The sequence below is a fragment of the Penicillium daleae genome (assembly GCF_028827525.1).
Source record: "Penicillium daleae strain IBT 16125 chromosome Unknown utg000007l_segment0_segment0, whole genome shotgun sequence".
In the NCBI taxonomy this organism is placed as follows: domain Eukaryota; kingdom Fungi; phylum Ascomycota; class Eurotiomycetes; order Eurotiales; family Aspergillaceae; genus Penicillium; species Penicillium daleae.
The window spans coordinates 1,527,034-1,730,762 of record NW_026623155.1 but is presented as its reverse complement, the minus strand read 5'-3'; the positions used below and the strand labels follow the sequence as shown (position 1 = coordinate 1,730,762).

Sequence of the window (203,729 nt, the reverse complement as noted above, 5' to 3'; positions counted from 1 at the left end):
GCAATATCTGCCAGATCCCTGTCTAGAAACATCAGCCCACCCATTCATTCTAGCAAGCTACAAGCGAAACGACAACCCACGCCCGCCAACGGGGATCATTATCCTAAACTGTACCTTCTCCCCCCTGGAAACTGGCCTTGGAAGTTCGAACTCCCCATACTGAAACACCCTTGTAAATACCCGATCGATTCAAATACCCGAGAGCTACCTACGCATCTCCAAATACGAAGCCTATCCCGCAGCCCAAAGCCAATGGCAAACGCCACTTCTTAGCCTGAATATACTCCAACCCCCCCCCCAAAGTGCCCACTCACATCCCGTGTCTGCACCCCCGCACCACTTACGCACCTGGCCTAAAGAAAAAAAGAGTTACGTCCAGCCTCGGCGCACCTCCGTTGTTGCCTTTACTACTGGTGGGCTTCCCCATTTAGCGGAGACTAGGCTTGGTTAGTGTATCTGTTTGTGGCGCTGGGGAAACGATCGACGGGGTCGACCACCCTCCGGATTTGGGCTGTGGAGTTGTCGAGTGGAGATGCGGGGAGGAGAGCGACTTGAGGGTCCTGGTCCTCTCCTGGAGGTGCGACATTCTGGTGTGACCCTGCACCTGGCCTGGTTTAACCTTGTTGTCTGACTCGTGGAAAAGTGCGTTGTCTTTGTTTGATCAGTACAAGCCCCAAGTGCCGAGGGGGCAGGTACCTGTGCGGGTGAATTCAGGGCAATCCCTTGCTGGGGGTGTAGCGGGTATTAGGATTCTTGGTATTTTGGGATTTGGAGCTTTTTAAGTATCACTGGAACTGCTCTGCTCGAACATAACTCTCTAGTCGGGTCTTTTTGTTGGTTCTCTTGTTCTCTCTGATTTTGTTCTGATCACTGGGTTGCGTGCTCGTCTTTATAAACCCTACCTACCGTAACGAGAACTACACCAGCTGCTACTATAACTGCTATCGGTACAATATAGTATCCCAACAGCATTTCCGTTCTAGGACGGGACCCCCCACGCCATGGGCTTCAAAAACATCCTCAAGAACCGCTCCGGTCTGCGCGTCGATAATCGCAAGACTACTTCCGCTGCGACTCTAACTTTGCGCCAGAGTCTGTGGCCACTCAGCCTGGTCACCATTCTATTCTTCTTATGGGTAGGCATTTACCAATTTTTAAACAGGTTGAATATTATTAAAAAGCATTTATACTCATTTGCTTGGTAGGGCTTTGCATACGGTCTCCTGGATACTCTCAACAAGCACTTCCAAAATACATTGCACATTGACCGCACCCGCTCAGCGGGTCTCCAAGCTGCATACTTTGGGTACGAAATTCCCTACTATCTCATCCACAATTCGTTATTGCATTTTCAGACTGCAAGGAGGAGCAATGATCGCAATATAGACGCGATACTAACTCTCGCAGCGCATACCCACTTGCCTCGCTCGGCTACGCGAATTGGATCCTCCGTCACTATGGATACAAAACAGTCTTCATCTTCGGTCTAACTCTGTACGGCATCGGTGCCCTGTGCATGTGGCCAGCAGGTCTGCACCAATCCTTCGGTGGTTTCTGCGGCGCAACTTTCGTCATTGGCTCGGGGCTGGGTTCGCTCGAGACAGCTGCGAATCCATACTTGACTGGTACGTGTTCCCTGTTCCCGTTCTTCTCCCGCATGCTGCAGGCTATTTCCTATCACGGTATACCACAACGGGAAGTATTATGCTAACCTATCCCCTCAATCAATCCAGTCTGCGGTCCACCCCGCTACGCCGAAATCCGAATCAACTTCGCTCAATCCTTCAACGCCATCGGCACCGTCGTCGGACCGGTGCTAGGCTCCTACGTATTCTTCACCACGACAAACGACGACGTCGCAGCCCTGCAGCGCGTGCAATGGGTCTACCTAGCCATCGGCATTTTCGTCTTCTGTCTCGCGGGCGTATTCTTCGTCTCGAATATCCCCGAGGTCACGGATGAGGATATGGCATTCCAAGTCGCGGCGACTCATGTTGATGAGCAGGAGAAGCCGTTTTGGAAGCAGTGGAAGTTGTTTCATGCTACGTTGGCGCAGTTTACGTACACGGGTGCTCAGGGTATGTCCATCTACCACCGTTGTATTTGCCTTGGGATATGTGTTGGACATATCTCGGGTATGAAGTTAAGGTGCTAATCAGCCCGGTTAGTTGCTATCGCGGGTTACTTCATCAACTACGCGGTTGATACCTGGCCCGGCACTGATAGTGCCAAGGAGCGAAACTTCTTGCTGGTGCACAGGGTGCGTTCGCGGTGGGTCGATTCCTCGGTTCGGGAATTATGAAGTATACCAAGGCCCGATATGTCTTCGGTATCTATCTGTCTTGCTGTGTGGCATTCCTGGCTGCATCAGTGACGCAGAGGAATCAGACTGGTATTGGTACGTACCTCTTAATGACTAACTAACTATACCGTGGCACGGCTGACTAACTTTGACAGCAATGCTTTACCTGGTCCTGTTCTTCGAGTCAGTCTGCTTCCCGACCATCGTGGCACTGGGAATCCGCGGCCTCGGCCGTCATTATAAGCGTGGTTCCGGGTTTATTGTTGGAGGTGTATGCGGTGGAGCAATTGTCCCACCTATCCTGGGCCATGTTGCCGATATGAGGAATGATACAGGCTTTGCATATATCGTTCCTACTATGGTAAGCTGAGATTTGAAATCATGGCCAAATTTTCGCTAGCTGATACAAGTCACTTTGTAGTTCATGGTTGTTGCGTGGACATATGCCGTTGCGGTGAACTTTGTTCCCGCGTACAAGCTCACGGTGGACAAGGTCGGCGAGAGTACGCTTGGGCTGCAGAACCAGAATCTCAAGGATGAAGAGGCTGCTGCGGGGACGACTCGTGAGGTTGGGGAGGGCCATTTTGGGCCGGGTGATGAGGCCGTGGACAAGGAGGGTGGGCTGGTTCATATTGAACGGTAATGGCTTGGGAATATCGACGTTTATCAGGGGAATTTGCTTGCCTGCGTCAACTTAGCTACTAGTTAATGTGCCTATCCTTGTTGTGGTAGAAAGAATGATAGTTACGATTTTATGCGATAGTCAGGGTATGACTGCTGCTAGGGTATGATAGATTGTGGTACGACTCATATCTAGAAAATCCTAGAGTCCTGTGTTCTCGGTTTATTGCTGATCACATTAGAGGAGAAGTTATGTCATTATGCACGCAATGACGCGAATTGAAGGAACAAAGGTAGTCTATAATGGGGGTTGCAACGTAGGCAATGCAAGCCTGGCAGAAAAAGGAAACAGGTATCTGGGATTCAGAACACGGCGAGGAGTGAGGTCATAGGAAATCTCGACAGAGGAATAAGGCGCTTCACGAAGCACCCGTCAGTAACAAAACAAGATGAGTCAAGGGGAGCGAGAGCGAAGGTACTGGCTGGAATCAATCACAACCACAAACAATGGGTTAGGACTGTTGATACAATGCCATGGGAAGTCAACAGATATCAGTATCAAGCATGCAGGCAATGAGAAACACGTACACAGGCTGTGTATGGAATCGCAAAAAAACATGGGGGTATATGAAGAATCACAAGCGAGAACAGAAGGGGAATAGGAACAGTAACAGAAGAAGCTCTATCATCTAACAAATCACACAATGAAAATGAGAATCGTGGGAGAGGTGGAAATGGGCAAAATCGCATCAAAAGGAAGAAAAAAGCGTCAGCAATATTACTCAATAGCAACTGGCTTCGTAGTCACCTCGCTAGTGGCCTCGGTGGGAAGATCAGCATTGAGATCGCCATCTTGAGTAATTGACTCCGAGACGACATCTGCAAGCGCCACTCCAGTCTCAGACTGTGGAGAACGCAGCGAGGATGACCGCGGAGGCCTGGCTGGACTGGACTCTAGCTCCGGAGCGGGCTCAAGTTCTGGCTTGCGGCCCGATATAGGAGATCCAGCCTCAAGAACCTGTACAGTAGTAGACACTCGAGGTGTAACTTCGCCTTCCGTGGCAACCGTGTCGAGGTCTTCCCCCGGGCCGTCGAATTCGTCGACTTCCTCAATCTCGTCTTCAAAGCCTTCATCGTCTTCTTCCTCTTCGATAATCTGGCTCTTGCGGGCAGCAGGGCGTGCAGCAGCGGGAATTGCATCGTCGTTATCCGCAGCCTGACCAGGGAGAGGCGAATGGATCATGCTGCCCGACACCATCAGATTCGACGTGTGAATCATGGGTCCCTTGAAGGCAGATCGCTTTCGGCGGGCAAAGACTAGACTTGAAGACGGCGAGTAGAGAATCGGACCAGGAGCGGCTTCATTAAAGGCTGATGGCATCTGACCGACGTGTTCACCCAGCTCCCTATGAGGTCCACTGGGACCACGCACCAACCGAATGTTGCTTGGAAAGCGGGCAGATGAGCCAGGCGTTGTAGGCAGAACCTTGATAGACGAATGGGGAGACCTAGAAATTCGCGCTGTCGGTGTTGCCACAGTGTCGATGCTATTGGACGATATCGATGACGCTTTTGAGTGCGCACGGGTATGGTGAATGCTGCGGATAGATGAGACGGAGGACGATGTTGATTTGCGGCCGCGCAGTCCAGCTGACGACCGTCGATATGAGCCACGGGGCGTGATAGGAGATGGCGAGAGAGAATTGCGATTGCTGGAATGGCTAGTGTTCAATGGCCGAGGCTGGCGTGGGTAGGAGTGCCTGTTCTGACGATAAGAGGCACTGCTCGGAGCCAGGCTGCTGGCATTGGAGATGCGCTTCATTTGGGTGGGAGTTACGACCTCCGCTGGAGCCTCGCCCGCAGGAGATGGCGACGCGGTCTTCTTCCCGGAATCCTGACTTTTCGCAGGGCTGAACTTTTCCGAAAGGAATTTTCGCGAACCACTTGATTTGACACTTGGAGACTTGGCCCGCTTGGCAGACTCCACAAACCAGTGCTTGAGTGATGCGAGCTGGCTGAGGATAGGATGATGGCGTCGAGAAGTGCGCCGGCGGAAGATCCCATGGTGCTGGGTCAGCTCTGGTTGTGATGCACTGACATGCAGCATACTTGGGCGTGATCTTCTTTTGTCCTTTGGAGGAGGCACCGGGCGGCGACGGACTGAAGTCGACGCCGACGTGATTGAGCGCCTGTCAGCTGCAGAGTCTTTATCGATGGGCGCTGGTGGGTTGCTCGTGCCAGGCGAATGGACGGGCAATGGCTCGGGGAGAGCAGGCAGCTCTGGCACCGCTAACTGAGAGGGTAGACTTCGCCTATCACGCCGCCCACGATCCTGTAATGAGCCCGAAGTTACCTGGCCTTCTTCGTCGACTTCAACCAATGCCGAAGAGAGCTTTTCTAACCGGCTGCTGGCGGCGCTCAGTCGGCGGAGATTCTTTGCTTCGACTTCTCGCTCTCGGCGCTTGCGCTCTCGTTTCTGTTCTTTACGTTGCTCCTTTTCAATCAACAGGGCCCACCATCCAGCCAAGGGGTCACATCTTTGCGCAAGAACATTCTCGATAACCTCGTCGATATTGACACCGGCACTCTTCATTCGTTGCAAAGTCGTCTTCTCCAGCGGTGTCGTGAATGGCGAGGGTCGGGGAATCTTGAGGATAGCAAGTTGTTCGGGGGCATGCTCAGCGAGGAATGGATGAGCCAGTATGTCGTCGAGACTCGGTCGAATCAACGGCCGTTTGGAGAGAAGCAAATTGATCAATGCCTTGGCGTCGTCTGGGAACTTGTCGTTGTATTTTGGCTCCTCTGTGAGAATTCGGCTCTTGGTGACTTGGTCGTCATCGTCATCGTAAGGTAGCTCGCCGGCCAGAAGCGCATAGAGAATGATACCCAAGCTCCATACGTCGACTTTTTCGCCCGCATATTTCTCCCCCTTCAACATCTCCGGTGCACTGTAGCAAATTGTACCGCAGAAAGTTTGCAGATAGCTCGCCTTGCCTTCATATTCGCGAGTGAAGCCAAAATCGCAAAGCTTGACATTCTCATGCTTGTCGAGTAGAATGTTTTCCAATTTGAGATCCCGATGCACGCATGACTTGCTATGAACATACGCCACCGCGCCCGCCAGCTGGGTGAATATCCGTTTCACTTTTTCGACAGGAAGGGGACCATGGCGCAGGAGGTAGTTGTAAAGTTCGTCGCCTTAGGACAGTTCACCATTAGTCTATCATTGTCTCCTCTTTCGCCTCGAATCACGCCTTTCGATTGACATACCGGGACAGTATTCCAGCACCAGCCACACCAGGCTCTCCGTGACGACGACTTCGTAGAGGCGCGCGATATGAGGATGGAGGAATTGACGATGATGATGGATCTCGCGGGCCAGATTGGTGTCCTCCTTGCTGGAGGATTTCAGCACTACCTGTGCCAGCCGTCAGCACAATCAACATAATCCGTATGAGCCATCCTCCGTATGGCGCAATCCGTACCTTGGAGCCATTGGTGAGTTTATGCGATGCAAGATAGACTTTTCCAAAGGACCCTTTCCCAATCAATCGTCCTAGAGTGTAATTTCCCACGCTCCGCAGATCCTTGGACGAGAACTCTCTGCAGAAAGGCGCGGGTCAGCACAGTGTCGGGCGGGCAGAAGGACCGAACGAAGCTTACTCGAGTAGTTCATTGTAGGAGTTGGCAAGCTATACACACGCGCGACCAGAATGGCCGGACTCTTCGTTAGCCACATGTTCGCTCAAGACCGCTGGGCCTTCCTTCAGGAGGTCATGTCATGGGCCGCCACCAAATGGCGGGCCGCGATCTCCTTTCGACGCACCTTTTCCTTTTGTTTCTGGCTTTGCACCCCCGCTCTCGTCCTGGGCGGCATGTGTTATGATCGATCTCCAGGACTGCCGTCGGTCACGGAGATCTCTGCGCGTGTCGGGTTGGAAGACGTGGAGAAGTGGGCTGCTCGGACTTGGTGTTGCCATTCAAACAGACACGGAGAGGGCGTCGGGGAACAGGTTCCGGGCGGGAATGTCGGGAGGGCGCAGGGTAGGGATACCGTCGGGAGGAAGGGAAGGGGAGAGGTGTTCAAGGTGTCGAGGTGTAGATATGTTGACGGTGGGTTTTCGAAGGGAGGATTCTGGAATGTGGATGGAGGAGGAGGTGGTGGTGGTGGTGCATACAAAGTTTCGAGTGTCGCAAGACGTCAACGGGAACGTGGACCGTGTGGAGTTCGGCTGCGGACTCGAACGGCTTTTTCTGTCATCAACATTCCTTAACTACAGCAATTACGGAGTAGTTATGTACACTTGTTACCGAGTTTATTCTTAGGGATTGGATCATACACGGGACGAGCCCCTGAATACAAATTGACCCCCGTTTCATGTCATCAATTCAAGTTCCCTCCTGTCGCGTGGTGGACCTTGGTAAAATTTACATCCACCCCAAAGACTGTAAGCAGTAGTATTTTTTATTTAGCATCGGTTGACCAGGGGTGAAAAAAAAAAATCACGTAAGTATACAACTATAGACGAGTGACTAAAACCGGTATCCATAACTACAAGGAGAATGCATAGACACCAGGCAGAACAATCTATTCCTTCTACTGTACGCCACCACGCCATGTCCCCGAATCCCACGTATCACACACAACACCACCCTCCTTGTTTCCTTGTTTGGCCGCGACTTCAGCATCCTCAGTCATTGCGCCCAATTTATAGACGCGCGCTCATTGGTCACTCGCGCGTTGATGACCTGGTCCAATCACATCCGCGCGGCCGAAGCGAGATCCCGCGATCATCATCATCATCATCATCATCATCATACGGTGTACCCAGTAGCTACTACACCTAACCTAGTGGTACCTCGAGTATCTTGGCTAGACACATATGGAAAAGACCACCAACATACTGTATAATCCAGTTAAACCATCCTCAATGACTACGCTCTCGTGCTCTACTAACTATCCAGGGAACGAGACTCCTTCGATCTACAGAGTGGACACTTTAGGAGGCCTCGAATATAGACCTTTCTGGTCTTGGCTATTGAAGTTCCTCTGTTTGTTCTTCAGTATGGCTCCACTTCCAATGTAGTGCTTGGTTGTGACAGCTTAGATCTGGACAGTACTTGAGATCGATTTGTACTACATTGCAGCTCTTAGAAGCATCAACTTCTCACTCGAGGCTACTTGAATGACAAAGCCTATACAAAGCTATTTGATTGTTGCATATGTTCACCTTGGCAGTATCGTGATACTTAAATTGGTCGGGTATTTGAATACGTCTCCTCGCCAGGCCAATATATATTCTTTATGCCCCGTTAAATCCGTTCTAAGCCAAGCTAGTCTCGGCAGAGGGGCTACTTGTTTCTTCCTCTAATGGAGGTTCCCGAGGTCGGCTTTTACCAATTTCTCAGCTATCATTTTTCTCGAAAAGCGACCTTGGTGCTCACTGGTACATTTTCTATTCTATATGATTCTCTCTCCTCATAAGCTTAGTGCTCGACACTGGATAACATTCATACCTGATAGAATTAGAAATTCTTATTTGTGTTGTATGGAAAACGCCTTCCAATGTGACAGACCTTACAAGATGGCATGGTATATTCGTGGTAAAAGAATGTTCGTAAGGTATAATTAATTCATCTATCTTGAATTGGGGGATAGAGGCACTCACCACCTTATCCAATGATTTGAAAGTATCAGGACTGAAAAAAAGACTGTAGCTAGGACGGACTTCCTAAATATAGACGCTCCTTCTTCACGAGCAAAGGAAATTGACCCCAAAGCTATTCACACATGTCCATTGCTAATTACGATCTAAACGTGCTTTTTGTCATAAGTCTAATGTAATGCTGTTATCATAATTGCACCAGTCCTATGATCTGTGAGCAAGTAACATTAAGTGCACGAGACGGATTTTTGGCTATATGGCAAATCCTGTTGGATTTGCGGTCGCGCTTTTCCTGCGCACATTGGCGACGCGGTCACTTTGTCGATGACTGAATGGGGTAGCCTTCCAGGTCATCATTTCTTATTGCTCATCGTTGGCCTACAATGCGAGAGGCAGGATTTGGATAATACCTTTGCCGAAGTACTACCGAGATAGACAATTTAAGAAACGCAACCGAGCTCAGATGTTATGAGATTGGGGTTTACTCTAGCAGATCTGTCGAGCGCAAGGCAAACTCATATTTTGCTGTTAGCACGTTGGGCATCGGCTCTGATCTTCTCGATAGCAAAGCCGACCTTGGGCGCGAACTTCCCGACTGCCCTTCTCTGTTCTAGACAAGATAAATGGCCAGCTTTGACGTCCAAGTTCTATTTCGAGGACTAGAATGAGATATTGTGTCTCTAGCGGGCTGTGTAGCCACCGTCCACGGGCAAGCAGACACCAGTAACCCAGCTTGCATCTTCGCTTGCCAAAACAACAGCCATTTTGGCAATATCATCAGGGAAGCCTGGACCTTTCAACGGGTGTCGGCGGTTGAGATCGTCCCAAGGAGTGAGATTAGTGGTCGTTTCCTTGAAGATAGCGGTTTGGGTATCTGCGAAAACCGTCAGTCTCGATCGTCGTAAAAAAGGATTCCGTAACTGACATCCAGGGCAAAGCGCATTGGAGTGGATTTTATGAGGGGCATAATCCAAGGCGATTTGCCTTGTGAGCTGGCTGACAGCACCCTTAGATGCACAGTAGGATGCTTGAAGCCTTGAGGTTAGATCTGTTTGAAGATTCGCATGAACTGAAAGTCTTACGGTTCTCCGGTCCCGCAATCATGCTCATGATTGATGATATATTAATGATCCATCCTCGATCCCCTGAAGGATGAGGCTCCTGTGCTAACATCTGTGCGAGGGCATACTTGCAGCCAAGGAAGACCGACTTGACGTTCACTCGCATCGTCGTGTCCCACGTTGCTTCATCAGTCAAATGAAGCACAGCTGGAAACCGTGCCTCGATGCTTATTCCAGCATTATTGACCAGGCTAAGAGCACAGTTAGAGAAAGCCGATTAATTGGCAGCGGAGTGAAGGTGTATACATATCAAGTCTTCCATAGACCTTGACGGCTTCCTTGACCAAGTTTTCCATTTGTGTGGCATCGCCAACGTCAGTTTGTACAAAGAAGGCTTGCCCAATCTCTTGGACAATGAAGTCATGCGTTGTGATTCCAGCTTCCTCTTGGGAGCGTGCTGTTGGTGTCAAATCGGCACACACTACCTTGGCGCCCTCTTGGGCGTAACGAATAGAGATAGCTCGACCTAGACCGGAAGAAGCACCGGTCACAATGGCGACTTTATCCTGCAAACGAAATGATCTCGCCATGTTGCTTGTAGGAGTTGTTCACGATCAGAATGAACGTGTTTGGAAATCCGACTGGGGAAGAGAGGGGGATGGGATTGTTTCTCTTTAGTTTTGAATAGTATTTCATACTGTCCACGTTGCTTACCTTAAATAGAAATTGTAGACCAACGCTAAATATGCTTTAGTGGTAGAGAAAACTGTTACTAATTTGGTAAACATCCGTAGAGAAGCCACTCCGCTTGCCTTCACTGCTCGTAAATATGTTATCGATTTGGGTGAAGGTAATGAGATTGAGGGGCAAAAGGTGGAGACATATGGGGACCGACAAAGCTGGAAGTTGAGCCGAGCTGCAAAAATCGGAAATATCCTCTTCAGGAACTAGGCTAAGATCGCAAAGAGAAGCCGAGCCGAGATTGGTCTCGCACCCGACAAGCTCGCCGCTTGCACCAACATCCACCGGCCTCAGTCCCAAGATAGATTCATTAAGGATTTCAACCGAAAGCCACGTTTCTACAGCAGCATCTTACAGACTTTTCCAACTCCACAGGTCAGGTGAAAGTCGAAATCACAAATATCCTGATTTATTAATCAATCTCTGGCGCAACCGCTGCAATCATCAAACCGAACTATATCTTTTCTTCCTTCCAAAATGCCTCCGATCCTCTATGTCATTCGCCATGCACAGGGCGAACACAATGTCAATGTACAATTACCCCACCATTCATCCCACCCAGTCAATGCCCACGCTGTTAACACATCTCACAGGACTCTCACCATCTGCGGGACGCATTGCTAACGGAGATTGGAAAAGCTCAGTGTAGAGAACTCCAGGAGAAATTTTCGTTTCTACAAGACATTGAAGTTATCCTTTCGTCTCCTCTCCGACGTACTATCCAGACTGCGGCCTATACATTCGCACCTGAATTGGAAAAACGACAAATACCCATTGTTTTGGTTCCCAAAGCACAGGAGATCAGCAGTTTGGCGTGTGACATTGGCCATGACGCCGAGGTCACTATTTCAGAGGCCCCGAAGCTAATTGCCAACGCTGCCCCTCTATGGGATGCTTCCAATTTGGATACGACGTTGGTTGATGAATCGTAGAACTCGAAGGTAAGTTTTATGGGCTCTGTAGTTCAAATATGTAGGTGCTAACTGACTCTCATAGAAAGGAATTTATGCGTCAACCTTGCCGGCCGTTCATCAACGGGCTGCTGAGATGCGTAACTGGATTTACAACCGCCCGGAGAAGCATATCGCGCTCGTGACTCACGGAGGTTTCTTGCATTACTTCACTGAGGATTGGACGGGCTACGTAAAAGGCAAAGGTACTTTCCTCCTCGATTGATTGATTCGCATTTGAATTCGGCTGACTCTGATCCTTCCATAGGCACTGGCTATTTGAATTGCGAGTACCGGAAATTGGAGTTTACGGACGACTCTAACGAAAAGGAGTCGCATCTTAGGGAATGTGGTAGCACGTTGGAAAAACAAGCCAGACCAGCTGGCCTTGATGCTCACTTGATCCATGAGATCGAAGAAGTGGAAAAAGCGTTATGATGTGAAGAACAGATGTAGAACACCAAACATAGAAAGAAAGACGTAGTTATATGATAGATGCTGACTATAGAGAAATGGGAATATGTCGAGCAACATGGAGGCCCTGTAGTTTTCTACCTATGACATTATCCGTTGTAATCAAGGATGGCAAGACCAAGCGAATGAGTGAGGTTTAGTGAAGAATCCTGTAACTTCAGGGAATCTTATACCTATCAAAATTCTCGTGGCCATTGTAGCCAGTTTCCAGTAATTGGTTTGGCTACGCAACAGTTTTTTCGGCACAACTTCCTAATTAATGCGATTTTCATTACCTTCCGAACAGCAATTGTTGATCTGGCATGCTTTGCCTATAATGGATGATAGAAGCGGGAGGAAGTTGGGATCTCAAGATGAAGATTTCTATTCAACAAAGTGACATCACAAATCAGGTTCGCCTCGGGATAGTCGGGTTCGATACCAGATCGAGGAATCCTAAGCATGGACGTTGTGGCTACAGTGACGAGATGTTGTACATACTCCAGAAATTTGATCTGGAAATGTGTCCAGGGACCCCGCGTATTCATACCTACTCATAACATTTCTCGGCTTATTTTCCATATAGGGGGAAACACATAGATCGACAACGGCATAGCGCCGACTCAAGTCTTGGTAAAAGTCGCACTCTGTATCTTCAAGATTGAGCTCAATTAAAGCCGTGTTTATAAATTTGGCTTGCTCCTACCCTTATATTCTCTCATCATTTCAAACATCCGCATTTTCAAGACTCGCCTCCACACAATGTCTATCGATACCGATGTTCTGATTATTGGAGCAGGCCCATCTGGCCTAGGCATGGCCGTTCAGCTTGTACGCAACTTTGGGACAAGGAACTTTGAAATCATTGAGAAGACATCCGACGTTGGTGGAACATGGTTCGCGAACTCGTATCCAGGTTGCGGGTGTGATGTTAGTATCCTCTATCAAATGACCATCCGAGGACGGCATTGTTTTCTGACGTGCTAAACGCACACTCAGGTCCCATCGCACTTTTATTCTTACTCTTTTGCGCCAAATCCTTACTGGTCACGCAAATTCGCGTTGCAGCCTGAGATTCATCGGTATTTTGAATCTGTTGTCAGCCAGTATGATATTCGTCCTCATGTGAGATTTCACTCCGCTGTTGTCTTGGCTGAGTACGACCCCGAGACGGCGAGCTGGAAAGTGGTCATTGAAGACCAGAGAACAAAACACCAAATACATAAGCGCTGCAGGATTCTCGTCTCCGCCATTGGCGTCCTTTCGACTCCAAAGAGGTGTGATATCCCAGGGGCAGAGAACTTTAAGGGTCGTCTATTCCACTCAGCACAGTGGGACCACGGCTTCGACTATAAAGACAAAGAAGTCATCTGTGTTGGTGAGGGATCCCCTCAGACCCAATTATTCAAATGGGCAATTGACGCTTACTTATTGTTATTAGGCAATGGCTGTAGTGCCACGCAATTCGTGCCAGTTATGAGCGCTGGTGAAAACCAAGTCAAGAAAATCACGCAATTTTCCCGCCAGGCTCACTGGTTATCCTACCGACCCAACCCTGAATACTCCGGAGCCTTTCAGTTCCTGATGTGCTGGGTGCCCGGCGCTCAACGCCTCTACAGAACATATCTCTTTCTCACGCAAGAGAAAGACTTTGCTGGCTTTCACATGAAAAATGGCCAGAATATGCGGAATGACTGGACAGCTACTACAACTGAGTACATTCAGAAGAATTCTCCCACCAAGTATCGCGACTTCTTAGTACCAAACACCATCATTGGCTGTAAGCGCAGAGTGATGGACACGGACTATCTTGCCTGCTTACATCGTAAAAACGTTGAACTCATCTACGATGATCCGATCGATCATATTACCGAGAGTGGAATCATGACAAAGTCTGGTCGAAAAATCGATGCCGACGCAATAGTCCTCGCTAATGGATTTGAGACCCAGAAGCCTTTTTCCCCAATTGAGATCCGAGGGCAAAATGGACAAAACATCGCTGATCACGTAAGTCAGTATCAACAAGTAGAAGGAAAGTTCAGGCTAATTAGTTTTCAGTGGCTTGAATTTGCGGGTGGCTCCCCAGAAGCTTACTTCGGCACTTGTCTGTCGGGTTTCCCGAACTTCTTCATTTTGATGGGACCAAATACACTTTCCGGACATCTCTCTGTGCTCTATACCACAGAATGCCAGGTAAATTTCATCATCCGAGTTATTCGACCGATATTGGATGGGCTCAATCGCTCAATGCTGCCTTCGCTATTCGTCACCGAATACCCTGAATCTGTTGTTGTTACTCCCGTGGCAGAGCGGAAAGACGTCGCTGTGACCGACCACAAAGCAAAGCAGTTGGTATGGGCCACTGGCTGTACTTCATGGTTTATTGACCCTAGCACCGGACGAAACACCATCATGTTTCCCGATTGGCAATTCAAATTTCACCTTCGCAGTATCTTCATTCCATGGACGGATTTTCTGTACAAGAAGTCTCCCAAGGGATCTCTTCGGGAGGTTACAGTTGTTCCTCGATACCCACTTGGGGTTGCCACCGCGAGCATCATGCTCTTGGGAGCATTACTCAGGCTATCCTCTGCGGAGAGCTTTAAACTGTCATCGACACTTACTATCTTGCAACAACAAGTTTCGGGATTCCTTCCGTGGACTAGATGAACTTTAGACTTCAATGCTCTTTTTCATACGGTGCGAATGAAGATCGCCTTAGATTCTCATCTGTGGCATTGGGTTTTGAACGAGGGTTTTTTTGTACCGATGACTAGGTCATGTAGCTGGAAGCAGTACTAGGAAATGAACCAGTTGGAGTCATGACCCTGCTCCTCACGGTCAACGTGGTTGCCTTCTCTTCCTCTTGCCCATTCATCCTTCAACTTGGCCACATGATATCGAGTAGTCCATCCAAGATCCCTTTCAATTCCAGAAAGTAATTCCAGAACCGCTTCCTGCTCGCAACGCTCCTGGAAAACCTGCCCAGCGACAAACAAGGCTTGTACAGAATGGACCCTCAATGAATCGGTCGAGTTGGCAAGACTGATACCACATACTTCCCGGGCATGATGAACGACTTCCCGGAGGGCATGCCGGTAGGATCTCAAGCGCGCTGATACAGTTGAACGAATAGCTGTTGATTCCTGTGGCTCGTTTGCTAATAACAATATTTTCGCTTGATGATAGCTTTGCATTGTTGCTGCACAAAGTGGCAAGTCGAACCAGATTTGTTCGAAGGCATCAAAACTCAGCTCAAAACCAGAAGCTGCGCTACCTATTCTTCGCGTCCGAGCAGTCGGAGTGAAGCATGCGGGAAGAGAGTCATGCCATCTCTCAAGATCAGTCATCAACATATTCCATCTTTCCAGGAGATGCTCTTGACTCAACCCGATAAGAGACCGCTGATGGCGTGGTAACGCGTTATTACCCGGAACCAAAGCGTCCCCTGCAGTTAGGTGGTTTGCAATTTTACCGAGAATCCATGCGAGTTCATTGCTTCTCATGTCCTCTTCAAGTCCAGAAGAATTTTGGCTTTGCATGACATCTGATGGGCTGTAGGGTAACAGCTCTCCATTTTCGTCAGTGGCCAAGCCTGCGTTTTGCCAGAGACGCATGTCTTTCAAGTCTAATCGAGTTGGAGTTTCGCTTATGACTGGGTCTTCGGGTCAGGAGATCTATCCTGCTGAGAAAATCACTTTGAAACTCACAGGCACATAACAAGTCTTGCCTCGCCAGGCTCCAGAATATTGGACCTTTTACGGCTGTCTGAGGAATGATGATTGAAGAATGACCAGGTGCAGAATTAGCTCTATCATTGAAGAGTGGTAAAGCGCTGAGATGAGCTCTCCATGCACTTCCAGGAGCGTCCATCAACTCAAATGCGCAGAGAATAGCGACTGCAGCGAGCATTTCTTCTTTTCCCGGTAGATTATGCGAATATGACTCTGAGCTGACAGCAATTTTGAGATGGCCAAGAGCTTGGTCGTAATATCTTGCAGAGTGATATCGCCACAATTCTTCGGTTGAGAAAGGGAGGCCAATAAATCTGGGAACAGACCCGGGGTCCGCACCGGCCAGGCTCATAACTCGACAGACATGTCGCAGATGCTTTGCAGAGAGAGCACATACGGCCGATTTCAATAAATCCTTTGATGTCGCGATGACAGGGATTTTGGAAGAAAAGTAAGACGTCGTATCGAAAAGATCCATCCTTGGGCATCGTTAGCACCAATTCAATTTCTAGAATGCCATTGATACACACCACTGGCCTGGGCCTTGCTTGAAATGTCGCAAAAGGTATGAGGCGAGAACTTTTTCTAATGGATCGGACTCCGATTGATTGGTGCGATAAATTTGGGAATCGAGTGCTCGCGGTGTGCGATGGTCGGTAGTCGGTGTATGGTGAAAGGAAGGGGTTGCAACAGGAACATCGTGTGGTACTGATTGAGATTCATGAATCTCATTTTCTTCGCTGGCCTCTATCGTCCCGTCTGTGACATTTTCTTCATCCACAGTTGCACCCGCTGCCTCAATGACGCTTGAGCTTTCATTGTCCCAGGGATCTCCCACCTGAACAAACGTGACTATTTGATATAAGTATGTAAAATTGGATTCGAAGTTAAAACGTACGTTCAGCTGGAAGTTCTACCCAGGTAGCGTCCTCTCTAGACCTATTGGCCTGCTGTCTTCCCTGATCGGTAGTACCTTTCCGTATGCGATTGGGCGTCGAGGTAATCTCCTGGCTACGGAAAATAGACTGTTCTCCATAAGAACAGTCTCGGGATGCTTTGATACATTTGCGGCATGCTGGTTTAGACTCGTCACATTTCAACTTCCTCCGTTTGCACGTCAAGCTATAAGAAGTCGTGAGTCATGAGTCATGCTGTTTATATTGAACGCAGATATTGGCAGAACAAGGGCGGGATACAGTGAGGAGAACCGTGCACATACCAGCCGGAGTAAGAGCGCATGCCTCCCAGCGGGGATTCTCGAAGTTGAGAGCTCTACTAGAGAAAACTTGGTATTTCAAAGGCCGCCGAGAGACGTCTGGAGGTGATAGTTTGTGACAAAAGTGGAAGAGTTACCGAGAATCACGTGATAATTGACTCGGTTCGATTACGATTTTGGTAGTCCTTGGGTAGTACCCGCGGCTTGAGGTTTAAAGAAGATATTCCAGATTTGGTTCAAGTACTACAAAACAATTCATATTCGTTGGCATTTCTATAGTAAAAACGGATAAAATATGTCGACCCAATGATCTAGTTTCACGGGGTTTCTGCTCTTGCATCAACTGAAGACCCCTTTCAACGCCTTCCACGGCCTGCTACGGAAAGTTGCCAATGCAGAAACTCTACCATCCAGCACCAACAGGCCCATAATGATTGCCGCAGTTGATACAGTAGCGGCCCGGTAAACCCAAAAATATTGGCGACCAGGGCCATATGGCTCACCCATACTAAATATCCCCGTGAGATAAGTCAGAGGGATAAAGGCCATTGCAATGTAATTCATTAACTAACTAGTGTTTCGCGTTTTACATCACTAAGAGCTAAGAGTGGATGAAATCAGGGTTAAATCTCAATCGAATCACACTCCTCCTGTCCAAGGGAGAACTGAGTGCCAGATAGCTCGTCTCAACCGCGTTAGCCGAGCTAGGCAACCCTTGGCACGGGACCTGGCTTTATCTTCATGAAATCAGACAACATTCAAAGTCAATTTCAAGCCAAAACTCATTCAATCACCATGAGTGGCCGAGGAAGACCAATAGTCCGGCGACCAGTCACTCCTCTGGATCCAACTCTTACCACTCGTCCAGTACCGCACGAACGGGCTTTCACTGGGCGATCTTTTTGGACCCGGAGCCGCAGCAGATATCCAGAAGTCTGCACGACCACTCAAAGAAATCGATACCGAGGTTACTATGGAAACATTATATCCCCAACAGAGCCCCAATTCCAAGGATCTAACGAGGGACAACCCGACTCGCGACCTCCTCAAAGTGGTAGAGAGCAAGGAGAATATACTCTCATATGACGGGAAGGTGTTTCTGGAGCGAGATCCGACTTGGGGATTTTACGTTTTCCTCACGAGCTACTCGGAAGAAGTCTCTGCGAATATACCCCAAGCAATGGAGACGTTGATCGGTGTCCTGCAGCGCAAGCTACCATATTGGACGTGTCCCCCCTACGCCGAGGAGGCTTTTCGTCGATTTAAGCTTGATCTGGTCGAGGACCAGGCTGCTCTCGAGGGAGCAACGCATGATCGAATCCGTGCGGAGTTCCAGGCGCTCTGTCGTGCCAAAATTCGAGATGTCACGTCCTCTAAGGAATTTGAGGGTAAGGAGACGTTTGATTTGTGGTCTCGCGCACGGTATATGGCCTGTTTAGTTCTCGACGAAGCTGCAGTATCGACGCTGGCAAATGTTCCGCATTTTGAGGACCAGAAAGACCATGATCGCTTCTTGATAAACATGGTGATTTTGAAAGTTGTTGATAGGTTTTGGCAGCGCCCACCTCCGGTTGTTCTTTCGACTGAAGACTATCGGGGAGTAGCGGATTGCTCCATTGGGCGGCTCCCGTTGCTCTATCATGAGATCACATCATACTCAGGCTGGCATGCCGTAGAGCAGTTTTGGGACTATCAACGTCTAGGACTATGGGATTGAAGAGAATCGCCTCGATTAGTGGTCAAAGTCTTTGTATTTAGATATGTACCAGCTCCATATACAATTAAGGTTCGTTCATGCCAGGAAGATCTTATGACGTAATTCCATGTCACTGCTTCCATGAGTGAACAGCTCCGGGAATGATCCGAGTTATGACCACCACGACAGCGATTTCAAGTGCTCAACAGTCCGCTCGGTCGCAACCAAAGCAGGATCAACCCGAGCAAGTCCGGCCTCGCCTTGGAACGCAAGTGAGACCATGCCGAAATAAGAATGAAGAAGATCTGGACAATTTGATCAGTATTGAATTGCCGCTCTAGGAAGCATTTCACCTTACCGGGAGGATCTCCAACGCCCTTTCCGAAGCCACCGACCAGGTGCTGTGTCTTTTCTAAAAGATATTGCCGATTTCGTGCGTCATCAATCACACAATATCGATTCAGCATCTATGCACTTCATGAGCAAGGTGTTAGTCAATGGTGATCGGAAGACATACCATGAGTGCCGCGCCATTCCAGAAGGAGTAGCAGGTATCTGCCAGTTTGTTGCATCGCCCATTGAACCCAGCGCACGATATCGTCTCGCCTGACAACGGCGTCATATTCGACAGTCCACGAACCAAGTCGTCTACCGACGCGGTCCCTGTTCCTACCTCTACCTCAGCGGCCGTGGGCTCCTCTTCATCACCATTATCCGACTCGCCCTTCTCTTCCTCCCCATCTTCCTCGCCGAGTAATTTGTCCGTCTGCCGCGATGCCAGCCAGCCCACCAGGGCCTCAAACCCCCTTCGACCCCGGAGACAGCAGCTGGTCAGACGGGGTTCTATCTGTTCCCTGACGCAGAAAGTGCAGAGATCCAACTGCACAATATGTATGACCACCTAGCTCGCTGGGTCAGGAAAGTGGCGCGCAAAGGGGAAGGGTGGTACACGAACTGTGCGATTCGCGAAAAGGCGACTCGCCCATTCCGCCGTCGTAGCTCTGCTCGAAGGAAAAGCGATCAGTCGGGCTCAGAAGGTCAGAAGGATAGAACAATTCACGGAGAATTTGTACCTGACAAGCCTCGATGAATGAGGTTAATTTAGACACGTTGATATCCGGTATATCTTCAACGCCCTTTCCAGATTGGCCTCGTAGGATGTAGCGTATCCCGGAAGCGCAGCAGCAGTATCGTAGATCTTGATCCCCTTCAACAGTCCCATTGGGACCCAAGACTTCTCCAAAACTCCCGTCTTCTCGCTGTAGCTTCGGAAGCCACTCCAAGCATTCTCTCCGCTTCACCCTTGTCAAGTCATCTCCCAGAATGAGCAAGTTCACCAGCGCAAAGAATGTCGCCGGGACATTTGCCGGGTCCCAAGCCTCGTTATGTGGTGTCCGCCGTGCATCGCCAAAGTCTGTGCCTGAAAACCCGCGGAAGCCTCCCGACGGCACTTGGCAATGGTATAGCCAGTCGATATACCCTTGTCTCTCCTCCGGGGTGGTTTTGCTTTGTAGAACACCGAGAACGTCGAGACCGCCGAGTGTCAGGTAGGCGAGAAGCATGCGATTGGAGTCATTGGAGATATAGGCCGAGGGGAGGAAGGTCTTGAGACAGCGGAGATAATATTTGACATGGCGCTCGGTGTTGAAGATGGGCGCCGCCATGGCGACCGGGTTTTGACAGTTGAATCTGCAGTATTAACTGACAATAAGGGCGAGGCTAGCGATTAGTCCATGCGATTTATTCGCGACTGGGCGTGATTCGTCGCGGCGACACCTGCGACTTGTCGTGGTGGGGTTTCTTGATCGGAGCAACAAGCAACAGCTTGCGTTTCCCCACATGCTTTTTGGGCTCGCGGGACACTCGGACCAGCGCCATCTTCCAAGGCCAGTTTTTCCCCATCACCAACCTTCCCACAGCACTCTCAACCGCGAAGATGGCTCTCGTTTCGTCCAAAACACTCATTCAGGCACATGCCGTACTCCTGATTATCATTGCCGGGTATCTAGTCAAGAACCCCAACTATATCACCGACTCCGACCTGGTGTTTATGATGGGCGAGGCCTTGAAGATTGTACGCGCATGGCCCAACAGCTGTACCACTGCTCTCCCCAATCAATCCCAAAACTAACGTTTTTGCAGGACTTCCCCGTCGCTACGAGTCCCGCACAATCAGCTTTCGTCTTCTGTTCTGTCCTGCTCTTTGCCGCTGCCTTAGTCGACATGATCCTCCTCTCCAGCCTCCCCTTCCACGAAGCCCTCGACGAGGCCCTGCCGTATATTCGACCCCTGCGAAACTCAAACCTGCCGGCCGAGGACCTCCAGGCGCTAGCCAAGCTCCCCGAGTATATCACACGGTCTCTGACAATGTACTGGAACGTGTGGGTCAGCATTTCCGCCCTGCGGTTCGCCCTGTACGGCGGTATTTCTTTCTTCATCTACCAGGCCCGCGGGAGCTACCTGTTGTCGTCGTATACCTCCAAGATGGCTCCTTCGGGATTGGAGCAGTTGAAGAGCCGTGTAGTCTTCACGTATGCGTTTATGGAAATGATGGTCTGGTTCTGGGTACGTTGATTCCCTCTTCAAGCGAATGATCGCTCGCTCTTGTCTTGTGGAGGGAGACCTTGGTTGGCTAATTTATGATTTACAGGTGTTTGTGACATGCCGTGAGGAACGCCAGCAACGATTGTCCAAGCTCCTGGAGGATGCTCGCGAGGAGTCCAAATAGACCCGAAGCCCGCGCCCATCGAAAAGTGTACCATTAGAGAAATTGTGTTCATTCCATGTACTAAGTATGTCAATATTATTACATATAGACTAGCCTATCAAGGCATAACGATCGCGAAAGCATTGACAAATCATTCCATCTCATTCCCTCACCCGTCAGTTCATACTAGGCCATTGCACGCCTAGACGAGGATGGCAAAGGCGGCGGCAGCACCAGCGGCAGCCATCAGGGAGGAGTCCATGTGCTGGCCGAGAACAGCGGCGCCGGTGGTCGCAGCCGGAGAGGCAGCCGATGAGGAAGCGGCTGAGGAGGCCGAGCCAGAAGAGGAAGCCGAGCCAGAAGAGGACGCCGAGCCAGAAGAGGAAGCACTGGTCGTGGTGGCAGTGGCAGAGCCAGACAGAGTGGTCTCGGAGGCAGTGTTAGTCCCGTTGGTGCTACTGGTCGTAGTGCCAGAAGCGGTGCTGGTTCCAGTTGAAGACCCCGAGGTGGAGGAGCAAGATATAGTGCTAGGCAGATCGGTCACGCCGCCGCGAGAGCAGATGCCCTTGGCGACCTGGAGAGTAGCTGCAAAAAAGAAAGCATTGGTCAGTGAATACTCAGGCCATTCATGATTAGAGGATCACATACTCTCCTGGTCGGCCTGGGAGCACTTGCCAGCCACACAGCAGGCAATGTTGCTCAGGAACGACTTGTCTGCGCAAATGCACTCGACATTGAGACCGCAGCTGGCGGGGATCGAGCTAGTAGCGCAAGTTTTCTATGTCATCATTGAATTGTCAGTCCTTGACCTATTTCTGAGGTGGCGATTGGCCACGAAACGTAGACAATGGGAGAAAGAAACATACCGAGCAGTCGGGCAGAGCGTCCAGACCCTGGGCAGAGACGGTAGCCAGCAGGGCGGCAGCCAGAGTGAACTGAGTGAACTTCATGCTGACTGTGTTTATTTATGGTCGGGGGGTTTGAAGGAATTGGGGGGAATACAAGACTTTTTTGAATTGACGAAGCTGACAGGGGATGGTTGAGAAGAGAAGGAGCGACTTGCTCTCCCCGCCTTTTTAAGTAACTCTGTAGGCTCCAGCTGGTCGAATTTGGGGTTTGGTCTCGTCCAGGGGGCTTGCAGATCCAATCGACGCCTTCTCTGGATATACCGCGTCGTTGCCGCTCTTGCAACTACAATACATTGACTGTATTGGGCGCTGTGAACCAGTGGCTTGGGCCCTTGTAATAGTGTTTGTGCCCCCGCTGGATGTACGGTAATCCGGTATTACATCTGCGGGCGTGGCTGCGGGATTGAAATTGCCGTGGCTTTAACACACGTTCTCCAACTTATCGACACAGCCAGATGGACCTTACCTCCATTCGCACTGGCCATGGCGAAAGAACATGTTCGAACCTGATGCTTCTACGCCCTGATATTCTCAACAACTACAGTGCTGTCTCTACATCGAAACCATAACAAAACCCAAGAGATGAAGCCCGGCCAACCGCGCAACGCGATGTAAGAACATTTTAGAAACATCTTAACGGAAAGCAGGTTGATCAAATCAGGCTGGACAGTCCCTCGAGATGTAGGCCTTTTGAACTGCCCCTATATCAGACGATAAGCACAGGCCATAGCATCCAACGTAAGGATAACGTCACTGTTAATAAGATATTCGTCGGTGAGATACATGATCATCTCGCCGTTCCTTTATTCCCCCAGGCTGATTCCCAATACAATATCGATGAGCTGCGTGGATTGATGCGGTTGGGCCATACGTAGATTCTTATCGTCGCAAGAAATCCCATCAAAGGAAACTGCTCCCGGGACATATTGTACTTGGGTGCAAAGTCTCACTACGTTGTATTACCTCAGACTCGGAATTCAGGGGCTAGCGTTTTATACATCTATCCGGCGTAAACCGGACTATCTAGGTCGATCCGGAACCCTCCACGAGTTTACAAGAAGATTGCAAAAGACTCAGTGATGAAAACGCATCTACGTGCATGTTATACGAGAGGCTATTCCTGGAAATCAACCTCTAAGAAGATACCGGGATGAAGAATTACCCTTTTAGACAAGCTTAGTTCCGAAATAAAACGCACACCGTAGTGTGAGCGAACGGCGTCATGACAGGTGACGTAAAGCTAGTATTGGCCAGAAAGCCCCGAGAAAAACAAAAAGCAGCAATTCTACTGGAATTTCCAATTCAAAGCATCATTGTTCAATCTCGCTTCTGCTCTCTATCGGGGACTCTGACGAGATCGAGTCACTCCAATCATAGACCCCTCTAGGTTTTGATTTTGGTGTTCTTGGTCTTACTACATCCTCAGTATCTAGATTCCGTGTTTGGTATTTGTAGATAAACACACAAGCATTAGTGCCTGAACGCTCGGATCTCTCGTATCCTGGCATCATAGTTTTAGGGCTGCTCGTGAAGGAATCCTTTTCCTCGCTTGATCTTTCCCACGTCGGTGTTGGATTTTCGACAGGGCTTTGAAAACTCCTCCCTACTCGGCTCGTCTAGGCTTATGAGTGGTAACAGTATCGCCGGCCTTGACTAGTTCGTGTATTGGCTTGGTGACGCCGGGTGGGGCTCTATGCCAGAACCAGCTTCTTGAAAGCGATATCTCGAAACTAGATTGATAAGGGTGTGATTGAGCTTGGGTGTCCTGGGGCTTCTTGGCGTGATGCTAGTTCTAGGGGAGGGCAGTCAAGAGTAGTCAGGAAGATATCTCTATGTAGTCGTGATACGATGGCAGATCATATGTTGATTTCGAGATCAGAGCAAGGGCCCATCCGGGTATGCATCAAGCTCTGAATATGTCATCGTCTTTCTTGAGGGGCTCGATAAAATCTCCTGGTCTATCGTAGGCTCAACTTGGAGTGGAAAAGCAATGAAAGAATTTATCGGCTTTTCAAACCTATGGAACCACGTTGCAGGACAACTCGATGAGGTCTGCTTCTTATACTTTCTGGTACAGTAGTGTCTGTGAATTAAGGTTCGGATGATTTACCGGCTTATGTTTTTAAAACAACATATAGAAGTAGATACACTTTGTTCTTCGTTATAAGTGAACAACAGACATAGTTGGCTGTTCTTCCTCCTCGGATGCGTCCCATCCTTGGTTCGGGCCATCCCGAGAACACTTTTGAAACCCGCACTTGCGTCGGAGTTCCTCGTGGTTACTTTTCTTTGAGACACCGTCAACTCTCCCTGGACTGTTCCTTCCGACAGATTACCCGGGCGAGCCACCGTAAGGCATGTTGATTTTTGCTCTCATGGTTCCCATTTGCTAGATCCTGCTATGCTGCCCGAGCATAGGACTAGCCAGACATTCGAGGTCGACGGCCATCTAGTAGCGACCAGTAGCTGGGATTCTGGTGCAGCATGAGAGTCTCATCCAATGAATGCTGGAGACAAGTACTGTAGGAATAAATAACCCGTGTAATACAGAGAGGCAGATTCTGTAACTTGTGGCAATGAATCAACACATTGTTCTGACTGTCACTGACAATAAGAGGATAGTTATAGCTTTGGCATATTAGAGCACAATCCACAACCAAAGACTTCGTGGACTCAAGTACCTCGAAAAGAGTGTTTAATATTAGTTACTCAATGTGAAGACTTGCTCCTTCTTTTGTTTAGGAAAGAGGACCGGCACTATTATCACCCTCGTTTCGCCTTTGTCAGTGCTAATTTACAGTTGAGTTAGTCGATCAGGATTGTCCTTAAACAAGTCTATGGCCTTCAATGTCCCTACTCCAGACCCAACCTTTCTGCAAGACTTGCCATCGGGATTCTCCTACATATCATAGATATTCCCTCACCTGGTATATCCAGGACCTCCTTCGAAAGACATAAGAAGTTATCACTTGTTTGTCGCCGATTTTGGCGTCTCATCGTTGATTTCCAGTTTGAAGAGATCGAAGTTTCCATGGGTCAGCAAGAGAACAGGAGGTCTCTATTGCGGCTATACCAAACCCCCTTCAGGTCAGTCTAAAGAACATCCCTTTGAGATGCCAAAAACAACCGAGAACTGTACAAAATGCTGACTTTTAGCATAATTACCAACACCGGCAGCATACAACCAAATGAAAGCTCCATGATTGGCGAGATGATGGATTGGATGCCAAAATTGCGCAGGCTGGTTATAAAAGTTGAATCAATTTCAGGGCCTGTCATGAGACTCCCCCTCCTGGCCCTGATTCAGAAGGCCTGTGAAAAAAACTCCACACATCGAGAATTTTGTTCTCTACTTCGGGATACCCGGCTTTCCGATCATTTCTCTGTGTGATGTGGTTAATCATGTGCGGTTCCCAGCCTTGAAGAATCTAGAGATATGGCGCGTCCAGCTAGAGGGTCTATATTGGTTGGCACCACGTCTTCAAGAGATTCGTGAGGCTGTCGCAAAACAAAGCGAGCAAGCTTCGTTTACTCGTCTCTAGCTAATAGCTTCTAGTGAAGAGGAGGCGATCATACGTGAATTTCGCAAATGGCGGAAGGAGCTTACCCACTTTTTCTGCAAGGAATTGCCTTGGTGAGTCCCACAATCTACACCAAGGGTTGGGCCGTATAATGGTAGCAGAGAAATTGCACCGCTGGACTGCTTGGGGCCCCATCGTGTTAGCATCAACATAGCACTCTTGCCACGTTGGGGCCGAAAGCATTTTCGAGGAATTGAGAATATAGAGTAGAGACGAGAACGCGCGTTTTGAGTCGGAACTAAAATTTGGTCATTGAATTATATCACACTGTTCCTGTATATTGTCTCCTTACTTAGGGTATGTCATTGTCATAGAATCTGTAGACTGTGTTGATGTAGTTACGATTCCTTGAAGAGTTGTGGCATTTGCATCTCTCCGTATGAACACAGCGGATTAGCAGCATCAATACACGAACGAGCTCCATACAGCCGCTTCTCCACCAATGAACGGGGCTGGGAAGCCCCCAAGACATCCACAGTGGAGCCTTTCTTCCCCAGCTCCTGCTTTGGGGTTTCAAGGGTTCAAGGGTTCTCCCGTCAAACGTCGTTCAGGGTTCACGGTGGTTGGCTTTCTCTCCTTATGCAAGGCATCACCGAAAATAAACCTGGCCACGGCAAGAGCCATGGGCCGCGCGGCATTCGCAAACTATCCAGCAAGTATCTTCTTATAAGGTTTGTTACGGAAGCCAAAGAGAGAACCTCAACCAGCCTGCAACGAATGTGATGCCTCGGCCAAAATTTCCAGTTGTCGCCGATCCACGCCAATAGCCTTTTACCCCCGGGTTCTGGATTTGGGGGAGAGTGGTAAATCTTAACAAGATTATTGAAGTTTGTTTGGCCCCATAGTCATAGGTGATCTCCTATGTTTTGGCGCGGTTACCCGTAAGATTATGATCGGAGGACGGAGTTGGGAGCATGTTAGCCGTGTACTGTACGGAGTAGTTCTAAGGGCCATGTTGGACTGGATATGAAACCCCCTTTGGGTGCGTTTCTGGGCAAGAAGTACTCCGTACGTGGTACGCTGCAGCACGCAGATCTGGCGCTGTTCCACGAATCCTGCCGTTGCACTCGAAATCTTCGTCCCCAAGGCCAATCACGCCGAGGCCCTTCACGGCTTGGAAGAGGGGTGGGCACCAGCCCCAACTGTAAGCTCGCACTGCAGCCAGCCCCGTTCCCTCGGATTTGGTCCTGGTCTGGTCTTGTCAACGATGATAATCTTCCTGACACTCCCTCGATCTTTACCACTGTATGCAAAAGAACCTCCTTATCTGTCGGTCGCGATCGCATTTAAAGGACGTGGTGTAATGGGTGCTCCAGCGACGCGTTGAGTTAGTCCTTCTTGCTGTGTTGATCACCCTGAGTCGAGCGATGTCCGTCGAGGTTTAACTCCTGAGCTCCGCCCGTTCGTTCCGTTTTATTTTTGTCTCATCTTAGCTGCTGCCAACTGCCTCGCATCGAACTTGCGACACCATTAGGCGTGTCGCCTAGCTGTCGCAATCATGGGTCTAGGAGTACTGGACGTCAAGAACGAGCACGTTCCTGGTAAGCTTGGATATCGGCAGTGTAGCATGAACCTCCGAGGCTAATACCTGTGCGACACCACCAGGGACCTCCAATATCTACGAACAGGACGATGACCGGAGCGATCATGCCGATACTACAGGGCTGAAACATGACTGGACGACCAAGGAACCTACGATTCTCGTTCCACAGCCGAGTGACGACCCCAACGACCCGTTGGTATGCGCGATCACAAAACCTGCTGCAATATATACTCAGATGCTGATGAAGTTCGGTTCTAGAATTGGCCACTATGGAGGCGCGACTTGATTCTCGCGATCCTATCCTTCGTAACGGTCCTCTGCACCACGCTTAGCTCCATTCTAGCTGCAAACACGGTCAAAATCGCAGACGTCCAGCAGATTACCTATGTCGATGCGGCCCTGCTCACCGGATACCACCTGTGTGGTGTAGGCGCGGCCGGAATCCTCATTGTGCCCACGGCTCGAGTCTGGGGTAAACGCCATCTGTTCTTGCTTGGCCATGTTTTGATGATTGCCAGCTGTATTTGGGCTGGCGCCAGCGGCACAAATCACAAGAGCCTTTTGTGGGCCCGAGTCTTTCAGGGAGTAGCTTTAGCTCCGTTCGAGGGATTGGTGAACGCCTGTGTCGGCGATCTTTATTTTGTCCATGTGAGATGTCCCCAGCTACCATCTGAATGCTTCGAAACTGACCTGTCTAAATTCAGGAACGAGGCAAGCGCATGGCAGTGTCTAATGTAGCTCTCTTCGGTGCCGCATTCTTGACCCCCGTCATTGTCGGAAAGATGACAGTGACTATCGGCTGGCAGTGGTCCTTCTACTTTGTGGCCATCTTTTTAGCCGCTTCATTGCCTCTGATGATATTCTTTGTGCCCGAAACGGCATACCGGCGATCGGACGATCTGAATACTGATTTCAAGCACAAATCTGGACACAGCAAGTCCACTGACTCCAATTTGGCCCTCCGTGACTCTGTCAACGAGGAATCCAAGGCCTTCGTTCCAGAGACTGGAGCTGTCCGTGGTGCATCTCGAGCGGAGGTGACCGCAACTCCGGTTCCGCAGAAGGATTCATTTCTTAGGTCACTACGACTGTTCACCGGACGCAAAACAGATGAAAAGTTCTGGAAGTTGCTGCTTCGTCCTTTCCCTCTGTTCCTTCACCCAGGTATTCTCTGGGTATGTACTCCAATCCTTTTATCAAAAATTATCTCAACGCTAACCAGTAATTACAGGCTTGCTTGATTCAAGGTGTAGTCATTGGATGGGCTGTCTTCATCGGCGTCATCCTCGCCCTTGTTTTTGAAGGACCACCACTCTGGTTCCACGAGGACCAAACAGGTTACCTGTACAGCGGGGCCTTCATAGGGTCCATGATCGGTCTGATCCTTGCAGCTGTCCTGACCGATTCCATGACCAAGTTCATGGTGAAAATGAATCACGGCAAATACGAGCCAGAGTTTCGCATTCTGCTGGTTGTCTTCCAGTTGATCTTCGCATGCATGGGCCTGTATGGATTTGGATGGACGGCTAGTGATACTATGAAGTACCACTGGGTACTTCCAGATGTTTTCTTTGCGTTCCTTATTATTGGGATGGTGATGGGTGCAGTTGCTGCGTCGCTTTATATTGTTGATGCCCATCGTACGTGGACCCATCGGCTCTTCAATTTCACGTCACGTCGCTAATAGTTACAGGTCAAATCGCGATTGAGGCATTCACTTGCCTGCTTATTTTCAAGAACATGTTCAGTTTCGTCCTGACGTTCTTTGCCTATGACTGGATGGCCTTCGGGGGCGTGAAGCACACCCTGATTATTCTTGGTAGCATTCAAGTTGGTATTTGCTGCTTGAGTATTCCCATGTGTGAGTTTTGAGTTGTTAACAAGAAATTACTATTTCACTTGGCTAATCTCTCTCTTGTCAGACGTTTTCGGCAAGTGGAATCGGTCATTCTTTGCGCGCCATGATATCCTCGAAATGCTTCACCTCTGGTAAAGGGGGAATCAGAGAGCTTTCGCACGATTACGATCAATATTTGTCTTATAACCACATAATACCTGAGCGGTGGTTCTGTGTTATAGAATATTTCCGGTTTCATTCCAAATGTACAACGTATCCCATAGCCAGCCATCAATACAATGATTTCCTAAGACTAAGCACACGTATCTACTCCCCGCTCTGTACCGAGGCATCATCACTGTTCTTCCTCTCAACTGGATACTTCTCCAGGCTCTCATACCACTGGATTGTCGATCCAATCATGAATGCCCAAGATCCCCAGAAAGTCGCAAGAGTAGCTTGATACTCCACACCCGACGCATTACTTGCCGGCCCCAAGGCACCGCAGAGAGTGAAGCCAATACCACCGATAAAGTTCCAGGTGCCAATGTGCCAACCGAGAACGTGAAAAGCCGGCTTATACCACTTTTCCTGAGTCTCGAGGGTAAACAGCAATCCGCTGATAATGAAGCCGGTTCCGCCGACTATTTGAGGAACCCAGTAGACACCGTTGGTCACCCGTTGACTCAAGTGGTCAAGAATGCCGGGGAGACCAGTGAAACCAGCGATCCAGAAAACCGTAGCGGCGAAGAATTGAACCAGTGAAGCCAGAAACCCCAGTTCGTGGAGGTAATGCGTCCGCAATTCAGTCCAAGACGGAAGCCAACGAAATGACCTCCCATCTGGCGAAGACGTCGTATACCCATCCGAAAGATCACGAGAAATCTGATGAGTCAGATGTCTGCCAAGACCAACAAGATTCCTCCGATTCACATGGTGATGCCGACACTCGTCCTTGCTAGGCTTCACCTTGGTAACACCCTGGCCCGCATGATTCTCCGTCTTCCTCAACTCCGTCTCCAAAGCCCACCCAAAACACCCAGTCTGATTAGCATTAACAGCCTCAAGCAACAAAAGCACACTCCCAACCTCAAACACCGTCGCACCAATAAACGCACTAATCCCTCCACCTAGGGAAACCTCGCCCGAAAACTCCGTCCCCGGATCCACGAGTGGCAACCACACGAAAAAAGCATTGATGATCCAAACCACCGATCCAAGCGTAAACGTCACAGCCACAAGCCATGAAACGTCCCAAACAGGCGCACTTGTCGCCATTCGCAGAATTCCCCGGGCAACAGCGCTAAACGTCGCCGTCGGCGGTGGAGCAAGGTACCCCGTCTCGGACGTCGGAGCGCGATAATCAACCTTCAACGGATGTCTCCCTTTGCGATTATCGCGCGAGCGCCAGAGATGCTCGATAGACCGTGCTTTCACCGAGGACGAGGGCGGTGTCGCGTCTGGCGTCAATTCGTGTTCGTGCTCCTCTTCCTGTTGTTGTGCCAGGGATACGGGTTTGGTCTGTCCACGGATGGTGGTGGTGGGCGCGTACCGCGCCCAGGTGGGATTGAGGAACGAGAATGGGCCTGAGACATGGCTGCGGCGGAGGGTGAGACTGGGATGGTCAGATAGGGGCTCCCGTCCCGGTCGGAATTGTTCGTTGCGGCGCATGAATGACTGCTCGTGGTGAGGATTTGGATGGGGAAGTTGTGTTGGACAGGCCTGAGCCTTGGAGCTCTTGTGGTTGGGCTGGGGCTAAGCTTCGTGGGTGTTTCCACTGTGGACGTCATGCCATGCACGGACTTCCTTGAGTGGAGACGGGAATTCCATATTTGATCTGGGCATCCATGGCAGGTTGGGAATATTCTCAGTAGAGATGTCTCGATGTGTTTTAAATTATTGATAGTTTAATATTGTCTGTACAAGATAAGCGTCAATGGGAAATGTCCACAGTATGTTCAGTGTTGTGATGGTATAGTGGTGTTTCATAAGTCTTCGACCACCTCCGCTCTACCACCCAGTCTTCCGCCCTCAGTGAGAACTTTGCCTGTATGTAAAGCGCCAAGAAAATGATATGAGATCTTGTCCTACTGTTCTTTCATTTGAAGTTGTGATCAAAGTCCATCTACCAACTCAAAAATATGAAATATTACCTTGTAATTGAAGCAACAGACAAATATTTTGGACTGGCAGAATATTATGTCATCAACTGCGTGGTCGGAGGCTTATGAAACAGCACTGTCGGTTGTAGGTCAGCTCCCAGTCCTGTACTTGAGTGAACTTCACATCCACTCTCGGTCTTGGACACTCGATATGCAGATAGACATTGAGCATTGCTTCGACAAGACTGTTGACAATCAAATAGTTATTTCCTTAATCCAGCACTCGTTCTAGGTTGGATGCGAAACTTGGTGATAGTATTGCTACACATCTGTGGGGAAGCGAAAGAAATCGAAATAGGTGTGAATGGTCTTTCCTCGAAACAGAACTCCGTCTATGTACACTCTACAGTTCAGTACTATGTCCGAGTGTCGAGTCAAAGTTGGGGTAGCCAGGAAAGCTTTCCAATTCTCCTGTACAACGCTGTCAAGCCATGACTAGGGGATCCATGAGGCCCTAATTACCTGGTCTGGTGTTATTTCATGTCCACGATCTTTGATTGGGTACTACCAAAACGAATCTTTCCAGCAATTGTAGCAAGGGAAAGCTGAAGAGAATTGCCCGCATGTATCTCGCGTGAGTACGAACGCAGTACTGTAGCAGTCTTGTCAGGGGTGCGGAGTGCAATGTATATTTGGCCATGCAAGGCCGAGGCAATGATGTCGATCAAGCCATCCACGCCGATCATGAACGAGGAGTGCAAAAATGTGATAACATGGACGAACTACTGGGCGATCCTGATCGCTTTTGATCTAGCCGAGTGCGAAGAAAAAAAAGAGTTCCAAGCCCTCCCAAGCCTTCCAAAGCTCTCAGCCCCCGTAAAAGTCCCCACGTCACCACCAGCCGAATCGAAAACGGAAGTTGAGCTTCTCCCAGTCCCACTGCGAGTCTCCACTTATTCCCACAATTTTTGGACTGTTGGGCTGTTAGCCTCTCTTAGACTCTGTTAGTGCGCCCTCCCCGCGTAAGGGCAGCGCCTCTCATTGATTCATCGATCGATTGACTCGGATGCGATGATGCAATGGGCTCTGCATTTTGCTTTTCCTCGAGGATCCCCCGTTGCAGACAACGACGTCACGGGGTGGAAAGAAGCTTCCGGCCTTCCATCCCATCCCCATCACTTCCCCATCATATCTCCCTCGGAACTTGATCATTATTCTGCTCTCGTCCTCGCGAGGAATGTAGATCGGATTTTTTTTTCGCATTCATCCTCGGCAGCTCTTCCATCATGGCAACTGCACAGCAAATGCCCGCGGGGCCCCGGTCCGCCCGGCTAGCTGACGACGGTAAGCTCCTCACGGATCGTCATGCGCAATCCACTCCCTCGGTGCTCTGATCGCTAACTTCTGATGCGTCCTTGAAACAGCCGCGACCGCAGCACTATATGCGACGCAGCCTCGACGCAAGGCGTCGGTTCCCGATTCTCAATACTCGAGTGAGTGATAACCCTTCCTCCCTCACGCGATCATAGATTGCGATGTGAACGACGCCCCCGCCATACTGATAAGCTATGCTCGTCACAATAGATACACGAGCAACACGCGCCTCGACCGACCTCAGCCATGCCTCCGCCGCTTCTGCCCTGGCGCATGCCAACCGAAAACCGATCGAAGTATGGCGTCCGGGCCGCTTGCCCGACGCCGAGAAAGCCGCGTTCCACGTGAAGGATTTCACGCTGCCCGAGGTTCCTCTACCAAGTACGCAATATAGCGCAGAGGGACTGGGGGCTGCCATTCTTGCCGTACGGGAGCAGAGAGCCATGACAGACCAGTTACAGAACCAACAGATCAGCGCTCAGCACGATGCCTCCCGATCGGGCGACATCCAGGATAAGGATAAGGCGCGCCGTGCAGCGACCGGTGCATATGCGGCTCGCCAGAGGGCTGACTCCGCACCCAGTGAACCAGTCAATATAACCGACTCGAAGTGGGCGCTCTCTGCCGCTGGTTTATCGCATCGTGCTCAAATGGAACACGAAGACCCTTTGGCTCACGTAGATAACGCGATGGAACTGAGCCGAATCACTCATGCGGCCACGGCCAATGCTCGCCTTTACACCTCTTCCCCGCCCGTTGCGAGTGAAGTGCAAGAGCGCAATCGCAGGAACTCGCTTCATGCTGCCGCTCTCGTAATGGCGAAGGATATGTATGATATCACTGGTCCAACCGGCGAGGCCATCAACATGGACCCGGCCATCTCTGCAGCTCAAAAGGGTCAGAGCCGACTACAAAAGCGGCAGACCGTCAGCGGAGCGACAGGGTCCGCAGTCCAGCAAGCCTTGACTCTTCAAGAAGCGGCGCAAAGGCGGGCGGCAGAGAAGCTCGCGCGCATGCGTGATGAGCACGCGGAGATGCAGCAGTATTATGGCACCGCTCCTCAGCCTCAACGGTCGCTTTTGTCCGCTCGGCGAAAGAGGACGTCGAGTGACGCGGATTCAACCCAAGGTGACGCAGAGCAGTCGAGGCAAATTCGCAATCAGATGTTCAGCTTGCGGAAAAAATTGAACAAGGTTGATGAACAGCGACAAAAGGATCGTGATTTGCTGATGGAAGCAGCCCGTCGTAACGTCGATGCTCAAATTCATGACATGGAAATGAAGGTTTACGCCGACACTGGCCGAGCACCGCCTTCCATTCAAAAACAGTGGGACGAGGCATCCCGAGAGCGGGTTCGTCAGGAAGCCGAGGCTGTGGAAGCGAAGAGCGTCCCTACCAATCGGGTCAATATTGGCGCATCGAGATATGTGGATATGGCTGATGTTGAAGCCGTTGCACGATCTCGTGTTCAACCAGCACTGGATGAGATCACGGACCAAGCCGAGCGTCAGAGAGCCGAGGAGCTCGAGGCCCGTCTCGATGCAGAGGAGGAACAGAGACGTGCTGAAATTGAGAGAGAGCGTGAAGCCAGTCTAGATCGAGCCGAGAAGCGCGAAGGTGGTAAGTCCTGAATTCTGTTGCCTTGTCTTAGATTTTATTGAGCTAATCAATTATACAGTATCAGAGAAGCGTGGGAGCAAGGGACTAAAGTTCTTCATGTGGAGGCGAAAGAGCAAGCAACAGCAGGCGGAGAAGGAAGAGGCCAAAGAAGAAGCAGCAGCTCAGGAGGCGGCCGCTGAAAAGCCCACCGAAGAAGCTCCTGTAGCCCAGGGGGCGGTGGTTGCGCCTGAAGCTGAAAAGCCCACCGAGGAAGCTCCTGTAGCCCAGGCGGCGGTGGTTGCGCCTGAAGCTGAAGAAGTTCCTGCTGCTGCGCTTGAAGTTCAACAGCCTACTGATACTGTCGCTGCTGCTCCAGAGCCGAAGGCTGAAGCCAATGCTGAGAAAGAAGGGGAGCCTGCTCCAAGAGAAGCTGCTCGACAGACTGATAGCGTGCCAGATACAGCTGGTACGACACGCATCGAGTCCGCTGCTCCCATTTCTTCCCCCGTCAGTCTCACATATGAGCCCACTCAGGATGACGGCCGTCCAGGTATGCTGGGATCACAGACCGGACCTCGGGATGCTGCTGCCACTGGTGGAGTGTCTGCAATGCACAGCATTCAACCCATTACCAGCCCCCGCGCAGATTCGAAGTTGAAGACCTGGTTCCGAGACAGGCTTGTTCGTCGCACAAGCGAACCCCAACCCGTCTACCCCCACCAGCCCGGTCCGGAGTACAACACTGACAGCGAGACCGCATTCACCGGCGGGGCTGCACTCACTGGAAGAACCGAGCCTCGTGGGGCGGCGCTAAGCTCGCATCCAGTTAGTACGGAAGACCTCGAGTCCGAGCACGGTGAAGACGTCCCCAAGTCATCTACCGAGGAGGCTGCGACTACGCACAATGGCAATTCCAGTGCAAATGGCAAGAGACATCGTCTTCGCAGAAGTTTTATGAAATCAGTCTCACGAAACTCTCAAGATATCAAAACCAACGGCACTGAACACAAGCGTCAAAGCTCAGAAGCTGTTGAACCCACTTCTGATTTGCAGGGCCTGCGGGACAGCGCTGCTGAACAGGGTCTACCCGCGCCACCTGTTCTCGGCGATTCTCTTAGTATACACCGGGAATCGAGATTCTCTGAGGATCTGTGATGGCAATATCCTTGTGAATTATTCTTTTGATCTAATGACTTTGCAAAGTTCCGTCTGTTTTTTTATGGATTATATGGGCTGGTTTTTGACTTGGCGCTCCGGGATCGGATATTACCCAAGGGGGCTTCTGGCGTTGTTTGTTCAGTACATACACGAATGTCTAACGTGATTCTATTTGCCTATGTTCTCATAATAAATTGATATGCTCTAAAGATCTAAACCATATACGGCTAGTAGAAATTGCTTGAGCAAGTGAGTACTGTAGTCGGGCTTGACAATACCGAGGGGCCTCCTGGCTTTCCACCGGGATCATGAGGTGTACACTAGCTTTCTACCAAAAGCACACCGTTCCGTTGCAATATACCCTTTCAACCGGGCGAATACTCGTTTACATCCAGCGATAGCAACCCCAGACCCGCCCCGCTATGAGCCCCTCTCCCCTGCATTGAAATTGCACCCCCGCATTTTCCAGGAGAATTGCCCAAAGCGTCAATAATCGTCACCAAAACATCCACCAATCCCAATGCTCCACCGGTATATCGCTACCGCGAGCACCGAGGGCAGAATAGATTTATACCGATGACAGATAGCTAGCCCTGACGAGAGAAACCAGTGATGCTTGCTGGGAAATCATAGAACAATGCGGTTTCTCGCACTTCTCCCGTTACTCCTAGGAGCGCTGTCGAGCCTTGTCTCTGCGACGGACAATGGCAAGACTACCGATGTTACGTGGGATAAATATAGTCTCTCCGTGAAGGGGGAGAGAGTTTTTGTCTTCGCTGGTGAATTCCACTATATGCGTCTTCCAGTTCCGGAGCTATGGCTCGATGTGTTCCAAAAGCTGCGTGCGAATGGCTTCAATGCGGTCTCTCGTGAGTAACTCGATACACTTCATACTTTCCCTGAACCCCCACTAACCACAATCAAGTCTACTTCTTCTGGAGCTTCCACTCCGCCTCGGAAAATACATTTGACTTTGAAAACGGCGCGCACGATGTCCAACGCGTCTTCGACTACGCCAAACAAGCCGGCCTGTATGTGATTACCCGCGCAGGTCCCTACGACAACGGCGAGACTTCTGCAGGTGGCTACGCCCTGTGGGCTGCGAATGGACAAATGGGCAGTGAACGCACCAGTGCCTCATCCTACTACGACAAATGGCTTCCCTGGATTCTGAAGATCGGCAAGATCATTGCAGACAACCAGATCACCAACGGCGGACCGGTCATCCTGAACCAGCACGAGAATGAGCTCCAGGAGACTTCGCACGTCGCTACCAACACTCTGGTCGAGTATATGGAGCAGATTGCGGCGGCATTCGATGAAGCAGGTGTCATCGTGCCCAGCACGCATAATGAAAAGGGCATGCGCTCGGAAAGCTGGTCGACAGACTACGAAGACGTCGGCGGTGCAGTGAACGTGTACGGTCTTGATTCCTATCCTGGCGGTCTATCATGCACGAACCCGGACTCGGGCTTCAACCTCGTTCGCACATATTACCAATGGTTCCAGAACTATTCCTACACGCAACCCGAATTCCTGCCCGAGTTCGAGGGCGGCTGGTTCCAGCCGTGGGGAGGGTATTTCTACGACGTCTGCGCCGCAGAGCATTCGCCTGAATTCGCCGATGTCTATTACAAGAACAACATCGGGTCGCGAGTCACGCTGCAGAGTCTGTATATGGTCTTTGGCGGGACGAATTGGGGACATATCGCGGCGCCAGTCGTTTATACTTCGTATGACTACGCGGCACCGTTGCGGGAGACGAGAGAGATTCAGGATAAGCTTAAGCAGACTAAGTTGATTGGTTTGTTTACTAGGGTTTCGTCGGGTCTGTTGCAGACTGTTATGGAAGGGAATGGTACGGGGTATACTAGTGATGCTAGTATTTATACGTGGGCTTTGAGGAATCCGGAGACACAGGCTGGATTCTATGTGCTTGCGCATAGTACGAGTTCGTCTCGTGCGGTGACGACTTTCTCGTTGAATGTCAATACTTCGGCTGGTATGTATCCCACCTTGAAGGGCTGTTGGAGGTTGCTTGACTAACCCACTTGCTGTTCAGGTGCTCTGACCATTCCGAATATCCAGCTAGATGGTCGCCAGAGTAAGATCATCGTTACGGATTACGAAGTCGGCAAAGCCTCCAGCCTGCTCTATTCATCCGCCGAGGTTCTGACATACGCCACGCTTGACGTGGATGTGCTGGTGTTCTACCTGAACATCGGACAACAGGGCGTCTTCGCGTTTAAGAATGCTCCGTCCCACTTGACGTACAAGACATACGGTAACTCCAACCTGGCCTCGACCACATCGAGCAACGGAACGCAGTACTCGTACACTCAAGGACAAGGCTCGACTGTGGTCAAGTTCTCCAACGGCGTTCTGCTCTACCTGCTGGACAAGGAGACGGCATGGAACTTCTTTGCTGTGCCCACGACATCCAACCCGAACGTGTCTCCTAGCGAGCAGATTCTTGCGCTGGGCCCATATCTGGTTCGCTCAGCAAGTATCGACCATGATACCGTGAGCTTGATTGGTGATAATGCGAATACCACCTCGCTGGAGTAAGTTCTTTTAAACAGAAACATTGTACCGTAATGACCTTTGCTGACTTTCGCACAAAGAGTATACCCCGGCAACTCCAAAGTCACCAAGATCAAGTGGAACGGCAATGCCATTGCGACCAAGAAGACCGCCTATGGCAGTCTTATCGGCTCAGCCGTCGGCGCAGAAAAGTCCAAGATCTCTCTGCCCTCTCTGACTTCCTGGAAGTCCCAAGACACACTTCCGGAAATCAAACAAGGCTACGATGACTCCCGCTGGACAGTCTGCAACAAGAGCACGACGGTCAACTCCGTCGCACCACTCTCCCTGCCCGTTCTGTACTCGGGCGACTACGGCTACCATGCAGGCACAAAGGTCTACCGCGGCCGCTTTGACGGACGCAATGCCACCGGTGCCAATGTGACGGTGCAAAACGGCGTCGCCGCTGGCTGGGCAGCCTGGCTGAACGGCGCATATGTCGGTGGCGCTGTGGGCTCTCCCAATCTCGCGTCAACATCTGCCGAATTGATCTTCAACAGCTCGTCCCTCCGGGATACCGACAACGTCCTCACAGTCGTGATGGACTACACCGGCCACGATGAGGACAATGTCAAGCCGGCCGGCACCCAGAACCCACGCGGCATCCTCGGCGCCACACTCCTTGGTGGAGGAAACTTCACCTCCTGGCGCATCCAAGGTAATGCCGGCGGCGAAGCGAACATCGATCCCGTCCGCGGCCCTATGAACGAGGGCGGCCTCTACGGCGAACGACTCGGCTGGCATCTACCCGGATACACCGCGCCCAAGAGTGCCAGCTCGTCATCACCCCTGGAAGGCGTATCCAACGCTGCCGGACGCTTCTACACGACGACCTTCAAGCTCAATCTCGACGCGGACCTGGACGTGCCGATCGGGCTGCAACTCGGCGCAGCGGCTAACACCAGCGCGGTGGTGCAGGTGTTTATGAATGGGTACCAGTTTGGTCACTACTTGCCGCATATTGGTCCGCAGACGCTGTTCCCGTTCCCGCCCGGGATTATCAATAATCGGGGGGAGAACACGCTGGCGATTAGTCTGTGGGCGTTGACGGAGGAGGGGGCGGCGTTGAGTCAGGTGGAGCTGGTCGCGTATGGGGCGTATCGGACTGGATTTGATTTCAATCAGGATTGGGCGTACCTGCAGCCGCGGTGGAAGAATAATCGTGGGTCGTATGTTTAGGTGGATGCTCTGGGGAGTTGTGTGTTAGGGCTGGAAGGGAGTGGAAGGGCGGTGGAAGGACATGACTGTACTGTACAATCCTGGTATAACTAACTAGTGAGTTCTATAGTGTAGAAGTGAAGTACAGTGTACAGAGTTTTTGTCTATGGCCAGTCCTCCGTACTGACTCAACGGTCACCAAGACACCAAGCAGGACCAAAATGGCCTAAGCTCTTCCAGTGGAGCCCCGGGGAAGTCCAGAATCAGGGCCGGAGACAAGTCTCCAGGTACCTTTCCATACGTTAGTCCTAGGAGATGCGGTAGTGTGTGTGGTACCAAGTCTAGTGCAGTTCCTAGTTCTTGGCCTGGCCTTTTCCTAGCTTCCTCGTTTCTGGGTTGACTGCCTACTTTTCTAGTTTTCCTGCCCAACGTCCACCGCTACTTGTACCCTGACGTCCAGGACACTAACAAAACCAGTTCTAGTTAGCTTCTAGCTCGATCTCTATTAGTTTAAGTGATCATTGCTTCCTGCACCTCCACCCGATGGGTCTTCTCACGATAGTTCCCCCGTTAACCCGTTTGACTTGCTCTATCCCGCTACTCCAGTTACTGTACTCCGTACCTTGCTATCATTCTTACCCACTTTCGTCCATTTACCCACTTTCTGTTTAACGAAGAGGCCCGTCTCCACTTCTTCCGCGGCTTTGATTACTTTGACGGGCACCGACTTTATTGCTTTCTGGACCCTTTGGCTCTTGCTTTTTGCTTTTTGCTTTTTGCTCCATTCAAACACTCCATCGTCAACGTCAACGTCAACGTCAACAACCGTTCCAACTACAACTCCAGCTCCAACCTCAATCTCTATGGTCTCTCCCACTCTACCCGTCGCCCATCCTAGTCTCTAAATTGTATTTTCCCCCACGCTAGCCATGGCTCGCCAGTCCAGTATCGATCTAGACTCGCCCGATCGGCCGTTCGATAACATCATCAACTTCCGCGATGTTGGCCGCACAATTAACCATTTCTGCGGCACAGAGTGCGTGCTTCTATTCCCAGAATCCTCCCCGAGTCCGCTGAGATCGCAATATGCTGACTGTGGCACCAGGGTTCTGAAAGAGGGCATTCTCTACCGCAGTGCGAGGGTAATTGCTCCCCATTATTTCCATGGACCCCCGCGAAGCTTCCATAAAGCTCCTACAGCGCACAATTAGATCTTGTCGCGGTTGAAAAAGAGAACTACCTGCTGACACGCAGTACAACCAGCCCGACGATGCCTCCGAGCGCGACAAGCGGCGTCTAGCCGAGGAACTGCACATTGCTACGGTAATCGATCTACGATCACAGTATGTTGGATATCCGCCCTTTCTGTCTTGTCTCAGACATTACAAATCGCAAAAGGAAACAATTAGCTAATATTCCCACCCAGAACAGAGCACCAAATGGCGACGCGCAAACGGCGCGCAGAGATCGCCAGTGCAGGCTCACCCCCCGGCGAGATTGACTTGACATCTGCCCCCGTGCCTGCCGACCCAGACGAGCACATCTGCAAGATCCCCGACTCCCAGCGCCGGCTCATCAGCCTAACAGGCAAATCCTTCGAACGGGCACTCCTCAGTAAACTCGATTGGTTCAGTTATCTGTAAGTCCCAAAAGACCAGACCCTTGCATACAGATGGATGCACATTGCACAGCACACATCACACACAATCACCCTCCCCATTGGCCGCATCCCCTCAATCCTCCTCCCAAATCCCCTACCATTGGACTCTTATTCTCAATAATCAATAATCCCCACCTCCTAACTAAACCCATACAGCCGCGTCATCACCCTCGCCTTAACAGGCTACCGCCCAGACGCAATCCGCATAATCGGTGAAACAGTTATGCAACCCCGCGGCCTCACCGGCCTCGCCCAAGATACTCTCGAATCAAGCATCCCCGAATTCCGCTCCATCTTCACAACACTAGCCACCGCCACCTCCTACCCAATTCTCATCCACTGCACGCAGGGCAAAGACCGCACGGGGATAATCATCCTTATGGCGCTGTTACTGGCCGGTGTGCGGATGGACGCGGTCGCGGATGACTATGGCCGGTCGGAACTTGAGCTGGTGCCAGAGTTTGAGGAGCGCATGCGTGAGATTAGAGTGCTAGGGCTGGGCGAGGAGTACACGAGGTGTCCGCCGGATTATGTACCGGAGATGATTGGGTTTTTGGAGAGGAGGTATGGTGGGGTTCGAGGGTATTTGGAGATGATTGGGATTGATGCTGGGATGCAGGAATTGATACGACAGAAACTTTTGGTTCAGGTTTGATGTTTGATGTTTGAATTGGTTCTTTTTTTTTTTCTTGTTTTGGGGGGTTCAGGGGTTTTCTTGTTAGGTTTGGGATTGTTGTTTTTCTTGGATCTTGTTTGATGGCATTCGGGCATACATCTGCTTTGGACGTATCGGGCATTTGCTGGGACTGGATCCTGTTTACTTTTCGTTTGTTTCTTTTTTTTCGTGTCGGTCGAGCTAGGATTGTCTTTATTTCTGCTTTATTTTCATCGTTATGGACGAGTCTGTACGGTCGTCATGGGCATGGCATGGCATGATCTGTTCTTGTTTTGTACATGATATAGCATACGTGGATACGATAGTTATGGCAGCATGGGAACACACCCATACATGCGTTGACTACATCACATAGAAAGACGAACTTTATTCAGGCATCTATAAGAAGGATCAAGTTATACATGTCAGTAAAACTCATCTCTATTTCAAGATAGGCATCCGAAAAGGAACCTATGTATACATAAACAGAATAAATCCCCACGCCGACGACACAACTAGATCATGTCAAAATGATAGGATCAAAATGGTATTAAATCCATCAAAAGTAAACAAACTTCCAAACAAATGCATCAATGTGGCAGCATAATCATGACGTGTCATGGCAACGCCAAAAGCAAAAACAAAAGAATAAAAAACTCCCCCAACCCTTTATATCGTTATAACTTTACACCCACTTCGCAGTAGCTTTTGTTCAAACGCACTGAGTGCGGCGAGAGCCCGGCCCCATCGAATCCGTCGTCAATGGCTGCTCAAGCGAGGCATGTGGTAGCGACTCCCCGCTACCATGCGGGATGGTCATCATACTAGCATACTTCTCACCCTGGGGTACACGTTTGCGCGTACGAACGGACGGCAACAAGTCCACGACGAACGAGAGGATGTACCCGGTGAAAACTAAGGCAACGATCCACTCGAGGATAGCACCAAGGTTCTTTTTCGATGAATCGCTGCTAATCATGCAGATGCCGAGGCCGATGGTTAGTCCGACTTCGATGATTACGAAAGTCGCCTTGATCATGAAGCTGGCTAGAAGTACGCGGTGTTGGCGGCGGTAGGACAGGCCGAGACGGAGGTATTCGGCGCAGATTAGAATTGCGCTGATGATGTATCCGCCACTGGGAAAGTGATGAGTAATTAGCATTTGCTCTGTTTCGCGACTAGAGCGGAGTTCTCGCAGCTCGTCACTTACAGGAACATGATCAGGAACCCGTGGTGCAAATGTTGGTGGCGGAACGTATCAAAGATAGACAACAGGATCAGGCCCGCGCCACCAGCAATTGCGAAGAGGATCGAGGCAATGGCACATAGTTTGTCCCACAGGCCTTTATTCGGAACTAATTGACCGGCATGGCGCAACCAGCGCTCCGACAGGAGCGCCAGAACCAGAAACACGATGGTAACGACACTGCCCGTGATGAAGAACGGTTTTATCCCGAACGCGCCCACGTCAGAAATAAACCTATCCAAGACGGATGTTAGCGGAAGCACCCAAAGAGCATTTTTAGTGTCGTTTATGAAACTTACGCGATAGTCTGGCCGTCATCCATGCTGGGGTAAACTGGTTTTCCGTCTCTAAGCCAGACAGCGAGCAAAGTGATGAGCATGGCTAATGCATCTGATTAGATTCTGGTCGCAGCGCGTAAGTAATTGGCAGAGAGTCACTTACCAAGCCACATGCAGGCCGATATGATGGGGAAGACCCAGAACGAGATAATCCACATATTGGCGATATCTTTGTTTGAGTCAAGTTAATAAGTAGCAGTTGAGATCCTCGCTGCGCCGAATGAAACCCCGAGAGAACCGAGAAGTCGACAATTGACCACAAGTCGCAAGGGAAATCCCGCGCGTTTATAAAAATAAACAATGAATAGTTATCTGCGCGAAACAAAAACGCCTCATTAGTCAAAGCGCATTCTTCAAGTCAACCTTAAAAGAAGCAGTCCATCCACCAACGCCTAACACTAAATCCCCCAACTCAAGCAGAACACTCGCAAATAAACTCACCAGATCAATATAGTATGTACTCGCACCAGCAAATGGAATAGCAACCAGTCCTCCTCAATACGGTCCTTTCCTTCCCTCACACCAAGAGTCCAATCCAAGAATGCTTTGATCGACGAGACCCCTCGCAGAAAATAAAATTAAGGTACCGGGCGGATTATGTTGTTGTGGCGCACGGATAGGCACGGGAATGTGGAGGATTCAAACCCGGATATACGGAATTCGGGAAGCCGACTGGTTCGAGTAGTCTCGAAGGCTCGTGGACAACTGAAGAGCAGATGGAGAGGACAAGGAGAAGAAATATACAGGCTGAGAAGTGAATAGCGATTGGCAGTTTGGACGCAGAGAGAAGCAACGGAATTTCGGTTGGTTATAAGGCCGAACGGGCAGAGGCAGAGATCTTCGGGCGACGTCATCCGGGCTTTGACTAGGAATCGGCCAAGAAATCGTGCCAAAGTCCGACGTTGCGGCTCCACCTGTACTGGCAGCCTGGCACAATCAGGAAGTTCATATTCGGAAATCTACGGGGCTGAGTTGGGCTTTGGCAGGCTAAGAATAACTAGGTTCTTACATGTTCGTTATAAGTCCTGGTCCTGTCCGACGGAGTTAGACGGAGGATAGAACTCGGCCGTAGTAAAATTTCTATATAGAATATCTAACTATTGAAGTATTTATTTATTTTATAAGATTATTACTTTTTTATAGAGAACATAGTATTATCTACTGGTATATTAGATTTTAAAGTATAAAAAGAAAGATTCGCGAAGAAATCTATAGAACTAGATTTTTCTGTATATGAAAGAATATTTTTACCAGTCCGGCTAAACTCCGTCGGCGGTCAAAAGTATTTGCAACACGCTACACGCCCCGCTTATTTTTCTGCTGGTTAAACCACCTCAAGTCATTCAATATTTCAATAACTAGTGTACTATCTGTTGTATCTAATAACTTCCTCTACACGATGAGGTATTGCTCTAGCTCGATTAACAAAATAGCTAATAATTTAAACGAATTTACTAGATTCGACCGCTTGTGCGAGGAAACGTGTGGCTAATGTAAGTAGGCGGTGTAGAAAAACGGTAGGGGCGGGAAGTTCTGCGATTCAAATACTTTTAAACAGCCACTGTATAGTTAGTTAGCTATAGAAAATAGTAGTTATTAAGCTAAATAACGAATTTTTATTAACTTTTTCTAGTTAGAACAATATCTGAAACGTTTTATATAGATAGAATAGTAGTTTCTTAATAGATTTATAAGAGTGGTATGTATAAATAGTGAGTACTGCTCTGTTATTCCGAATAATACCATACTTAATTACTACATTTTCTTACGCACTAAGCTTAGTTTAAGTGTTTGAATTACTAGGATCTAATATCTAGATACTAAGTATCCTAAATATAACCGTATATTAATAATATATAATCGTGATAGAGTGTAGTAGGGTTAAATAGTTGAAAATGGAGGGGAAAAGTGCGTTTGGGAAGAAAGTTCGTTTGGACTAGGGATGACTGTCTCCCCGAATAGAGGGGACAGTAAGCTACCTCTTACGGATAGTTTAGTAGTTAGCTTAGTTAGTGGAGCGTGCTTACTGTTCGTGTCAAATGCTGCTGACTGATGCCCTGCCACACTAATCTACATTTAACATGTGGCTGAGGGTAGAAGCCTCGTCAGATTGATGACGATGGGTATCAAAATAGATAGTGGAAAATGTGGGAAATGTGGATGCATGGTATTGTATGCACTGGGGATCTATTCACGAAGGGGGGACCCCGATCTACCAAACGCCATTGCAAAGCATCACATATGCTGCTGGAACCCAGAATAAACGAAAGAAACGCAGAGAGAAATACCCGAAGGTCGGGAATCACACAACTAATGAATGCCCATGTAAACCGAAACACATTAAGGAGGGCTTTTTCTTGGGAATTGAGACACGGGCCCATCATCATCACCATCCTCCTCCTCCTCATCGACTTTTTCGCGCGCGACCACTTCGACTGCCTCGACTACCTCCGGAGACAGTGCGCCTCTGTACTCCCGATGGAGCCGCACGTTGCACCACCTTCACGATCTGCACCTCCTCATTATTATCTTCCTCCTCACTGCTTTCGGTTTCCTCTTCCTCCTCGCTGGACATCTCCGAATCAGACTCAGAAGGTCCAGGACGCCCATTTCGAGGCTGCGCACCCATCGAATGGCGACCATCCAGAGACTGTCGGTGTTGGGCTTGAATCGGCGACATTCCCGCAGGATAGGTCATCCGACTTTGAGGTCCAACTCGAAGATCAGTCGGTAGCGGCGGCGGGTAAGGGGGTGGCTCGGGCCCGTAAGGGCTCATCGGCATCGCGGTGTAATATGGTGGTGCCCATTGAGGATCATCGGGCAAAGGCCGGGAATATATTGGCTGCTGCATCGATTGTGGACGACCACCGGCGGGGGAATTAGGATACGGTGCGTAGGTTGGTCGCAGAGGAGAATTGGATTGCTGAGGGCGTAACGATTGCATTGTCGGGGTACGTGGACGTGCAGATGACGAGCTCGAAGGTCGGCCGTGCGCGCCTGTGCCCCAGCTAGGATCCGGTACAAAATGTGGGTAAGGGCCCGATTGTTGCTCAGGTGCTAGGGGAGCATTTCGTCGAGACACTGGCCGAGAGTTGGTCGCATTGCCAGTTTGCTTGTTGTTGCGACGCGAGCCGCTCGAGTTCTCGTTGTCCGTCTTTTGACGTTTGCGCTCCAAGGCATCAAGCTCCCGTTGTGACAGTCGCACATTTTTCTTCCCTAACATCTGGGCGCGACGAATGCGCTCCAAAGCCTTCTCCACCAGTTGATCCTCCTTGTCCCGCATGGCCAATTGCACCGCATAGGCCACCGTGCTATCTTCATGATCGTACAGGTCGAATTCCCCTCCCTCGACCGATTCCGTCTCGTCGGTCATCTCATCATAGTCGGACCGCCTGCGCGGGCCCCGACTGCCGTACTCCAGCTGCCGCATGTACCCTGCGCGAGCCTTCCGCACCAGCTCGCGCCCATATGCATCAACCTCATCTTCCTCACTCTCAACCTCCTCCACTCGTCTCGACTCCTCCCACTGCGCACGTCCTCCCCGGTTGTGTCTCCCCATTCGTGCCCCCGGTGGTCTTCCCCATCGGGGCATATCGTAAGGAGCTCGCGGCCGACCACCTAGACCGCCTCCTCGGAAAAAGCATTCTCGATCGGTTTGTCCATCATCGCGGCATGGCCAAAGACGGTCACACCGGTGGCGCCAATCAGCCACAGGATGGTCGTGAAAGGAGACGCCAAGAAGCCCATGGGCAGAGCGACGCAGAGCAGGGCCGTGTACAGCTGCGAGGTGTTGAAGCGGCGGAAGCCCAGGTCTAGGTCACGGCCGTTGAGCTTGCCAATTCCATAGAGACTAGCGCTGACAAAGATAATCAGGAACATGAGGGTCCAGTTGGTCAGCAGGCTGTAGATGCTGAGCATGACAAAGACGACGGCATAGTTGCTGGAGAAGTAGCCGAGGTTGTAGTTGACGCGGCTTTGGACTTCACCAAAGTTGGCGGGTTTGGACAGGCGCTTGAGGTCGAGGAATTCGGAGACCGGGCGCAGGTTGGCGAAGCGGCTGCTCACGGACTGGCTGCGGATGCTGTTGAAGCGGTCGCCGAAACGCGAGGTAATCGCGTCGATGGGAATTTGGATGGCCATTGTGAAAGGGGTGTGGAGGTGGAGGGGGATAGAAATAGAGAGAGAAAGAGAGAATTCCCAAAGGGATCGTAAAGCAGCGGTGGTAACTGGTATGTGGATAGTGGTGAAGGTGAGGAAAGGAAGATCCGACACGAGACCGTGACCGTAGGACTTTAGGGGGAAGGCGGCACCAAGTGTCCAAACCAAACTCCAAAGGAGGCAGTCACTTTTTTTTTGGCCGGACTTTGCCCCTTTCGCCGTTAGTCAAACTCGTCAGCCTAAGATTTCGGGGTTGCTCACACAGCCACGCAAAGTACGAAGAACTCGAGTGCCTGAAGAGAGACGGTTCCCAACTTTTCCCGTGTGGCCCTGCAAACGGCTAAGAATACCAGGGTCCCATTATTCGTGTTTGGTTGTTTGTGGTGGGCGCGCTTTCTGGCTGGGTGCGGAAAGAACAGCCCTCACCGAGTCCGAGTCATCCTCCGGCAAAAAGAGAGAGAGCGGACTCGAGGGGGAGGGGGAGGATTGATAGTGTTATATATACGGCCTACAGATGTTGAACAATTCAAATCTTTGTCACATACATGAGAGTCATCACTTTCCCCTCATTCTCTTCTTCTTAGTAAAGTAGTCCAGACTGGGAAAAGAGGGGGGCTTCCATTGGGCCACGTTGGAGGCTGCCTGGGTGGAGCGTCCAAGCCGACCGCTTTTTCGACTGGACTGTACTTTCGGACTGGACACGATAGGGCTTCTTCTCCACGATCCACCCATCTTGCCAAGTTCGACTGAGCAACAGACAACTAGCTGGATCCTCAATCCCCCGATGGGCCACTGCAAAGCATAAACCTGCTTGTTCTTTTCCCCCGTTCTGCTCCGCACCTCCTCTCGGCCCTGGGGTGTTGACCGCTCCTGCAATTATGAAGACCGCCGCTCTCTCGCTGCTCCTGTTGGCGCTGGTTGGTCTGGTCGCCGCCTGGTCCAAAGAAGGTAAGTGTACACAATGATCTCCCCATTGTATACGTATCGCGGCTCTTCCAATCGCCTCATCATGTCCAATTGATACTGACTGCAAGGTCTAGACTACGAGATCTTCCGCCTCCGTGATGAGCTCGCGACAGCTGAAGGTGCCAATGTGACCTTTTACGGTACGTGGCCCCCCTACTGGAATTGCAATCGCACGCGTTGCATACACCCAACCCAAGCAAACAAACTAACGAATGACCCTCTCCTGCATCATAGATTTCCTCGAGGTCCGCCCCAATGCCAACCAAGAACAAATCGTCAAGGCCCACCGCAAAAAGTCCAAGAACCTGCATCCAGACAAGGTCCGCCGCTCCTTCATCGCCAATTACTCCAAGGACAAGTCCAAGGCCAAGTCCTCCAAGGGCGTGAACGTGAACAAGGGGCCCTCCAAGCGCGAAGTTGACGCCGCCATCAAGGACGCCAATGCCCGCTCTGCACGTCTCAATCTCGTCGCCAATGTGCTCAAGGGTCCCGGCCGCGAGCGCTACGATCACTTCTTGAAGAATGGCTTCCCGCTCTGGAAGGGAACAGGTTACTACTATGATCGGTTCCGCCCGGGTCTGGGCTCTGTGCTGCTGGGCTTGTTCTTGGTCTTTGGCGGCGCGGGGCACTATGGTGCCTTGTACCTGGGCTGGAAGCGTCAGCGCGAGTTTGTCGATCGGTATGTTCGTCAGGCTCGCCGTGCTGCCTGGGGTGATGAGCTGGGTGTGCGTGGTATTCCCGGCTTGGACTCGGCTAGTGCCACTGCCCCGGCTCCTGCTCCCGAGGCCCCTGAGGCTGGCGCGGTGGCTATGAACCGTCGCCAGAAGCGCATGATGGACAAGGAGAACCGCAAGGAAAAGAAGAGTGGTCGGGCGAATGGGCGTGGTGTGGGCTCAGCTTCGGCCTCGGGTACCTCGACTCCTACTGAGCAGCCTGTGTCTACCGGGGAGCGTAAGCGTGTCGTGGCCGAGAATGGCAAGGTGCTGATCGTTGACTCGATTGGCAATGTCTTCCTTGAGGAGGAGTCTGAGGATGGCGAGAAGCAAGAGTTCTTGCTGGATGTCAATGAGATTCAGCGTCCGTCGATGCGGGACACTGTGATTTTCAAGCTGCCCTTGTGGGCGTACCGCAAGACCGTGGGTCGCGTGCTCGGCTCGTCTCAGCCTGTTGAGGAGGAAGAGGAAGTTCAAGCTACGGAGCTCGTTGACGCAGTCACCGAGGCCACTGCTACTACCAAGGCGTCTGCCCGTCGTCGGGGAAAGCGTAACCAACGGTAGATCGAGCTCTGGGGGTTAAGAGTTGTACACACGCTTTACTTTCGGCCGTGGTGATTATCGGTATAACTTGACTTTGAAGTAACAAAACAAAAGCGAAGCAGTGTAATAGAATAGATCGAATCTCACAGGATACCCACAACTCCTACGTGTTTGTCTTTTGCTCAGGTCCTCTTTTTAACACCCATATCCTACCACGTACCGCTATCAGATACCAGCTCCGTACTCTACAACGCAACGACACAGCAAACGTCCACTCCCAATTCTTCCAGCCACGTCTACAATCTTGCAAAATAAGGGTCCTACCAGTGATAATCGACCACATACCCCGCCTAGACCAATGTAGGGAAGTCCAATGGGGCCATACCCACTGTTGGGTACCGACCACTTCACAGACATATGGGGCAGAGTAGTACTTAACGGGGCCTCGGACAAGCCCCCTCGCGTTCCTTCTCAACTCTCTACGTCCTTCTGTTCAGGGTCAGCTATTTCATCGTTCCATTGGAATGTCTCTTCATTTCCAAGGCTGCAGAAAAGTCCAAAAATGTATGCTGTTTAACAGTCGCTTTTCCGGAAAGAGGATTGCAAAGGCTATGACGGTGGTTCAATTCAGTAAGCCTCCCAAGACAGAACTATAGAACGACAGCGGGAATTGGGAGGGGCAACAGGAAAGGACATGGATAAGCATAAGACAGGAAAAAAGCACCAAGGAAAAACACGCGTGCAATCGAGGATTGTAGGTATTCATGACAATCGTTACGGGTCATGGATGCATTGGCCCTTGCGAGGAGAGGTGAGTTCGACTTCGAACTCGACCGCAGGTCCAAAGCCAAGCACCATCCCAACCACAACAACCCCAAGCTCAGGCAAACATCTTCGCCAAACTCATCAACCCATTCACACTCTCCGACAACCCCTTCCCAGCACCACCCTCTAACCCACCAAACCCACGCGCCGCACCAGCCCCCGAACTCCCCAGCGCACTCGCCACTCCATGCGGCAGCCTCAACCCCACCATCGCCAACAACTTGGGCAACACGCCACTCGTCAACAGCGGCAGAATAACCAGCATGAACACCTTAACAGGGTGGTGGCGCGCGTAGCGGTAGATATCCCGGATGAGCTTCTTGATAGAGCGAATCATGCGCTGGACGAAGCCCTCGCGCGGGCGGGCGCGGCGTGACGACGAGGAAAATACCGAGAAGACGGATGGGCTGGAGGAGCGGGCGCTTGGGGCTCGGCCGAGACTGAAGATTGAGGATGTGGAGTGTCGGGCATTGGGGTTTGAGTAGCCCTTTGAGCTGGAGGAGGAGTGCCCTTTGTGGCTGCGGGTTGGGGAGCCGCGGCGGCGGACGTAGTAGCCTCCTGAGGAGGACTTGGAGGAGGAGGAGGGTCCATCGAACCAGCCCATGATTGGAGTTGATTTGGGATGGGAGGGTTTGAATTGGGGGATTGGGAAGGTGAGCGTGTGCTGGTGAGTCTAGCCTTATCGTTTAGATGGCGGGGATTAGGGGATTGGTGCTGGTCTTTGTTTATCTCCTCGTTTGGTCTTGCAGTGGTCTTTGCGAGTGGAGATTTATGACTGGGGCTGTTTGTTCCACGGTGATTTCGATGGTAATCAGAGTGGAAAGAGTCGCTTTCAAATGCTGGTGATGCAATGAGGCTGTCTAGAGAAAAAGATGATGCTGAAGATACGTAGATGTAGATGTCGATGCCAATGTCAATGTTGGCACAGATGCAGGATATGCGGGCACTGAAGATTTGCGTTCGCTCTAATCGGTCAGAGAAATTCTGGCCTCTGTGTGGCAAGGGCTGAAGTGGATGAAAAGAGACAGATGCAGGCCAGGCCGCTAGTAGCTGAAATGATGCACACGTCGTTTGGTCTAGGCCGCGGTGTAGTGTACCTGTACATCTATGACCCCACCAGACAGTTTACTGTGTGTACAGTACTGTAGTGGCAAGCGATAGGAACAAGAATGTATAAAGGGAGTGGTATGGAGACGAGGGAGATCCAGACTTACAGGAATCAAACTCATCGATCCTACGAGAGGGGGCTAGTTTTGGAAAAGTGCCCCTAGAAAGTACAATAAATGCGGTGGCTGGGGAGCGAATCGCACGTCAGCTTCTCCTCAATTCTGAGTGGACTCAAACTAAGACCGCTAATGTTGTTAGCCTGTTACCCTCTGGTTGGGTTTCGGGTGCCTGGGTGCCTGGACACCTTGACGCCTGAGACTTGGAATCACATGTGTGGGCCTGCTCCAGACACCCTAAGGCCCTCAGGCTGCAACGACGTCACTGGCGTCGACCGTGGTTCTTATACTCGTGGCCGTTCTTCTTGGCTTTCTAGAATTCACTTTCATTTCCTGTTTCGTATCTCGTACACCTCACTTCATAATGCCGAGTATGTCCCTTGACCTGAGATACTGGGTAGCACAGTGAACTAACGTCTACCCCACACAGCAACCCCAGATTACTGTATGTCTATGCTCAGTTTCCGACTCCTGTACCCAAAAATCGAGCCTAACGATCTCTACAGACAAGATCCTCGGCGTGCCCAGTGATGCGACACAGCCACAAATTCGCAGCGCATACAAAAGGCGAGTAGACTAGATGATCCCAGACATCAAGGACCATCAGACCACCTCGACATCCTCGAGAAGCACCATTCGGACTAACAACCTCTCCGCAGAGAATCCCTAAAATCCCACCCCGATCGAGTCCCCGCCGACTCCCCAGAAAGACCAGCTCGAACGCAAAAGTTCCAAGAAATCAACGATGCCTACTACACCCTCTCAGACCCCACCCGCCGCCGCGAATACGACCAAACCCGCGCCTTCGAACAAGCCGAGGAAGAAGTCGACGAAGAAATCCCCCAAGGCGGCCGCAGTTTCCCATGGTCCGCCTTTGGCTTTGGCTCTCGCGATGAGCGCGACGCCGATCAGTTCGGATCCGTGTTCGAGGAGATGCTGCGCGAAGAAGGGCTGGCCGAGGAAGCTGGCGATGACGGGAACCGGCGCACCCGGCCCACGGGTCGATTTTGGGCAATCGTTGGTGGAGTTAGTGGTGGTGCGCTGGGTTTCATTGTGGGCAATGTTCCTGGGGCGTTGGCGGGTGCTGTTGCTGGGAATCGGTTGGGTGCTGTTCGTGATGCGAAGGGGAAAAGTGTCTATGAGGTTTTCTTGGACCTTCCACAGCCGGATCGGGCGCGGCTCTTGAGTGAGTTGGCGGCCAAGGTGTTTCAAACTACGATGGGTCGGTAGGCTCTTGCTTTGCGATTGGATGGGAAGGGATATCGGTTGGATCTCGGCGTTGGTCTGGTAGTTTTGTGTCTGTTTCCTTCATGGCAGATGTGGATTGGATGGAGTGGGGGTCGTACATGTAAGGTTTGTGTGGGTCAAGATATCGATATATCCTTAGCCAGATTATTTAGATATACGAATACATTCAGGAAATATTTGGTGTCCGTCTGTAGAGCCTAGGATGTATGCAATCAGGGGACCATGCCAAGACCAAGTACAGTATGACTCTTATCGATAACAGACGCTTATTTACAGTAAAGCTTTCTGACTACCTTGATCCCCACTCGGTCATCGTAGCTGTAGAACAGACTGACTACCTTTCCAGTAACTCCCTCTATACAAGCCCCAATAGATCCTGCCATTGAGGCTTTGTCTCTACTTTAAAATGGTCTGGTGGTATTCCGCCACTTCCAATAGTTCTGGACCACCACCCACGCTAGCCAGCACCCCACCCTCGCTCACCGCTTGCGGTCAAAAAAGGCACCCCCTCAGTCCAAGGTCTATATTTATTCCTGGCCAGGCCTCGCTGGTTTTCCCTCCTGTTCTTTAACCTAACATTCTTAATTCTTCCCCAAGATGACTACCGCCACGGCCGTCTACCCCACCCTGGAGAACCGTCCCCTCAAGGACACCATTGTCCTCTTCGATGTCGACGAGACCCTAAGCAAGGCGCGGCGGGTATTTTGCGACAGCACCTTTTTCCACAGAGCAAGTGCTAATTCATTGTCTTCTTTTTTAGTCCGCAACCCCTGAGATGCACGAGTTGCTCTCTCGGTTGCGACACAAGTGCGCCATCGGATATGTTCGTGCTTCCTCCCACACCCTTCCTATACCCCGACGAATCTAACACGAAAGTACCATTCAGGTTGGCGGCTCCAACTACGTTAAGCAGCAGGAGCAGCTTGGCAATGCTGCCACCGAAGTGACCACCCTGTTCGATTTCTGCTTCTCCGAGAACGGCCTCGTGGCCTGGCGCCTGGGCAAGCCCCTCGACAGCAACAGCTTCATCCAGTGGCTCGGCGAGGAGAAGTACCAGGAGCTCGCCGATTTCTGCCTTCGATATATTTCCAACATCAAGCTGCCCAAGAAGCGTGGTACCTTTATTGAGTTCCGCAATGGCATGATCAATGTCAGCCCCATTGGACGTAATGCCAGTGTGGAGGAGCGGGATGAGTTCGAGGCGTATGTTTGCGCCTTCCCGAAGAACCAGCTATGCGAAATAATATCATGTGCCAGGGCTTTGGACTGACAATGGAATTAGCTATGACAAGATCCACAACATCCGTCGTGATATGGTCGAGGCCCTGAAGAAGGAGTTCCCCGACTATGGTCTCACGTAAGTTTGCGCCGATTGATCGATGTCTGCCATTGATGTATATACCTAACCACTCTTCTGCAAATCACAGCTTCTCCATCGGTGGCCAGATCTCCTTCGATGTCTTCCCCACGGGCTGGGACAAGACCTACTGCCTGCAGCACGTCGAGGCCGAGAAGAACATCTCCGGTGTCGAGTACAAGACCATTCACTTCTTCGGCGACAAGTGCTTCCCTGGTGGCAACGATTATGAGATCTACTCCGATCCCCGCACGATCGGTCACTCAGTTGAGGGCCCCGAGGATACTATGAAGCAGCTGAAGGAGATCTTTGATCTTTAAATCGTGAGACGAGTTGCGCCATGAGTTCCCCGCGGAAGTGGCATGATATTGCGAACTAGCGTATGCATATTGAAGACTTGGAAAGGGCTTGTTAGAATGCCCCTGTTTGCTCTGAAAAAATATTTCTCGAAAAATATTCGATAGAAATCGATCCTAATCTCATGAATTGTTACGATGAATGCCTGTCTCTTGGTAAAAATGGTGTCGTACTGTTCCGGAAATTTGCGGGGCGCATCGGGAAAGTGTCGATCTTCCAAGGTTTCCCGATCCGCATTTAGTCATCTCTCCAAATCTTTCCACCTGCCTCACAAATCGCATCCAACCCTGAAGCTCCTCAGAAGTGTCTATCTCTGCCCATCGTGCATGGAATAAACCACATACCCGAGCAATGGCGTCCCAAAAACATGTCGCAGAGGTGCCGCGCAGCCTCCTCCCTCGCTTGACCTGGAACAGCGCCTCCTCTCGCCCAACCGTCACTCCCTCACATTGTCCCGCACTCACAAAAAGGCCGACAAACTACTCCCAGGGCTGGAGTCCTCTCAACCGCCAAATTCACTCCCTCAACGCTCGTCACCAGTCCTCCCGAGCCTTTTCCACCGCCCTTCATGACTCCCACTTCGCCTCTCCTGTTTCCCGCCGACCCTCCGCTTCAACGACGAGACGCCCAGCTGGGGAACAAACCCTCGCCGGTCCGGTTCGACACAATGGCATTTACGTCGCGGCGTTCAAGCCTGCGCAGCGCGCATTCCATGCGACGCCCTCTCGACCCCGTGATCACCATTTCGATACCCTGCGCTTCGTGAAGAGGCTCCAGGCTGAAGGGTTCAGTGAGGAACAGGCCGTGGCTATGATGCGGGTATTGAACGATATCATCCAAGAGTCTATTCAAAACTTGACGCGGACGATGGTCCTCCGCGAAGGTAAGCGCCTCACCAACTGCGCCAGCCCTTCGCGTACACCTCATCGCCTTCTGTATCTAACAACCACATCTCGTTATAGATTCGGAGAGATCAACATACACTCAAAAAGTCGACTTTGCCAAGCTACGCTCTGAACTCCTGAATGCGGACTCCACCGAGGCACAGCTGACCCACTCATCTCACGAGAAGATCGCAGCGGATCTCGCAAAACTTAACTCCCGTCTCCGCGATGAGATTGGTCGCACACAGGCATCTGTTCGATTGGATTTGAACCTCGAGAAGGGCCGGATCCGCGAGGAAGCTAATGGCCAGGAGATGCGAATCAAGGAAACCGAGACGCGGATTGAACAGGAAGTGGCCGGTCTGCGCGAGCGTGTTGAAGCTGTCAAGTTCTCGACATTGCAGTGGCTGATGTATGTTTCCCGCCGGTTATTCCTGTGTAGATTGATACTGACTTTTTTAGGGGTGTTTGCACCGGTACTGCTGCTCTGATTCTTGGTGCTTGGCGCCTGTTTATGTGATTTGCTGGTGTGTTTGGATTTATCGAGTGTGCATGGCTACGGAGCGTCTTTCTTTTTGGTTGTACTTTATACATGAGACTTGGTGTCTCCTCGACTGGTCTTTTCTTTTGTATCAATAATTTTGCTCCCACTCTCTGCTCTGGTTTGTAGCCGAGATGGTTTAGACGGCGATAAAAATCAGTTGTTTTTTCATTTGATGTTGTCCTACGATAGCCTTATCGTTCGCTTAGATATGGGCCCCTTTGCCGCATGAGGCAATTCAACAACAGACCAGTAGTCTCCAATATAAGTGAGCATTTTCAACGAGGACCGAGATATTTGCCATAGTTACGTTCAACGTTTTAGAATACCGTCTGGCAAGCGCCTTAGGATATATGATTTGCGGCCTTGAAAAGAACAGGAGATGTCCAAAACTCGACCCGGGACTTTCAATCCAGCAATAAAACTGCAAGTCACGGAAGAGTTTTTAAGAGACTTTGGCACATCCTAAAGTACCTCATTTTAGCAGACAATTTACAATCTACAGGGCAAATTAGACTATACCCGGACACCGTCGGCCACAACTAAACGCTAGTCCGTCGAGGTTATAGTAGGAGCCGATGCTCGGCAAACGCTATCTAAACAACCCACTCAACAGCAATACTTTCCAAGAACAGGCCTCAGCATTACGAATCTCCATTCCAATGAGAAACAGTCTTCCTCAGGGCTGCCGAAATTCCGGTTGGTATGCCTGGCACCTTCCCCCCTGAAGCTTATCTTGCGGGGGGTCAACGCGGCCTGGCCTGCATGATCGGCCGTGAATGTTGCATCCTCGTGCGGAGCACACGATTTAGTCTCCACTAGCCTGTCGCTATTCTGCACGATAATAATGGCGTTGTTCAAGACTTTGCTAGCGTCGTAGTCCCTCCGGCTCAATGATCTGGGCTGTATAAAGAATCCCCCTCCCATCGCCGGAGAGCTGGATATCTTTCTCCTCTTTCTTAGCGCTCTCTGGGAACGGGCTATTGTACTGTCACAGTTGTGGTCAACACTTGAGACCACTCGCAAACATCGGCCCTTCTCGAGCAGTTCCAAATACTGTTGCAAAGGACGGTTCGAAGCACATTGAGTGCGGCGATTTCAAAAAGACCTGTCCGACTTGTCCGAGAAGTTTCTGGGCGTCGAGGGTTTCTTGCGCTATTGCCATCGTCACGATGATCCCAACTTTATTGCTCGCTCTTGGGCAAGTAGGACTTAGTTACGCCACATCCTCGTCGACAGGAGTCCTCGATGTTTTTCAAGTCTATCAGCCCGTCACCTTTGCTCCCAAAAGTGACAATGGCTGCAACCTGGAGATGTTATTGATGGATCATGTCTTTGGCGAGAGCTATGGCGAGCCGTTTGTAGGTAAGAAGTACCTGAATTAGCTTGCCTCTGATGCAAATGACTCTAACCTTGGTGCCGCCTAGGAAGCTATGAGCCCCCAAGTTGCAAATTCGATACCGTCAGAATCAACATGACAGTCACTTCGAGTGGCCACCAGTACGATCGACTGGCGCTGATGTACCTGGGCGATGCAGAGGTGTTCCGAACGTCAACTGCTGAGCCGACGTCCACGGGTATTGTGTGGACGTACATCAAGGAAATGTCGCAGTACAATGCTTTGTGGAAAAAGCCGCAGAAGCTGATCTTTGATCTGGGAAATATCATCACGGATGTATATACGGGACCATTCAATGTCACGCTAACCGCACACTTCTCCTACGCGGGGAATGCGAGAAGCGCAGATCTAATCCTTCCCATTTCGGCCATGAAGTCTGCTTACAACTCCTCAAGCGCGTTCACGGTTCCGAGTGACAATACGACCGTGTCTTATACGATTCCCGATACGGTCTCTCGGGCTGTGGTGGCTATTTCTGCGTGCGGTCAGTCCGAAGAGGAGTTCTGGTGGTCCAATGTTTTCTCTCAAGATTCAGAGGACTTTACTGGCACCGTTGGTGAGCTATACGGTTACTCTCCCTTCCGAGAGATTCAGCTCTACATTGACGGTATTCTTGCCGGTGTCATGTGGCCATTCCCCATCATCTTCACCGGAGGTGTGGCGCCCGGCTTTTGGCGTCCAATTGTCGGCATTGACGCTTTTGATCTTCGTCAGCCAGAGATTGACATCTCGCCTTTCCTTCCGCTGGTACAAGCTGGTCAGCAACATTCGTTTGAAATCAGGGTCACGGGTCTTAATGTCACTGATGGCACTGCCACTTTTGCTGATACAGTGGGCTCCTATTGGGTTGTCACTGGCAACATCTTTCTGTACACTGGCGAGAAAACGAATTCTAAGAAAAGAGTCCTTCCGCAGGTGGAGGCTCCTGCGCCCAAATTCACAGTCACTCGACACCTGACGCAGAATAGTACCGGCGGAAATGATACACTATCCTATGCCGTAACAGCAGAGAGGACTTTCACAGCATCTTCCTCCGAATACTCGTGGTCACAAAAGCTATCCTTCTCCAACTACGGCTACCTGAACCAAGAAGGATACAGCCAAGTCAACAAGCAACTGACTTCGGGAAAGAACACCATCTCAAAGCTCGGAAGCAAGTCAAGTTCCAACGAGACCACTTTCAGCTACCCCCTGCTAGTCAACGCAACCTACGGTATCACAGCAAATTCGTTGACAATCAATGCATGGATGGAGCGAGGCCTTGAAATTGAGTCCACTGGTGGCCCAGGACTATCGACTTACACTTTTGTTTCTGGCCCATACCAGCTCCATACAACCCAATCCGGCAATGCGACATACAATTCAGTCACAGGCTCAAGCTCGGTTTCTTCGGGTAGCACGACTGATGAGTTTCATAGCGTTGGCAATGGGGTGCCATATTCTAGATCTGTCAGTGCTGTTAATGGAAGTGTGGTTTCTGATACTCAGGCTGGTGCGGACACGGTCTCTGTCTCTAATGATATGACGGCACTGGGTCGTAGTAGCGTGCGGAGTATGCTGGGGAGAGGACCAGGTAGTCCGCCAAGTTAGAAGATCATGGACGATATGCTTGTGTCTGCTGTGAATGAGATCATGCAGGGGATCGCTCATGGAGAAGATCCATCGTGTCGCCTGTTATAGGGATTGTAATGATCAAGCATACAGGAAAAATTCAAAGCGGAAGCCTCCATTGTCTTACGTGTGTGCACGATTTTTTGTATGCTTAGACTTTTTCTGTTGACGAACGTGAAGCGTAATCATGGCGGCATTGAATAGAGAGAGAGCCTACGCTCACTTTATATTGCTGTCTATAATCTAGTCCCTCTACACTATACTCAGTCGGATTCAAGAGAGGGATCATAATAGATTCTGTTCCCAGGTATCAGTACTGGCAATGTCTTACGTGTTCTATCTTGCTACCGGTACTTTCCCTCCGCCAACACTATTAGTGCCACTCACACGTACGAAACCGTTCGTCATTTTGTTCAGTTTCCCGACGTTATGAAGAGGCGCAAGTACTCAAATTCTTCACTCGCCAGGGAATGTAATAGCAGCTTCACGTGAAGATAAAGATCGGAGTGGAAAATCCTACATCCAGGTGCAGTTGGATGTCCACTTCTCGGGCTGGACTTGCCCGAGGGGACGTTGCCTTCCACCACCTGTTAAGCTTAGATTGTCTTAGTAATTACAGTTTTCACTCTCGGTCTGAATTGTACCGATTCTTGAACTCCACAATGCGGATGGCTTCCGGCTAAATGCGTCTGAAAGCATCCGATAGAATGGACAAAGGTTTATCGTTGAAGCAATACATGTTACCGTGAGCCATACACAACTCCGCTCGCCCTACATATGCCATCTCCAAACTTAGTCTTGTAATCAGGCTTTGAATGGAAAAAAGACATGTGCTCATATCAAAATTTTGAAATCTGTGCCGCCCGGTGTGGTCTGATCAAATTTGGCGCAAGTATTGGATGGGGCTTCAGAAGCCATTACTTCAGCCTTCTATTTATCCGGCCATCGCACATGGCAGGCCGATAATCCCCACATCGTTCCTATAGAGGTGGCTGCTCGGCTGGTTTTCAGCTCCACAGTAAACCAACCTAATCAAATACAACACAAACCATGCCGCCAGGGTATCTATTTATCATTACTGCCTTGATCCCACTATCCTTGACCCCAGGATAATTGCAAAATCGCGGATCTGCCTGTGCCGACCAGGCTGGCTTGATCTTTCCCACTTTACTTGTCTAAATATATCTTTCTCTTCTTAACATTCAACCTGATCTTCAATATTGATTAGTTCGTTGCAGCAGTCTGCAAGTTCTCATTTAGAGATATCACTTCTAGTAGGGAATTGCCCGTGAGTTTATACTTACCAACACTTTTGCTATGATATGCGCAGCAGCGTAGGCCTTTTTGCTACCAAATAAACTAATGGAAGCTCAGTAATTTTAGATAGTACTGCCAGGAAAAGCCGAGATAGTCGAACTTCGGATACCCTTAAGGGAGAAATTTATAGTGATTGAACGAATGGTGCTGAATTTACAATGTGAATTGATTGAAGAGCATAAAAGAGTGGAGGTTAGGATGGATGTTAAAGATCTCCCAAGGCCGATGACCAGTCGATAAATCGACGAGATCCACGGAGATAACTTGATAATCGCGAGAGAACAGAACGGTTTGTTGCAGCCTCCTCTGGTTGCATGAAAAAAAAACGTACAAGAAGACAGGAGGCCGGAGTAACCAGAAAGAGTTAACCGTAAGTAACTGTTCGACTTTCAGGGACAAATACATTGTCGATAATGGCGGTTCAGCTCCAGATTATTGAAGACTGTATAGCATTCATCGATCACTCACTTTCTACACCGTGACTAGATCCTGCGCATTCGGAGGAAACGAAATCGTCAAGTCTGTTTTATAGGTTAAATGCCACACAATGTATCAGGCTACACTTCATAGAGAACTGACCAATAGTGTTCCCCTTTCTGTTCTCCCATAGGTAAGTCGAGTTGGTGACTCCGTTCGCAACTCTCTGGACTTGGAGCTCATATTTATCGGTTTCTTCCCACGGGAGTCCAGTGATGTGGAGACGATATGCATTACTGGTGTTGTTGCGCACTGTAGCCTGGTGGAATGTCAAGCATGCTGTAAAAGAGCAGTTAGAGGGCCGCGGGCCAACATATGTTTGGAAAAAGTTTACCTCCAGTAATAAAGCAGGTGGATTCTCCATTCAAAACTGAAGAAGAGAATTTGAATCAGCTTTCGTAAACCAAATAGATATCCAATCACTTACGCGCCCATTATCCTGAAGGAGTGGATAGGCTGAAGCCGACGTGTTCAAGATAGGAACCTGTAATCTACAGCATGATTTAGCGAAGGCGAAAAACAATTCACACAGGCCTCTGTTGATAAACTCACTATCTGTGCCGTAATCTCAGTCGCAATGTCAAAATCAAACTGATAATTATTCAACAGGGTCTGCCCTTTGGTGCGATCCGTTGAAATTCCCGCAAGGGCCGCAAATCCATCTGCGGAGCTTCCGATAACTTTCACGCGATTTTGAGTCAGAGTATGGTGGCTTGGGTTGATAAAGGCATTCCTCGGGGCCTAGATGAACTCTGGGATATCGAGTATTGGCAGTTAGGTGACTGGCTTGATCCTACAGCACCACCGGACCAGCCTGGCGACTCACGGACCAATGCTACCCTGGTAGCTGATGCATACCTCGTAAGAGTCACACGGGTCATTGCGCAAGTTTCTGAACTGCTTCGTGAATCATCTAATGCCGCCCGCTATCACGCTGACTACCTACGCTTGAAATCGGTATTCTAAGAGACATATGTAGCTCCCTCTGGTCTGATAGTTGGTGACACCCAGACGGCCCTCAGTCTCGCTCTAATGTTCTCTCTTCTTGGCTCGGAAAAGCAAAATACCGAGGCAGGCAGACGTCTGGCATACCTGGTCCGACTTGCGAACTTCCGTGTATCAACCGGTTTCGTCGGCACTCCAATTATCACACATGCTCTCACGCGTGCAGGGTATGCACAGCTCGCGTATCGTATGCTCCTTGAGAAAGGTTGCCCATCTTGGATGTACCCAATTACGATGGGTGCCACTACTATCTGGGAACGCTGGGACAGCATGAAAGCAGATGGTTCCGTCAACGGTGGGGAAATGACCAGTTTCAACCATTACGCCCTCGGATTAATCATCAACTGGCTCCATACTACCGTGGCTGGAATGACTGAGATTGAGCCTGGTTGGAGAAAGATCAAGGTTCAGCCGATTCCGGGTGGTACCATCACATCTGCGAAAGCGACTTACGAGAGTCCCTACGGCAGAGTGGAGTGTGCCTGGGAGGTACACAATAACGAGGAATTTGTTGTGGACCTTGTTGTGCCCCCAAATAGCAGAGCGCTTGTCGTTCTTCCTAATGACAACGAGGGACTGTGGGCTGGATCAGGTCGTCACTCGTTTACTAGGGCCTACTCCCCGGCAACATGGCCACCTGCGCCGATTCGTGATTTCTTCAGGCAGCCAAACAATAAACTTATTGCTTTGAATGGGAAGTTTGCCAATGGATATAAGCTTGTTTCAGAATAGCATAGTATTAAACCGCCTTCATCCTCCTCTCTCGTTGCATACTCAGAGCTCATTGAAAGATTCTTATGATCTTCTGGTCTATGATGCAGAATGTGTTGTCAGAGCTTCACCGGTGTACTCATGTCGAGACAACTATGTTTTCGATTCCACTTTGAAGGCTAAGATTCGATTTCCGGAGTGACTCAGTATGTCACATACTCAGAGTGCTGTCAGAGAGGCCTCAGAAGTGGAGACAGCAAAAGATGAGGCCAATACTGTACGGGAAATATCTGGCAGGGAGGTTTCAAAGAGAAGATAATCATTTCGTCAACCGAAAATGAACAGACATCCATTGATTGGTTCAGTCCCACAACGCTTCGATCGCTGTATCTGATTTACTATCAAAGTCAGCATCAAATCCTAGAACTCACTGAGCGCTCATTGGACGTCACTGATTTATCACGTGATAGCACTGACCAGCTTCGGTTGATGGTAACGGCCTGTTTTTAAAAACGCAAAGAAGATTCATTTTCTGTATTCAAGGTTCCATTCAAGGTTGTGATAGGCTTTCATTCATAGTTTGAAGGCGACGTATTCTGCATAAACGACCAGAAATTATGTCTGTTGCTCTGCGGATATATCACTGGTAGGTCAACCATTACCAACTGAACTTGAACAACGCCGGAGGCCAAGAACCTTTGATGGTCTATGTTTTAGGGGTTTCAGCAAATTACGCAACATTAAGTCCGTATTTGCACATCTGATACTTCGCTAATCATCAGTGTCTAATGTTCCCAAAAGTATTTGTATCGGGAGTAGATCCTCTATCGTGGACTGGGGCGGTGTCCAGGGCGGTGAACATCCAAACCTTGGTTCTATTGCTAGTATCACCACGTGATCGCATCGATAAGGTGCTCCCCAGCTTTCGCGATTGCGAATCTTCCTTTGACATTCTCCGTGGCGAGGCATCAAACGGCCTGGATCAGGCTTGTCCGTAGAATGAGCGTGGTCGCAGAATCTACAAATATCCCAGGTATGTACATCTAGCCACCGAATCATGTTGATTGGAATGGAAACTCATTGTATCAGGCGCGGTCCCTGAGACCCTAATCTCCGTGCTTGCGCAATTCGATAATCTTGATGTCGATGGCCGCCCCAGCAAGCGGCGCAAGGTTATCAAGTCTGGTCCATATAATTTGAGTGATGAACTGGGCGTTTCGTCAAATAGAATCCCGTTGGGTTATATTCCTCTTACTCGACTGTCTTTGCGACTAGTAAGTAATCAATCGGTTTTGCTTTTGTATCACACGGCTGACAGTTTGCCACCATCTTCATCAGGACTACACGAAAGCATTTGGATCCGACGAGAAATCCCAGAATGACCATTCTGATCACCCACATCGATTGCCTGTCCTTGTAGAGGTTCAAAATACTGGATCACGCTCAGATGCACCCGTTATTCTCGATTCTCCCGACGATTATGCCGCTTACACCCTGACCGTGACCACGACCGATGCAGATAAGAGGGAATTATTTTCTATTAGATTGCACGATTTGCGACTCGCCGGGTTTTTCGAACAGTTCAGACAGGTCACTCGGTTAATTCCCGCTGACCGATACTACAACCGTCTCCCAACGGCGTGCTATCAAGCTACAATACAGCTCTCGGCCAACCAAAACTCCGTTCTATTGGAAGTAGTGGGCCTCTGGAAGGACTCACTTATAATTCCGGACCTGAATCATCTGCCGGATCCTGCTTTGGAGCTTTTTGCGAAGTATGCTTTGGAGGAGGATTATGTGTCCGCCCTCGAATATACTGAGCGTGGACGCCGGGAGAAGCTACTCGGAGATCATCGGCAGTGGTTGCCTCGTGAATTCTACGAGAGCGTTCACGTCCCACCGGATACTGAAAGCACATCCGCAGATATCAAATGTCCCGATCTGGAATGTGAGCTTTTTCCTTTCCAGAGACGAGCTGTCAGGTGGCTTTTGTGGAGGGAAGGAACCCACATTCAAGGAGATGGGAAAGTTTCCACCATTGACAGGCCTTTACCAAATGGCCTTCCAGCTTCATTCCAGAAAATGCACGATGCCGATGGTAATGTCTGCTACTTCAGTCATCTATTTATGACAATTACCACCCAGATATCCCAATGGGGCGATGCGGCAAATCTATTGCGAGGAGGGATTCTAGCGGAGGAGATGGGACTTGGCAAGACAGTCGAGATGATTGCTTTGATGAACCTGAATCGACGACCCCCACATGAGTCGCTGAAACCTGACCCCGATGGATTGCGTGTGTCCGGTGCCACTCTGATCATCACGCCACCGGCAATCCTGGAACAGTGGAAGCAAGAACTCGAGCAACATGCCCCAAAACTGCGGGTGCATCACTATACAGGCATCAAGCGTGGACAAGAACAATCGGATGAATTTATGATCGAAGAGATAGCAGATTTTGACGTTGTCTTGACTACATACAACGTTATCTCTCGGGAGATACACTATGCTGGTGCCACCCCACAGCGTAGCCTCCGCCATGAGAAGCGGTTCGAGCCTCGAAAGACACCGCTAGTCCGGATATCATGGTGGCGTGTTTGCCTTGACGAAGCTCAGATGATTGAGAGTGGCGTCAGCAATGCAGCAAAAGTGGCTCGATTAATTCCTAGGCAAAACGCCTGGGCTGTGACTGGTACACCATTGCGAAAGAATATCGATGACCTGTTCGGGTTGTTACTATTTCTTCAGTACAGGCCGTTCTGTGACTCGAGCTCCTTGTGGAAACGGCTCTATTCAAGATTCGGCCCGGTTTTGGTCGGCATCATTAATTCGATCGCTCTCCGGCACAGCAAAGATAGAGTACGCGACGAACTGCGCTTACCACCGCAGAAACGTATTGTCATCACCACTCCTTTTACTCCGATTGAGGAGCAGCACTACGGACAACTGTTCGAGGAGATGTGCGAACAATGTGGCCTGGATGCATTTGGCGCACCTCTTTCAGGCGACTGGAACCCCGAAGACCCCGCCATCATTGAGAGAATGCGCACCTGGTTGACCCGTCTTCGCCAGACCTGTCTTCATCCTGAAGTCAGCGGTAGCAATCGTCGGGCATTGGGCGCCGGAAATGGCCCGCTGCGCACAGTCGATGAGGTTCTTGAAGTCATGATCGAGACCACTGACACGTCGATCCGCACGGAAGAGCGAACTTTACTTCTCTCTCAGCTCCGGCGGGGCCAGCTTCTGGAGAATGCGAAGCGTAGGAAGGAGTCACTGGCTATTTGGCAGATCGCTCTAGATCATGCTACCGAGCTGGTCAATGACAGCAGAAAGCAGCTTCGACTTCAGCGCCTCAAAAATAAAGGCGTGGCTGTGGATGGCGCAATGGCCGTTCCCGAAACTCCTGATTATACGACCGATGACGAAAACGAAGATGAAACGGACAAGAACAGCCGTATAGGCCAGTGTCGTCTGAAGCTCCGTGCTGCCCTGGAAGTGCAACATATTGCTGTATTCTTCACTGCGAATGCGTACTACCAGATCAAAAGTGACTCCAATCTGACCCAGCCTGACTCTGAGGAATTCAAAGCCCTTGAGAAGAAGGAAGAAGAAGGTTACGAGGCAGCGAAGTTGATCCGCAAGGAGATGTTGACCGACATTTCACGCAAAGTTGAGCGGTACATGAGAAATATCAAGGAAAGGACTCGGAAGAAGGAGTTTGTGCACATCCCCACAATGAAGCCATATTTGTACAGCAGAGGGCTGGAATCTTACAGGTTACTCAACAAGTTTGAGGATCTATGCACTGCTCTTAACAAGCATGCAGAGCAATACAACCGGTGGCGAGATATTATGATCGACCTGGTCTCCCAGTCACTCATTGACCAAGAAGAGGATGCGGAATTGGAAGGAAATGAGTACGAGCGATCCACCAAGCATCAAGACGAAATGTATGTTTACATGGAGGCCCTTCGCGCTATGTACGCAGATCGTCATGATGCCCTTACAGGCCAAAAGAACATCCTCATTTCCCACGAGGCCAAGGCAGGTATTGCGCAGGCAAAGAAAGGGGAAGGGCCTTCCCCGGAGCTGTTCCTTTCGATCATGAATACTCGCAGCGAACTCATGCCAGATCCAAACCTGGGATCACTTCGTGGGATTGTGAGTGAACTGCGCAGCTTGGTTGGCTCGCTCGAGTGGCAAGCTTCTGGAGGAAGCTCGCGTGCTAGCGCCGAGCTTGAGATGGTCACCTTGGTCTTGAAGAATGCCGGCCAAATGATTGCTGAACAGCTCAAAATCTCTTCAAGCCTAGAGAGAGAAGTGGAAATGTTTCGAGACACGATGAATAATCGACTGGAATACTATCGCCATCTACAGCAGATCTCAGACACGGTTGCTCCCTATGACGAAGAGAATGCTGGCAAGCCAATGGATGAAAATTTATTTGGTTCCAAATTAAAGCAGGAAGAAAAGATCCAGGCTAAAATCTCCTCCCTCAAGTCCAAGCGACGATATCTTATCCATCTTCGAGATGAATCAGGCGAGGAAGATCACTCCCGTATATGTATTATCTGCCAGTCCAGCTTTGAAACCGGTGAGTACTCCATTCGCATGACGAGAGGCACAGCGAACGGTGGCTGACCCTTCTAATCAGGTGTTTTGACTGTTTGTGGTCACAAATATTGCTCGGAGTGTCTGCGATTATGGTGGCGCCAACATCGAACCTGTCCTATGTGCAAGAAACCTCTGAAACTCAACGACTTCCATCAAATCACATACAAGCCACAGGAACTGGTTGCTCAGGAAGAAGAGACGCCTTTCAAATTCGATCACGAAAAACATCCGAAGAATGCCATCTATAGCGATATTAGCTCGGGTGTGCTGAAGCAGATTGAAAACGTTGAACTCGACGGTTCATTTGGTACAAAGGTCGATACTCTCGCACGTCATATCATCTGGCTTCGGGAGCATGACCCAGGATCCAAGGCAATTGTCTTTTCGCAGTACAGGAACTTTCTGGTCGTTCTGAAGCGAGCATTCAACAGATTCGGTATTGTCAATAGCAGTGTCGATGCCCCGGACGGGATTGAGAAATTCAAAAAAGACCCAGCGGTAGGTTGCCCACATTCCTCCGATAGCAGGGCTCTGTCAGACTAATCATTTTCGTAGATTGAATGCTTTCTGATGCATGGCAAGGCACAGTCATCAGGACTAACGTTGATCAATGCGACCCATGTCTTCCTGTGTGAGCCACTCATAAATACTGCAATTGAACTCCAGGCCATTGCTCGAGTTCACCGAATCGGCCAACACCGTCCAACTACTGTGTGGATGTACCTCGTGTCTGGAACCGTTGAAGAGTCCATTTACGAACTATCAGTGACTCGCCGGCTCGCCCACATTTTGGAAAAGGAGAAGCAAGAGAAGAATGCCCACTCAACGAATCCAAGTGATGGAGACGAGTCATTGATCAATGACATAACCGAAACAGCGATTGACTCTGCTAATTCTATGGAAATGGAGGATGCAACCCTTAACAATCTCATGACAAGCGGCGCAGCAGGTGGAGAGATGGTCAAAAAAGATGATCTATGGCAATGTTTGTTTGGAACCACTGCTGGAAAGAATGACCGTGGTCTTTCAACCGATGCAGAGAGGGAAGTTGGCCGCTTCTTACGCGGTGAAGCTGCAGAGCAAAGAAGAGACGAAGCTACGACTTAGCGATTTTCATGAACAGTGAACGGAGAAGTCATTACGGCATACACACACTAAGTTTGTTCTGGCAGAAAAAGACTTGTCTTTACGCACTGTGTGGTGAAAGCAAAGCATAGATAAAGGGTGTTTCTATGGAGTTCCCTGCTTGCATTAGCCTTTGAGGCAAGGTCCTCAAGCCACACATGTCAGATCACAAAGTCTCGTGACCATCACAGCTTCATACCCCAGATGGAGGCATTCCGATGTGAAAAATGGCATTGAGGCGCTCTTGCTCCCAACGTGCCCGTCTGCGGATCTGTCCCAGGGTATGGTAAGCCTGCATGGCAGCGGCTGCATCTTCTGGCCAGTATGGCTCTAGCATAGACCCGAAATGCTGAGGATTCCACCCGGGGCCGCCATCCCCCGTACGTGGCCATGGAAAATCTAAGTAGTATTGGGCCAACGGGTCTTGGGTGACTGTCGAGCCACTACTCTGGCCAATCGCATCCTCATCATTCATATCCTCGTCCTCGTCCTCGTCCTCATTCTCATTCTAATTATGATCAGCAAATGAACGAATGTGACATGAGAAAGCACTCACCTGTTCGTCAGCCGTCGCATTGTTGGCGGGGGCCTTGCTCGCAACATATGCCGTGACCCAGTCCTCCGTGAACTTCCCGGTGAACTTTCGGTTTGAACTGCGCTCGCCTATTAAAGCGTCAGTAAATTGCTAAAAGAGCTCACTGTCTTGTCTAGACACTTACGGAGCGAACAACGATGTGCTCTGTCGTTGAACACACAGTTCATGCAAGCACCCCCGGACTGGACCTTGTTACCTGCAAAATTGACGACACAGGTGCTGAAAACCCCCTTTCCCTGTTTGCAGTTTCTGCACTCCTTTCCTGGAGGAGCAACAACACCGCAACGCTGGCCATGTGCAGCCATGCGATTGTTGTAGGACACCATCTCCTGGGCCTCTCCCTGCCAGTCGACATTACGGAGAGGTTCGCAGGCTCTGATGTCCTTCTCATCCGGGCGGGGTTCAAGCCGGCCATCGTCCTCCAGGATTGGGTTCAAGTCTTGATCAAGGCCATTCGCTACATCTCTATATGTCAGTGTCCGAGGGTTGAAAATGCTTGCGATGAACTCACGGATCTCCTGGTTGGACTGAGACATCTGGATTCAAGCCCTTGTCAGCCACCTATTTCATGAGCCTTATGAGAAGACTCCATCACGTACCTTGACGGTGGGTGAACTTCGTGAGTTGAGCCGAGGGGTCTGCTTGGGATGATGGGAATCAAGAGATCAAGGAGAAGAGCAGGATGAGGCAATCGCTGCAGATGAACTCTTGCCGAAGGGCTGTCGATCGGGAAATCCGGAGGCAAGTTAACGAGGAGAGAGGAAGTGGTTGGTGTCACCGTGGTGATGAACGTTGACGAGAAGAAGGGAGGACCAAACGGGAGTGAAATGCGTAAGATCAAGCAGAAGATCAGGAGGATACAGTCACCGCAGATCTGTTCTTACAGAGGATCAGTCGATTGCGAAGTACAGAGAGAAGTTCATGAGGAGAGAGGAAGTGGTTCGTGTCAACGTGGTGATGGACGTGGAAGAGGAGAAGGGTGGACCAAACGCGAGTGAAGTGCGCATCAGAAAAGGAGGAAGCCTCGCACTAAGCTCATTCCTCGACAATGTCAGCTTTTTTGCAATGGCCGGATTTCAAAATGATGCATTACTACTCAAATATCAGCCCAAAAGCCCTTTGAAGAAGCGCCTTTCACAGGACATCTAAATCCACCGCATTCACTGTGCAGAGGCAAAACAATGGTATATCCATCTGAGAATCCTAACACAGGATAATAAGAGCACTGGAAGCAATATATTCTCTGTCTGAATCCATGATTAACGATTTGATCCCCCTTCTATTCGTTATATCGTCTGATCAATGTTCTTGACTCGGGAAGTTGTACCGGCAGACTTCTATACTTCGGGCGGTGTGAACGGGCAGATTAGCCGCGTGTACTTAAGCGCCGGGCGGGTAACGTCCCAATAGTCGGATATGGGGCCAAAGCATTGACACCACAAAATTTAGGCTTTATAACTGATGCCTGGCGTAGAGGGCAGAGACGCCTGACAATTACTAAGCAATCCCCACCACCTAGGCCCAGAGTCATCCCCGATTTGGGGCTCTACCACTGCCGATGGTGACGGTGACGTGTGTTTTGTTGCCTGTGAAACTCCTCAAGAGCCGCATATAATATTCTTCTGATTATTCGTTGCAGTCAATGGTTCTTTTGTGCTCTACTCTCCCAATTCGATTCTCTCATCATGGCATCAGACTTGCCGAGCCCCGAGGCTCGCGAGTTGAGTCTGATAGGCAAGGTCGAGTTTAGGATCGCGATGGCCGACTCTGATGAGAAGCTTCAGTCCTTACTTATGACATATCTGGCTCCACTTTTGCTCAAACTAGGATCAGACAGTGTTGCAGTGCGCAATAAGGTCATCTCCGTCTGTCAGCATGTCAACACCCGGGTCAAGGCCCCCTCCATCCAACTTCCAGTTGCCGCGCTATTGAAGCAATTCAAGGAACAAAAGTCTCACCTCGTTCGTCATTTTGACTTGATATATGCGCAGCAAGGTATAGATCGCTTGGGCTCGGAGGCCAGGGTCGAGATCCTGCTGCCCTTGCTCCAGGGAATTGCAGAGATCGGGACTTCGGCTACTCAGGGTGCCATCGTCTTCAACCTTGTGCTACGACTGTTACCCCTTTTCAAAATCCCGCCAAAGGGCAGCGACGAGGATCAAAAATTGAAAGAACGCCTAAGATTGTCTGACGAAGACACTCGCTTCTTGTCCTTCTGGCTGACAAAGCTACTTCTTCTTTCTCCTGCAGCCGCCGAGGCTCCAACATGCCCTGGTTTGTCTCCCGAAGAATACAAATTTCTCAACAAAGATGCGCCTGCGACCGAAACGTGGAATCCTGCGGTCTCGGGTGGCTTGAATTTGACAGAAACCAAAGTCATCGCTCTTCGCTTCCTCGGGAGTGGCGCATTTGCCGACTCCCAACGATTTTTACCTTCATTAATTGCCACTGCAGACGCTAACTCACGGCTTGCTGATTTGGGTGACGAAACTCTCAAAAGATTTGCTGTTGATCTTGAAGACTCGACTGTTGTGGAGCAGCTATATGATTTATATTTTGGCTCCGGAGAAGCAGATGGGGCTCCTCCAGTGCGACCGCTTCTGCAAGTGCGAATCTTGGTCTTCTTAGGCAAATCCATAAAAGCTACTGAGAACACACAAAGAATCTACAAGCTCATCGAGGATGGGCTATTATCGGATGCCGCGAGATCTGCCCAAGGTCTGCAAGCATCCAAGCTTAGAACGCAAATATTCACTTTCACCACGTGGGTCGTTCGTATGGGCTCGCCATCTGACCTCAAGCAAATCGCTCCCAAGTTGATTGCAGGTTTGAGAGATTTCATTCAGTCTCAAGGATGGCCAAGTCCTGCTGCTAGTGGGCAAAAGCTCCCCGCAACCGATCTGAGCTTGCGCGGGCTGGCCTATGAAAGTATTGGTATCATGGTGCCCAAGGTCGACTTTCAACTGCGCGATGAAACCGGCGAGAATTTCGAATTCGATCTCGTCCGATGGTTGTTTACATCTCTTAGCTCCGATGACTCCAGCCCGCAGATCTTCGTCAGCATTGACCAAGCCTTGGGAAGCATATTGAATTCCTCCTTGGACAGCCATGCCAAAGAGTTTCAGGACCAGCTGCGCCCGTTCCTGGTTAATCAGATGGGCTTGCAGCAGGGAGATACCGACCCAGATACTGGCTTTGATTGTGTTCGAGGCGTGCAGTACGCTGCAGTACGGTTCGCCAACCGGTTCCTTCCATACAACGACGTGGTTGCTCGCTGGGTCGACCTTATGGCCATAGCCAGAGGCCCAGAAAGGCAACAGGAAATTGTAGAGGAGGGCAAGAAAGGTCTTCACCCTTACTGGTTCCGACTCCTCAACCCGACCAAGGACAAGAAATGGGAAGCTAGTCGAGCAGTCGGTGAGCGCGACGAGTCGTGGTTTGACTTTCCCAAGTTTACCGAGGCCACTCAATTCCTTTTCGGCTCGGGCGCACAAGACGGAACTTCCGCTGTCCAGGGTATATCGACACCCCAACTTCTATCTGGTCCTTATAAGAATGCCTTCGTTCCTGCAGTTGCGTTCCTGCGAAATGCCCTTCTCTCAGAGGCATTCTCATTGGCTGGTATTACCACTGAGCTTGAGCAGGACTGGGATTACAAACTCGAGATTGAGCTTTCTAGCAGCGTGGAAGCGCGATCTGCCGTACGACAGTATATCCGCAACTCCGCCAAGGAGCCCGTGTTCATTTTCTTGTCCGGGATTCTCCACGGAATCGTCAAAGAGGGACTTCCTGGCCTGCGTCAATGCGGACTCAACTTCGTGGAGATTTGCTCCTTGGCTCCGAATGATGTAGTTGAGAAGCTTTTCCCGCTTGCTCAATCATTGACTAAGCCCATCTTCAGCAACAACCAAGATATGCAGGGCTACGCTGCCAGGGCATTTGGCATCCTCGTCTCCCACCCTGCTTTTGATGATAGCTCATTGAAGAACTTTGTGACCGAGCTGGCGAGTACCATCGAGTCATGGAACACCGCTATTGGTGAAGCTGCGCTTCGTGTCCGCGGTGCGGTTCTATCATTATCATACCTGTTGAGCAGACTTGCTTATCGGAAACTCCTTGACAAGGTTCCTGAAACACAAGTCAAACATTTCATCGATGCAGTGTTGGATATCATTGATGTTTCTCGGGATACTCTTCTTCAGCGAACAGCAGAGCTAGCCTTGGGCCAACTCAGTTTATCTGGGGTTATATCGCTCCAAACTCTGCCAGAGGATGGCTGGAAGAAGTTACAGAAGAAGCTGGCGACCGATGCAAAGACCGAAAATAACACCCCCATCTCCGCTCTGGGTCTTCTAACGTTGACCTTCTCCCGGGCTCAGCCGGATACATCCTTGTTCAACGACTTCTTGGGCTCTCTTTATAGTCTTCACGAAATCAAGAGCCCCGAGGTCCAGTTCACTATCGGCGAAGCACTCAGCAATGTTGCGGTCGGTTGGGATTCACGGGCATTAATCCAAGAGTTTGATGTCGATGCAGACTTCCCCCAATCAGATGTGCCACGGACAGTATTTGCCGAGGTATGCGACAAGCTCATCACGGATTGTGGCGCTTCCAAGCCATCTCTTCGGAAAGCGTCGGCTATATGGCTCTTGTCACTCGTGAAGAACTGTGGACACCTCCAAGAGATGCAGGAACGCCTCCGTAGGTGTCAAGCCACATTTACCAGTCTGCTGGGAAGTCGGGAGGAAGTGGTACAAGAGACTGGTGCCCACGGACTCAGCCTTGTCTACGAGATTGGCGACCAGTCCCTCAAGGATGACTTGGTCCGTGACCTGGTGGATTCATTTACCGCGACAGGGTCTAATCTTGGAGGTGGCAAAGTTACTGGGGATACCCAGTTGTTCGAGCCCGGGGCTCTGCCGACTGGCGAAGGGTCCTCGATCAATACCTACAAGGATATTATGAATTTGGCTGCCGAGGCAGGAGACCCAACTCTTGTCTACCGGTTCATGTCTATGGCATCCAACAATGCTCTCTGGACGAATCGAGCTGCATTCGGTCGATTTGGCATCAGCAATATCTTCTCCGATTCCAGCGTCGACGGATATCTTGCCAAGAATCCCAAGATCTATCCCAAGCTCTTCCGCTACCGATTTGACCCTAACCCGAATGTGCAGCGATCTATGAATACCATCTGGCAGGCACTCGTCAAAGACCCGACCGTGGTGGTAGACACGCACTTTGACCAGATTATGGAAGATCTACTCAAGAGCATGCTTTCAGGGCGCGAGTGGCGTGCTCGCCAGGCAAGTTGTGCCGCCGTGGCGGATCTTGTCTCGGGACGCCGCCCAGAGAAATACGCCCAGTATCTCGATGAGATCTACAGCAAGGCATTTAAGCTTTTGGATGATATTAAAGAGTCCGTGCGGGTGGCCGCCCTCAAGCTCTGTCAGACCATTACCAACTCGGTGATTCGTACGCTCGAAACCAATGGCTCTGAGAAACGTGCCGGCGTTCTGCTCAGCAGTGCCGTTCCTTTCCTTCTCAGCGATAAAGGACTTGACTCTAGTGTGGAGGAGGTACGGGGGTACGCCATCGGTGCGCTCGTGCAGATTATCAAGAAAAGCCCCGGCACGCTGCTACATCCCTTCGTGCCTAGCATCCTTGAGAAGTTCCTGAGCTCGCTGAGCGCACTAGAACCCCAAGCTGTCAATTATGTTCATCTCAACGCTGACAAGTATGGTCTGACTGGCCAGGAGATTGACAAGATGCGTCTATCCAGCATTCGCACGTCTCCCATGATGGAGGTCATTGAGCGATACTTGATCGACCACCTGGATGAGAACAACGTGAAGGAGCTCGCCCCCAAGCTGGAAAATACCCTCCGCTCGGCCGTCGGCCTCCCTTCAAAGGTCGGGTGCAGTCGAGTCCTAGTCCTCTTGAGTATGAAGACCCTCCTCTTCCGCCCCTACGCCGACAAGTTCATCCAGCTCCTCAGCAAGTACGTGGTCGACCGAAACGAGACAGTTAGCGCATCCTACTGCACGTCACTGGGGTACCTCCTGCGACTCGCATCCGACGATCAAGTCCTCAAGACCATCAACCATGCCAAGACACTCTATCTCAACGCAGAAGACGCAACGACGCGGACGATTGCGGCCGAAATTCTCTACTCAGCCTCGAAGCTGTCCAACGATCGATTCATGGCCTTTGCTACGGCGGCGCTCCCCTTCGTCTTTGTCTGCAAGCATGATGCAGATGAGCATGTGAAGGAGGAGTTTGACAAGACGTGGCAGGACAACGTGGGTGGCAACCGAGCCGTGTCTCTGTATCTCCGCGAGATCGTGGGTCTGGTGGCGGAGAACCTGGATTCGGCACGGTGGGCTATCAAACACACGGCTGCGCGGGCGATTGCCCAGGCAGTGGTTTCGCTAGAGGGGGAGATTGATCTTCCGACGGCGCAATTGGTGTGGCCGGTGCTGGAGAAGGCCTTGTCCGGCAAGACGTGGGAGGGGAAAGAAGTAGTGCTGACGGCGCTGGTGAAGTTCGCGCGCTCCGGTCGGGTGCTCTGGACGGCATCAACAGATCTAGCAGAGTTGCTCAAGGTGCGTTGTTTGGATTTGAATTTTGTTGTCTGTGTGAATTTTTGGGTTTTATTTTTCTTATTTTTTATTTCTTTTTTTTGTTTGTCTCGTTCATCCTTTTTTTGCTCTCTTTTTTTATTCCGGCGCTCACGAGACTCCGGACCGACTTGCCCAACGAGACCAAGACTAACCCCGCATTGATCCCAGACCATCGCCGTGCGCGAAGCGAAGCGAACTAACGCAGCCTACCGGCCGCATGCACTGCGGGCATTGGGGCAAATTTCACAGGCCCGCGAAGTCAACTTGATGCCTCATGCCCTTGCAATCATTGGCCCCGTGATCGACGAGGTTTTGGAGGACCAAGAAAAGGATGGTGACAAGATGGATGTTGATGGCAAGGCGCCCGACTCGACCGAGACGCTAGCCGCATGTGTCGAGTGTCTACTAGAGTGTCTCAACCCGGCCACAGCCGAACCTAAAGGTACGTTCTTAATAGTGGCCCTCGACGATGGATTTTGGGTTATTAACTCAAATGGCATTGTTCCCTCATCTATCTCGCTTGGGAATTCCTTGGAAATTCCTTGGGAGAACGGATGATGGGAATGGGGCCTTTGCTCCTGCGGGAACCCCCTAGCGTCCGTTCATCTGCTAAGTCTAACCACAGTGCTGGGAGAATACGTGCGACAAGTGATCGGTCCGTTGGACCAGGCCCTGACCCACGGGGCCCGACAGGTCGTCAGCACGGTCTACCAAGAGCTCCAAGCGTTTTTCACCCGAGTGGATCAGTGGCCGGGCTTTACGGAGGCTGCGCCGGAGTCAGCATCCGAGAATGGCGAGTGTGTTTTGGCTGGGCCTATGCGATCGCTCGCTTCATTGCTCGTGCGCGATGCGGACGCCATCGAGGTGGTGCGCAAGGGTCGCGCGGAGGCGGTCTTGTCGTACCTGAAGCTTCGGCCGGGAGTTCGGGGGGTGCCTGAGGCGCGGTTGGGCGAGTGTTTACGTGTGTGGAGAGCTAGTGAGCGATCGAGCACCGTACAGCGCCTGTTGGACGAGGCGTTGGCGGTGGAGAGCTGAGGCTTGGGATGAGACGGGGATGAGACGGGGTGGGGTCTGGTCTGGCATAGATACGATGAAATCGAGGGAATCGATGGGGAATACGATAGAAATTAGAGGATGGAACAAAGATCCGGAGGTGGACAGTGTGTATAGATCTCCTGGTTGACTATTGAGTCATTGACTCCATCACTAAGTTATCGTGTCAACCCCGTTCCACCAGACGGTCGGAAATCGATCGGGCTTTGCATTTTGTATGTCGAGTGGAGCCAGGAGGCAAGAGTTGTCCAGTGAAGTGGCTAGTGAGTGTACTGTATCAACCTAGTGTCCACCGTCCGGACCAGATACTGTGACTAGAAGCCTCGCAACTGCTGTAGTTCAAGAGGTACGGACTGGAGAACTGCGATTGGATTGGACTGATGGAAAACGAAAACGAGAGTCATGGGTTGACACCCCACTGGCTTCAGCTGAATATGACTTGGACCCTGCTCGTTCCTCCGCTTCCAAAGGGATGGTCAACCTACTGGGTCACCTACTTAGCTGGTACTAGTGTCCCGGGGACTGGGAGGATTATTATTATTGTGGTTACCAAGCATCCCGACAGTACGGAGTCCCTACTCCCTCCTGATCAGTCGCATCCAGCCAAGCACGAGAGACGAAAGAGGCGGGCCACGTGGTAGATCGACATGGGTCTGCTTGATTTGCACTTCGTCCTCCTTTTCTTGTCTTAGCTAGATTGGTTAAATTAGTCTATTTCGCTAATCTCTTACCTCTCCGGTGCTAGTGGGAGTGGCAAAGTAGGGGCTATGAACGGGTGCTTGTCTCGGATCGCGGCGCGGTCGGAGTGATCTACGAGGATAGAAGTAGCCTCCGTACGAGCTATACAGAGGTACGGTCTATGAAGGGCGATACCTTTTTCCTCTGTACGGAGGATAGAGTCATCATTTGATTGAGTTTGTAGCAAATCCCGTTTTCACTATGCGTGGCTACTAGCTACGCTATTACCTTGCCGCCCGTGGCTAGGACTTGGAACTAGACATATTCTTTCCCCGAGAAAATCGAGAAAGCAAAAAAAGATAAAAATAAATAAAAAGAAAAACAATGACCCAAAAAATGCACCCAGGACAAAGAAGCAATGCAGCAAAAGGGCTTATTGTCTTAGATCTAAGCCCAAAACAGGGCACACCCGTCACCGAGTCATCGAGTTCACACCCCCCCAACGCGCCGAAGCAGTAAAGAAATGCGAAATGGGGGCGAGTCAGTAACAGAGCCAGACCACAGGAGAAAATTGGGAATGCGGTTCTGCAAACACACACTAGTGAAACGCCACTCGCTTAATTCTCGGCCATGTCCGTCCGTATGGGTGCACCAGCCCATCACTAGCGATGCGGGAGGTGCCAAATGGGCGGGGCTAGTCTGAGTTGGGCCTTAGTACGAAGGATACGAACTGTAGACCATGCGGTTACCGCAGTCTGGTGGTCAACCGTTTTTTGCTGGACGGATAACGGGAGGTTGAGGACCGGTAGTTTTCGGAGAGGACAAGATGCAGAAAATGTATATTGTAGCCAGTATTTACGGGATGGGGGTCTAGACCGATCTCGATCTAGGGGCTCCATGACACGAATACCCCGGGTGCAGGGGGAGGGGGAGGGCGGATACGTATAGTATGTACGGAAAAGCAGGAAACCCTAAATCTGCAAGACCCGACGGGTGGGTAGTGGGGGGGAGTCAAGTATGAAGAGATGAAGAGAGAGAGAGAGAGAAAGCATAGCATCACCACGGAAGACAGGGTCGAAACCTCGAAAGGGAGGAGGACGCAGCAAAAAAAGGTTGTCTAGACACCCGCAGGGCGATCGAAAGCCCCCGATCCAGACGGGCCTAGACCGGGCCGATCGAGGGCCTGGCGGAGGAACAGCCACAGCAACTCTTTGCTTCCCCAGATGCGCATTCTTCGGCTCCGACTGTGGCGGTTTCCGGGAATGAGGACAGTCACGACAGTGGAAAAATTCAATTATTCCCACGGCCTGGCAAGAAACTCGTGTCTGGATGCATACTGGAAGTTTTGATTTGCTTTTTGCCCTACCTCAGCCCTGTCTGCCTGCTTACCACCACCATCAATTCCGAAGGCTAAGGTTTGAGGGGGCTGTACTTTCCATATCGCCGGTTCCCTCCCCGTCCTTGGAAACTTAGTTCTATAGTCGTACTATAGTACTGTATGTCCTGGATTTGGCTGCTCCCCGGGGTTCGACGTGTCCCTCAGCCAGCCCCCAGCCCCAACCCTTTGACTCTATCGTCGAGTTTCCTAGCCACGGAGGTAATCTTCAAAATTTAGTCTCTATTTGACGAATATTGATTTTGCTTTACCGAGTAGATGTACTTCCTCGCAGATACATTTCCCCGGATTGACTGTCATTCCAACTACTGTATCTCCATATCTCTCTGTCTACGGAGTACTCTCTCCGGAGATATATACTTCGTCCTGGTCCCTCCTCAACCATGGTTTTGTCTACTGACAGCCGCTTCCTTGTTACCGAGTTCCCGGCCCCCGGGCAGTTTCGGCCAATCAGTCTCGTCGATCGGTCGCTATGGTTTAATAGCCTACCAGTCGATCCGTTTCTTTTTTCTCTCCTCTAGTATTATTTCTGGGAGACGTGGAGATGGAATCATCCAGATATTACAAGTATTATAAAAGTATAGTTAATACATTAGCTCCTGTTCTTTCTTTTTTTTTGATCTATACCGTACTGGTGGCAGACATATGACTTGTATAGGGAGGGTACTTGGATACCTACAGGATCAGAGTACGGAGGAGTCAATAGTAAACCCAAAGAACCCTGTCCTGATTAGGCAAGAGGGTAAGAATAGCAACACGTCGACCGACCACATGGTTGGCACCTGCATGCCATCCGGTTTTTTTAGTGTTTTTTAGTCTTTTAGCGTTGGGGGATGGTTTGGATTTTTTGGGTCTTTTTTGGGTTTTATTATTTTCTTTTTCTTTTGCTCTCTCCCTCTTTCTGCAAGTTCGTCCATCAATTCCAGGTTCTTCGTCCCATCCTGTCGACTCGCCCGATGGTCAGTTCTCTGTTCAAGCTAACCCAATTCCATCCCCGGACGAACCGGGCGTTCTGCGTCCCTTTTTTTTTTTCCCCCTCTACTCTGCTCAACCCATCATCATCATCATCATTCTACCTTGTTCCATTCTACACCCACCAGTCAGCATCGTCCGATCTGACCTGTTCGTCTTCCCCCCTCTCCCTCCCTCTCTTCTCACCCCATCACACACACACAGCTTCCCTCTATTACTCGTCTCTCTGACACTCTCCCTCTCCTATCTCCACATCCCCCCCCGGTACTTGCGTCTTCGCATCCGAGATTCTTCCCTTCAGATTCCCGCCACCCGTCAAGCCAGAAAGGAACAAGGCTGCGCCCGCTCGAACCATGCGGTGCTCTCGCCAGTCTACCGGTTCTTTTTCCTGCAGCTTGATTTGCATTTTCCTGCTCGTGATGTGAACCTACATAACTTCCCTTTTTTCCCACTCTGGCCCCCCCCAAGTCCAGACCACGACAACCCTCCTCCTCCTCCTTTACTCCCTCCCTCTCGTCCCATAACTTCCCATTCTCTTCTCTTCCTTCATTCCCTGAATTCCCGCAATCCTTAATTCCTCTCCTCCCTTTCTTCCTCCCCTTCCCAACGAGACTCTCTCTCTCTCCCTCTCGCTCTCCCACCTTAACCTTAGCCTTTCCCCCTCTCTCTCCACCCCCACACCCCCCAGTCGCTGATCATTAGATCGCTACCCGTGATCGTCGCTCTTCCTTTCACACTCTATACTCTATACTTCCTAGTGGCTCTTGGATACGACATCTGCCCCATTTATCCATCGATTGTCTACAATCCCACCATCTACCGTTGGTGGTCGACCAATCTTACCCCCGCGAAAGTATGAATTGTGATCTCACCTGCCTCTTCCCCCTATTCAAAAACTAACAACCAGTCTCCCCTGCCAGCCTTCTTCACAGGCACCCAGTCAGCCTTATGACGGCCACCAGCTTGGTGATGCAAAACCGCCGGGGCCATGCCTCCGCCAAGCGCACGCTCCGCCTCCCGATCATCGCCCCGAAAGAAGAAGTTCTTGAGGGTAAACTAGACAAGAGTATGATCGCGCCGCCGCGCATCCGTCTCCCGCCGCGATCTCGGACCGGCTGCTGGTACGTGTTTTCTCTCTCCCTCTCTCTCTTCCCCGTCCTACTACTCCCGGGACTTCGGTTTCTACAGAGTTCCCTGACGCTAACTTTTTCTCTGCCGTTGAATAGGACATGTCGGGTGAGTTCCTTCATTCTTCTTCCCATCGTTTAGCAAGAATCATTTTCAATTGACCCAATTCTTTGATTGGCGGATTGCAGAGCCGAAAAGGTAAGAGTTTGATAAAATTCCGGTCCTCTCCGTGACTGAAATTCCCCTGGCTAATCGAACATTCCTTACACCTTACAGTTAAATGCGATGAGGGACACCCGCAATGTAATGTAGGGCACATTCTTCGGCTCCGGCACTTCTTGCTCGCTCTCGGGTTTCTCAGGCTCACCGTTTACTTCCTCGTTTTAGCAATGTACGCGACTCGGCCATATTTGCGATTACCGGCCGCGCCTGGCTTTTCGTGATGACACCCCACGCATTATGGGCCGGATGGCCGATGTGAAGACGGAGGGCAATGTGGTTTGGGATCGTAAGCTTTGCTTTTTCCCGTCTCTCGTAAAGTACTGTTTTGGTCTAACAGGCTTCGTAGTTTCGTCACCGGGATCGAGCGAGGACCGATCTGGAAATGACTACTTCTCTCTTGGGGATGCTCTTCCGGCCTTTTCGCTATTGACCTCGGATGAGGAGCGCGAGAGAAAGGCCGAGACTACAACACCGGGCACCTACCACGTTATTATGGTCCCGGACAGCTTCAGCTCGCTTCCCGAATACGTCGACGATGCGGATAAGTCCAAGTCCACTGTCACCGAGTCCGTATACTCGGTAACGAGTAGCCCCGTGAGCGTCATTAAACCCGAAACCGACGCCACCGACGATCCCAATGTAGTCATCTTGAAGACCTTTGAGGATGTTACTCGACGCTCGTCCTCGACGGGCAGAACCTCCCGGGTGTCGCCCACATCCGAGATTTCAGATCCCTTCTGCTCCCTCTCTCTATCTCCCATTATGGATTCTTTCCCATCACCCGTTCTCGACGAAGAGCATGGCTCATCGTCCTTCCTGCTTGATTCGTGCATGGATCACCAAGCTCGGCAGAGGCAACAGGATTCGACGCTTTTTGCCCATTTCCGACATGTTGTCTGGAAGCAACTGTTCCCTCATGACCGTGAGTTGGATGATACGTACGGATTTGACCGCAATGGCATGACACTGAGTGTCGACTTTCTCGAGCGGGAAGCGGCTCATTTCCCTCCAGTATGTTCCCGTGTCCACATTGGCGGAAGATTGGGTGGGCCGTTTACTGATTATATGTAGCTCTCCCATGCCATTATGACCGTCTCGGCTCTCAGTCTGTCTCATAGCGGGACTGGACAAAATGTCGATGCGCTGCAATATTACCAGCAGGCTTTCCCTTCTCTTCAGATCAGCCTCCGCAACAACGATGATCTTGTCTCGGATGGCCTTTTCCTAACCCACTTCCTCCTACTGATCTACGAGGTATTACTTTATCCCCGTGATTCTCACAAAGGCTAGGGTTGTCTCATGCTAATACTCTTTTGTCTCTCCAGGTCGCAGCAGCTGAACCCCACGGCTCCAATCTCTGGTCTCACCACATCTCTCGCCTCCTTCACATCGCCCTGCTCCGCCGATCCAAATTCGGCCGCGAACCACACCCCTTCATCCTCTGGTGGATCTGCCACATCGACCTATACGCTTTGCTCAGCGGCGCGGGTAACGGCGAGTTCGTGCGCACTATCATGGACCACCAGCTGCTCCCAGGATCGGATAGCCTCCTGTATCCATCTGCCACCGATGGATACAGCGTGATCTATCCCGATGAGCATGATAGCTTGCCTACCCTGATGCGCCTCTATGCCGACACCTTTTCACTGGCGACCCGGATTGGATTCCTGGGCTCGCAACTTCGTCGGGAAAAGCTGACTGTTCCCTTCTCGGACTTTAACCAGCGATCCAAAGAGATCAGTGATCTGCGGCAGGCTCTGAGTCGGCTGTGGGAGGCCTCTGATGTGGCCTTTTGGTATCAGCGACAGGAGAGCCTGCCCCGGCGATCGCAGGAGATGTTACAGCAGTCGGCCACTTTGTTCCACGTTAGCCAACTGTTCACGTACAGCAGCATGTGGCCTCGGCAACGGCTGGAGTCGGAGTTCACCCCCGACGGTGAGATTGACCACCACGCCGCCGAGATCCTGCGTATCGCCGAGCAGACGACACACACGCGGCGTGCCGATCGGCACTTTTTGGTTTTCCCGCTCTTCCTCGCTGGTGCGACGGCATCGGCTAGTGGTCTGAAGATGATGGCTATGGAGTTGATGACCAGCATGGAAGATGAGGAAGACGGGATGGGTCGCAATGCGGCGACGACCCGGGCTATTTTGCAGACTGTCTATGAGCGACAGATGGATTGTCTGATGCGGGTGGGCCACACGCTTGATGTGGACTGGGCTGACTTGATGGCTCAAGAGGGTCTGCAGATGGTTAATTTCGGGTTTTAGTGGAATGAGTTGTATGGATGGATGGAGGATGGATGGATGAATTGGGGGGTGGGCATTGCCTCTACAGTACTAGGGCGTTGGGTTGGTAATTGGCGTTATTTTGATCTTTGCGGGCATATGATTGGATTCTCGTGAGCATCTGTGTGACATCGGGCCTTTTTTTTATTGTGCGTTTCGAGCTTGTCTGGTTTTATGGAGCTTGTATTCTTCGCATGAGTGATGACGGATGGGATATATGTATAGAAACGAACACGACTTGTTACTAATGTGCCTATGGGACTATGACTTTGGTTGCTGGTGGGGCTAGACTATGGAATGGCTACTGTAGTAGATACAGCTAGCATAGCTACTGCTATGACTATGAGTAACTATAGCTAAGTATCGCTAGGCTTGGATGGTAGAGTCTGGCACCAACCTACCACTCGATCCTGAGTCACGTGAAGCCAAGTTAAAATCGAACCAAGGTAAAGGGTAAGGGAGACTGTAAACACAAAGTATATCTGAGTATCTCAGCTTCGACTCTCATTAGTGTCTCTCACACCTGGCTGGGTACATAAATCCACGATCCTTTCAGCTGCAACCAATCAGCCTCAGAAGCTGGTCTGTCATCGGTTGCATGCCCCAGTCCACGCCGTGATGGGCTCTCGTCACCTGCGGGGTCGGCGTCTCGCCCAACTTGGCGCTTAGGGACAGCGCGAAACTGGGAATCCTTTCCAGGTTGTCATATTCTAGTTTCTCATCTTCTCTTCGTGTCTCGTTCTTTTTCTCTTCTTCCTCTCTGCTTTCCTCTCGGGTACATTATCACCGATATACTCCCCCCGACTCTTCCCCCTGTCAATTTTATTTTTATCATCAACTTGTTACTCCTTTTTCCCTTCCCCCACCGCCACGGAGCCTCTAGTGCCCGCTCTGCCCCTCACTGACCAAACCACAATACTGATCACTCCGATCGGCGCATCTAGCTCCGCGATTGGTACTGTGCATCGTTCTTCAGGTGGCTGCGGTGCACTCTGCAACCTGCAACTCATCCTCTCGCTCTCGACCGCATTCGGCTCGCCTGCATCATGAATCCAGGCGAGAGCCGTGCTATCCACCCGGAAGGCGAGCTGTTCTTGGACAACTTCACCGTCAACAACTCTACCACGACTTCCTCCGGCAGGCCGGAAGGAAACACCGTTCAGCCTCTACGCATCAACAAACGGGACTCAGCCAGTCCACAATCTGCCTCAACTCCACCCAACATCACACTCCCATACCCCGATGACCGGCCACGCCCGCAACTGCGCTCCTCAAGCTCAAACGATGCCCGTCCCGGAGATACTCTGCGATACAACTCGCCGCCGCCAGCCAGCGCAGGCCCAGTCAGCCCCGCAGATTACCCGTCAGCCCTGCGTCCCCGCGACGGCCGCGAACCCCGAGTCGCAACTCTAGCAGAGCGTCGCGGCACAGCGCCCAAACCGCTCCCCGAATCGCCAGGTCCCGACGCACCCGATGCCGCTGCCCTCGCAGCACGGCCATACCCCCGGCCTCCTGCGGTCTCCGCGCCCGTCGACACCAACGAGCCGCAGTATGACTATCGTCAACAGTACTACCCGCCACCAGTAAGCTCGTCATCCCGACCAGCACCAGGCTCGAATCTGGCCCCGCCCTCCTCATCAGGCATCAATCGTATTAGCTCGACAGCATCGACGTCAACGACCCGCGCAGAGCGCGGATCGCCCCCGCCGCCGGAGACCCCTGTCGTAGGTCCCGGCCAGCAACCGGGCTCTGATATCGAGGCCCGGTATGCGGCGGCCGGGATTGCGGGGACGGGCACCCTGGCGGGGTTGCAGTCCCACAGCTCGGCGGCCCAGAGACGCGCGGAGCAGTATGTGGGACAGCAGCCGAACTTTGGCCCGCAGGAGTCGCAGAGGCCATGGACGCCGACTGAGTTGCCTGGGTCGCAGCCTCATGGCCCGCCGACGGTGTACCAGGGCGCTGAGGTGCTAAGTGCGGGCCAGATGCAGCATCCGGGGCAGTATAACAGTCCGCCGCCGCAGCATCACGCTCAGTATGGCAGTCCGGCACCCCAGGCTCAGCAGGCGCAGATCCCTGCGAATGCGCTGGAGCATGATATGGATCGTATGCGGATCAGTGATGAGCCTCCTCCTGCTTATTCGACTGTTCATGGTGCTGGTGCTGCTAATGGGTATCCGAATGATAAGCCTGGTGCTGTGGTGGCGGGTGTCGCTGCCGGCGTGGCAGCTGGAGTAGCTGCTGGTGCAGTCGCTGGACATCCTGCTGTTGCTAGCCAAGGTCATCCCGCGATAACGTCTGCGCCGTCTCCTGCCCCTACGGCTGCAACGGAGGGTCATCCTGCTTTTGCAAATGATCCACGGCAACAGTCTAATGCGGGACAGTCACCCCAGAACGCTGTCGCTAATGGCCAGCCTCAATATTCGCAGCAGCAAGCACAGCAACATGTCCAGCAGCAGCCACAACAGTTCCCGGCACAGGTTGCTTCCCCAGGACCCTCGGGGCCTCCTCCAGCATCTCCTCCACCGTTGCCAGAGGGCTGGATTGCGCATTTAGATCCTAATTCCGGCCAGTACTATTATATCCATCTGCCCACGCAGTCAACACAGTGGGAGTTCCCGAAGGGTCCTACGCCGTTGAACCTGAATGAGACACCCCTCTCTCCCGTCGCAAGTGTATACAGTAGCCACCCTCTAACATCCCCGGGATTATCGGCCTTTGGCAAACCCCTGGCCTCCCCGGGTGTTCCTCTGACACCAGGCTTTGAGAGCCTGCAATCACCGATTGCGGGATTCACGGGCCCTCCACCGAGCAGTGGAGTGGATATCTACAAAACCGCCCCAACCAATGGTGTCTATTTCGGCCCGTATCTGCGATACACGAATATGGACCTCGAGCGCGGTCTCTGGCTAGGGTCTATTCTGCTTGTCACCGACGCCGCCCAACCCCCTACAATCCACCTCCATCAAAGCGTGGATCTATCCCCGAACCCGCGACAGCTCCAGCCCATCAACATCGCCGCACACCAACGCTGGACCTTCTACAAGTACGAAATAGACCTGCAGATGGACGACGCCGGCCCGGCAAAATGGACCTACGCCATCACCTCGCATCTCGGCTGCACAAGGTACGAGTTCCTCGTCGCTGGCCGACACGAGACGAACTGGCGATTCATCGCAACATCCGGCAACGATTTCTCGCTGAATGTTAACGCGAACGAGCGCGCACGCCTCGGCGGCGTGGGCTTCATGTGGAAGGATATCATGCAGAAACACAACGAGATTGGCGGGTTCCATGCGCAGCTCTGTCTGGGCGGCCAGATCTATGCTGATCGGATGTGGAAGGAAATTCCGTGTTTGAAGCAGTGGCTTGCGATTAGTGGCAAGGAGGCGAGGAAGAATGCGCCGTGGACGGCGGCGAATCAGCAGGATGTCTCGCATGCATATTTCCACTACTACACGAGTCATTTTGATCAGCCGTATTTGAGAGAGAGTTTTGCGCAGATTCCGTATATCTGCCAGATTGATGATCATGATATGTGAGTACTCTGAAGGCGTGGAGCGCTCGTGAATTGAACTGATCTGATATTCAATTCTAGCTTTGATGGCTTTGGCTCGTATCCAGAGCATATGCAGTTCTCCAACATGTTCAAGAATATCGGACGCATCGGTATTGAGATGTACCTCCTTTTCCAGCACCATACGACCCTCGATATTCTCCGAAATGTCCACAACGACACTGACCTCTTCACCATTACCGGTACTGGTTGGCACTTTGTCAAGTACCTCGGCCCCGGCGTGGTCGTCGTCGGACCCGATTCCCGCTCAGAACGTAACCCGCATCAAGTCATGGCCGGTCCTACGTACCAGGGTCTCTTCCCCAAGGTTGCCTTGCTACCACCGAGCGTGCAGCATTGTCTGTGGATGATCCCTATGCCTTTGATCTACCCCCGTCTCGAGACGGCCGAGCATATTGCGCAGACTGTTGCCACAGGAAAGAGAGCCGTTACTGGTGCGTATAACGTGTTGGGCAAGGTGACCAGCTCGGTTGCCGGCGTGGTGGGTGCAAAGGAGTTTGTCGGTTCGGGCTTTGACTCTGTCAAGCGGGCTGTTGGCAAATCAGGACTTATGGGAGGTATCTTGAGTCCATTTGGCGAATTCGATCTCATGGATGAATTGCGCGATCAATGGACGCATGAGTCCAAGGTACGTCCAACGTCTCTAAAGACATCCATTCCCATTATTCACCCAAATGCCCAATACTAATTCCCCAGGATCTCGAACGCACATACCTCATCCGCACCCTGCAAGGCATCGCCCACCAAAAATCCCTCCGAATGACCTTCCTCTCCGGCGCCGTCAACGTCTGCGGCGCCGGCCTAGTCCACGACCCCTCCCAACCCTCCGACCACAAAACAATGTACCAGCTCATCTCCTCCCCCATCGTCAACACCCCACCCCCTCCTACGTCGTCAAACTCCTCCACGGCAACTCCAAACCGCTCTACATCCCCGCAAACGGCCACCGCTCCTCCTCCCAACCCACCGACACAAAGGAGGACATGATGGAGATTTTCCAGACGGATGTCAACGGCCAGCCGCGCGAGCATAAGAAGCTCATGGCGAGGAGGAATTATGTTGCGATCGTCGCGTATGATCCGGATGTGGTTTCGACGCCGGCGTTTGGAATGCAGCATCAGGCTTTTAGTGCGCAGAAGGCTAAGTTGAGTCTTGCGGCGGACTTTATGGTTCAGGGGGATGGGGCTTATGCTAATGTTGTTAAGTTTGGGCCCGTTATTGTGCCTAGTCTTGAGGCTGGGAAGTGAGGAGGGTGGAGTGGATGGGTGGGTGGGCAGGAGGGCGAGGCTTGAGATTATGAATTTGATTGTGATTTTTTCTACTTTTGAATCTGTTTGTAGCTTTGGTTTTATTGCGCTTTGCTTGTGGGCGTTTCCTTTATCTAGATATCGATTCACATGTGATTTATACTGAAGTCCTTGCCTCTGGGCCTTTTAGTGACACTACGGTTTGACAATACTTGCAACAAGCTTGGTGATCCTTGGGTTAGCGAGTCCATTATGTACATAAGCTGGAAATAGATGTATCCCTTATGAAGATCAGATCTATACAGACCTTGGAGATCCCCATATAAACAAACCCTCCAGAGAAAGAAACTCTCACGTCTAAACACCGGCTAAATCACAAAACAAAATCCCAAGACCACCGATCCTATCCAAAAATATCACCCCCAGGCACACACAGCCCAATCCGCCAAAAGTAATCCCGATGCGCAAAAAAAAGCTCCCACAATCTATACCGCGCCGGAATAAGAGACCAATCCCAGTGCCGCGGATACAACGGCGCCGTCTCATCCTCCCCGCGCGACGCACATCGCCCATCCCCAACACGCCTCTTCTTCCCAAGAACAACCTGCGAACCCGATTCCAACCCCGTATTCAACCCCTCTTCACCATCCGATAAACACGGATCCACCCGCGCACCGAACATATCCAACGGAACATCCACATCCAGAAAAGCATCCAACAACGAAGCCGCACCTGCCTCCGCACCCGCAATACACCGCGCATCCTCATCGCCTTCGCAAATCCTCACATCCTCCCTGCCCGGCGGCAACGCCGGCCGAGAAATAAACACCTCCCCCGCATGCGGCGCATACCCCCACTCCCGCAGCGGCAGTAAAGGAACCGGATCATCCACGTGCGTGACGCGCCGAATGCGCGCCGTCTCAGGATCATCGCCAGCACGAGTCCGACTGAAATTCCCGATTTGAAACGCTGCGTCAAGGAAGGATGCAAACTCGGCGTTTCCGACCATCGGCGCGCCGAAGGTAGTCACCAGCGGGTCCCAGCCTTTGAGCCGCATTTCGAGGCCGGCGAGGGTTGCGACGGCGCCGCCGAGGGAGTGGCCGACTAGTGTGATTTCGTAGTCTGGGTGGGCGATGAGAGCTTCTAGGACGGTGGGGAGGATTGTGGGGCGGGTGTTTAGCCAGGATTTCATGAAGCCGGCGTGGACGGTGCAGTTTTCGCAGTGTAGGGTGAGCGGGGTTGTACTTTTGTGTTTATCTTTGCTGACACTGGGGTTGATTGTGGTGGTGGTATTGTTGTTGTTGTCGTCGCCGGTGTAGGGGATGTACGACTGTGGATAGGCGGAGAGATCTATTATCGTATTCGTTATGGAGTACGTACCCCGGAAAGCGATGATAATGCGCTTAGGTCCCGGCGCATGCGAGAGGGCAATGTACCCGCACGAGTCGGAAAGTAAGATGCCCGTATTCCATGTCTGTGATATATATCTCAGTACTTGAATTTGAACTTGACTTTCAATTCTGTTCATGTGATGCTGACCTCTATCAGCTCCAAATTCGGAAACTCTGCGCAGTGGCTGAGGCACTGGAATGGTTTCTTGACGCCCGTCGTGCCCACGCAGTAGGATATGTCTACCAGGCGGGATAACTCCTCGAGGGAGTTGAATAGGTCATTTGAGACAGGCCTGGTGTCGTTTTGCGCTGTTGTTAGTCCGAGTATCAAGTAGGCTACACATAAGAGTGTCAGGCCCTGAAGGCGCAACATGTTGGCGGGATTGAGAGAGGGAATGTGTCGGTGCCGTTTGAGAATCTGGGGAAGATGATCTGATTAGGTAATCGGTCATGTGGGGCGTCAACGTGAGCGGGTCAAGATCGATGACATCATGGGACCACAAAACGACCTGGTACCTGACTCGGGCATGATGGCCGCAACCTTAACTAGTTACTACCCATGATCCCTCCAACGGATCATGTAGAAGATGGAGATTGGTACTCAGCATTCCCCAGCCGTCACTTTTACACGGCCCTTGATCCTGAGAGTAACTTCCGCACATTGTAGGCCCGTCTACCAGCCCCGGCAGGAAAGCTTCCATAGGCCCTTGCGTGGGGAAATGGGCTTTTTCAAGCAGATTTCGTCTCTCTGTGGCTAGATACTAAATGAAACATGATTGGAATCTCACGGAAGCTTTTCGTCTCGAAAAGCTCTTTGGAGACCTCATGGATCGTGATTATATCCTTCGACTTGCGACTCAGGCAGAAGAGATGGTGGAGTTAAAATACAAGAGATTGAGGACCAATACAAGCGGTGACAAAGAGAAAGCAAAAGTACAAGGAATATCTTGATAACCTCAAAGCGGCTTCGAAAAGCTACTGGAAGCATGAACGAGGGCTTCACGAATTAGAAACCCAACTTCCAGTCGGTCCTATCAGCAAAGCATATACGACTTGGCGATCCAATCCGAAATGGTATCTTCATCCGTATCTCATCAAAGAGTGCGCAGGACAAGGCGGTTGCTGTGCTCCCCAATGTGGATGCTGTCAGAAGCGGGAGCCCACGCTGACAAGACGACGGGGAGTAGGCCACTGTACGGTCGAGTCCGACTGCTGCTTCGAGACCCGGGACTTCCGCCTCTCATACTCAGAGCGACGGAAGATTGTGAACTTGTACATTGCTAAGTATTCAAAATCTTGAGTGGGCGTCGAGCAAAACTCACTTTGCTCGATATATGCGTGTGTTCTTGTTCGGGATCGAGTCGAAGATGGACAAATCAACAAGATGGGTCTGACTTCTTCCTCTGAGTGTTGCTACCGTGGGGATGAATGAGAGAAGATGCACTGTTCTAGCTCAATCTGTAATTCATGCTGGTCTGCCTTCCTTCAGATGTTAGTCTTGCTTTTAATCAACCACTTTTTACTTTTAATGTACGGACCTCCCCAGACATGCTGTATTCCGAGATCCGTTTTACCGCCTTACTTAGTATATGTCTTCGTAATAACTCATTTTTGTCGAATGCGGACTATAAGTTGTTTTAAGTTTCTCATTATCTGTTCACTTGAGAAGTTCCCAAGTCGCAAGGGTATGGAGTGTGTCAGGTGTCTACCTGAACCTCAATTGTAGTGTTACGAGCAGAACCAGATTCCGAAGTACTAGCATTTATGATTACCATTCATGGATATATTCTTGTTGTAATTCGAGGTGAAATGGGTTCACAAGAGGCTAAACATAGAAAACATAAAAACCAAATCTTCTCCGCTAATGCATGCAACTTTTTCCTGGTGCGCGCTTGCCATTAAAGTCCAAGCGATTTTCTTGGACTTCCAGAAAATGACCATCCCTAATGTCAAAAACCGGCCCTGAAGGATGAAAATGATATGCAAGATGAACCAATCCAAGTCTAGAAAGTCTCTACCCAAACCCCCCCAAATCCGTAGAACCAACCTCCAACGCCACCCACCAATGAACTATGTAATCCAATCTGTCAACTCCACATAATCAATCTGAAAGTCAAACGGTTCCAAATCACCAACTTCCGAAGGCCTAGAACCAGCATACTGCTGATTCAACTCAGAACGATGAACAGTCTCAGTCGCTGCCGGGATATCATTCGTAGAGTACCCTATCTGCTCAGAGACCTTGCGATAAAAGGAGTCGCAAAGGTGCCACGCTCGTTCCGCGCCTGGACTGTGGGCAGACATGGCATGTAGCCAACAGATAGCCTTTTTCTCAAGCCAGACGAGGTGTGCCGTGCTATCCTGCACGTGCCTGCATCCGACAGAGAGTTCGAATAAGATGATCTTCGCTGCGTGGGAGATGTAATGAAGGACGCTCCACCATGGGAACATCTGGTAGAGCTGGACCGTATTCGGCTGATCGGGTAACAAATCGAGGATTTGCTTCGCTGCGTCTAGAGTCATAATCGCCATATTGTGATTGAGTACATGTGAATGATCCGGGTCTAGTTCGTCTCGTCGACAGAGCCAGAGACGGCCTAGTACGATTCGAGCACTTTGATAGTGGAATGCCAGACCTAGTTTGTATCGCATCTGGCTCATGCTGCTTTGCAGCTCGACAGTTGTGAAATCAAGAGATAATGGAAGACTACTTTTCCAGTATTCGATGCGAGAGCGGAGGTCGTCGATACGTTTCTCCCTGTCGATCCAGATGGAGGAGACGTGGATCTGGTTGACGATTTCTTCGATGATGACGGCCAAGTCGCAGTAGAAGAGGTAGAATAGGCCAGCGTTGGGTTCGAGATACTTTAGCCATGCATCATCCCTTGGTAGTGATTCCTCCTGGGATTGTTTGCTGTAGCCATCGTTTGGCCAGCTCTTTGAACTTGGCATGATCGTCTGGAGCCATTGCATTCTGACTCCGGGATGTTGGAGTAGAGCGGATGCCGAAGAGTCGGTCTCAAATTCTTCCTCTTCGAAGGGGATAGGCAGAGGAGGAGCATGTTTGTCTTTAGGGATAGAAGTAATGTGGCCCGTAATCAGACCCAATGTCTGCTCAAGCGTGTAAAGGCACCACCACAGTCGGAAGCGAGCCTCTCTCAACTTGGCCGGTAATTTTATAGTAAGACTTCGGTTGACGCCAAGAGTGACGGCAGATCTAGCAGCCAATGCAGAAATTCTCCAGGCCCTGTTGCAGAAAGAAAGTTAGTTGACGCCTATTACACAGGCAGTATGGGTGGATGAGTATATCTCTTACCTGCCAATCTGATTCGTTGCAAGCAAATAGAAAGCAACCAACCCCTCGAGTTGCACTTGTTGAAGATTGGGGGGACTGAACAACTCTTCGCCAGTCAAGCTCAGCAGTCTTGCTCGATTAAAGTATAAGAAGTGGTCACTCTCCTCGCCGCGCCACGGTGCTTCAGTAAGATGAGCGTACTTGGCGGCGATCGCGAAGATCACATTCAAAATTGCCAGCCACTTGTCTCCTGGCTGCTGACCTTGATCCCAGAAACTTTGATACTGGGAACGGAAGAGTGGTCGATTGATCATCGGGAAACCAGGGTGCACATTGTTCCAGTACTCTTCGAAAAAAAGGTCCGCAAGTTCTCGAGAGGGCATGCCATACTTGTTGACCGGCTGGGAGACATATGTGGCGAAATCTCCGAGCGCGTAGTCAAGGGTTTCTGTGGTGACTCCATCTGTTACCCCGTCCTCCCCGTTTTCATCCGGTTCTGTCTGACTGAATGGTAGTTCAGGCCATTGTTCGTAGTCCTGGGACGGGCTGTGCTGGTCAATGTGACCCGTATCGGCGAGGGTATCTGTCGAATCGATCCCGTCTTGGACCGCAGGGGTAGGAAGTTGAATTGTCTCCGGCAGGTCGTCAATCAACGATTGATACTACAAATCATGTTAGTCCAATCGCGAAGGAGCTTTGGATAGATATTCACCTATAATGTCCTACCTTTTGCAAAGTAGAGTAAGCCCACTGGGCATTCATGTTTTCAGTAGTGCCAAGCAAATCTTCGACAAACTTTCTGTAATCCTGAACCAGAGCCGAAAGATCATTGGCCTCCCTATACATTTCGTTAATAAAACCGATATCTGTATCGCATTGGGAGAAGGCAACCTACTTTTTCATGCGCTCGTTCCAGCCCAAGGGATAGTGACAGGCTAACTCTAGCTCCCGACATTGTCGACAGACGGGTTGTTCACCACTACACTTCACCTTCCTCGTTCTACATGACGAACAGGCCCGTAGCACTCGACCTATAGACGGCGGGCCTAGACTATTCACATCCCGCGGAATGGCAACTTTCGCGTTGGGCGCGCGACCTCTACCACTGGGCTTGCTACTGTCTACACAGACAGAGTCAGCCGAAGGCGACTCCTCCGAACGAGGAGTCGGCAAACTATTCACCATCTCAACCCCATGAGGAGAGCGTTTAGACCAGGCAGAACGACTTTTCGGGCTGGAAGTGGCATTTTGGTGTTCTGACTGCCCCGAGTGCGCGACCTTCGATGACTTGTTGGCGCCATTGTTATCCGCACCCAGCCGGTCCGCCTGTCTAAAGGAGTCTCTCATAGCCATTGAAGTCTGTTTTCCGTTGGAAACAACAGAGCCTCACAGGCTGTAGAATTGTTCACATGCCCGAGTACATTGCTCGGTGTGGTCCGAGTCTTCGAGCGTGGGGAATATAGACAACCACGAAGAGATTAAGTGTTGTTGTAGTGACCTCAACGGTCGGGGAATATGTGTATCGGGTGAGTTAATGGTGTGAAGTAAGTAGTGTGTACGTGCAAGTAGATGGATGATGCTTTGAAACAATCAGTTTGTCCGAAGCAGGCCGGGGGGGGGGAGGGGTTGAATATATACTTTGTTAGCCGGGGGGAACATGGGCAGGTCATGAAGTCATTCGTGAGGATTCTCCACAGTTCTCGAAGTCTGCAAAGAGTATTCTCGAGCGCCACAAGTTTGCGCATCGGACCGGCGCGGTAAGGTTGGCGCATTTTCTTTGCGGCGATTGGTCGGTCGTGATCTACAAAGGATGACGGGGCTGAAGTCGGGTCTTATCCTGACGTCATTGGCTCCCCACTTTGCAATTCGCGCCTGAGGCTGCCATCAGGTCGTCTCTTTGGCCTCGCGATCATGACGATCAAACACCAATGGTTCGAAACACAATTGGCTCGATCCGATTCTTCTGCGGCAAATGAACTCCACTGAATATCAAAGAGCCCCGGCATGGACCGTTGAGCCGCCTGGCACTGCCACAACTTTATCGAAAAACCAATTCGTTGTCTCGTCACGCCAATCTCGCATGGTCGCGACCGTTAAGATCCCAATTACCCCACAAGCCGGGGCGTGTATAACGCTAGAGACATCAAGTCCGGATGATAGCCACACAATCACCTGGTTCCCGATGGAGAGGGTCTTACAAGGCGTGGGAATGTGGATGCAAAGGCCGTGGATATACACTGGAAGTGGACTGGATGATTCCAAGGGAATGTCCATGTCGACACAATAGAGTCTATGGACTGTGCCTCAGACATCATCACGGCAGCTCCCGTCGTTTCACAGCGACACCCAACTTCCAACACCATTGTTTGAGGTATGTGGCGTCGTTCCAGACTCAACCTGAAGGTCGACGACGTCAATGACGTCAGCGGATCTTGCAGTAACATAAGGCTGGGAGCTCCAAAACATCCCTGGTTCCCACATGGCAGATGATGAAAGTGGTTGTGGTCGACGGCTCGGGCAGAATGGAAGGGAAATGGAAATTTCGAGGTGTCCAAGGACTAGACCTCCATGGATCATGCTGATGCAGAGCAGTCCTATCATTGGCGGAAACTCTTGTCAACCCACGGAAACCTGTTTCGAGGGTCTCGACCACACCGATTACCGCGGGAAGAGTGGGGTAAAAGCACACACCCCTGATGTCGATCTTGTCCTTGAAGTTCTCGCCAAAGGATGGCGCCGATTCACACACAACGCGCTGGTAAATAGACCTTCGTGGTGATAGGCGCCCGGATCCTCAATCTCCAGAGCGGAGGGTGACAAACCAGCTTGGACGATATCGATATCAGAACACATCAAGTGGGCGGGTGTACTTTCGATCTCACGGGCAGGTGTGTGGCTTACGATCGCGCGTTGATTCATGCTGGTGCACTCTTGGTGGCAGATACTTGGAGCCACGGTTGCTGGGGGTCGGAACCCATGGTGTTGTCTGGTAAAGCATTTTTTGCCAGCCCAGGGATGAAGAAGCTCCATTTCTGACGGGTCTCTTTTCCACAGTGCCTGTACTGATATCCTTACAAAGGAGGGCGTAGCTATCAAGAAAGTACCTAAACCGTTTACCTCCAAGATCGATGCGAAACGGACCATCAGGGAGGTCGAATTGCTCAGACATCTTTGTCATGAAAATGTATGCCGATAGCTGTTTGATGAATATCCACCGAGTTGCTAATCCGCTTGCGAAAGATCATCTCTTTGCGTGATATCTTTGTCTCGCCTCTGGACGACATGTAAGTTGCTCATTTTTCTCGCCACTTTGAACCTGTACTTATTGGGTGATAGATACCTTGTCACCGAGCTTCTCGCCACCGATCTCTCGCATATCATTCGGTCTAGACCAATGGAGAATCAGTTTGTCCAATATTTCTTTTATCAGATCATGGTATGTCCAAATAAAGGTTTGTCACCTTCTGCAGGACTTTCACTAACTCACTACCTTAGCGTGCCTTGAACTATATCCACTCCGCCGGCGTGGTCCACCGAGATCTCAAACCAAGCAACATCTTAATAGATGAAAACTGTGATCTGAAAATCTGCGACTTCGGCCTGGCCCGAACAGTCGATCCAAAGATGACGGGCTATGTCACAACGAGATTCTACAGGGCTCCCGAAACGATGCTCGCGTGGCAAAAATATAACGTCGAGGTCGACATGTGAAGTGCTGGTTGCATCCTAGCTGAGATGATTGAGGGATCGCCGCTGTTTCCAGGACGAAATCACACGGACCAATTTCTGGTTATTGCTGATCTTTTGGGTTCTATTCCTCACGATGTGATTAAGGCTATTTGCTCTAAGAGTGTGGGTGTCATGTTATCCACATGATCATGTATAGGCTAACCTTGTCATAGACATCCGAGTATATCACTGGATTGCCAGAACGAGAAAAATTGCCTTTCGCAAAGAAAATCAAACAGGCTTTTCCGTACGGTACGTCCTCGACCGATTCCCACGAGAGAAGAAGTTGCTCAACTTATCATAGCTCTCGACTTGTTGGAAAAGCTGCTGGTGTGGGCCCCAGAGCAACGAATAACAGCCGAAGCCGCCCTATCTCAACCATATCTAAGTCCATACCACGATCCAACCGATGAGCCCACAGCAGACTAGTCATGTGACTGGTCATCTATAGACGGAGATCACAGCCTTGACACTTGGAAAACACTTGTGTACGCACTTTTGTCCATCCAAACCCGGCGTCCTTGCATCAATGCCCAAATCTAGATATTTTGAAATTTTGGACCACTTCGGCGGCGCAAGCGCGACGTGACCGAACACGGCGAATGATAAAGCTAACAAATACACGAAGCTTAGCTTAGCTTGACGATCTAGAGAGAGAGAGACAGTTTCTCTGGACCTCTTTTTGATGCATTCGCGATCTGCCCAAGTACATGAATGGGCGATGGTGATTTTGACATATCCGCAATGCCAACAAATTGTACACCTTGCTACAGACTTCCCAGCGCCATGGGTGGTGTGAACACGATGCAAGCTCCCAGTCTGAGCTTCGTGAGCAGATGTACAAATCAGAGAATGGGTATCTGGTAAGACTGCGAGGAGCTCGGGGCTATTCCTCAGGCAAAGTCACACACCGGTCTCTGGCGGACTACATGGAATGGTGGGGATTTCGATGTAGCCTTTTTTTTCGGCTGATGTATAGTTGTATGTACAAGAGATCCAGCTTACAAGCTGTTGGGTCGTAATTTGAATGCGGGGGTCGGCCTCTTCCAATAGATATAGCTCTCCTCATCATGGGTAAATTATATTGACTTGGCCTCGCCTGTTCTTTGAAAATCGGACATCGTCTCGAACATTGCAATGAATGGACCTTTAGCGTGACATTTCGTCGCTTAGACTACTGAAGCGATTGCAACTTCCTCAAGGTGAAATGAAGCTTCTGGCTTCCTAAAATAGGGTCTCACTTTAAATGTAGTACGGGTTCAACCCCTCCAGGTTAGAACACCACATATGCTCGTGACATTTTTGTTATTGCTACCTGTATAGGGCTGGTCACATTTTACACAATTTGCAGTACCTGATTGTGCATACTAGTTTGAAAAAAGTATGTTCCATTTCTACCCCGGTCAGAGGTTTGCTTTCTATGAGCAGTATAATACCTAAGTAGACCAGATGACAACACGGCCATCAACACCGCTGGCTAAGGTTCAGTTGATTAGCATAGATTAGACCAAATGAATGTCAGGAATTTTACTCACTGCTAAAAGAGCTCACCTGTCCGTTAGCCTCCTCAAAGACACGGATGGTGTTGACAGTGTTCTGGTGGGTCGACTTGAGCTTGGTATCCGCAGCAGTCTGGCCCTTGAGATCCATCTGCCGGAACATGTTCAGCGCAGACTCCTCACGAGCACCAGGGGCTCCGGCACCACTCTGCTTCTCCAGAGAGCCGGCCAGCTGCCATCCGTTCTCGTCACCGTGGAAGCGGAAGGGCTCGCAATCCTAGATAATGGGTTAGCCGCAGTTATGCTTTTGTCTACGGGTATGAGTGATGCAACGTACATGTCCAGCAGCGATAATCTCGTTCTCGCCGTTCCAGATCAAACTGTTAAGCGGCAGCAGACGGGTAGAAATGTTCAGCATCGCGCGGGGAGGCTGCTCCGGGGCACTGGGGTACACGACAGTAACGCTGCTGTCGTGTCCGGAGAAAGCGAGGGCATTGCCACTCGGGGAGAAGCAGACACCCTGGATCCAGCCAGCAGTGTCGTTCAGGTATTCACCACAGATGGTGTTGAAGGGGAGACGCTCGCCCCAAGCGCTCGGTTCCGGGCGCTGGTCAATGCCCTTGATGAAGCTCGAGAAGACGCGGGCGTGGGAGTCGGTGGAGCCCGCAGCCAGGAGCACGGAGTTGGGGTGCCACGCGAGAGTGGTGATGGTACTGCGGATCGGCTTCTTCAGGTGCTTCGAGATCCACCAGTCATTCTCCTCCTCGAAGTAGCAGACGGCGATCACGCGGGCTCCAGAGCCGACGGCGAACTTTTGCTCGGAAGGTGACCACCGCACGAATGTGGCGGCGCGGTTGATTCGGAGCAGGACGAGGGTCGGCTTCCAGCCAGTAGCGGTCTTCTCCCAGACGTAGGCATTGCGATCTGTAAAACAGATGGAATTCATTAGTTGGGCGAATTGGATGGATAGAGCGCTCGTAGCGACAAGGCTAACCTTGAGAGCAAGTAACAATACGACCACTGTTGGGAGCAATGTCAACACTGGTGACTGTCTTGTCGTGGCCCTTCAACTCATCGCTCAGAGTGAACTTGCTGCCTGATGCCTGGTACAGCTCCACATTGTTATCCCGGGCAACAGCGAGGGTCTGTCTGTCCGAGGAGAACGAGTGGTCTGCAATTGGGGCATGGAAAAGATGGTGAACTTGAGGAGCAGCCATAGTGGAGAAAATCGACAGGAGGAGCTCTCTACCGTCGATGAGGGGGTATGAACGAGGGGAACGGGGTGAGAGGCGGGAGACGGGGAAAGCTACCTAGGCGATGACGCCGACTGCTTAGGTAAAGACTTCCTGGGCGGTCAATATTCCATCCATACTTCGGATATCAAAGCAAGCACAACGTGGACCTCTTAAGGCAACTGCTTCCAGAAATACCTAGCTTTTACTCGTTATAATGTGTGATCTACACGTTACTGTTACTCATTACTCACCTAGCATAACGCTGCCGAATCTGTCCTAACCGTTCAATCTATAGTTTACATATCACGGCTGCTTTACTATTGTTCTTAAGATCGTAAGCTTTCTTTTTCATTTTCTATATCTAATCACCCATCTGGCTCTTTCGGCTTTTCAATATCTTTCAATTTTTAACATATTATCGACAGCATTCTATTGTGATTTGTTATTCTTACGAGCATGGCTCTGTCCTCCTCTATCACCCTTGGGGCGGTGTACGCAATATGCGCATCAGATCTCCAATTTCTGCCGGTCTAATCCTGCATGATGTCCTCACTGGCCTCTGCAGGCCGCCGTAACCGGGCAGATAGTCACGTGAGGGTCTTCTTTTCTCACGATTCGGACATCGGTTTCGACGCGGTACACATTGAGCTCTGGTCTTCCCCATTCCCTCGACATTTCTCCCTCTGAGTCCGTGAACTCGAGTCATCTGCCATATCTAACTTAATCCAACGCACAATATGGCTTCCAAGGCCGCTCCCTCTCGAGGATTCGACGTCAAGTCCGCTGGACACCCCAACCAAGCGTGAGCTCAATGGCTCCGGTCGCAATTGACTAAGAACCTGGATACTGACAGCTCTACAGGTTGTACTGCACCAACCTTCCCGATAAGCTCAATAAGCATGACCTTCGCTCCTCGCTCTACTCCCTCTTCTCCACGTACGGCACCGTCCTCGACGTGGTCGCTATGAAGACCAGCAAGATGCGTGGACAGGCCCATATCGTCTTCAAGGACATCCAAGCCAGCACACAAGCCATGCGCGCACTCCAAGGATTCGACTTTTTCGGCAAGGAGATGGTTCGTCCCTCGATATCTTGTCTGGTGGTTACATAATGTCCATTGATTCTGATTGACTAACACTCTTCTTTTCAGAAAATTGTCTATGCTAAGGGTTCGTCCAATATTCTGGCCAAGCTTCGCGGCACGTACAACCCACCCGCTCTCGGCGCTGCTCCGACCGGAGCTTCGACGGATCTTCAAAAGTCTATCTTCAGTGGCCCACCGGGCGCAATTCCCTCTCGACCAGCGGCTGAGACGAACGGAGAGGCGCAAGGTGTTAAGCGACCTCGGCAGGATGAAAGTGACGAGGAAGAGGCGCCGATGGAAGAGGACAGCGACGTGTCCATGGAAGCCTCCTCCGATGAAGATTAATCATGTTGCAAAAAGGTGGCCAAGACCGGTGCTCTTGGAGTGGGGGATGAGGGTCGTTCTTTTTGCTTCGGACTATCTCTGTCGGGTACCCGATTGCCGGGTACCTTTTTTTTTCCCTTCAGTATGGGCTGGGCCCATCGGAGACGACGAGCTCGCGGGGGACGTGCAGGTTCACGGATTGACCTACGAGACCGAGCCAGATGAGGAGATATGTTCCGGTGGTGACGCTCTGTCCGTCTGCAACCTGCGCCATGGCATCCGCGGTGTTGCACGGGTGGACAAAAAAGGCCGGAGCGCCAGATTCAGGATGATACTATGAAGACATTATGAGCCGCTTGAACAAAAACCCCAACAATACCCACCCAGTTTTGCCCTTTTCGGTCTGAGAGAGAGAGAGAAAGAGAACGTATGTGTGTGCACCTACGCCGAAGCTGATCCCTCCCATCACGCCAACATTCTGCAATTGTTGCTTGTACTGCTCCGGTACCACATACTGATACACCGCGTCCAGCCCCACGGGGCCTTGATGATTGTGCCACCGGAGTACGAAATACAAGACGGGGACTTGATATGTGGGGGAGAGCACGATATCATAATCTATCTGCAAAGTGGGATGGAGATTGGTGCGGACAAGGGCTTCCTGCGATCACATTAGGACTGTGTTTTTATTTTAATCGGCAATTGATACCCCCCTACGACGGGCTACAGACCGGATCTTCATCTTCATCTTCATCTTCCAGTGCTTGTGCTTGTGCCTGTGCCTGCATAGATGTATCCGTATGCGTTGACACTTGTAGATCTGCATCATCCAGTACTGGAATCCGGACTTCGATACATTTAGTAATTCTGAGGCTGATAGTATTCTAAGCAATAGCGCAAGGGCCCAAACAAATAGGCCCAGCCAACGTCAGTGCCACATCCTTTTTCAATATTGAATATATAATGTCAAATTCATGCAGGACGTCGACAGGGATATACCTGTGTGACCAATCGAGCCGAGGACCAGCCTCCATCCAGTTGGGCGGCCGTGCAGCTGCGGGTTCGCTCGGCCAGAGCTCGACATGCAGCGTCAAACTCATCTGGCGTGAGGAATGGAAAGGCGGACAGCGTTGTGCAGGCCATCGCGCCATCGTCCATTGTTTCTACTGTATCGGCCATCCCCACTCTCTCTCCGACTCTCTGATGGCGCGATCCACCACGCCGTCGACGGATGCGGATGCGGATGCGACAGGGCTGGACAACTCTCAGAGGAAGAAGTCGGCGGCGTGGTATAATGTGGGGAGACGAATGGTCAGAGGCTGATGGAGCTCCAGTCTGTTTAGGTGGAGCGAGGATTTGCCGAGTGACAGCGAGTGGCAGGCTCCAGAAGCCCGAGGGGCCAAGCGTAGTGCGTACCGTAGTAGCTCTGGCACGATGTTGCTCTGGTGGAGATCGATCAGATCGGAATTTTGGAAAATGCAATTTCGCGGCAAATGGTTGCGGCCGTTATGCACGGATCCAATAAGGAGGCAGTCCGTAATGATGCCGTCATTGTCCGAGTGGAAAAAGGTTTACCGGAGACGGAGGAAGGACAATGGGGATTGTTAGGGGAAGGAGGGATCGGCCATGTCGCATCAGGCTTGCGACAGGGCGGATCCAAGGATGCGAAGTGGTGTCTGATACCTCAGAACGAGCTTGACTAGCTCACCCTAGTAGGGGCATAGTTTGAGTACTCGGTACTTGACAGAAGTACTAGGAATGGGTGGAACGAAGGAGTCTCGAATACTGCTGTCCAGAGAAGGTAGCTCAAGATGTTACTGGCTTTTTGGACTGCCATGCTTTCTATGGCAGAGGAGTAGTACTAAGTCAGTTCTACTCTACTTATTCTAGTTAATTGAGTTAGTTGGCTAGAATTTTTTAGTCCTGTCAGCGACGTAGAAAAGAGTCGATGCTGGACCCAGCCGCAAGCGGGCTGGAAGGGTCTGGGCGGCGGGGAAGGGACGGATAATACCAGAAAGGTACTTAATTTAGTATGGAATACCATACAACGGCTAGGTACTCCAGAGGTACTACATCGGGACTCGGTACCTGGCCTTGTTCTTTCTTGATCCTCTTTGTTTAATCTGCACTTCCCTGTTCCGCTTGCAGCGCCCGCGCCTTCTGCTCCTATCAGCGTTCATGGCTCCTTTCTGGGGATCGTTTCCGGATCTTTTCTAGGACTTTTGGAATACTCTTAGGTCATGTCGTGGCGACCATCACGCTTTCGTCAGTCCTGGTTTCTCGACGCCATGGGCTGATGCACAGCCTGTCGCTGGCTGCTCTCTCCACGACTTGACACTCTTATGTACGTTGACTTATCCCCATCCTGTCTTCGCTGTCCTTTCTCTTCCCCTCCACTCCTTTAATGGGAAATATCCCACAGCCTCCTCTATTTCCTTGTTTTGGTCCCTGTCATTTCTCGTTTTAACCTGTTCATAAACTGTCGATCGGTTTTGTGTTTATGCCCTCCTCAATCCCGTCCACTATACTCGGCGGGTAAGATCTGACCTTACCGATTCAATTGCAAGGGGCCTCTTGTGTGCTGGACGCAATTGAATGATTCAGCCTCCTTTTTGACAAATACCTTAACCCCCCCCTTCTGTGAGACTGTGAATACCTTCATCCCTCCCCCTCCCATTTGCTTTGCTGCGAGAAACGTAACCTTCCCCCGCCCTCTTCAACCCTCGCACGTTGTCGCCCCCTCGTCCAACCAACACCATCACCTTCCTCCAATCTGAAACACCTCTTTGCTCCATTATCTCCGCACTGGGAACTTTCAGCCGCCAATCGTGCGCCCAATTGGAAACCCGCCGGGTGTACAGACCTGGAGCCCGGATCGATCGCTCAGCAATTGCGGCGTGGTTTGACGTCAACACTCCGGGACTCGATCTAATCTCGCCCTGCCAGCCAAAGCTGCACCCGGTCATTCCGGACTTAGACTCGCCCCGAGAGGTCAAAGCTGCTCACTGCTCACTGCTCACACTTCGTATATTATCCCTCGTGGGACCTTCATCGACTCATGCTGCGCATGCTCTACTTCTAAGCCTGGGGCAAAGCTGCATTTTCCCACCTTGACGCTGGGTCGCTCTCTCCGAAGTCATGGGTAACCTACAATCAAGCCCGACAAAGGAAGAGACACGCCGTGCCAATCGACTTTCCAAGCCGTTGACCAAGAAGTTGTCTCCGTTGAGCTCGCCTCAAGTACGTCGTTCAGAGACGGACGGTCCAGAATTGAGTTCCGGATTGATCGGGTGGCAGAACCCATGGGTAGGATCTAATATTTCAACGGACGTCAGGAATTCTCATACAAAGCCGACGGAGATCCCTCCGACCTTGTTCGAGACTGATGCAGATTCATCGGGTGAGAAAGAGGAGATTGAATCCCCAGCTCAATCGCCAGTGGTCGAGGATCCGGAACCACTCTCACCACTTTCACCACTCTCTCGCACTGTCCCTACCAGCCGTTCTGTCCGAAGAGCTTCCTATCAGCCCGGAACTTATGGCGGTTCCTCGCAGCTACCGTTCGTGCCGGAACGACCTAGGCGCGCCAACTCCATCCAGACCACCATCACCAGACATAGCAGCGTGATCTATGAGAATACATACGAAGACGCGACATCTTCCAACACGCACTTCTTGGTTGGCAACCAGCGCTTCTCTTTGACTCGCCGGCGTTCTCTTCTCACTCGACCTGGTGTTGCTACAAGACGAACAACCAGTGCAGTCCGGCGTGTACCATCTCCAATTGGCGAACCAACAGACCCGCTCGACGATCCAAACGACTCCAAAGTTTTACAATGGCCATTGCCGCCTCGTCAGAGACCAGCACTTACCGTAGCGTCCTCGGTACAGCCCACCAGTCCTCCAGACAGTCGGTACACACAATTGGGAGCACTAAAGCTGGGATCTTTGCGGGTTGTGAACGGCTCTGCTTCCCCGTGCCCGAGTGAACGCATCCCTCTAAGTCAATCCGGTCTGGGCTTGGACAATGTCGACACTATGGGCCGGTCTACCCTTGAAATTCCCGCGGTACCCGACTTGAAGAAATGGGACGATGTCCCGGGCAGCCCATTCTCATTTGAGAAATCCCCCATCACAGCTCCCCCGCCGTCCAAAACAATCTTCCCAGGTGAATCAGAAGATGAGGGAATCGCCATGTCCGATGACGGCACCAGCCAGCCAGACAAGGCCGCTGTAGACAACGGTCTAGATCGAAGTACCGCTCCTTCAATCAACAAGTCCGACAGTGGCTACAGCTCTGCAGCTTCCGTTAGCTCCTACCACCACAGCCGCCCGCGCCAATCCTTCGACTCGCAGACGTCCGGTTCCTGCACTGCAGATGGCCACGCCAAGACCGCCTGGGTCACAAGTGACAAGTCCCGCAGCCATCACCGCAATGAGGAAATCCAGCGCCACTTCAGCCTGCATGAAGCACAGTCCAAGGCGGGGAACTACTCGCGGCTACATCCAAAGTTCGACCGCTGGTATGACTCGATCGGCCCAGCCACCGAACCACCCCTTGCTGCCCTGCGATCTCGCCGATCAACTCTGTGTGCTCCCCGATACACCGAATATCCGGTGCAAAAGATCGAGCTCGATTCCGCGGCCAAATCGGCTGCAGTGGCTGTTCACAAAGAGCAGGTTTACTCTCGGGGACCATTATATGCGGACCGCTTCTCGACCAGCGCACTCGAGATCTCGCACAGCTTGGGCTCGTCCACCTCGCTGGGGACTGACACACCGCCGAGTTACCAGCAGCCCGGTAGCCCACAGGTCCGGGCCATGATGCATCGGTCCGCCTCGGAGCGGTACCTCGATGCGAAATCGAAACCCGACATGCTGGCGCATAGCTCACGATCCCGAAGTCGCCCTGGCAGCCGGGTATGGTCCCAGAAGCCCGGTATTGAACTGCCCCCTCTCCCCACGATCCACGGAGAAGAATCGGGCATCGATGTTTCTGCCTCTGAGGCTGTCCGTGGTCGGCCTCGAAGCCGGAGCCAGGACTACCGCCGTCGCAAATTGACCAAGGCGCGTCAAGTGGAGATACACATGTGATGACTCTTTTTCTCGTTATACCCTTTTCCTAATATTTATGACCGACAGTGTCTCGTCTTGATTTCTTTTACATTCATTCATTTTCTTGATTTGGCTCTAATGTTCGATCTGGCTTGGTTCCATTTCGGGATTTAATTTTTGGGGAAGGCCCTCATTTACACAAAAAGTTTTCTCCTCGGCGTTGCTGTGCCGGGGCTGTTGATTTATGGTTGGTTCCATTTTACGGCGCCAGTTCTGATGCTCTGTTTTGAATTCGGAGTTGTTTGGATTGATTTTTTATCGATATATACCCTCGTTGAAAGTGTATTCTTTTGGGCGTTATACACGGGCGTTCATGGGCTTTCCTTTTGGCTGACAACTTTACCATGATGACTGAGGGCGTTGTTTTGGAATTGATCTTTTCTTTTTTTTCTTTTGTCAATTTGATTTACGATTCTGATTTATCGAAGTCGAACTTTGATTTGGATCTGTGATATTTATTTCTTGACTCTACGGAGTACGGTGTCACTTTCTTCAATTGCATATCTTATCTTGCATTGCAGTGCTTGTGCTTATTTCAGCTTCGATCTGGGACGCCACGATAGACTGACTACAGAGTACAGAATACATATAGTATGTATGCCGGCATAGGTAGTTGCTTAGCTGTGCTGTGCTGTTCAACGCGGCATTCCAATTTCCCACCGGACTCCCGCCCAATCTCCCCTGGTCATCCCTACCCTAGGTCAACTTCCTAGTCGAAATATTAATCTGCAGCTAGGGATAGTCACTTGCCATGTGGCATTTTCTCTCGCTTATGTATTTTTAACATTCTCTTCACCGCGTGGATGAGCCAGGGTCTACCTTTGTAAATGGTTCATCTCCGATGCGGCGGGATGCGGCTGGGACGCAAGGAGGGGTGGCTTGTACAGTACGTATGCATGGAGGCCCGGATTCGGATTTGAATTTGAATTTGAATTTTGCTTTCGCTTTTCAATTCCATTTTGGAGCATCATGTCATGTCATGTCTGACGAGCTCGCTTAGATAGCTTACTGGATCTTTTACGTGTCATATTTGTTTTGTGTAGTGGAAAGGAGGAGGGAGGTGAGCTGAGCTGAGCTGAGCTGATGTTTTACTGAGGACTGGGCTGGGCTGGACGTACGGGAATGTACTGTATATTTTTATCACATCGATTGTTTAAGTACTCAATGATTCAATTTCCATCTAGTTCATTCCATTACTATCTTATCACAGTTAAATCAAAAATCAAAACTTCATAATACAAATCCCAAATCGTCAAAAGTCCAAAGCATATCTCATCCAGACCGCGCCGAGTAAATCCCAAGAAGCGATGCGATACGATAGCCGCTCAATGCAAAAAGGGTAGCATAGCATATCCGCAGGACATCGACATAAAAATGGACGCAGTCATACGTAATCATATCATATCAAGAGATAAACCTCAATGCGACCCTTCCACCTAGTAAATGCGAATCTTCTTCGCCTTGGGCGCAGCCTCCTTCGGCACAATAATAGACAGAATGCCATTCTTCAGCGCAGCACGAACATTATCCTGCTCCACGCGAACGGGGAACGAGAATGTGCGCTGGAACTCGCCGATGGAGCGCTCTGCGATCCAGTAGTGCTCCTTTGGTGATGAAGGAGTGGAAGACTGGGTGGTTTGTGCCGGGCCGGAGGGAGAGGGTTTCTCGACGATTACAGCGGATGTTGAGCGCGTGCTGGACGCGGAGGAGGATGCGGTCGAGCGGGCATCGGACATGTTCCCTTCATCGTCTTCGTCGTCTTCGACGGTGGGCTGGTGCCATGATGGTGAGGGGTGCGGCTTGCGCTGGTACTGGTGCTGGGAGTGTCCTGGCCGCGGGGCTCAGGCTCGGACTCGACCTGTGGCGATGCAGATTGGATTGTGGAAGAGGTGTAATTGCGCTCAGTGCGGCCCTTGACCACGAGGGTTTGCGGGTCGGTAAATTCAATGTCGATGTTGCTCTGGTCTACGCCGGGTAGTTCACCGTCCAGGTAGTAGGCATCGGGTAACTCGCGCACGTCAAAGGCCGGAAGGAAGACTGTGCGGTGGGTCGGAGTTGGTGGACATCTTGAAGGTGTCGATGTCGATGTAGATCCAGATGTAGATGTAGATTTACATGCGGAGGATCTGGTTGGTGCGGGACGGGAGTGGTGGGTCTCGTAGTCGGCCAGCAGACGGAAGAGTGGGGAGAAGTCCGATGTACAGGAGAGGAATGCCATGGTGACTGTGATGAGATTTGTGGATGGAATGAGATTGGCTTGCAGTGGATCTGTTGAGATCTGGATTATTTTGAGAAGATGGATGATGGGGATTTACGTTGATTGTGTTGCTTGTTATATACTGTACTTGGGTGATGCAGGACGATGACTGATTGGGCGGCGAATTCCCGAAACGGCAAGTCGATTCTGGTAGTTTCTCCAATCATCCAGCATCATCCATCGCCACCAACGATGGGATAGGACTGTATGGATGAATATTCTGGATGGTATGTTAAGCAGGGAGCTTGATGATGAATCAATGTATGAATAATCTCCGCTAGGTTCGGAGATTGTAATGGTAGAGCTCCGACGTGCTGACAATATATCTGGCAGGCTGTAGATGGTCATGGAAGAGGTCTTCAATTTGTCATTTGTATGGTGCCAATAGGTACTCCAATTCAATGATACAGTTTCACGCGCCGAGGTCAGCCAGAATTTTGATCAAATCAGATGTAGTATTTACACAGAGAATATGAAAAATGAATCCTACAAGCCAGGGTAGGCCAGCCTCGACCAGTATACGCAGAACTATAGTACAAGAATGAACGGCCCCTTCCACCCCATCTCAACAGCCGACATCACCTTGTGTCGGGAAGAATCGGACACCCCCAAGGGTGGTATTCAGAGACGAAGCTATACAAAACCCATAAGCACACCGAGACGGGAAAGACAAGGAGAGCACGAGAAAACTCACGAAGAAAAAGCGGAGGGGAGATTGATAATCGGAACACCCTTCGAGAAAGCTAACCTCATCGGATATTGCGAATGCCCGGAGACGCATACATCTCCAGCTGGCGATGACCTTTTCGTAGCAGATATTCCACGGCACTAAAGTCCTTCTTATTCACCGAGCGATGTTTTTGGAATTCCGCGCTACGCGAATTTACACGTCAGCCGGAATGCACCGATGGGCAGGAGAGAGAACTGCGGACCAGGTACTACGGCACTACTCCGTAGACACTAGACACTAGACACTAGGCAAATGGGCGGACAGGCGGGAATGAGGAGTGCAGAGTAGAGGACATACCGGGCGTAGTTTTTGAAATTGGATTGAGCGTCCTGTGGAGAAAAGAGCAAGATGAAATGTTAGACGAAGAGATTGAGGTTGAGATAGACGGGGGAAGAGCTGTGGCTGAATGGTTTCCATTATGGGGCTAATAGGCTGAGATCTAGCACCTGGAAGCTGGAAGCTCTAGGGGAATAAAGAATTTCTCCACGTACGATAGGCTTCTTGCGGACCTCGCGCAGGCACTGCCGGTACAGGGATAGCACCTCCCGCTGGAGACCGGAGAGCCGCGCCATGAGGTGGTCTGCGGGGGAATTGAGCGAATGGGAATCACCGAGAGGACGGAGTCAGCGTGGTCAGCTCATTAATCATTGAGTGGGCTGTCCAAGCACCAGAGAGTCTCAGTCAAAAAGTGGTCAAGACCGTCCAAAGTCTGGGGAGCTCCTCCGTTTTCCGCCGGGGCGGGATCGTCGTCATTTTCCCGGCCGAATAACCAAGGACGTGAGAAATTATTAAGTCCGGGAGAATTCCCCCAGTCCAAGCGAGTCAGCATCAACGTATCTGCTGCGATTACTGTGCATTCTGTTCTTCATTCCTTTCATTCCTGATTTTTCCGAGTCCTCCTTCCAAAGATTGTCCTCCGTACCTATCGGCATCCAGCCATATATATACCTCTGTACCCGGAATTCTACATCGACAACCCCATAGACATCCTCTACCTACAATCATGGCCACCTTCTCAGTAAGCACCACCCATCTCTCAACAGCCCAGACCATGCACAGCTAACAAATCACCCTCCCCGCAGCGTCTCATCCGCTTCCTCGCCAAAGACGGGCACGTCTACTACGGCGACGCCCTCCTCCCCAGCGGCATCACCGACATCGCCAAAGCAACCCAAGCCCGCGTCATCACCGGCGACGTCTTCGGCACCCACCGCGTCACCGACCAAATCGCCGACGTGCGCATGCTCCTCGCCCCGCTAGCCCGGAAGGATATCCGCACCGTCCGCTGCCTGGGCCTCAACTACGAACAGCACGCCAAAGAATCCAACCTACCCATCCCCAAGTTCCCCGTGCTCTTCTTCAAGCCCGTGACCGCCATCTCCGGGCCCACGGATGACATCCCCGTTGCGGCTATCGCGCAGGAAGCCGAGGGTCTGGACTATGAGTGCGAGCTGGTGATTGTCATCGGGAAGGAGGCGCGGAATGTCTCCGAGGCGAAGGCGCTGGAGTATGTGCTGGGGTATGCGGTTGGCAATGATGTCTCGCATCGCGAGTGGCAGATTAAGCGCGGGGGCGGGCAGTGGGGGTTGGGCAAAGGGTTTGATGGGTGGGCGCCGCTTGGGCCGGGGATTGTTTCGTCGAGGATTATTCGGGATCCGAATGCGTTGCATATTGCGACTAAGTTGAATGGGGAGACCGTGCAGTCGTCGTCTACTAAGGATATGATCTTTGGTGTGGCCAAGACCATTGCGTTCTTGTCGCAGGGAACCACTTTGTTGCCTGGTGATTTGATCTTTACTGGAACGTGAGTTGCTCCCCTGGAAGCCTGATGCGAACATGTTCCTTTCTGATTTGGTACTGACTTTGTGTATAGTCCGCAAGGCGTGGGTATGGGCCGCAAGCCTGCTTTGTGGCTGAAGGATGGCGATCAGGTCGAAGTGTCGCTGGAGGGAGTGGGATCCATTTCCAACCGTGTGGTCTTTGACAAGGCCAACCCCAAGTTGTGATGCAACATTGAAAAGGGGGAGTCTATAGTCGGTGGTCTCGACGTACTACATACCCACAATGATGAAGGTCATTGTATATATCCTGTTCTTCATCTACGTCCATTCTCAATACGATGCGATACGATCATGGCATGGTTCTTTTCCCTGGCTTTCTCCTTGGTAGAAATTCATTGGGCTCTTCGTGTAGATGACTAGCGGGAAAAATCAAAAGGTTATAGCATCACGCGATCTAAACCGCCTGGGCTCCGTATCCCTTGATCCTCTCGGCAAACGCCCAGCTCTGTCCCTCCAGTTGTTCATCCTCCTTCAGGTCAATACCATCCTTGGTAATCACCGCTATCGAGTACTTATCCAGACTCCGCGCATCACGGTAAAACAGAACCTTCAAACACTGCTTCAGCGCATCCACCGCGTCCTCCCGGCTAATCTCCTCAATCGGCTTCTCCTCGGGGAACAACCGACGCAAAATCGGAACTGCCAGGTGCGCACCGAATCCAGTAGCCAGATGCGGCGCAGAGAACGTGGTGCCCAGCAGATCCGCAGAGCTGAGGAACGGCTTGCCCTCGCCGTCGAACCCGGCGACCAGCACGTGGTTCCACAGGGGGTTGAACTCGGAGCGCCGCTTGTAGAAGACCTTGGAAAGGTAGGTATGCAGGTTCTTGGCATTGAGCATGTTGCCGTGGGAGGAGTAGTTCTCGCGAATATCCATCGATTCGAGGAGTCGGTCCATGTATTGCATGTCGGAGACGTCGCCGCCGAAGCCGACCACGGCTTGGTTGCCGAACACGCGCAGACGCTTGGTGTCCGTGAAGCGGGCGAGGGATCCATAGGAAGCTGTAATAAGATGGAGAAGGGAGTTGTTAGTTTTACGGGGATCTGAATGGAAGGGAAGAGGATTGAGACAGATGTTGCATACCCAGGTTGTCGGTGGCCAAGACGACACCGCCGTTGAACTTCACACCCACGACCGACGTACCAGTCACAGCTGGCGAGGTGGTATGTGTTTTGGGACCCGTGCTCTGGAGATATGAAGGGTCGTAAGCTCCGTAAACATCGTTCCTGGGCTGCAAGGTCTATGTTAGTGACGGACAACGGGGTTGTTGGGCGCGGAGGATGGCTAGGCTTACGCGGCCCCAGGTTCCTGGAAAGTGGTCCATTATGAATTGAGTACGAGAAAGGTGAATGAAGGATGGAGAGATGGTCGTGTCGAGAGGATGAGGGAGGAAGAGCGGCAGTTGGGGTTGAACGATGACGATACACCGGAGACTGGAGAGCTTAGGCAGGCGAGCTGACGGAGCTCTGGCTGAGTCAGCCTCTTTGGTACCTATGCGCGCGTTTGGCGCTTCACCTACTTACTGTAGTTTGGAGGACACCAGATGATCATTCTCGACTAGGGAATGCACTTGTTGCCGTTGAAGAATTACTGTTTGTATTTTTGAGCTTCCTTGCAAAGGCACCAATGAAAATGTGACAATGTCACCAAACTTTTGTCACGCTATGAATATCCACAACCTCGCTATCATAGAGCTCCCTGTTCAGTCTCTGACTGACGCGAATCTAAGATGACGCTTTTTATTGCGGTTTGCACCTCGTTCAGATCAAGTACAAGAGGGTATAGAAATATAATTCGGAGGAATAGTATTTCGATTTTCGCAAGCCGGGGCTGGCTGACCAAACCATTGCTTATGATAACCTTCTGCAGATTCTAGGGAAGACAGGGACGAGATAATGGCGCTAACTCAATTGGGTCATATACAGCGACTCCAGATCAGCGGTTGTCTCTTCCAGACGGGACCCTTTGATGCGTTCATTTTTGCCCCGTTGCCTCACGTTCCCGATCCGGGCCATATCGTATTCGGCACTGCGGGTATGCGGTGGGCAAACCGGACCACCCGCGCTTCTCATAGGCTCTTATAGGCTCTTTTAGGACGTAGCCCGACGCTCAGCCTCTCGACCACATCTTGTATCCGCCGATCTTATCATCTATTGGAACAACCTCCATGCACCAAGGTCCTAGGTCAAAGACTAAACTCGGCACACAGCATCTACGTAGCAACTTTAAATACCAAGCAACCCTCTTCAGCCCACCATAGCTCCGTGTTCTACTCATACTCTACAATCGACTGTGCCCAACCTCTTTCAATATCACTGGGCACGACAAGATGTCCTCTTCACCAACCCGGTCAGACTCAATCGACTCTGTCCCCGCAGAGCTCGCCGAGACCAGCACCTCACGCACATTCCAAGTCTACAAGCCCGCCTTCCGGCGACACTATGAAATCAAATCCGCCAATGACAATCCACTCTACCACGTCGACATCTCAGCCTTCACCCCCAACAAGCCCGACCTCACCCTCCACGCGGGCACCAGCACCTCAGCCCCCAAAATAGCAGCCTCCAAATTCCTCAAACTCTCCGGCGACTGTAAACTAGCCCTCGGTGACCCGGACGACATCACAAACACCCAGTGGGAAGACATGACCAAAGAGTCAGCCATTCACTCGAAATACCGTTTTGAAATGACAATCCCCACTGCGAGTGGACACGGAGAGCGAAGAGTGTTTTTCTGGAAGCGGACGCATAAGGTTATGGTGGATGATGCGAAGGCTTTCCCGTTGAGTATGCGGTCGTTTAAGTTGATTGATGAGCCGAGCGAGCAGGTTGTGGCTGTCTTTTCGAGGGAGAGGTCATTTACCAAGTGTGGGACTATGCAGATTCGGGTGGATCATGGAGAGGATTTTGATAGGATGGTGTTGATTTCGGGGTTGAGCTTGTATGAGAGGTCGAGACGGCGGAATCATTCTACTGCTGGGGGCGGAGGTGGAGGCGGGGGAGGTTAAATGGATGTATAGTAGTACTAGTGTAGGTCTGTCCATATTTCGTGTTAAGAATGTTAGGCCCAATCTCTCTGGGATCAAGAATCGAGCGTCTTAGACGATCCGACCATCAGCTGGCTCGGGGTAGTTTGGAGATTGGGAATGGCATCGGAGATGAAAGATTTGTCTTGCTTTGCTTGGAAGCATACGCAGCGGGCTATTGCTCAAATGGACAATGAGCACCAATTCTGACCCCCAGATTCTATTCTCAGTCTGTCGAGAAGATAATTTCTGTAGTGTAAAGTATGCTAACTTGGATTCTGCTTTTTATTCAGAGGAAATTGACGCACGGAGGGTGTTGTCTCTCTCAAGGGTCCAGAGCCTTGTATCCTCGCATATTGAGTCTGCTCGAGAGTCCTATACCCCCACGTTTAACGGTATGAGTGCCCCCCGACGAGACAATTGCGCTGAGACAAATGAAATCGTCTTTTGACATTTGGGTATCTGATCCTGGAGAGCCAAATATGGTTGAGGGTTGATGGCATTAAGTCCACCGCTTGGGATTTTGAAGGCGTCAGTGCATCAGATGTGTGTTGGGCTGCACGGCTCATAATGGACCTCGAAGGCTGGATGGTGAGAACAGTGCCACTCGCACACAATATGCCTGGAAGTTGTGCAAGACCTGGTATGCTTGATTCCATGTCTTGGTGTCGGTTTGCATACTTTTAGTATATCGACTGGCCTCTCCTCGACTATCAGGAATGAGCTTATGGAACTGACCATGGAGCTAGAGGACGATGATTTGGGAGTTGATCTGGGTGTACTTTGATATCAAGGAGTGCTCCACCAGATGTTTCCAACCAGGTATTATACTAAATGATTGATTCCTGATGATATCCGATTTGACAATACGGTACTGGGTGTAGCTAGTCTCTGGGCTCTGCTGTGCAGGTAATTCTCGCCTTTCTCGAGGGGGAGGTGCTGTACGTGGATGGACGCAAAAGTGAGGTAACCATGGGCGAATCTGGTGTCAAAATCAAATACACTAATAATTAAACTAATATATATCACAGACCACGATGTGATCTACGTCTATTCACCAAGTGTACCGGTAACAATGCCCGAAAGCAAAAAGAATCCCCCTCAACGATTACCTCGAGACATGCTATATTTGGAAGGAACCCCAACCCAGTACCCGAAACCCCCGGTGGTCCAGTGGTCCGTCCACACAGTGGCCGCTGCCGTAATTGGGAGTCTGTGGCGGTTATGCAGAATTCTGAACCGGTGCATATTGGGCATCTGGGGATGAGCAACTACGTCCAGAGGGGCTAGGGTGGGTGGGTGGGAGCGTCCCTTCGAGGGCGGGTCAAACAAACTTTTTGTAAATTTTTTTGATATAATTCTACATCACTATAATCTTTAAGTCTAGGCAAATCTACTGGCAGTGTTTTTGAACTATTTCAACGCCGGTGGTGATGTGAAAATTGGTTTTATATGTTGGGGGTGCCACCGGGTAGTGCTTGAGTTGAGGTACCTGGGCATTTTGGAGTGTCGCTTGAGCATCATGGATGATTGGTATGGGGAACGAGAAGCCGATGGTTCAACTCGGCGCATGCGCGAAATGACGAATTTCCGCTGGTAGACATTTTGGGTAATTTTCTGTTAAACATGATATCAAGCGAGCACCCGGTGACCCTGGAACATCCCGATGATGATGATGCCTCCTTGGCGAATATTTGAAAGAGGATACAGAGACTCTAATTTACTTGATCACAAATTTGTCGATCCTGTTCGTACAAAATTGAGATTCTTAATATATGTGCTTTTGTTTGAAGCGTTTCCTTTATGGTACCGTTGTCTATGAAGAGCTGTAATGCAGTGAAAGTACATCTGGAACTATTTTATGGATTCGTAGCCGTTAATCGGGTTGCTCAATTAGCTACTACTATCATTGCATTTATGTTTGACATGCTATATGATACAAACGAGACAGTGGATCTCGAATGCCGATACAGTTAAGGTACCTGTATGAATCTAGAACACCCCATGCAAAAGCGTTGTCTTCGTGTAACATCGCTCCAGAGAGAGCCTAAGTTCGAACTCAAAGCCCATATTTCACCGGCGGCTTGACGGAGGCCAGAGCATGACCCATGCTGACTGGCGCATGAGGCGGCTGGATATGCTTCTCTTTTGGGTGGCGAGGAGACATCTTGACGATTGGTGCCGAGGGGGTTGCCTGAAGTCCAGGACCTGACTGACAGAACTCTTAGTCGCTAGCGAGCTGCTTTGGATCTTTTGGGGCCTGGATGTGTCTGGAAGTTTGGAAAACTGTCCTTCCTATAGGAAGAGGACATCTGCCATTGCTGTTCACCAATTTCATGGATTGGCTTTCCTCTTTGTCTCTGTTCCCGAGACAAATTCAATGGAGGACCTCTGGCCTGCAGCATTCTTCTCTTCCAGTTTCTGTCGAGCCTCTTGCTGAGAGTTGAGAAGTTCTTCTTTGAAAGCCCATTGGGGTAGGTTAGAGATATCCCAAATGTCCGATGGCAGGGACGTATTGTATTGCGACTTCTCATCAATGCCCGCATGCTCCATCATTTTCATCAGTAACCTAGGATTTCGCAGGGATGAAGAGCTCGCTAGCTTCGCATTGAAATGAACGCCTTGTTTCTTTAGGGAGAGGAAATGCTCAAACTTGGCATTGGCAGCGGCGTTAGGTGACCCTGGAGGCGAAGGTGGAATGTCGAGATTGGGGACTGGGGGAAGCGTCAAATCGTGTACCAGGGCTCGCGTCGCTGAGAATGGCGATGAACGGCCGCTAACTGAAGGACCTTCTGGCGAATGTGTTTGGCTCATAGGCGCGGGGCCAGATGCGGGACCTAGAACAGGACCATTGGGAGATTCAATGACAGCTGGACTGGGTTGTATTTGCGGTGGCATATTCGATTGAACGGTAGGAGCTGGCTCTGGAAGAGTAACGCAGCGTCAGCATGGAAGCGCAACAACTTTCGGACCCGAGTATTTGGCGGGTGGGGGGAACCAACTGTTATCCTGAACGGGTTGTTTTGGTACAACCAGTGTCTGTTTTTCGTGCTGCTGAGCTCAAAGTCAATGATATCCCGCGTATGAAAGTGGAAGGACCATACCGTTGGTTGCGACTTAAGAGAGGGCTTCACGTCGACTTCCTCTTCGCTACTGCTTTCGTATGCACCGAGGCCAAGCATTGTGCTGGTCTTTGGCGTGGAGTTCTTGGAAGGTTGGCAGGCCAAGCCGCAAATTGGGAATAGTCCAAGCCGGTTCTTTTCTCAAAAATTGCTCAGTCCTTTCTTAGCCTTTCAAGATGTGCTAGTTGAAAGTACATCAAGCTCCAGTTGGCTCCCGCCCACCGCGGTATTACATAAGCGAGGCAGCTACAGCATCGCGTCAGACACCGGATAGCCTCCATTGCTAACTACCTCTGTCAACGAATACCTCCCCTTTCTCTCCTCCAACCTCCTCCTTTCTTTTCCTCCGATCCTATCTCAAGCTTACAGAATCTCGCAATTATCGACAGCTCTCACGATGACGTCGCTCATGGATCACCAAGCTCGGGAGACTGTCGGATACTCCTTCTCTGAGTCCACAGCTGGTGTTAAGCAACATGGATTCTACCCGTATGAAGCTTCCCACCCGGCAGACTTTAAAACCTTAGCTCACACTTTCATCTGTCTTTAGTTATACCGACAATGGTGGCTCGACTCTGGGCATCACAGGTTCCGATTTCGCCATCCTGGCAGGCGACACCCGCTCCACATCCGGCTACAATATCAACTCTCGCATGGTTCCCAAGGTCTTCAAAATTGGCGGCGACGACGAGACGGGCGAAGGAGCCACCATCGTCCTCTCCGTGGTGGGATTCGCCGCCGATGGTAATGCGCTCAAGGAACGACTCGACACCGTGGTGAAGATGTACAAGTACCAGCACGGGAAACCCATGTCCGTTTCCGCCTGTGCCCAGCGCTTGTCGACTATTCTATACCAGAAGCGGTTCTTCCCTTACTACGTACACGCCATCTTGGCCGGTCTAGATGAGGAGGGCAAGGGAGCTTTGTACAGCTACGATCCCGTGGGTTCATACGAGAGGGAGCAGTGCCGTGCTGCCGGTGCTGCTGCTAGCTTGATCATGCCTTTCCTGGACAACCAGGTCAACTTCAAGAACCAATACATTCCCGGAAGTGGAGAGGGTCATGCTCTTGCGGCGAAGAAGCCCGAGCCTCTGCCTCTAGAAACGGTCAAGGGTCTTGTACGGGACGCCTTTACGAGTGCCGTGGAGCGACACATTGAGGTCGGTGATAATTTGCAAATGGTCATTATCACCAAGGATGGGATCGAGGAGGTGTATCACCCTCTCAAGAAGGATTAGAGGGAAGGGTGTCATTCTGTCTACGATAGTTTTCTAATGCAAGAAATTTTTGACTTGGTGAATTGACTTTGTTCAAATATATTTGAAAGAAAGACTGGATAAATTTTTTCAAGATTGCTATCTTGATGTCGTCACGCGTGTAAGATATCTTGAAACACAAGAAGAGACCCAATTGAAATGCTCCTGAACGCCCATACCATGCCGGGAATCGATATAGATGTGTATAAATCAGAATCGCTCCTTCATGCGAGAAGCAACGGTTCGGAGGTTGCCATAGACCTTGCCCTGTTTTGTGTTAGAAGAATGAAATCTGGAAAGGTGGTTTATTATGGTTTCGCAGCAAATACTTACGGGAGGGCTACCGAGAATGAGGCTGACAATAGCCTCACGGGCAATGTGAATGTTCTTGAAGCCACCCAGAATGTGGATCTTCGAGTCAGCCAACACCACACGAGTCCGGCTGGCGTTCTCAATGGCAAACTTGGTCTTTCCATCCTTGCCAGCAATACGACCAATTGCACGGCCAAGATGCTCTCCATTGAGCGTCTTCACATCCTTAATCTCAAAAGTCTCGATATACAGGTCATCCAATCGGAGAAGAGCAATCGCATCGTCGATATCGAAGCCGAGGGTGAAAGCGCGGATAAAGTCTGCGCCCTTCTGGAGAGCGCCAACGTCCGCGGTGAACTTGGAGGTTCGGAGTTCTACGGCGCGGCTCTTGATGTTCATTCGGACTTGGAGCTTGAGGTGCTCGACGATAGGAGGGCAGATTTTGGTCCAGTTGGCTTTGAGGGGGGTCATGCGGTGAGGAGGAACGGGCACCTTGCGAGTCTCGATGCGATAAGCGGTATGGGTCTCCTTTGCAGGTGTGAAAACGGGGCGACCCTCTTCGTCGATGCGCATCTCGGAGTCGGCAGTGGCTTCGACCACGGGGTTGGTAACATCTGGCTCCGTCGTTCCCTGGGCATCGATCAAGACCTCATCATCTTGGTCTGATAGGTAGTTAGCGCAAATAAATACTTGTTTAGTGTCTCGGGGCGCTGTACTTACCCATGGACTCAACGGGTTGCTGAAGAGCAGAAACTTCCGCCGGCTGGCGGACGGCAGTTGGGGCAGGCATTGTTGTTGTATGAGGTGCAAGTAAAAAAAGTCGGCGAGAAATAATCTGTTATCGCAGAAATTATCAGTGGCGGACCCCTCGCCGAAAAAAGAAGTGTGGGCGTGGATTTTTCGGTGCAAACAAGACAAACGCCCGATGATTTCATGCTTCCCCAGTCACTAAGCTTTGGCCGCCCGAGCCTCGACCTCTCGCTCTCTTTCTCTCCTGTTTTCTGCAACAGACCACAGGATGTGAAAGGACCCCAAAATGTCCGCAAATTTCGGACGCCGGCTCTACGCCCATATTTGGGAATCGGCACATCCATTCCTCGGCCGCATACGACCGAATCGCGTGCCTAGCACCGACGCTTCGTCGAGAACCGCCTTTGACTCGGTTTTCGCCAACCATAGACGCTTATCATCAGCACCCGGGAAGCCCACCCAGCTCACGCGGCGATTTGCTTCTGGGGGGCTTCTTGTTCTCGTCTCCTCGAGTTCGACGGCAGCTGAAACCAGCACTGCCTGCATTATCCCATCGAAAAAGCTCACTGCTCAGTATATCTGGAAGCGAGCTTTGCATACCCCGAATGACCGTTTTCGCGATGGAGTCTCTTCCAATAGCTCCAAATCTCCAAAGGATGACGAACACCCGCAAAAAGTCCAAAAAGCTGACGACATTCCCACTCAACCCTCTCACTCAAACGCCTCTCAAGATTTGCCCCCATCTCCGTCTTCACCTACCCCTCCTAATCGCCACCATCTAATGGACCGTTTGCCGCATATGTCGCATTTACACCGACCAACAAAAGAAGAGCTTCTGGCTGCAGCAACTGGGTTTTGGTCGCGCCTAAAAGTGCGATTCAAGTGGTTCTCTATCCGAAGTGTCCGACCTTTCAACTTAGACGAGATCACGGCGCTGTTCTCATGGGTTCTCCTCGGCCATGTGGTCTGGGTCGTTGTTGGAACTACAACATTCTTCTCGTTGCTCATTCTCGCCATTAACACAGTCTTTGCGCAAGGTGTGTCACCTAGGCCCGAGCCTAAATTTGTAATTGTGCTAATTCTTGTGACAGAAACGCTTGCCGGGTGGGTGGGTAGCTACCTGACCAAGTCTTCCGGAGTAAAGGTTGTTTTTGAATCCGCTATCGTCCCCAAATGGGGAGGTGGCGTAATTACCTTCAAAAACGTATTTGTGTCGAGGCGGCCTGGCCAAGGCACTGGCCATGTTAGCAAAGGCTCTCCCACGACAGCCGCTGCAGCCGCTGCAGCCGCGGCTCGCGGCGAAACTGGATCCGAGGATTCCTCGGTGGTGGTGGAGGAAGAAGATACGAACTACACTCAATTCGACCTGTCCATCGAAACCGTCAATGTGACTTTGTCATTTACAAAATGGCTCAACGGCAAAGGCCCCCTGCGGGATGTCGAAGTAACGGGCATTCGGGGCGTGGTTGATCGCCGCCAGGTCTGGTGGCCAGCCGAAGATCTAGACCCCTTGTCTTATCGCCACGAGCATAATCCCGGAGATTTCGAGATTGATTCATTCAAGATGCACGATGTGCTCGTTTCAATCTACCAGCCTGATAACTTTAGACCTTTCTCAGTCAGCATCTTCTCTTGCGACCTTCCTCAGCTGCGAAAGCAGTGGCTCTTCTACGATTTTCTTTCTGCCAACATGATGTCTGGGTCATTTGACAACTCGCTTTTCACCATCCACCCTCGCCAGACCCACGGCTTTACCGGAGCTCGCCTGGACGACGGCGTGGAGGAGGATGGCAAACCCAGTCCATGGAAGAAACATAACCGCATCCGGGTCGACGGACTGAACATCGACCATCTCAACCGTGGTGTCCAGGGACCATTTTCCTGGATTCACGAAGGAACCGTGGATATTGTCGCCGATATCATGCTTCCTGCCGAGAACGATGAGAGCCTGGCCAAGGTCATGGCAGACTTTTACGACCGACTGGAAGCCACCGTCACCTCCAATCAATATTCCGAAAGCGCATCCCAGCGATCTCAAAAAGATCTCGAGTCGATGTCCGAGGCCGATAAGCGCTTTCTTGTAATGGACCTGCGCGTTCATCTCAATAACGTTCGGGCCGCCGTTCCGATCTTCACCCGCGACCTCTCCTATATCAACAACGCCCTCATCCGACCGATTGTCGCGTACATCAACTCCAAGCGCACCTTCATCCCGATCAACTGCCGTCTCGTCAAACCTGCTAGCGACTTTGATGGCAGTTGGACTGTCTTCGACAGTGGCTTAATGGACGACCTGTCAGCTGCGGTAAGCATCTTCGCCGCCTCTCTTCTGTATTTCGTATATGCTAATACCTGTGATAGACCTACGATGCGTTTGCGCGAGATGTTGTAGACGATCAAGCCCGTAAGCGGCGTTTCAAGAAGGTTGGATTTTGGTCCCTTCAGCTGGCTGCCCAGGCCATCTTCATGGGCATGGCTGGCAACATCGCATGATTCTGTACCTTCATACCCCTCTCACGACTCTTCCTTGGCATTTGGTGCGGCTGAAGACTTCTTGGCGTTGGACTCTGTATCATAGCAACTTCTTTTGCATTTTGAGGAGTCTGGAGCATATCATGGATCTATCACTCTTCTCTACTTGTGGGCGGAAACTCGCTCCTCTCTAGATTTTACCATTTTACCATTTTACAATCTATCTTACTGGTCTGTATACATATGCCATATTCTTGACCTTGTAGTATGACGATCTCGAGACTGGGCCGGATGTTCGTACTATATATCCTTCAGTAGTCACTTATTGAGGAATATCTAAAGTACTTCCACACTGTCTTCGGCCACTCGTAATTCTAGATCAGTGAACTAGAGATACTTATCACCAGTCTAGGACTATTCCTTTCTGCAGGCACAGCAGGTTAACCGGAAAAGCGGATCGCCACAAAAACCCTCATTTTCTCGACTCTCGTTTCTCTTGCTCGTTTTTGGTTTAGCTGTCACTTCTTCATCAGGATCGTCGGCGGTGGGCTCCACTGGACAATCTCGCAACTAAACAGCAGAGTAATTAAACCAAATGAAAAGATCACCAAACACCCCTTTTCTCTCTCGTCCTTTTTTATTTTTCTGTTCTGTTTCTACTCCACCCACCGGCCTTGGGGAGAAACCCAGTCCCGGGTTTGTTTGAGTGTTTTGACTCTTTTGACTCTTCTTTGGCTGAGACACGTTCCTCCCCCTTTCTTTTCCTGCCCGAAGCTTCAGCTCTCAGCCTCGCACCCCCCGAGGACCCGCCATCCCGCCCGTCTCACCCCCCCCTGGGCCTTTGCTCTTCCCCAGTCCCCGAGACCCCTCTGATGCTGATCCCTGAATCATGTCGCAGCGGCGAGGCAGTGAAGAGGCTTCACCCGGAGGGAACTCACCTCAGCCTTCTGCTTACCCGCCTCTAAATACGGGTCTCATCCCTCGAGATTACTTAGGCGCGCGATCCGACATGGCGGCGCGCCCCGGACCTCCTGGAACCCGCCATATTTCACCTTCGCCTCTGCATACCAAGTCCCTCCCTCAGCCATATCGGCTCGAAGAATCTCCCGTCTCCCAGAGTCCGCTTTCTCCACGATCGAGCGCCAACCCGTCGCCCTCCCAGAATCGATCGCCTATATCTCGTATAGCCAATGCGTCGTTCCCAGCACCGCCTTCGAACACTGCCTACCCTATATTCCAGTCCCCCGAGATGATGAGCGCGGACCAGGTGGACTCTGCCGCCAGGCATGGGGATGGTCATATTGCCAAATCGCCTGGTGCGTCCGAACCCGATCGCTCCGCGTCGTCATCTATCAGCTCTGTGCTGTCGACACCCGGGGACCGTCCAACTCCCCGTGCCATGCCTCGGACCTCGTCGATTGACTCGGCGATTTCTTCTTTGTCCACTGCCTCCCAGCGATCAACCTTCGACGCTAAGTCCTTGAGCCCGGCCGATATTAACAACCTTATCGCCGCTGCTGGCTCTGCGGAGGCAGTTATTGTGCACCTCCTGAGGGAGAAACACCAAGCTGCATCGCAGAATGCTCAGCTGTGGAAGTTGGTCGACAAACAGCGGACGCTTATTCTGGGCCTGAACAAGGATCTGGATCGCGCGTTCAAAGAGAAGGAGAAATATAAAAAGAAAGTCAAGGAGCTACAGGACGCCGCGCCTCCTGTACCAGCTGTTGGAATCTCGGCCCCGCGAACGGTCTCGGCAGATGCGGATTCTCGTGCTAGCCAGACCACAATTGTATCAAGAAACGAGAAGAAGGGTGGGGATCGAGGAATCGAACAGGCAACGGCTGTCCCTCCCATCGCGACATCTGGGTTCCCTCGAGGAGGAACCGACTCAAGCCCTCGCTCAGCAGGTAGCCTATCATCTCTCATCGGATCTGATTCGCAAAGGCTCCCACATCCATTTCGCAAACCACCTCCAGCGCCCTTGAACCTGCGACAAGGCGGTCATGCCCGGGAGGAGGTAGTAGACGCTGATTCCGACTCCGACTACGGTGAAGGACAGGATGTGAGGGGAAGATCGAGCTCGGAACGTGGAAGAAGAAAAACACGCGAAGAAGATGACCAAGACCGTGAGGCTGCCTTACAGACAGACTTGGGTGCGCCCGGTTCCGTCGGTGCTGCCAAGTTTGAGGTCCCCTACGGCTCACAGGATGCCGGCGCATCTGCCAGTGGCAACCCAGTCCCTCGTGAGCTAGTAACGAGATCGCCACCAAATGTCGGCGCAACTGGGTCTCTGGGGTCCGTCTTGAACTCTCGACCCAACCCCTCCGGCCCGAACGGGCGTTCTATAGCTTCCATGCCGAAAAGCCCGGGTTTGCCGTTAAGCCCACGGCCTGAGGACCGACCTATTGGATCTCCGCTGCCGCGGATGCCCCGAGATTTTGCGACTCAGGCAGGTTATAACCTCGGAGGCGTGCCTACATCTCCAAGAGCTGTAAACTACCCCACCAACTTCCCAAGTGCAGATGCTCAGCCTACGACCGGGAGACCCGGGGGTCCAATCCCGTCGATTGATCCTACGGTCAAGATTGACAGCCCTAAATCTCCCCGTTTCCCCGATACCACCATCTATCAAGGACTTGTGTCGGATGAATATCCCGGCCTTCTCCTTCCTCCGAACGCCCTCCCACTTATTCAGGTTCGGGTGTCCTCCTCACGGCTGCGACCCTCTAGAAATAGTTATATGGCATCCAAGCCATTGGATGAGGAACCGGTGTTTACCCTGAGCGTCATCTCTAGATCTGAGATGGCGGAGCTCTGGCGCGTGGAGAAAGTCATTGCATCTCTACCTCAGTTAGATCACCAGATACGACAGCTGGCCACTTTTTCTGGAAAATTACCTGATCGCAGCATTTTCAGCGGTCATTCCCCAGCCAAGGTAGACGCCCGCCGCGCTGTGCTGAACATATACTTTGACAATCTTCTGGATACCCCCATGGATGAGAGAGCGGCATTGGTCATTTGCCAATTCCTCTCCAATGATGCTATCGAACCTCGTGACGATGAGACCAGCCTTCTAAAGGGCCCAGGCCAAGCGAAACCGGACATGCTTCGAGGACCGGATGGCAAACCCAGGAAGGAAGGTTATTTGACCAAGCGAGGCAAGAATTTCGGCGGTTGGAAAGCCCGCTACTTCGTGCTCCATGGGCCCGAGTTGAAGTACTATGAGTCTCCTGGTGGCGCTCACATGGGAACCATCAAGCTTCTTCATGCCCAAATTGGCAAGCAGTCTCAGAACTCCAATAGCCAAAGCAACTCGCCTCCGGCGGACGAGGACGCTGACAATCAATATCGTCATGCTTTCCTTATATTAGAACCCAAGAAAAAGGATTCATCGGCTCTTGTGCGCCATGTGCTCTGTGCTGAGAAAGACGAGGAGCGCGATCAGTGGGTGGATGCGTTGATGGAGTACGTGGAAGCACCTTCTTCGGATGGTGACGCATCATCGAAGCAACAATCGCAGGCCCAAGGAAAACCGTTCTCCAGTTCTGGATCCAAGGCCAAGGGGTCCAAGGATGGGAGCAAGAAATCTGGCCGTGGTGTTGATAGTCCCGACCATGAAGGTGGCGCTGTGCAAGGGTTTAGTTTCGATGATACCGTTGCAGCTGAGCCTCCTATCATCGGGGGTTCTCTCGAACAGGCTCCTCGATCACCACACATGCCCAGCACCCCGTCCACCGACTTCAAAGACTGGAACCAGTCTGGGATCGACCCAGCTTTGCAGTCACCAAAGATCATTTCCGGGCCCACCAACGGTGCGGTGATCCATGATGTTGGGGCCTGGGGTAACAAGCCATCGGCCACAACCACTTCAGTGAAAGAGAAGAAGCGTAGCATCTGGGGCTTCCGCACAAGGTCTTCCTTCGATTTGGCTGCACAAGCTAGCGAGACATCAGCCGCGCCAGTCGAGCGGAGGGAGAACGTCAAGCCCGTCTTCGGTATTCCTCTGGCCGAAGCTGTCCAGGATTGTGGTCCTATTGGCGTTGAAGCGGATCTTCCTGCTGTGGTCTATCGTTGCATTGAATACCTGCATGCCAAGGATGCCGCTTTGGAAGAGGGTATCTTCCGCTTGAGTGGCTCCAACGTTGTGATCAAGGCATTAAAAGAGCGTTTCAATAATGAAGGAGATGTTGATTTCTTGACCGGGGATCAGTATTACGATGTTCATGCCGTCGCATCTCTTTTCAAGCAATACTTGCGCGAACTTCCGACAACCGTGTTGACTCGGGAACTTCATCTGGATTTCCTTCGTGTCCTTGGTATGGTACCCGTCTTCCTATCTCTTCATAAGATCTAAAGCTAACCAATTCTCTCTTAATAGAACTCGATGATAAGCAGAAGAAGGTCCTCGCTTTTAACGCATTGGTCCACCGATTGCCCAAGCCGAACCTTTCACTGCTGCGAGCACTGTCGCTGTTCTTGATCGAGATTGTAAACAACTCGGACGTGAACAAGATGACCGTCCGAAACGTGGGCATCGTCTTTGCTCCCACTCTTAACATCCCCGCGCCAGTATTCTCGATGTTCCTCACCGACTTTGACAGCATCTTTGGTGATGCTAGCTCTAACTCGCCGGCCATGGAGCTGACTGTGCAAAACACTCTATCCCCCGACGATGTTCGCTCTCCCCGCCATCAGATGTTCTCGGATATCCCGACTCCTGCATATAATCAGACATCCTTCCGCGGTGCGGGAGATGGCTCGAGCGGTCATGTTGACAATCGTGCTCCACACGAGACCGGCTTCATCCCCATGCAGCCCTCTTACGAACAATCGGGCTATAGGAATGAAGGCTACAACCCCCACCCGGGAGCCTCGAACCAATATCACTCCTTGAATGGAATGTTGAACCCGAACTTGGACGACACTCGTTCCGCCAAGTCCAAGAGGCGGGAAAGCTCCATGCTTTTTATGGAGAGTAGTACGTGATGGTTGCTCGTAACTTTTGAATGAAAACAGCTAACTCTTTGTTTTTCTAGCTCCTGATGATTTTGCTTCCCTCCACCAGGGCAATAAATAACCCACCAAAATCAACGCCCATGTCGCCCTTTTCCCTCACAAACATACTTCAAACTCGAAACCCTCTACACGCCTCTTTGATTATGAATTGCACGCAGAATGACGACTTTACCACCCACTTGGCACCAGCAGAGTCGCGAGGGAATGTTTAATGATAATGGTAATCAGGACGAGGCTGCAATATTCGAGGCATTGGCTTTCATGCCTTGAGAACTATTTTTTCAATCCGTTGATGACTTTTCTCTTTCTTTTATGTGTGATCTATCCTTGTATTGATCTACCGTTATACCCCCTTTTTTTCCCTCTTTCACTTTTCTTACTCTTCAACCTTCGTTATTTTTCCTTTCTCGTTGACATTCTTTTCTCCTCTTATCGGTTTGCCCGATGGTTTGAAATTCAGCGACTTGATTGGATGTTCCTTCAGCTATGCAGCATGATCGTGCGTCATATTTCTTGATATAGTACACGTCTTTTTGTCATAATATATTTCCAAATTGACCAATAAAATCCCCAACAAGTACAGAAGCACGCACATCTAGATTCAGTTCATTATATACCGTTAAAATTTGTCATTGACGCTCTCATCCCAGAGCCTCTTAAAACCGCCTCGTGCGCTCCCCCCGCCAGAACCCCATCAGCTCGCCGTTTTCCCGAGCCCAGTCCCGCACATTATCCACCAAGGCCTTCGCCATTCCCTTGTTCTTCGCCTTGCCGTCGGACGGACCGCGGCTGTGGCCGAGTCCGGACGAGGTATGCTCGCCGGTGGCATATTCAGATCCCATGCTAGGCAGGACATTGTCGCCCGCACTGAGACTGACAAACAGCGCAAAGGGAACCAACCAGACACACAGTCCAAAGTATGAGGCCACCTCGGAGAAAGAGGGCATAGCTTCGTAGTCGATCTGGTACGGCTGGCGCCAGTTACCCTCGTTGCGCCGGGACGCGGGGAACGGCTTCGAAAAGTGGCGGAACCATAGCCAGTGGTTGAGAAGGACCAGCACGCAGGAAAGAATGAAGAGTGGATCGGTCAACTTGACAATTGGGAAGCGGCGCAGGTTGCTGGCGTAGACTAGATGGGAGAGGATGCTGAGGATGGATAGCGAGATCGGGAAGCGATCGATTAGTACGAGGAGGACTTGGATGCCGATGATGATGTATATGAGGCGGTTGAGGAGTCGGCGGGCGAGGACGGTGTGTTCCTCTACGAGCTCGGAGAGGTAGTATAGGCCCGATGCTGGAGTCGTGTTAGTCCCGTTCTTCGTGATCTCGTGGAGCTGGTTGATTTGGAGCTTGCGGGTGGAGCTTACCGATGGCTAGGGTGAGAAAGGCAAAGCCGACTATCACCCCCAAGTATCCTACCAGAGGTAGGATCCACATAATGAAGGGTAGATTTGTGGAATGGCTGAGGTGGAAGTTGAAGAAACGGAGAGCTGCGGAGAGCTGGGATGGAAAGCGAAAGGTGTCGCGAACCCGCCCATGACGCTCCCGGAAAACAAATGCCTGATCGCTCAGGCGTCCACTCCGCTCTCAAAAAAATAATTATCTCGACCCTCCGCTTTCATTTCTTATCTTGAATTTTTGGGACTTTGTCCACCCACAGCCACCATGTCGCGCCCCGAGGATATCCTGTACGTTGACACTAGCCTTATACACTTGGTGTCATCTTTGATCTGACTAACCTGCCGTGTACAGCCCGCCCGATCTCTTCTACAACGACAATGAGTCCCGCAAGTATACGACCTCGTCGCGTATCCGGAATATCCAGGCCGACATGACCCACCGCGCCCTCGAGCTCCTCGACCTGAAATCTCCCTCCTTGATCCTCGACATCGGCTGTGGCTCCGGTCTATCAGGCGAAATGTTGTCCGAAGTTGCTCCCGAAGATGGCGGGCCACACACCTGGGTGGGCATGGACATTGCCCCCAGCATGCTGGATGTGGCCCTGCAACGCGAAGTCGAGGGCGATCTCTTCCTTGCAGACATTGGTCAGGGAGTCCCCTTCCGACCTGGTACATTCGACGCAGCCATTAGTATCAGTGCGATCCAGTGGCTGTGTAATGCGGAGACCAGCGACGTGAGCCCCGAGGGCCGTCTGAAGCGCTTTTTCGAGGGTCTATACGCGAGTCTGCGCCGCGGCGGACGGGCTGTTTGCCAGTTCTATCCTAAGAATGATATTCAGCGGAGCATGATTAGCGGTGCGGCTATCAAGGCTGGATTCGGTGCTGGTATGCTGGAGGATGATCCTGGCACTAAGAACAGCAAGCTCTACCTGGTTTTGACTGTCGGCGGTGGCGGTTTGCACGGTGATATTACTGGTGTTGTCAATGGTATGGATGACGTGGATGTTCTTGATGCCCGGAGGAAGGCTGCGGAGGTGAACAGTGCGCGGAACCCGTCTAGGAAGGGTGATAAGGCTTGGATCATGAAGAAGAAGGAGCAGATGCAGAGGAAGGGCAAGGTTGTCAAGGCTAATTCAAAGTATACGGGTCGCAAGAGACGTATCGCCTTCTGATTGCTCTTGGCCTGCCTTTGCAATCCTTTTCTCTCTTCCCGGGTGGTTACCTCGATCACCCAGCTGGCCTGTGCCTCTTCGGAGTGTGTGGCCACGCAAAAATGTTCTGTGATACCCTTTTCTTTCCAGCCGATAACGATACCCTCCACATGTGGACAATGAGGCAAGGGTCTGACGATTGCCCACTCCTTGGCCTGGTTCTCCCTCGGGAGATTCACATACTGCGACCAGTCCAGAGCGAGTACTTCTAGTCCATTTGATCATTGGATCTATGGATCTACTATCTCGCCTCGGCCAAGGTCGGCCACTTTTGCCGGAAGTTTACGACTCCCAGTCTTTCTCCATCTACTCAAAAGTTTCTTGTGTTGGTGCTATTTAGTACCGAGTCATGTTTACGGCCTAAAACGTTCTAGAGCAATACAATCATCTGACGAGTCCATTAAATGTCTTGTAAGCAGTATTGAAAAGGGTAGAAGTCTCGAAGCGAGAAGCACACTTGCAGTGAGAATCTGAAGAAGAGTGATAAAGTGTAGATTAACTGCATCACGAAAGCTCCACGCATCCATACTAGCCAAAGTAGGCCTATCTAGCTCGTCCATATCTGACGCAGTTGTCAATGGGTGGTTCGCAACAGTGCCGCACCCTGGAACGGCTGCTCGGGCCTAAATTAGAATAGTTTGGTCATGGTTTTACATATTGGGCTAAGTGTACCACCAGTGAGGAAGGAGGCTATCATTATTCAGTCATGCACATAGCATGCCTTATTTCCAAATAGCTATTCAATGTGCAAGTTTGTCTAACTTTGTCGTAGTCAGCTTTCGTCCTACTGCTAAAATCAGCCTCTTTCACAATTGTTATACAAGACAACTCTCTAATCACTCGTTATCATGGCTTGCACACTTGACAAGCCCCTCAACAAGCAGCCGCCGAGGCACAAAACAAAAGAGGAAGTGGATTTGATGAAATCCGGGGATCTAGCTGCCCTGCAAAAATTCCGGGCGTCACTTTGGTTCGAAGACGAAGATAAAATCATACCACGCGCCATGAAACTACTTCAAAAAGAATAGAATGTTCGAAAATTCGATCAGTACGTGGCAGCACTCGAGAAAAAGATCGCGAGATCTCAGAAAAAACCCGACATTCAAGAAATGAAGGATTCACTTCACGAACAAAAAGTTGAGCTATGGTTCAGCGAACGAGGATGGTACGCGGCGAGGGCTTCGATACCAGAGGGTCCGTTTCTACGGGGAATGGAATTAACCCGTTCCGATCCAGCATGGTACATGAATGAGATACTCGTTCAGGATTGCGCTGATCGAGGAGGTTGTTGTGGAAGAGATTGTGGGTGCTGTCTAAGTCGTGTTAGTCCATTAAAGGGGAGGCTTTCGGCCGGCCATTGCACCGTGAAGTGTTTGTGTTGCGAAGAGTCTCGGGGGTTTGAATTGGCGCATCACGGGGGAAAGGAGCTAATGAAGCGTTTTGAGCTTGGCCCTGATACGGACTATTCATATCGGATGGTACTTGGCTCGTTACAGGGGCTTGGGCTTGATCCGGACGAGGCTATTGATGTTAAGTCTATCGAGGAGTTTTCATCTACGAAGACTGAAGTGACCGAGTCTTGGGAGGAATGCGAGGCAGGGTGAATCAGGACGGTATGAGGCGGGGGTAGGTTTTCTAACACTTTCAATCGCTATTATAGCTACACTCTTCTTGCTAGTATGAAACATTATGAACTTGCTATTGGTATTGATTGTAGAATATTGAACCCTCTTCCTTGGCGACACGTGGGTGCGGCTGGCCGCATGGGTGCCCGAAAGATTGAATTAATTTAGTAGGATATATACTGGATAGATATACACTGTAGTTATTTTGGGCTTGAGAAGTCCTGACGCATCCGTAACTTAGAAGTCGCAATCAGGTGGTGGGTGCCCAGTAGTGTTGTGCTAGACCACCTATACCGATATCACATCATGAAGCTTAAAAAAGTCTGTAAGATTGTGAAAGAAGCTGATACATGTAACTACAAACACCCATTCGTAAAATCCAAGATAAATCACCGAAGTAAAAAACATCAGCAAAAAGCACAGCCAAACTGTGAAATCTCCCATACCGGGAGTCGAACCCGGGCCTACCCGGACCTGTCTAGGGAAAGCTTGTTGACTTTTGCCTATAGGGTGAAAGCGGGTGATCCTAACCGCTGGACTATATGGGAAAGGTTGATGAAAGGGAACAAAATCAATGGTCCAAGTACAGACGAGACGTAAAAGCATAAAACCATAGACTGTTTCCTAACCTTACTTCCTTCCCACACCGAGAATTACCATGGAAGCCAAAAAATAATGAATTGAATGAATAAACTAACTGGTTTTCAGGCGCTAATCTCCCATACCGATGAACTTCCCACCAACAAGAAAGGCCTGAGTAGGGCGAAGGGTGGTCCTGATCGGTGGATCATGTCGGAAAGGTTAATGATAATAAGACAGAACAATCAGTGACTAAGGAAGTCTCTACGTCTATGCAAAGGAAGCAACCAATAGTTACATAGAATTATTCGGTCAACCTAGAGATCTCCGAGAGAGAGAGGGGGGGAGGAAGGGAGAAAAAGGCCTCTTATAAGCCAAGGACAGGCCAATGGCGCAGGGCATCCATAAACAAAAATTTCCTGCGGAAAGACTTTGGCTCATATAATCATAGAGTAGTAGTAGTACCTTCGTTAAAAAGAATAAATGGTTATCTTCCGCAGTGAGAGGGCTGCCATGGAAGCTGAAAAAATTAAATGGTTTGGAAATTGAACTTCCCATACCGGGAGTCGAACCCGGGCCTACCCGGTATTTCTCCAAGTCGAAGGTGTTGTCACGTTTCGACTATTCAGGGTGAAAGCGGGTGATCCTGACCGCTGGACCATATGGGAAAGGAACGGAAGATTGGGCAATTTATCGCTATATGAGGAGCTGATCCTTTATCAAGACTGAGCTGTATTGAGGACAATACAAGAGTGCAGCGAATCTCTTCTTTGTCAATCAGACCATTCTCATCTTATCCGCCTGGTCCCTCTATTATTACTTGACACTTCCCTAGCATCTCTGATTCCCTCTTACTACCACCTCTAGTGTCGCTAGGGCAACTCTGGTCGGTTGATAGAGGATGCGTAAGACTGAGAAAGAAATTCAAATGGTCGAATGAGATTTTTATATAGAGAGGGATGATCCGCCTCGGATCCCCAAGTCTCACTCACTGATCTCCCTCTTGCTTCGCGAGCCTAAGTGACTCTTTCGCTTCAGCGAGTTTTTCGATTCGCATGAACAGAGGATCTCGAGAAAAGTAGTACTGGGGAAGCCTGGGATAATCTCTAAGGTCAACCCCCCTCTTCTTGAACGATTTCCATAGTTTAGACAACCCGGGAACCGTGATCATTGGAATCATAGCATTCGTCGGCCTAAAGCGACTGATTGCCTGGCACTTCGGACATTTATGTATTTGGAGAACAAATTTCGGTTCCGCGTGGAAGGTCCACCTTGGGCGCGTGCAAACCTCTATCGCGCGACACTTGCTGCATCGAGTCTCCACAGTCCTAGGAAGGTCCGTAAATTCCTCAGGTAGGCGAAGAAAGTACCACTGCCAAGACGTTTCCTTGTCGGCTAGAGGAAGGAGATCGGTACGGAGGGGTTGGACATGCTTCTGGAACGGGTCGAACGGTATAAGTTGAACATGCATCTTGGGACATCCGGGAAGGCCACAAGTTTTCTCCAAACTCCATGTAACATAGTAGGTTATGTCGCCTTTCGCGTAATAGGCAAAAGAATCGTCGAGAACTCTTCTTCCACACCCTAAACATTTCCGAGGAACAATGTTCTGTGGAGGGGCGTGCATGACAAGGAGAAGGTCGACGCTCGGTCTTCTTGGGCGTGAGATCTTCTGACCATACGCAAAAAGAACACGGAAAGCGAGGGTAACAATGCTGAAACGTTGGGGATCTCCTCTAATATGAAGGAGATAAAACGCTCGTTCGAGGTCTTGTCGGGAGGAAATTGGTTGTCTATCGACCCGGAGACCTTCTTGGTCGCCGAGGAATAGAACAAGCTCCTCGGGGAGTTCATCCCATCCAGAAATGTCCGTCCAATCATGCTCGTCCAAGTTGGAGAACAAATCCTGGATCATGCTTGGGATTCTAGTAGCTAGAGTCCTTGTCGTGTCCATGGCGTCAGGGATGAAACTGGCAGACAGCTCCAAGAGTCTGTCCCAGAATTGAGATATGGACTCGAGACGGCAGAGCCTCTGTCCCACGTTAGTCTCTTAAAAAAACACGAGATATTTGGTCAAAGAAGACTCTTCATTACCTGAACTTCATTCACTGAAAGGTCTGGTTCGGTTTGGGGGTTTGAGATAGCATTTGAGCTCCACAATGCGCGAAAATTGTCTATCGTAGCGAGCTCTTCTTGATCGGCTGCTGAGGTAGCCAAGGGAGAAAGCTTGCTTTCAGTCCTAAGAGGAATTTCTGGGAAAACAGCTCTAAGCTGTGCTCGAGCTTCCCCGCGCATCTTTTCTCTTCTTGCCCTCCTGTCACCTGTCTCTTTGAATTTGGTGAGAAGTCCAGGGCCATACTCATAGAAATGAGGCTCAATCTCTATATTCCCGAGAAGAGATGCTACCTTTAGCTTTAGGTCTTGGACCCTCCCATTGCGACTTCTGAATTCTTGGGCTCTCTCGGTCGTGCTCTTCACATATGCGTAGGATTGGGGGTGTCTCACAAACAGCAGAAAGCGTTTGAGTGACTTTTGATCATTTGAAAACTCGAGGTGTAAAGTAACGTCTCTGTATTCTCCCCAAAGTGTCAATTGTTGAAGGTTGCACAGAGTCTGCATTCGTTGATGGACTCTAAAGCCCCAGCACACTTCCACAACGGCCCTCATTGCATGTCGAAGTGCAGATATGAATCGGACGTATATATCACAAAGATCTTTAGGATAGAATTTATCAACATGTTCACTGTCTTCTCTCCTGGCGAAATGGTCGAAGAAGAGCGAATTTTCCGTGTTGAACCCAGCCCTATTGATTTGTGCCATGGACGGGTTGGACATGTTATACATCGCTGTGGCATATGGGTCTGCAACACAAAAGGTTGGATTAAACATGTGGCAAGCCACCAATGCGTCTAAGGACCCATGGGGTGGTAACATGAATTCATGGGGCCTATCAACGCCGCGGGATCTCCACCACCGTCCCTCATCAGCCACGAGCTTTTCAAAGGCCTCGTTCAGGTCCCAGGCGGTGGAATGTTCTCGTGGGTTCGTAGCTAGTCCCATATCAATATCATCTGACGAAGTTGGAGTAGACCGACCATGGACTAATACTGGTAGGTTTTGGAGTCGAGCTCCCGAATGAATGGCAGGAGATCATTGAGCCTGGAAAGCTCATCTGCGCTCAAATGCCGGCCAGGGTCTTCTAACCAAAGATCGCCAAAGAGTCGAAAATCATAATTCTGCGTTGGCCTGCGTTGTAATTTTGTCGAACTGAGCATCGTTGTACCAAGCTTTTGGGATTGAGACGGTTCTCTGAATACCGTGTGACCTCTTAGGAGCAGGCTGAGGGGAGAAAGTAAGATAAAGTACGCGAGGCGTTTTTACTGATTTCAACGGCAGAGACCCATACTTAGCCACATAGTTAACTGCCGACAACCTGAAAAATTAGGCTACCAATAGACGATATAACATAATAACGCACGAGGAATTTGAAATTTTCGCCACCTACACTAAACGAGAGACAATCAAAGGCCTAATATTATCTTATAGTATCGAAGAATTCACTAGCCTAGTTAGAGCTACCGTAGCGACTGGGGCTATATCATTATTCTCAATTGAGGCTACCGCTATGATGTAGAGAGAGGTAGAGGGAGAGAGGTAGAGAGAGAGAGAGAGAGGGAGAGAGAGAGAGAGAGAGAAGAGCGCGAGAGAGAGAGAAATGCAGAGAAAGAGGGAGAGATTTAGGGGTATTCGAAAGCAGACTGACTTGGCTCATTCGGATGTTACAGTAGATGCATGATTAATGAACTATTTGCTCTAAGCGGTCTTAAAGACGATATGAAAAAACCACTTGCGTGAAGGTGGCCACTATCAACCGCCGTACCCATACCCATGCGTGTTGATAGTTCGACCATGTGATGGCCATCCATCATTTTCCCATTGCCTTGATTCAAGCCTACTGTGGAAAGGTGAAATTAATATGGTGTGACTAGGAGTTCATACTTCTTGTCTCATTGCTTGATGACGATGCAGGATACCCGCTAGGCCAAAAATGCTTCATGAGCGACATTTTCAGACTATACGGTTATATGTGGAGTCTCTCAACATTGCTTAATGTGGGTTATGCAGCCGACGAATAGCCACTAGGGTGTCCATGTTGAGTCATTTGAACAAACAAGGCGATTGATTCATGGATGAACTGTGAATTCATGGGATTCAGGGCAGAGTTGAATATGTGTAAAAGTTTACCCTATGGGGAAAAAAAAATGTTGGAGTTGTCCATAATGGAATATTTTGTAAAACCTCTCACGCGAGAGCTGTGGACATGAGCTTAGAAATAATGCATTGTTCGTTGTAGATTCCAGCTACTATTTCTGATTGATATCTTTCCTTGGCCTTTTTCCAAAACATAAGCAGATAGCAAAGATCTTTATGGCCAATTGACAAAAGAGTGTTCGCCATAGAAAGGTCCCATAATTTCCCGATCCTCAAGTTCCTTTCCCCCGATAGTGTTCACGACAATGAATAGAATTGGTATCAATGGATGAATTGATGTGTTTGATACCGCAGGACTCCGAGAGTGCCGAAGCACATAGAACTCTGTATCAATAATTAGTTTAATGAGTGGTAATAAACTGCAAAAGATCATGATGTTTCTTACCTTTACTCCTCGTCGTTCATAGCAGTAATAGCCTCAGCAAGGGCATCAGCAGAGCGCTTAACCTCCTCAACAGCCTCGGCAGTGCGCTTGACCTTGACGCAGCCCTGGCCGGGATGGGCGCACCACTTCTGAAGAGCGGCGGGGTGAGCCTCAGCCATGGCCTCGGCGAGAGCATCAGCGGAGCGCTTGACCTCGGTGGTGACATCGGCAGTGCGCTTCATCATGTAGCAGCCCTGGCCGGGGTGAGCACACCACTTCTGAGCAACGGGCTCAGGCTCGGCCTCAGCGGAGCGCTTGGCGCAGCCCTGGCCGGGGTGACCGCACCACTTCTGCATAGTACGACCAGGAGCAGCGTTGGCAGTGGTGGCGGCCATGAGGGCAATGGCAATGGAGAGGAACTTCATGTTGAAGGATGTGTAAGAGAGTGAATTTGAAGAAGATTTGGTTTGAAATGAAAGTCTTTTTGGGTTGTTGGTTGGAAGATTGCTGGACGAAGATCGTTGGATGATGATCGTGAATTAGGAGCAGACCATGGCCAGGGGAGGAGGAGGGCTTTATAAGTCCTCCAGAACGAGGAGGATATCCTGCCTCGTCGTCGTCCATCGACTAGGTTGCTGTCTGGATCAAAGGATGGAAGACATCTTATTGACACCCCGATTAGGAAATCAGGTTGTCGAGCCTCAATAGCAACCGAACTTGGAGGCCGCCACCGCTCGTTTGAAGTTCTTTGTGCCTGAGTCAAGGGAACGAAGATGATCTGTCACGTTCTGCAAATATCGTGCCTGGATGCGTCACCGGGGAGCTTGACTGAAGGCAAGACTTGATGGACTCGTTGGCGTGGAGAAGACATACTTGGAAAGGAGCCAATCAGGATGAGACTGGCGGTTGGCCTCGATAGCCCAGTCCCTTTGTTTGCCAGTTCTGCCATATATTTCGAGGCACCTGCCTTTTCCTAAAGTGTAGTTGAATAAGAAGCGCCACAAAGCCAATTGTGGAGATCAGAAGGAAACGCACTTCCTAAAGAGGTGTTGAATAGAACAAATGGGTGACTGGATTTCATTGTTTGATCAGAAGGCGGGTTGCCCGATAAGATCGGGCCGCCACCAGCCGCAAAAAGGACAGTCGCACGTCGCCAGTCGCGCCAGGTCCGATGCCGAGCCCATCCGGGGGTCCTTTTTTTCCGTCCCTTCACGGTTAGCCTCCTCTTCTGATCCTTTCCTCCGTCCCCTCTCACCCCGTTTTTTGGCCTCGTCCACACCACCACTCCCAATCCTTCCCTCTCCCCTCTTTTGCCCGTGTCAAAGAATTCGTGAATTCGAAAAAAAGATGTTCTCTCGCACGGCCCAGCCTGCCCGGGTACGTCGTCCAATCCCTATTCCTGTCCTCCTCGTGGGCGCATTTCCTTGGCTAACCGAATTCAGACTCTGCTTCGCAGTGCCTCCGTGGCTCCCTCCTTCGGTCGCTCCATTCCTGCGAGAAGTACGCTCATCGACCCTTCGAGAACGCGCTCGTCAGTTTCAATTGGTGCAATGCATGGCTAACACTGGTTTTTTCATTCGCGATTAGCTTTCGCTTCCGTGCAGTCGGACATCTTCAAGCCTACCAAGTATGGTGGCAAGTACACGGTCACTCTGATTCCCGGTATGCCCTCGTCGCAGAGCTCCCCGATTCTCCGCGAAGATCTTGTCATCGCGCGCTACAATCACCGGAAATACTGACCAGTCGCTAGGTGACGGAATTGGTGCTGAGGTCGCGGAGTCGGTCAAGACCATCTTCAAGGCTGACAACGTCCCCATCGAGTGGGAGCAGGTCGACGTTAGCGGTGTGGACACTGGCAACAAGCACTCCGAGGAGCTGTTCCGTGAGTCGCTGGCCTCGCTCAAGCGCAACAAGCTCGGTCTGAAGGGTATCCTGCACACTCCCGTCGAACGGTCCGGCCACCAGTCCTTCAACGTCGCTCTCCGTCAGGAGCTGGACATCTACGCCTCGATCTCTTTGATCAAGAACATCCCCGGCTACGAGACCCGCCACAAGAATGTCGACCTGTGCATCATCCGTGAGAACACCGAGGGTGAGTACTCTGGCCTCGAGCACCAGTCTGTCCAGGGTGTCGTCGAGTCCCTCAAGATCATCACCCGCGCCAAGTCCGAGCGCATCGCCAAGTTCGCCTTCAGCTTCGCCCTCGCCAACAACCGCAAGAAGATTACCTGCATTCACAAGGCCAACATCATGAAGCTGGCCGACGGTCTCTTCCGCAGCACCTTCCACAAGGTCGCTGAGGACTACCCTACCCTGGAGGTCAACGACATGATTGTCGACAACGCCTCCATGCAGGCTGTCTCCCGCCCCCAGCAGTTCGATGTCATGGTCATGCCTAACCTGTACGGTGGTATCCTCTCCAACATCGCTGCCGCCCTTGTCGGTGGTCCCGGTGTCGTTCCCGGCTGCAACATGGGCCGTGACGTTGCCGTCTTCGAGCCCGGCTGCCGTCACGTCGGTCTCGACATCAAGGGCAAGGACCAGGCCAACCCCAGCGCTCTGATCCTTTCTGGTTCCATGCTGCTCCGCCACCTGGGTCTTGATGACCACGCCAACCGCATCTCCAAGGCTGTCTACGATGTGATTGGTGAGGGGTAAGTGATCCTCATATCCATCTTTTGCAATATCCTTTGTTTACTGACCATCACTACAGCAAGACTCGCACTCGCGATATGGGTGGTCAGGCTACCACCCACGAGTTCACCCGGGCCGTTCTGGACAAGATGGAGTCGTCTCTGTAAATTTGAACCCCGTCGCCTCCCACGTCCCTTACTGCTACGACTGGGGACCCTCCTCACCGGCTCACCTGCGGTGGATCCTGCAGCATCTGGGCCGGCTGGAATGATTCCCAATTATGTATTATCTTTCTTTCTATTTAGCTCGCGATGTCCCCCTGGCAAGTTATAGCAATAGACATTTTTGTTTTCAGATCTTGCGATCTTTTTGGTCGGTTTTCGTTGGTGTCGTGATATACAAAGGCCATATTTCTTGAGACTGATCAAGTAGGTTCATGGAGAGGTACTTGGGCTTTGGCTACAATCATGACTGCTCTTCCACATCACCGCCACGATATTCAGGTCGAGTAATAAACTTGCCGACAACTAGCAGGATGATTGAGAAATAGCACCATATATAAGCCAGCCATAGTATAACAATCTTCTGGTATCACATAGAACATGCCTCATGAGTGGAGATGCCTCCCAAACTAGGACCCAAAACTATATACCACAAAAAGTATTCACATAACCCGAAACACATCCATCAAATCATAGTACCATGCAAAACACAAACCCCATCCCCAACAACCCCCCTCCTCAATTCGGACACAACCACTGCGGCGTCTGAACCCCCGCACAACCATGCATCCGCGAATACCTCGTCCGCTCCTCAAACAGCCCATACTGCGACTCCATCGATCCCGGCCCAACCTCCCACCACTGCTGACTCTTATACACGGGATCCGTAGACGCAGCGTACGGTTCACCGGTGGAAGGTTCCTTCGGCAACGCCGGGCTCATCGCGTTCGTGGATGAAGGTGTACCTGCATAGCCGGATACCATGTACGGCTCCGCGCCTTTATCGTCCATTGAGTCGTCCATCTCGGTGTCTTGAGATTGGGTGGGTTGTCCGTGGATAGCGTAGAGCTGCCACGTTTGGATCAGACGTTGTTGCTGCTCGGTGTCTGCGTGTCTGATGAGGTCGAGTTGGGCCGGGGTGAGGGTGTTTGGGTCGATGCCATGTTGGAGGAGGAGCGAGGTGAGGGCTTGGTCTTGGGTTGAGGTTGCTAGTGTGGGGATGGAAGGAGGGGCTACGTGGGACGAGTGGTGGTAGTGCTGGGTGATGCTGTAGGAAATGGGTTGTTGGGAGGAGGTTGGAGCGGGAGTTGAGTTTGTGGGTTGTGGGGGGATGTGTTGATGCTGCTCCATGGACATTTGGCGGTCGAAGAGGGCTGATAGTTCGTCTTGGAGTTTGTTGTTGCTTTCGGAGACAGAGAGACCGCACTAGATAGAGAGAGGAGGGTTTTTATTGTCAGGCACTGTTGTTTATTTGAGTATTCTGGATGTAGGATTTAGTGGACTAAGGTACCTGTGCACAGTGGGGGTTTTCGATGAAGGCGGCTAGGGAGAGGGAGATGTCGGATATGTGGCTGCAGAATGGGCACTGGTGTAGGATGGAGGATGACATGATGGTGGTTTAGATGAACAGAGAGGTGAGAAGAGAGGTGGAATAGAACGAGTCGGAAGAGTGGAAGGAAAATTATGGAGGGATTATGGTCAATATCAACGGGAATCTGGAATATCAATGTGCTGGAAAAGGGGGAACTAGGTTTGGATCCTAGTCAAAGGTGGAAGGTTGATAGTTATGGTTCGGCACTGCTTAGCAAGTAGAGAAGAGTCCAGCAAGAAGAAGATAGGGTGGGATAGAGTATCAAGTCAATAGCAGAGAGAAGAAATAATGACGAAGAATATCCCCCGCCTGACCCCGCGATGCCCAAGCAGGAAATTCAGGAGTTGGGCCGCACCGCGAAGTCATTAGTCAGGGGAACTTATGATTTGTAGAGAGGAATGAGTACCGTGTAGAATAAACATGAAAAGCGAGAATAGAATTTATTGTACACGAGTAAGAAACGAAGTATATCTCAAAAAGTTGACCCGAAGTAGAAAGTATGATGTAAGTCTACAAAATAGTTAACTAGCCAGTTGGGGAACTGACAAACGTCCATGATTGTGTACTTCGTAAAAGTACTTCGCCCTCCCGTACTTTGTAAGTTATACTTTCGCTGCAGTTATACTTTCCCTAGTTAGTTACTGTCTGTTGGTCCTCCTTTACTGTCAGCCAACTCCGCCCAATGTTGATCCGGGTCATGTGACCCAGGCAGCCCCCGTGACGCAGCTTCCAGCCCCGAACTGGAAGCTCTCTCCATCGCGTCGACTTCTCCCAAACAGCTTTCATTCTTCCCACCCGTTGACGTCTCGGATCCAGGAAGACATCCCTTTACACTACACACTACCATCATCATGGTATGTCCGCCCAAACCATTGTCCCCTCCCCCCATCCCGATCATCCACAACTAGCTAATCACACCGCGGACAGACGTCAATCGGCACGGGTTACGATCTTTCCAACTCGGTCTTCTCGCCAGATGGCCGGAATTTCCAGGTACGGCTACTCTTTTGCACGGCTGGCCCTCAACGATGGGCTCCTTGCAAGCTTCCTCCATCTGACCCTCCCGCTCTCTCTACAGGTCGAGTACGCCGTAAAGGCAGTCGAGAACGGCGGCACAGCTATCGGCATTCGATGCAAGGACGGCGTCGTCTTGGCCGTGGAGAAAATCATCAGCAGCAAACTCCTCAAGCCCGGGGCGAATAAGAGAATTGCGACCGTTGATCGCCACGTCGGCATTGTGAGATATATCCCTTCCCGCAAGAGAGGGCACCGTCGCTGTCGCTGTGCTTACTTCTTGAATTCCTATCTCTGCAAGAAACTCTGGGTCACACTCGATGCTAATTTCCTGGGCGTCTAGGTATCGGCTGGTCTTGTCCCCGATGGTCGTCATTTCGTTTCCCGCGCTCGCGACGAAGCCTCCTCGTGGAGAGCTACATACAAGGGTCCCATCCCGACTTCTGCACTCGCTAATCGTCTCGGCGGTTACGTACAAGCATACACCCTCTACTCCAGTGTACGGCCATTCGGTGTGACCTCCATTGTTGGTGGATGGGATAGCGAGGCCGAGCTACCGGTCGATGGCCAGGTTGGCTCTGGACCGAAGTCGGGTGCTGGTGGAAAGATCGAGGGTGCCAAGGCTGGCGGACCTGGTCTATACATGATTGAGCCTAGTGGATTGTACTGGGTATGTACAGCTCAGGATTTCTATTCCTGGTTAATATTCCTACGGCGGGATATATGCTAACAGATTTGGTGTACAGGGATATTATGGTGCTGCCACCGGCAAGGGACGGCAGGCGGCCAAGGCTGAATTGGAGAAGTTAGACCTTAGCTCGGGGAAACTTTCTCTGATGGAGGGTGTGAAAGAGGCCGCTCGTATTATCTACGTTGCGCACGAGGATAGCAAGGACAAGGAGTTTGAGTTGGAGATGTCCTGGATTAGCTCGCTCGATGGTCCTACCAAGGGTCGGCACGAGGAGGTACCCAAGGAGATTCTGGAAGAAGCCGAAAAGGCTGCGCGACGGGCACTGGACGAGGATGAAGAGGAGGAGGATAAGGGTGCAGGGGAGCAGATGGAAGAGTAAACGAGGAGTAATAGAACCAGCGCAACGAGCAAGAAACCCTACACCTGCGGAACGAATTTCACATCCTTCAATTTTAATCTGCTGGCTTTCTGGCCAAATACCATATACTCTCGAGCAAGGAAGTAAATCTGTCAAAAACACATGCATCCTCCACAAGCCCAAGAAGCCATATCTCCCCTGCAAGTCTTCTTCCCAATTTACAAAATCTTCCCCTCCGACCAATCCCGCCTCTTAACACCCAACTCAACAGCCGCACTCCCCCAATCCTCTCCATGATTATGCATCCCACTACTCCCAAGCCCAGCCCTCTCCAGCCCCTGCTCCTCCGTCAACACAGTCAAAAGACCAAAAATAACAGGAACCCCCGTATCAAGCTGCACCCGCATCAGCCCATGGCTGACCGCGTCCGCGATGTACTCGAAGTGCATGGTCGCGCCCTTGATCAGCACGCCGATGGCGATGATCGCGTCGAAGGGCTTCTTGGGGGTTGTGGTGGTGGTTGATTTGGCGAGGTCCGTTGTTGAGGAGGAGAGGAGGTCCGTGGCGCTGATGCCTTCGCCCGTGTTGCTGGCTTGCACTTGGGACGCGGCGTAGAGGCTGGTGCGGAGGGCGAGTGTGTTGGTTAGCTTGGGCTCAGACTGCTCCCGAGGTATAGACAGCCCATCGTGCGAGGGCAAGAGTGGAATAGGGAATGCGGTAAAGGTGTGGGTGGAGTGTGTATAGAAGGCCAGACATACCGCTGCACACCAATGGGCAACTCGTAGCTACCAGGGACAGTCTGGATAGTGATGTTTTCCTCCTTCACACCCGCAGCGAACAAGCTCTTCTTCGCGCCGGCGACGAGCTTCTCAATGATAGCCGTGTTCCAGCGGGCGTGCACAATAGCAATGCGGAGATCAGAGCCTAACAAATACACGTTGTTCTCATTAGTTTCCAGGATCGCATCTTGGAACGATTGTCCAATCTCGGAGGGGACCGGATGGACTCGTGGCGCGGGGTTCTGTACTTACCATCGAAGGTCTCTGCAGCTCCGGGGCCTTTGATGGTGGTCATTTTTGCGGAATTGAATAACGATCGGGATTTGCTGGGGGGTTATTGATAGGATCACAGGTAATTATATTTGAATGGCTTGGGGATTTTGGTGGTTGAGGAGGACGGAAGCATCGAGGAGATGAGGTCCCGCATTCGAGAGTCACTGGTGCCGGGGCGGGGGAGGGCGGAATGGAATGTCAACGCCGAATACGGCAAAATCATAGTGAAGCTCTGGTCTGCGGGCTACGAGCAACACAGCATATACTCTATCATATCTGTTTAGTATTTCAACTTGACATTGGCCAGTTCCAATGGCTCTATATTTGTTTTATTAAAGCTTACATTGTTACATTCTGATCTTAATACGACGAAACAAAAGTGGCACAATAGAAAGAATTCCATTCTCGGGAATAAGCTTAACAAAACACAGGCATTAGGACCTAAAGGTAAAGAAACAGATCATTGCAGTCGTCTACTTGAATACTTTCTTTGAAGCGCCCCCTTCCCTTCCCATTTACTCGACCGTGACGGACTTGGCCAGGTTACGAGGGAAGTCGACGTTCAAGCCTTCGCCAACAGCCAGCCAGTAGGAGATCAGCTGCAGCGGAATGACGTTCAACAGACCCTGGAGGCAGTCCACGGTCTTGGGAACGACAATCTTCTCGGTCTGGGCAGAGGAGAACTCGGGGTCATCCTCGTTGCAGATAACGATGGGGCGACCGCCACGGGCAATGACTGGAGAAAGAATTAGCGTATGCACAGGAATCATATGTTTTTTCGATATAGGGAAAATACTCACCCTGCTGGTAGGCGTTCAGGGACTTGGTGAACAGGTTGTCACGGGTGAGGATCATGATGATGGGCAGGTTCTCGTCAACAAGAGCCAGAACACCGTGCTTCAGCTCACCAGACATAACGGCCTCACAGTGGAGGTACGAAATCTCCTTAATCTTGAGGGCACCTGAAAACAAAACAATCAATTAGCAACTCATCACATGATGACACATGACAAACGTCAAAGACTTACCCTCAAGGGCGGTGGGGAACTGAGCACCACGACCCAGCAGGAGCAGACTCTTCTGGTCCTTGAAGAACTTGGCGCACATCTCCTTGATGGGCTCGTTGAGCTTCAGGATCTGGCGGAACTGGTCCGAGACCTTGCCCAGACCCTCAACGATCTCCTCGCGGCGCTTCTGCTTCGAGGCACGGTCCTCGCTCAGAGACAGAGCGAACATGACCATGGCAACGAACTGGGAGGTGTAGGCCTTGGTGGAGGCAACACCAATCTCGGGACCGGCGTTGATGTGGACACCGCAGTGGGTGAGGAGAGAAATGGAGGAGCCGACAACGTTGACGATACCAACGGTCAGCGCACCACGCTCCAGACAGTAGCGGAGGGCCATGAGCGAGTCCGCAGTCTCACCAGACTGAGAAACGAACACGCAGGTGTCGTCACGGAAGACAGGGGCCTGACGATCCAGGAAATCGGAGGCCAGCTCCACGGCAATGGGGATCTCGGTCAACTCCTCAAAGACACCACGCACAGCCATGCAGGAGTGGTAGCTGGTACCGCAGGCGATGAAAATGAGACGACGGCACCGGCGAATGGTGGAGATATATTGACGGAGACCACCCAGGGTGACCTTCTTGTTAACGGCGTCCAGACGACCACGCATGGTGTTGACGACGGACTCGGGCTGCTCGAAGATCTCCTTCTGCATGAAGTGGTCGAACTTGCCCTTCATGATCTCCTGGAGCTCCAGCTCGATGGTCTGGATAGCACGGACGTTGGAGGTACCGTCATCCTTGGTCAGACGGTGGATGTTCAGCTGACCCTCGTGGATGTGCGCAATGTCGTCGTCCTCGAGGTAGAGAACCTTCTTGGTGTGCTCGACGATGGCCGAGGGGTCGGAGGAGAGGAAGAACTCGGCCGGCTGGGGGATGCCGTCGTCAGACAAGAAGGCGCGCGACTGGGAACGGTGCAGCAGCGACTTGTCAGGAGGGGCCAAAAGGCTGGTGGCAGACTTCTTGAGGGCGACATTCTGGGAGGCCTGCTCCGCGGGAAGAGCACCGTCTTCCGAGAATTCGACATCAACAAAGTCCACCTTCATCTTCTTGGAAGTCCGCACACCGATGACCAGAGGCGAACCCTTACGGGCGGCAATGACCTCGTGGGGGTAGTGAACGGACTTGAGGAGCAGGCCGAAGGCACCCTCCAGCTCCTTGATCACAGCCTTGGCCAGGACGGTGAACTCAATGTCGGGGTGCTGGTCATACAGGTACTTGGCCAGCTTGGCAATGCACTCGGTATCGGTCTCGGTCTCAAAGCGGAAGCCCTTGGTCTCCAGCAGAGCCTTCAATTCCTTGTAGTTGGTGATAATACCATTGTGGACCACGGCGAACTCCCAAGAGGGGTCAGATCTGTGAACAAGGGGGGTAGATGCATTAGCTCGAAACTCTCTTGTTTTATCCCTTCATTCGCCTGGTTTTTTGGACTCCCAGCGAGGAATTCGTTTGAAATGGGAGGCCAGCTGGGTATTTCCTTCTCTGGCAGGGAATTGGCTTACCGGTGGGGGTGGCAGTTCTGGCGGGAAGGGGTGCCGTGGGTGGCCCAGCGGGTGTGAGAAATACCAGCGTGAGACTCGAAGGTCTTGGTCATGTCGGGCTTGGTCTCGGCAATGAGCTCGCGGAGCTTAGCGACCTTACCAACTTCCTTGAATGCCTGCACCTCGTTCTTCTTGTCACCATCAACCGCCATACCGGCCGAATCGTAGCCGCGGTACTCCAGTCTGGAGAGGCCTAAGTGGTTGTTGTTTCAGATTAGCAGCGATTCCCCACTCTGGGGGGCGAGGAACACGGTGTTGAGAAGACGTACCATTAAGCAGAGTGTCAATGATGAACTGGCGGTCCCGCTCGACCAGGTAGTTGATGTAGCCAAAGATTCCACTAGACAGGGGAAAAAAGATGTAAGCACCACTTGATTGCCAGGTTGGAGGGACGGAGGGGGAGGAGAGGGGAAGGCGCCACTTACCACATGATGGGCAGTATTAAACAAAAGGATGAGACAAGCGATTGAAGTAGTTGGGAGAAGAAGAGGGTTATTGGAGAGAGAGTAGGTTGTTTGGAGGAGGGAGGGGGGGGGATAACGAAGGCAGGAGGAGAGAGAGAGAAGAGGAAAATGACGAAGATGCACGAAGCAGCGAGAGGCTGAATCGTATTTATAGAGGGGAAGGTAAACTGGAGGAAAGGGAGGGGTGTGGATCGGACACGATCTCAAGTGCCCACCGCCCGGTTGCTCCTCTCCTCATAATACTCATAAATAATAATCATAATAATAGATTATTCCTAACCAAACAACACACGCAAAATCATATTTCATCAGAATTTCCCGAATATTCAATTGGTGATGCTCTCGACAAGTCCAATGTTTACTTTATTCTTAGCTCTTGTTTTCCCCCGACTCTCGCTTTGTTTTTTTCCCCTGGACCTGTCAGGTTAGAACCTAGGTTCTATGCACCGTGTCCCTAGGTTTTTTTTTTTCTCTCTTTCAGTCCCAAGTCCCAAGTCCCAAGTCGGTCCCAGCTGCCGGGCCAATGTGTCAGCCCCGTAGCGATCCTGTCTCACCTCTTCTCGCCTTCCATGGCTGGAGGTTCAAAGAAGAGGGGCCTTCTGGCAGGGACCGAGCCTATAGGAGCACCGCTGGCCTCAGGTACCCACTTTTTCTCTTGGTTGCTGAGAGTAAAAATAATCTTCCCACCATAAGAAGGGAAATAATTATAGTTATTCAGAATGATGACTAGAGGCTTGAAGGATCATGGACTCAAAACAGGCTACGTATGCCTTTGCACAGTATCATGATTATTATCGCGATCGCTGGAGTCGCCATACGGAGAACACCGTACCCAGATGTCTTTTCCTGTAGCTCGGAGATCTCAATTGGGCAATAACGGCCACCTTGAAAACAATCCTCAACCTCTCCAGCTATTAACATTATTCGACTGATTATTATATTATTAACGTGCGGACTAAGATGTACTAATGAACCCAGATTCCCCGTAGTTCCCTTTCTACGCTAGTTATAGTGTAAGACCACCCCTTTCCATGTTTATTCCAACAGACTGTACTGTCGAGTAGCCATCGCCATTCTTTACCTCCGATATAGCACCTTTCGAGTGGTGGCTTCACCTAGGAAGCTGGTGGCGACGAACCAGAGGTCATCGCATGTCAGAGATCCCTGCAGGAGGCTGCTGTTGTGGAGTCTCGGTCGTCCCGCACCATATACGTGATCCTACTCCTCTTCCATACTGGACGGGGCCAAAACACATGCATAGCTCGTCTCTTCTTCCCCTTAACAGATGCAGCAGACTAGTTGGCACCCACTCACAGACGAGTAGATTAGGGAAGAGACAATGTTTATTTTTACCGTGGGGGGCATTCTCGGACGCCGACCCGTTCCCGTTCCCACCGGGTCTCACAATCCGAGTGCCAAACTATCGACTTTCGGATGCTATTTTTGTTCTCCTCGGCTTCTGCTCAGCCACAGCCCTCATACCGTTGGCCCCCCTACTTTTCCAGGCACCGTTCGGCATTACATACCTCTTCTTCAGCCTTACTTGGACCTCCATTGAAGATCTTTACGGATTTTTGCCCCATCCAATAAGCTGGATGGGGAATGCCCCTGTGTCTACGAGTATGTATCTATGCACCATTGCCACAAAGTGCCAACGGGGTGGTCATGGCCTGACCGCTAAGGCATGTATCCTCCGTATGGTCTGCATCACAAGCTCTTCCTTACAGATGCAGCAGTTGCCCGTACCTGCTGCGGATGCGCTGAATTGGTACACAGATCATGCACTGGATGCTTAGCCGGTGGGAAGTCTTTTTGTAATGTGATGAATGCTCTTAGCGAACTTCTAGACGTTATCTCAATCAAACAAAGAGGGAAGAACAAACCTAAATCTAGTTGCCAGAATCTTGGGAAGAATGAATTGGCCTGCTCATACTTGTAAGGAGAACCGGAACAAATGTTGATGGATGTGACATACCGCCTAAAAATCTACATAATCTACATAATCTTCAAATTCTAGAGAGGTGTTCTCTGGATGGCCTGCCCGGTAGGCTGTAATTTGCTTAGCTAATAGTTGATATCACCTGACATCTAGCCCCAGACACAAAAGGCCGAGTCCCCACTCTTCTCACCGCCCTCCTTTCGTTCTCCTCACCGCCTACTATTTTCGCTCAGACGCTCCCCTGCAAAACTCGCTTTCGCGTTGCATTAATTGTCCCTTCCACGGGTTCCTGGGCAAAAGTCGATTCCCTCTTGCTGTCCTTGTCCCTTTCCTCCCCCTTCCTCCCTTTCTCGACCTCGTCTATACTGGGCTGGGGATCTGTCTGCCAGTCTCTTGGGTTCACAACAAAACCCCAGGCTCGAGGATGCTGCCTGGTCGTCGCGAGGCCGTCTTGGGTGTGTAGCCACATCTCACATCATGTCACGCGCCTCGGCCGGGTTTGCGGACTTTTTTCCCACCGCGCCATCGGTTCTATCGCAGAAGCGCGTCAAGGTTCGAGATCGGCGAGGCAAAAGTTGCGATGGTGAGACCCAGCCGTCCGATCTCCGAACGCCCACCGCGCCCAGTGCATCTGCGACGGGTGGGGTACCCAAAGACCCTGCGGTGGAAGGAGATATCACTCAATCTTCATCCAGCGCGGCGGCAGGAGGCCCAGTAACGACGCTGAGCCATACGGAGCTCAATGGGACCCTGCCGCCAGCTATCACCGACTCTCATCCTCCATCTCATCTCGACACCCTCACACCCCTCACCCACCCAGAATCCTCCCCACCGCGCAAAGCAACTGGCTCCCCCAAGATCGCGGGCAAGAACTCTCCAGTCATTCCCCTCCATTCAAAGACAGAACCTCCCAAGTCGTCCGTGACCCCCATTCACACACCGCCGACTCCCCAATCGCAAACCCGCCAGGAGATCGTGGTCAAAGGCCGTAAAGTCGTGTATGATCCCGATCTGGACAAGCGGCCATCCAAGGAGAAGCGCCGCAAGCCTGAGTACGTCGATATCGTTGCGAATGGCCAAAGCGCTCCTCCTGATCCCCGCCTGGCAATTCCTAACTACTCGCGTGGGTCGGCTTGTAAGCAAAAGACCAAATATCGGCCGGCGCCATATACCTTGAAGCAATGGCCGTACGATCCCGCGACAAGCATTGGACCCGGTCCTCCAGTGCAGGTCGTCGTGACTGGCTTTGACCCGCTCACTCCCGTCGCTCCCATCAGTGCGCTCTTCTCCAGCTTCGGCGAAATTGCAGAGATCAATAACAGGACAGATCCGATCACTGGCCGGTTTCTGGGGATTTGCTCGATCAAATACAAAGATAGTGCTTCGTTTCGCGGCCGTGGTCCTATCTCGGCTTCGAGCGCAGCGAAGCGCGCATATCTCGAATGTAAGAAGGAGCAGCGTATTGGCACTCGTCGGATCCGGGTCGAGTTAGATCGGGACGGGATTGTGTCGGAGCGCATGGCCTCGAAAATGATCGAGTCGCAACGACAGGCCTCCAAATCCGCCTCTGTCGCAGCGGCAGCTGCAGAGTCCAAATCCGCCGAGCTTCTAGCCAAGAAGAATGAACCTCCTCCAACCGCGCCCAAAGGTCCCTCCGGTCGATCCGCCATGCGGCCCGGGCTGGTTATCCCGGAAGGACCTCGTGCATGTCTTCGCCCTCCTTCCGTACAATCTCTGGTCGAGGAAACTCCGATCCTCAGCCAGATCAAGCGCGAACCTTACATCTTCATTGCTCATTGCTATGTCCCAGTTCTCAGCACTACGGTCCCCCACCTGAAGAAACGATTAAAGCTCTTTGACTACAAGTCCATTCGTTGCGATAAAACAGGGTATTATGTTATATTTCACAATTCTCGCGCGGGCGAGCAGGAAACGGAGAGATGCTTCCGTCTATGCCACATGCAACCCCTCTTCACCTATATCATGAACATGGAAAGTCAGCCCTACGGAAATCCCAACTACGTGCGCAGTCCGAGTCCCGAACGCCTCCGTGCCGAACAAAGACAACAGGTTGAGGAGGAGAGAGCCAGGAAGGAGGCCGAGCTGGATGCGGAGGAAGAAAAGAAACAGCGTGCCTTGGATCTGGATCCTTGTCGAGAAGTTTTGGCGGTCATCATTCGGGATCTTCGAGACAAGCTCCTTGAGGATGTCAAGTCCCGCATTGCTGCGCCGACTCTGTACGACTACCTCGACCCCAGTCGCCATGCAGCCAGACGGGAAAGATTGGGGATCCCAGGTCCAGAGGGCACCAAGCGGCCAGCTTTCCGAATCGGCGTGGATAGTTCTGCAGGTACCCCGGACTCTCGATCTGAATTATCCAGTCACCGAGACCCGCTTCGCTTCTCGAATCTTAACGTGTTGGCTTTGCCACGTATTCGTAAGGCTCAGGGCCTCGATCGTGGAGGCGCAGCCTTTGTGGACGAACGGCGCCGACAGCCTCTGCGGCCGAGAGAAGTTCGCCCACTCTATCATCGGTTACAGCAATTGCATGATGATGAAGACTCGGACGATGATCAGCGGACTCCTCTCACGAGATACACGGAAGAGAGAAGTAGTCGCCCGCCCAGCCGTGCAACTTCCGTCTCTTCTGTGGATCAGGATGAAGAGTATCAATCAGACATTTTAGAGTCCCTTGACGAAGGTGGAACTACAACCGCAGATGACGCCTTGCTTGAGGGTGAATCACTCTCGCCCACTTCGCGGAAGAGAAAGCGGTTGGCAGGGGATCTTGATGCTCGCAAACGACAACGGCAGGATGATGAACTCTTCAGCATCGGACCCTCAGAAGGGACGGTTGAGGATGGACATCCGGAGCCCCCGACCGGCATTGATGCTGATCTCATCGAAGGCAAAGGAGAGGCCGTCGATTCTCGCGATGAAATTCCGGAGAAGTTGTCAGCAGACCAATACTCGAGCTCGTCTCTGGCAAGGGTATCGTGCCAGATGATCTTGCTGTTGGCGAGCCATGGGAGACCGAGGTTCTTGAAAAGCCAAAGACTGAAATCGAATGGGGCGTGTCTCATCATGAGCCACGTGCCACAGTGGAGGACGATGAGTCTATCATCCTGGATCTGGATGGTTGGCAACAACTGATCAAGGATGACGAAGACATCCAATTCCTCCGGGAAATCTTGCTCAACCACTCTGCTTCCAGTCTTGGTGATCTTAGCGCCTGGGCATGGCGGCAGAAGGAGATCAAGGCTCTCAATCAAGTGGAGGCGAAGGGACCCACTCGCGAGGTTATCGGTATCGCAGGCTATTATGTACCCAATGCAACCGGTGCTGCGCGAACGGAAGGCCGAAAGAGAATCATGGAGGCCGAAAAGTCCAAGTATCTCCCTCATCGGATCAAGGTCCAAAAAGCTCGAGAGGAGCGCGAGGCCTTAGCCAAGGCCGATCCCCAGGCCGCCGCAGCCGAGGCAGCCAGAATTGCAGCTGCCAAAGTTATTTCCAAGTCTTCGTCCCGGTCAACCCGTGTCAACAATCGCCGACTCATTGCCGATATCAATGCCCAGAAGCAAGCTCTGCCCACTTCTAGTGGCGAAGGTGATGTTCTACGCTTCAATCAGCTTAAGAAGCGAAAGAAGCCTGTACGATTTGCTCGATCCGCCATTCACAACTGGGGATTGTATGCAGAGGAGAACATCACTGCCAACGACATGATCATTGAATACGTTGGCGAGAAAGTGCGCCAGCAAGTGGCAGATATGCGCGAACGCCGGTATCTCAAGAGCGGAATTGGTAGTAGTTATTTGTTCCGTATCGACGAGAATACGGTCATCGACGCGACTAAGCGAGGTGGAATTGCGCGGTTCATCAATCACAGCTGCACGCCTAACTGCACTGCCAAGATCATCAAGGTTGACGGCAGTAAGCGTATTGTGATTTACGCGCTCCGGGACATTGAACGAGGTACGTGTACAGACGAGTTGAGATGTCATTCAGGACCTCCTGGGTCTTCCCCACAGAAACATTTGGCTAATCAATATTTACTCTACAGACGAGGAACTCACGTACGATTACAAATTCGAGCGCGAATGGGACAGTGACGATCGCATTCCTTGTCTCTGCGGCTCAACCGGCTGCAAGGGTTTCCTCAACTAAGGCGCTACCACTGCCACTCCACTGCGTCTGCCGCCATTGCTACCACCCTTTTTTTACCCGCTGAACCCTACACTTCATCTTCATCTATACAATTTTTTTTTTCCTTTTCCTTTTCTCATCCTCCTCGGACGGCGTTGAAAAACCTGGTTGGGCGTTTCAGAGAGCGGGAGCATTCAAGGCCTGTATGATTGGGAATCGTGATTTCCAGCGCTACAGCCCTCATGTACAATATGTCAAAATTCCACAATTTCTTGCCAGCTTTGAGGCCTACCTCGGTAACTAGTAGAACACGCCAATCGCGATAGTCATGTGTTTTTCTCTCCTCGCTCCCGTCATGCCTTGAATATGGTGGAAAATTCCATTGCGCTCTTGATAGCTTTTTCCGTTCTAGAAATTCGTCCGCGCATTGGAATGAGTGTGGCCAATTGCATTGAATGGGTATTGAATTGACTGGGATATAGCGGACATAACAAGAAAATATCGAGAAAGGTATAATGTCAAAATAAAAGGAGCATTGGGTTGATCAAATAAGACGTCACTTTTCAGACTGTATATAAAAAATCGGCATCAGCCTCGTCCATATTCCAAACATTCAATTGTTCACAACAAGAAGGGGGAAAAGAACATACCCAAATGACTCGGCAGCAAGAAATTAGCGATCCCCTCCTTGATAACATACTGATGTCCGCAATTCCCACAAACCAATTTCCCCTCGATAACGTGCGTCTCCAGTAGTAACCGGTGTAGATCCTTCAAGGTCTGTTCTTCGTTCAGTGCATCGCCTTCGGGTTTTGTCTCTGGGAGGGCAGGAAAGCCGAGCTATAATTCGATGTAATTGTCAGCCACGTTTTCTTTTGAAGGATCCGAAGGCATTGGCGACGGCGACGGCGCTGGCGCTGGCTATGTGTAGGGTTGAAACTGTCGTACCTCGTTGGCGGTAACCCGGAGACTATCCCAGTCAACGCGGGGCAGCACGTTGCGGATGAATTCTGGCTGGAAGTCCAATTCCTGTTGCTCGAGCTCGGCGTCGTGGAAGTGGAGGGGGAACGAGGCGGCGGAGGTTTTGCATTCCTTAACGGCGCAGGTGACAAAGTTGGCTGTGATAACCTTCATGGTGGGATGTGGTGGTGGTGCGGAAGTGAAGTGGGAGGTGGCGGAGGAGGAAGGCGTGTAGAGGTGTTGTATGATTGGGGCTGTAGAATTTGTTGATTTGAACAGCCGGGAAATTGATTGCTCGATTTTGATCCCTGCTTCGGCGCTAGGTGTTTTTCAGATGAGAGAATTGGTTGCTTTGCGCATTCGATATGAATTACAAAAAAAAACCCGCGGAGCCCCACGTCATGTGATCTGTTATCGATAAGGCGAGTGATGCATACAAGAAGCTACATGGATAGGCGAGTTGGAATTACACGGATGAAAATAGACACGTAGTCTTTGGATTCGTTTGCAATTAATACTAGGCAATTCAAGTGTTTATTCTGGGGTAATTGATGTCAATGGACGGGTTGTCGATGCAAGGTGGGCAAAGAATATTTAAGTCAGTACATAAGCATGACCTTCAGAGTAAGGAAGGGCCTTGATCATTAGTGTTACGAGTAGATTGCCTGCAGTAAGAGTCATCTTGAGATGTTCAACACGGGTTGTATATTAGAATTGTGATCCTTGTTGGGAATGAGAGCAATGTTGAGAAAGTCAAGAAAACTGGCAACGGGGAGACAAACCGGGCTTTTGAGGGCCAGTAGTTCCCATCCATGCCTTCTCCAAGTGTTCCATCTTATGGGTATCATCATTTAATCAGCACCTCTAGCATATCGAGGTCGGCGATATCATTATCACCCAGACAAGTATCTGGCTCAAGTCGGTCACCATCAAAGACAAGATGTACCGTCTTATCCGCAGGTATATTCTGCTTTTCTCGAAAAGCCGCTATCACCTTCGACACCAAGGTCTTGGGTCGGGCTTTGATCTTAAAGTCATTCAGCCCGGGGCTTTTCAGAAGTAACTTCATCTGCTCGTTCTCCGGATCCTCTTTCGGACTGGGTGGAGCGGGCGATGCACCTGGTCCGCTGACATCTGGAGAAGGACCACGGCGATTCATCAACTCTGGATCCTTGCTGATTGCCTCCAAGTGGATCTTAAGCTCAGCCTTTTCAGCTTCGGGTTCATCATCTAGATCCAAAAAGCTCCTCTTTTCTTTTTGTTTCTTCATGTCGAATCTTCTACAGGTTGTCACGTCAAACACCCTGACGCCATTCCAGTAGAGTTCAATGGATGCCGTTTCGCTTTCGGTAAATCCTTGCCGCTCGCACCATGCTAGACGAGCATCTTTCAGGGATTGAGTCATCATACGTTGGACAATCAGTGGCTTGGTGTTTGGGATTTCGGATGTTATAAGGATATGCACTCTTTTGTCGTCCGCAGGAGGAGGAGGAGTGGGCGAAGGTTTCGCGGGATGATATTTGGTTCCGGCAGCTAAATATCTTGAAGGAGTATCACCGCTCGTTTCTCCAGAGTCCGAGTCAATTATTATCTCGGTTCTTTGCACGCTGACGTCTGGAACATGGTGTGAGGAGGAAATATTTGATCGGTCCGTATATTGGCTCTCCGTAGAGTCGACATGTGTAGAACTTGGTACGATCGTGGGGTTGGGCTCATCGTCATTAATATCGGGGTTCTCAGCTTGACTGCGCTCATCACTGGGAGATGAGGTGGCACGCCTACACTGTTCTTCAGCCTCGCTTTCGTTATCTGACTTGGGTGAGCTCGTAGCTTCGGACTTCTCATCCTCCGTCTCGGATTTCTCCTCATGTTCATCAGACTTCCGTGGTCGCTTTGATTTCCGACTCTCTTCAGCTGTCGTGGATGATGTGCTCTCTGCAAATTCAGCAGCGAGCTTTTGCTTCCTGTGCGCTTCACGGTTCGCGGCGACTATGTCGGAGTATGTTTGTCCAGATCGGCGGTAGAATTCGGTTCCCGAGTCATCCGTCTTGGTTGCCCATGCGGGCTTATTGAAGAAGGATCTCATCGTAGTTGAAAGAGATACTCGAGGTTGCAGTGCAACCGAGGGGCATCTGCAGGTAAAAGGGAAGACAAGAGGAATAAGAGTGCTTGCGATGGACCGTCAAGGGCCCGCTTTGTCGCGTTTGTAGGCGCCTTACCGCCTTCGGAATCTTATCTGCTTCACGACCAGCAACCACGAACATCCCCCGCTTCTTCTCCAAGCTCTACCAGGTATGTTGTCCCAGTGCCTCCATGCAAGCGGGTTTTACTGATCAGATCGAAATCTCCAGAAACCAAGGTTCTATCTCCCCGCGACGGTAGACCACAACTCAAAATGGAGAACGGCGCATCCTCAGAAGGAAAAGACCCCTCGGCCTTCCTCAGCGAGATCATCGGCGCCCCAGTGATCGTCAAGCTCAATTCCGGCGTGGTTTACAAGGGTATCGTCATCGTGGGGGGTTTGATTGTGGGTAGCTAGGCTAATGACTATATAGGCGAGCTGCAATCAGTCGACGGCTACATGAACATCGCCCTGGAGAAGACCGAGGAATACGTGAACGGAAAGCACCGTCGCAGCTACGGAGATGCCTTTGTTCGAGGAAACAATGGTGCGTATTGATATGAAACTTGGACCACACACAGTATTATCTGACATCTTTCGTTATGCCAGTCCTCTATATCTCTGCCGAATGAAGAGGCTCATTCGCAATGCCCTTTGCACCGCTGGCGTGATGTGGTATTCGAAAGTTGGCTTGGATCCGCTGTTTCTTGACCTCACCCTAAAATGTGGCCGGCGAACTGTTTTTTTTTCTGGAGCTTGGGTTCATTTTCCTCATGAGGATCTGCCAAACTAGACTGGCTCCTCTTCAACATATGCTACGCTGGCTGGTTTTCATGATCACTATTCCGCCCAGCCATGATGTTATGCATGATTTTCCTGCCTTAAGAAGCAGATACTTGGTGACGCGGTACAGAAATACCATATACTTCAAGCACCGAGCTGATCGATTCTTCATTGAGATGATTTAAACCAGGCGTGGCCCTGAGCTTAGCCTTTAATTGTTCCCTTGGTACAACACATCAGCAAAATTTACACAAGTATACCAGCCGGTATTCAAATGCTTGACGACAGTAGAAATTGGAAGACTACTGCCTCAGAAGTTATCATTTCAGTACCGTCCTATAATTTCAGTACCGTCCTATAAGGTTATACTCCCGTCGACCGAACCTTCCGGATTCTATTTGTAGCTATGCTGGAAATCCGTATACATTGATCGATACTAATTGCCTGGTTTCTCTTGAAGGGTGATATAGAAAACCTTCTGAAACTTAATTGTTCCTTAAAAGAAACCAGAGCTGAGGTCTTGTGGCAAGGCTGAAGTAAAAAATGCTTGGGATATATCACTTCAGGACATGCAGCCTCCACCTAACCACTTGTCAAAAAGATGTCATCAAACAAGCACGAAGCAGCCTTAGAGACCCTCCTTTTATACTTTCGATATCGCAAAGTGATACTACAAGAGGTCCTGCTGCACAGATTTTAACTTCCTTGTGTTCCTGTGATGGTGATTAAAAGAGTGTATGTACTTGCCGAAAGATGGATGTCAACGCCAGCCCATGGTAGATTCCAAAACACAATATCCCATCAGTCTATCCAAACGCTAAAAGGCTCAAGCAACGGAAAGATAACAAGAGAGCACATTATGTCTCAATACCGGTCAAGACGGTCGCTTGAACGGATGAGCCTCGGTACTCCTGCAACAAGAATTAGCACAGAACAGATACATGCAGGATTCAGACCTCTTACAGAACATATTCATCCAAGCTGACAAGGCTAGGTTCGGAAAAGATCATGTACAGATACTTGAGCGTCTCGGCAAGCCAGAAACTCTCCATCTTGTCGCTCATTTTCGGCAGGGGGTTGCGCACGTCTTCGATGGCTGAGTGGCCATACTTTGTGCGCGTTACCTTGTCGATGCTCTGGAACATGCGCCACGCCGCGTCCTGAAGCGACTTATCGCCCGTGATGCGATACATGATGAAGATAGACTCGATAGCCTCAGGTCTGAGAAGAATAGTCAATAAAATCGGATCAATTCGCACAACAAAAATGCATAGCGAAGGTCGTACCTGAGCTTGTATGTTGGATCTGAGATTCCGACAATTCCAGGTGGAAGCCCTTCCATCTCGACTTGTTTCTGCGCCCTCTCGAGATGTTCTCTCGAATGTATTGGCTGGCCGAGAACGTCTTCGTACCATTTACCGTCGTCCCAAGGACATTTCTCAATTTCCTTGCAGGGACTGACTTCCAGCGTCTCGGGCATGATTCCCGTTGGCATAGAGTCGTACGCCCAGATACATCCGTCCGTAAGACCCCGAGCAATCGCAATATCTTCTGTGCGATTGAAGATCTTCGAGGCTAAGCCAACGGTGCCACCCAAGAAGCACTTGAGGTGGTCTTGGATATACTGAACACCGTGGAGGGCTCCACCCTTCAACCCACGAACATTTGAAGTAAAAAGGATTTGCCTGTCCTCGTCCTTGGTCATCGCACGGAAGAGGAGCTTCTCCTTGATAGTCTCGATAGCATCTTCGTACATGTTGCGGTATTGGTCTGTCTGTCCGCCAAGCAGGATGTGCTCCTTGGGCAGGTACTCGTATGTTGAATCGGCAGAGCCGCCGAGCGAAAACTGGGTCCAGTCGAATGTCAGATCCTTTGCATTGACGTATACTGGCCACAGCCCGGGGATCCGGGTCTTTGATTGGCCTCTTTCTAGCTCATTTGTGATCCGTTGAACGGCATCGAAGTATTTTGGGTTTCCGGTTATTTGGGACAAACGAGTGAATTCCACGGTCAGAGAACCCAGCTCCGCCAGACTTGTATGGGTAGACGGCTCGATTTCTTCGCCTTGGGCAGATCTGCAGGAAGTTGATTAGTCTCAATAAATAGCGTATTTGTGATCATCGTCAGAGATCCTGTTTGAACATCGACGTACTTGGACCAGTCCCACCGCATTTGGGGCATCCGATTATGCGTGTCAAACGCATTGAAAATCATATCACCCAACTCCTCAGCTTTCTTGAGTAGAATTGGGTGCTTGCCATTACTCAGATCGTGAGCAGCCAAGAAGCCGCCCATATATCTGATAATAATTTCGAAGACATTCACCTCCTTGCTGCGGGTGGTCGTGAAGTCGATTTGATCTAAAGCGTCCAGGGCCAAATCGAGTTCATCGTCCAGGCCCATAATGATCAGTGCGTCTAGAGAATCCACCAGGGTAGCACCCCACCCGCTGAACGAGTCCTGATAACCCCCGGTCTGGGGTGAGACCTCGTCTCGCATCCAGGCATGGTCTTTGTAGCCGTTCCATGAGTGCATGAAAGCCTCCTTTATGACCTTTTGTTTCTTGACTCTTGCCTTGCGCTCGGCTCTAGACTCTGGTGGAAAGTCATGTTGAATTTTGGGAATTGAAGATGGCGATGTCGGTAAAGGAATGTATGAGGTGATGGGGTACCTCTCAGTAGCTGAGTTTAAGTGGATTGTGTCTTGCGCAACAAGAGTATTTAGCTGTATGGGAGCTGGTCTCGGGTGCTTATGCTGCCAGGCATGAAGTCGACTAAGCGGTAACCAGACTAGAAAGAAATATGCGGCGATGAGGAGGAATACTGTTGTTGATAGAGAGCGGCCTTTGCGATTGGAGATCATAATGCAGGTGCTCCTGCAAAACAAGGACCCTGTTCAAGGGGAAACACAATTTGATAGATTCGAGAAGGAGTGACGCTCATAGAGGAATTGGTTATGCAATAAAGGAAAGACTAAGCCATTGACAGCTTGGGAAGCAGCGAAAGAAAGACCAGCGAGAAACGACAGGAGAGGTCGACAAGCTATCGAACCTCATGGATGGATGTTCTGCCCCGGACAGGGTTTCAAGGAAGGGAGTGTTGTCAAGAGCCAGGGGTGATAATGGAGAGAGAAAGAAGTGCAACCATGTGGGACAATTACGTCAAACCCGCTCCTTTCCTGTCAAACGATCGTCGGAAAGTGAAAGGCTCCGATGATCACCAAGAGGACGAGCCTCTGATAAAACCTTCGACACGCGTCCATGGGGAAAGCTGGGATGCGACGAGCAAATTATCAGCTCATGATTGGAGAGATCTGGCATGCAAAGGGGCCGCAATGTGGCTCCCACAGAAGAAAATTATTGATGTGTTACCCGTTGAAGTAAGGGCGATGGCGTTCAGGGTCCAAGCATGTATTCTTAGCACTGGTTCTAGACTCAAGAGGATGAAAACACAAAATACAGGTTTGGACAGAGAGGGTGGGGGGATGTACAAGGTACTCGTTCCTTCTGAAGAATAACGTGGCAGTGTATGTACCAAGTACTAACTGCCCTGTCAGAGACACTTGGCTCCACCCGCCCCCTGAACTTGCCTCGATTCAGCCAGCTAGCTGCACCAAGCGATCGCCTCGAAGGTCCATTTTTATGATTAATTTTGTGGCGGAGCGCCTCAATGCGGGTCTTGATTGTTTTCTTTCTTAGTTGCTCAAAGTTTGACTCTATATGTGCGTGGTTGCTTCCTAGTCATGTCGTTCGATGAAAAACTATCTACTTGCATGGCTGATATCGTTGAGGTTCACATAATTACTAATGCTTGAAGCAATGGTATTCTAACAGTTCCAAGGAGTGAAAGGGGGATACCGTTGCCTAGCGCCAAGATGGGTCAAGCAATGAACACCAGCCGACCCTTGCCCAGACCCTCGGGCGATTGAAAGTGGGTGGATAATGACTGTGGTGAGAGGTTGAAACAAACTTTCAATATGAATCAGACTAGTCTTAGAGTGCCCGGAGAGCCTGACCGAAGGAAACGAGATACAATATTAGGGATGAAGCCGAATGATTACTTATTAAAGGATCTTTAGGAAGAACGATCAACTTTGACAACCAAATGATTGCCAAGAGAGGACATCAGACACAAAGAAAGCAAAACTTTTAGGGGCTCACTTTGAGCCAAAGACAGAACAATCTATCGTCTATCGCAGATGCAATATTCACAGTATGTGCATAGCATGTCAGTATTAGACATTGTTCCAAAACTTTCCAACCGTTGTGGTGACCACTTCCCAAAAGAAGCAGACAACCAACAAATGACCCAGCAAGGCAAAAAAGAAATTAGATATTAACGGTTATGTAACGGAACGGTGATGTGCAAGGCTGGAAACAGTTCACAGAGCAGTGCCAGGATAGCAAAGCTTCACCCACAATGCGGGCCGACTCCAGAGAGCAAAGGAGTTCTGGATAGACCAGTGCTGGGACTCAGGCTGGAGCTCCAGGTCAAAGTGCCAGAGGAATTTGGCGAGAATGAGTCGTACCTCTGCATTAGCCAGGCTTGGGATTGGAAGGTACGAGTTAGTTCAAGATCCGACGAAAAGACAGCCAAAGATGCGACTGGTGGGATTTACTCACTGCTGACCGAGGCAGTTGCGTGGTCCATAGGAGAATGGGCGAAGGGCATCCTTTTGATCAGAATCAAATCCAGAAGACTCAGGGCCGTGAAGCCAACGCTCGGGAATGAAGGAGTCAGGATTCTTGAAGTTGGTTTTTGAATGAAAAGTCGAGTACAACGAGATCGAAACAGAAACCTGGGAGGTGTTAGCCTCAAAAAACGAGATAACAGGGGATGTCTCGAAGCTCGTGCGAGATGCTCAAGAACGACATAGTCTGTCCTGGACTGGCCAGAAACTTACTCCGCCAGGAACATATTGACCGTCGATGACGGCTCCACCCTTAGGCACAAGACGCGGAAGCATAGAAGGAATAGGAGGATAGATTCTCAGAGATTCAGTCAAGACAGCATTAAGATAAGGAAGCTCTACAAGGGCCGAAAGCTTGATCTCAGATACCTTAGAAAAAGCACTCCGAACTTCACGAACCAGCCGAGCATATTTCTCCCGATGCCGAAGAAGATAATACGTACAACCAGTAAGCAAAGCAGCAGTGGTCTCACTTCCAGCCAGTACAAATACACCCGCATTGGCATCAATCTCTGAAAGAGACAAGCCATGTCCATTGTGACTGTGCTTCATAATGTACGAGGTAAAATCAGACCGGGTGGTCTGGCGTGCCAGACGACGACGGACCTTTTCCACGCTCAGATTGAAACTCGCCTTGCGCTTCTTGAGAAGATGTCGTGGGACTAGAAGAATGAACAATGGAAGCAAAATTGGATAAAACCAAAACACCTTTAGGTATGCGCTGGCCTTGACAGCATCCAGAATGACCATAACCCACCAATGGTACTTGCTCTCAGAGAGACAACCGAAAGGTTCGCCAAATGCAAGATCCCCAATCAGATCGAAGGTGGTGAAGTTGTACCAGCGAGTCATGTCAACGACTGCTCGCTGGCTTCCGTGAAGGATACCGGCCAGCTTGTCAATTAGCATATCAGCGTAGGTATGGAGGATCTGTTCCTGTTCCTTGAGCGCCTTGTTCGAGAAGGCATGGGTAAGCAAACGGCGCATTCGGCTGTGCTCCTCCTCATTCGCTGTGATTATGGCATTTGTTCCGTTGGGTGTCGGCGAGTACAGGGCTGGGTCCTTGACGAAAAGCTTCTGACCCTTCTTCCGGTGTCCGTAGATGTCTTTCCAAGCGGCGGCGGAATTGTAAACAAGAGCATTTGGTGCAATACGCACAACGCTGCCGTATTGATCATGGAGTCTTTTCACTACCGAGTGCTGCTTACCCCGAATATCCCATAGGAGGTGGACCATGGGGGAAATTGCAGCCAGCTTGGGACCTGGGTAGCGACTCAGTGGGTGGAAATAGAGACTGTAGACCGACCATACTGCAAAGTAGAGGAATGGCTTGTCAAAGTTGAGCTTCAATTCTCGGTTCTCCCTTTCCTATGAGGCTTGGCGAGCTTGTACTCACCAGCAGCAGGATGCCGTGAAGCCAAGCCTCATAATTGAGAACCAGGGGCCAATCCAGATCCATGACCGTGGGGGTTGAAGGTAGTTGGCAAAATTTTCAAACTGGGGAAATTATTAGAACTCAGGGTTCATCAAGCCAGTGTAATCCTGGATTAGAAGCACAGAGATTAATATATGTAACGTTGCGAAGGAAGCGGGCGATGACATACCGGAGAAAAGTCCAAGTTGGACGAAGATGCTACTTTGAGAGAGGGGAAGAGAAAGGGAGGGGGAGGAAGAGAGAAGGCAAGAGAGAGAAAAAGGGAAAGAGAAAGAGATACCCCGTCAAGTTGAAGGTATTTAACGTCATTCTATCCAAGGGAGAAACTCTCGTGGCCGCAAACAATCTTATATGCCTCCGCCAAGGACGAGTTTACGAGAAAGTGTACGGGAATAAGCCGGCTAAAGTCCTGCTTGTTTGATCTCACTTACAGCACGAGCGATTCGTGCATGGTAGTCCTCTGCAAAATCTAGGTATCCATAGACATGCCGAAAGAATGTTCAATTGTATATGCCAAACCAGTATAATAAGGTATGTAAAAGCCGGGATTCGTCAAATCATTACACATCAAAGCAGAGTCTATCGTATGAACAAAGCATCTCATGGTCGAGATACTCAGCTGGCCACGAGGAAACTCAAGAAGCTACCAGCGGCCAGTCCTGCAATGAGCATCATGCTCATGAAGCCTCCTGCAGCTTCTCGTTCATCCGCCGATACCCAGACGCTCGCACCCATCATGCAACTCGATGCCAGATACCCATTGGTGGCACCGAACAATAATTGCACAACAAAGAGATAGAAGAAGTCGCTCTTCACGACGGCCCCACTGCCGTTAATGTTGCAGAGCAGGTACAAGGGAACGAAGATACACCGCGCTACGGCTAGGGCGAAGGCTAACCGAGGACGATGTGCTAGGGAGAACCCGGGGTAAGCGACGGCCAATCTTCCCCCGAGATCACCGATATTCCAAAGTAGGAATGCAAGGGGAATAAAGACGGTTGCGTCGTACATCCGGGACTTTTCTGAGTTGTTGACCGACAGGATTTGGGAGGTGTACACCGGGAAGAACATCATCGTGACCTGGAGACACACAAAGACAGCGAGTGACAGATACCGCAGTTTCTTGAACAGCATCCACAGGCTGACGGATTTATCAGGCCCGTCGTCAGCAAGGGGAGCATCTTCGTCTTCGTCTGTAGCCTTTTGCTTGGGGCTTGGTCGGTTCCTAAGGAGATAGAGGAAAGCGAGGAGCGTGAAGACGGACACGCCCGTCGCCGTAAAGAAGTATATGAAGGCCGACTTCGATGACGATCCTCCCGCGCCATCCTGCCCTTGCCCGTCACTGGTCGCCCTCGGCACAGCCAGTACAGAGACAATCTGCGCAATGCACGGAAGCACACCGGCAACTCCTTGTCCACCCATGATCGCTTGTGTATACTCTTCTCTGCCATACCCGGAGACGTACGCAAATACACCGTTCTGATTCAGGCCGGCGGCAAAGCTTGCGCCGAAGACCATCACCATCAAAAATCCAAAGTATGCGCGTACCGATATGTCCTTCAGGACAATGGTCGAGAATGCCAGCAGAGTGAAGACGAAGCAGTTTATCAGTAGCGATAGCGTGATACGCCACGGGTACGAGACATGTTTCTGAATCCTTGCGAAAGCATACACTGTTCCGAGATTGGTGAGGGTAGAGACTGTGAGGATCGAAGGTTGGTAATGTGTCGCAGTCCACTCATCCGACTCGAAGCGACTGTGAAAGTACGTTGCGGCGGCTAAGAACATGTTCCTGAGGAAAGTCCCGACGGTTAGATCACGGCCGCGGGACACAACGATTCCCCGAGTGAGGGGATCCCGGGGACAAAGACACTCACCATGCCCATAGCATAGATACTCCTAGCAGGAAGAACACGCTGTATTCCAGCCGCGAAAAGCGAGGCGGTGGTCTTTCTTGGTCGTGTAGATGTTCGCCAGCATCTACCTCCGCCGAGCCGTCCAGCGGCTCGTAGGCCACCCGGTCCGGGAAAAGTCTCCGAACTCGGTCCATATTGTCAAAGGAATATAAGTCCCTGTTTGGTGTAACGGGACCTGAACGTTCAGAAACAGAAGCTGTCCCTGAGAGCTGCAAAGTTGCTCAGGTGAGGTTCGATGTAGCTCGGGTGAATCAGCGGAGACCTCGGGCGGGTCCTCGTGATGACTAATTGCGGAGAATGCTCATGTCAGTGTATCCATCTAGGCCTCCTCTCGTTATCACAACTTTCTTCGATATTCCTGTTCCTGATTAGTCGCTTCGTATAAATGCGACCAATCTACTTTGATCTATATCTTGATAGAAGGCAAAATACAAAAATCGCAAAAACATACAACAGCCAGGATTCGCATGTGGTCACCCACCATACTACTAACTGGCCGGCGTGTGGCTTAAGTACGGCTGAGCGGACGGGAAGCCCTGTTCTCCACACCCTATGGTCGTATGTGCTGATTGCCAGGAGAAAATAAAATATATGCCCTAATACTCCTAATTACAATGCATAAAGCGTTGCATCGGCGTGAGTTAGAAGGGGTGAGTGCGCAATGGACAGGCTGAGAAGCTGGGTGAGCGCGGGTGAGAATCACCCTCTTTCGCGCGATAGCCGCATTGACCCTCTCGCCTGAAACTTAGGTACAGCGTTATTGGTTCACCTTGACTCGGCTGAAACCGCGGTCTCTTGGCACTTGTATCTCCTCCCGAACTCTAACCCAGGATTGGCCAAATTAACCGTAAGGCTGACTTGAATGTCGCCTTGGGCCAAAGCATTGTGCTTGTTGTGTTTCCTAGATATCAGGATCATTACGTGAATATCAGCGAATTTGTCGAATAGCAGGATAAGTGGATACCTAGAGGTAGGATACTATGCCCGCTAAGATTAGTTTATGTACGTGAGCCTATTTATATCGCCAGTTAGGAGCTTTTATAGTAGCAATTTAGATCTATTGTCTATCTCCTTGGTGCACAAGTATGGTCCACTTCCCTACGTTTTAATAGTTAGTTAGTATATTTGCTTGCCCGAGAAACCTAAGTAACGTGGTGATGAAGTGAAGCTGTACTAACTTAACAAGTCTGCTAAACTGGGTGGAGGTGAAGGCGCGACAAGAGGACACTAAGTACTATGCTTAGTTTCAGTCTGGTCGAATTATTCTTAGGGTAAATGAAGCGATACGCCGGGAATATAATCTTATTGCTTAATAGCCAATAATTAGCCGCTGATGGTATGAGTCCGAATGTGCATCCTTCGCCGTTCGATCATTGCTGGGCTCATCGCACGGAGAAACATGTTGAACCTCGACCGACAATGTTGACCTACTATGGTGCTTATGCTGGCAAACTCTGCTATCATCCAGGACACTCCATCTGTAGACCAGATCGCTGTAGTAGCGGATTATAAAAATATGTTTCGTTAACTCTCCCGTGTGGTTGGTTAGGGAAGTACGGATATGTAAAGACCAGGCTTTTGCCCGACCAATAAGTATTCGCGATCGCCGAGATATAGCGCGCCAGGCGCTGCCGCCATGCGTAATATTCAAAGGCGAGGTCAATATCGAGGGCTGGTTCGATAACCTCCTAGGAGATTGGAGAATTAAACTTTCGAAGAACGGCTGGACTACCGATGAGATTGGCCTTCGCTGGCTACAAAAGCTATTTATTCCATCAACGAATTCGCGTGTCCGAGGTAGATATCGGCTCTTGATTCTTGATGGCCACGGTAGCAATCTTACACCTCAATTTAACCAAATCTGCGCAGAAAACGACATTATACCGCTTTGTATGCCGTCACATTCATCACATCTTCTACAACCGCTTAATATTGGGAGTTTTGCTGTGCTAAAACGCGCGTACGGTCGCTTCGTAAGCGATCTTGCCCGGGTTAGATATAATCATATCGACAAACTCGATTTCCTCGCAGATTATCCTCAGACGCGTATAGAGACCATCCAACCACAGACTATTCGAAATAGATTCGCAGCTACAGGTCTTGTTCCAATTAACTCAGAACGTGTGCTTTCAAAACTTAATATCTCGCTCCGAACGCCTACACCACCGAGTAGTCGACCAAGCAGCAGATCAAGCTCATTCAGCCCGAAGATGCCTAAAACTGCCGTTCAACTAAATAAGCAAGCTTCGATGCTTAAAGAACTACTAAAGCAACTTCATCTAGACACCGATATAAAAAGGCAAATGATATGGTCAGCTACTAGGTCCTCCGTAGCGAAGCGTGGTAAGGATAAATAATTAGGTAACACCTTCGCTCTAGCAGGACTACGTATCCAAACCTTCAAGGATCTCAAGTATGAACCAACGTAGTCCATACGCATACACTCCAGCCACCTGAAATTAACACCATGACTACTGCGGGAGATGGCATCAATTTTGTTCGAATTTTCTCCTACAGTGGTAACACTATCAGCACTGAACGCAAGAAGCGATTAGTAGTCCACGCCTATGCTTCAGCGCGGGATCAGCTGCTGGTGCCTAGGGTAATTCTGATTCGGTGAGGGACGGTCATGTTTTGTGTTTTCTGATTTCAGCCGTTTAAAGGCGTATCTCCATGCTTCGCGTTTCAAGACTTCCCTAAAAGACATTTCCGACTATGGTGTGCCAGTTTCTTTTCAGCTTGTCAAGAAAGGCTTAGTGTAGCACTGAGAATGATAATCTGAGGAATTTCTGTACAGGCTACTACTCGGTGCACTAATCGGACGGTATATAGAGAGAATCGATTGAATTGAAGCTAAAGATCGGTTGAACGAGTCCTTAGGGGTTATAACCGTGTGTTACGACACGATTCTTCCGGGTTAATCCGATTTACCACAAAAACCTACAGGCAAGTTGAGTGGACGTCGAATAAAGCCCGTCCTGGATAGGAATAGTAGCAAGATCACCACTCTCTTATTTTCGTAGATAGGTTTCACAGAGACCCTTTGCGGTCTAACACGTTGAAATCTAGCAATTGATGAACGTACTAACTCCCGCGATGGAATCGTGACCCTATTATACAGTTATAGCAGGGAGTACAAAAATCTCTTCGCCAGCAGCGGCAGTATCGAGATCAGAAGGTAGATCGAGATCGTTATCCACTACTGCTTCAATGATATCCTCGACGTCGTCATTATGCTCATCCCTTTCTAAGATGATATGCTACCGCGAGCCCTCTTTTAGAAACGCATTGTCCACTTGGCGGCTTGAAAAGAAGTTGAAGCCGATGCGACGGTACTGCAGGGCCTAGATCCTTTTGCCAGGAGCGTTGAATATGAGAAACGCGTTCGCGATACGCTTTTTTGTTCCTCTAGCCCCTATATTGAGCCCAGTCGCGAGTCTAGTGATGGCATCTATAGGAACTTTGGTAGTTGCTTGCGCTTCTTGGCTCTAGTAATCTTGTGACACTAGACGACTGTCGAATATTGTTCTGAAGCCGACAAGAAGATAGATGTGCCTTCTAGAGCCAAGATTCCTCTCTAGCTATTCACGAACACTTTCGTTTAAGTATACCTTTTCGAACTAGCTATCAGAGTTTCGTACTTGATAGTATATCACCCGAATAGCGGCCTGCTGAGTCGTTTGCTCAGCCGCTCTACTAGCTGATGCGGTAAGATATTCTGTGAGGATGGCTTTCAGGCTCGCCGAGCCTGCGTGGGTGATTAACGATGTATAGTTAGTCACGGCAGATTTGACAACATCTAGTACGAGGTAGGGTTCGGTGGAGGTAGGATCGAAGTATTCCTATAGGGGGTCTCGAAAGTACAGAACGAAGGCGCCCAGTAGGACGGTATCAACGGGCAAAGGAAAGCACGGGAGGATATTATGGTTCATCTCTATAAGCTTCTCGAATATACACGGAGATCGAGTCTAGGGAAGAGAGAAAGACCGGAAGGAATGAAGCTGTACATAAGTATATCTCACGTGATAGGTCACGTCACCACATATCGACCAGGGTCCAGCCCGTCACACTATCCACGTCGCATCAGTATCTTTATTCTAAGTTACAGCCGCCTAAATATGTCGACCAGGGTCCAGCCCGTCACACTATCCACGTCGCATCAGTATCTTCATTCTAAGTTACAGCCGCCCAAACATGTCATCTCTAGATGCGCTAGATGGCGACAGCAGAACCGCCTTCGAGTTCGTGGTCTCAATAGCATAGAGGGTGTTTGCCATTGCTTCTTCGGAGATGATAGTGTTAGACGGGCTGGCAGCCGTTAGTCATTAGAACCTTGCGTAGTTTACGAAAACTGGACAACTCTCTTAACTTAGAGTATCATTGTATTCTTTAATGATAGCTACAGCATTACTCACTTCCCGCCACAAATACCGGCTTATAGTTATTAATGGCCTGGCAGAAGTTCTCTATGAGAAGTTCCGGGTTTTGGGTAATATAGCAGATTTGGGTAGAGCTATCTCTATCCTTGAAGAGGCTATCTAGAATGTGGACGGCCGTGAATCAAGCATCGAAAACTGTTTGACTAGCCTGATAATATTTGAAGAGGCGAGGTACAAGAGAACGCTTGATATCGTTTATCTTGAAAAGGCAATTAACTATACCGAACGGGCGATCACAGTTACGAGATCTGACCACAAGGAAAAGGGACTATTCTACCACAATCTTGGCGACAAACTAAGCGTATTGTACAATCGTATCGGCAAAGAAGAGTATCTTGAGCGAGGCCTCGTAGCGGCAACAGAGGCTGTCAGATTGACCCTAGAGGACCATCCAAATAGACCTAGCTACTTGAACAATTTAGCCAACTTCATTTCCAAGAAGGCTCGACTCACTAAGAGTGAAACGTAGATTAACGAGGGTCTACGGCTAGCAAAAGAAGTAGTAGCTGGAGCTTCCGAGGATAAGCCCTGGCTCCCATTATTCATCAATAACTTGAGCTTGCGATCCTTAGACAAGTTCAAATACAGCAAGGACCCAGCCGATATAGAACAAGCCATAATTTACGCCAGGCAAATCATCGGGGACGTAGTATCTCCAATGCCGGGCTATATGTCGAACCTTGCGACACTGCTCTTTGACCGCTACAATGAGTATGGTGACTCTGCTGACATTGAGGAGGCCATTGATCTTGGCCGCAAAGCTTTTGGATTAACAAATACGGATCCAAACCTCCGATCTATTACCGCAGCTAACCTTAGTCGCTATCTGGAAGCTTATTACGTGATGAATAGAGAGTAAGAAGTGCTCGAAGATGCTCTCTGCTATGTGAACATTACAGTTGATGCAGCTCTTGCGCTTAGTCCGGATCGTGGTAACCATCTTGAAATATTTTCGAGGCTTCTTTTAAGGAGATTCGATCACACACAAAATATAACCGATATGGACAAGGCTATTCGGCTTGTAGAAGAGGCCGTCGTGGCTCCGACGTATGATGGCGAAAGCGTCGAAGGCCGCTGGGCGATTTTTAGCAACCTGGTAAGTGGATTGGCGAAGGCTTTCACCTTTGAAAGCACTCTTAATCCTAGTCACGTCGATCGTGCGTACGAGATGGCGGTCTGGGCAAAGTCCCATGTATCTGCAGAATCCGAAGCGTACCCTATTATACTCAACAACATGGCCGCGATCCTCTAGCACAGGATGTTAAAGAAGGACTCCTGGGAGGATCTGACGTAGGCTATTGCTTTTGTAGAAGAAGCACTTAAGCACCCTCGGCTACGCGAGAAGAACCGGCCAATAGTGCTAAACAACCTGGCGTATTTTACCTAAATAAAGGCCGGCTCGCGGTCGATTTTGGATAGATCAATCGCACTATCCAAAGAGGCCATCCGGTCTACAAGAAAGATTCGTGACGCTAAGCTACCGAGATATCTCGACAATTTAGCGAGTTTGGAACAGGAAAAGTATATGGAAACAAGTGACGCTAAGCATATAGACCATGCATACGCCGTCAGCGAGGAATACGTACTCATGGTATCTAAGAAGGATACTCTCCTATTAGCCCAGTACCGGCACAATACAGCTTTCAGGTTTAGTATCAAAGCTTACAGCTAGGTTAGAACCAGGGAGGACGTTGAACGGTCCATCTTCTTTGCCCAAGCTGCCTTATCTGCGACTCCGAAAACACACTATCTCTACCGGACATATCTCCAAACGTGGGCCTCTATACTTAGGACTGAATATCAGCGATTTAAGAATTTGTCTACCCTTGCGAAGGCGATTGAGGTAATAGAGGAGGCTTTGACGCTAACGACACCCTTTCATCCGAGAAGAGGCACCTATGTTACGGATCTCAGCATTCTATACTTTTGGAACCACGAGGAGTCACAAGACCTCGAATCCTTCGAATCCTTGGAACGCGCGTTGGAGCTTGGGAACGAAGCTGTAGAACTCAACCCGGACCATACTAGAGCATAGAACAATCTGGCCAATATCTAGGAGACGAAACATGAGCTTTCGAAGAATATCGCCGACCTAGATATGGCCATTAGGTTTATACGCAAGTCACTAGAACGAATCGATGAGCGTGACTGGGAGTATTCTGGGTTCCTTCGTAATCTGGCGAACAAGTACTATCGACGATATGCTATTACATATAGCCAAGAAGATTATCAAGCTTCAATCGACACTTATGTTCGAGCATCTGAGGCTAAGTACTCACCACCCCGTAGTCTTGTCCTTGCGGCGAGGAACGCAGCTATAATGCAGGCTGAGGAAGGCGACTTCCTAGGCGCTAGTGCCTCTCTTTCGAGAGCACTAGACCAGCTACCCAAATTGCGCCCGCGCTACTTCAAAAGGGAGGATAAACAGGACGTGCTTGCGGAACATCATTCCCTAGCTTGCGATGCGGCTGCTTTTGTACTAGCTGCAGGCAAGACTCTATATAAGGCATTAGGCATGCTGGAGCTTGGGAACGCTGTCATCATCGGTTCAATAATAGATTACCGGAATAATGTTTCTGAGTTACAAGAGAAACAGCCGCAACTTTATAATGAATTCAACCGACTCCGTGGTGAGCTAGACTTCACGACTCCATCAATGGAGCAAGTTCTTGGTAACGATAGCATCCTCACTAGAAAGACTCGGACTCTCCGCCAAAAGCGCAAGATCGCTGCTAAGCGCATGAACGAGGTGCTCTCCGAGATTCGTAAAGTCAAAAGCTTCGAGGACTTCTTGCTAGTGCCGAGCTATGATAAGCTTCTCCGCCTTGCTAGAGATGATCCGATCGTAGTGCTGAATCACAGCATTATCGCTCGGCGCCTGGATACGCTAATCGTTACGTCCGATGGCATCAAACACTTACCGCTGTCTTCAACTTTTAGCATTGGAATGCCTCCAGCAGGTTCCTTTATACTTGAAAGAGACATCTATAGTGGGCTACTTCGGACAAGAAGTATCCGAAATGAAAACCTTAGGTCTATTCTTAAGATCTACTGGAATTGGACAATTGAGCCGATCTGCACGAAGTTAGGGTTAATTCACCGCGAAGACCCGTCACAGCTTCCTTACCTCTAGTTTATCAGGCTAGGATACCCGTTCAACATTCTGCCACTACATGCTACTGGTAATAATACGCCAGGTTCTGTCAACATAGCGCATTCAAGATTTGTCGTATCCTATACCCTAAGTATCAAGGCGCTTTTCTATGCTCGAGAAAGGTCACTTACCTTTCTCGACAAACTAGATACGCGGCTGCTGGTGGCCACAATGAACGAGATACTAGGCTATCGGCCTTTGAGAGGTATCGTCCGTGAGGCATCTGCGATCGACGCACTAATAAGTGACAAGATAGACTTCGTAGACCTACGGCAACCTTCGGCGGAGCAAGTTTTAAAAGACCTTACATCTTGCGACGCCGCTCATTTCTCATGTTATGGTCGCAAAGGCGGTATAGACCCTTCAAGATCTGCCTTAGTATTCCAAAAAGACGCTTCTAACGGCAGTAAGGTGGTCGACCTTTTAGAAGTACGAGATATTTCAATATCAAATCACACTTTAAGGGCAGACATACAACTCGCCTATCTTTCGTCTTGCGCAAGCGCTAGCAGCGACAATCAACGGCTTGCGAATGAGAGTATCTATATTGCGAGCAGCTTCCTGCTCGCAGGATTCAATCATGTTATTGCCACATTGTAGAATGCGGATGACGAAATCTGCGTGGACGTTGCTTCAGAGTTCTGGCGATATATAATTGAAGGGAGGAATGTAGTTGAGAATCCAGAGGAAAGGCACAGGCGGATAAGATTGGCTCTTTATGTTGCTGTCGTAAAGGTAAGAGAGAAATACTAGGATCAACCACTTTTTTGGGCGCCTTTTGTTCATTTTGGAGCTTGACTCGTTTAATCTGAATATGAAAGTTTTGGAGTTAGGGGAGAATTTACTTACTAGGTCGGACCAGCCGTTTGCACAATCGGCTTGATACACAAAACAATGATGACTGATTTTTGGCAAGCACCTGCTTATTTGCCTGTTATAAACGTTTGGTGAAGGTAATAAGCTCAGAGAGCGCGGTCGCTCAAATGGAATAAAACGAATAATATAAATATGAATATAAACTAGGTCTTTTATAGCTCGTCACACCAGTTGATCTTTAGCACTTCGGGAAGGGAATCTGATTAGCTTTTCCATCCCTGGTACTGCTGTTTGGATGCAGTTATACCGCCAGCGAACATAGAGCCCCTCCCATTAACTCAGCCCGTCTCAAGGCAAAGTGTTCCAAATAATTCATTCACTTAAGGTCGGCGTGGCGCGACCCGTCGCGTCTCGTACCCTACGAGAATCAGAATTCTCCGTACGCGTCGGCACCCTTAGCTATTCTGTAACATAAAGCGCATCTTTCGTCGCCTGTTCGCCTTGTCTAGCCTTGTAATGCAGAGGATCGAAGTACCCGTATATACATTTAGCTGCTCAAGCATGGCTACGTCATAGTCCTCATCGATTAAACCCCACTTGGCTTCTTGGCGTTTCGAACCAATCTTAGTTGGATGTCCGGGTCCACTGCCCATGTAATACAACCCTCTTGTCTTGATCACTTGTTTTCGCGTTCACGATAACCTTGAGAAAATAGGATTGCTTTGGTTCTACTTCGTTGTGTCTAGTGAGCAATTCCACTACGTAGCACTTACAACGACGTAAGACTCATACAAGTTAAAATCCCTCGAAAAGCTCTAGGGTCCGCGGCCTGCTGGCAGCTATTGAGGATAGCCTAAACCTTTACCCCCGACAAGGTATTACCAGCGTTCAGTCCCGCCATATTAGCCCGATGAAATCTGCTACGAGACACATTCACCCACAATACCAGTCGCCGAAGTTGAAAACATTCAAGATAATGGAGCCGATGCCGCAGAAGGCCGAAACTCAGATATTTCCTCATCACTTTCTGTGCAGATATCCCGGTGATCGTTCGCTATATAAAACGGATCGCATTGGTCGATCAGAGCCCAAAAATAAATCCCAACACATCTACCAGCCAGTTGGGCGCTATCCAAGGGCACGTGCTTGAGAAAACCGACATCGCAGAGCAGCACTTGAATCGATCACTTGCCCTGAAGGGAATTGCTTTGCGCCTCGCAGGATACATGTCATGAATAGCTACATCGTGGACTCCGTACTTCGTAATGGACTCGCACTCAAGAAATTTGCAGTATTCCTCGTTTCGATTTTATCATGTAATGAATTGCGCAGAGTGGTCCTTAGGCTACCGTTTATTTCTCATTTAGCTGCGTCAGGGTAGACCTGTTTATCACCGATCAAGACAATCCGTCCAATCCCTTGCAGGAATTTTTGACTGAAGGGGCTGGAGAAACTGCTGTAGTAACAGCATATTTTCTTTTAAAGGAGACCTCCACCTCCTCTGCCCGACAGATCTTTGAGGCATGCGACTAAATTTTCAGACTCCTGCAGAAGCAAGTCTCGATCGTCACATTTCTGAGCTGTGTCGAAATCGATCAAAGTAGCCTTCGAATCACGGACGAGGAAATTAAATCGATTTGTATCTCCATGTCGGACTCCTAAATTATGTAGTCGTGACAATACCTCTCCGCAGGTCTCACAGTCCTGAGTGCCAGCGTGCCGTGCATCGGTGATGCGTTCCATTATGAACCCAATCACCCGACCGTTCTCAGTTAAGTGACCAAGGAATTGAGGCCCAATATTATGGCCGGATATCCATTGGTATGCAGTGGTTTCGTTCTCAATGTATTGGACCTCCCAGGGAAAACGGGCGAATTTAGCGACGACAATATCATCGAACAATGAACATTTGGCTTCATAAATGCCCGTTCGTAACTTTCGTTCGATCGAAAGCTCCAAGTAGTCGACGTAGGTACTATGCCAGGTGTTCTGAACACCAGGGAATCGGGTCAGGTTTACGCACGGAAAATGCGGTCGACCGTCCTTTGCGTCCTTAGCCACTAGTCCATCGTTCCAGTCTCCAGTCGGAAATTTTGGCAAGAGGGAGACTAGGGAAGGGCCAAAACACATATCTTCGGCACTGTAAATGCCGGGTTCCACGGTGATGTATTTAATAGATCGACTGTCGACCAGAAGACGGAAAAAGCTTTGGTCGTTCTCGTCAACCTCGGCTTGGAGTAATTCGATTTTTGGCTGGTTATTCATTTTGAGAGTAGAAACTTGAATCAAGAGGAAAATTCCAAGTACGGTAGCCTTACCTTGGGACCGTGTTCAAATCCAGCATTTTGTGCTATTTATGTCTCTGCGATAACCGAGGGGCTGAGTAAGCAATGAGTTCTGCCGATCTCACAAAACCGATGTAATATTGGTTTGCAAATCTCAGAGCTGAAACGAGGAGACAGCGCTAAAGAGGCATGGTTGCATTCAGCACGGAATCAGCGCGACTAGGAAAACCTGCATTGGCTGTAGCACACCTAGGCCACCGTGTGCGATATGCCAAATCTGAGTTATTGGATCAGCACCTACACTCATAAGCGCCTATTAAGAACTAGAAGCGCCCTCTTGTTTCAGGTCCAAACCATAGCGCGGTACACTAAGACGTACGGCTTGGGGAGGGAAAAGATATATAATGCAGCATTTTCACCTTTGATCCTCAATCTACAGCTGTTCAGTGCTTTACTACAGAAATACATACTTGAAGGTGAGTTATACCGTTACGACTCGATTACGATATCGCTTCTATGAAGATATTTTGCTGATTATTCCAGACATAAGCCAAGGACAATCAGGACATCAAACCAAATAACGTAGCCCAGACGCCGGAATAGTAGGTTGACACCATTTGGATAGATTTTCGTACTTTGCTAACCGAGACGGAATCGATCAAGATATGTACCCAATTTTACCGGATGTACACCTGTGGCTGTAGAAAGAACGAAGAATTCAAACAATGTGTGGATCGTCAAGGCACGAATGTCAAATGTTCTCCAGTGACGTGGGAGCCATTGGATCCTTCCGTCCATATGTGTGCACGGCATATGGTGAAGCCCGGCAAGGACGAAATGCGCAGATAGGAGATTGTTAGACGAGGAAGATAAACAGCCGGAAGTAAGGTCTTGATTGGTTTCTGCTCTTGTAGTAGCTATCGTTTACGCTCGTAAGGAAAACGTGGCAATAGCTATCAAGCGTGCTTCGAAGCTTTGTAGCTTTCTCTTAAGTCACCGGGGGAACGTGTTTCCCCTCAATTATTTCTCCACATTCTCTAATATGATCCTGGAAACTATTAATCGTATACTTTCGACGCCAATGAAGTGGTCGACAATAATGGTGAGCTTTGCAAGCGACACAATAGAAACCCCAGTCCGGAAATACCGTTTGAACACTTAAGAACGGAGCACGAATAATACCCATGAAGCGCTTAGGATTAGAGTAGCGTCCATCAAAAGAATCCTCCGATCTGGGTAGCCGTAGGTTCGTTCTATTTGTCCTCCGAAGAGACGATATCGCATTATAGGCCTCTAGTCTCTTAGATGCCATTTCTAATACGTATTCTTCTATAGAGGTGATAGTTCCGTGGGTAGCGATTCCAGTTTGTCGTGCAGCGGAATAATCGAATAAGGTCTCTCGTTGTCGACATTTGATCCCCCGAGGCGAATAGCGGCCAGGGAAGCTTTTTATGTAAGGTAGACTTGCTAGGTATTCGGAGCCAAGGCCAAATTTGCGGATTATATCTTTCCGTGAGACGGGAAGATAGTCGGCTTTCTTAGTGAAACAAAGAAAACAAACGCGACGATAGGTGACCAAGTACAAGTATCCGCCGAAGTCGCTACAGCTATCACACTTAGCTATAGATAGTTTCTTATATAAGTCCAGGCATGAAAAGAACCGTGCAGACTTTATGTTAAGGCCCCCGCGAATTGATGTTGGTACATGAGCAAGTATACGTTTATACTATGGTATCGAGTCTGTTATTAGTCTTGCTCTTTTGTTGACGCGTCGAAAATCAGTCAGTGACTGCAGGTTAAGCCGGATAAGTGCCAGGTGGATGATTTCAAGTGGGAGCCTATCGAGAGCCCCAAGCCCGTAGCGTGGGGTACTGAATTCGAATTGATTATCCAAATGATAAAAGGTGTCAATATCGTCTAGTGTGTTGTCCTTGATGTCGAGAAAAATATACGTCGATTCGCTTGTCTTTCGAATTGCCGCTATAATACTATGGTTGGTGGTTACCCCGAGCTTTGAAGGGCTTTTAATCACACTGAGAGTAGAAATAAGGCAATATCCCGTTTTAATAAGTAGCTAGAGAAAGAAGAGTCAACCGGGATATATCAATAAGTGTAGAGGTAGAGGGAAGATGTTTAGTTGTGTCGGAACAGCAGGATAGGTGGATCCCTGGGGAAAAGGAAATACTATACACCCGCCTAGCTTAGTCATGTTTTTGCCTATACAAATTGCTAGCAAAGGGGCTTCGTAGCAATTCAGACCTATTGATATTCTATTGGTGGCCCCTATGACCCACTGAGCAGTATCCGCGACTGTTATGAGCCCGAATCGCTAGTAAGAAGGCTAATATTCGTTAAATCAAGCCATACGCAAGGTGTATCCGCGGTAGCGACCCGGCTAGACGTCTCCTTCTTACCCCTGACCTTCCTATCGATCGAATTAACTGCTAAAGAAGAAAGCGATTAATATAGATTCAACAGTGGTCTCCGCCATAAAGGGCGAAAAGCTAAAAGATCTACCGCAATAGAGGAATTGGTTCGCACGAATCAAGATATACGCACGCTAGAAGAGAGGACCTATCGGATTTACACAGTGCGCATAAATCCTTAGGTTTACACGAATCGTTCGTGCACGGTTAGGGTCGTGCGATCTAATTTTAGATTCACGATTGTGGGCAAAAAGGTCGTGCGATCTAATCAAAGACCCACGATTGTAGAAGACTGACTATCCACGATAGAGTAGGGGGTCGGCAGTATTAGACAGAGAGGTTGAACAGTGGCAGGTCAACGCAGTATAGTCAGGTAGGCCTAGAAGCTCTACTAGTAAATATGAAAGATATCAAACTTAATGAAATCGTGTCAAACTTATTCTATTTTACTAGGAAATTAGGCAGTATTTATAATATAAGGTACACGATAAAAGATCACAAGAGAAGTCGAAGAATACCCGAAATAATAGAAGGAAAATACGAGAGTGTTGGGGATTCTCGTTGCTTTTTCATCTGATATTGAGGTTGATAATCAACATTAATAATTGATCTGCAGGCTTAGTTAAAGCCTACTTGGGCATAAATGACGTTCCCTAGTATTATGCTAGGTGTAATATAGCTAGACTAGTACCAGCATAACTATACTCACTATCGCAAAGTGGACCAAGCAGGAATTCTGCCCGACAAAAGCCGCCCTTTATCATTCTTGCACTCGTGATCCCTATTAACCTCCGTAACCGCGGCTATAAGCTTCCGGAAGTAGGTCCGGGAACGCTAATATCGATCCGGAGTTAGAGAAGTATTGATTGACTATTAGCGTACCAAGCAAGCTAATGCCTACACTTAGCCTCGGTCGCTATTGCAGCATATAGTACCCGCTATTAGTCGACCTAAGAGGTTTGTGTATATAAATGCTTACAGCAAGCGGGTATCATTGCTTGGTCGATAAGTCTGTATTAACGTATATACTACTTCCTATTCGCGGATCTACAATCAATAATTGCCGGACTGCGCTATCTTGGGCCGCAGGAAACGATTTTTATCTCGTGCAGAGTGGTAAACCTTATTGCAATAAAATAAGAAAAGAAGGGTCACGTTGCAATTTTATCGTGCTAGTTCGATTCGCTGAACAGGTAGATAAGGTATTAGTTTATATTTCCGAAGTAGTCATAGCTATTCTTTTTGTATTATAGAACAGTCGAACCTTTATAGCGCTTCGCCCCGATGGCCTTCCGAAGAACCTATATAGGGGTTTGAATAATTCGAATCCTTTAGATTATAGTGTTTGCAGTTGTGTATCTCCTAGAGGACGCTAAGTAAGGCAAGAAAACGGGCGAAAGCTAGGTCTGAAACGAAGAGAGGCGAACGTTGAAAAAGCTAGAGAAGGTAGCCTTTTCCGCGTGACAGCAAAGCAGATGAGTTTATCCTATTAGGATTTCAAATTCCAGCTTTGTGGTGAGACCATCAAGATTCCTTCGAGCATAGGGCTGTGTATAGGGCTATATTAGCAGGAGCGACAAATTGAAGTTCACTGCGTTATGAGCCTAGACCGGCATGAGTGGCTATATGCACCGAAAGCGAAGTAGGGAGCTAAGGAGGGAAAGACTTGCTCTCCGTCTTGTTAGATGGAAACCGAATATGAAATTCTACTTGTAGGCGAGGCTACCCGGATAGGAACCGGTATACCTAGTTATATCTATCCTTAGTAGTGGATATATTTGACCTACCAGTATACGCTGAAAATGAACCTTTGCTTTTTCGGTGACAAAGTAAAAGCCATTCAGTCGGTCTATTAGAAATACCTAGATAGCGTTAGAACATATATAGGCCAATTAACGGTCTTTGTCATCAACTTCAAGTCAGTAAGAATATCGGGGCAAGAGTAGACTTCAGGGCTAGAATTAACTGCCGCCCATAGTTCTGTTGGTCCGTCCAATCCCACACTAACATCTAATTGCTAATTAGCCTACTTGTTACGTATTTCCAGCCCAATATATCCTGAAAAGTAACAGGCGATAACAGCTCAAAGGCTAGATTCCCTGCCTATAAGAGTCATTCTTTCCAGCCCGTAGGTGGTTAGCTATAAACTTTTCCTATCCGGCTGGCGGACTGCTATAGTATGTCGTGACCTAGAAATATGTTGCATATTAAAGGCCAAGCGAGTTTGAAAAAAAGAGGCCCTAAGAACGAGGATAACGTGGTGTATACGTTGTTTAATCTTTAGCTTTTTAGGGTAATTCGGTGGATATAGACCTTGGACATCGGGCCGAGGAGCATCATAGCAAGTGTTTTGGTAGTTATACGTAACGATTCGCACTACTGCTTTACGATAACCTTTCAAAATAAGGAGTATACTCGAACACCCTATATATTTGCTGACTGAATCTTCTTTGAAGCCGAGCAGTTAGAATGTTCCTAGATAGAAAATATACCCGTTCAGAAATCGGTGTTACTACCTACGCTCTTCGGTTATTTGTCGGAATTTAATTACTGTACTATAGCAAGCTTACAGGATTCGCAAGTGACCTATCCTACTATAGCAAGATATGCAGCGAGACCATCAAGGATAGTCTACTAAAGGACACGCAAGACTAGACCCTTAGCCATGCTGATTTCAAACAGGGCTCTATAAGTAAGAGAGTGAACTTTTCTAAATCAAAGGGGACCCTAGAACGAGGTAAACAATACTCTTGTGTTAAGTCATTAATCAGTTCACAAAATCCGCTCCTGGCTCTGCTACGGTCTTTTTTTTCTGCCAGCCTACCGATATAAGGACGAATAAGGCCCCTACGGCCCTTCACGGGCTGATCTCCATAATAGTTGACCGGCAGCTATCCCTCGTCTCCCACATACGGCGACAGCACGGCAAGACCGGGATAGAGGTCTTAGGATATTAATTCGGGGAAATCCTGTTAGAAATTTACTACTATCCTCGAGGTCGGCGGTTCAGCGCTTAGCAAAGAAAGAGGATAATTTCCGGGAATCAAAGGTAAAGAATAGCACTCGTCCCGAATCATATCCAAGACATACATACTATCGATTGCGATAGAGCGGAAGCACGTAGGCGGTACTCCGGTGGTAACTATAGCAGAACTTTCGAGTTCCAAGTGATCTATACGTTATCGGGACTTATTCTATAACCTTCGAATTGTAGTACTTCGGGGTAGGAGTTGTCGGTCGGTGATATAGAGTACGCGATCTCCAGAAATCTGTAGTAGCGCACAAAAATGAATTTAGCGGGCGATAGGTATATAATTAGGATACTATAGCTTTAACTTCACTCTTAGTAAGCAAATATTTTTAGGTCCGATTTCTGTAGTATTCCAAGAGACCAGCTCCTTTAATCCCTCAAATCATAAACCCGAAGGAACGGCTGAATTTCAGAACAGAGAAGCGTGAGTCATTCTTGAATACCAAAGTATCACGCGATACGAACACGAGCCGGTGTTCATAGTTAGGATAGAGAAGTAGAAGATTTTTAGCATCTTTCTGTACCTACTATTTTGAAGCAAAAATAAAATATTATGGTTGCGATATAGCCCCGGGTAGCTAAAGGACACCGCGGTCTATAAGAAGGCAATTTCCACAGAAGCATAAATATCGAACAATAGTATTAATCGTATACACAAACACCTCTGTTGCCATTATTGCATCCCAGAGCCGGATCGCCCTATCGTGCGAGGCTGTTACTATGAGCCCGCTATCTAGTAAGAAGCTGATAGCGTTAACCTAGTCTGAATAGCCACGTAATACGCAATACTCGGTGCCTGTAGTTGCATCCCAGAGCCACACCGCGCCATTAGATAATCCCGACGCTATAAGCCGGCTATCAGGTGAAAACGCAACACTGACGAGATTTAAACCGCATTGTAGGACACACCTCTCTATGCCTGTGATTACATCCCAGAGCCAGATTGTCTGATCATATAAGGCTGATACTATACCCTTGCTATCCGGTAAGAAGGCAATAGCGAGTAACCAATCTAAATGGCCCCTTAACACGCGCTGCTCTGTGCCTGTAGTTGCATCCCAGAGCCGGAGTGTCTTATCGTCTAAGGCTAACGCTATAAGCTAGCTATCTAGTGAGAATGTAACAGCCCGGACTGAAGTTGAATGACCCCGTAACATATACCGCTTTGCACCTATAGCCGCATCCCAGAGCCTAACTGTGTAATCGCCCGAGGCTGATACTAGGAGTTAGCCGTCTGGTGAGAAATCGACAGCAGAGACCCAGTTTGAATAGCCCCGCAAAACACGCCGCATTACACCCGTGGTTCCATCCCAGAGACACGCTATCTTATCATCGTCCGAGTTTATATCTAAGGCTGTCGCTATAAGCTGGCCGTCTAATAAGAAGATAATATCACTAAAGTAGCATAGATTGCTTCGTGATACGCGCTGTTTTACCCCTATAGTTATATCCCAGAGCCTAACTGTCCCATCACTCGAAGCGGATACTATAAGCTGATTGTCTAGTGAGAAAGCGACGGCAGTGACCCATTCCTAATAGCCATGTAACACGCGACGTCTAGCGCCTGTGATTGCATCCTAGAGCCGGACTGTGTTATCGCCAGAGGCCGACGCTATAAGCCGACTGTCTAGTGAGAAGGCGACATCATTAACCCAGTCTAAATACCCCTGCAACACGCGTGCCTTTATTCCTATAGTTGTATCCTAGAGCCGGATTGTATAGTCGGCCGATGCCGATGCTATAAGCCGGTTGTCTGGTAAGAAGGTAACACTATTGACCGAATATGAATAGCCTCGCAATAAGTGCCGCTCTTTGCCTATGGCTGTATCCTAGACCCTGATATTATAATCGCCCGAGGCTAATACTAGGAGTTAGCCGTCCGGTGAGAATGCGACTGCATAAACACAATTTGAATGGCCACGTAGCACGCGCCGTATTGCACCCGTGGCTGTATCCTAGAGTCGGACCGTGTTATCGCCCGAGGCCGCACTCCAGGGAGGGAATGTTTGGTTACCCGCTGCCGACGCTATAACCTTGCTATTTAGTAAGAAAGCAATATCTCGGACTGAAGTTAAATAGCCCCGTAACACAAGCCGCTTTGCGCCTGTGACCGTATCCCAGAGCCTGACTGTATAATTACCCGAGGCTGATGCTAGGAGTTAGCCGTCCGGTGAGAATACGACAGCATTGATCTAATCTGAATAGCCCCGTAACAAGCGCCGCTCTGTGCCTGTAGTTACATCCTAGAGTCGGACTATCATATCTTTTGAGGCTAACGCTATAAGCCGGCCGTCGTGCGAGAAGGCAACAACATTGACCCAATCCGAATGACTCAATCTTTATAAGTATAGGTACCAGTACTTATCAGTGATCGGCCGATATGATATCCACTTCGGAATCTCATTCGAGTAACACTTCCGCGTTATACTCTTTTCTAGGCTAAAGAGTAGGGACGAGTAATATACTTAGAGTAGAGCCTCTTCGATTACTGCGCTATAAGTAAGGAGGAATCTCATTACGTCATATACTACTAGATATAAAGACAGAAGACTATATACTAAATAGTGAGGCAGTGAGATAGTGCCGATGAATTTGTGACGTAACTTCTCCTTTATCCAAGAAAATGATTTCTAAGTTTGATCGAGGTATTTCTTCTAACATCGAGAGGAGGAAAAGAGACGGCCAATTTTGCTTCTAGTAGCCGGATCATAGTTATACCTTCGGACAGTTAGCGGATCAGGGCGAGAACCTCAATCTAGTAGAGGAAACGCCTCTCGAAGAAGTCCATTATATCCATAACGTCACTTAGATTAATTTCGCTCTGCTGTAAATGATATAGCTAGTAGCGGCAAGCGTACTAAAGAGGAAGAGGAACAAAGTGACCCATAGTGGTTTTAGGAATATCAAGGGTCCGTATCCCAGGCCGCTCAATTTTGCATATATTTTGTCGTAGATAATTCTTCATGAGTCGTAGACAGCACCTAAATAGGTATAGGTTAATAGCTTTGACGTCGACCAAAAATGTAGTATTCTGGCATCTCGCTGGATCTAGAAGGAAATCCCGGAAGGAGGGGTAGAGGAGACGAATAGGCCTAGACCCCTCTAGAACGTCCAGTAACGAATAGAGAGAGTATAGGGTAGAAAGTACAATATCCTCCCGTTCTTCAAGTATTATAGCTAAGCTTACAGGTGTCATCGCATCAAAGAGCGTCACAATAGACCCGACAACACGCCTGAACAATACCTACACCCTAGCTACCTTATCCGGCTCAAGTTGCATCAGGAGTAAATGGATTAAGACAGTGGTGTATATCCGGTCCAACTCCTTCTCCGGTTTACTTAGTATGCTTCCGGCGGTAACAAGAAGGGATAGACGCTCACTAGCAAGTTAACCCCCTTGCTCAATAAAGCGGCACACAGTAGCGGCGTAGATAAATAGGCCATATGATCTTCTGACCAAGAACTGGATTGTTTCGTCAGAGAAAATTTGATCGCGAAGGCCGAATCGTTTAGTAGTACGCGTCAGTCTGTCCTTGTAGAATAATATTAGATCCTTATCTACGATCGACTATTCAGTGTCATAGAGGACAAAATATTGGCGTAAATCCCGCGAGATACTGTCGAACCTAAGATTGATTGACTGCTCTAGTCTACTCGTGATGAAAATACGCAATTTAATACTTTCAACAGTCGTAGCGGCAGTAAGGCATTATATTAGCAAGGAGACATCATCTTGACCTTCGCATTTATCTAGCGTATCAACCACGACGATAACTAGGAGCGAAACCACGTTCTTGCCTAACTACACTATCGGCTCAAGAACCAGCTTCTCCCACTAGTCATATAATCCGAGGTTGCGGATCCGATTGTTAGATACAAAGCCCTATTTAATATGTCTTTGGAGCTCTGGTAAAATACGGGCTAGCTAGGCGGCGACTAAAATAGGAAATTTTCTAGCAGACGCGAGATCACCACCGCCTCGGGAGAAGAAAAAGCTCGCACCAAGTCGTCCTAGTTTGGCGTACTTACGGGCAACCGTAAGAGCAATAGTAGATTTCCCGGTGCTAGCTATACCCTTAAGCCAGTATATTCGTCTTTCACCATCGTTATCAGCCTAGTCGTCGATCTAGCTAAGGATATTTCGACGTATACCCTCGAGGCAAGAAGAGAGACGCTCTTTACTTGCAGCGTCGAATTCGGCGTCTAGAAGATTGTCATAGATATCGGGTATACTATCAAAGATATCCGGTATACTATTATGCATCTCTACTCCCGCTAAATAATTCTTCTAAGTCAGATCCCGTTCGTGCTCTTCAACGCTTAACTGCATAACGAATATAGTACATCTATATATAAATAAAGAAATCTCTAGAGGACTTTGTGAGGGATTCAACGTTGAATTTATATTAGAGATCTAATTAGGACAGATTAATAGTCCTTTAACTTTCGAAATCGTTCTTCCAGAACCTTAGCCTGGGAGGTTGAATCTTTATTTACGGCGACTTCAGGGACCATAGGGATATTAAGAAGAGCATACATACCTTCTGCAAGTTGATAAGCACACGAATCGAACTTATACCCGACTTCTGCAACATTTATATAGCTTTGAGTCAACACTTTTATGTCGCCTAGTTGCTTAGACTCTTCGAGTCCTATATTCCCAAGCCCGGGTACGTTAAAACGAAAATACCTGCCAGCCTTCGCGGTACTTACCCTATCTCGCCTGTAGAAATCATCGGCGGTCCTTTCCGTTTCTGTTGCGAGACCTGCTAGGTCCGTGGCGACCGTAGAAAGAGACGGTTGCCATTTCATAACTTTCTCAAGACCAGTGCCTACACTAACTATAAGTTAGTCTCTTCCCGGAAACACTTCGCTTACCTCACTATAAACAAGTTGGATAGGGTTATTGTATAGAAGGCTACTATCAGAGTATATAATACCATCAACTTCGATCGGCTTAAAGTAGGTTAGCGCCGCTAACGTCGCCCGACAGGCTTGCTAGAGATATATATTGTCGAGCCTGAGCACATGACAAATATCAGAATTACCGCCACAGGTGAAGTTAAAGAGACAAGAGTATGTCTTACTCAGCCTTCGATCTCAGGAAGTTTCTATAGCTTCTCAGTATCGCCACTTTATTAGTTCGTTGAAGGTAAGCTATAACAAAGCTATAGACGATTAGTACTGGTAGGCTTAGCGAAGTGACCTGGCAAATAGCTTACACTCGACAGCCAATGTTATCTTCTTTAAGGATCTTTGTTTCCCATTCCTCACCAATAATTGTTTTAATAGCATCCTCCAGAGGCTGAGTTTTAAATCGAGGTCCGATAGTGATCGTACCCATCACCCGATCTATAAAATTTTTCTTTGTGAAGGCACGTTCTGCGAGGTTCACGTATACGTCCTTATAGTCTTTAATAGACATTCGCAATCGTCCAAGCATAACCGCAATCAGGCTGAAGGTTATTGAGTTTTGATATTCTAACCCAGTAGAGAGGAGACACAAGGGAAACTAACCCTCCTATGCTGGTACCCCTAATGATATCGAACATTTCCCATGGTTCCTGAGGCGGGAGGTTCACTTTTTCTCGCTTATTATTTGATGAATCTATTAGCTGCTCCAAGAGGACTAAGGCAGAAAGCCCCCGAACTCCCCCGCCATCTATCGTAAGGAGTTTCACCGGGGCTTGTTTAGTGCTAGAGGATATCATAGGTGCCTATACTTATAGGAGACACTCTATCAAGTATGAAGATTATAAAGAGGTGAATAAGAGTAGACGGAAAGTATTATCTCCTATATTATCAATAGGAAGGAGAGAGGCGGATACGGGACGAAGATTAATGAAAAGGCCTAGCAATAAAATGACCACGCACAATATACACGAGCTTCAGTAGCTAGAGCTTCAGAATCAAGCTTTCTATACTTATTGTTTCAGTAGGTATAACATCACTACCATAAAGCTTAAAGTTGGTTATCGGATTCATCTAGTAGACGTATATAATTTCGATAGTCTTCCAGGCCGCAAACGCCACACTCTATCGTCATTAAGACATTCGCCACTACTTCATAGATTTTTAACTTTAATCAAATCTAGACTACTCTAATCCCAGTGACACAAACCTTAGGACTTTTTAACGAAAGCAATTTTTTTCTAGATTGAGAGGGTCTAGATTATCCGAGGAGTATAAAAGTCTAGATAAATTCACCGAATAGGAAGCCGAGCGCTACGTGACGTATAATTTCCTACTCGATAGTCCACCAATAGAAGCTTTCACATCGTGTTCCACACGATATAGAAAGCTAATTTACCTATGCTTAAATACCGAGGTCAGTGCCCCACTCGGCATATACGTCGTTCCTGAGCCCGCTATTATAACGGGCTCGGCCCTGTAGTTCTGCTGTCTTAGACCGCTATATCCTGTACTTCGTCTATCTTTGTCTAGCTGTCGTTTCTAGTGAAGCGGGGAATGCTTGCTGTAGCAATCTGCAAAGCAGGCGGGTCGAGGTAACAATAGGTATCCAAAGGGCGATGCTAAGGGAAACTCAAACGCACGATAACAATGAACAATCACTATATTAGGGATGTGTATTGTGCAATATGCAGTCTTTTAGTGACGTAGAGAGTAGAAGACTGAAGAGTAACAAAAAGAACCAAAAAGGCATAACGACATCCGCCAGGCGTAGTTAACTACCTTATATAGATAGATTACTTGCTAGTCACTACAATAAAGTACAATATAAGTAATAATTCCAGTGGTTTGCAGTGTTTTCAGACCTATAGGAGTCTCGTTATTGGACCTAGAAGTCCCACGGCCCTTCCAGTCCCGCCTATAGGATATAATACTCATCCTTTTAGTGCTATCGGATGTCCCACGGTAGGCATTCTGTAGGAATTATCAAAGGTTCGAATAGGCCATAAGAAATCCACTTGTTTCATGTATACGTTGTGTTGTGCGCGTGCAGACAGCGAATTCCCTATAGGCCATTCACAACTATCTAGATATTAGGCTCTTAGTCCTGTGTACCGGGTAAACCGACATAGCACTCTAGCTCCACTAAACCTTGCCCAGATCCTCATAGACCTTTATTTTCAAGAGATTCCCACACCTTTAATAATATAGATGGATGATAAAATCGATACTTGAGCCTATTTTTGAATTATATCTAGGTCACTAGTTCTTACTATTTATGCTATTGATCATCCGCAGGTACCCCCGGATAAGAAGGAGGTCAAGGCTCTAGAGACTGGTGCCAAACCGGCGTCGCCTCTAATCAATTCCTCTTTCCTCTAGGCTCTACTATCAACGAGTTAGTTATATATTAGTTAGTTAGTTAGTTTCTAAGTATACAGTCAGCGTTCATTAGTATTTGGAACATAGTACCCTGCCCTACTTATCTTTCTGCTAGTAGGCGGACTGTGTTTCAAATACTAATAAACGGCCACTAGACGTTAACGCACAAGATCCACGTGACATTCACATTCCTTTGCATCATTCCATCTGCCTAGCGATATAAGTAGGGCCTATAATTTAATAAAGAGTGATTAGTAGTTAAGCTAGGTCCGCACCCGTGGCTGGTATCTACGATAGCTAGAGAATCAGCTGCTACGTTAATAGACCTAAAGTTCTCAAGCTAAAATAGCTACAGTACCGCATTATAACATCACTACGGTATCCCACGCACTATTGATTAGAATTGTACTGTTCAAAGGTTATCTTAACCAGGAATCAGGACGGTACACTTCCCCTCCTAAGTCCGTATACGGTATAGTCATCGTATTTATCCCGCATTTTTAACAAGTCGCCGAGGACTAACCACTACTCTTGTACTCTAGACACTAGGCTCAATGCCCTCTCGCGAATTTAGTCGGGTATATCGCGACTGACCAAGTCCTAGTCATAGAGGAACGGCATAGTCAGTAGAGGCTTTGGCAGGTTCTGGTCTCTCCCGGGATCGGGCTATTAACTGCGTAATCAGGTTGACCTCATCAGATTAATCTGGCTCACTTAAAGGTGGATTGACTTCTGCCGTGATCGTGCCCGGTCCATAATAATTCCTACTCTAGAGTCTATTGTTTATACTAGTATAAGATATCGATATCATAATGAAAGCAATTCCTGCTCTTTGTATCGCGCGCGGAGAGACGTTAGAGGACTCTAAGCTAAGGATAGGCACAGTCTTAGCAGAGGACTCTCTATGCTTGAACACAGCCGTGGGACACAATCTATCCAAAGGCAGAGGTTGACAAGCTCGCAAACGATCACGTGCAGCCCCTACTAACTAAAATGTCTCCCCCTTCGTAGATCTGGATCAAGAAATCCTTAGTAATTAAGTAGTCCATAAGTTACGCTCTTTTTAAGACGCAAAATATGGGGAAAATAGGTCTTTCGCTCCGGAACTTAGACCCCGGCGAAACCGCCTAACCGACCCCATCAACATCATAGTTATCAGCATCGGATTCACAGATATCCCGGTAGTGAACGGTGCAATAATAATACAGCCTCCATAGTGCACTAGGACAAGATACTACTTTTATCACATGAAAGTCCGGACATTCTACTTACATTAAAACCAATTTTAGTACCACACGAGAACGTAATCCATATATCTCTTCGGGCCTAAGTAAATCTGGTAGGCTTGTACAAGGCGAAGCGGCTTGCAACTTCCCCGATTACTGGATAGGCTAGAGAGCCTGCTAGCTATTAGTAGATTGAACTGGTCAGGATCAATAGTTCTAGAGTATCGTGGATTGATCTCGGCGGATGTCAAGGCCCGGGTCAGTGTTGGAAGGGAACAAAAAGGGAAATTGACAATTCAACTTGCTTGGTTGGAGAAGTAAACCATGGGTGAGGTTACGGGAGAGGTTAAATCAACTTTGCTCATTTGCATTGCAGCGACCCATTTGTTTCTGCACCTCTTCGGTCAGAACCTTCTCCACGTCCTTGGAGAAGAGATAACCCAAAACGGCACAGACATTTGAAATGGTAATGGTAAATCTATTTTCCGGGCCAGGCTCGATCAGGATCAGCTCAGCGCCCCAAAAAAGCCAAAGTCATGGGTTGGGAGACCGGGGGAAGGAGAGTGGGAGAAAGGGAAGGTTTAACCGAGCGGTCACGTCAGCGCTTCAGGGATATTCAGGGTGTTCAGGTGAAGGAGCCTGAAGGGGCTGAAGAGTAAAGCGGCAAGGGCAGTCCTTCCAACGCATCTAAATTAATTCCAAGAATAAAAAAAACATACAACAGCCAGGATTCGCATGTGGTCACCCACCATACTACTAACTGGCCGGCGTGTGGCTTAAGTACGGCTGAGCGGACGGGAAGCCCTGTTCTCCACACCCTATGGTCGTATGTGCTGATTGCCAGGAGAAAATAAAATATATGCCCTAATACTCCTAATTACAATGCATAAAGCGTTGCATCGGCGTGAGTTAGAAGGGGTGAGTGCGCAATGGACAGGGTGAGAATCTCCCCCGATCGCGGGCGACTGCCGTACTGACCCTCTTAGCTGAGCTCCGATACAGCGTTATTGGTTCACCGGTCTGTCTGAAACCGCGGCCTCTTGGCACCATGGCGCTGATTGCCGCGGTACTACACCTCACTTTTACTACCTCCAGCCACCAAGCCCGTGAATTCTCCCGTACCACGGTCTAATGTTCACTTTTTTAAGAGGTGTTTTAATTTATATTCGCCAAATTGGTAGTTTGGAAAGTATCACCTGTGGCAAAAAAGCGTAATTTCGTAGCGCTTGGAACGAGTCACTAATTTTGAATTTCCTATGACGTCAGTAGCAGTGGCTTTATGGAGATCGTACATTAGAATAAAGTTCTTACGCATCTAAATAAACAACTCTGCAGAGCCGTTTTTGCGAGCCTAAGAAACGTGCCGGCAATACTCTGAGAGCTCGCGAGCCTGGGAAACAGTCGCACTGCGTCTGGACAACCTTTGATGCGAATGCAAACTACATCCCCGAGATTGAGAGTGTGTAGTTGCTGCAGAGGTCCCTACCAGATGAAATGCTGTCACTACCCAATTCTCGTATTTCAATGCGTGCTTCCTGTGACGCGTGCAGCAAAGCAAAGGTAGTTGAGCTTGAAAGATTCAGTCATAGTGATCTGATGTGTTGACACTCATATTCCATACACAGGTCCGATGTGAGAGAAGAGGTGCGAATTGTAGTCGGTGCTCACATCGAGGTCAAAAATGCGCATTTTCTCCTAAAGCCCGGAAGCCAGGCTCCAAAACTGTACCACACTCACAGCAGAAAGAGCTCAAAATTGCTTCTTGGTCTACTTATGCACATACTGAGATTCAAATGAAATGCACAGAAACGCAATTACTGAGATGAAAAGTCAGCTGGAGCGGCTGGAGTCGCTTGCGTCCCTATCGAGGAGTAAATTAGCAGACCACGACCATGGTGCTCCATTTTTGACCGTTGCCGGTGATAAAGAACCCTCATTCTATTTGACAGACCGCATGGGGTTCTCGAGCTTTATTGGTAAATCTTTTTATTTCCTTTTATTTTCAAAAAAGCCTGCGGGATTGCTCACAAGTGCGGTTCTGAGTAGGATCTGCGTCTGGTTTTTCACTTCTATCCCCCCGCGGTTTACGGAGGGTTTCAGATCTCACTGGATCGACGGAATTGTCCGACTTTATTTCCAACCGAGCACGGATATACATGCTTGGTTGGTCCGAAGAGATGACGTCCGCGTGTCAGCAACTCGCGCCAGACCACGTAACATCGATTCCATCCAAAGAGTCGGCGATCCTCACTATCAACTGTCAGACCCCTAGTCTTTCTTATACCTATGACCAATAAAAGGCTAATGTAGCGTAGTTTTCTTTACATATGTGAACTCTATCATACCTCTGTATGATCAAGAACGATTCATGGGTCTTTTCAATCAGCAATACTCAGACAACCCACCTACCAGCGTCTCCTGGTATGCCACACTTCATGCTGTGCTCGGCATTGGTGAACTTGTCTTTGAAGATGAGGTAGGTACGCATTCTTCGGCTACTCTAGGAAAAGCCACTGGGCCCGTACACGCCCTGAGCTGTCTTCAAAATTGCTATTCTGTTTTTACCCGGCTGGCATACAGTTGCAGAGAGCTTATGGGTGTCCAAGCCCTTATCGGGATGGTTAGTCTTCTCATTCTGTCGGGTCAAAATGATAGAATTTACATTAACCTTCTGCTCCAGGCATTGATCCTTGACATGCTTCTAGACGCCGAGGCTAGTTATATGGCCATTGGAGCAGCAGTGCGCCTTGCTCTTGGCTTGGGCTTGCACCGGACACTAGTGGATTCACATCTAACATTGAGTGAAGTGGAAGAGCGACGAAACGTCTTTTGGGTTCTGTACGTATTGGACAGAGGCATAAGCCTTCGACTTGGACGTCCGCCCACTATTTGCGAAGAAGACATCGAAGTCAGCGAACCTACTCTCGGGCGAATATCGCAGCCGTCCCAAGTTAAAGACGGGTTCGCGCAATTTGTGAAGCTCAACAGGATCAAGAGCGAGATCTACACAAAACTCTACTCCATTCGTTCTCTAAGAGGCGATTGCCAAGCAGAACGGCTCGCTACCCTGCAAAATCTTGAGGAGAAGCTCATCATCTGGCAAAAGTCTCTGCCTAAAGATATGCTATCAATTCCACGAGCACTGCATAATCCAAATGCAGTGTTTAGTACTATGACATTGTTGTTACACGCTGAATACTACAACTGCCAATTAATGCTCTATCGAACGGAGAGTTACTGGGACCCTTTGGATTCAACCGACCATTCATTCTGCATAACCACTTCCTTGCCCAGCTCTCGTGGGATTTCCAGCCGCAATAAATGTCTCTCCGCTGCGAGACATACAGCTGAGCTTCTCGACATGTTACAGCAGAGCGGGAATGCGTTTCGGAGCAACCTGGCACGGTATGATCCCTTCCAATATTTTGTGGAGTTTTGTACGTCAAAGCAAGCTGACACATCTTCAGCTACTTATCATATTATCCTCTCTCTGCCTTTTTCGACATTTTCATTAATTTACTCGAACACCCTCTTGACTCAAGCAATTCAGACGATCTAAACCTGCTTCATATTATAATGGATTCTATGTTAAACGCTCTGACCACCAGCAGCTCACCACTAGCTTTGCTGCTGGCTGAGGTCTTTCAAAAAATGACGGAAATAGCTCATGACATCCTTATCCAATCGAAGTCTGAGGGGATAACCACAAGGCCTTGCCTCACGATATCGCAGCCACTAATGCTACGGGGTCCCCAGCCAATATCACTGGAGGTTTTCCACCACCAAGATCTACCATCAGTGATGATGACTTGATCAGCCCTGTGTATCACACTTCCTTGCCACAACTAATACATACTGATATAAACTCATACTTCGATGAACCAGGACCGTTAGGGCTTGACAGGAGGACGGGGGCAAGCTTTTCGCATTTGGGATTTGCTGGGGGTTCTCTGGTTCATGGGCATCTTGGGGGAAGCCCCAGGTCACTGAATTGAGGTGTCATTTTGCAAAATTGTGCATGGTTTCGAGACAAACGTGTCCCGCTTTCAATTTATGCTGACATTTGTTGATCAATTAGTCTAAGTATCTATCGAGTACCGTGGAATATCTCGTGTATGTACGATTCTCTCTTGATTTGGGAAAGATTTTATAAGCAACATCATTCAGGGAAGAGCCTTGCTCAAATCATACGACTGAAAGTTGATGGAGCTATCACTGACATGATGAGGGTTAGGCCATAGGCTGTAACACCATACGCTGTAACAAAAGAACTGCTGACCAGGTATATGGACGGGTTTGCGGCCTTGAAGTCCAGGTGAGATGACTAATCCTGGAGAAAGTGGGGTTTCGTTACCACCTAGAGACGGTTTGAACTTTTTGTTTGTACCAAGTTTACGTTCCATTTACGAGACCTTACGGATCAGTTTCTTTCCAAGTACCAGTCAAAAAATACAGGTTACTGTACCGGTCTGTATGCTTCGTGTTAAGACAGACCATAACCTACTCTCGCTCCGTGATCATTCTGTCAGCTGGACCTCCCTCAGGTGGAGAGCTGTGTTCAAACTTCATTTGTGGCGGGCGGGTTTCCAAGCACGAATTTATCAGATTGGCTGGCTCTTACCTCTGGATGGCGTCAAGACTAAGACCAAACCTCCGTAAGGGCCTAGCGTTATAGCCTCTATTTACTTGGCGGGCAGTTGACGTGCGGCTTTCTGAAGTAACCACGGATCTCTTTGGCCAGTAAGATACGAATAGGATGAAAGCTAGAAAAGTCTATTCATGTTTGTGAAGGTGTAAAATGGAAAAGCCTCCCCACCTCCCCTACAGGCACTGGAATGGGTTGCTTTATCACTGACCGACGTGGTTTATCTATTACAATCTCCAATTACGTCGAAGTCTCTAACATGATTGAGATCTTTCGCGACTCAGCGTTCGGCAAACTACTCCGTATCTTCAGTGGTACAATACTTTTACCATATCCAGAAGAGGCGCATGAATTAGCTTGGAGAACATACATACAAACCTCTGCGGACGCTGAACAGCATGAAGAATCCACGGCAACCAGCGAAAAGGAACTTCCTCAATCATATGGACTATACACGGTTATTTCGCAAGCTTCCCACCGGCACCGACGGAGACCTTCTCTAAATAGTGCTTTAGCAGGTCCATGGCGTGGGCCAAAAGGAAAGACACCTGTGATAATCGGTTGGGGAGGCCCGGATGATAGCGAGGTGAGACGCTTTTCTGCGAAATGAGAGCTCCAACTGATGTCCCTAGAACCCTCAGAACTGGAGTACCAGAAAGAAATTCTTTGTCAGCTCGCTCATCTGGCTTCTCACATTTTCTATTTACATTGGCTCCGCAATATACACACCTGGAATACCAGGGGTATCGAAGCAATTTAATGTGAGTAAAGAAGCTGCGTTACTCGGATTGACACTGTTCGTACTCGGATACGGACTTGGTGAGCTGCATTTCCTCCCTGGACCGATTTCTCTTAGCCAACCCTGACGTGATATACTCCAGGTCCCATGATTTGGGCACCTTTATCGGAGCTGCCCGCTGTGGGAAGAAGTCCAGTGTATGTTTTCACTCTGACAGTCTTCGTTTTCTTTCAATTTGCTATAATTTACGCGAAGAACTTCGGCATGCTCTTAGCATTTCGATTCTTGACCGGCTTCTTCGGCTCACCTGTCCTTGCTACAGGTGCAGCTTCTATGGCGGATATCTGGGACATCAGAACCCGAGACTATATGATTGCAATCTGGGGATGCTTTGCAATTTCGGCTCCTGTGCTCGGGCCTCTAGTAGGAGGATTTGCATATTCCGCCAAAGGTTGGACATGGACTATTTGGGAGTTGCTTTGGATATCTGGCTTTACTCTTGTGGTTCTTTTTATCTTACTTCCAGAAACATTTGCAGTTAATATCCTCAGTCGACGTGCCCGCCGGATCCGCCGGATCACCGGCGATCAGAGGTACGCATCTGAGGCTGAGATTGAGATTGCCCGTGTCAATCCCAGGGTAAGCCTGAATAGCCGAATTTGCATGCCCTTACTTCCACCTTGACAATGTGAAGACTAACAGTCCAAGTAGGATGTCCTCTTTGAAGCTCTCCTCCGGCCGTTTCAATTGTGCTTCTTCGAGCCCATCGTGTTCCTGATGAACCTCTACATAGCCCTTATCTACGGGATCTTGTATATCTGGTTCGAGGCTTTTCCGATTGTCTTTGAATTAAAGCGCGGCTTCAACCCAGGGGAAAATGGGCTGGCATTTCTTGGTATTCTGGTAGGGGCTGTTTGTTTCGCTATTCCGGGATACTTTTGTTGGAAACTTCGCCGGCAATCCAAGCATATTGACGTGAACGGCTATCTTCCTCCGGAAGAACATCTTCCTCCAGCATGTTTAGGAGCGTTGTGCCTGCCCATATCACTCTTCTGGTTTGGATGGACTGGAAACTTCGCTAGTATCCACTGGATTGTGCCTATCATTGCCTCGGTGCTTTTTTCTATCGGAAGCTGTCTTATCTTCAACAGCATCTTCTGCTATGAGGCAAGTGCGTATCCAAAGTACGCAGCCTCTGTCCTTGCCGGGAATGATTTCTTACGGTCGTCTTTCGGTGGTGCCTTCCCCCTCTTTGCGACCCAAATGTTCCTCAACCTGGGTGTCGGCTGGGCCTGTACATTGCTTGGGTGCTTGTCGTTGCTATTCGTCCCATATCCATTTGTCCTGTACAAGTTTGGCAAGCGGATTCGGAATCGCAGCAAATATGCGCAACACGATGACTAGAGGGGAGTTTACTACATTCATATAATTCGAATTCCTTCACATTTCCTTCCAAGGAGACTTTCTGGATGTTTTCATCCATTTACAAAATGACTACCATCCTCAACGTCAGGTAAGATTCAAGGTTGGCTAGAATCTACGGGCCTTCGAAACTCTCACGTATGCGCGCATCGAGAACCAAGCGTCTTCACAGTGCGAAGGGCCTACAGTGCTCAATAATTCTTGTCTATCACGCTCAATAGAACGTCAGCGTCAGTTTCTAAGTGAAAATATTGCATTGCAGTTTTCCTTTGGCTATATTGACAGCGCAACCAGTCCGCTTGGCGACGCTGGATGACCGTCTTGGAGGACGCTCAGGGCTGAAAGTTATTCCTGGACACTATCACACGAATCTGAGGCGGCTTTTTGCAGTTAAGTTTTTCAAGTCGCGGGGTTTGTGTGACTGCTAATAATATATCTGTATTGGTAAACAAGGAACGGCTTTAGGACCGAGTCTGGTCTGGTAAGTGAGCTACTGTCGGAATACGAAAGTGGCTGTCCAATCAGTGGCCATGAAAACTCCAGTAATAGTTAATTTTTAAACCAACAATTTGTGTGGGATAAACATATAAATTCAAACATGCAAGGAAATCACATATTTTCCACCCCGAGTGTGGGTTCTAAGTGACAAATAGAAATGGCTGATCCTCACTGAACACCATGGTGTCCGTATTTCGACTTTGGTGAACCACCACTGGCTTGTGGTCACCATGCTTACCTGACTGGATAAATAAAAACACACCCTTTGAACCGCACACCAAGTAACGATGTCAGAGGACCCGGTTGTTCTCGGCCTTCTTCTCTTGCGGGACTCTTCCCGATCTTCTTCTCAACAATCTATGTAAGACTTGTCTGCAGGCAGTCACTACCCATGGAAGTAACCTTGGCTTGTAGTGGCGAACACGGAAAATATAGTACAGGATTGTAGCTCCTGCAATGTTAAACCCAATATAAGCCCAGCCGATTGCAAAGTTGCGCCAGCGTTGACTGTAGTCTGATACATGATAATGATTAGCATTTGTACGGCCACCAAGCAGTCACCCCGAAGGGAGATGAAGCAGCTTGCCCACTTACAGATTTTGCTCAAGGACAGGTACTGGTCTGCGGTGGCGAATGCGCAAAATTCGCAATCCGTCACAGCAGACGGGTTGTTGAGCTGACCCGGAGATACACTCATCCAATCCGCAAGGTATTGACCGCAGGTTTGGCCTTGAGGCGGAGAAAATACACTAAGCTCTCCGCTAGAGCATTGAATCGGCTGTCCGTGCAGTGCATTACCGCACATTCCCGCGATCAAATATGTCAGAGGCGAGACACGGTACATGAAAATCCAGAATCCAGGAAGGGCGGTCGGACTCTGCATGACTCCGTTGAACGTTAGAATGAGGGCAAAAGACAATGTCGCAACGGTCCCTATTAGACGTTGAACTAGTGTAAGCTATTGCTCTCAACAGATTATTTGTTTTCTGACTTGGGAAATGACGTACCTGCAGTTTCGGCATCTGGCAAGGCGGAGATCACCAGGTCTGCGTAGGTCGAGGTGAAAAGGAAGAATTGAACAACAAGCATCAACATCAGTCCCTGTTTATCCGAGCTCTGGTTGGCCCCGTAGATGGGATAATAGTAGCTCGCCCAGACGAGGACTCCTAGGAAGATCTGGTATGGAATTTCCACGACGATATTCGAGACGACAAATGCCACCCATGAATAAGTTTTGGATGGCCGTTCCCGCACCTCGTACAAAGAACGCTGAGTCACAAATTTCGGCATTATCCTATCAGCTTGGTTAGGGGACAAAAGCTTCGAAGGGTGTGGTGTGGGGAGCAGCGATCCAGACTTACTGTTGGACTAAAGTGGAGAAAATTGAAGTCAACATGAAGGAACTGAATAGTCGGTTCTGTATCCCCTGGATAGATTGTCCTGGGATGAAGTAGGAAAACCCGATGAACAAAGCCGACACGACACCAAGCATGAACTTTGCCCCAATGTAGGCTGGCTCACGCCAGTACTGTTGAAATACACGGCGAGTAACCCACCACAACTGAGCGGTGAGCGGCATGGCATATTCTTCCTGGTCGTCTGATTCTCCATTGATCATTGCAGTTCCAACGTTAGGAGCAGATGCCGTAGCATGGATGCGATCTAACTCGGCTTCCACCTCACGGGCTTCAGGACTTTCTTTCCAAACAACCGGCCAGTCTTTAGTCGCATGGCCAGATGCGCCTGCGCCAATAATCTCCAGCATGTATTCAGCAGGCTGTAATCAGAGTATTAGAATCTTGCAAAGGACCTTCAAGCGAGGCTGGGTTTTTCACTTACGTTCTCTGATGGAACACACGATCTTGCTCCATTACGCTCGAAATAGCTCAGCAATGTTCTGGACTGCTCCCCAATCTCGCCGAAGTAGACAGGTTTCCCCCCTTGGCAAGGAACAGAAGCTGATCAAACTGCTGAAATAAGACGGCGCTTGGCTGATGAATTGTTGACAGGACTGCTTGTCCGTTATTGGCGAGTTTGCGGAGAAAGGCGCAAATGGACCAAGCACTCTGAGAATCTAGCCCGCTTGTCGGCTCATCAAGGAATAAGAGGAGTCTTGGCTTGGCCGCAAGTTCGACTCCGATGGTTAGGAGTTTTCGCTGCTCCACATTCAGGCCTTCTCCCGGTATACCAACAACAGCCTCCGCAAAGTCATTCATATTCAGCATTGTGATGACTTGATCCACGTAGGCATATTTCTCTGCCTTGGAAACGTGCTTAGGCTGCCGAAGCATTGCACTAAATCTCAAAGCCTCGCGTACAGTAGATGTAGCGAGGTGAAGATCCTGTTGCTGCACGTACCCCGTTTGTCGTTGAAAGCTTGCTGGTAAAGTAGATCCGTTAACCAACATGTCACCAGTGACCACCCCAATAGTCACCCGTTGGGCAAGGACGTCCAGTAATGTGGTTTTTCCTGCTCCAGATACGCCCATCAATGCTGTGAGAGTTCCTGGCTTCACCCAACCGCAAACATGATCTAGAAGGCGGCGTTGCCCTCCTTTGACGGGTATATCGTAACAGAGGTCCCGCCAGGTAAAGATGCTCTGCTGCTCTGGCATGACTTTACTAAAATCAATAGGTTCGTCGCCCTCTGCCAGCGGCTCCAGTGCCGTTGTTTGGAGGGTATGAGTCTTCTCTGTATCCTCAGTAGTTGGTCGCATGTAGGAAGGAACGTGACCTCGACGGAAGACAAGAAATTCAGCTGTTGACGACGTGGCAGAATTCAACTCCGTGGCAAGGAGATATGCGCAGGTAAAGAATGCCCAGAAACCAATTAGTATCCCGAGATTTCTCCATTCGTGGTGGTGACTGTAGCGATACTGCGCGTAGATGAAGGAGTCCCCAGATACAGTTCTTGACCCTGCCGTAGATCCAGGCACAGAACAGATAAAGGCTTCACCAGATAAGCTTGGATATCCAGGAATAAACTGAGAGCATGTAAAATTTTGCCCATGAAATTCATTGGCAATGAGACTCTCGAAGGTGTAGAAAAGTGGATTTAGCCATCGTAACCAGGAGAACCATGGATGCATCTCCGGCGTAGGAACCACGAACCCTGCATAGATGACAAGCATGAGGATCAAGAGTCCAGCCAAAGCCATGGCCTGGGCAACGCTTCGCGTCACTGCTGCCAAAGTACGGAACATGGCGGACATTATCATAGTTGACATGAAGCTGAAGAGGAAGAAGATGAAAAATTGGGATGCAGTATAGCGCTTTCAAAAATGTCAGAGCTGAAACAGGTAATACGCTTTGGAGGATTGTTGACTTACCAGACTGCCAAGAAAATAGATCGTTGTATTGAACAATACTGCAGACGCGAGCTTGATGGGCAGGTCGGCCATGATCCCCCCAAAGGCCTCTGCAAAAGGGTGCACAAACGCATAGGAAGCTTGTTTCTCCACTATAGGACGCTGATCGTAGAGGGAATTGATTTCCGTCACGCTGATCAGCGCATTGAGTCTATATGTTCAGAGTCAGCAGAGTACTCGTCAAGTCAGATCCTCATATGGAGACTATCGGGCTTACAGGGTAGCAAAAAAGAGAAGTGAGCCTTTGGCGAAGAATCCAGCAGTGGCATCTGGGGTGCTGCAGAATATAGTCAGAAATGGTCAATTCCGTAAGATTCATAGCAAACTTACTTGAAAAATATTGACGCAACCACCAAGGACATAACAATTCGGCCAACAAGCACCGTTAGCGTGGAAGCTTTGTCATTCCATATCCTAAGGAAGTCATATTTTAGAAATCTCTTGGTTCTCCCAAAAGCGAAAAGGAATAATCCTGTTGGACGTACCTCTGATAGGCCCGTTTCATGCAAAGTTTGAGTTGCATTGGAACCGAAATGAGGTATGGACTCTTTGGTCGGACGTGCTTTGCCTGCTCCATACGCTTCCCGGCTGTCACACCTTCTTGCCCCTGGCCTCCCAGGGGATATTCGTTTTCGTACTGTCTGATATCTTTTAGAAGTGCAGCGTATTCAGGGCTTCTTTTCCAGTAGTTCTCAAACTCTTTGGGAGTTCGCGGAACCCTATCCTCCATTCCTTCACGGGCTTTGCGCTCGTGAGGGTTGGTAACGGAAGTAAGAAAGTCTCCAACCGTTTGTCGAGGAGGATTTTCCCAGCCCATATCAGAGAAATATCTTTCTGCCTGAATGCATGGCCCAAAGTATATTTCGCGACCTTCATACAAGACAATCACCTTATCGAAGACATCATAAATTGCTTGAGATGCCTGATAGGTGGCTACCGCATGGCAACTTCCGGTTAGATCGGCCGAGATTCGCAGTGCTTTCACAAATTCCAGAGCACTGGCAGCGTCTAGACCCCGGGTACTGTTGTCCCAGGCAGCAAGGGGAGCTCGTGCGACTGCGACCGGCGAAGGAAGAGAATAGGTTAGCCACGCTCACTCACAACACCTCCCCAACTTCCCAGGATAAGAGTTGCATCTTACGGGCCATCTCTGCGATACTGTTATGTCATTGTCAGCCCCTGTTCGTACGGGGAAGTTGAGATAGCTGATTGATCGTAGGGCAGAGGCAAGAGGAGGGAAAATAGATCCCTTACCTGACACGCTTTCGTTCTCCGCCAGATACTCCTCGAATATAATCGTCGCCAACTGCAAAATATGACTCAGCTAATGCAACCACGGCACATATCACCATTCAAAGCTGACCTCGGGTGTTGTATGTATGGAAAAGACCCAGAACTGCCATAGCAACTTGGGTTGTCTCCTTAACAAATTGTTGGCGAGACACACCCGACAACCGATGAGATGGTGTTCGGGCCGATGCAGCGAATTCCAGTGTTTCACCAACGGTCAGGTGTGGAAAATGCTTATCCACCTCCTGATTATAGACACACTCCCCCTTAAACTCTTCCTGCATCTTTTTCATGGGGATCCCGTTGTAGTGCATAACGGAGTCTGGATGCAAGTTGAGCCCATGTAACTCACCGCAGATTGTCTTCTGGAACGTTGAGCAGCCGCTGCCCGGTCGACCGAGAACCATGAGCATTTCGCCGCTTCTCAGCACCCCGTCAAAGTCATGTAGAATTTGTCTCTTGGGCGCTGAATGTATGATATCTCTGTAGCTGGCTGGCCGAAACGGAGCGAGCAGAGCCGAGCTCACCACTTCTTGTAGCTGTAGCGCCGCGCCAGACCCGGAGACGTTGAGGTTCTTAAACACAACCCCTGCATGTTTGCGCAAAACGCCTTCCTCGTCCAGCAAGTTGAGCTTGGTGCGAGCCCATTCGTAGGGATCAAACTCCTTCCTGGTCGGGTCGAGCGCCGGGTCATCTTCTACAATTGTATGCAGCCCCGCCCCTCGGCCCTCTGTCTGTCGCCCTGGGATGGAAGTCGAGGAAGCGATCCGCGAAATGGCGCCAATATCAAGGTCCGTCACCGATCGTGATATCGGGCTGGTGATTTCGTAATTTGAAAAACCTAAGCTCGATCCTGTCGAAGAGCTCTCAGTGCGGGGCATCTCGTCTGCATTCCGAGGAGGTGACATCGTGAATCACTTCGCCTATGTACTGAATATCGATTAAAATTTCCGACAAAGGGGCACCGCCTGTATGAGAGACTGCGCTTTGAAAGTATCGGACGTTCCCCTGTGAGCTGTCGTCTTGCCGCCCTTTATACAATGCCAGCCAGCCCACATCTCTGAGAAGGCGAATCCGCCTTCGACATGAGCACTGGCTCATGGACCCTTGGTTCGGTGAGGAAAACCATCTTCTCCGTCCTGATTGCTCCGACGTTGCAAGTATCCGCGCGAGGCAACTAAGATTCACAGTCACCTCTAATCGTGTGATAAGGCCCGCATTCGCGGAGGAAGATCACCTTCTCCGTCCCACTTGCTCCGACGTTGAGAGCATCGGCTCTGATATGGCAGGTATCGGCCTAAGATCGGCCCGAGCAATTAAGATTCACAGCCACCTCCGACTCCGCAATAAGGCCTGTGACCCCGGAATTCCGTCCACAACAGCCAATGAAATACAAGCGCCTTCTATATCTGCTCATTAAACTACGGTTACCATACCGAACTGCTGCATCGTACCATGGGAAAGCGGCTTATCTATCTATTGCAGATTAATGGCGATTGACCACACCCGAGCATTCTGTGGTAAAAAGTAAGGGTGTGGGACTAAAAGACGGTGTTTCGCGTTTCGTGAAAGACACTCGATAAGACCCGCCTAACACACATAATGGCCCATACCTGTGAACTCTACAGAGCCTACAGAGTTATTTATCGCGTTCTAGGACATCAATATGCTGCTCCTGCTCCTAAAACAGCCAATGAATCGTCCAAATTTTCATTCTGAGTAAAGCGAGGGCCGCTGAACCGTTCCTTTCGTCCAGTTCACAACGGTCAATTTTCAGAGCTGAGGCGGCCACTAACACGCCTGCTCAAAAAATCATGTGGCTGGCCGCGCTTTCCATATCTGCCTTCATCACAAACTCTTTCGGCATGACGGTGCTCTTCGGATTCCCTAGATGAATATCCGCTCCGAAGACTAACAACTCATGGGACGGGGTTTGATTAGCCTTGGGTAAACCCAGCGCGTATTAGTTGCCTTATAACCCGCTCACGCTAGTCCATGGGCAATCTTTATATTGATACTCTGACATGTTTCCATTTCCCAGATCAGTTGCAGTGTCACTGGTTGATGCTGCATACTTTTTGAATTTCAAATTCTTTCCTTTTGTGATTCTTCTTCGACTCTCCGCCTCCGCGACTGCAATATTCATGACGCGTTGCACATTCGACCTTTGGCATCCATCCAAATTTAGGATGCGAGATTCCACAGCGCTTCTTCCCAACTCGGTCCTTGAGCCGCATAAAGCAACGGGAAAGGGAGTGCAATTCAACATTTCTCTGACTGAACCCGCCGTGTTTCTCGAGATATACAACAAAGATGACCCCAGCACAAAGAAATGTAATATTCTTCGGGGTCAGTTACATTTAAAAATCACTGAAGCCACTAAGATTAAGAAGACCTGGATTCGCTTCCGCATCCAGTGGCCAGAAGGTATGTTCTCCATTATGAAACAACTAGAAGTCCGCTTCGTATCGCTGATTCGCTTTTCCTTCGCCGAATAGCAGACTGTATGGGCAAAAGAACTCTCTTGACGCAAGGAGTTACCTTTTTTGACCATGGGGATACGGCATTACAACGCAATGACTTTGGGGCAGACTTCTTTCAATTATCTGATGTTGCTTCCGCGGCCACAGAAAAAGCTAAGGGGATAGCAACGGCAGATACGCCTCTTCAACAGAGTCAATCCTTTGCATCCAAAGACGCCAATGGTTGCTTTTTTGCACCCGAATACTCGAGCGCAAGTCTCACAAAATGTCTTCCAAGGCCTGATGGAACCAAGTGTCAGCACTATTACAGATTATTTCCCGCGGGCGATTATTTGTATGATTTCGAATTTGTCGTCGACAGCTCCCTGCCCGAAACCATCAAGACAAATCTAGGCTCTGTCAAGTACAACCTCGAAGCGTATTCCACAGAAAGGTACCTAAATCAGAAAAGTCAACATTTGAAAAGGACGAACGAAGGAACCGATTCCACTTTATCTACAGCTCGATAACATGTGGATCGATGAATCCAGCCTTGACTAAAACAATTGTCGCAAAGGCGCTCAAGGCGAGTTT

At 50.0% G+C, this 203,729-nt stretch overlaps 71 protein-coding genes across 71 annotated transcripts; 36 read left to right on the top strand and 35 right to left on the bottom strand.

Moving 5' to 3' along the window:
• Positions 1-1,001: 1,001 nt before the first annotated feature.
• On the top strand, positions 1,002-2,945 carry N7458_007787 (putative l-fucose permease; the record flags this gene model as incomplete). The annotated part of the gene is made up of 8 exons (XM_056911169.1): positions 1,002-1,136; positions 1,206-1,306; positions 1,408-1,625; positions 1,734-2,078; positions 2,169-2,260; positions 2,314-2,398; positions 2,458-2,663; positions 2,724-2,945. 8 exons carry the CDS (start codon positions 1,002-1,004, stop codon positions 2,943-2,945), a joined length of 1,404 nt encoding a protein of 467 aa, XP_056763995.1.
• Positions 2,946-3,701: 756 nt separating this feature from the next.
• N7458_007786 (non-specific serine/threonine protein kinase) lies at positions 3,702-6,662 on the bottom strand (the record flags this gene model as incomplete). The annotated part of the gene is made up of 4 exons (XM_056911168.1): positions 3,702-6,121; positions 6,194-6,341; positions 6,409-6,526; positions 6,622-6,662. 4 exons carry the CDS (start codon positions 6,660-6,662, stop codon positions 3,702-3,704), a joined length of 2,727 nt encoding a protein of 908 aa, XP_056763994.1.
• A 2,607-nt stretch (positions 6,663-9,269) lies between these two features.
• Positions 9,270-10,240, bottom strand: N7458_007785 (SDR family NAD(P)-dependent oxidoreductase; the record flags this gene model as incomplete). The annotated part of the gene is made up of 4 exons (XM_056911167.1): positions 9,270-9,463; positions 9,515-9,616; positions 9,672-9,901; positions 9,957-10,240. 4 exons carry the CDS (start codon positions 10,238-10,240, stop codon positions 9,270-9,272), a joined length of 810 nt encoding a protein of 269 aa, XP_056763993.1.
• A 628-nt stretch (positions 10,241-10,868) lies between these two features.
• On the top strand, positions 10,869-11,779 carry N7458_007784 (histidine phosphatase family protein; the record flags this gene model as incomplete). The annotated part of the gene is made up of 4 exons (XM_056911166.1): positions 10,869-10,922; positions 10,985-11,308; positions 11,388-11,547; positions 11,610-11,779. 4 exons carry the CDS (start codon positions 10,869-10,871, stop codon positions 11,777-11,779), a joined length of 708 nt encoding a protein of 235 aa, XP_056763992.1.
• A 777-nt stretch (positions 11,780-12,556) lies between these two features.
• On the top strand, positions 12,557-14,464 carry N7458_007783 (flavin-containing monooxygenase; the record flags this gene model as incomplete). Its single annotated transcript, XM_056911165.1, has 2 exons — positions 12,557-12,724; positions 12,794-14,464. The coding sequence occupies 2 exons, from the start codon at positions 12,557-12,559 to the stop codon at positions 14,462-14,464; spliced, it is 1,839 nt and encodes a 612-aa protein (XP_056763991.1).
• A 128-nt stretch (positions 14,465-14,592) lies between these two features.
• On the bottom strand, positions 14,593-16,767 carry N7458_007782 (uncharacterized protein; the record flags this gene model as incomplete). The annotated part of the gene is made up of 5 exons (XM_056911164.1): positions 14,593-15,449; positions 15,505-16,007; positions 16,059-16,380; positions 16,427-16,650; positions 16,748-16,767. 5 exons carry the CDS (start codon positions 16,765-16,767, stop codon positions 14,593-14,595), a joined length of 1,926 nt encoding a protein of 641 aa, XP_056763990.1.
• A 950-nt stretch (positions 16,768-17,717) lies between these two features.
• N7458_007781 (uncharacterized protein) lies at positions 17,718-18,461 on the top strand (the record flags this gene model as incomplete). Its single annotated transcript, XM_056911163.1, has 1 exon — positions 17,718-18,461. One exon carries the CDS (start codon positions 17,718-17,720, stop codon positions 18,459-18,461), a length of 744 nt encoding a protein of 247 aa, XP_056763989.1.
• A 150-nt stretch (positions 18,462-18,611) lies between these two features.
• On the bottom strand, positions 18,612-20,104 carry cdc43 (protein geranylgeranyltransferase type I subunit CDC43; the record flags this gene model as incomplete). Its single annotated transcript, XM_056911162.1, has 4 exons — positions 18,612-18,745; positions 18,799-18,907; positions 18,958-19,283; positions 19,396-20,104. 4 exons carry the CDS (start codon positions 20,102-20,104, stop codon positions 18,612-18,614), a joined length of 1,278 nt encoding a protein of 425 aa, XP_056763988.1.
• A 272-nt stretch (positions 20,105-20,376) lies between these two features.
• N7458_007779 (uncharacterized protein) lies at positions 20,377-21,168 on the top strand (the record flags this gene model as incomplete). The annotated part of the gene is made up of 3 exons (XM_056911161.1): positions 20,377-20,514; positions 20,583-21,005; positions 21,091-21,168. 3 exons carry the CDS (start codon positions 20,377-20,379, stop codon positions 21,166-21,168), a joined length of 639 nt encoding a protein of 212 aa, XP_056763987.1.
• Positions 21,169-21,349: 181 nt separating this feature from the next.
• On the bottom strand, positions 21,350-22,097 carry N7458_007778 (CFEM domain-containing protein; the record flags this gene model as incomplete). Its single annotated transcript, XM_056911160.1, has 3 exons — positions 21,350-21,732; positions 21,796-21,925; positions 22,014-22,097. 3 exons carry the CDS (start codon positions 22,095-22,097, stop codon positions 21,350-21,352), a joined length of 597 nt encoding a protein of 198 aa, XP_056763986.1.
• Positions 22,098-27,134: 5,037 nt separating this feature from the next.
• Positions 27,135-29,172, top strand: N7458_007777 (putative MFS transporter; the record flags this gene model as incomplete). The annotated part of the gene is made up of 7 exons (XM_056911159.1): positions 27,135-27,177; positions 27,242-27,375; positions 27,438-27,827; positions 27,884-28,354; positions 28,411-28,819; positions 28,873-29,040; positions 29,102-29,172. 7 exons carry the CDS (start codon positions 27,135-27,137, stop codon positions 29,170-29,172), a joined length of 1,686 nt encoding a protein of 561 aa, XP_056763985.1.
• A 171-nt stretch (positions 29,173-29,343) lies between these two features.
• On the bottom strand, positions 29,344-30,687 carry N7458_007776 (uncharacterized protein; the record flags this gene model as incomplete). The annotated part of the gene is made up of 1 exon (XM_056911158.1): positions 29,344-30,687. The coding sequence occupies one exon, from the start codon at positions 30,685-30,687 to the stop codon at positions 29,344-29,346; it is 1,344 nt and encodes a 447-aa protein (XP_056763984.1).
• Positions 30,688-32,404: 1,717 nt separating this feature from the next.
• Positions 32,405-35,246, top strand: N7458_007775 (uncharacterized protein; the record flags this gene model as incomplete). Its single annotated transcript, XM_056911157.1, has 4 exons — positions 32,405-32,462; positions 32,543-32,611; positions 32,703-34,112; positions 34,171-35,246. The coding sequence occupies 4 exons, from the start codon at positions 32,405-32,407 to the stop codon at positions 35,244-35,246; spliced, it is 2,613 nt and encodes an 870-aa protein (XP_056763983.1).
• Positions 35,247-35,886: 640 nt separating this feature from the next.
• Positions 35,887-39,011, top strand: N7458_007774 (glycoside hydrolase family 35 protein; the record flags this gene model as incomplete). Its single annotated transcript, XM_056911156.1, has 4 exons — positions 35,887-36,118; positions 36,175-37,251; positions 37,312-37,813; positions 37,874-39,011. The coding sequence occupies 4 exons, from the start codon at positions 35,887-35,889 to the stop codon at positions 39,009-39,011; spliced, it is 2,949 nt and encodes a 982-aa protein (XP_056763982.1).
• A 908-nt stretch (positions 39,012-39,919) lies between these two features.
• On the top strand, positions 39,920-41,305 carry N7458_007773 (tyrosine-protein phosphatase; the record flags this gene model as incomplete). The annotated part of the gene is made up of 5 exons (XM_056911155.1): positions 39,920-40,026; positions 40,096-40,132; positions 40,245-40,333; positions 40,417-40,629; positions 40,807-41,305. 5 exons carry the CDS (start codon positions 39,920-39,922, stop codon positions 41,303-41,305), a joined length of 945 nt encoding a protein of 314 aa, XP_056763981.1.
• A 712-nt stretch (positions 41,306-42,017) lies between these two features.
• Positions 42,018-43,047, bottom strand: N7458_007772 (Frag1/DRAM/Sfk1 family protein; the record flags this gene model as incomplete). The annotated part of the gene is made up of 4 exons (XM_056911154.1): positions 42,018-42,441; positions 42,516-42,785; positions 42,851-42,932; positions 42,993-43,047. The coding sequence occupies 4 exons, from the start codon at positions 43,045-43,047 to the stop codon at positions 42,018-42,020; spliced, it is 831 nt and encodes a 276-aa protein (XP_056763980.1).
• A 2,246-nt stretch (positions 43,048-45,293) lies between these two features.
• N7458_007771 (uncharacterized protein) lies at positions 45,294-46,481 on the bottom strand (the record flags this gene model as incomplete). Its single annotated transcript, XM_056911153.1, has 1 exon — positions 45,294-46,481. One exon carries the CDS (start codon positions 46,479-46,481, stop codon positions 45,294-45,296), a length of 1,188 nt encoding a protein of 395 aa, XP_056763979.1.
• A 26-nt stretch (positions 46,482-46,507) lies between these two features.
• Positions 46,508-47,029, bottom strand: N7458_007770 (putative COPII vesicles protein Yip3; the record flags this gene model as incomplete). Its single annotated transcript, XM_056911152.1, has 1 exon — positions 46,508-47,029. The coding sequence occupies one exon, from the start codon at positions 47,027-47,029 to the stop codon at positions 46,508-46,510; it is 522 nt and encodes a 173-aa protein (XP_056763978.1).
• An 896-nt stretch (positions 47,030-47,925) lies between these two features.
• On the top strand, positions 47,926-49,290 carry N7458_007769 (uncharacterized protein; the record flags this gene model as incomplete). Its single annotated transcript, XM_056911151.1, has 3 exons — positions 47,926-47,995; positions 48,088-48,153; positions 48,248-49,290. 3 exons carry the CDS (start codon positions 47,926-47,928, stop codon positions 49,288-49,290), a joined length of 1,179 nt encoding a protein of 392 aa, XP_056763977.1.
• Positions 49,291-50,149: 859 nt separating this feature from the next.
• N7458_007768 (uncharacterized protein) lies at positions 50,150-50,698 on the bottom strand (the record flags this gene model as incomplete). Its single annotated transcript, XM_056911150.1, has 1 exon — positions 50,150-50,698. The coding sequence occupies one exon, from the start codon at positions 50,696-50,698 to the stop codon at positions 50,150-50,152; it is 549 nt and encodes a 182-aa protein (XP_056763976.1).
• Positions 50,699-51,010: 312 nt separating this feature from the next.
• N7458_007767 (putative DnaJ chaperone (Caj1)) lies at positions 51,011-52,547 on the top strand (the record flags this gene model as incomplete). The annotated part of the gene is made up of 2 exons (XM_056911149.1): positions 51,011-51,066; positions 51,977-52,547. The coding sequence occupies 2 exons, from the start codon at positions 51,011-51,013 to the stop codon at positions 52,545-52,547; spliced, it is 627 nt and encodes a 208-aa protein (XP_056763975.1).
• A 615-nt stretch (positions 52,548-53,162) lies between these two features.
• On the top strand, positions 53,163-54,242 carry sec53 (phosphomannomutase SEC53; the record flags this gene model as incomplete). Its single annotated transcript, XM_056911148.1, has 5 exons — positions 53,163-53,264; positions 53,326-53,388; positions 53,452-53,768; positions 53,848-53,922; positions 53,993-54,242. The coding sequence occupies 5 exons, from the start codon at positions 53,163-53,165 to the stop codon at positions 54,240-54,242; spliced, it is 807 nt and encodes a 268-aa protein (XP_056763974.1).
• A 388-nt stretch (positions 54,243-54,630) lies between these two features.
• N7458_007765 (CCDC90 family protein) lies at positions 54,631-55,683 on the top strand (the record flags this gene model as incomplete). The annotated part of the gene is made up of 3 exons (XM_056911147.1): positions 54,631-55,162; positions 55,242-55,575; positions 55,626-55,683. The coding sequence occupies 3 exons, from the start codon at positions 54,631-54,633 to the stop codon at positions 55,681-55,683; spliced, it is 924 nt and encodes a 307-aa protein (XP_056763973.1).
• Positions 55,684-57,178: 1,495 nt separating this feature from the next.
• On the top strand, positions 57,179-58,693 carry N7458_007764 (uncharacterized protein; the record flags this gene model as incomplete). The annotated part of the gene is made up of 1 exon (XM_056911146.1): positions 57,179-58,693. One exon carries the CDS (start codon positions 57,179-57,181, stop codon positions 58,691-58,693), a length of 1,515 nt encoding a protein of 504 aa, XP_056763972.1.
• A 2,520-nt stretch (positions 58,694-61,213) lies between these two features.
• Positions 61,214-62,245, top strand: N7458_007763 (uncharacterized protein; the record flags this gene model as incomplete). The annotated part of the gene is made up of 2 exons (XM_056911145.1): positions 61,214-61,465; positions 61,520-62,245. 2 exons carry the CDS (start codon positions 61,214-61,216, stop codon positions 62,243-62,245), a joined length of 978 nt encoding a protein of 325 aa, XP_056763971.1.
• A 978-nt stretch (positions 62,246-63,223) lies between these two features.
• Positions 63,224-67,945, top strand: N7458_007762 (uncharacterized protein; the record flags this gene model as incomplete). The annotated part of the gene is made up of 5 exons (XM_056911144.1): positions 63,224-63,257; positions 63,314-63,498; positions 63,563-66,818; positions 66,879-67,336; positions 67,394-67,945. 5 exons carry the CDS (start codon positions 63,224-63,226, stop codon positions 67,943-67,945), a joined length of 4,485 nt encoding a protein of 1,494 aa, XP_056763970.1.
• Positions 67,946-68,156: 211 nt separating this feature from the next.
• On the bottom strand, positions 68,157-69,094 carry N7458_007761 (DUF3716 domain-containing protein; the record flags this gene model as incomplete). Its single annotated transcript, XM_056911143.1, has 3 exons — positions 68,157-68,471; positions 68,520-68,626; positions 68,683-69,094. 3 exons carry the CDS (start codon positions 69,092-69,094, stop codon positions 68,157-68,159), a joined length of 834 nt encoding a protein of 277 aa, XP_056763969.1.
• A 249-nt stretch (positions 69,095-69,343) lies between these two features.
• On the top strand, positions 69,344-69,707 carry N7458_007760 (uncharacterized protein; the record flags this gene model as incomplete). Its single annotated transcript, XM_056911142.1, has 2 exons — positions 69,344-69,389; positions 69,445-69,707. The coding sequence occupies 2 exons, from the start codon at positions 69,344-69,346 to the stop codon at positions 69,705-69,707; spliced, it is 309 nt and encodes a 102-aa protein (XP_056763968.1).
• Positions 69,708-70,243: 536 nt separating this feature from the next.
• On the top strand, positions 70,244-76,216 carry N7458_007759 (ECM29 family proteasome component; the record flags this gene model as incomplete). Its single annotated transcript, XM_056911141.1, has 3 exons — positions 70,244-75,163; positions 75,350-75,623; positions 75,807-76,216. 3 exons carry the CDS (start codon positions 70,244-70,246, stop codon positions 76,214-76,216), a joined length of 5,604 nt encoding a protein of 1,867 aa, XP_056763967.1.
• Positions 76,217-80,228: 4,012 nt separating this feature from the next.
• Positions 80,229-82,900, top strand: N7458_007758 (uncharacterized protein; the record flags this gene model as incomplete). The annotated part of the gene is made up of 6 exons (XM_056911140.1): positions 80,229-80,401; positions 80,507-80,516; positions 80,796-80,916; positions 80,977-81,641; positions 81,702-81,884; positions 81,956-82,900. The coding sequence occupies 6 exons, from the start codon at positions 80,229-80,231 to the stop codon at positions 82,898-82,900; spliced, it is 2,097 nt and encodes a 698-aa protein (XP_056763966.1).
• Positions 82,901-83,964: 1,064 nt separating this feature from the next.
• N7458_007757 (WW domain protein) lies at positions 83,965-87,739 on the top strand (the record flags this gene model as incomplete). The annotated part of the gene is made up of 3 exons (XM_056911139.1): positions 83,965-86,453; positions 86,514-87,124; positions 87,189-87,739. 3 exons carry the CDS (start codon positions 83,965-83,967, stop codon positions 87,737-87,739), a joined length of 3,651 nt encoding a protein of 1,216 aa, XP_056763965.1.
• Positions 87,740-88,142: 403 nt separating this feature from the next.
• On the bottom strand, positions 88,143-89,503 carry N7458_007756 (lipase family protein; the record flags this gene model as incomplete). Its single annotated transcript, XM_056911138.1, has 2 exons — positions 88,143-89,213; positions 89,279-89,503. The coding sequence occupies 2 exons, from the start codon at positions 89,501-89,503 to the stop codon at positions 88,143-88,145; spliced, it is 1,296 nt and encodes a 431-aa protein (XP_056763964.1).
• A 1,697-nt stretch (positions 89,504-91,200) lies between these two features.
• N7458_007755 (Zn(II)2Cys6 transcription factor) lies at positions 91,201-93,778 on the bottom strand (the record flags this gene model as incomplete). The annotated part of the gene is made up of 4 exons (XM_056911137.1): positions 91,201-92,377; positions 92,447-93,087; positions 93,152-93,263; positions 93,321-93,778. 4 exons carry the CDS (start codon positions 93,776-93,778, stop codon positions 91,201-91,203), a joined length of 2,388 nt encoding a protein of 795 aa, XP_056763963.1.
• Positions 93,779-94,904: 1,126 nt separating this feature from the next.
• Positions 94,905-96,743, top strand: N7458_007754 (Mitogen-activated protein kinase HOG1; the record flags this gene model as incomplete). Its single annotated transcript, XM_056911136.1, has 8 exons — positions 94,905-95,200; positions 95,450-95,609; positions 95,666-95,709; positions 95,762-95,861; positions 95,921-96,124; positions 96,328-96,406; positions 96,606-96,642; positions 96,698-96,743. 8 exons carry the CDS (start codon positions 94,905-94,907, stop codon positions 96,741-96,743), a joined length of 966 nt encoding a protein of 321 aa, XP_056763962.1.
• An 847-nt stretch (positions 96,744-97,590) lies between these two features.
• N7458_007753 (WD40 repeat domain-containing protein) lies at positions 97,591-98,870 on the bottom strand (the record flags this gene model as incomplete). Its single annotated transcript, XM_056911135.1, has 4 exons — positions 97,591-97,631; positions 97,690-97,930; positions 97,991-98,577; positions 98,648-98,870. The coding sequence occupies 4 exons, from the start codon at positions 98,868-98,870 to the stop codon at positions 97,591-97,593; spliced, it is 1,092 nt and encodes a 363-aa protein (XP_056763961.1).
• A 755-nt stretch (positions 98,871-99,625) lies between these two features.
• Positions 99,626-100,317, top strand: N7458_007752 (U2 snRNP complex subunit MSL1; the record flags this gene model as incomplete). The annotated part of the gene is made up of 3 exons (XM_056911134.1): positions 99,626-99,690; positions 99,750-99,963; positions 100,039-100,317. The coding sequence occupies 3 exons, from the start codon at positions 99,626-99,628 to the stop codon at positions 100,315-100,317; spliced, it is 558 nt and encodes a 185-aa protein (XP_056763960.1).
• Positions 100,318-100,435: 118 nt separating this feature from the next.
• Positions 100,436-101,454, bottom strand: N7458_007751 (ATG3/ATG10 family protein; the record flags this gene model as incomplete). The annotated part of the gene is made up of 4 exons (XM_056911133.1): positions 100,436-100,630; positions 100,676-100,957; positions 101,028-101,078; positions 101,296-101,454. The coding sequence occupies 4 exons, from the start codon at positions 101,452-101,454 to the stop codon at positions 100,436-100,438; spliced, it is 687 nt and encodes a 228-aa protein (XP_056763959.1).
• A 1,980-nt stretch (positions 101,455-103,434) lies between these two features.
• On the top strand, positions 103,435-105,390 carry N7458_007750 (uncharacterized protein; the record flags this gene model as incomplete). Its single annotated transcript, XM_056911132.1, has 1 exon — positions 103,435-105,390. One exon carries the CDS (start codon positions 103,435-103,437, stop codon positions 105,388-105,390), a length of 1,956 nt encoding a protein of 651 aa, XP_056763958.1.
• Positions 105,391-106,847: 1,457 nt separating this feature from the next.
• Positions 106,848-107,629, bottom strand: N7458_007749 (Hsp20/alpha crystallin family protein; the record flags this gene model as incomplete). Its single annotated transcript, XM_056911131.1, has 2 exons — positions 106,848-107,183; positions 107,270-107,629. 2 exons carry the CDS (start codon positions 107,627-107,629, stop codon positions 106,848-106,850), a joined length of 696 nt encoding a protein of 231 aa, XP_056763957.1.
• Positions 107,630-108,417: 788 nt separating this feature from the next.
• N7458_007748 (succinate dehydrogenase assembly factor 1) lies at positions 108,418-108,970 on the bottom strand (the record flags this gene model as incomplete). The annotated part of the gene is made up of 3 exons (XM_056911130.1): positions 108,418-108,541; positions 108,696-108,727; positions 108,890-108,970. The coding sequence occupies 3 exons, from the start codon at positions 108,968-108,970 to the stop codon at positions 108,418-108,420; spliced, it is 237 nt and encodes a 78-aa protein (XP_056763956.1).
• Positions 108,971-109,401: 431 nt separating this feature from the next.
• Positions 109,402-110,404, top strand: N7458_007747 (fumarylacetoacetate hydrolase family protein; the record flags this gene model as incomplete). Its single annotated transcript, XM_056911129.1, has 3 exons — positions 109,402-109,416; positions 109,481-110,202; positions 110,272-110,404. The coding sequence occupies 3 exons, from the start codon at positions 109,402-109,404 to the stop codon at positions 110,402-110,404; spliced, it is 870 nt and encodes a 289-aa protein (XP_056763955.1).
• A 229-nt stretch (positions 110,405-110,633) lies between these two features.
• On the bottom strand, positions 110,634-111,561 carry pre4 (proteasome core particle subunit beta 7; the record flags this gene model as incomplete). Its single annotated transcript, XM_056911128.1, has 3 exons — positions 110,634-111,238; positions 111,321-111,468; positions 111,532-111,561. The coding sequence occupies 3 exons, from the start codon at positions 111,559-111,561 to the stop codon at positions 110,634-110,636; spliced, it is 783 nt and encodes a 260-aa protein (XP_056763954.1).
• Positions 111,562-112,566: 1,005 nt separating this feature from the next.
• On the top strand, positions 112,567-113,244 carry N7458_007745 (uncharacterized protein; the record flags this gene model as incomplete). The annotated part of the gene is made up of 1 exon (XM_056911127.1): positions 112,567-113,244. The coding sequence occupies one exon, from the start codon at positions 112,567-112,569 to the stop codon at positions 113,242-113,244; it is 678 nt and encodes a 225-aa protein (XP_056763953.1).
• A 2,352-nt stretch (positions 113,245-115,596) lies between these two features.
• Positions 115,597-116,444, bottom strand: N7458_007744 (HCNGP domain-containing protein; the record flags this gene model as incomplete). Its single annotated transcript, XM_056911126.1, has 2 exons — positions 115,597-116,184; positions 116,367-116,444. The coding sequence occupies 2 exons, from the start codon at positions 116,442-116,444 to the stop codon at positions 115,597-115,599; spliced, it is 666 nt and encodes a 221-aa protein (XP_056763952.1).
• A 337-nt stretch (positions 116,445-116,781) lies between these two features.
• prs3 (proteasome core particle subunit beta 6) lies at positions 116,782-117,622 on the top strand (the record flags this gene model as incomplete). The annotated part of the gene is made up of 2 exons (XM_056911125.1): positions 116,782-116,873; positions 116,935-117,622. The coding sequence occupies 2 exons, from the start codon at positions 116,782-116,784 to the stop codon at positions 117,620-117,622; spliced, it is 780 nt and encodes a 259-aa protein (XP_056763951.1).
• A 228-nt stretch (positions 117,623-117,850) lies between these two features.
• On the bottom strand, positions 117,851-118,742 carry N7458_007742 (pre-rRNA-processing protein PNO1; the record flags this gene model as incomplete). The annotated part of the gene is made up of 3 exons (XM_056911124.1): positions 117,851-117,907; positions 117,974-118,614; positions 118,673-118,742. 3 exons carry the CDS (start codon positions 118,740-118,742, stop codon positions 117,851-117,853), a joined length of 768 nt encoding a protein of 255 aa, XP_056763950.1.
• Positions 118,743-118,988: 246 nt separating this feature from the next.
• Positions 118,989-121,195, top strand: N7458_007741 (mitochondrial distribution and morphology protein; the record flags this gene model as incomplete). The annotated part of the gene is made up of 3 exons (XM_056911123.1): positions 118,989-119,739; positions 119,794-121,007; positions 121,064-121,195. 3 exons carry the CDS (start codon positions 118,989-118,991, stop codon positions 121,193-121,195), a joined length of 2,097 nt encoding a protein of 698 aa, XP_056763949.1.
• An 868-nt stretch (positions 121,196-122,063) lies between these two features.
• Positions 122,064-126,251, top strand: N7458_007740 (GTPase-activating protein BEM3; the record flags this gene model as incomplete). The annotated part of the gene is made up of 3 exons (XM_056911122.1): positions 122,064-125,490; positions 125,553-126,152; positions 126,211-126,251. 3 exons carry the CDS (start codon positions 122,064-122,066, stop codon positions 126,249-126,251), a joined length of 4,068 nt encoding a protein of 1,355 aa, XP_056763948.1.
• A 595-nt stretch (positions 126,252-126,846) lies between these two features.
• Positions 126,847-127,627, bottom strand: N7458_007739 (uncharacterized protein; the record flags this gene model as incomplete). Its single annotated transcript, XM_056911121.1, has 2 exons — positions 126,847-127,484; positions 127,558-127,627. The coding sequence occupies 2 exons, from the start codon at positions 127,625-127,627 to the stop codon at positions 126,847-126,849; spliced, it is 708 nt and encodes a 235-aa protein (XP_056763947.1).
• Positions 127,628-127,855: 228 nt separating this feature from the next.
• On the top strand, positions 127,856-128,762 carry N7458_007738 (18S rRNA methyltransferase BUD23; the record flags this gene model as incomplete). The annotated part of the gene is made up of 2 exons (XM_056911120.1): positions 127,856-127,878; positions 127,943-128,762. The coding sequence occupies 2 exons, from the start codon at positions 127,856-127,858 to the stop codon at positions 128,760-128,762; spliced, it is 843 nt and encodes a 280-aa protein (XP_056763946.1).
• Positions 128,763-131,993: 3,231 nt separating this feature from the next.
• Positions 131,994-134,065, bottom strand: N7458_007737 (uncharacterized protein; the record flags this gene model as incomplete). Its single annotated transcript, XM_056911119.1, has 2 exons — positions 131,994-133,037; positions 133,100-134,065. The coding sequence occupies 2 exons, from the start codon at positions 134,063-134,065 to the stop codon at positions 131,994-131,996; spliced, it is 2,010 nt and encodes a 669-aa protein (XP_056763945.1).
• A 1,599-nt stretch (positions 134,066-135,664) lies between these two features.
• Positions 135,665-136,066, bottom strand: N7458_007736 (mating alpha-pheromone PpgA; the record flags this gene model as incomplete). Its single annotated transcript, XM_056911118.1, has 1 exon — positions 135,665-136,066. One exon carries the CDS (start codon positions 136,064-136,066, stop codon positions 135,665-135,667), a length of 402 nt encoding a protein of 133 aa, XP_056763944.1.
• A 922-nt stretch (positions 136,067-136,988) lies between these two features.
• Positions 136,989-138,496, top strand: N7458_007735 (isocitrate dehydrogenase (NAD(+)) IDH1; the record flags this gene model as incomplete). Its single annotated transcript, XM_056911117.1, has 5 exons — positions 136,989-137,018; positions 137,084-137,141; positions 137,229-137,303; positions 137,392-138,295; positions 138,355-138,496. 5 exons carry the CDS (start codon positions 136,989-136,991, stop codon positions 138,440-138,442), a joined length of 1,155 nt encoding a protein of 384 aa, XP_056763943.1. The 3' UTR covers positions 138,443-138,496.
• A 519-nt stretch (positions 138,497-139,015) lies between these two features.
• N7458_007734 (uncharacterized protein) lies at positions 139,016-139,886 on the bottom strand (the record flags this gene model as incomplete). Its single annotated transcript, XM_056911116.1, has 2 exons — positions 139,016-139,702; positions 139,788-139,886. 2 exons carry the CDS (start codon positions 139,884-139,886, stop codon positions 139,016-139,018), a joined length of 786 nt encoding a protein of 261 aa, XP_056763942.1.
• Positions 139,887-140,719: 833 nt separating this feature from the next.
• Positions 140,720-141,952, top strand: N7458_007733 (proteasome core particle subunit alpha 7; the record flags this gene model as incomplete). The annotated part of the gene is made up of 5 exons (XM_056911115.1): positions 140,720-140,722; positions 140,796-140,861; positions 140,947-141,105; positions 141,226-141,552; positions 141,629-141,952. The coding sequence occupies 5 exons, from the start codon at positions 140,720-140,722 to the stop codon at positions 141,950-141,952; spliced, it is 879 nt and encodes a 292-aa protein (XP_056763941.1).
• Positions 141,953-142,149: 197 nt separating this feature from the next.
• On the bottom strand, positions 142,150-143,005 carry N7458_007732 (lumazine synthase RIB4; the record flags this gene model as incomplete). Its single annotated transcript, XM_056911114.1, has 3 exons — positions 142,150-142,549; positions 142,690-142,855; positions 142,963-143,005. 3 exons carry the CDS (start codon positions 143,003-143,005, stop codon positions 142,150-142,152), a joined length of 609 nt encoding a protein of 202 aa, XP_056763940.1.
• A 493-nt stretch (positions 143,006-143,498) lies between these two features.
• gfa1 (glutamine--fructose-6-phosphate transaminase (isomerizing) GFA1) lies at positions 143,499-146,020 on the bottom strand (the record flags this gene model as incomplete). The annotated part of the gene is made up of 6 exons (XM_056911113.1): positions 143,499-143,719; positions 143,784-143,945; positions 144,012-145,405; positions 145,552-145,783; positions 145,860-145,930; positions 146,016-146,020. 6 exons carry the CDS (start codon positions 146,018-146,020, stop codon positions 143,499-143,501), a joined length of 2,085 nt encoding a protein of 694 aa, XP_056763939.1.
• Positions 146,021-148,470: 2,450 nt separating this feature from the next.
• set1 (histone methyltransferase SET1) lies at positions 148,471-152,157 on the top strand (the record flags this gene model as incomplete). Its single annotated transcript, XM_056911112.1, has 3 exons — positions 148,471-150,915; positions 150,984-151,965; positions 152,054-152,157. The coding sequence occupies 3 exons, from the start codon at positions 148,471-148,473 to the stop codon at positions 152,155-152,157; spliced, it is 3,531 nt and encodes a 1,176-aa protein (XP_056763938.1).
• Positions 152,158-152,757: 600 nt separating this feature from the next.
• N7458_007729 (RNA methylation protein TRM112) lies at positions 152,758-153,270 on the bottom strand (the record flags this gene model as incomplete). The annotated part of the gene is made up of 2 exons (XM_056911111.1): positions 152,758-152,976; positions 153,085-153,270. 2 exons carry the CDS (start codon positions 153,268-153,270, stop codon positions 152,758-152,760), a joined length of 405 nt encoding a protein of 134 aa, XP_056763937.1.
• Positions 153,271-153,943: 673 nt separating this feature from the next.
• Positions 153,944-155,182, bottom strand: N7458_007728 (small ubiquitin-related modifier domain-containing protein; the record flags this gene model as incomplete). Its single annotated transcript, XM_056911110.1, has 1 exon — positions 153,944-155,182. One exon carries the CDS (start codon positions 155,180-155,182, stop codon positions 153,944-153,946), a length of 1,239 nt encoding a protein of 412 aa, XP_056763936.1.
• A 309-nt stretch (positions 155,183-155,491) lies between these two features.
• N7458_007727 (U4/U6-U5 snRNP complex subunit LSM6) lies at positions 155,492-155,850 on the top strand (the record flags this gene model as incomplete). Its single annotated transcript, XM_056911109.1, has 3 exons — positions 155,492-155,597; positions 155,652-155,765; positions 155,828-155,850. The coding sequence occupies 3 exons, from the start codon at positions 155,492-155,494 to the stop codon at positions 155,848-155,850; spliced, it is 243 nt and encodes an 80-aa protein (XP_056763935.1).
• Positions 155,851-156,875: 1,025 nt separating this feature from the next.
• Positions 156,876-158,863, bottom strand: N7458_007726 (glycoside hydrolase family 47 protein; the record flags this gene model as incomplete). Its single annotated transcript, XM_056911108.1, has 4 exons — positions 156,876-156,912; positions 156,965-157,222; positions 157,288-158,076; positions 158,154-158,863. The coding sequence occupies 4 exons, from the start codon at positions 158,861-158,863 to the stop codon at positions 156,876-156,878; spliced, it is 1,794 nt and encodes a 597-aa protein (XP_056763934.1).
• A 1,518-nt stretch (positions 158,864-160,381) lies between these two features.
• Positions 160,382-162,149, bottom strand: N7458_007725 (cytochrome P450; the record flags this gene model as incomplete). The annotated part of the gene is made up of 5 exons (XM_056911107.1): positions 160,382-160,544; positions 160,623-160,798; positions 160,904-161,079; positions 161,134-162,019; positions 162,087-162,149. 5 exons carry the CDS (start codon positions 162,147-162,149, stop codon positions 160,382-160,384), a joined length of 1,464 nt encoding a protein of 487 aa, XP_056763933.1.
• A 591-nt stretch (positions 162,150-162,740) lies between these two features.
• On the bottom strand, positions 162,741-164,175 carry N7458_007724 (nucleoside transmembrane transporter FUN26; the record flags this gene model as incomplete). The annotated part of the gene is made up of 2 exons (XM_056911106.1): positions 162,741-163,917; positions 164,003-164,175. 2 exons carry the CDS (start codon positions 164,173-164,175, stop codon positions 162,741-162,743), a joined length of 1,350 nt encoding a protein of 449 aa, XP_056763932.1.
• Positions 164,176-169,138: 4,963 nt separating this feature from the next.
• Positions 169,139-171,613, top strand: N7458_007723 (uncharacterized protein; the record flags this gene model as incomplete). Its single annotated transcript, XM_056911105.1, has 5 exons — positions 169,139-169,335; positions 169,402-169,637; positions 170,034-170,103; positions 170,164-170,482; positions 170,537-171,613. 5 exons carry the CDS (start codon positions 169,139-169,141, stop codon positions 171,611-171,613), a joined length of 1,899 nt encoding a protein of 632 aa, XP_056763931.1.
• Positions 171,614-173,929: 2,316 nt separating this feature from the next.
• N7458_007722 (alpha-galactosidase A precursor) lies at positions 173,930-174,715 on the bottom strand (the record flags this gene model as incomplete). Its single annotated transcript, XM_056911104.1, has 1 exon — positions 173,930-174,715. One exon carries the CDS (start codon positions 174,713-174,715, stop codon positions 173,930-173,932), a length of 786 nt encoding a protein of 261 aa, XP_056763930.1.
• A 6,235-nt stretch (positions 174,716-180,950) lies between these two features.
• N7458_007721 (WD40 repeat domain-containing protein) lies at positions 180,951-181,349 on the bottom strand (the record flags this gene model as incomplete). Its single annotated transcript, XM_056911103.1, has 2 exons — positions 180,951-181,285; positions 181,340-181,349. 2 exons carry the CDS (start codon positions 181,347-181,349, stop codon positions 180,951-180,953), a joined length of 345 nt encoding a protein of 114 aa, XP_056763929.1.
• A 69-nt stretch (positions 181,350-181,418) lies between these two features.
• On the bottom strand, positions 181,419-182,529 carry N7458_007720 (WD40 repeat domain-containing protein; the record flags this gene model as incomplete). The annotated part of the gene is given in 5 exon segments (XM_056911102.1): positions 181,419-181,724; positions 181,858-181,962; positions 182,099-182,140; positions 182,160-182,316; positions 182,333-182,529. Coding segments are annotated over 5 exon segments (807 nt in total), but the record flags the coding sequence as incomplete, so codon positions are not given.
• Positions 182,530-190,867: 8,338 nt separating this feature from the next.
• On the top strand, positions 190,868-192,333 carry N7458_007719 (fungal specific transcription factor domain-containing protein; the record flags this gene model as incomplete). The annotated part of the gene is made up of 4 exons (XM_056911101.1): positions 190,868-190,970; positions 191,027-191,187; positions 191,392-192,148; positions 192,323-192,333. 4 exons carry the CDS (start codon positions 190,868-190,870, stop codon positions 192,331-192,333), a joined length of 1,032 nt encoding a protein of 343 aa, XP_056763927.1.
• Positions 192,334-193,615: 1,282 nt separating this feature from the next.
• N7458_007718 (MFS transporter) lies at positions 193,616-195,499 on the top strand (the record flags this gene model as incomplete). The annotated part of the gene is made up of 4 exons (XM_056911100.1): positions 193,616-193,942; positions 193,989-194,175; positions 194,238-194,734; positions 194,807-195,499. The coding sequence occupies 4 exons, from the start codon at positions 193,616-193,618 to the stop codon at positions 195,497-195,499; spliced, it is 1,704 nt and encodes a 567-aa protein (XP_056763926.1).
• A 684-nt stretch (positions 195,500-196,183) lies between these two features.
• On the bottom strand, positions 196,184-201,581 carry N7458_007717 (uncharacterized protein; the record flags this gene model as incomplete). Its single annotated transcript, XM_056911099.1, has 15 exons — positions 196,184-196,229; positions 196,278-196,372; positions 196,438-196,529; positions 196,610-196,948; positions 197,023-197,309; positions 197,377-197,792; positions 197,855-197,955; positions 198,081-199,287; positions 199,345-199,534; positions 199,601-199,660; positions 199,714-199,797; positions 199,869-200,405; positions 200,485-200,541; positions 200,638-200,689; positions 200,747-201,581. 15 exons carry the CDS (start codon positions 201,579-201,581, stop codon positions 196,184-196,186), a joined length of 4,398 nt encoding a protein of 1,465 aa, XP_056763925.1.
• Positions 201,582-203,729: the final 2,148 nt, after the last annotated feature.